This window comes from Globicephala melas, chromosome 20 (assembly GCF_963455315.2).
Source record: "Globicephala melas chromosome 20, mGloMel1.2, whole genome shotgun sequence".
NCBI lineage: Eukaryota > Metazoa > Chordata > Mammalia > Artiodactyla > Delphinidae > Globicephala > Globicephala melas.
In genome coordinates, this window is record NC_083333.1 from 27,334,749 (window position 1) to 27,553,854 (window position 219,106).

Genomic DNA, 219,106 nt, shown 5'->3' on the forward strand with positions numbered 1-219,106 from the left:
AGGTAAGCAGACTGACCCAGAGAGGCCACAGAGCCTCTGGAAGTGGCCGTGCTGAGACCGGCCAGGCTTTCCCAAGACTCTGGCTTGTAGCGGGTCCCGGCGGCCTGGGTTCAGACGTGCAATGGTGCTCTGACCCTTTGCAAAGGGCTGGCCAAGTCGGCTCCTCCCAGGTTTGGGAATGTTCCTCCCCAACTCGCCAGAAGCTATTTTCTGACACCGGTTGTAGGGAAAAGATGTTTCTGTTGGAAGAGGGGAGAAAGGTTGCTGGAAGAAAAAAAAAATCAAACTTCTCCTTCGACGTCAGATTGCACCAAATCCCCTGGAGACTCAAACCCTTTTATTAGTTGTTCAAACACTTGTTCTTTCTGGTTACTTTAGGCTCAGTCCCCGAAAAATAATACAAGATGTTAGACGCCCTCTTCCCTGGACCGCACGTCGTTCTGCTGTCCTCATTCCTCTGTGTCCAGGCTGGGCAGGGCCCTTGTCACTGGAGCGGGAAGGGCCCGGAGGCCACCGATCTGGAACAGTGGAGTCAGGGGCCGTGTGAAACCCTGGGGCATGTGGCTGGGGCTGTGGTCCACCCCCCTCCCCGCCCCCGCAATTCCTGCCCAGCCCAGCCTCTCCTGGTCCCCAAGTGACCTGAGACCACAGGAGCCGTCTGCAGACACCCAGCCTCCCTCTGGATGCCCTCCCCCGACATCACAGCCCCTGTGCCCCCGGCTGTGGGTGTCCAGATGGTCATCCTTCCTGGCCATCTTTCGGCTCCAGCCTCAGCCAGTCCCGCCCTGCTCCAAGGCGAAGCCAAACCGTGGCAAAGGTGGCCCTTGCCCTTCTCACCTGCACCTCCTGCCACCACCTGGACCGTGGAAGGCCGCTGAGCTGGGCAAAGCTCACTCGAGACCCGGACAGATCGTGCCTCTCTTCCTGGCCTGCGGGTCCTGGATCTGAGCCCCTCTGCATCACCACCTGATACCTTCATTGAACTAGGTCCCATCAAGACACAAGGGAGGGGCTAGGGCGGCATTCTCAGGGGTCGATTGAGAGTCCTGGGCCAGATGGACCGGGGTCTAGGCCTCTCCCAGGACTGAGACTTGTGGGACTGGGCGCAGCCCCTTAGGTACGAGGTGTCCAGGACTGAAGACTGTGCCATTTCCTGGCGGGCAGATGGCTAGGCTTCTGCCTCACCTTGGGCACCTCGACAGCGCTGGTGCTGTCATCACCCATGACAGGCTCCACCAGGTCCTGATGGCCACCAAGGGAAGTGGGGGCGTCCTGGCGACCTGCATGATGCTGGCACTGGCAAAGATGTGCTCACAGCTCCAGACTCGTGGGAACGAGATCTCTGCAGTGTCTCCTTGGCCTCCTGCCCTCGGGTACCAGAGCTGGCTCCTCCAAGGGGCTCAAGCCAGGTGTGTCCCCAGAGCTCACCTCTGCCTGCTGAGACGAGGCAGGATGAGCACAACGCAGGTGCTGACCCCATAGGCGGTCCCACAGCCCTCACCCCCACCCCAGCGCCACCCTCTTGCCCCCAGCACCTGCGCCTTTGTCACCAGCGTGTTTCTCCAGGGCTAAGTTGGGTGAACAGGCCCTGCAGAGAGCAGGGCTGTACCCCCGAGTGTGACGACCCCCTCCCCATCCACTGACCCTTGTCCTGGACTGTCCAGTTCCATGAATGGAGTATTAGTTACTCTGATGGAAGGGGAGGGGGGAGCTCTGAGCACCCCCGACTCCTTGTGATCTAGGTTAGTAGCCCCAAATCCCTCACGGTGAATAAAGGCTCTATCTCGCTTTTTGAGCTGATAGTCTCGAGTGAGTCCTGGCAGTGCCAAGGGGCCACGGGGAGCAGCCTGCAGTGAATGTGGGTTTGTTCAGAGTCTGAGTCCCCTGGAGGCCTGCGGGCGAGGCCGGGGAGGGATGGGCTCCTGAAAGATGCAAACCTGCCCAGATTCAAGAACACCCCGTGGCCCTGCTTCCTCCAGTCTATGGCCAAGTGAAGAAGACAGAAGTGTTCCAGCTGCATCACAAGCCTTGAATGGAAAAAACCAGAATAGGCCAGAACATGTTGCAGGTGACGTCAGGCCAACACCTTGGTAAACGGCATCCCCATTTCTGTCAAACCTTGTAGCTCGGGGCGGAGTAGTTTGGACTTAATCACTGCTCAGGATTACATGACCTTATTCTCTGTGAGGAATTACTACCACAGAATCCCTGTGTGTTCATTAAGAATTTGTCTGGGATTTATTAATATATATTTTTAAATCCAGCTCCTTGCCTTCTAGACCAACAAAGGCTGTCTGATTCCAACTAAATTTTTTTCTTGGTTGGGGATTTGTTCTAAGGGGAAACCAGGCCTCCCAAACAGGCCAAGCCCAAGGTCACTGTCTCCCCACACACCCCCTCTCCCCGCAAACACAAGGCCTGGTGATGCAGGCATGGGGCAAGAGAGGGGACCCACCTTTATCATAATCTTGCTGCTGCCTGGTGGGCTGGTGGGGAGGGAGGTGGGAGCACCGTTGGGTAAACTTCTGGGCTCATGGGAAGGTGGGTGGGAGCCAGGTATAACTAATACCTCCCTTGAGTCAGGAGGACCTGCCAAATGCCACGCCCAGCATTCAGTTTACACATGCGGTTCCTGAACTCTTCCAGGGTAGCTCACAGTTCCTGTAAGAGCAAGAAACAGGTTAAGTGACTTGCCCACAGTCACGCAGCTAGTTAGAGTCCGTCAGCCCTCCAATCCATTCTCACCAGGTCTAGCACTTCTAGCTCCAGGGGGACCCGCGGTGCTCAGGCACAAGTGCGAGTGACCTGACTTTGTTTCCTGTCTGCGTCTGCACTCTGGGCCCTCTTAGATGCTGCGGCCCCCGCTTGCAGCAGCCGCATAAATTATTTAGCACCAGCCCGGTAATGCTCTGACCTCATCCCCCTAGGGCTCAGGGCGGGGCTCTGACCTCGGTCTCCTTGAGGAAAGGCTGCTGAAGGGCGGAGGCTGAGACGTGGGTCCCTGTGGGATGTGGGTGACCGAGGGGACATCAGTACCCTCAGGGAAGTGGGTGGGGGCCAGAGCCCAAGTGCCCTTGTAGCCGGAGGCAACTCTGCCGAGGGGAGAATGCACCCCAGGAATCAGATGGCCACGCGTTCGGATCCAGGCTCAGGCTTACTTTGTGACTCTGGGCAGCCCTCTTGACTCTCCCTCAGTTTCCTCATCTGTAAAATGGAAGAGCTAACACTCTGAGTTCGTATTTAGTGCTGAGCTTTTCAAGGTCACTCCGTGGAAGTGAGTGCCAAGGATACGCATCCAGGAGCTAGCTGCCGCCTGTCTCCTGCCCAGGCAGGCTGCCCTCCAGGCCACATTTCACCACCTTCTGCCCTCTGGAGGTGCCACATCTTCTCTTTCCTCTGCTGTCCTCACGGGTGCCCAATGGGCGGGACAGCAGGTTGCTGGGATTGGAGGGAGACCCCAAGGAGAGGGACAGACCCTTGGCAGAACCCTGACCGGCAGGGGTCGGCAGCCAAGGTGTTAAGAGGGTCACCTGGGCACAAGAATTCAAGAAGAGCTAAGGCTGAACTGCTTTCAGTCCGTAAGCAAATGCTTACTAAGCCCCTACTCCGGGGACCTAGCAAGAGCGGATCCCTGCCCGCTGGGGTCTCACAGCCTAACTCCTTCCCCAGGTCAGACCCAGGGGCTGAAGTGGACGCGGTGATGGTGGGTTCCATCCTGGATCCAAGCTGGCACACTTCCGCCGGGCCCCTCCCGCCCGCGTCCCTCCGAGTGGCCCTTCTGCTGTCAACAGGGCTCCTCGGGTGCGACCCAGTTCTTACTAACTCCCGGACTTTGGGCAGCTTCCCTCACCCTGCCCGGGTTTCCTCATTTGTAAAATAGACCCCAGCCTCCAGCTCTGCCTAAGCCCTGGATCTGGGGCCCCCAGCAGTTGATTGAGAGGGGCCCCGAAACCATAGGGCTGTGCTGAGGGTGACCCCAGGGGCCTCGACTCCGGGTCTGGAGGAGAGCAGGGCGGACGCGGGGCCACCGCGCCCTGGCGGTGCCTGGAGCAGAGGCACTGGGGGCGGGGGGCCGAGGGGCGGGGACGGGGGGTGGCGAATCCCAGGCAGCTCTCTGCTCCTTGCCCCGCCTCTCCGGCCCTGCCCTGAGGAGGGGGGCTGGGGGGAGCGGGCCCCCGAACGCCGCAGACGCCCCACTGTCTCCCACGCACCTGGGGTGGCAGGAGGTGGGGCTGAGGACCGAGCCCCGGGCGTCCCGACGTCACTCTCCAGCGAGGACCCGCCCCCCAGCCCCCAGCCAACCTGGGTCCGCCTGCTGCTCCCCACCCCCGGCCCCGCCCCCGACACCCCTGCAACCTGATCCCCGCCGCCGGGGCAGCCGGCCCGGACCGGTTGTCTCCACTTGTATAGCCGTCTGGGCTGCGGCCTGCCCGGGGCCGCCGAGTCCTGGCCCTTCTCCGCCTTCAGGGCCCGGCCCGGCCAAGACCCGGTCCTTCCACTCGGCTTCCCCTCTAGGGACCTTTTTTCCGCCCCCTCCCAGGCTGCGAGCCCCGGACCCGGGCCGATTCCTGCAGCGTTCATCCTTGTATCTCTGGGCCCAGCACAGAGCGGGGGCCAGGGAAGCGGGTCCCTGTTCCCTTGAGAAGAAATCCCCTCTGGGAGGCTCGCTGAGCTCATGAAGCTTGGATGGGTGGGGGTGATGGGGCCCGGGGAGCCCCACTGCCTCCTGCCTGCCTTGCCTCTAGGGCGGGATTCCTCAGACTGGCGCTCCTGACGTTTGGACCCAGACCATTCTCCGTGGTGTGGGCCGTCCTATGCAGTGTAGGGCACTGCGCAGCGTCTCTGGCCTCCACCTTCTAGATGCCAGTAGCGCCGCCACCATCCCCCTAGCTGCGACAGCCAAAAATGTCTCCGAACATTGCCCGGTGGCCCCTGGGGGCAAACTCCTGGATTGAGAACCACTCCTGGGGGTATTGCCGTGGGCGTCCAGCCGAGGCACACAGGGCGCTGGGTCTGGGTCTGGAGCTGAAGGCACAACCCCCTTCCCCACTCCGCTCCAAGTCCAGGACTCTGACTCTGACGGGCTTCCCCTCCCCGAGCTGGTTTGCAGGAGCCTCAGGCCAGCCTGGAGACTATGACCCCTCAGCCTGACGACATTCAGGCAGCATGTGACCAGCCAGCTCCCCTCACTGTGCAAACCCCTTCTCAGCTCCTCCCCCAGGTGGGTACTAAGCAGGGCCCTGGGGCCGGGGATGCGGGAGACTCAGATGTTTCTGTCACCAACAGTCAGTGTAGTTGGGGCACCAGAAGGGCAGCCTCCGGTTCACACAGAGGAGCTGGGGGAGGGGCCTTGGTGGGCTGAGGCCACCCACTGAGCCCGGGGGCTGTCAGGATGGAGGGTCAAGGGAGCATCTCCATCAGCGGGGGCTTAGCTGTGGACCCCAATCCTTGGGGCCAACCAGACGTGGCAGGGCTCAGCCTCTGTTCTCTTTCCATAGGGGAGGCAAAAAATAAGGCAGCCTCTTACACACGAGCGTGCACACACACACGCATACACGTCACACATACACAGACGTACACACCTGGAGGTAGAGGGCAGGGGTATGGGGTTTTTGGAGCACAAAAAACTATAGGTCCCGGCTGGGGAAGATTCAGTTTGGCCCCTGAACCAGGCCCACTTGGGGCTGGCCCTCACAGCCAGGTCGGGGGTAGAGAGAGGGTGGGGTACCCGCCCCTCCGGATGCAAAGCAGAATTTTCAAAAGGATCCAATCCCAGCGGGAAGTGGGGAGGTTTTACTAGTCCCTTCTTTCCCCATATTCATATTTTCCAGTATCTGCATAAAGAGACAAAAGACATCATAACAGGTTAAAGAGGAGGGGACGGGTCCCCAGGACCAGGCAGATGAGGGACAAGATTTTTCACAGTCTCCCACCCCCACCTTTCCCTCCTTGCTTCCTTCCTCTCATTCCTTCCTTCTCCACAAAAACAAATGACATGTCTTTGGGACCTCCCTGGCGGTCCAGTGGTTAAGGCTCCACCCTTCCAGTGTAGGGGACTCGGGTCCGATCCCTGGTCAGGAAATTAAGATCCCACGTGCCTTGCAGTTCAGCTTAAAAAACAAAAAAAATACGTATTTAAAAACAACTGATCTGAAAGAAAGAAAAGGTTCCCGTAAAGTGAACTCACCCTGTAGCAGCCCCCTTCCCACGGGCCTGTGTGGTCACTGCCCTGCCCTTTGCAGAGGCCGGACGCAGCGATCCTCGGCCACACCTCTCACTCCTCGTCCTCTAAGAAAGATAGGCAGCTCTCACCCCGCCAAGTCTGTCCAGTGCCTTCTCCCCTGGGGAGGTTTTTGAGGCGGCTAAGGATGGGGGCCTGGAGAAAGCAGAGTGTGTTCATTGCATGTAGGGGCATGGGAATCCCACACCCACCCCACCCCTACCTTGCTAAATAATTGCAATTCTGAGGACTCTGAATGAGATATTCAGGCCGCAGGTTGGCGTGGTCCTGCAGTTTTCAGTTTTTCTGCATGTAGCTCATCCTTATAAAGCATGCCATGTCCCGCAGGGCAGACAGTTCAGACCTGGGAATAACATTTGGCTCGTTCATTTCATTCATTCTTTACTTCTTCATCAATATTTATTAAAGGCTGTTCCCTACCATGATGCTCACTGACATCAGTTTCCACACGGAACTCTGTCAGGCACACAATTTTCCTCGCGCCGCAAATCTGTGACCTCCATCTCTGCGTGTCACTTCAGCCACATGTCAGCTGTCTCTGGGAGTTACCACCCACCGTCTGTGTGATTTCTACAGCTACCTTACCGTATCGAGGAGGTGCTGCTATACCCTTGGGCTGCAAGGACAGAGTCACCCATAAGTGTACCTGTGTTGGGGGTGAGGGCTGACCTGGAAGAGCTTGTCAGATTAGAAAGTGGAGCCCATGACCCCTGGGCAGGGGTAAGTGAGTCTCTCCCTCGGTCAGAATCACAAAGGCCACCAGGGGAGTTTGTGAGTCATCAGAAGGTCCATTCTCCATGGGGACCAATGAGTAGAGAATCTGGTATATTCGTTTGCTACTTTGCCATCTGCCAAGGTACCACAGACTGGGAAACTTAAACGACAGAAGTGCATCATCTCACGTTTCTGGAGGCTGGAAGTCCAAACTCAAGGTGTCGGCAGGGTTGGTTCCTTCTGAATCTGTGAGGGAAGGGTCTGTTCCAGGCTCTCTCCTTGGCGGGTGGATGGTCATCTTCTCCCTGTGTCTCTTCACATCATTTCCTCTGTGCATGTCTATGAGTCCAAATGTCCCCTTTTCATAAGAACTCCTGTCATACTGGATTGGGGATCACCCTCATGACTTCATATTAACTTGATTACTCCTATAAAGACCCTCTCTCCAAATCATTCTCATTCTGAGGTACTAGGACTTCACCATATGAATCTGGGTAGGGGGGATGAAACTCTCCCATAACCCCTGGGCTAGTCTTGGGCAAGGTTCAGGTGAGTGGGCAGTCCCCTGGGGTGGCCCCAGGAAAGGACCACCTTGAGAAGTGCAGTCTTGCAGGCATGGCTGTGGTTGTGTGTCAAGCAGCCCCATGCAGGCTTCGTGTGATTCTCTCTGGGATGCGATACCCCTGCACGGGGGCTGAGACTCCCTGGCACCACGAGGCTGAGATTTTTTTTTCTCCTCCAGGAAAGCAGGTGGCATTAATAAATAAACGGAGACAATTATCTCCCTTGTCCATAAGCCAAGAATGTTGACCTCCTTGTGCCCCTTCCCAGATAAGGGCTGCAGATCTGGGTCAAGGGAGGACCGGCCCTGAGCAACCCCACATGTAAAGTCCCTCTGTTTAGAAAGCATGCCTCCTTGTCTTTCATGTGTCAATAAAAGGATAGGGAAGGAGCTGCCCCCGCCCCGCAGCATCCCAAGTGAGGTGAGAGAGCTGTGATTGGCTATCACAGTGAGCCCACAGTTGCCCCAGAGGAAAGCCATAAAAGCCATGGGCATCTCCCCATCTTGGGTCCAGAGCACCACCATAAGTGTCGGCCACCCCAGGAGTGAGCTCCGCCCACCAGCTCTGATCCCCAAGGCCACCTGGGCAGGTGGTTAAAGAATCCATCTTCCAAGGAACAGAAGCTGCAGGTAACACCCGAACACAGTGGTGTATTCCAACTGGAGGGCACAAAGGACCACAGTCCCCCTGGCCAGTTTCGGACTCACTGAGATTACAAAGGAAGTTCAGCCTTGCCCAGTAGGAGGGAAAGCCCCTACCCTGGCATTCCCGGGGTGCAAGGCGCTGAGGAAGGGTCTTTTCAGATGGCCATCCTGCCCCTGCTGTCCTAGTGGTGACCAGGGGAAAGTTTTCTGGCCACCCTTGGACGGGGCAGCAGGGAAGGGGGACTCCAGGGACAGAGTCAGGACCTCCTGGAGGAATCTTGTTTAGTTTGATGCTGACCTTGGAAGTTCCAGGTTTTATCTTTCTAAAGATCGTTCTTTACAAACTCTTTCCTCTTCCAAGTTTCAAATCCTGAAATCCTTTCAGCTGCCATAACCTCTTTACCCTCCACCTTCCCTCCCACCCTTTCCTTGGACTTACTTCCCCTCACTGGGGTCTCCCATCTCCCAGCCCCCTCCTTCCTCCAAATCCACCAGGACCCAGTCTTCCAAGCGCCCCTGGGCGAGCTCATCCTGGCAGTACAGTCTGTAAATGAGGATGCTGCTGGTCACAACCTCACCAGTGACCAAAATGTGGCACCTTACCCTGCCCCTGTTAGTCTTTTTTTTTTAATTTTTTTTTATTTTTGGCTGTGTTGGGTCTTCGTTGCTGCACGCGGGCTTTCTCTTGTTGCGCTGAGCGGGGGCTACTCTTCGTTGCGGTGCGCGGGCTTCTTATTGCGGTGGCTTCTCTTGTCACGGAACACAGGCTTTAGCTGCGCGGGCTTCAGTAGTTGTGGCCCTCAGGCTCAGTAGTTGTGGCTCTCGGGGTCTAGAGCTCAGACTCAGTAGTTACGGCAGACGGGCTTAGTTGCTCCGCGGCATGTGGGATCTTCCCGGACCAGGGCTCGAACCTGTGTCCCCTGCACTGGCAGGCGGATTCTTAACCCCTGCGCCACCAGGGAAGTCCTGTTAGTCTAATCTTAACACAGCTTTGGGAGAATCTGGGTCACCACAGGCACAGTTATCTTTCTGTTGCTTGTGCAATGCTTTAACAAATATTTCTGATGCTCAGGGATGCAGAGGCATGTGAGTGCGGTGGCATTGAACTCTTTACTGGGACTCTAGGGCCCTCCGTCACTCACCCTAATGCCCCAGACCTCTGGGAACCCAATGGGAATCCTGACACTGTCTGGGGAATGCTGGGGAGCTGCTGATCTCCATTCCCCTGTGCAGGTACCAGAGAGCTCTTTAAGCCACTCCCACTGATTTCATTTCATTCAATAAGTATCTATTGAGTTGGTCACCATGTGTAAGGCACAGTCCTATCCTGTCCTATCCTCTCTGCCACCTCTGAGCACAAGTAGAGTCCCAGGTATCCCACGAATCCTGCACAGTAATTTCCTAAACTTATCTGATTGTAGGCATCTTCTGGGGGGTCTTGTGAAAAATGAAAGATTCAGGAATTCCCTGGCGGTGCAGTGGTCAGGACTTGGTGTTTTCACTGCCGTGGCCCGGGTTCAATCCCTGGTTGGGGAACTAAGATACCACAAGCCGTGGTGAGGCCAAAAAAACACCCCCAAAATAAAAAAGACAGATTCCCGGTCCCCAGCCCTGGAGAACCCTGACGCGGGAGGTCTGAGGCGGGCCCGGGATCTGTGTTCACAGCCGGCTGGGAACAGGACAAACATCCTTCTGGAATTTTCAAGGGCTCTGTCCATCCACGTCCCAGAATATCTCCAGGAGGGCAGAGATCCAGTGGGACTGAGAAGGAGGGTGCGGGGCCCTGGGCCGCCTGTCTGTGCTGATCGCTGTGTCTGATCTGTGGCCCCTCCTCCACGCAGGCCACTTGGATTTCTGCCTTGACCTCAGAATCACTTCTACCTTTTAAGGGTAATCTTTTGTGTTTTCCTGTCTTTGTTTCCGTGTTTCCCCCTGAACCACAAACTCCTGGAAAGGAGAATTGTTGTATTTTTATCTTCACGTTCCCGTCTTTGGGCCCAGTTCTTGGTACAGCCCAGATCTCCATTAAATATTTGTCAAATAAATGAATAAATGGTGCCTGGGCATAGAGTGCCCCCTGGTGGAGCCAGAGAGTATGGCAGGATCTTGGATCTTGGCTGGAACAGTCAACCTGGAGGGACATGTCCCGGCCCTCGGGTTCAGGGCAGCCCGTCCAAGTGTGACATCACGTGGGGCTGGGGTAGAGGTAGGGGTCCATGGACAAAGTCTGAGGGGAAGGGGTGGGCTGTGCCTTTGAAAGATGTGGCTTTCCTAGGATAGGCAGGGCTGGCCAGACAGTGAGACCCAGAGTCTACACTCTTAATCACTCTCAGCGTCCATCTATCCATCTATCCATCCATCCATCCATCCATCCATTCATTTTCAGAGCCACCTTTATGGATCTGACCCTGTGGAAGGACTGGGGATGGGACACCAAATCCCCCAGTCACGTCAAGTCCCCCGTTTGAGCCCTCTCCTTCTCGGGAGAGTTTTGGTGGTCTAGGGGTTAGAGAGTGGCTCCCTGAATTGAGTTCCCCAGCAGACTTCTGTGCTTCCTCCACCTGCTCCTGGATGTGTCCAGGGTTTGTCTGAAACCTCTTTTCTCCCCCTGCAGCATTCTCTCTCCTCCCTCTCCCTCAGAGCATGACGCCATGCCAGGGCTCCACCCAGACCCGCTGAGTGTGAATCTCCAGGTGCAGTTGGGTAGGGAAAAGGGGGAGGGAGATGGAGGAAGTGCTTAGGCAAGGATGTTTTAAGAAAGCTCCCCAAGGGACTTCCCTGGTGGCGCAGTGGTTCACAATCTGCCTGCCAATGCAGGGGACGTGGGTTCGAGCCCTGGTCCGGGAAGATCTCACATGCTTTGGAGCAAGTAAGCCCATGCGCCACAACTACTGAGCTCTCATGACACAACTACCGAAGTCCGCGCACCTAGAGCCTGTGCTCTGCAACAAGAGAAGCCACTGCGATGAGAAACCCACACACCGCAAAGAAGAGTAGCCCCCGCTGGCCACAACTAGAGAAAGCCCGCGCCGCGCACAGCAACGAAGACCCAACGCAGCCAAAAATAAATAAATTGGTTAATTTTTTTTAAAAAAGCTTGAGGTATAATTGACATAGAACATTATAAAAAAATTAAAAAAATCTCCCCGAGAGATTCTAATATGCATCCAGGGTTAAGACCCCTGCCAGCTTCTGTGTAAACAAATGTGGTGAGCGGAATTGGGAAGCCGTACCAGGATTATGCCTCTTTCTGCTTCACCCCACCAGGCCCCCGCAGTGCTGTGCTATGTCTCCTACCCTCTCCCCCACGTACATACAAACATGCACTCTGCCCATGACAAGAGCTGAGCCTCCTGTTATCTAGACCTGGAAACCTCAGCGGCGTTTAAGCTTTCATCCTTGAGTCCCTGTGGCCAGAATACATCCTCAGAAAGGGCTTCCTGTCAGCAGGGAGCCTTGGGGTGGTGCAGCCCTGAACCCACATCCTTGCAGTGGAGGACATTACCGGCAGGGGAGGGCAGGGGTGTGTGAGACCCACTTCCCTGTCTCTGCTTCCCAACCGGAGGTGAGGCTGCTCCTCCCCCACACCTGCAGCCTCAGCCCCACCCCTCCTCTAGAACAGTCCAAAGGAGGCAGGAATTGGATCAACAGTGTGCCCACATTAATGGGGCAGCTGGACCGTCCCAGGCTGGCCTGAGAGCTGGTGGTCTAGTTGGGCATCTGAGCCCCTCCTGGTCTCACTGGCTGCGAACCAGGAGCCCGAGAGACCCCGGAGCCTGAGCTCTGGCATCTGCCATCCCTCCTGGCCTGCGAGCTGGGCACCGCCCCGTTTCCTTCTCCATCCCTTCCACCCCTTCTGCTTTCATCCCCTCCTTCTCCACCACGGAGGGCCAGCCTGCCTCTCTGAAGGCCCTACATCTTCTTTCTAAGGGACTGGAGCCTTCCTCTTGTTCCTGGTCTACTGGCTGGGGGATCTGGAAGGATCAGTGCCACACACCTGGATACCCGGACAGAAGCCTCTCTACTTCCTGACTTGCAGAGACGGGAACAAAGTTACCTGCCCCAGAAAGCCGGCAGTTCTGGCAATCACCGACAGATGGCGACAGGGGCTGCCCATGGCTGGCCAGTTGCGTCTTTGCCGAGGTTCTAAGGAAAGCAACTTCTCTAGTCCCTGCTGCACTGCTTCTTGGCTGACTGACTGGTATTCCCTGGTTCCGGCCACCTTGGGAATTAAGACCAGGCCTGTTGGACCTCCAGCACTGCCCCATAACCTGCCTGTTCCAAGGCTAGGTTTGGTCATCTGGTCCACCCCAGTTCCACTGCCCCTACTCACTCCCCTCCCCGTCACCCTGAGTCTCCGGGGGCCCTCGTGTGTCCCCTTGGGGCCAACCAGAGATGGGACAGACAAGCAGAGATGGAGCCAGGTGGGCAGACAGGAGTTGAACCACAGAAGGCACTGGAATTCAGAGTGTGATGGAGCGGGTAGGCATGGTTTGGGCGCACGGAGGGTGGAGGCCCGGCCAAGGCAGTACGTAGATCTTGCCTGCAGCTCTATGGACAAACAGCAACCACACCCCCGCACTTAATTCCTCGCTCCCCAGGGAGAGCGAGGTACGGACACTCATCCCCTCTGTTGAAAGTTTTTTGATGACTTCATCTCTGGCACCTTGACAGCCTCTCCTGTTCCCTTTCAGTTTTGCAGGAAGGAGGCAATCAGCTCTTTGATGTTGAAGCATTTGATCAGGAAGTGGGGGAGGGGCAGATGGGGGGGGAACCCAAGGAGAAAGGCAGGCCGGGGTCAAGACGATGGATGGGGTCGGGGTGGGGTAGAGAGAGGGCCTTCTGGTTCCCTTCACAACGGGCTTCAACTTTGCTTTTTAAAAATTTAGGTATAACTTACCTTCCATCAAGTTTACTCCTTTTAAATGTATAATTCAATAATTTCTAGTCCATTTACAAAGTTATACAACCATTACCAGAACCCAATTTCAGAACATTTCCTCAAACTTAATATTGACATTATTTTCAGTGAATTTCTCCTTAAAGGCCCAGAATTTATGGGACTTCCCCTTCTGGGAAGGAGAGAAGGTACCTTTCTCATAACTTGACACCAGGGTCCCGTGACCAGCCCACACCATGAATTAATATTTTTATAAATCTTGCAGCTGTCTAAAGAATAGTCCAATTTCTTGCTGTGTGTGTGTGTGTGTGTGTGTGTGTGTGTGTGTGTGTGTGTGTGTTGCATATCAAAAGCCTTGATGTGTTAAATGCTGTAATTTTCATTAATCCTTTTTTGGAATCTCTTCTTTGGGTAAAGTACTAAGAGACTCAGAAAACAGAAGTGGGCTAGACCTCTCGGGTCTCAGGGCAGCACAGGAAAACAGAACGATGAAGGGAACACACAGGACTCGGGGCAAGGTGAATCAGCACATCTGGCTCTCTCTTTCCTAACAGGCAGCACGTATAATACTCGACCTGCTGCCTGGGAACACGAATGCAGAGACGGGCTTTTCTATAGTTAGTGCTCCCCTATAATGAAGTGCTGTTAACGCTTGGCCTGCCTGCAGTGGTCCTTTGAAACACACACATTCTACCAGCTTCTGGAAATGTCTGCGAGAAGGTCACTGTGGTGTGAGACAGATGAGCAGTGGGGTCAGGATGGTTACAAGGGTGCTGGGGGTGGGGAGGAAGCTTCTGACCTTCCTGAGGCCTTGGGAGCTGGGGTCATCTTCTGCGTGAAACTCACACGTTCAAGCCCAAGGCCAAGCGTGCCCCTCAAGGTCAAATATTAGAAGTTTTTTAATGGACCACCTGCTGTTTCAAGCCCCCCTACTCTTCCTCAGCACAGGGGCAAGGGCTGCCAGGGACAGTTTTGTCTTTGCCTGGGGCGGCCCTTGGGAAGAAGGAGGAAGCAGAAGGTGATGGTGGCGATGGGGGGCAGGAGGGGGATGGGTACTCCCTGGCAAGGTCATCAGTTTGGTTCCCGTGGCCTCATCATCCTGTTCACCATTGTGCTCCTGGGTCAGCAGTTTGGGCAGCTTCCACTGCCTTCTCGAAGCCATTCTTTCCCTGTCCTGCCCTGCCCTGTGCAGTCACCACCCTTTGAGTCATGGGTCATGGTCTGGTGGACAGAAGTTTGGGGATTACTATGGACAGACGTGGGTTCTTACAAGTAAGTTATCTCATCTTTCTGGGTTGTGAGGAGTAGAAGTGAACACATGTGCATGACGTGTGTTGAGGAAACAGGAGAGTAAGTGACGGACCAGCCCGTTCACGTCTCTGATCTCATTTTATGCCTCCCGTGAAGGGGGCAGGACGAGGAGTAGTGTTCCCATTTCACAGAAGGGGAAACTGACTGAACAGGGATACCCAAAAAGCCAGAATGCAGCTCAGGGCCAGGACACAAAGGCTGGACCCTCCCCACTGTCCTGTCCCCATTGTCACAGTCAGGGGTCCCCCAGAGGCCGGCTCCCCTCACCCACCCCACACTTTCAGTCCTGCTCCCTGGGGAGATCTCAGATTATTACCTGTGATTCAGCAGAGACGCTGGAAGCCAGTGCTGAGAGAAGGCTGCCCCCTTAGACCCCTGTCCCTCTGTGCATCCCTGGGCAGCTGGGAGGGGGCTGTTTGTCCATGGCGCTGCTGGTGCTTTCCCTTCCAGGTGTGCAGACCACTGGCCTCTGCTTGAACCTAGTTTGAGAGGTGACTTAGGTGAAGTGCACGTCTTACATGCTGGGTTGGATGGATTTAACACGCTCGCACCATTTTAAGTTCTATCCCTTTCTTCTCCCTGGGGGTGGAGTTTGGCAAGAGGATGAGAGAGAGACCTCGGTGCCCTGGCCTTCTCTGGATTGATCTCCAGTCCGGTTTCCCTTCCCCAGGACGTGCGGTGGGCATGTGAGCATGGGGCGATGGGGGCCCCGTGTGGTCCCTGCTTTCGTGAGGTCTCACAGTCTTTCCATGAAAAGGAGGGCACGCGGTGACACTTGGGCATAGGTGATCAAATACAGAAGGAGGCATTGCAGGGCACAGAGGTGAAGGAGGGGGCTCAGAGAGGCCAGAGGAAGGAGGGGGTCTTCTGAGAAGATGGCTGAGTATGGCTGTGAAAGGGTGAGTGGCAGGCATGGCGGAGGCTGAGGATGAAGGAATGGCCTTGGGGAGCCGTCCACGCCCCTGCCGCTGTGGGTGCCCCATCCCTGTGATGACCCTGAGGACCTCATGACCATCTCTTCTGCAGCGGAGCCGGGGGCAGCCCCAGGGGGACGCCACCCCACCCCGACCACGGCTGCCCGGTGAGCTCCGCAGGTCCCCGGTGCACCGGCTCTCGACCCCGGCTCCTCCTCGAGGGTGGAGACATTCTCTCCAGGTCCAGGTACCTGCGAGGAAGGACAGGGTCTGTGTAGAGCAGGGGCTCTGTGGACAGGAAACCTGGAGGATCCCTCCAAGGGGGGATCAGTGAGGGGTCTCAGGCCCCTGGCTGGCACTGCCAGCCCTCTGCTCACCCACAGCTTCCTCTTCCTCTCCGTCTCAACCACTGCACGTCCAGACCCAAGCAGAACAGCATGGTACGGCCGTCACGCTGGCTGTGGATGGTAGCCCTGGGACTGTGGGATGCCCCGGAACATGGGCTGCTCAAGCCACTTTGGCCCCCAGAGGGTCAGGCCACGCTGGGGTAGTTTCCCTAGAGAAGGGCAGGAGGGCGAGGCGTGGGCGGTCCCGGGGAGCCCCCCAGAGAGGCAGGCCAGGCCAGACGGGAGCTTCAGGGTCAGGCCACGGACGCCGGACTCACCCAGGCTGTGGCGGAAGGGAAACTAGATGCCCCCAATCCTCCATCCGTCCCTCCCCGCTGCCCCGCCCCTGACTGCTTCTCATTTGGAGTCCATACCTTTGCCCTATGCATCTTGCAGTGATGAAACTCCGAGCGGGTGTGTTCCACCACCATGCAAGCACTTGGAGAGTAGCAGGTGCTCAGCGGACACGGCGGGCCCCTCCCGCCATCGCCCACTAGCCCAGCTGTCAGGCTCCCCTTCTCACCACCAGCCACAGGCACCCGCTTCATCCTGCTTCTCAGCCCAGCCTCTTGGCCACAGTCGACCCACTGCAGCGGGTAAGACATTGTGGGTGAGACACTCCCTCCCTGAAGCCCCCCTGGCTTTCCTTCAAGCTCAGGAGGAAGAAGAGGCAGAGCTGACGGGGAGCTGCTGACCTTCCTGGGGCGGCGGCTCTTAGATTGTGCTGCTGCGCGAGGGAGGTTCCGCTGAGCAGCCCCACCCCTCAATCTTTTCTGGCGCCTCCTTACCGTTCTCGGGGCTCAATGCTGCTGCCGCCAGTCTGCCCAGGGAGCCCCCATCCATCACCACGTCACCCTTGCCCGCTGGTCTCTGAGCATGTTCATCCACACGGGGAACAGGACCCCAAGCTTGGTGAGAGGCTCTGTGGTTGCAGGGCCTCCCTCCCCCCACCCCGAGAAAGAGGGTTCAAGCCCGCAGCTGGCAGGTTTCATCTTCCCCCACCTCGTGTGCACTAATGGTCATCAGGGAGCAGTGCGGCAAGTGCCACTTTCTTAATTTTCTGATGTCATGCGGTAAATTTACATCATTCTATTTCTTGCTGGGGCTCGTGGACAGGTTAGGGCGAACAGGAGGCTGTGGCGGGGATCAATTCCTCTGGCCCTTTCCTCTTTGCCGTAGTTCAAGTGTTTCTCTATCTTTTCTTTCTAAAGACAAGTGCACCCCGTGGACTCTTTGTAAAGCATATGTCTCCCTAAAAAATCCTATTTTCCTATCGCCTTTCATTGGAGGACAGACTTATTCCGTCGGGAAAAAAACCTGGCTTGAGGATACCATTACCCCATATTCAGGTATTTTTATAATTATGATACTATTTACTCCCTCAAATTAGCTATTATTATTATTTTTAAAAATAAATTTATTTATTTCATTTATTTATTTTTGGCTGCACTGGGTCTTCGTTGCTGCACGCAGGCTTTCTCTAGCTGCAGCGAGCCGGGGCTACTCTTCGTTGTGGTGTGCGGGCTTCTCATTGCAGTGGCTTTTCTTGTTGCGGAGCACGGGCTCTAGGCGCATGGGCTTCAGTAGTTGTGGCTCACAGACTCTAGAGCGCAGGCTCAGTAGTTGTGGCGAACGGGCTTAGTTGCTCCGCGGCATGTGGGATCTTCCCGGACCAGGGCTCGAACCCGTGTCCCTGCATTGGCAGGCGGATTCTTAACCACTGCGCCACCAGGGAAGCCCCTAGCTATTATTATTAACATTTTACAGGAGTCACAGGTTTTGGTCAAGGTCACTCCAGCGGTACGTGGACAAGCCACAGCCTAGCTTCCTGCTTCTTCTCAGTCCGGTGCATCTGCCCCTTAACCTTGACATTCAAGACCTTGGCAATGACTTTGGTGGTTGAACTGAAAGATATACATTTCTGGAAACTTTAGAGCCAGAGCAGGAAGGGAAGGGCATTCTAGGGACTCCGGACTGCGGCATTCGGAGTTGCTATCTGCAAGCCCTCAGGTGACACATTAGCCCTCCTCACGCGTTAGGACTAGTTTCCTACGCTCGTGTGGCCATTCTGTGCGAGCTGGGGGCACTTGTCACGAGGAATATGTGTGTGTATATTTAGAGTCTGAGATCCCCGAAGGAGGGGTCCCTGCAGGCTTGCTGAGACCTGCTCTGTACTCAGCCCTGAGCTGGGTCCAGTGGGAACTGCATGGGAAGGAAGGTCACAGCCCTAGTACCTTCAGGCCAAGTGGAGGACATGTGTCCAAGACGAGAAATCATTCAGGGACTCTGGGGTCATCGTGCCAACTTGGAGATCCAGGCCTTGAGCCGGGGGTGTTCCTGGAAGTGCTGGTCCCCAGGGCAGTCGCTCTGTGGGTGCTGTCCAGGGCCCTTGCTCCTCCCCCAGGGCGCTCACCCTGACCACCCCGACTACGGGGAAACTGAGGGAGTTACTGGCTGGATTAGGAGGGACCTTGACACTGTGGTTTGGGGGGTGGGAGGGAAGAGGAGGTGAGCTGTGGGACTGGGGAGGGTCTCCTTACTGGAAATACGTACAGAACCTGTAACACGGCCGGGGTGTCTCAGGCCCCGGCAGTCGCCTTGCTCCCTCAGCGAAGACCTCCATCTTTTCAGAGCTCCGGGAACAGAACTGAAAAGAAGCTGAACGAGGAAGCAGCGAAGCACGAAGAAAAGCAGAAGTGGGAGCCTGGAGGCCTGACACTCCTCCTCGAGGGGGGACTGAAGCCTTGGGGCCAGCTGTGGCCTGGCGCTGTTGCACACGACATCTGTGCTGGAGAGATGGCCTGGTGGTCCCAGGCCACGTGGCTGACCCCGGCTCTGCTGCTTCTCTGGGTCCCAGGTGAGGGGCTGCAGTGGGGTGGGAGGTGGGCAGCGGGAGGAGGGAGGGTGCGAGGGCGAGAGCTGCAGGAGAGGGGTCAGGAGACTCAGGATGGGACGCCCTCTGTCCACCACATAAGACACGGAGGGGTAGGGCTGAAGGTCTGTCTCCCCTTCTGCAACCATCTGGCCTTAGATGAGCCACAGTGGGGCAAAGATGTGGGCCCGGAGTAGGGGCTTTGCAGGAGGTTTGGGGATGAATTATTACACACCAGAGTGAGTGGCAGAGTAACCACCAAGCGCACCCAGGGGCGTGTTTATTGTCAGGAGGCGCCCTGTGGTTCACGGGTCCCAGGGGGTGGAGGAAGTTTGGGGACCGGGCAGGGGCAGGCCTTGGTCTCAGGGTCATGGAGGTGAATGACTGTCCAGGGCGGCTCGAGGGGCAGGAGACTGAGGACTAGGGGGCCGTGGTCTCCAAGGAAGGGAGATGGGACTCCCATCCCATGGGGAGAGTGGGGCAGAGCAGCTGTGGGACAGAAGGGAGAGGTTTGCTCCGGGCAGAAGAGGGTGTCCTTGCACTTATTCCTCTCCTAAGCCTCCAGGAGCTCTCAGGGCTCTCCTCAGGTTGCTCCTGCAGTCTTGCTAGGTTTATTCCCGGCATTTTTAATTTGGGGGTCGTTTTGCTTATAAATTGATGTTTTCTTCAATTCTATTTGCCAACTAGTTGTCGATAGGAAAGCTGTGAGTTTTTGTGTATTAATTTTGAAACTGGTCATCCTCTCACCACTCATTTTTTAAAAATATTTATTTATTTGGTTGTGCTGTGTCTTAGTTGCGGCTGGTGGGCTCCTTAGTGGCGGTCACCGGCTCCTTAGTTGCGGCACACAAACTCTTACTTGCGACACGCAAACTCTTAGTTGCGACATACATGTGGGATCTAGTCCCCTGATCAGGGATCAAACCTGGTCCCTCTGCATTGGGAGTAGGGAGTCTTAACTTCCCCACCAGGGAAGTCCCACCGCTCATTCTTCTACTGACCCTCTAGGGTGTTCACGGGATCTGCCTGCATGGAGGGTTCGCTGTTTCTCTGGTTTCCTCTCTCATTGATCACGGGCTGGTTTGGCCAGAATGATGCCCAGGAGAGAGGCGGCAGCAGTCATGCCTGCCTTGTCCCTGACTGGGCCGGTGTCCAGAGTTTCCGTTAAGTGTAAAGAAGGCATCCCCTGTGTTCTTAAAAACAGCAGCATCAGGTGTCGTTCGCCTTTCCATTATCTATAGAGATGATGACAGGCCATGCCTTATCGCGCTCCATCGATACCGCGGGGGTCTTCTGGTTTGTTTTGGTGTGTTTATTTGTATTATTTTTACAAATTGAATGTTTGTGGCAAAACCTGCATCAAGCAAGTCTATTGGCTCCATTTTTCCAACAGCTTTTGCCCACTACGTGTCTCTGTCCCATTTTGGTAATTCTTGCAATATTTCAAACCCTCCACCAGCAAAAAAGATGACAAGTCACTGAAGGCTCAGATAATGGGGAGCATTTTTTAGCGAAGTATTTCTTAATTAAGGTATGTACATTGTTTTTTTTTTTTTTTTTTTTTTGCGATACGCGGGCCTCTCACTGCTGTGGCCTCTCACGTTGCGGAGCACAGGCTCCGGACGCGCAGGCTCAGCGGCCATGGCTCACGGGCCCAGCCGCTCCGCGGCATGTGGGATCCTCCCGGACCGGGGCACGAACCCACGTCCCCCACATCGGCTGGCGGACTCTCAACCACTGCGCCACCAGGGAAGCCCTGTACATGGTTTTTTTTAAGACATAATATTATTGCACACTTACTAGACCATAGTATAGTGTAAACATAACTTTTATAAACCAAAAACTTCACGTGACTTGCTTTATCGTGATTTTCGCTTTACTACGGTGGTCTGGAACCAAACCTGCAATATTGTCTAAGTATGCCTGTAATTTTTTCTCCTTTGAACTATTCAAGCGGCGAATTATATTAAGATATTTGGCTGGATTTTAGTCTTGATGTATTATACGGACTTCATGATAAGAATTAGGGAGGTTTCCCTGTTTCTTTATCCTCTGCAAATGTTTAAATAAAATTGGAATTGTTTGGTCCTTGAAGGTTTTGAGAGAACTAACTTGTGAAACTGTCTGGGTTTCACTCCTCTTTTTTTGGAAAGGAAAGAAAAAGGAACTTCTTTTTTTCTTCTTTCCCCCCCGCTTTACTGAGGTATAATTAACAAATAAAGCTCGTGTACATTTATGGTGTATAATCACGGTGATGTTTTGATACCCATATACACTGTGAAATAATTACATCACCTCACATAGTTATCATTGGGAAAGGACCCCTTGATAACACTTACCAGTATTGGTCTACATTAAAAAAAATCTTTTCTGAGCTAATACTGGTGATTTATACTTTCCTAGAAAATCACCAGTTTTGCCCAAGTTTACAAGTGTTTTTGCAGAGACTTGAAAATTACCCCGGGCTATTTTCTTTTTAATTGTGTATGCGTGTCTTCTCCTTTTTTTTTTGATCTAGCTACTCACAATAATGTCTATTTTGTTGTTTGTTTCTCCCAAAAGAAAAATCAGCTTTTCAGTGTGTGTACTAGTTCCATGGTTTTCCTTTTCCTAATTCACTAACTTCTGCTCTGGCTTTACTCTTTTCTCCTGGGTTAGGTGCGTAGGCATGTGTTCCTCTCTCGACTTCTTGCGCTGGATGATTCACTTGTTTATCTGGGATTTAGTAGGATGAGACTTTGCACTTCTAAAGTAAAACATTAGGACAAAAAGGAGCATCCTGTTAGAAGAGATAGAGACAGATAGACAGACAGACAGAGAGGGACAGACAGGGAGAGAGAGATAATGAGAGACAGAGACAGAGACCCACAGAGAGACAGAGAAACAGACAGAGACAGAAAAAAAGAGGCAGTGAGAGAGACAGATGGAGAGAGAGAAGGACAGACAGAGAGACAGAGACACAGGGAGAGAAACAAAGAGAGACGGAGAGGTAGAGCAAAGGGAAGGTAGACCCTGGAGACAGAGGGTTCGGTACTGTGGGTGGGGGGGATGGGGTGACCCAGACCAGGGAGGGGAGCTGAGAGCCAGGCAGAGAAAGGTGACAATTTACAGTCAAGGAGAGGCAGGGAATCGAGTCTGGATGTGGGGGCCAGAGGCAGCATCTTACGTGAAGGAAGGGCTGGGAGAGACATTTATCTTTTAAGCACTTGGTATGTGTCAGTTTTACTGATTTTTGTTTCTCTAGAAAATCACACATTCATCCAGATTTACACATTTATCTGTAGAGAATTTCTGCCAAGGACCGTCTCTGATTCTTTTAATTTTCTCTGTCTCTGTGATTATTTTATCTTTTCGTGTCTTCCTTCAGCTGGACAGAGGATTATCTATTTTTATTAGATTGAATTTTCTGAAATTCCTTTTTTCTTCGTCAAAAATAGTAGAATGAAACTAACACACCATTGTAAAGCAATTATACCCCAATAAAGATGTTAAAAAAAAAAAAAAATAGTAGAATGTCAGCAATTTCGTTCGGTTCAACCTAATATTATTTGCCAGGCGTTTTACACCCATCGTCTCATTCAACACCCCCAAATGTCACGTGAGGCTTACCGATCATCCCTACGTAGCACATTAGGCATCTGAAGCTCAGAGAGGTTCAGTTACTTGCCACCAGAACACACAGCAGATATGTCATAGTACCGACCAAACCCAGGTTCTTCTGCTGCCCTTTCCACTTCACCGTGGCCATGGCTGCAGAGAATCTCAGGAAACGTCACACCTGTGACGGGGCTAGGAAAGGTTTCTCTGAAGGGCGTCTGCCACCCAGGCCAGGAGAGGACGTCCTGATGGGCACCCGGGAGTGGGGGGATGGGAGTTTGCAGTCAGCTTTGGACACCTGTGGACTGAGAGCTGCATGGGGTGGGAGAGGTGCTCACACCCAAGTGTTTGTTGAGGGCCTACTATGTGTCGGGCACTCGTAGACATTGAAGATATAAGAAGGAGGCCCCTGGAGTTTACATTCCAGCGTCTTCATGTGATTTAAGAACCTGAAAAAGCAAGTGAAATTAAAGAGTTCTAACTCTAGCGAAAGAGAGAAGCCACCCCTCCCCCACCACTTTGGGGGCCTGATCACAGAATTACAGGGGTGTGAGGAGTGGTACCCAAAAGCATCAGGGAGGGGGGCGTGTCCTCGGCTTGGTGGCTAGCATTAACGTCACGTGCATCGTCTTCGTCCCCCAACTCCCCTTAGCTGAGGACTCTCTGGGAAAATGGCAGACATAAAATCTTAGAAACAAACCATGAGGTTCCAAAAAAAAGAACAAACGAACACTAGCTTCCCTTGAAAATTAAGTCTACAGGAGCTGCGCAAACGGAAGTAAGACCCAGGATGAAATGAAGGCTTTCATCAGTAAACTTTCTGTGTGTGTGAAGGATTTTTTTTTTTTTTTTTTTTTTTTTTTTTGCGGTACGCGGGCCTCTCACTGTTGTGGCCTCTCCCGTTGCGGAGCACAGGCTCCGGACGCGCAGGCTCAGCGGCCATGGCTCACGGGCCCAGCTGCTCCGCGGCATGTGGGATCCTCCCGGACCGGGGCACGAACCCACGTCCCCCCCATCGGCTGGCGGACTCTCAACCACTGCGCCACCAGGGAAACCCGGTGTTTTTTTTAATCCACAAAGTTTACCAAGTGTATCCAGTCTTCTTTTGTGAAATATTTAGCAGCCCTTTCTTGGCCTTGGTATATATTCCCTCGGTGGGAACAGATTGCTGGGAGCGCTTCTTCAGGTTACTGAGCTGCTCAGGCCTCAGGGCGAGATGCTGTCCCTCAGGAAGAGCCGGGTGCTTGGAGGTGAGCTCTTATCGTCCAGATAAGTTCGGAAGTGGGAGGTGTCTTGTTGGTGAGGGGTGGGAAGGGCAGAGGAAAGGAGATTGGGATCTGGAGGAAGGAGCTGCTGTGATCAAATCTTAGGGGTGACAGCGTGGACGGGGGAGGACTCTCTGGCTGATGGGAGGTGGCTGGCATGAGATGGGGGAACACTGGGGGTGACCCCAGCGCGCCCCTGACCCAAGCCCACCTAGTGAACAGCCAGACTCGGTTGTGTTTTCCAGGCTGTTTGTCCCTGTGGGGCCCCAGCAGAGTGACAGGCGTCGTGGGGGGATCCCTGAGCGTGGAGTGTCGGTACACGAAGCAATACAAAGACAATAGCAAATACTGGTGCAAAGCCCCATGTCTGTTACCGTGGAAGACTGTGGAGACCAAAGAGCCAGAGAGAGAAGTGATGCAGGGCCACGTGTCCATCAGGGACCATCCTGCAAACCTCACCTTCACAGTGACCTTGGAGAGCCTCAGAGAGGACCAAGCAGGAAAGTACATGTGTGGGATCACGGTCCCATTTTCACCGGATCCCACCGTCCAGGTTGTGGTGTCTGTGTTCCCAGGTGAGCCGTGCACACCCCTTCCCCCTGTACCAGCAACAGGGTTACCTGAAGAGTGTCAGGTCGGATTAGCCAAGGCAGAAATCTGATCAGAGACAAAACTGTGTGTGTGTGTGTGTGTGTGTGTGTGTGTGTGTGAGAGAGAGAGAGAGAGAGAGAGAGAGAGAGAGAGAGGGAGAGAGTCAGGGCGCTGGCCCCTCTCCTCAGTCTTGAGCGATGGGAAGGTGCGTGTCAGGGAAAGGGGAGGCTGAGAGAGTGTGCAAAGGAGAGAGGAGGGCGTGCTGGGGGCAGCCCCACAGAAGGTGGGGAGCTGAGTGGAGAGGGGGTGGTGGCCGGGTGCCCAGTGCAGTGGGGGTGCTAACAAGATCTGCAGTCCAAACAGCCGTCTCTGGCAGGCAGCGTGTGGCTGTGACTTGGGGTGGGGGGAGAACGAGCCTGGGAGTGGGAGTGACTGTGGGCCCTCCAGAGGACCCTGACCTCATCAGCAGGATGGAATCGGGGCTGTTGGGGACCTGTGTCCTGTTAGAAAATGCTCACTCAGCCCCGGGAGGGTCCTGGCGAGACTTTGGCTGCAGGGTCCTCCATCCTGCCCTCTTCCTGAGTGAGCATTTCGTGTGAAATCAAACAAAGAAGGTATTGGCGAGTGGTGGGAGAGTCAGAGAGCATTCCCTGGGTCTAATTTGTGTTTCTGCACCAGCATCAGTGCCAACCCACCCTACTGCTGTGGCCAAGACCTCGACAATCACAATCAGTATTTCAACAATGTCATTCACCGCCCTGGCCATGGCGAGTCCCACCTACAGTGCCAGCAACAAGGAGGAAGCCATGCAGGGGTGGGGGTAAGGCACCTGAGTCCCCATGTCTTGGAGGTGGGCTTCCTCTTGTCCATCTGGGGCCGGGAGCCCCATCCCTTTGGCTGGGGACCTCTGGCTCTCTTTGCATCCAGCCTGCATCTCCTAGCTTGGGTTGTAGGGGTCAGGGTGAACCTGCCTTGGGCTCTGAGAGAGGGCTCAGGCCGGGCAGAAGCTGGGGGGTGGCTGGAGGGAAAGTAAATTTTTTTTTTTTTTTTTTGCGGTACGCGGGCCTCTCACTGTTGTGGCCTCTCCCGTTGCGGAGCACAGGCTCCGGACGCGCAGGCTCAGCGGCCATGGCTCACGGGCCCAGCCGCTCCGCGGCATGTGGGATCCTCCTGGACCGGGGCACAAACCCGTGTCCCCTGCATCGGCAGGCGGACTCCCAACCACTGCGCCACCAGGGAAGCCCGGAAAGTAAATTTAATGAGAGCTGATGATATCCTACCAGGCACGTACTGAATGCCTCACATGAATGTTCTCATTTGTTACTCACAACCGTTACCATTATTACCCTCATTGTACAGACCAGTAAACCAAGGCTCTGAGAGGTTAAGTGATTGGCTGGGTCCTGCAGCCACAGAGGCAGGCTAGGCTCCCAAGCCAAGTTTGTGAGATTCCAAAGTCTGAGATTCTTTCTTCTAAATTCATGATTCTCGATCCTTTTTTTGGGGAGGGGGAGGCCAAAAACCCCAGGAGAATCTGACAACATGTATAGATTCTCTCACCGGAAAATACATACAGTCAGAAACCATCTCTGGGGTTCACAGACTCTCTAGTCTGACACCACCTGGTGCCCTGCAAGGTGATTCCGGCACTGACCACCTGGAATTAGCACAGACCCCAGCGTCCCATGAAACTCCTTAGGCTCAGTGCCAGAAGACGGCCTGACCTCAGAAATGCCGGAGCACTTTGGGGATTCCCCAGGTCATCACATTTCTGATCAACTGGATACAAATTTGGGGGTTCCCATGGGAAGTGCTGTACTTACAGTTTTATCATAAAGGATAAATGTCAGGACCACCCAATGGAGAGACACCCAGGGCGAGGTCTGGGAGGATCTGGAATGCAGGTTTCCGTGCCCTTTCCCAGTGGAGTCAGGGGGCATCATCCTCCCAGGACACTGATGTGTTCACCAGCCAGGAAGTTCCTCCAAACCTTAGTGTTCATCGTTTTTATTGGGGTTTCATGACACAGGCCTGACTGATTGAATCATTTTCCACACGACTGACCTCAATCCTCAACCCCCCTTCACTTCCCTGAAGGTCAGGCTGGCTCCGAGCCCCAAATCTCTGATTACGTGGTGACCAGCTTCCATCCTGGGTCATGCCATCTCTCAGCAAGAACTCAGGCAGATCTAAGGGGCTCGTGAATAACAAACGTACTCCTATTACTAGGAAAATCCCAAGGATTTAGAGTCTTCCTTCCAGGAGCCAGGGGCAAAGGCCAGTCAGGTTCTTTATTACATGACACCCCCAAGGCCCCTCCACTGGCTTCCTGACAACCCAAGTGACAATCCTAATAACAGGCGAGGTGAAATTCAGCCCCCAAATATGCCACTTCCAGAAGCTGGCTCTGCAGATGCACGCCTGGGGGACAGAGCTGGGTTTTGTATGGCTGAAGCCTATGCAATTTACAGGGGGCAGGGAAGTGCATCTTTAAGAAAAAGACTAGAACGTTATGGATGCAAACTAGACATTAAAGAAGGGGCCCGAGCAAGTGAGGGACCAGAAACCCCAAGTTATGTCAGCGTCCCAGGAACTCAGCTGCTGCTTGGCCAAGTGTGAAATGGTATAGTTACAAGGTGAGTTTTTGCAGCCATGTTTGTAATTGCAATAGACTGGGAGAAATGCCCATAGAGAGGGAAGAGTTAAATAATTTATGGTCCGTCCATGCAATGGAATACTATGCAGCTGTAAAAAAAAACAAAACAAAACAAATCAAACACCCTGAAGGACTTCTTCATGTACTGACATGGAAAGCTCTCCAAGATGCATTGTTAAGTAAAAAAACTAGTGTTTATACCCTGCCTCTTTTGTGTGAAAAAAGGACATATATAAAAATAATGTACATTCGTATTTTCTTGTATCTGAATAAAGGGCCTCTGGAAGGTTCTTAGGTATACCGTGTGTGTGTGTGTGGGGGGGATTTAGGTAGATGGGGGATGTGTAGAAAGGAGACCTTATACCATCTACATTTTTTCAATGGGACCTTATCTATCTATTGAACAAGAGCGGGAAGGCGTGATGCCCACCTCACCCTCTCTCCCCTCAGGCTGCAAGTGCTGCTGGCCTTGTTGGCACTTCTGCTGCTTCTGTTGGGGGGCATCTCACTGCTGGCCTGGAGAATGGTTCAGAGACGGATCAAATGTGAGTGAGTTCCTTACACCTGCGGCCCCGGGGTAGGCAGGACCCACCCACAGCCTCTGGTCTCTGAGGCTCTGTGTCCTGGTTCCCAGAATGGTCCTCAGATGCATCCCCTGAGACCATATATCCCGGGTGACCCTAGAGGGCAGACCCCAGAGGCGGTGTCCTGGCAGATCCAGGCTGTGGGAGACGGCTCCCCGAAAAGAGGCGTTTCCCACAGCGGGGCCTGGGGTGCGTGCTTGTGAAGCAGGGTCCCTCTTCTGTCTAAACCCTTCTGTGACCTCCCACACTCTCCAAAGTCCAGGTCCCCACAGGACACTGAAGGCCCTCTGCAACCTGCCCATCCTTACACTCTGGAATGCAGCTGTTTCCCAACTTCTTCTGCGTTTGCTCTGGGCGCCTGGGGTGCCCCCCTGCCTCTCTGTGGCTCACTCCTGCTGGGCCCTAAGCACTGCTCTCAGATTTCCTTTCCTCTGGGACTTTTCTTGGCCCCCCAAGAGCAGCTTAGGGGCCCTTTCCGGGTGGACCTCGGTTCTTCCACCACGATAGCCCTTTTCACACCAGATTGTCACACCTGCTTCCATGCCTGCCTGCCCCCCAGCCCGTGCGACTCCTTAAGATCAGGGACCCTGACTCGAGAAAGTACAGTATTTGTTGAATGAATGTATTATTTAATATCGTCACGTTGGGCACCCCAGGAAGCTCCAGGCATCTTGTGGTCCAGTCACTCTTCTCTGAGCTCAGATTAAAAGAGAGAACGTAGGGGGCACCCAGCATCCTGCCCAGCGCTCAGTAAGTAGGTGCTCAATAAACAGCTGAGCAAATTTAAATAAACAGAGGAACCAGTGAAGCTGTGGTCTTGTTGCTGGCTGGAGGCCCAACTGCCACCTGGAGGACAGCCAGTTTCTGTCTGAGATGGAATGTGAGCCTTAAGTTTGCTTACTGTGTTGAGAGTTCTTGATTCCATGCGCACAGGGTTCTGGGGGGATGTTCGTGCGTAGTTACCAATGCTGAGCCTTTCAAGCTTGCTCTGCTCCATAGCTGCAGTGCTAACTGGGAGTTGGTACTTTCTGGGGGCCGGGTGGAGGGGACCCTGCGTTACTCTCTCACCTCCAGCATCCCCGTGGGGTTCAGCCTCTCCCCCCAGCACAGCTCAGGCCTTTAGGAGAGAAATCAGCGGATGGAAAGAAAACCACTTCCTCTTCCCCATCTGCTGCTTGCATATCATTTTTGGGAACCCTCCCCCTAAACTTCAACCCATACTGCTTACCACATGGGGATTTTCCCAGCCTGGATTGCCTCAGATCTGTGGGTCCCAGCCATCTCCACGGTGCCCTTTCACCTAAAAAGCACCGCCCCGCCCCCCCCCGCTTAAAAAAGGGATGTGTGATCACTGTAGAAAACTGGAAAAGTAAGTAAAGCACAAAGAAGGAAATAAATTCACCCTAATAAATAAAAATGGAAGCTCGCACCACCTAGAGAAAACCAACCAAGGGCATGTGAGTCACGTCCTTGCAGTCCCTTTTGCACATCTGACTTCTTAAAATGTTTGCATCATACTGTAATTCCACTTTTAAACCGTAACATATTGTATGATTTTCCCTGCTAACAATGTTCTTCCGAAAATCCCTGACTCAGAGTTGACTTGTGCGGGTGGATCACACCTTGTTACGTGATCTTTGTTTAACAGGAGAAAGGTTTTCTGTTCAAGTAGCCTGACTGTCCCTCCCCTGCTTTGCGTCTCAGCTCCTGTCTCCTGGCTGCATCTGGGGTTGTCTACCCAGTGTCCTTGCGCCTCAGCCTGATGCCTGCCCTACCGCCCACTCATGGTTTTTCCCCTCAGCCCACTCTTGTTCATTCATTCATTCACTCACACAGCAAAGCTGTCCTGAGCAACTATTGTGCACAAGGGCCTGTACCGGGCTCTTGGGGACACTGTCATGACCAGGGTAGACTGGCTCCACCTTCAGGGTGCTTCCCGTCCAGCTGGCTGCCACCCAACTCTTTCAATGCCAACTTCCCCTCCCCCGGAATGGACTCCCATCCCTTCCTCACCAGCTCCCTTCCTCCTTATCATCAAATCACCCATCTCAGCTGAAGGGATGGAGGGTAGTGGGGCACCCGCCTGCAGCATTTGGAACAAAATGTGTTCATATCTCAGAGCCCCTGGTTGCATGTTCTGCTGAGTCAATTGATGGGGCTTAGCAAACACTTCTGTCATACGTGCCCTTGTGTCTCCTGAAGCTGGGTATCTCACCTTTGACTTTGGGGCTCCCTCCCTGAGGCTGGACAGTGTCTCCCCGCAGCGTTCAGTGGACTGGGCTCTGGAGTTGCCTGGCGGTGCACCTAGACCTATAGGGCATTCTGGCTGTGTGTGCATCACCTGTCCCCATCGGCTCCTGGGGCTCCAGGTTGAAAGGGCCAGGGGTGCACAGTTTTGCTCGGAGGCAGGACACCTGCAGAGCCACGCTGCAGGAGCCAGAGACAAAAGGTTGTGTGACCTGAGCTGCGATCCCTCAGAGCTGACAGGGCCTCGTGTCTGGGAGGGACGGACGCCCAGGCCAGGGGTCAGAGCAGATGACCCTTGTGACTTTGTATAGTTTGATGTGGCTCTAGGTCTCCACAAGAACGCTGCCTTTTTCCGTTGCGGAGCACAGGCTCCGGCCGCGCAGGCTCAGCAGCCATGGCTCACGGGCCCAGCCGCTCCGCGGCGTGTGGGATCTTCCAGGACCAGGGCACGAATCCGCGTCCCCTACATCGGCAGGCGGACTCTCAACCTCTGCACCACTAGGGAAGCCCAAGGACACTGCCTTTTATTTTATTATTTTATTTAAACAAACTTAGGGCTTTGTTAAAACACAGATAGCTGGACTTCATCCTCAACGTTGATAATTTAGTACATCAGCAGTGGGGCCTGCAGATCTGCATTTTTTTTAATTGCGGTAAAAAAATACGTACCATAAATTTTTTTTTTTTTTTTTGCCTGAGTTGGGTATTTGTTGCTGTGCGCGGGCTTTCTCTTGTTGCGGTGAACCGGGGCTACTCTTCTTTGTGGTGCGCCAGCTTCTCACTGCGGTGGCTTCTCTTGCTGCGGAGCACGGGCTCTAGGTGTGCGGGCTTCAGTAGTTGTGGCTCGCGGGCTCTAGTGCGCAGGCTCAGTAGTTGTGGTGCACGGGCTTAGTTGCTCCGTGGCATGTGGGATCTTCCCCGACCAGGGCTCGAACCCAGTCCCCTGCATTGGCAGGTGGATTCTTAACCACTGCACCACCAGGGAAGCCCCCTACCATAAAATTTGCCATCTTAACCATTTCTAAGTTTACAGTTCAGCAGTGTTATGTATATTTACATTGTTGCAAAAGAGACTTCTAGAACTTTTTCATCATACAGACACTTCCTTTTAAATGAGTGTCCTTCCTTTCTTGTCTCTCCTACCTGGGAACTTTTTTTGTTTGTTTTTGGCCATGCTACGCAGCATGCGGGATCTTAGTTCCCTAACCGGGGATCGAACCCATGCCACCTGCATTGGAAGCGTGGAGTCCTAACCAGGGGACTGCAGGGGAAGTCCCTGGGGAACATTTTTATGCGTGACTGTTTGGAGAACTACCTTTGTTTGGCCCCTCTCCCCAAGCTGGATCCTTCCTGCTCATTTGTTTATTCATTCATGTCCTCATTGACTAATTCACCCATTCAACAAACCCTTGAGTTCCTACCATGCTACCGGCCTGAAGCAATAGGTCCCCAGGGCTGAAGTCTCTAGGGAAAGGCCTTCCTCCGGTTGGACCGTAGGGATCCCCATCGCTGCCTTGCGCTGGGATTCGACCTCCTTTCTCTTCTCTTGTCTCTTTAGCTGGTGAGAACCCAGAGCCTCCCCAGAACCCCAGTCAGGTAAGAAAGGCTACTGCAGGAGGAGTGTCTGGGTAGCTGCGGGGAGCACAGAGGATGTTGGGGGCCTGAACTGTCCCATCAGCCAGTGGAGGTCTGTGTGGATCACACATGGGTGGAGCGAGGTGCTCGCCCCGAACGGGAAGAACAACGCCTGGGAGATCTGGCCATTGGGTCATCATGAACTCTAGCCAGTCTCTTCCCACCCCAGGGGAAAGTGGAGTGAGGGAGGGTCCTCCCAGCCCAGCTGTTGACCTGACCATTCAAATTCTGCCCTGAGAGGACCAGCGTGTGGGAAGGGGGAGGCCGAGTGGGAAGACTGGGACGCTCAGAGCAGAGAGGGAAAGGGGAGATGATTGCAGAGAAGGAGGGACAGAAGGCCCTCTGGACTGGACCATGCAGGGGCTCTGTGGACACCCACCAAGCCCTCACACCTCCTGCCCACCCTAGGCTGCTGAGCTGAGTGAACCCTGCTATGAGAACCTAGAGCTGCCGATGTGGCCCCTTCTGGAACAGCCCATGCGACCCACACAGGAGGAGGTGGAGTACAGCAACTTGGTGAGTGCAAGGGCCCAGCTCCCATCACAGGGACCCCGGGCGATGATAGAGGCATCACCTAGTGGGGCGGCAGCAAGCAGAGAGGGGAGTGAGGCGATCCACACTGTTTCTCTAGGACAAGGACACATAGAGCGCGGGGCAGGTGTAGATTTTGCCAAAGGTTGTTGTCCTTGTAGCTGGGGGTGAGGGGGTGGGGTGGGAGATGAAGGAGCTATTGAAATGGCTGGGGATAATCAATATTCAATAAAGTACAGCATTTATCAGGCACTGACCATGTACCATACACCCAATGTCAAAGACTGCGATTTCTCACTGCTTTGGTCCTATGGTCTCTTTGGGATGAACTCTGCTTTTCAGATTTTTATCAGTGACCCCCTGTAGGTCAGCCCACAGCCATTGTAAAGTACATAATGGAAGAGGTTGCCTCCCAACCCCACCCGGCCCAGGGTCCTAAGCCACCCATTAGTGGAACAGTTTAGGCAGAGCCTGAGGGATCCGTTGTTAGAGAAGATGAGGGGGAGATTTAAGCATCAGACACATGGCCCCGAGACTAACAACATCCTTGTTTTTCTAACTTGGTGACTAATGACCTCAAAGTAGACCCCAGGGAATCCCCCGGCTCTGAGGCCTGGGACTTTGTGCTGTGTCTTGACCAGGTCGGGTGGAGCAGGTGGGTGGACAGGATCTTGGAGACCAGCCCTTGCAAGAGAAAGAGGCCAGGACAGTGGGGGAGGGTGGAGCCACCGTCCCCCAGTGGAACCTCTCTAAGGCCCTAAGCTGGGGGTTCCTGCTTCCCCTGCCTCTCCTGAGCCTCTGGTCTCTGTCTCTGCAGGGGCTCCCCAGCGAAAACCTTCACTACACCTCAGTGGTATTTGATTCCCGAAGCCAGGATTCTAAGACGGACGGAATTCCCTCCCAGAAGCCCCAGACGCAGGAGCCAGTGTACAGCGTGGTTAAGAAGACATAAGCTTGTGTCTCCAGCCTTGCCAACTGGAGGGCTGTGTGGGCCACAGGAGGCCCAGGGCTCAGCCCCCACCCACGTCTGCCTCCACCTGCTCCCCTTGATGGTGACCGACAAGGCAGCTGGGCTCCCCAGGACTGTCCCTCTTGTGCCATCAGCCAGGCTGGCTTCATTGAGGATGACCAGGAATGGGGCTCTGGATGGACCTGTGGGAAACCTTCCATCCTACTGGCTCTCAATGCATCTTCCTGTCTTAGCTCTGTGTGTGGACGGCAGGAGGTCAGCCCCATGTGACTCCAGGAAAAGATGTGGCTCATGTAGGGTGGTACCTTCGAATAGCTTTGTAAATCGCAGCCCCATGGAAATGTCTGGGATTGCTGGCGAGTGGGGAGAACTGATGCAGAGCCAGAAGCATACAAAGGCGCTGCAGGCTGGGTCCCCCTCATCTTACAGACAAGGAGACTAAGACCCAGAGAGAAGAGAGTCTTGCCCGTGGCTCCCGAACTAGCGGCACGTTTCTCTGGACTCTTAGGTTTACTGTTAATATAAGAGATATTAATAAAGTTTAAAGTATCTTAAGAGAGAAGAAAAATTTAAAAGAAAAATCCTTTCTTTTGAAGGCTGAATAGTATTCCATTTATGTATATATCACATTATGCTTGTCCATTCATCTGTCAGTAGATACTTGGGGTGCTTCTATGTTTTAGCTCTCGTGAAAAATGCTGTTATGAACATGGTGTACGAGTATCTCTTCGAGACCCTGCTTTCAATTCTTTTGGGTATATACCCAGAAGTGAAATTGCTAAATCATATGATAATCTATTTTTAATTTCTGAGGAACTGCAATACTGTTATCTGCCGCAGATGTACCGTCTTACATTCTCACCAACAGTGCACAAGGGTTTCCAATTTCTCCACATCCTTTTCAACACTTGGTTTTTATTCCTGCTTTTTGTTTGTTTGTTTGTTTTAATAGTAGCTATCCTAATGGATGTGAGGTGATATCTCATTGCAATTTTGATTTGCATTTCCCGAGTGATTAATGATGTTGAGCACTTTTCATGTGCTTATTGGCCATTTGTATATCTTCTTTGAAGACATGTCTATTCAAGCCTTTTGCCCATTTTCAAATTGATTTTTTTGTAGTTGTTGAGTTTTTGTTGTCTGTGTATCCTGGATGTTAATCCTTGTCAGATACATGATTTGCAAACATTTTCTCTCACTCTGTGGGTTGCCTTTTTACTCTGTTGATAGTGTCTTTAGAGCACAAAACTTTTAAATTTTCATGAAGTCCAATTTGTCCATTTTTTCTTTTGTTGCCTGTGCTTTTTGGGTCATATTCAAGAAATCATTGCCACAGCCATGGTTGTGAAGATTTTGTCACACATTTTCTCCTAAGAGTTTAATGGTTTTAGGTCTGACATTGAGGTCTTTGATCATTTTGAGTTAATTTTGTATATGCTGTTACGTAAGGGACCAACTTAATTCTTTTGATTTTTTTTTTGCGGTACGCGGGCCTCTCACTGTTGTGGCCTCTCCCGCTGCGGAGCACAGGCTCCAGATGCGCAGGCTCAGCGGCCGTGGCTCACAGGCCCAGCCGCTCTGCAGCATGTGGGATCTTCCCGGACCGGGGCACGAACCCGCGTCCCCTGCATCGGCAGGTGGACTCTCAACCACTGCGCCACCAGGGAAGCCCCAACTTAATTCTTTTGCATGTAGATATCCAGTTTTTTCAACACCATTTGTTGAAAAGACTGTCCTTTCTCCATTGAATGGTCTTGACCCCCAAGTCAAAAATCATTTGACTATATATGTGAGGGTTTATTTCTGGACTCTATTTTATTCCATTGGTCTATGTGTTTGACTTTATGCCAGGATCACGCTCTCTTTTTGAAAATCTATTTATTTATTTATTTATTTTTTGCTGCATTGTGTCTTCGTTGCTGTGCACAGGCTTTCTCTAGTTACAGCGAGTGGGGGCTACTCTTTGCTGCGGTGCGTGGGCTTCCCATTGCAGTGGCTTCTTTCGTTGTGGAGCACGGGCTCTAGGTGCACGGGCTTCAGTAGTTGTGGCACGTGGGCTCAGTAGTTGTGGCTCGCGGGCCCTAGAGCACAGGCTCAGTAGTTGTGGCACACGGGCTTAGCTGCTCTGCGGCATGTGGGATCTTCCCGGACCAGGGCTCGAACCCGTGTTGCCTGCATTGGCAGGCAGATTCTTAACCACTGCACCACCAAGGAGGTCCCCAGGATCACTCTCTTTTAGTTACTGTGGCTTTACAGTGAGTTTGAAACCAGGAAGTGTGAGTCTTTTAATGTTGTTCTTCGTTTTCAAGATTGTATTGGTTATTGGAGGTCCCATGAGATTCCATATTAATTTTAGGATGGGTTTTTCTATTTCTGCAAAAAATGTCATTTTTTTCCGATAGGAATTTCGATAGGAATTGCATTGACTCTATAGATCACCTTAGGTAGTATTTTTATCTTAACAACGTTAAGTCTTCCAATCCATGAACATAGGATGTGTTTTCATTTATTTACGTCTTCTTTAATTTCTTTCAGCAATGTTTTGTAGTTTTCATTGTACAAGTCTTTCACCTCCTTGCTTAAGTTAATTCCCAAGTGTTTTGTTCTTTTTGATGCTATTGTCAATGGAATTGTTTTCATATTTTCCCTTTCAGATTGTTAACTGATAATGTACAGAAATGCAACTGATTTTTGTGTGTTGATTTTGTACCCTGCTACTTTGCCAAATTCATTCATTCATTCTAACAGGGTTTTTTTTTTGTGGAATCTTTTTGGGTTTTCTACATATAAGATCATATCATCAGCAAACAGATAATTTTACTTCTTTCTTCCCAATTTGGATGCCTTCTATTTCTTTTTCTTGCATAATTGCTCTGGGTGGGATTTCCAGCACCATGTTGAATAGAAGAAGCCAAGTGGGCATCCTTAGCTTCTTCTTAATCTTAGAGGAAAAGCCGTCATTCTTTCACAGTTGAGTATGATGTCCACTGTGGGTTTTCTATATATGGCTTTTATAACGTTGAAGTAGTTTCCTTCTATTCCTAGTTTGTTGAGTGTCTTTATCATAAAAGGATGTTGAATTTTGCTAAATGCTTTTTCTGCATCAATTGAAATGATCACATGGGCTTTTCCCTTCACTGTGTTAATATAGTGTACTACATTGATCAATTTTTATGTTGAATCATCCTTGCATTCCAGGAATAAATCTCACTTGGTCATGGTGTATAATTCTTTCAGTATTTTGCTGAATTCTGTTTGTTAGTATTTTGTTGAGGATTTTTGCATCAGTGTTCATAAGGGAAATTGGTCTTTAGTTTTCTTTTCTTATAGTGTCTGGCTTTGATATCAGAGCGATACTGGCCTCATATAGTGATTCTGGAAGAGTTCCTTTTTTTTCTATTTTTTTGGAAGAATTTAAGAAGGACTGGTATTAGTGCTTCTTTAACTGTTTGGTGGAATTCACCTGGGAATCCATCTGGTTCTGGGCTTTTCTTTGTGGGGAGGTTTTTGATTACTGATTCAGTCTCCTTATTTTGTTATTAGTCTGTTCAGGCTTTCTATTTCTTCTTGATTCAATCTTGGTAAGTTCTAGAAATTTGCCCATTTTATCTAGGCTATCCAGTTTGTTGGTGTACAGTTGTTCGTAGTACTCTCATAAACGTTTTTGTTTCTGTGGAATTGGTAGAGATGTCCCCACTTTCCTTTCGAATTTTGGTAATTTCAGTCTTCTGTTTTTCTTAGTCCATCTAGGGAAAGTTTTGTTGATTTTGTTGATCTTTCAAAGAACAAACTTTTGGTTTCGTTGATTTTCTCTCTTTTCCTCTATTCTCTATTTTGTTTAGCTCTGCTCTAATATTTATTATTTCCATCCTTCTGCTAGTTTTGGGTTTATCCTTCTTTTTCCAGTTCCTAAAGTTGTAAAGTTAGGTTTTTTATTTGAGATCTTTGCCCCCCCCCCGTTAATGTAAGCATTTAAATTTCCCACTTAGCACTGCTTTTGTTGTGCCCCATAAGTTTTGGTAGGTTGTGTTTATGTTTTCATTTATCTTTAAGTGTTTTCTAGTTCCATTTATGATTTCTTCTTTGATCCATTGGTTGTGTAAGAGTGCGCTGTTTAGTTTCCACAAGTTTGTGAATTTTCCAGTTTTACTTTTTTTCCCTTTTCAAGTGTTTATTGAAAGATAAATAAACATAAATTGGTTGGTTATGTGTCAGTGTCAATTCGTTTTTTGAATTCTGTCTCATAATACTGTGTAATCTCTTATAAGAAAAAAATTTTTTTTGAGCATTAAGTAATGCCCTTGCAGTATGAATTGGGCCAACCATCAGATGTGGCTCCTCTCCTGTCTCAATATGAATAAAATGCAGTTAAAAAACAATGAAGAGGGACTTCCCTGGTGGCGCAGTGGGTAAGACTCCATGCTCCCAATGCAGGGGACCTGGGTTCGATCCCTGGCCAGGGAACTAGATCCCGCATGTGTACTGCAAATAAAAGTTTAAAAAAAAAAAATGAAGAGAATCCAGTTTCACATTTGTTATTTATTTCTAATTTCATCCTGTTGTGGTCAGAGAAGAAACTTTGTGTATCTGTCTTTTTAAACCTATTAAGAGTAAGTTTGTGGCCTCATATATGGTCTATCCTGGAAAATGTCCCATGTGCACTTGAGAAGAATAAGCATATTGTTTTTGGGTAGAGTGTTCTGTATGTATCTGTTAGATCTAGTTGATTTATTGTGTTAAGTTCTCTATTTTCTTACTGATCTTCTGTCTGGTCGTTCTATCCATTATTGAGAGTCGGGTAATGAAGTCTCCAACTACTATTGTAGAACTGTCTATGTCTTCCTTCAATTCTGTCTGCTTTTGCTTCACATATTTTGATGGTCTGTTGTTAGGTCCATAATTATGTATAATTGTTGTATCTTCTTGATCCTACTACCTGTCCACGTTTATGTTGTATGAGACAAATAAACCTGAACGTCTTTAGGTAACTGTTGGTTGGAGTTTCTGTGATTTACAGGAAACTACATTCCAAATTGAGGCAGAGCTCTAACCCAGAATCTCTTCCTATTTTGTCAGAGATGTTTGTTAAAACTTCACCATCCACCCAAATGGAGGAGACATCTGTTTGGAGTTCCCCCAGTATGTTCTAATCAAGTCTGTATTCATTCGTTTGCTCATTCACTCATCCATCTACCTAGTCATCGGTTCAACAAAAATTATTTGAACACTCAAAGGTACTATTAAATGCAGCAGTGAAACTATAGCAGCAAATACAGTAGTGAAAAAGATACACCATACCTGTTTTCAGAGAGCTTGCTGTCTAGTGGGAGCAATATTAGATTACAAAATGAAAACAACCAGAGGAATAGCCAGGTGGCCTCATGCATCTGTGAAGCCTGACCATGACACAACGGTAGGTGGAACCCTTCACATACAACACGGTGTTGAGTGGTGTTCCCTGATGCCGTGCAACATGGACTCCTGGCAATGAGGATTTGAAAGGTGGATGTGAAGAGTGTTGAGCGACCCCATAATGTGGACAGGGGCTTAGTCATGTACCTGTGCAGAGTAAGTGCTCAAAAACATTTGTTGACATGAACTGAATTCAGTCCAGTCACATTCCAAGCTTGACCTAAAACGGCCCTTAGAGGTATCCCATTTCCAATCAGAGAGTGACCGCTGCAGGGTGGTTTAAAACATAGAAGGACATGGTAGAAGATAGAATCTAAGACCTAAGAGGTTCTTTGCAGGACTCTGTCTCCTCAAATGGAGTGAATTTTAAGATATTTATTTAGTCTGAATTTTCACCAATTAGAAAGAAATCCTCTGTAAAATGCAAATATCTAGAGTATCAGTCAGGGGAATTGATGTTAGCTGCTGTAACAACCACAACCATGAAACTGGTTGGCATGGCACTGGGGGCCAGATCAAGATGGTATTTCTGTCATAGCTGCATACTGTCCCTACCCCCCCGTCCCATGAATCTCTAAGGCATGGCGTAGGGATGTTTCCCAGTGTAAACTGCCCAGCATGGTTGCTACCCCTTGGGAGTCCTTAATATCACTTCCTGACAGTGGGTCTCAGTTGAGACCATCCCAGTTCTCCAGAGGAGGTCTACCAGAGAAAGTGGGGCTGGCTCTCCATCTTCTTTTCACAGAAGTCTTGTTGCCTTAATCTATACAGATTTGCCCAACTTCCTTTCAGGAAGCTCTGCACGCCAAAGGACATTGGGAAAGGCAATCTTTGCAAGCCAGATATTTTTTTTAAGTTCTTTTATAGCTTTCCTCCAGGGCTCCCGGGGGAAGTGTATCATAACTGCCTCAGGAAGAGCGGCAACCTGGTGACTCTTCCCTGAACGAATATCTGCTCTAGGATGATGTGTCGGGAGGTGCCTCAACTTACCTTCGACTGGATTTCATATTTTAAGTTGTATTTATTAAAAATTAGGCATCGTATTACCCAATTGAAAACTCAAAATTTATATGAGAATGTATAGTGAAAATCAGTGCCCTTATTCTTGTCCCTAGTCATCCAGAGATAATGTTAATATTTCTTATGTTTCTTCCCTTTTAATCATATAGCATATATCTATACAGCATATATCTCTAGCTACCTACCTATCTATATATCTGTCATCTATTTATCTATGATGTATATGATATATATAGATATATAGTATATATGGTTTGATACATGATATATGACATATAAGTATCTGACCTTCAGTTTTCTTATCTGTAAAATGGGGGAAATAACACTATAAATCTTTGTATGTTTGCAATGAGGATAAAATGATATAGCAGGGTACTTAAATCACATAACACCGTAATAATAAATGCAGCTGATATAAAATACTACCCCTGCCCACAGGGAGTTTACAGCCTGTCCCCCGGCACTTTTCCCTCCCTGGTCCTCCAAGCCAAACCATCATTCCCTAAACTGGCCTCTGCTAATCCTTCTCACATTCAAGCAAGTGATGCTGAAGATGCTGAAAGATCGGAGCCTTGACCTGAAAAGAGGAATCTGTTGACCCTGAATTATCGCCTCCTGGTGGAATTGGAGGAGTTTTGGGGGAAATCCTTTTTCTACTAGGGAGCTGCCCACTGCTCTCCCCACCCCCTGCACCCCACAACACAGAAAACAAAATTAAAGGAAAAAAATACTTTGCTGTACGAAAATAGTTTTGATTCAGTTTTGTAGGTCCTGGTAGTTCCTTCTAATCCGTTCAGTCCACTGGGTTTACTGCCCTCACCGTTCAGGGAAGCCAGGGTACCGCAGAAAGCAGAGGATAAAGGTTGCTTGTCTTTGTAGTTCCAAAACTGTCAAGGCTTTGTTGGAAGAGGAAGAAATGTGCACTGACCATAGATTTGAGGGACAAGTGAGGAGCGAGAGAAAGCTTTCCAGCCTCGGACCAGAAAAGAGTAGCCTGGATGGGGGCTGGGGCTGGACCCCAGCTTGGAGCTGCCCAGAGAACCAGCGCTTCTGCTGTTCACACTAAGGCAGCCATGGGACACAGGTGGGTAGTAGCTCTTGAAATGAGCTAGTTCTCAAATAAGATGGGCTGAGTCCAAGAAGACAATGAAAATACGAGGACTTAGAATATCTCATCAATAATTGAACACAATGATTACATATTGAAATGATAATATTTTGGATATATTGTAAATAAAATATATTACTAAAATCAATTTCACTTGCTTCTTTCTTTCTTCCTTCCTTCCTTCCTTCCTTCTTTCTTTCCTTCCTTCTTTCTTTCTTTCCTTCTTTCTTTCTTTCTTTCTTCCTTCCTTCCTTCCTTCCTTCCTTCTTTCTCTTTCTTTCTTTCTTTCTTTCTTTCTAGGGGAAGGGGTGAGCTGAGGTTTATTCATACAGTGGAACACTCTACAGCAGTGAAAACAAATTGGATTCTTTGTTTTACAGAAGAAGAGACACAGGCCAGAGAGGTTACCTGAAACAACCAAAGCCACTCAGATGGGTAAGAGAAAATCTGAATCTTGTGTCCAGGACTCCTGGGATCTTAGTGTTTAAAAACCAAATCCATGGGCTTCCCTGGTGGCGCAGTGGTTGAGAGTCCGCCTGCCGATGCAGGGGACACGGGTTCGTGCCCCGGTCCAGGAAGATCCCACGTGCCGCGGAGCGGCTGGGCCCGTGAGCCATGGCTGCTGAGCCTGCGCGTCTGGAGCCTGTGCTCCGCAACGGAAGAGGTCACAACAGTGAGAGGCCCGCGTATTGAAAAAACAAAAAACAAAAACCCAAAGCCTTTTATTATTTTAAAACAATTTCAAATTTACAGAAAAATTCTGAAAACAGTAAAAAGCACTCCCATATATCCTTTATCCAGATTCACCTTTTTTAAAAAAACATTTTGCCACATTTGTTTTGTTATTCTGTTTATATCTAAACATAATTTTTTTCTGAGTCATCTATGAATAGATTGCTTATACTGTCTCTATTGGACTAAGCCTGCTACACTTAGATGCCCTCCTGGTGTGTCTTCCAGTGGTGTCTGATAAAGTCCTCCCTGAGTTGTGTCTTTTTTTTTTTTCCGGCTGTGCCGGGTCTTAGCAGTACACAGGCTCTTCATTGCGGCATGTGGGATCTAGTTTCCCAACCAGGGATGGAACCCAGGCCCCCTGCATTGGGAGTGCGACCACCCACCAGGGAAGTCCCTCCCCCAGGTGTGTCTTGCCTTTGTTTTACAGTCCAGATTCCCCCTCAAAATACAGCACTGTGTTTGCACAGGGCGCCAGCATGATAAATATTTACAGTATTAAATAATGTTAGGTTAATCATGTATTCACAACTGGTCTAAGGAATTGGAAGGTATTTCTAAATTAGCCCGAGTCCTTTAGAAAAATGACCCCGGGCTGCCTTACTCAGGGTTAAGAAAATGACTACAAAACTATGTTTGTTTTTAAACCTTACTACCCAGCAAATGCACTGTTGGGTAAACCCTCAGTAAGGCTCAGCCTTGGAACAAGGCATAGGGATTGACAACCATGTGTCTCCACCTTGTGGCCATGTCTGTAATCACACACCCTGGATCCCAAGCCCATCTCAGTTGCTCCAGCTGGTCTGTCAATGCAGAAGGAATTCTGTATTTTCCGGGTCCATGCAGCTGAGAAGGGGAAGGGCCTGAAACAGGGGAAAGGACAGGAAAACTCTGCTCAGCTTTTCAATTCCCCCGTTGCAATTCCCACCCCTTGGATGTCATTGTGCTGAAAGAAAAACTTCCTCCTCAACCTTGACTTCACTTGTTTGGTGCCCAACTACCTTTTTCCAATTCCTGGATTTTCCCAGCCCGACTTCAGCAGGTCAATGGGAAGGGCAGTCATACCACCTGTGACTGATGTAATGGATTTGGGGTCAGACAGAGCAGGTTCTAAATCTCACCTCTGCCCTTACCAGCTCCAGGGTCTGGGGCTGTCATCTGAGGCCATTGAGTCTCTGTTTTCTCATCCAGCGACCCCTAGTGGTCCCTCCGTGTTTTCTACCTCGCCAGACTCAGAACCAAGCTCTTCGTAAAAGGCCCTTTCCACTCTGCGCCCCCTGCCGTCCACGCTGTTTGTTGCCTCTGAGATTCCTTCCAGGGGCCGTTGACCTGAATTCTCGGTGTCTGCAAGTTACCTGTTGCCAGTTCTCTTATGTAACCCTCTTCCCAGATCTTTTGAATCTGACCCTCAGAACTCTTCCCCTTTCCTTATGGGCTGCAAATCTGGGCCACCTGGGGCAAATGAACCCACAACACTTCCTAAAACCCAGGCCAAGGGCAAACCCTGGGTTCCCATGTGTCTGGGGGAAAAGCGTAAAAAGGGCATGACAGTGCTTTCAGGATTGTTGAGAGCCATGGGGATGCACTGAATAGAGGCCTTGAATCAAAAAATATTCCCCGTATGTGTGGGGCTTCCCTGCTGGCACAGTGGTTGAGAGTCCGCCTGCCGATGCCGGGGACACGGGTTCGTGCCCCGGTCCGGGAGGATCCCACATGCCGCGGAGCGGCTGGGCCCGTGAGCCATGGCCGCTGGGCCTGCGCATCCAGAGCCTGTGCTCTGCAACGGGAGAGGCCACAACAGTGAGAGGCCCGCGTACCGCAAAAAAAAAAAAAAAAATTCTCCATATATGTAAATTACCTTCCTCCCTCCCTCCCTTCCTCCCTTCTTCTCTCCTTCCTTCTTTCCTCCCTCCCTCCCTCTCTCTTTATCGTAATTGTTGAGAAGTTTATAAGGCACCACGACCTTTATTTTAATAGTTATAAGAGGGAGCATAGCTAGTTGCCCTCTACAGGTAAAACTCAACAGCACGTGTTGGTTGATTTCAGTGATGAAATGACCCGGTCGACCTCAGCTGCCTAATGCAAGCTGTAATAACGTGTATTTAATAGCCACATAACGAAAACAAACTGTAAGGATGGTGGCTGTACCAGCCAGACATGTAACAGTTCAATAAGTAAAGCACCATGTCGGCATCGATGAGAGTGTGCGCAGGTGGATGAATCTGGAAGGCAAGTGAAGAGGAGGGATGACAGGTTATAAAGAACGAGCAGGGAGCTTGGATTGACAAGGGTCTCTGATCACCTAACACTCAGTGCACTGAATTCAAGGTGAAAGTCACCAGTGAGACTCACAGATACAGAGAACAAAGTAGCGGTTACCAGTGGGGAATGGGGAAGCGGGGAGGGGCAAGAAAGGGGCAGGGGATTAAGAAGTCCAAACTACTGTGTGTAAGATAAATAAGCTACAAGGATATATAGTACAGTGCAGGGAATACAGCCACTATTTTATAATAACTGTAAATGGAGTATAACCTTTAAAACTTGTGAATCACTGCATTGTACACTTGTAACTTATATAATATTGTACATCAACTATACTTCAATAAAAAAGTCACCTGCAGAATATTGATTGACTAAGCTGTTCTTCACTTCTGTAGAGGCAGAGCTGTCCTCACAGTGTGGGATCGGTCAGTGAGAGGGTCAGACATGTCCTAAACTTGTCAGATTATCAAACTCATGGGCTGTCTGCTGATCACAAGGATATGGGGTCAGGAGAAAGGTCTGCATAAAATTCTCTACAAACGTCAGAGAAAGAGCTCTGGGGCTTTGGGGGCTCTTTCCATTCATGTCACAAATGAAGTTGACACGGCGTCATCTTCACTAAGACCAGAGCCGGCCACTCAGCATCTTAGGGTCACCTTGGAAGGTGTGTGTGTGTGTGTGTGTGTGTTTGTGTGTGTGTGTGAGAGAGAGAGGATCAAAAATCCATACATCCATTCTTGGCCATCACGAACCACGTTTTTTGTACATGTGTCAGGGTGTATATCTGTGACTGTAGCTGTCAGAAAAAGTCCCCTCGGTGGAAGGGATTGATAGATATTGACAAGTTTCCCTTCAAAAAGGCCTTGCTCTCTTACTTTCTCATCAAGAATACCCGAGAGCCCATTTCCCTTCACTCTTGCCAATCTTAGATATTTTCAGAACTCTTATTTTATTTTCAGTGTGATTGGAGAACATAGTATCAAGTTGCATCCCCTCATGAGTGAGGTTGAACCCATTTTCACTTTTATTTACCATTTTAAGTTCTTTCCCTGTGGACTACCCATTGGACCGCTTGGCCATTGAGTGACCACCTGTCAAATCACCTACGTCCCACCTGTGCAGGTGGGAGCTATTTATTTGGATCTGCAACTTTAGAAGACTTTGTTCCTCTGGGGAGACTCGGGAGCCTCTGGGGCAGGAGGGGTTTGGACAAAGTCCTAGACGAGGCTCAAGATCAGCTGGGGTAGCAGAGGGGATGCCCCTGGACTTTGTGACTTTCCTCTTGAAAAGGTGTAAGGCTTCTAATAGGAAGCCTCTCTCACCTCCAGTGACGCAGCCAGCAGTGGGAGTGGAGGGAAAAGACTCTGGAGGGAGAGGCCAGGGATCCAGACCGCGGTCCAAAATCCTTGAGAAGGAGGGAGCGAGAGTTTTCTAACCCCAGAACCCGGGAAACCGCCAGGTCAGGTGCTACCAAGCGCTAAGCCATGTTAGTAAGTGTGGGTAAGCGTCACGGTCACTGTGAATGGGCATCCGCTGAGGGACACACAGCCTCTCATCACTTCCAGCCTGAGGCACATTTCAGCTGGAGTCCCAGGCTGCCCTGACACCCCTGCTGCCCAGAAGCCTTCCACCTGGTTCGAGTGGCCCTCACTGCTCAGCCCACGGGATCCCATCCATCCACTGTGTGGACTCTGCCCACACAAGCAGAGATGCTCGGTGCTCTGGAACAGCCTAGAGAATGCCAGCCTCAGACCCACGCATGCGGGGAACACAACCCAAGTCCACGTGCCCGAGGGAACTGTCCAAAGTCTGTATCAGGAGCTCCTGGTGGAAACTGGCCAGGAAGGTGTGCAAACAGCAGGACTTCCTGCCTTCCTGGGACTCTGGCTTAGGGACAAACACCTGTCCTCACCCTTGTCACTGAAGCATCTTTCTTCCTGGGGACACAGCTTTAGGGGGTTGACTTCAGAAGGAGCCACTCTCTACCCACAGATATCTGAGGTAGCAAGTCCTCCAATTTCAAATTCTCTGCCGACAGAGCAGTACAGCCTGCTCAGTGATCAGAGAGGCCTGGAATCAGGTACCAGGAAACGGGCATCCTGTCCTGGCTCAGAATCATGGGAAGTAGGGGCTGGCAGGGGTGAAACAGGTCACGCATCATCCATTTCACAGATGTAAAAACTGAGGCCCAAGGAGGTGAAGGGATGCCCCCGAGTCTGCACTGTTTGCACAGAGCCTGGATTCTAGACCAGGCTCTAAATAGACCTCTAAGTAGACCTGAGTCTATCCTTTTTTTTTTTTTTTAATTGAAATATAGTTGATTTACAATGTTGTGTTAGTTTCTGGTGTACAGCAAAGTGATTCTGTTTTTTTATACGAACATACATATTCTTTTTCAGATTTTTTTCCTTATAAGTTATTACAGGATACTGAATATACTTCCCTATGCTGTACAGTAGGATCTTGTTACTTAGCTATTTTATATATAGTAGTGTATACCTGTTAATCCCAAACGCCTCATTTATATCCCTCCCCCACCTTTCCCCTTTGGTAACCATGAGTTTGTTTTCTATGTCTGTGAGTCTGTTTCTGTTTTGTAAATAAGTTCATTTGTATTATTTTTAAAGATTCCACATGTAAGTGATATATCTGTCTTAACCTATCTGACTTACATCACTTAGTATGATAATGTCTAGGTTCATCCATGTTGCTGCAAATGGCATGATTTCATTCTTCATTTATGGCTAACGTTCCCTGAGTCTATTCTTTGAGCTGAATTCCTTCACCTGTGAAGTGTTGGAAAGGACAGGAGGGATGGATGGGTGAAAGTGTGGTTTGAGCTGTCAGCACGTGGTGCGTACGTGTTACAAAACGTTATTACCGACCTGTGCTGTGAGTTTCCTGCCCTCCCCTGACCATCTGCTCACAGCGTGGTTGACTCTTTCTGACCTCCCTCAGTGGGCCCTTCTCCTTGCTGCTGAACCTCAGGCTCAGGACAGCGATTTAGTGAGGACATGCAGGGGTGATGCTGAAATGAGATCAAGAGGGTATGCAGAATTGAATCCAGCAAGGAACCAGAACCTGCGCCGTCAACGTCAGGCGTGAACGTCAGGCGTGAGTGAAATGGCAGCTTGCCCTCCGTCTCCTCTTGCTGACGATCCTTCAGCTCTACCGTCTCCCACCTCCTCTCCCTCCTCCAGTCAGTAACTCTTCTTGCCTGTTCACTCCGTGCCAGCCCCTGTATGCCAGCTGTTGTACTGCACTACTGTACTTTTCAAGGTACTGTACTGTAAGATGAAAAATGCTTTATTTTTTGTGTTTGCATTATTTGTGTGAAAAGTATTATAAACCTATTACAGTACAGTACTATATAGCCGATTGTGTTAGTTGGGTACCTAGGCTAACTTTGATGGACTTACGAACCAAGTGGACTTAAGAACGTGCTCTCGGAACAGAACTTGTTCGTATGTAGGGGACTTACTGTACATTGTAGGATGTGTAGCAGAATCCCTGGCCGCTACCTGGTAGATGCCAGCAGCAGCCCCCAGCCCAAACACACACCTGTCGTGACAACCAAAATCGTCTCAGACACTGACAGATGGCCCCTTGTTGCCTTTCCCTGGTTGAGAACCTCTGGTTTAGAGGGTTTCTTTGGCTTATTAAAGTGAAGTCGGGAATTCCCTGGTGGTCCAGTGGTTAAGATTCCATGCTTCCACTGCAGGAGGCCCAGTTTCGATCCCTGGTCAGGGAACTAATATCCCCACAAGCTGCTCAGCACAGCCAGAAAAAAATAAATAAATAAAATAAGGTGAAGTCAGGTCATGGCATTGGTCCTTTGGGCCTGGCAAACATTCCACGTGTCTTTCTAAATTTCCTCCCTCCCCAGCCCCCAACACTGAATTTTATTTTAACGTATTTTTTAAAATTAATTAATTTATTTATTTATCTATTTTTGGCTGCTTTTGGTCTTCGTTGTTGCACGCAGGCTTTCTCTAATTGTGGTGAACTGGGGCTACTCTTCATTGCGGTGCACAGGCTTCTCATTGCGGTGGCTTCTCTTGTTGTGGAGCACGGGTTCTAGGTGCGTGGGCTTCAGTAGTTGTGGCACATGGGCTTCAGTAGTTATGGCTCGCAGGCTCAGTAGTTGTGGCTCGTGGGCTCTAGGGTGCAGGCTCAGTACCTGTGGCACACGGGCTTAGATGCTCCGTGGCATGTGGGATCTTCCCAGACCAGGGCTCGAACCCGTGTCCCCTGCATTGGCAGGCAGACTCAACCACTGCGCCACCAGGGAAGCCCCCCCACTTCTTCATTTTAAATATCTTGAATTTTTTCACTTTATTTCCCAGCAAGTTCAAGTGGCCCACTGACCTGTATTCTCCATCAGAACGCTGTCTACCTCTCCCATCAATATTCCCTAAAGGAGTGGTCCCCAACCAGCAGTGATAGTCAATAGCTGAGATATGGCCGTGTTTGAAGACATTTTTGATTATCACAATTGCTGGGGGGCAGGGAGGAGGGGGGAAGTTGCTACCCTTGAGCGGGTAGAGGTCAGGGACGCTGCTAAACACCCTACAGTGCACAGGACAGCTCCCACCGGACAGAGTGATGAAGCCCCAGTGTCAGCCGTGCTGAGGTTCAGGAGCCTTGCTGGGGGGGCACGCAAAATGCCCAGCCGGAAGACCTCCAGACTCAGGCTTGGGAGCTGGCAGGAGTGGGTGCAGCAGCACGGAGCCCGCTCTGTGCATGTGCGGGTGTTCTGGGCCCAGGCTCTGAGGGCGCTGGTTAGTGATCAGTGAAGGGAAGCCAGAGGGCGGGCATGCGTGCCAAGTGTTCACCGTTCCCGGTCTGAGCTGTTCCAGAGCCAGATCCTGTGATCACTCTGTCTCCGTGACTCTGACCCCTGAGGATCGGAAACGATTTCACCCTTGCTGTTCAGCCAGGTGAAGAGTCGTCCTCACTGAACCTGTCAGGGTTCCAGGCCCCTTAGGGACACGGAGCCTGGATGGAATCTGGTTGCAGTTTTAGCACCTCCTGGAGCCCTCAGCTCCCATCTGACCCAGCAACACCAGGAAACGTCTCTTAACCGCACGCCACCTAAGGACCACCCACATGGCTGCCAGGCCACCAAGCAAGCAGGCCGGACCGAGGGGCGGCCCCCAAACCCTCTCCCCATACCCTCTCCATCACCTCCTTCTCACCTCCTTTCCCACCATCTGCCAAAATAAAAAGTCAGTCTTCAAGAACAAATCCTGAAAAATGAGTGAATCTGGAAAATCAGGTTAAGAGGAAGGTATCACTTAGGCTTAGAGCATTAAGAGGGGAAAAGTCTAGAAGGAAACTTGAATGAAGAGAGGCAGTGTCTGAGGGGAAAGCCAGCAAGAAGTTAGAAGGGTGGAGTCTAGTCCCGTTTCTGCCATTCCCCCGGGTCTGAGGGTTCCCACCTGCAGAAGGAGGAAACAAGACCCAGGGAGGGAGGCAGACCTCACAGCTCCCACCTGAGGTCCTGGCCCCCTTCAGAGGTCATCTCTCGGCCTTAGAGGGAAGGGCTGATAGAGCCAGCCTCCACGGAGCCCCCCTGCTTCAATTAAGGCAGCTTCCAGGTGAAATGTTCTGCAACCTACGAAAATAGAGTATTAAATATTTCATACAAAGAGTATATATAACCTAGAAGTACGTGATAAAGAATAGTAATAAAATGCACACCTGTATGCCCCCATCCAGCTTAAGAAAATTTCTTTAGTTTTTATTAATTTTTAAAATTTTTAATTTTTGTTTCCTCGTTTAAATGTAATATATGTTCACTATAGAAATTCCGCAAGATCCAGAATACTGGGAAAATAAAAATCATCGCAATCCCATTCCCTCCCTGCTAATGCTCTGGTAATAACACCTCCCCGTTTATTCTGAATATACTTTTTTTTTTTTTTTTTCTGGTACGCGGGCCTCTCGCTGTTGTGGCCCCTCCCGTTGCAGAGCACAGGCTCTGGACGCGCAGGCTCAGCGGCCATGGCTCACGGGCCCAGCCGCTCTGCGGCATGTGGGATCCTCCCGGACCGGGGCACGAACCCGTGTCCCCTGCATCGGCAGGCGGACTCTCAACCACTGCACCACCAGGGAAGCCCCTATGCCTGGTTTTTAGAGCAGTTAGATGAAATAAGACCTCCTGTCTGTTCCCACTTCTAAAATATCGGGTGTAAAGAAATATTCTCTCTGAATCAAAAATACTCCACGTTGAACCGTTAACTTGAAGGTTACCCCTGACTCTCCTTTTCCCTTTCCTCTCTTCCTTTCTTCTCCTTTAATTCCTCTCCACCCAACCCCATCCAGTAGTTCCTAAACTTGTCTTCACATTAGAGTCATCATAGAACTTTATAATAATGCAAATTCCCAAGCCTTACCCCCCCCCCCCACCAAGAGATTCTGATTCAGACAGTCTGGGGGAATCTGTATTTTTGATAATGGCATCCAACCGTCCCCCCGGTTCCAAGGGAACTCATCTGAAGTCTGTATTGAGAACTATTATTAGACTCCCTCCCTCCAAATCCAGGATTTGAATCTCTTCTGCAGAGTCCCCACCCAGTGGACACTCGGTCTATGCGAGGAGCTCACACTACACCCCAGGTTAACAGCAGCACCTACTGTGAGCCAGGCACCGGCCCAGGGATTTATGGATTATCTCATTTAATCACACAAAAGCCTCAGAGCTCAGGATAATTCCTAACCCCCACAGGGAGGCAGAGACTCCAAAGGCAAAGTAAGGTTCCTGAGGTCATAAGCAGGTAAGTGGGGTGGGCTAGCACAGTGTGAACTCTGACGTGTTACCTCAAGGGGGCGTACTTACTCTCAGGCAGCTCTGCGTCTCCAGCTATGCTTTGATGGCTCACTCTTTCTTGCATGTTATTTTTAATCCTCAGATATATCATAGCTTCCTCTAAATTGAGAATTGCATGCTTTATTTCTGTTATTCTGATACTAGGTATAACAACATAGTATTATAGTAGATGTACAGTATATATGATATTGTATAGGAATAATGATAGCACCTGGGGGTTGATATAAATGAAGAATGAAAGAATAAGCATACAGAGAGTACCTACTATGTGGTAGGCAGTGCTTATCCCATTTATTCCTCACAACCCTGTGAGGCAATATTATTGCTCCTCATTTTAAAAACGGGAACACTGAAAGCCAAAGAGGTCAAAAATGCTCCATGTCACATACCTAGTAAGTGACCCAGGTGGACCTTGGATCAAGTCTGTCTGAACCAGAATCCCAGGTTTGTCTCAATATGTCACAGCCCTTTCCAGCAGAGCGCCCTGCAGCTCCGTCCCCCCAACAAGGTTTGATGTCAGGAATGCCACACTCTCCACGATGACCAGGGCAGTACATGCGGTGGGTTTGAATAAATACTTCTCAGATGGAGAAATAAAGAGAAACACTTGCACATGTACAACGAGACATTTATGAGACAGTTTACAGCAGCGTTGCACACAACAGATAAAAACCAGGAACAGCCCACGTGTCCTTCAGTACGAGAACAGATAAAAAAAAATGTGGTCTATTCATTCAACCAAACACACACAGCAGTCAAACGACAGCAAAAAGCAAAAATATAGAAAAACCTTAGCAATATAATCTTAAGTCAAAAAAAACTAAAATAAAAAATGTATTTTGAGAAATGCATATAGATGCAACAAAACTATCTTTATAAAGGAAAGAAGGAAGTGATGGACACAGGAGTCAGGATGATCATAACCTCAGATGCAGGAGACAAAGGCATGGGTGGGATGGGTAGAGGGAATATGACTAAACATAGGTGATTGTCAAGGTCCTAGCTTTTGGTTTGGGTTTACAGGTTCTTATTGCATTATAATGAAAGAAGGAAGGAAGGAAGGAAGGAAGGAAGGAAGGAAGGAGGGAAGGGAGGGAGGGAGGAAGGAAGGAAGGAAGGAAGGAAGGAAGGAGGGAAGGAAGGAAGGAAGGAAGGGAGGAAGGAGGGAAGGAAGGAAGGAAGGGAGGAAGGAAGGGAGGAAGGAGGGAAGGAAGGAAGGAAGGGAGGAAGGAAGGAGGGAAGGGAGGAAGAAAGGAAGAAAGGGAGGGAGGGAGGGAGGGAGGAAGAAAGGAAGAAAGGGAGGGAGGGAGGGAATCATTCATGGATGAATGATGAACGTGCTAGAATTCTATTATTTTGATTACCCCAATTCTGTACACCCTGAAGTTCAATTGAAAGAAAAAATAGCTTAATAGATGAATAAATAGCTTGAGATCCTTGCATTATCAGCTCTTGGAAGGAGGGATTGAATTCTCCTCTTCTTAGTTTTGACGTTCAGTTGTGTGCCTTGAGGAGAACATCACAAAGGAGAGGGAGCACGCAGGAGCCCAGAGTACCTTCTGCCTCTTCTGAAAAATACCTGAAACTGAATCTGCCGAACCCTGCAAGCAGGTGGCAAGCTGCACGAGAGGACCTGCTGGCATAGGACCACGGCCAGGTGGTGTGTGATTTCAGCAAAGAAAGACCCTCAAAAAAATACGATGCCTCCTACACGGAGATGTACAACACACACCTGCTGCGAACTGTGGATAAAATCTTCTGTTAATTCTCACAGCCAAGGCTGAAGCCTAAAGAACAAATCCCTTCCCAAAAGGTGATATGTGCACTGAAGAGCATATTAAGATGTAAATGACAGGTACCTTCACTTCCTAAAAGTATATTTCTTATGTGCAAAGGGGCCCAAGTGCCACAAGCAGGAAGGGACGGAGCAGAAAGGGTAGCCGAGTGAAGCGCAGGTAAACTTCGCCCACTTCGTCGTCTAGTCTGGGCTTGCCTGACTATTGGGCAAACGCAGCCCATCTCCCCGGATCTCCCCCGGGGCTTCTGACCTTACAGTCCTCCAACAGCACAGCTGCCAGCTTCTGTGCGCCCGCTGGGGACAAATGTCCACAAGGAGGAGACAGTAAGTTACAAAGGACTTTGAGCTCAGTAGGGAGCCTGCCTGGTTGCTCCGTGGGTCCGGAGGTCTGTGCAGCTGGCCTGTGCATGAGACAGGACAGCACCCCAGTACTGATGACCCGTAGAAGGACCACCGGTTTGTGGGTCCCAGCCCATGGGGGTTATCACACTTGTGCAGATTCCAGGTAAGAAAGGCACTGGGACACTGCTCACAACTTTGTGGCAATCCCCTGTATGTGCCAGGTATGGGGGTGGTGGAGCAGATGCACTAGCGCTTCTGTGCCTCTAGAGAGGCAGACCCCCTTAGCTTTTCTTCCCCCGACCCTGACTGAGTGGCAGAAAAGGTTGGAACTTAGAAAAAGTAGTATGTGTCACAGAGTGTTCCCAGTGATGGAGCTTAAAGCACTGAGTAAATCTCTACAGTCCCTTCTGTAGAAAAAGAAAACCACAATTCTTTTTGCTTCTTTTTATAAATTTTGTTTATTTATTTATGGCTGTGCTGGGTCTTCGTTGCTACGCGTGGGCTTTCTCTAGTTGTGGAGAACGGGGGCTACTCTTCATTGCGGTGCGCGGGCTTCTCATTGCAGTGGCTTCTCTTGTTGTGGAGCACGGGCTCCAGGTACACGGGCTTCAGTAGTTGTGGCACATGGGCTTCAGTAGTTATGGCTTGCGGGCTCAGTAGTTGTGGCTCGTGGGCCCTAGAGTGCAGGCTCAGTACTTGTGGTGCACGGGCTTAGTTGCTCCGCGGCATGTGGGATCTTCCCGGACCAGGGCTCGAACCCGTGTCCCCTGCATTGGCAGGCGGATTCTTAACCACTGTGCCACCAGGGAAGTCCCCACAATTCTTGACTGATGATTCTATGCAAATGAGGCAGTTGCAGGATGTGAAATGCATATCAGCCTGCGGCCACACTGCAGGGACCAAATCTCAGTTCTGTCTGCTGTCTGCATGATCTCGGTGATTACTGTCCCTGAACTGAGCTCACTTCCACCATTCATAAAACCGGAAGAAGAGTAGCCGCCTCCAGAGGATTATTGGGTTAGATTAAACTAGATACCTGAAAAATACCTGAAAAAGAGTCGGGCAGATGGTGATCATAATACAGGTTCATTCATTATTCACCCTTGCCTCTCCCAGAAAGCAGCCAATAAAGAAGCCAAGGCAGCAGAAATCTGGTACCATGGTTAAGTTAAACCAGTGGCCTTAGAGTGAATTTCCCTCATTGGAGGCTCTTGTCAATGGTCAAAAATGTGACTCCTGGGCTTCCCTGGTGGCGCAGTGGTTGAGAGTCCGCCTGCCGATGCAGGGGACACAGGTTTGTGCCCCGGTCCGGGAAGATCCCACATGCCACGGAGCGGCTGGGCCCGTGAGCCATGGCCGCTGAGCCTGCGCATCCGGAGCCTGTGCTCCGCAACGGGAGAGGCCACAGCAGTGAGAGGCCCGCGTACCGCAAAAAAAAAAGAAGTGACTCCTTGGAGTTCTGGGACAAGGGAAGATACTATCTGGGGGCCTTTTTTTTTTTTTAAGATTTTTTTTTTGATATGGACCATTTTTAGTCTTTATTGAATTCGTTACAATATTGCTTCTGATTTATGTGTTTTGGTTTTTTGGCCGCGAGGCATGTGGGATCTAGTTCCTCGACCAGGGATCAAACCCGCACTCCCTGCATTGGAAGGCGAAGTCTTAACCACCGGACTGCCAGGGAAGCCCCTGGGGGTCTTTCTCAGGAAGGAAGTGTCAGTGCTTGGAGATCCCTTCCTGGATGAAACCCTCCCTGACTCCCACCCTCTTCCTCATCTCCAGGCAGAGAGCTGATCACCATCTTCTCCAGACTAGCAGCACACTTTATTCTCAATATTATTATTCTCAATATTTACCAGGTACTGAGATGAGCATTTCCCGTGCCTTATTTCATTTAATCCTCACAACAACCCCATGAGAGAGGAAAGTGAAGATTAGCAAAGTGAAATAATAGAGTCGTCTAGACAACAAACGGCAGAGCTGGGATTCAGACTGCTGACTTCAGTGTTACACTGTCTCCCTGACATCCCATCATGGCCTGTATCACATGCTATGCTCTTTCTGTATCTGTTAGTCACACCTAGTAGACTGTCAGCTCTTCAGAGGCAGAAACCAAGAGGCTCTTTTATGTATTTATCCCCAGCACTTAGCACAGTGCCTGGCTAAGAAGGAATGCATGATCTTCTCCAAAGCCCCAAGGAAGGAGACCGCACCATTTCTCCTCCTAGGTCAATATGACTCATAACCTCCATCCTCATCCAAGCTTGTTGGGGGAGGGGGTGGATTTGGGGGAAAGGACAGGTGGCTGCACATACAGGCTGCTCCTTCCTATAGTGCGTGTCTCACTCACGCCAAGAGCCCAGAGCTTCATCACGGGAACTGAGCCAAGCCCTTCACTAGGGGAGAGATGTTGCTGCATCTTTAATGCTACAAAGGCCATCCCGTCTCCTCCTCTCACAACTTTTGGCAGCATTAAATCATCATGGAATTGATTCTGGATATCAATAGTTAAAGGGAGAAAAAGGTTCAATCAAGAGAAGTACCCAAAGAAAAAGGAGACACTCGTCTTCCAACTGAAAGGGTCTACAGAGTACCTAGCACGGTAGATATAAAAAGGTATACAACCTATACTCGTGCTTCTCTTCATAATTGAATGAATCGTTTGCTTTTTACTAAAGATTCATATAGGGATGGAAAAGCATGACTGTTGCCTCAATTTTTTGAGACCTTGTGGGAATAAACAAGGCTGATATTTCTGTGATAAAAATAGATCTAGGGGCTTCCCTGGTGGCGCAGTGGTTGAGAGTCCGCCTGCCGATGCAGGGGACGTGGGTTCGTGCCCCGGTCCGGGAGGATCCCGCATGCCGCGGTGCGGCTGGGCCCGTGAGCCATGGCCGCTGAGCCTGCGCGTCCGGAGCCTGTGCTCCGCGGCTGGAGAGGCCACAGCAGTGAGAGGCCCGCGTACCACAAAAAAAAAAAAAAAAAAAAAAAAAAATAGATCTAACGATGGACCTTCCTGCTAGTCCAGTTTGTGAAACTCGATGCTCCTGATGCAGGGGTTCCGGGTTTGATCCCTTGCCTAGGAGTATGATCCCATGTGTATCCAGCAACTGGGAGTTCACATGTTACAACTAAGGAGCTCTCCTGCCGCAACTCAGGAGCCCACGTGCCGCCATCAAGACCCGGTGTAACCAAATAAATAAATTTTTTTTAAAAAGGTATACAATTAGGTAAATTAATGTGAAATTTCAGAAAACCTTGGATCAAGACAAGATCCTAAAAGCTGCCAAAGAAAAACAAATAATAAAACAGCTCATTTCCAAAGCTGAGCAATTAGTCTGGCAACAGACTTTCTGTTGGCAACACTTCCAATTAGCAATGCTCACTTCGGTTAGTGCACCTGAGGACACTGCGGTAATGTCTTCAAACTTGGGGGAAATAGTCTTCAACTGGAATTCCAAATTCAGCTGAAATTGAGTAAGAGGAGAACAAACACATTTTCAGATGTGTCAAGACTCAGGAAGTTCACTTCCCATACTCCCTTTCTTAAGAAGTTATTTGAGTACATTCTCAAATAACTTCCTCAAATACTTATTCACGAGAAGTAAATCAAGAAAAGTAAGCCAAGTTCATGAGGGGGTAAACAAAGAAAGAGGAGGAAGGTGTGAATCACGGGGAATACGGAATCCACATGGGAATAAAACTGAAAGAAAATACCCGAGTGACACCTATGCAGCAGGCCCAGAAAACAGCCAGCTCAGACCGGAGCAGGAAAATAAAGTCCTAGAGTGGAGAGGTTATGAGAGAGCATAGAAGTGAACTTGGAAAACGAGGCTTGAGCATGTGATGAAGGCCCAGAATTCAACTTTTTTTTTTTTTTTTTTTTTTTTGCCATACGCGGGCCTCTCACTGCTGTGGCCTCTCCCGTTGCGGAGCACAGGCTCCGGATGCGCAGGCCCAGCGGCCATGGCTCACGGGCCCAGCCGCTCCACGGCATGTGGGATCTTCCCGGACCGGGGCACGAACCCGTGTCCCCTGCATCGGCAGGTGGACTCTCAAGCACTGCGCCACCAGGGAAGCCCCAGAATTCAATTTTTAAAAGCAATTAAACACTCAAGGAAAAGGAAAAAAATATAAGAAAGTCATGATCTAAATACAAAGAAACCAGTCCATACCAGACCCGGAAGTCACTGAGATTCAAAAAAGGAATGGAATGAATACCGCACAAAAAGAAAAGCAAAAAAGACGGAAAATCTGGGAGTTATAATAAGAAAAAGGAATGTATCTCCTCTTGCAACAAGCATAAAGAAAGGCAATCATAAATATCAGAGAAAAGACAACAAATATACCCAAAAAAACCAAGTACATATTAAAACAATGCATGATTTTGAGCAATGGGGGTATTATAAGAATAATCATTTTGAGCTTGATGATATAAGCCTTTGAAAATGAAATGAAAACATAATCGTAATGTACTATCTGCTTCTCCGAGTAAACTGTATTTGCCTACCTATAGCAGTTTAAATACCAGCGTTTGGAAAAGCATTCAAATTTTAGAATAAGTCTATGAAGAATCAAAGATTAGAGTATAGTTACATATTATATTACTATGATTACATAAAATACATTCTATCCGTTGAGAAACTTTAAAAGCAAAAGTACACCTGACAGGGACTTCCCTGGTGGCGCAGGGGTTAAGAACCCGCCTGCCAGTGCAGGGGACACAGGTTCGATCCCTGGTCCGGGAAGATCCCACATGCCGCGGAGCAACTAAGCCCATGCACCACAACTACTGAGCCCGCATGCCACAGCTACGGAAGCCCACGGGCCTAGAGCCCGTGCTCTGCAACAAGAGAAGCCACCGCAATGAGAAGCCCACGCACCGCAACAAAGAGCATTCTCTGCTGGCCACAGTAAGAGAAAGCTTGCACGCAGCAATGAAGACCCAATGCAGCCATAAATTAATTAATTATTTTTTTAAAAAGTACACCTGACAATATCTCAGTAGCAACGAACATATCAAGCACCCAGATCTTATTCCTAATATTTTCTCCAACAAAAGGAACCAGGGGTTCTTAGAGAAATGACTGATTCTAAGTCTGGGGTAGAAATGTATACGATAACCCTAATTAACAGATACACACTACTGTATATAAAATAGAGAAACAACAAGGTCCTACTGTAGAGCACGGGACTATATTTAATATCTTGCAATAACGTGTATGGAAAACTATATATAATCACTTTGCTGTACACCTGGAACTAATACAACATTGTAAACCAATAAAAAAAGAGGGAAAAAGAAATATACAAAATAACCCTAGAGCTAGCACCCTGGAATCCTAGGAATCTTAGTTCCATAAAGAATGAAGTATTCCAAAAAAAAGAAGTATTCCAAAAAAAAAGAAGGATGTTAAAGAGGAGATAGGGCTTCCCTGGTGGCGCAGTGGTTGAGAGTCCACCTGCCGAAGCAGGGGACGTGGGTTCGTGCCCTGGTCTGGGAAGATCCCACATGCCGCGGAGTGGCTGGGCCCGTGAGCCATGGCCGCTGAGCCTCCGCGTCCGGAGCCTGTGCTCCGCAACGGGAGAGACCACAGCAGTGAGGGGCCCGCGTACCGCCAAAAACAAAAATAAGGACATACAAACAAAGTATGGACTTTAGTTAATGATAATACATCAATATTGGTTCATAACTGTGACAAACGTGCACAGGTTAATAGTAGGGGAAACTGGGTACGGAGTATACAAGAACTTTCTATACTATTTGTGTAACTCTTCTATAAGCATAAAATAATTCTAAAAGGCTATTTTTTAAAGTATATCTGAGAGAGGTTGGGAAATATAAAGAGAAGAGAAGTGAAAGGAAGGATGGGGGTGCTAATTATTCATCTTACACCTTGGGGACTAAAAAGATACAATCTACGATTAACGAAGCAAGAAACGGAGGTTTCAGTCTGTTACACGAAATGGCAGAGTTAACTAGTGAAAGAACGGAAGACAGTGGCATAACTATATCAAGAAGGATGAGTGGGGAGATATAGAGGTACAACAGCAAGTGTCTGTAGTTGATAAACATAAAATTGACATCGTAGGAACTAAAATCGAGAAAGAGCTAGAAAGGGTTTGCCTTAAAGGAGAGAGATTGGTAGTGGAGAGAAGAGCCTTTTCTCACCGTTTTATTTTCCTTTTTATTTTTTTTCTGTAATATAGCATTCTGGTTTTGACTATAGGCATTTATTGTTTGTTTTGTACTTTTTGGGTTTTTTGGCCATGCCACGTGGCATGTGGGACCTTAGTTCCCTGACCAGGGTTCGAACCCGCCCTCCCTGCATTGGAAGCGTGGCGTCTTAACCACTGGAAGTCCCTATTGCTTTGTTTAAAACTTTCAAAATGAAGTGAAAAAAATAAAATTCTTTAATGTCGTTAGTTCAGTCATGACAGATATGGAAAGGGAATCCACCAAAAGTGATTGTCTTTCCCAGATAAAGGACTGAAAACTTCCTATTAAAATGTAAATGAGTGCTCGTAAGAATCCCATCTAACAGTGAGTTGCTGAGAGAGATAAATTTCTCAGGGTGGACATAACCTGCCATTAATATAAAAATGTGGATTGCAAACCACAAAAGCAAAGGCAACTGAACCCACATAACCCAACAGCGCTGATCACTGGAGTTGTGCAGAGATAAGGAAGGGAAACTGAGCACAGAAAATTCAAATACTCACTGACCCTGAAATCAAGGGCTGAAAGAAGAGACTCTGAGAACCACATGCCCTAGTAGAATTCTAACTCCATTTCCCAACAGAGGGAGCTGTACCAAGAGGCAGACCCCAGAACAGGGAATAAGCAGTTGGCAACAAAGCTGGATTTGCAGTGTAGTTGCCTCTCTGCCTCTTCAAGGAAACATGGCGTCAGAGAGTCCATGCGCAAATAAATTACCTCCTCAGCACATGGAGACAATTGTCGACAAAAAACTGAATCCAAAAAAATTTTTTTTAATTTTTTTTTTGGCCGCGTTGGGACTTCGTTGCTGCACACGGACTTAGTTGATCTAAGAAAGGAACAGATCATTTTATTCAAGACAACCTAAGGATTATAACCTGGGAGACAGTCTTTCAGAAAGCTCTGAGGACTATTATATATGTTTCTGAGACAAAGGGTTATACATCAAATGAAGGATTGATAGTTTATCCAATCCAGATCTGCACGTACAAAGCGAGTAATGGGTCATTGTGACCACTTACAAGATGAAGAAGGAATGTTATCGTCTAAGGAGGTCTGGGTAATGCAGATGCATGATACACACTAAAAGGGAGGGAGGAGACCCAAACAGGCAGAGAAATATGTTAGATTTGAATTTTTCTTATCTTGCCATAAAATATGAATTTTATTTCATTGCAGTGTAAGAAAATGTCACTTTAAAAATGTCCATAAAACGAATCACTATCCTGAGATAGGTCTGCTAACGTGTAGGCAGATAGGGTTGGGGGTCCCCAGAGGAAGAGAACCAGACATAGCTTTCTTGACATAAAAAAGGCATCTTAGGCCTAAACCATTTTGTGACCTAAGCCTGACCACAACGCTCACCCTTGCAGGTCTCAGTAGTTAATGATTTTAAGAGGAATAAAGAATGTAAGAACAAACAGCTATTACCAGCCCAGAGAGATAACTTAACCATATCGGAGGCAATATATCAGTTACAAACACTCCCAGTTCTGTTTTGAAGGTAAAGAAAAAACTTTTAGCTTAAAGCACGTTCTTGAGCTGTGCTTTTAGCCTAAAGCACGTTCTTGAGCTGTTTTGCAAGATCCAAACCCCTTAAACAGTCAACCACCAGACGAACCGGAACCTAAGGAATGATGATGCTAACCTTTGCCGACCATCATGACTTCAATCAACTAGAGCCTGGACTCTGTCGACCCAATTCTATGCTGAATTCTCCTCTGCTCAAGCCCCTTCATGAACACGCATGCACTCTTAGCTTAAAATTTTCCCAATTTTGCTGTTCGGAGAGACACTGCTTTGGGACAGATCCCCAGTGTTCTCCTTAGTTGCTGAAAGTAATAAATCCTTCCTTCTCCCACACTTTGGCTTGGTTGTGTCTTTTTTTAGACACCCCCTCAAGAGGCAAACCCAGTTTTCAAGTAACAAATGTACTTTCCAATGACACTTGAGCAGCTCCAGATATTAAAAACATACTAATCCAAAATGTAATTACTGTGAGAATAAGGCGTCTTTGAAAATTATCATGTTGATTTAAAATGTTACAAAAAGGTCCAGAAGACATGAAGCCCAGAAAAAGAGATTGGAAATCAAACTTCTGTTTGTTTGGCTGGTTGATTTTTGTATTTATTTTGTTTTGTTTTTTTTGGTATTTTTTCCAGGAAAGATGATACTCTAATTCTAAATGAAGGACTCGTGGTTTTAACTCTGATAGGTAAGAGTTGGAAGTCATCACTCCCATCCTTACAGGAAAAAGCAGGACAAACTAAAAATCAACTGCTTTTCTGGGACCCATCAGAGAACTGAGTCTGCAGGGAAAACTGCTACCCTGAAATCTGGAGAGACAGATGAATCCAGAAAGTCACGGCCGAGATCTGCTTCCCTGGAGGAGAAGACACTGGAGCCATGAACTGATAGGAACTCTTAAATGGTAATGTTAGGGGAACCACTGACTGAAACCGCCCACCCTGGTCAGGCACCACAGTAACCATCTGCATGCGTTATCGTGCAACAGGAGGTCCTGGTAAGGAACGCAGAACTAACAAGCCACGTCCAACCGGAAGAATTCAGGAAAGGTCAAAAGGAGAGAGGACATACCAGTCCTACCAACCTCCCAGAATCCTTCTCGCTGGAATCCATCTCAGCTGAGTGATGCACGCACCACCAGGAAGGACCCTGAGTCAGAGTGATTGGCCAGAGACAACCCGGAAACTAACCCCATTACCATTAGGCTTCCCTGGTGGCGCAGTGGTCGAGAGTCTGCCTGCCGATGCAGGGGCCACGGGTTCGTGCCCCGGTCCGGGAAGATCCCACATGCCGCGGAGCGGCTGGGCCCGTGAGCCATGGCCGCTGAGCCTGTGCGTCCGGAGCCTGTGCTCCGCAACGGGAGAGGCCACAACAGTGAGAGGCCCGCGTACCGCAACTTGGGAATCCGCCTGCCAATGCAGGGGGCACGGGTTCGAGCCCTGGTCCGGGAAGTTCCCACAAGCCGTGGAGCAGCGAGGCCCATGAGCCACAGCTACTGGGCCTGCTGCGCTCTAGAACCCGCGAGCCACAACTACGGAAGCCCGCGTGCCTAGAGCCCATGCTCTGCAACGAGAGAAGCCACCGCAGTGAGAGGCCCGCGCACCACAGCAAAGAGTGGCCCCTGCTCACCACAACTGGAGAGAGCCTGCGCGCAGCAATGAAGACCCACTGCAGCCAAAAATAAATTAATTAAATTAATTAATTAATTAAAGGAAAAAAATAAAGGGATGGAGAAAGTTATACCACGTTAGCCCTGATCAAAAGAAAGCTGGAGTAACTATATTAATTTCAAACAAAGAAGATTTCAGAACAAAGAAAACTGTCAGTAATAAAGGAAGACACTTCAAAATGATAAAGGAGTCGGTTCTCCAAGAAATGTGTATGCACCTAAGAACAGAGTGTCAAAATACCTGAGGCCAAAACTGATAGAACTGAAAGGAGAAAAAGACGAACCCACAATTATAGTAGGAGGTTTCAAAACCTTCTGTCAGTAACTGATAGATCTGATAGATCTAGCATGCAGAAAATCAATAAGGATAGAGTTGACTTGCAAAGCACCATCAATCAACTTGATCTGATTGATATATTTTTTAAACATCTTTTTCGGAGTATAATTGCTTTACAATGGTGTGTTAGTTTCTGCTGTATAACAAAGTGAACCAGCTATACATATACATATATCCCCATATCTCCTCCCTCTTGCTTCTCCCTCCCACCCTCCCTATCCCACCCCTCTAGGTGGTCACAAAGCACCGAGCTGATCTCCCTGTGCTATGCGGCTGCTTCCCACTAGCTATCTATTTTACATTTGGTAGTGTATATATGTCCATGCCACTCTCTCACCTTGTCACAGCTTACCCTTCCCCCTCCCCGTGTCCTCAAGTCTGATCTGATTGATATTTATAGAATACTCCATCCAACAACAATACATATTCTTCTCAAGATCACCTGGAATGTTCAGCAAGATAGATCATAAAACACACCTTAACAACTTTAAAAGAAATCATAAAGTTTGAAATTCTAAATTAATAGTATTAGTTATTTGAACATAAATAGCCCTAGAATAAAGAAAATCAATTTATCATCCGATCACATTTTAATGGACACAGTCCCTAAAGAATATCTATTTTTCTTTACTTATATTGTTTGCTCAACAATGCACTTTCTGATATCCTCTGCCTGGCTAACACCTACTTATGCTTAATCCAAACTTAAAGATTAAAAACTTTAATATGGTACAATAAAAGCATAAACAAAGTTAATCATTAGAAAACAATCCACAGAAAATAATGAAATATTTATGACATAAAAGATTAATGTCCTTAATATATAAAGAGATTTAAAAATCAATATAAAAAGATGAGCACATTTATTCTTGACTCTTAATCCATTCTCTACACAATAGCCAGAGTAGTATCTTTAAAACTCAAATCTGGCCACGTCACTTCCCTATTTAAAGTCCTTCCATGGTTTGAATTGCTTAGAATGAAGTCCAAAACCTAGCCCACAGATATGGTCCTTACCTCTCTAGACTTGTCTCCCATCATTTTTCTCCCCTCCTTTTCTGGACTCCAGACAGACTGGCTTTTTTTTTTCAGCTCCTGACCACTGTGAAGTTTTCTCACATGCTGATCAATGTGCCTAGAGACACACCACCACTTCCTTCACCTGACAGATGCCCACTCTTCCTCTAGATCTCAGCTTAAACATCATTTCTCAGGGAAGTCTTCCATCATCAACTCCAGATCAGTTCAGATCCTCCATTATGTGCTCTTCATAAGCCTTGAGCAAACAGATGAAATCATGTTTATGAACCTTCAGCACTCAGAACCAGACCCCAAGAAGTGGTGACCCTTCCCAGGAATGTAAAGTTCAGGGCTAAGCAGCTGTTGGCTTCTGGAACCTTCTTAACTACAGTAGTCATGGATGGTGAGGAAGCTCAGGGAAAAGTTATGATGAGAGTTTCTTTTAAGCTGTTGACCCTTAAATTTTTTTTGAATAGACAATTTTGAAAACATAACAAGATCTATGAGACTTCTCTCCATAAAAATCCGCATAAGCAAAACTTTTCATAACATTGTTCCAGCAAACAATGTTTCACAGTTACCTAAAGTCCATCTGTTCACCTCAGGTTAAGAACCCCAACCACAGGACTACTGAGAATCTCATACATACAAACACAGTTTCCCTGGCTTTGTTCATTTAACTAATACTTATTGAGTATCTATAGTATAGAGATTCCAGTAATACTAACACCTGGTAAGTGAAAGTTGTTTTACAGTTTAAAAAGAAAGTAAGATGTTCACATAATTGTCTCATTTACTCCTCACAAAAACCCAATGAGGTAGGCACACATAGCTCTTCCTATTTTACAGATGAGAAAATGTTAGCAATCCCAGAGAACTTAAGTGATTTGGTTAAAGCTACCCAGCCAGAAAAGGAACTGAAGCCCAGAAGTAAATGCACCCTTTTAAACTTAGGCCTGGCCCCTTCCCTCCATATTAATATTGACTCTAGAGGCCAGTGGTGATAGGACTTGTGTCTAATGAGGTAGCTGCCTGCTGAATGCCAAGGTCATCATATTAGGAAAACCTCTGAGACCACAGTCTCAGCTCCCAGTTCCCATGGTGGTCATCTTCATGCTCACCTTTCCCAGTGGTAACACAACTCTGCAAATTGGTGGTCCCAGCAGCAGGACTCTCCTGGTGTTTAGGGGAGGTAGACAGAGCTCCCATCCCCTTGCCCAGAGAGCACAACGGCTAACATTTTTTTGAGTTCCTAATATATGTCAGGTACCGTACCAGGCTCTTTACATAAATAAACTCATTAAATCCTCAGAACAACACCATGGTGTAGGTACTATTATTATTTCCATTTTGTGGACACTTAGGGGAGGTTAAGTAACTTGCCCAAGGTTACACAACTTATAATTTTCAGAGACATGATTTGAACTCTGGAGGCTGTGCTCTTAACCAAACAACCCTTCTGCCTTTCCCAAGACAATTGTTCTTAACTTTGCGGGGGGGGGGGCATATGCATCCTAGAGAGTGTAATTTAAGCTCTGGACCCTCCCTCTAGGAAAATGCAGTTAAGCAAGATTTTGAAAAATATTTCAGAAACATCAGGGACCCCTCTGGGTCATCATCTGTCGACCTCATACATACTGGAGGGAACTGTCCAGAGACCAAAAGAGAGGTGGCTCCAGCGCCGCAGGGCTTTGCCTCTGCAACCGCGGGAGGAGAGTTGAGCGGCGTGGTGTGACGGGCATGCTCGGTCACTAAGAATCAGGGACGGTGAGCTCCCGGGACCGCAATACCCTGAGAACGCAGCTGGGTCGCTGAGGCTCCGGAATCCGGTAGCTGAATGAGATACGCACGGGCCACCGGCTAGATTGAAATCTTGCGTCCCTCCCAGCATCCTGGAGTCACGAGACAGGGGACTAGGACAGAACTCTGGTCCCAGGCGCGCAGGGACTGTATCGCTGTTCCTGGTGCTGAAACGCCGCGGTTGCCGAGGGCAGCAGCCGCCTGCTCTCAGGGTACCGCGCCGCAGCGGCTGCGGGAGCTGTCCAGTGCTGAACCGGATGCGGCCCGGTCCGCGGGGCTTAGACCCGAGCCGGCTGCACCCCGCAGAGCCCGGACAGAGCTTCTGGGAGCACTGACTGCAGAGCGCTGGGAGAGTGGGGAGCAGCGGGCTCCAAGGCAGGCATGGATCTGCAGAGACTCGACTCCTACCAGGGGGGAGCTGGCCCTGACTTCCATGAGCACGTCCTGTATAAGGTAAGGATCTCTAGTCCCCCGCCCCCATCTCAATCCTGGGAGAGGGTGCCGTCACCAGTTCTCTCCGTTCCCCTCGCTTTGCTTTGGAACTTAAAGAGAAACTAGCCTGTATCTGTGAGCCTAAAGAACGCTTTCTGCGTGATCCTGTTTGCTGCTCAAAACAGATGCTTGAACGCGGGGGAGGGGCCGCCCCCAGTGGTTCAGAAGATCAGGAGCTTGGCTCATGCATTTAAATCACCTGTGTCCCTTTCTCACTCACTCTTCCTGCCTCTCAGCCCTGTGAACCTCGAGCACCTTTGCCCTCCGTTAACCCTTGTGGGAGGCTACATTTGTCCTCCCACCCTTACCTCACAAGCTCTGGACCCGGTAAGTCTGGTAGCTGTGGCCAAATATCTGAATTCCTGGCCAACTTGGCTGAGATTAAACATAGAAATGATCTGCAGCAGAAATAAACTGTTGTTTTCAATCCAGATTCCCTTGTGCCTTCAGAAAGCTGCCCTCCAGCCATGACTCACTCATAACCTCCTGAAAGTGTTTGTGTACTTCATCGTTCACGCTCATCCCTCGCTTCCCTCATTCAAGTTTTTTTAGACAACTAAGTTATCAGTAACATAACTAGATTATAACTAAATTATCAATAATGTAAATTATCAAAAACGTCCTCTTGAAGTGATTGTTGGGGAAAAGTAGCAGCTTCTCTCTAGGCAGCACTTACGGATCCAACACCCATCACTCTGAAGCATCAGAACCTTATATTTGCCATAAGAAGTCGTTATTGTACCTCATCCCTTTCTCTGCCCTCCTCATTCAGCCCTTATATTTCCCACTTTGCTAATACCAGTTTATCTATTAGTCTCCTGAAAGGCTGTACATGGTCCTATAAGTGGAGATGTTTTAAAATCAAAGTATCCCTCTGAAAATTCCATGAACGTAAGCTTCGAAGTCATTGCATCCACTTTGGTCCCCTATTATACAGTTGACATCTGAGGAAACTCAAATCCGGAGAGGCAAAGTGACTTGTTCAAGAAAATAAGACCAGGGATTATGATTCAAAGCCTAATATTCCTTTCCCTCTACAAGTTTGGTCCATAGACCAGCAGCGTTGGCATTACCTCAGAGCTTGTTAGAAATGACATCTCAAGCTCCACCCCAGACCTGCTGAATCTGAATCTGTGTTTTAACACGATCCCTGGAAAATAAATATGCACATTAAAGTCTCAGAAACACAGCCGTGTGCCACACTGGCTATTTCTGACACAAATTGCAGAAAACCGCACACTAAGGGAAGTGGGCTATAGATTTGAAGAGCCCAGTGACTTCTCCCTCCAGGTCCCTAAGCCCCTAGGGTATAGAGAAGGAGAAAAGTGTGTAACTTCTCCAGTCAGGAAGTTTAAAAACCACTACAGTTTGAAGTAAACTAGAATAAGATCTGTGTTCTTTGAGGTGGTGAATCTAGCCTCAGTAGAAAATGCATGTAAACAGAAGGGAACATAATTACAAATCAATTACAAAAGCATCCTGCTGACTAGATACATGGGTCTCTCCAAGTTTAAACCATCTTATAAAGATATAAATATTCATTTTAAAAGCTTTAAGATTTGGTGGTCAAAGATTTAAAATTATTGATCAAGTGTGGGCTTTCCCACCTCAATTACCCACGCATGAAATGCAGGATGTAGCCCATGAGAACTTTCACTCCCTTCGGGTTTATTGATTACCAAATTGGAAGAGAACCTTTTCCTACGAGTTCCAGTATATTTGAAGACGGGTGTCTACTCACCACTAGTAAATACTCAATATCTTCAGCTTGGTTGTAAGCATCTTGAGAGCAGAAGCTGGTCTTAAACCTTCTGTGATGCTCAACAGAGTAACATATATGTGTAGCAATTTTCCTTTTCCTATAATACTGGTCACCTCGTCCTAATATTATTTTATTTTTGTACAAGACTTTTTATTATGATACGCTTAGAAACCTTTTTGTAAAGGGGCAAGGTATCAACATATTTGTATTTTTTTAATTAATTTATTTTGTTTATTTATTTTTGGCTGTGTTGGGTCTTCGTTGCTGCGTGCAGGATTTCTCTAGTTGTGGTGAGCGGGGGCTACTCTTTGTTGCGGTGCACGGGCTTCTCATTGTGGTGGCTTCTCTTGTTGTGGAGCACGGGCTCTAGGCGCGCGGGCTTCAGTAGTTGTGGCGCACGGGCTTCAGTAGCTGTGGCTCGCGGGCTCTAGAGCACAGGCTCAGTAGTTGTGGCACACGGCCCCAGATGCTCCGCGGCACGTGGGATCTTCCCGGACCAGAGCTCAAACCCGTGTCCCCTGAATTGGCAAGCAGATTCTCAACCACTGTGCCACCAGGGAAGCCCCTGGAGGGGACATTAGTCTTTAGATCAAACATTCCTCATGGGTCATGTATACATTATAATGCTTACTGTATACATTTCACTTGATAAAGCTAATTACATCACATTATTTGTGAATATCCAAATTTTAAAAAGTCTTAAAATTAAAATGGCAGTGTGATACAACCAGCATATAATATTGATCCACACAGAGTCTGATGCCTTATTCCTTGTTTTCCTTCTTTCTTTTATCTTCCCACTGAATCAAAGCCTCAAATTACCTAGATTTCCATCTGATAGTTTGATTAAATTAATTGAAACTCAGATTTGAATTAATGATAGATCAATAATCTTACTAATTTTCCCAAAACTATAAAAGATCTCCAGTTGACAGAGTAAGAAATGATGATTTTCCCGGCATAACTCCAGGCATTCTTCTTAATCCATAAAATGGCAGGCATGTCCTTCTCCTTCCTTCCCTATATATCGAGTAAACCTGCTAGCATTGGAGGGTCTTCTGCAGAGGCGGGGGGTGGCCGTGGCTCACCGTGAGGACAAGGACACTGGCAGCAGAAGTTCTGGACATATTTGTATTATTTTTAAATGTGCTGTGTAATAGAGTCCAGGGAATCCTGATGATTAATTAGAACACATTGACCATGGGAGGCAGGGCTCCCCTCCAACATTAGTTGCTAGGAAGGATTTTTTAATTAAACATTTTGTTGAAGTATAACAAACACAAGAAAAGCCCAAATCATGTGTATACCCTGATGGGGTATAACCTGATGGGTTATCACAAAGAGAGCCGCTCTGTGCAACCACTATCAAAATAAAGGTAGACCCTTACCAGCTTCCCAGAAACCACACCCCACATACCCCCTTCCACATACACTTCCTATTCTCCTTCCCAGAGGTCACCTTTATAGACGGGGAAGTGTTATTTAATGTTTTGACAGGGCAATCAGATTTTACGTAGGATCGTCTTAGAAACCTGCCGGAAAAGAGGTATTGCTGTATGATGGAGAGAAACCCCAGGCTTGTATTCAGACCTTGATGTGACTTTGAATGGCATCTGTGAGCCTTTCTTTTCTTATCTATAAAATAGGAATAGTAATACCTGGCTTATTGGGGTTTTTTGAGTGAAAATGTTAGATAACATAATGTAATTTCTTTCTTTCTTTCTTTCTTTCTTTCTTTCTTTCTTTCTTGGGTGTATAGGAAACATTCAATAAATGGTTGTTATTAGGACACACATCTTGAGCTCCAGCACAACTTCAATAGGTGTCACATTGGGTCTCACCTAAAATAATGAAGCTTCGTGAGAAGAGCAGCAACTTCATATGCAGAAACACACAGATATTTCACAGGCACAATCCCATGGGATTAAGCTCACACACCCACCTACACAAAAATCATGACTGTGTGAACCTTGCCACCCTGAGTTCCTAAGTTGAATAGCTCTTTTCTCTGGGAGGTGAGACATGGGGTGCAATGAAAAAATTCACTTATCTGGAAAACATACACCAAGTATCATCAACCTTGGATAGCACTTGCACTTTAGCTCATCCCGAGAGGTGGAGGCTGACCCAAATGAGCCTGAGTAACTCTTAGAATATCCTCTGAGTGTGGGCTGGAAGCTGGGAACTGTCTGGAAACACTGAGTCCATCCATGACATGCTTGGAGTTTTTAAATAGAGTCGCTGATGTTCTCACCAATCTGAATATTTGATGCAACTAAATAATTTAAAACATGTGAACAACCTTGCTGCTCTTTCCTTTAGAGTGCTCCCAGCCCTCTTTCGCTGCCAGTATGATCTTATGCGCCATCAAAGGCAATGATGGGAGTTAGGGGCTCAGAAACACTCCGTGGTGGGTTCTTACTCTGTCAGGTCCTGACTGTGAATTCTGAGCAAATGAAGTACAGAATGGGGGCAGCTTTTGCCCCAGATGCTAGTGAATCAGGACAAAGTGAGTTCAATAGCTCACTTCCTGGACTTCCCTGGCGGTCCAGTGGTTAAGACTTGGCGCTTTCACTGCAGGAGACACAGGTGCAATCCCCAGTCAGGGAACTAAGATCCCGCAGGCCACGTGGTGCAGGCCCCCACCCCCGCAAAAAAAAAAAAAAAAAAAGGAGCTCACTTCCTAACTCATCCTCCCCAGTGCTGTGATGAACACCTTCATGCTAATCTTGTTCCAAGAGGAGCAAATAATTACTAAGTTAAAGTCAGTCTCTTCTATCAAAACTCAGAAAAACCAGCAACCAGGGGGCATAAAGGCGTGGACGGTCCATCCATTCATCCAGGGCTTGGGCCTCACTGGAAAAAAGATGGAATCATTAGAGAGATAAGGATGAAAGTTCTCTGTCCTACAAGGATTTCCATGTCCTCTAACTCTGGAAAAGGTAAGCAGGTCACCTCCACGCTCTCCCACCTCTCTTGTGCTTGTGTTTCATGTCCCTCTCCTACGGCTCATCTTGTATGTCTACCTCTTTCAATAGTCCACGTGCCTCATCTAGTCATTCAGCAAACATATACTGAGCATTTTCAAAGGGTAAGAAACTATGCTGAGCGTTATAAAGAACACACACACACATGCACACGCACACGCACACGCACACCCCAAAAAAGTGGTTCCCACCTTCAGTAAGCTCATGGCCTGTAAAACATGCACACACGGCTTCCCTGGTGGTGCAGCGGTTGAGAGTCCGCCTGCCGATGCAGGGGACACGGGTTCGTGCCCCGGTCCGGGAAGATCCCACATGCCGCGGAGCGGCTGGGCCCGTGAGCCATGGCCGCTGAGCCTGCGCGTCCGGAGCCTGTGTTCCGCGACGGGAGAGGGCCCGTGTACCGCAAAACAAAAACAAAAACAAAAAAAAACATGCACACAAATTGCTATAATACTGTATAGAGTCTCAGATGAGCCCTGATAAAGGTACAGGAAGATACAGTGAGATAACTCAGAAAGAAATGGTCACTTCTGACCTCAATTTGAGGCCTCTCTCTCATGGCCTCTGCTTGAGAATTAATATCTAAAACAGGCAAAGTTCCGTACACCAGCCAGCCTCCCTCCCACAGGGCTGTCACCCACTGATCCTAGAGAAGGATCTGGGTTCAGTGGTATTGTTATTCCTTGCCAGAAGATTTTACCAGAGAAAGACAAATCAACCAGCAAGAGGCCATACCAGCTACTCTATCTCCCTCTACCATTCTTTATCCCTCAAGAGCACTTTTCTTCCATTAAACAATGTTAATGAGGGACTTCCCTGGTGGTCCAGGTGCTAAGACTCTGCGCTCCCAATGCAGGGAGCCTGGGTTCGATCCCTGGTCAAGGAACTAGATCCCACATGCTGCAACTAAGAGTTCGCATGCCGCAACTAAAAGATCCCTCATGCTGCAAGGAAGATGGAAGATCCTACGTGCCACAACTAAGACCCAGCGCAGCCAAATAATTAAATAAATATTTTTTAAAAAACAATGTTAATGAAACACAAATTTGTGTTCAAAGAATCCGATTCCACAGAAAATCCATGCCCTGTAGGTGAAGAGATTTTAGTCTCAAAGTGAGTTCATCAATATTTCAATACCATAATACCTCAATAAAGTGGTTTATTTTCTAAAAAAGGAAAAAGAGAGAGAAAAGAAGAAGAGGAGGCGAGGAGGAGGAGATGCAGGAGGAAGAAGCAAAAGAAAAGAATATACAGGGTTTCCCTGGTGGCACAGTGGTTAAGAATCCACCTGCCGATGCAGGGGACACGGGTTCGTGCCCCGGTCTGGGAAGATCCCACATGCCGCGGAGCAGCTGGGCCAGTGAGCCACAGCTGCTGAGCCTGTGCTCTAGAGCCCGTGAGCCACAACTACTGAAGTCTGCGGACCTAGAGCCCGTGCTCCGCAACAAGAGAAGCCACCACAAAAAGAAGCCCGCGCACCGCAACAAAGAGTAGCCCCCGCTCGCCGCAACTAGAGAAAGCCCACGCGCAGCAACAAAGACCCAACGCAGCCAAAAATAAATAAATAAGAAAATTTATTTTTTTTTAAAAAGTTTTTAATTAAAAAAAAAAAGAAAGAAATATATAAAAGGAAAGTGTGAGAAGACTAGATCCAATTCTTGCCAGATTTCTATCTTCAGCTCAGGAACAAACAAGAAAGCCAAGAAAGGTTAGCTGCTCCCCTCCCTGTAGAATATTTCCATTTGCTTGTTTTCCTCCCTTGTCTGCTCTGGAGACTTTCGGATAAACAAATGTCTATGTTATATCATTAACAATCTCTGACCATCTGGGACTCCTTTGGCTAATTCATCAGTCCCGCCCAGATCCCAGCCAGCCAGCTAGCATGGGGAGTGATGCCAGCTGGTTCTCCTGCATAACCTTAGCAGGAAATGACCGTGACTCTGTCCAATGTCTCAAAGGCATTTTCCAAACTCTCAGGCTTCCCTCTCCAAGCACTCTTCCCTCTAATTTAGAGTTCCTGGGACCCTTTGTGAAGAAACTTCTGAAACTCACTAGTGTTGCTGTGCTAACGTTTCCCTTGTGAGGTGTTGTGGGAAAGGGCTGCGCCTTCCTTCATCTTCAAGACAGGAAATCCAGCTTTGCTGGAAGTAAACAGCCAGAGGTGAGCATCAGGCTAGGGAATTGTGGAAATGGACATTTGAAGTGGCTCTAAGTTTATCCCAGCATGCTCCTTGTTTCTATCCTCCTCTCTCAGGCAAGAGAAACAATCCTTGGAGATTCCAAGTGAGAATGGAGATCACAGCTCCTTTGCTACCTAGCAGAGCTCAGGCAATGTACCTCCCCAGACGGAAGAGCCCTGGACCATCCTCCCATCTGCCAAGCAGAGGAGGTTTTCTGGGGACAAATGAGAGAACTCCAAGACAGCAGCAGACAACAGATCTGTAAATCTTAACCCCTGAGTGCACCCATCAAAGCCTCCCCGACCTCACGCTGCTCGCGAAGTTAGCAAGGTCCTAAGCAGTGCAGTGAAAATAATAGAACCGTTGAAACAAGCAGAACTCAAAATTCCCCCAGCAAATGATTCTTACTTCCCTGACCTCGATGCCAAAGTCTGCTCCCTCCCTTCCTGTTTGCATTTCTGCTTATTAGCGGACAGTTTTTACCCATCAACACAAGGGTGTATTTTTAATAATTTGTGCTTATGTAAATGCCATACCATAGGTGGTATGCTTTCAGGTGTCTTGAACCAAGTTGTGTTTAATCTCATATTTCCTTTTGCTTTCTAGTCCTCTGCCCACTGCTGCCAACAGCACACACACACACACACACGCGCGCGCACACACACGCACACACACACTCCTCTCACAAGCTATAGGCAGGGCCAGTGATGAGGCGTTCTTATTCTTTGTCTCTTCTTTGGTTGTTACGAGCCTTTTAATGGCAAAGCAAGAACGTTCCCTTTTCTTCCTCCCTCTGCCATTTGAGTTTTGCATCCACATCTCTGCCGGCAGCTCTGCTTTTTAAAAAGCGGCTCTGCCCTCTAGCAGAGCGATACTCCCAGGGGACAGTCAGGAATTGGCAACTACTTCTTCCAGCCCCTCCCAACTTCACATGGAGAAGGCACTTAACCTCTGCGAGGGAATGAAGCTGCTGGTACGGGCTCAGCACAGAAGGGGCAGAGACCCCGTCCAGCTCCTCAGGATCCCCCTCCCTCTGTGGGAGCAGTGCCGAAACTTCTCTGTGCCCAGATTCTTCCCTCTTCTCTGGTCCCCTTCCCAGGTTTCATTAGGCTATGAACTAAGTATTAAATCATCTACACTATAGTCTAGAGGGGCCCAGGAAGACTAACAATTGTTAATAATAAATGATAAAAATAAAGACAAATGGTTCATTTGTGGAGCAGTATAATTTACAAAAAACCATAATGCAAATGCTATGACACTTTACTCTTACCCCATGCTTTTTCCAGTAGCTGTTATTATTAATTCCATGTTATAAATAAGGAAATGAAAGCCAGACGGAAAAAAAATAGTTACTTGCTCGAGGTTCACAGCACATAGGCATTATGGGAATTCAAACAATAACAGCAGAGCCTTACATAGCACGTATGTGCCAGGCACCATGCTAAGCACTTTATATCCTTCAGTCCTACAACAACCCTATTTTTTTTTTTAATGAATGTATTTATTTATTTTTGTCTGCGTTGGGTCTTCGTTGCTGTGCGTGGCTTTCTCGAGTTGCGGCGAGCAGGGGCTACTCTTCGTTGCAGTGCATGGGCTTCTCATCACGGTGGCTTCTCTTGTTGCAGAGCACGGGCTCTAGGCACACGGGCTTCAGTAGCTGTGGCGCGCGGGCTCAGTAGTTGTGGCGCATGAGCTTAGTTGCTCCGCGGCATGTGGGATCTTCCCGGACCAGGGATCGAACCTGTGTCCCCTGCATTGGCAGGTGGGTTCTTAACCACGGAGCCACCAGGGAAGTCCCAACAACCCTATTTTAATCTCATTTTACAGATGAGTAGACTGAGGCACATAGACATTAAGAAACTTACCTAATGTCACCCAGCTAATAAGTGGCAGAGCCCAGATTCAAACCCCAGCAAGCTGGAAATGCAAAGAGGTAGAGTCAGGAGAGGGCAAAGGGTTTCTCCAAGGGGCTCACAGATTGTCATCACTTTATGGTGTCCCCAACTCTGCAGGATCAAAGATGAGTTTTGTTCACTCAGTCAAGGGTGGATCCATCTCAAAAAAGCATTAAAAATAAAAGCTAAAAAATGCAAAATAAAACAAAAAAGAGTGGAACCATATCTCCAGGCAGGCTTGTGTTAATCAAACTCACAAAACTGAGGTATTGTCCTAGATGCCAAGCCACATTATAATCAGGGGATGGTTTGCTAAGCATGAAATTCAAAAAAAAAAAAAGAGAGAGAGAGAGAGAGAGATTTGGAGAACTCAGATGTTTAAAGATATCAGGCTGATATGGTTTGACGGCTGGCTACACTACAAGGACAGCCTCAATCTACAACCCCCTCTGCCCCTCCGACCCTCGGGTCCTCTCCACACTGACCTCTGCCTCCCTTGACTGTGTTTAACTGTGACTTCGGGCAGGTAGGCATTCTATTCTCCCCAGATACCCAGTTTCCAACACTCCTACAGGGACCACTTGCCTTTGAGTTTGAGAATGCCCTGGACTTGACCCGGTGATGGGGAGAGAAGAAGGTGGGGGAGGGATGCTTCCCCCAGCTGTCGTCCCACCACTCTGCCTCCATCTCGCTCAGGGCCCATGTCAGGGCCTTAGGGATATGGGTTTCAGGGGAGAGACCACGAAAGAGGAAAAAGGTGATTGCAGTCATTTCCTTATATCCCACCACTGCCCCATTCCACATGCCCCCCTTGAAACTGGATATTTCTGGTTGAGAATCTTGAGAATCAGCAAACGTCTGCCGGATGCCATGTGTCCCTGAGGGTCCAGGCACAAGACCCATTCCCCACCCCAAGGAGCTGAGTCTGGCAGGCTGGGTGGCTTAGCCGGCTGGCACAGAGGACTCAGGCCACATCTGACTGTAGCCCATGTTGACACATGGACATCAGTGCCCATGAAGACTTCTCAAAAGTCAGAGACCTCTCGTCTCACATGGTGGGAAGCAGGGGACCAGGTCAGATACCTGCAGCTCTCTCAGGCTGTCAAGTTCTGGATCCTGATTCAGCCACTGATCCGAAAGGCTGTAAACTCCACAGCCCCAGGAAAGGGCCCCACCTCTGAAGGCCAGAATGGCTCTGGGCACCCAAGACAGGGATCCCTTCAAATCCACGTCCAAAAAAGGAAGGTGTTTGTTCTGTGAAGTGCCCAGAGCAAAGATCCGTGGCCCAAGCATGGCAGAGTCAGATTCAGAGAAACAAAGCTGGTACCCCTCCCTCAGCGTCGCTAAAGATCTGACCCAAAAAAACATCCAAACTCAACAGTGCCAGGGCCCTTGTTTGTTTATTTTTTTTTTATTATTTTTTTTTGCGGTACGCGGGCCTCTCACCGTTGTGGCCTCTCCCGTTGCGGAGCGCAGGCTGCGGACGCGCAGGCTTAGCGGCCGTGGCTCACGGGCCCAGCCGCTCCACGGCATGTGGGATCTTCCCGGACCAGGGCACGAACCCGCGTCCCCTGCATCGGCAGGCGGACTCTCAACCACTGCGCCACCAGGGAAGCCCCAGGGCCCTTTTTTGATTTGGATTATTTTATTTATTTTTCTTGTCTGATTGTTCTGTAATAATTGTCTGATTGTTCTAGCTGCAACTTACAGTACTGTGTTGGATGAAAGTGACACAAGTGGAAAAAAAAAAAAAGGCCAGGGCCCTGACCCCTTAGGATGACAAGTTGATGCATGAAGAGAGGGTTTAGAAAGACAGAAGTGAGGGGCCAGGTGAGCTCTGGGGTCATGCCCTCCAAGACCTTCACTCTGCCCTGTCTATGCCTGAAAAGCCAGGTCTCCCCCAGACATCACAGACACCACAAACGCATGAGAAGGCCACACAGAGTAGTCCCGGACCACCTCTTGTCCTGTCCACTTTCTTCTCATCTACACCCTGCTCTGTTCACCCCTGTCCTGTCCACCAACTATCCTGCCCACTCCCTGCCCTGTCTGCCACCTGCTCCATCCAACACTTGCTGTTTTCACTGATTTTCTTAGAGCAGGAGACAGCTCGTTAGCAATAAAAGAGAACTGGGCTCAGGGTGTTGTCCTGGCTCTGCATCAGCTGACTGACCTTCCCTGGTCGTTCCATTCAAAAGCCCTTTGCAGTCTGCAGAGCAGTTGCACATATGTTGTCACATTTGATTTCCACAGCACGAAGCATGAGCAGCACAGACATTATTACTGCCTGTGAAAGGGGAGCTCTGTGGTCAGGACCCTTTTGATTGCCAGTGAGAGAACCAACTCAAACCATCTTAAGCCAAAAAGAGAATTCACTGGCGAGCCTGGGGATGCTACTGACATCCGGCTCCGTTGGATCTGGGGACTCAGACAATGGCACCAGCAGCCTCGCTCTCTCTGTCCCTCAACATTCTTCCCTCTGGTTCAGCTTTAATTACAACTTCCTCCTGGGCTCACATGGCTGCCAGCAGCTCCAGGGTCACATCCTCACAGCTGCCTGTTTCAACTAAAGTCCTAGATCTAATGCTCATTGGGCTGAGATGGGTCACGTGTCCACCCCGAAGGTGGAGTCTGTCCTGCCCATTCCCTGTCAATGGAGAATGGAAGAGAGCAATTTCCAAGGAAAATGGGGGTGATGTAAGCTGTGGGCTCGCCATGCAATGACGGATGTCCCTATGGCAATCTCAGAGGAGGTTGGGTAACAGTGTCTTTTAAATGTTTCAGTGAGAAGTGATTGACAAAGAAATGAACTGAACTTGCCACTCTCCCATCTAAATTGGGCTAGTTGTGTCCCGCTCACGGTGTCACTTAAGACTGACTAATCCAACTTAGTTTCTTAGTAACCAGACCCAGGAAAGGAACTGACGTCACCCTATAAAGGGATTGGTTTACTGGGGCTGTGGAGCCAGACCTCACCCTGAGGCTGGGAGTAGATTTTCCTATGGAGGAAGATGACCCAACTTTCCAGTTTCAATCACCCAGGGAGGAGGCAGATTGGGGTGGGGGAAGGGGGGCGGGGATGAGGATGCAGGAGGTGAAGCTCAGGCTGGAATGAAGGAAAGTTCTTCCTCTTCATTTTGGGATCAGAATCAGGTGGTGTGAAGATGCCTGGATTGGACTCAGGAAGGCAGATGAGAAGTGAGACAGAAGCCTGCCCAGCAAGGCACGTGTCATGAGTGTGCAACCTGGGCCCTACATTTGGAAGGGCTCCTTGATTGTTTTATTACTCTGCTGTCGCCATCTTGAGAGTATTCATTTTTGTACAAGGAGCCCCATATTTTTATTTTGTGCTGAGACCCACAAAATATATAACCATTCCTACTGTCAAATAGGAAGCCCTGGAGGGTCTGAGCACAGGTCTCTGCAGTAGTTCTGAGCTATCCTTTGGGGCGTATCTCCTTTCTTTTGGCCTCACCCCACGCCTGGTTTCAGATGAGCTGGGAGGACCTAGAGAAGGGCTACCTTACGCTCTGGGCAGAGCGGCTGAGGAATGAGTTGCACTCCTCCCCAGGGCCATCACTGTGTCAGCAGCAGTGGCCACTGGCAAAGAATGGCCCAGCCGCAGAGCAGTCTGCAAGGGCCGCGAGCAGGAAAGCTGGCATGGAAGGCAGATCAGAGCATCCAGGGGCTGGTAAGCCAGGCCCCAGCCTCGGGCAGGCCCCTGGGGGTGAGTGGCCGCCACATAGGCCGGGGGAGAAGTAAATGAGGCTTGAGCACGGTGCTGGGCGAACAGTCAGCTTTTATTGGTGGCTGTTAGTCAGTAATGGGAGCCATTATTACTAATACATGTTTAATTACAAATTTGAGAAAAGCAAAGCAAAGCAAAAAGCTACCTGTGGTGCCACTGCTTCAAAACACCTTCCTTAAATAAAAATGGAATCGCACTCTGAATATATCCATGTATATGTATATGTGTGTGTATATATATGTGATGTGTGTGTATGTATGTATGTGTGTATATATATGTGATATATATGTGTATATGTGTATATACATATGTGATATGTGTGTATACATATGTGATATATATGTGTATATGTGTGTATACATATGTGATGTGTGTATACATGTGTAATATGTGTGTGTATCTGTGTGTATATATGTATGTGTATATAGGTATATATACATATGTGATATATATGTGTATATGCATGTGTGTATATGTGTGTATACATATGTGGTGTGTATGTGTGCATATACATGTGTGATATATATGTGTGTGTATCTGTGTGTATATATGTATGTGTGTATATAGGTATATATACATATGTGATATATGTGTATATACATATGTGATATGTCTGTGTATATATGTATGTGTGTATATACATATGTGATATATATGTGTGTGTGTATGTATCTGTGTGTGTGTATATATATATATATATATATATAGAACAGGCATTTTGTCATCCACCTTTTTTTAATGACTACATGATATTCCATTGTATGGATACGTGAAAATTCATTGTTAATTCTGAAATTTTAAAGCTTAACAAAAGATACAGAGACTAACATAACAAAAAAGAAATGCCCATGTGCCCTCCATCCATATTAACTAAATGCTAACATTTTGCCTTTAAAAAAGCCTTAAAGGAGCTTTCTACTGGGTGTGTGACAGTAGCTCCTGAGGGACCTTTCAGAGAGAGCTGGGGTCAGCTGGAAAGACATCAGTGGGGCCTACGCTATTACACATTGGGAACCAGAAGGTTACCTTGAGATCACAAACTAGAGGGTCTGTGGCACTTTGGTTAACCTCCTTCTTGCAGAGGACTGAAAAGACCCTGAGACACATCTATGATTGTCCAAGGCCACCCAGCAAATAAATAAGAAAAAGACAGAACCCCGGAACTTCCCTGGTGGTCCAGTGGTTAAGACTCCATGCTTCCACTGTGGGGAGGACAGGTTCAATCCCTGGTTGGGGAACTAAGATCTCACATGCCATGTGGTGGGGCCACAATAAAAGAAAGAAAGAAAAAGGAAGGAAGGAAGGAGGAAGGAAGGAAGGAAGGAAGGAAGGAAGAAGGAAGGAGGAAGGAAGGGAGGGAGGGAGAGAGAGAGAGAGAGAGAGGAAGAAAGAAAGAAAGAAAGAAAGAAAGAAAGAAAGAAAGAAAGAAAGAAAGAAAGAAAGAAAGAAAGAAAGAAAGAAAGAAAGAAAGAAAGGAAGAAAGAAAGAAAGAAAAGAAAGAAAGAAAAGAAAGAAGAAGGAAAGAAACAAAGGAAGGAAGGAAGGAAGAAGAAAGGAAGGAAAGGAAGGAAAGAAGGAAGGAGGAAGGAAGGAAGAAAGAACGAACGAACGAAAGAAAGAAAGAAAGAAAGAAAGAAAGAAAGAAAGAAAGAAAGAAAGAAAAAGACAGAACCCCAACCCGGGGCATCTGAACTCAGGCCCTGAGCTCCTCCCCATTATCATGCTGGCATGTCTCACCTTGGACCACCTGGGTCCACAGGAAACAAAAGCTTGCACTGGAAGCTGCCTCAAGCCCCTTCTGTTGCTGACCTCCCAAAATTCTAGTGCAGCCCTGGCAACTATCTCAGCCTAGCCCCGGACATACACTGAAGCACAGTCGATGCCAATGGGGGACACGAAGCAGATTCAAGACTCTGCCTCCAGAGCTGCCCAGACATCATTGGAAAGCAGGCCTGGTGCGGTGAGCCCCTGTTAATTGGGGCTCAGGAGCGATATTATCCCCTGGGAGTTTGCCTCCATCAAAACCTCACTGTGGGGCTTCCCCGGTGGCGCAGTGGTTGAGAGTCCGCCTGCCGATGCAGGGGACGCGGGTTCGTGCCCCGGTCTGGGAAGATCCCACATGCCGCGGAGCGGCTGGGCCCGTGAGCCATGGTCGCTGAGCCTGCGCGTCCGGAGCCTGTGCTCCGCAACGGGAGAGGCCACAGCAGTGAGAGGCCCGCGTACCGCAAAAAGAAAAAAAAAAAACCTCACTGTGACTGTCATACAGAGTGAAGTAAGTCAGAAAGAGAAAAACAAATATCATATATTAATGCATGTATGTGGAACCTAAAAAAACGGTACAGATGAACCGGTTTGCAGGGCAGAAATAGAGACACAGATGTAGAGAACAAACATGTGGACACCAAGGGGGGAAAGTGGTAGCGGGGTGGGTCGGGGGGTGGGTGGGATGACTTGGGAGATTGGGATTGACATGTGTACACTAATATGTGTAAAATAGATGACTAATATGAACGTGCTGTATAAAAAATAAATTAAATTAAATTAAAAAAAAAAAACCCACTGCTGGGACTTCCCTGGCCGGTCCAGTGGTTAAGACTCCGAGGTTCCACTGTGGGGGGCACAGGTTCAATCCCTGGTCAAGAAAGTAAGATCCCACATGCCACACAGCACGGCCAAAAAATATATATATTAAAAAAAAAACAATATGCGATATATAAACAACAAGGACCTACTGTATAGCACAGTGAACTGTAGTCAATATCTTGTAATAACCTATAATGGAAAAGAGTCTGAAAAACAATATATGTATATATATATATATATATATATAAAAAACTGAATCATACCTGAAATTAACACAACACTGTAAATCAACTACACTTCAATAAAAATTTAAAAATTAAAAAAAAATTTAAAAACCAACTGCAAGATAACAACCCCGGGAAAGAAAGCCAAGATTTCCTGACACCAAGACAGCTCCAGGGAAGAGTCTCCTTCATTTTACCTCCACTTTCACATCTGTTCTCATGTCTCAGATATTTTCTGGTAAAATACTTCTCTGCTAGTTCTGCTTTCATTTGCCATCCGATAGACATCAGGGTGTTTCAGTGGGAGGACAAGGGTCTCTGGCATCTAGTCCTTCTGCTTTTGTGGCTTATTACAAATCTTGCAAAGGTCTGTGAACTTTTGAAATGAGTACATCGTCTGAACTTTGCAGCTCCTCCCAATAACCAGAGGGCTGGTACTGGGAAGTGTGGCTAAGACCGAGGGTTGTGACCTGGTGCTTCCTTGTCACAGAAACCCTCACCAGCCTTGAGAGAGGGGAGCATTCTGCATGGGGATGCCAGAAAGAAACTCAGTGTGTTTGCTCCCCCAGTGACAAACCCATCACCAGATCTTTAAAGAGCGCACAGGCACAATTAAGCAATTGGCTTGCAGGTTTACCGGGGGAGAAAAGTCGTATTAATACAGGAAGAGTTGCATAGATTTGTTAACTTAGTATGAACGCTGCATAATGTAGACCAGCTATCTGATGGCTTTGGTAATTAACATGAAGGCAAGGAGAATACGCCAAGTGTCGAGATGGGCCCTTAGAGCCACCTTAGGCAAGCAGCACATTCTTCCTTGGAAGAATACAAAGACAAACAACGAGTGGGTGGCTTCAGTGGATTTGATAATGTTCCGTTTCTTCATTAAGGTTGTGAACATGAGGTGTCTGCTTCCCTAGCCTTTATAACATATCTGCATCCTATATAAACATATAGTATACACCAAATATTTTATAACTTCAGATGAAATAATTAATAAGCTAATAAAACACAGGATTGGGGATATCTGGGTTTGTGGCACTGCAGATGGAAAGGGTGATAGGGAGGATGTGGGAGGCTTCAGAAACTCCCCAGGAGGGCATTTTTATTCTGGAACGTAGAGTAGGCATCCCTCCTTTCTGCTAAGAGTGGATTTCCTACCACACAAGCATTCAGAATGTCTCTTCTCTATTTCTGACCCTTAGAAACAGAGTCTTACCCCTTCCTTAATTCTGAACCGCTCCTCAGAGGTTCAGCGGGTGGGTCACCCTTCCTTGATGCTAGAACCACACCCCTTCAGGACAAGACCGGGTGAGTTTGCGATCACAGTGGATTATTTGGGGGAGAGCTTATGCTGGGCGGGGGAATCTAAGTGATTAAAGGGGCCTTTCTCCCAACTGATATAGGATCACGGGGCCCTCATGTGTGAAAACCTTAGAGTTTCGATGAATAAGATTACTAGAAGGCTTTAGGGGGACACTAGACCACACGAGCTGGACCTAGAGGAGAGAATCCACGTCTAGAGAACAGTGTAGACAAGCTCTGTAGCTGCCAATCCTTAGCCCATATGTGAGCACCAGCCCTTGACAAAGTATCACTAAATTTGTAGGAGATTATATACACACACAACAGAAATCCATATTGGCATAAAGTCGCCAACTGTCCTTCTTGGGAAACACTGCCTATCATTCTGACTTGGGGAATGTCCTTTCTTTTATGAAACTATGGTCATAACAGATGGTTTAGTAGAAACTGTCTTAACCAACCCCTTTCTTAACCAACTTATTAGATCAACAAGCACCCTCCAATCTCTTGGTGAAACATACTATCTTTATGCTTGTGGCAATGGGCAGATTCTCTTGAAGATCCCCTCGCTTCTGCTCTCACCCGTTGAGGTATGTGCTTAACAAGAGTCAACGGCATTCAGGCCCAAACTTGTTTAGGCCGGTCAAACATGTTAATTATAATTATGCAATTTAATGAATTCATCCATAAACTAACCAATTAAGAGTGTAAACAGAAAGGATATTGACCAATGACAGGAAATGTAAACAAAGAGAACGGTTATTTCTACAAAAACTAAATTGAATGCTTTAGAGCACGCCATTTTTTTTTTTTTTTTTTTTTAGAGCATGCCATTTTTTTTAAAAAAACATCAAATTAGGAATGAGGGAGAAGACTGTAAAATATTCACAGTGAAAACATAAAAATGAAAAGAGGTTTGCGTCGTAAGTATCTAGAATGTCTTGCTTCACGTTAGGGAAACTGGAACTAGAAACTCCAGGACGAGACAGTGTGTGTGATTTGTGCAGAAAAGGCAACGAGTCTCTCTTTCAGCAGACCCATCAGTGAAAAAGAGGCTTAGAGCTACATCCAAATACCAGCAAATGACGACACATTTAGATATTTTGAGCCAAAGAAAGCATTTAGAGGAAGAATATATCTTTTGTGTGATTCCTTGATTTAACCAACTTTTCCAATGAACGGACCAATAACAATTTCAACTACATTGGGTAAGAATGCACCTACCTGATAAAATAAAAGGCTGACTACTATATCAGTCCCTCCTGATCTAAAAAATTGTTGATACATGAAATCAACAGATGTTAGCTGGCCCTTCCTGGCCATTCCTGCTAAAGGCCATGTATTTTGAAGATCGCCAGTGCAGTATATTTTTCTCCCTCAACTGACTCTCAAAAGGGCTCTGTCCATAGAGAACGGACTTGTTTGCCAAGGGGGCGGGAGGGTGGGAGAGGGAAGGATTGGGAGTTTGGAACTAGCAGATGCAAACTATTATATATAGAAAGGGTAAACCACAAAGTCCTACTGTCTAGCACAGGGAACTATATTCAGTATCGTGTGATAAACCATAATGGAAAAGAATATTAAAAAAGAAGATATATATATATATGTGTATATATAATATGTATAACTGAATCAATTTGTTGTACAGCAGAAATCAACTACACTTCAATTTTTTTAAAAGGGCTCTGGGGCTTCCCTGGTGGCGCAGTGGTTGAGAGTCCGCCTGCCGATGCAGGGGACACGGGTTCGTGCCCCGGTCCGGGAGGATCCCACATGCCGCGGAGCGGCTGGGCCCGTGAGCCACGGCCGCTGAGCCTGCGCGTCCGGAGCCTGTGATCTGCAACGGGAGAGGCCACAACAGTGAGAGGCCCGTGTACCGCAAAAATAAATAAATAAGAGAGAGAGAAAGGGCTCGGTCTTCTGAAAGTCAGCAATATACACATAGTTCTCAAAAGGAGACTATCCAAGCCCTCCAACTTTTATAAAGTGGAATCTTTAAATACTAATCATTCAAAAAGCAAAGGAGGGAAACCCCGGAAGCTTTAGTCAGGTTATAAATAATCGTGCACTCAACCAGAACTAAGTGTTTAAACCTCTCGGAGTTTGTCTTAACAGAATGTGCTTTCCTGGAAGGTGGTAAATGCCACCCTCACCCAGATCAGCAGAACCTTACCTGAACTTTCTCTCTCTTGCAGTAAAGGTGCCAGTCCACAGCCCAAAGTCTGCCTTAGCAGGGTCTCCGGAAACGGTTGAGACAACACCTAGATGCCGGTCATTATGAAACAATTTCCCTTCAAACCTCTTGCACATGTTTGCCTCCCTTCTCCCACCCTGACTACTTCCCCAGCGCTCTCAGGACTGAACAAATCGGGCTGGTTTCAGGGCAGAGTCCTGTAGTCACGACCCAAAACCTAAAGAACCTAAATGCCTCCCGTGAGGACCACCAGTCAGAAATCCGCCCCATCCAGCTATAGAACGGACTGGACAAATTTCACAAATATCATGGGCTGCTCAGCTACATCTCTGAGGACATGAGAAGGTCTCTTTTCAGACAGCCACCCATCCAGATGGCTGGGAGCTGGGATAAAAACATTATATGCCGCGATATATCTGGTAGACACTTTTTTAAAGCTTGCATGAGGCAATTAAAAGCGTGAATCAGAGTGAATCTGTCTTCTAGGCTGATTTACCTTCCCTCAGCTCAGCCGGGCGGCCAGGACCTTCCACGTCCAGCCCATATCCACCATGCAGACAAAGTCAGGGTGGGAGGGAAGTCCAAGAGGGAGGGGATATAGGTATACATATAGCTGATTCACTTCATTGTACAGCAGAAGCTAACACAACGTCGTGGAGCAATTATACTCCAGTAAAAATAAAAAAATAAAAAAAGAGGAAGAAGAAGCCACCAGACTCCTCCAGCCAAATCAGACGGAACTGAATACTAGTCTGTGTTCCTAGACATGTCACAAGTTTCACGACAATAAATCTTTACTAGTATCTGTGGTAGATTCCAGAGAAGATGAGTCCCCTACAATCCGACAGAAACTTGTACTGAGCGAGTCTGTTTTGTGCGGGCTGCTTAAACACTCGGCAGTAAAGGTACTTCCCGCACAACGGTTAAAATGGCGCAGTGACGCCATTCAGAACGTGACTGTCTGTTGTGACTTATTCATGGAGCTCAATTCACTGTTTCATTTAAAGGTCTCCCTACAGGCACTTCGCACTCTGTAAGTCCTAAAACCACCTGGGTCAGAAACACTCTTACTCTGACCCACTCAGCTCAGGTGACCAGCCCAAGCATATTTAAGCTTGCTTGGGTTCTGTAAGCTCTCCCAGGATGATAAAGCCCTTGAGATTCTAGGGAATCATCTTTCAGGGAGTGGGGGGCAAGAAGAAAGAGCAGCCCATGCTGAGATGAGATGGCCATCCACTAAGGCCACCTCCGCCAGACTACTTGGGATGTCCAGAGCTGTGAGAAGTTGGGAAACCCCAGGACACACTGATAATGGCCCAACTAAACATCCCTACGGCCCCAATACCTGCTGGGGCACTTGTCTGTGACCCCCAGGCAGAGCTGGTCCTTTCTTCCCAAGTCATGACTCCCTTCCCTGACACTTCCCTCCAGCCCCAAACAAAAGAAACCCAAGCAAAGGAAGAGACCTTTGTCCTCCAGTCAAGGGGAATCATGGTGCCTCACCGCTCTCATTTCGGGAGGGGAAAAAAGTGTCTCCACTGCATGCTGCTGGGAAGGGGATCCTGAAATCCCTCTGGTTGCCCAGGTGACCCAGGGGTCCCTTCCTCACGTGATGGACACGGGTGTCCCTGCTCCTGAAAGCTCACCCTGAGTTCCCAAGTCTGAACCATCACGTTACTTATTCATTCGGTCAACACATAAATATTCAATAACCCACCCTGTACCTGACATTAAACTAGGCATGGGGGATACAGCAGTGAGTAAGACAAATTCCCCACGTCTGGGCAGCCTACAGCCAGGTGGAGAGGGCGCAATCAGTAAACCCATGTGCCAATCAACAAGTTAGCTCATGAAGTAGTAAGTACTACTTTTTTTTTTTTGCGGTACGTGGGCCTCTCACTGTTGTGGCCTTTCCCGTTGCGGAGCACAGGCTCCGGGCGCACAGGCTCAGCGGCCATAGCTCACGGGCCCAGCCGCTCCGCGGCATGTGGGATCTTCCCGGACCGGGGCACGAACCCGTGTCCCCTGCATCGGCAGGAGGACTCTCAACCACTGCGCCACCAGGGAAGCCCAAGTACTACTTTTACTTAGGGCAATGTGACAGAGAGGAATCAGAGGTGTAGCAGGGGCCACTGCTGTTAGGGGGGTCTGGGAAGGCCACCCTGGGAGGGAACATTTGAGCTGAGTTGTGATAATAAAAATAAGCTTTTTTTTTTTTTGCCACACCACGTGGCCTGTGGGATCTTAACTCCCCGACCAGGGATTGAACACAGGTCCCTGCAGTGAAAGCACGGAGTCCTAACCACTGGACCACCAGGGAATTCCCTTTTCTCCTTTTCTCCCTCTCTCCCTCCCTCCCCCTCTCCCTGCCTTTCTCTCTCTTTGGCAAACCTAACTATTCACATATCCATTGGAAGAGCATTCCAGAAAGAAGGAATAGCAAGTGTCAATGCCCTGAGAAGGGACCACATATTATCTTGTTAGAAGGATGGAAGAAAGTCCAGTGTGGGCAGAGCAGGGCAAGTGAGAGGCAGAGTAGCCAGAGAGAGGGTCTTAGGGGCAGGCAGGGACCCATGGACCCTGGGGGCCTCCTGGGCTGTGGAAGAAGCCGCTGGAAGGTTACAAGCAGGGAGTGATCAGGTCTGTGCTTTAAAAAGATCCCTCTGGCTGCTGGGAGGAGACTGGACTCAGGAGCAGAGAACAAGAGGGACTCCAGGCCGGAGACTGGACTAGTTTGGTAACCATGGAGATGGCAAGCTGGGATGAGATTCAGGATTCCAGAGGGAGAGCTGCCAGGACCCTAGAATAAAGACAGCAAGTCCAGCGTCTGTATATACTCGGTGACTGTCCCTGTGTGAGTAGCTGTGTATAGACACACACGCTCACACACACACACACACACACACACACAACACACATTATCCTCCTTATACACACAGTCCAGGGTGGTGGCCCAGACTCCAGATTCTGGAGCCAAGATGCCCAAGTTCAAATTCTAACTTATCCACTTGCTAGCAGTAAAATTTGGTAAGTCACTGAACCTCTCTGTACCCAGATTCCTCCTCTGTAAAATGGGGACGATAATAAAGGCGTCCTCTTAGGGTTGTGGTGAGGATTAAATTAGTTACTGAAGGTAAAGCATTTAGGGAAGAGTACCTGTTACATCGTATATTTTTTCCTATTTCTGCTGTAACAAATTACCACAGATGTAATGGCTCCATTAACACAATACAAATTTATTCTCTTACAATTCTGGAGACCAGAAGTATGAAATCAGTTTCACTGGGCTAAAGTCAAGACGTCAGCCGGGCTGGCTCCTTCCGGGGGCTCTGGGGAGGATCCGTTCCTGCCTCTTCAGCTCCTGGAGGCTGCGGCGTTCTGCGGGTGCCGGCTGCATCACTCTGACCTTTGCTCCCACCATCACACTGTCTTCTCCTCTGTGACCTTCTTGCCTCCCTCCTATAAGAAACCTTGAGCTTATATTCAGGGCCCAGTTGGATAATCCAGAATCATCTCCCCATCCACAATCCTCAACTCTGTTACATCTGCACAGTCCCTTATGCCACAGAAGGTAACATTCACAGGTTCTGAGGGTCCAGGTGCCGATAAGCCTTAGGACCGTTGTTCAGTCCAGCACTCGTGATAAGCAATAAATAAAAGTGAATTACTATTATTATCGTTACCATTGTGACTGCTCCCTCAGCAGCTCCGGAGTGTATCCCCAGCCCCCTCCCAAGCTGTGTGGGAGAGAAAGGGATGTGGAAAGACCCCTGTCTAACTCCCAGAAGCTCCCTGAGACTAGGCCCCGAGCCCAAACCATAGCTGGCCACGATGCTGACTGTATCAGACAGAGGCCTCAGGACCTGGCTGGTCCCATGAGGGGACTGGGGGGCAGGCAGAGAACAGATGAAGCAGGAACATACTCAGAGGCCTCGAGTGGGTCTGAGAGGGGCCCCTGGAGCGCAGGCTAAGGCTTCCTGATGGCGCTGTATTCCGTGGGTTCCTCATGACTCCTGCTGGGAATGCGGGTGATGAAGTGCTCCATGTTGCTATAGGTTGGCTCTTGATCTGAGGTTTCCAAAGACAGAGCTGCACGGGCAATGTCCTCCCTGAGAAAGGGAGTCTGCAATGAAGACGTCCTCGGGGTTAGAGAGGCTGGCAGGAGGCTGTGCCCACGGACGGAGGAGACCTTGGAGGAGCCTGGGGAGACAGACCCTCCAGGGCTTCTGGAGTCTTCTCCCAGGCCCCCCAGCTGCTCCCCCCTCCACTCTGCCAGGCACCTTTAGCTCCGGCCACGGCAGAAGATGCTCTCCCTCAATTCCATGCCCGGGCAGCACATTTGGCATGGAATCCAGGTCCCTCAGCCTGTCTGGGTCTCCCCTGCCCAGCATGAGGACCGTGTCTGACCGGGCTCTGAGTCTCCCAATGCTAAGACCTGGTGTGGAGGTACTTCAAATGCCAAAAGCATGCAGGAGCTCTGTCAGCAAGGCTTTCAATGACTGCATCTTGTCCCAGCACCCACCCTCCCACGTGGGCGGGAGAGTCGGTCCTCAAAGGAAGGGCACAGCGGGTCCGGTCTGAGCCCCGTAGCAGCCCCACCAAGTGCATACCATGGTGACATACTCCACTTCCTCCGCGTTGGCCTGGGCGGCGGAAGAGGACCTCGTGGAAGCCTTCTTCTGGGACGACCCAGAGTTTTCAGTCTGCTGCAGGCTCAGGTTTGCGTAGCAGATGTCGCCCTCCTTGGGCTGAAGCACCTAGGAGAGGAAACACAGGTTTCTCTTCCACAGAGGGACGCGTAGCTCTCTGCTCCCCTGGGACCCCCCTCTCCCAGCTCCCTCTGCAACCCCCATCTCCTCTTAGCCTCCCACACCTCCGCCTCCCAAGCCCTCCTCCCTTCTGGCTGATGCCAGCATACGACCGGGCCGCTTCCCCGGCCCTTGCAGCTGGGCCATGAGTATATGGACATTTGGGCACAGAGTTTGTCTGATACATTTGGACCTTGGTGCTCCTGGGAGATGGAAAATAAGGAAGTGAGGGAAACGTGTCTGGTGTCTCTGCTCTGACCTCGGGGACTCTCTTACCTGCTCTGGGGATATCTCAGCAGCTAAAAGACAAAAAACAATCAGAGTTAGAAAGCCCATCCCCTCAGGTCTGGGAGAGAAAAGAGGTGAATTAGGCTTCGAGCTCAGAGAGAAGAGACCTGCTTCTAATTCTGATCCCTCAGAGGAGAACTAAGGAGACCTCAGCCCATCCATTCCCCACATCACAGAACTGTGCAATCAGCTGCTCAGGTGGCCCTGCCAGTTATCAACCCCCCCGGGATTAGGCTCAACCTAAAACTTCTGCTGGGATTCTGCCTATGACGCCACCATTTCTCCACCTGCAGGGCTCAACTCAAAGTCACACCTACTTTCTCCAGCTATCCAGGCTGTTGGATCCCTCCCTCCCTGGCTCCCAGGGCATTTGGTTTATGTCTGTCTCATCACCCTTGTCCCACTGAATTCTGGTTGGTCTTCAGGAGGGATGCGGGCTGCTGGATGGCCGAGATTGTCCCTCCCATGCCTTCCGGGTGCGGACTGTACCAGGCACAAGAGGGGTTCCATCAGTACAAGCTGTCCACGTGACGGGATGGCTCTAAGCTGCCTCTGAGTGGCGTACCCGAGCTGGGTCATCACTGTCCGGACCAGCTCTCAGGTGCCCTCTGGTTCCTGTTTCTTTCTCTCCCTGCCCTCCCCCTGCCACCGTCATGTCCCCAGCTTTGGAGACAACAAAGAAACAAGAAAGATTTTCCCTATGATTTTTAGATACTGAGGGGGACAGAAAGTATTTTTAACTTAGGTCACGGACAATACATTGGGGGGAAAGTATGATGAACAGGAATCAGGCTCCCGTGTCTCCAAACTACAAGATTCCCCAGGCTGTGGGGACAGAGCAGTGTTAAAGAGGGTCCCGTGAGCTCCCAGATCCCAGCGGGTTCTGAGAAAGGGAGGAGGTGCAGTTAATGTGAGAACGTGGAAGTGGAGCCAGACAGGAAAAGTGTTTGGCCGAGGCCAGACCTCGTGATAGACAAGTGCAGACTCGTGAGCAGAGGCCCTTCCCTAAAGGGCAAATATACACAGAACAAGTAGGGTAACCTGAGAAAGGGCTGAAGGGAGGAAGGGCAAACACAGGAGTGGCCACCAGCATTCCTGAGAAAACACAGAGAACCGTGTATGCGTGTGCACACGCACATGTGCACATGCGTGTGCGGACTATGTTGTGTGTGCGTGCGTGAACATGTGCTCGTGCATGTGTGTATACATGCGTGTGTGTGTGTTTCTCCATGCCCCCATGTCTATTCAGTACCCCCTTGACCACCACAGGAATTCTACTAAAGTGTCTGGGGACCCTAGGAAGGCTGCCTGCCTAAGGCCATTGCCATCTCTGCCACCAGGAACCAAACCAAGAAACAGACAGGGAGGCAGAGCAGAGAGGCAAGAGGAGCAAAGAGGGATGAGCAAGGTAGAATTGAGTCTAAAACCTCCTGGGTTCACCTCCAAGCTCCAGCCCCTCAAACTGCCAGTCGCCGTGGCCTTTGGGACGGCACCCCTTCCAGACTGTGCAGGTATTCCCTTGGGCTGATGGTTCCCGGATGACCATGCTGGCCCACACACTTCCACCCAGCCCAGCCCCAGCCCGGTGTCAGCCAGGTCCCCTCACCTTTCTTCTGTTGTTTCATCATTCTCCAAACCACAAGTGAGGTCACCATCAAGAGAAGAAGCAGCACAGCAAAGATGAAGGGAAGGAGGGTGTTGGCCTTCAGGAACACACTGCTGGGAACGACAGAGGATGCCCCAGGCACCCAGACTCACCTCCTGTCTTTGGCCTTATCCTACCCACCTGGGAGCAGGGACAGCCACAGGCCTTGAAACCTTTCAACCTACAGGCCTGAGGTTTCCAGTCGGGGAACCCCTACTCCCAGATGCCCTCAAAGATGGTGTTTTAAAAAAAGAGAGAGGGGGGTTCCACAAGGGGTCTCAGTGAGCCTAGAAGCCAAACAGAAATTGTATGGCAAAGGCTCTGAAAAGGCCTCCCTGCTTCTAAGCTTGCCCCCTGTACAGGCTGAACAGTGTCCCTCACCCAGGAATTCATGTTCATTAGGAACTGGAGAAGGTGACCCCTTGGGAAATAAGATCTTTGCAGAGGTCGCCGAGTTAAGATGAGGTCATACTGGATTAGGATGGGCCTGAATCCAATGACTGGTGTCCTTATAAAAGGGAAATGGGGGCACACAGACACAGAGGGAAAAGGCCATGGGATGACAGAGGCTGAGATTGGAGTGATGCTGCCATAAGCCAAGGAGTGCTTGGCTCACTGGCGACCACCAGAAGCTAGGAGAGAGGCCTGGAACAGAGTCTACTTTTGAGCCCAAAGAAGGAGCCAACCCTGCCGACACCTTGATTTCATTTCTGGCCTCCTGAGCTGTGAGAGTAAGTGAGAGGAGGCCCCAGCATCCTTGAGCTTGAGGGTCCGGAGACAAGCTCTGGCTGGGACCTGGGACTACAAAAGTCTCCCCTTTGGAAGAGTTTGGGCCAAGTGGGCCACATGTAACAGCAGCATCAGAGCTGGCTTACCCACTGTTGGAGTCGGGGCTGGTTACAGCCAGGGAGTCACTGGTCTCTTCCAGGTTGACCGACACTGTGAACACGTTGATAGCAGAGGTGGCAGGAGTGGTGGCCGGCACTGCGCTGGGTGCTTGGCGTACAGACCAGGTTACACATGGCTCTGCCTGTTCACCCACCCACAGCCTTACACATGGCTCTGAGCCGGGGGTGGGGATCATGGGCTACCTGAGGAGTCTGGAGCAGGGCCAAGGGAGAGAGCCTATAGCCTGGACCGCTCATATCGCCCTGGCCGCTAGGAGACTCAGAACCTCAGAGGCAGGTGGAGCTGGCACAGGTCCGGGGAGGACATCAAGCAGAACTTGGAAGGTTAGGGGGGGCCAGGCTTGCCTCAGGACAAGGGCAGCTGGAGTTCAGCTGGAATTCAAACACTCCGGCTGCTTATGACAGGGCCTCGGCCAGAGGCCAGTGCCTCTCACCTTATTTATCCACAAGGACGTGAACAGAATGGGGGCTCTCAGGTGGCTGACATACCCCAAATCTGTGACTTCGAACATGAGGACCAGCCCTGAGCAAAACCCTGAGGTTCAGGAAGAGCCTTTACTTGGGGCAAGTTCTAAAGCTTTCACAGTGGGGATGGTTACATCTCAGGAACGCTGTCAGGACTGAACGAAATGAGGCTGTGCTCTGCAAGTGTAAGAGGCCTCACACGTTCCTGGTGTGGTGGAGGCTGCGTTGACTGTGCGCCCACCCCCGTTGCCACAGGTGCCCAATGAGCTGGTGTCACCAGCTTTCTGCAGAAGCAGAGCCCAACAGATAAACTCGATCAGACCAAGGCACTGAGACCACTGAGCCGACACGCTCAGCATGTTTGCATTCTGAAAGGATTTAAGAAGAGAACATCCTTCATCCCAAATGTGTAAATGGCAAATGATGGGATTTCAGGCACCCGGGAATGCGGTCCTTGGATTGTGGAGGCCTTTCCAGACCCCAGGAATTAATGGCAGCAGCCCAACTGTGCTGGGTCTTTCCCCCTGAGATGGGATATGGACCAGGGGGTGGGAGCTGCAGCTCTGAAGACCCAGCCCCAAATTCCAGAAAGAATAGGAACACCTGGGCAACGGGAGTCTCAGGAAAACATTAGCAGAAATTAGGGTCTCCGGGTGAGCCCATCACCTTGATCTCCATGGGCAGTAGACTCGGGCACTGGGAAAAATAATGTGTCGAGAAAGGCTTGTCCCATCCTGGAGGGGGCCCTGGGGGCCATGAGAGCCTCTAAGGGAAGCCTTGCCCCTCCCAATCCCAGGTGGTCAGTGTGGGTTCCATGAGACCTCAGGACTCCCCCACCCCTGTGACGGTTCACTCTGAGTGACAAGTCACTAAAGAGGGACCCCAGGGACCAGGACAGAGCAGGCCCTGAAGAGACACATCTACACATACACATACGCTTACCTGGGTTAATGGTCACTTTAACTTGGACCCCAAGGTCAGTTCCAAATCTCTCAATCCCACACCAGTAAGTGTCTGCATCGTTTAGCCTGAGCTTCTCCATGGTCACGGTGATGGTGCGGCTTTTCCTATCGTCCCTGATGGACACGCGGCCCTTCTTCACCTCCTTCTCTGGTTCAGCGGTTTTAACGACGAACTTGCAGCTGCTCCAAGCAGCTCCTCGGCACCACCACTTCTCATGCGTCTCCCACCCAGAGCTGTATTGACACTTCACAGTCAACGAGTCTCCCTCTGGGCCGCTTACTGCTTTTGGGCCAGTGATGGCAGATGAGCCTGGAAAACACGAATCCATGTACCTGTCACCTCCCATCCTGAGGGCAGGGCCACAGCCTCCTGCATTGTGAATAGTTCCAATAAACCCAAGGTCCTCATGAGTTAAGTAGCAGTCAGGAAAGGAATACACCTTACACATAAAGACCGTTTGTTCTTCAAAATCCTACCAGATCAAAGCCACCAGGAAAATCCCATAAAAGCACAACTACAGACCTTAAAGAAACAAAAACGTTGACACAGAGCAATAATAACTTCCTGTAGTTCACCCCCTCTCCCCTTCTCTGTGGCCAGTAAGTTTTTCTATTTCCAGCAATGTCCTTTTGCAACCATCTCTGTGTTATGCTGGTCTGATGGGGAAGAACGACCAGAGGACCCATCTCCACAGAAGATGACTTTGTACTGAGGACCTCAGGAGGTTCAGCTGAAACACCCCCATCACCTAGCCCTGGAGAAACTTCCTAACGGTTCTAATTTTTTCGAGCGGTTCTACTGTAAACCACCCTGGAAGGAACGCCTTTGAAATCGACCAAAACAGTATGCAAATCAGTCTCCCCATGCTGTGGAATCTGTAACACCCAGATCCCATTTCTCCGCATTGAATTGCTTTGGTTCCTTTGTCAAAAAGCAAATCTGTGGGCTTCCCTGGTGGCGCAGTGGTTGAGAGTCCGCCTGCCGATGCAGGGGACAAGGGTTTGCGCCCACGGTCCGGGAAGATCCCACATGCCGCGGAGTGGCTGGGCCCGTGAGCCATGGCCGCTGAGCCTGTGTGTCCGGAGCCTGTGCTCCGCAACAGGAGAGGCCACAACAGTGAGAGGCCTGTGTACCGCAAAAAAAAAAAAAGAAGCAAATATGTGAGTTCTTTATGGATTTTCCATTCTGTTCCGTTGATCCATTTGTCTGTCCTTTTGCCAATCCACACTGTCTTGAATACTATAGCTTTGCAGTAAGGCAGATATCACAGAGTAAAGCAGCATTTCCCGATATATATGTTCTTTCTTTCACTTTCTCGCCTTTGAAAGATTCAAGATACAGAGAAATGTATCTTTATTATAAGAAAAACAACACTTCAAGCATGATGAAGAATGGCATCAGTGTCAGACCCTGGGAGGTAGCGAGGACCAGGGCAATCTGGAGAGCAAACGCCCCCCGCAGAGGCGAGGCCCCTCCCGCTCAGCCCACTGTCCTCTTGCAAGAAGCAAGCAGGGTAATTTAAGATCTTCTCATTTTTCTGGAGGAGTCCAAATTCTGGGTTTGGGGTGGAACCTCTCAATTTTAAAACCCTGGCTCATTTAGAAACAACAGCCATCCAGCCCGGGCCGCCCAAACCCGTCTGCCGGCAGAGCCTGCTGTCCGGGCTCAACTCAGATCCACACGCGTGAGGGAGGTTCTTTCTGTCATTTTCCTTGTGTGTCTTTGTCAACGTTGGTAGTAGAGATATGCTATTTTCACACAATTGATCTGGCAGATTTCCATTATTTTGCGCTCTGAGATCAGAACATAAATAGAGCAAAGGAATTTTGGTTTCTTTCGGATCTTAAAAAATTGGCTAGAAAACGATCTGGCAAATTCTTCATTGGGACAAATTCTTTGATTACTTAAATTTTTTTCTCCATGAATATTGACCTATTTAAGGTTTTTTATTGTTCTTTAATAAATTCTGTTCTTTTGTTTTGTTTTTCCCCAAAAGATGTCTATTTTACAGTGTATTAGCATAAAGTTCTGCAAATATAAAGTATCCTTTAATAATTAAATTTTTCATACCTATTATAATGACACATTTTGATGACATGTGCTGTTTTATTTTATTGATTACATGTGTCACAAGATTTCCTCCTTCATGTTTTTCCTCCCCCTCTTCCTCTTTCTTTTTTCCTGTGCTAAACCATTTTGAGATTTAGTTGGTAAATGTTACTGTTTTTAGTTTTAAGTTATTAATTTCTCATAGATATAATTTTATTTCCTTGAGATTACCACGTATCTTTTTCTAATTTGCTCAGTTTAAAGCTGGGATAATTTTCTTCCTTTCTAAAGTTAAATAAAGCATGTTGAAAACTAAGAATTTACTTCTGTCCACTTTTAAAGTTAAGATATAATTCGCATATCATAAATTTTACACTTTGAAAATGTATACTTCCGTGGGTTTTAGGATATTCACAAAGTTGTACAACCATGAACTCTATCCAATTCCAGAATGTTTTCATCACCCCAGAAAGAAGCCCTGTACCCATTAGCAGTGACTCCTCACCTACCCCTTCCCTGAAGCCTCTGGAGACCACGAATCTTTCTGTCTCTATGGACTTGCCTTTCTGGACATTTCATATAAATGGAAGCATACAATATATGATCTTTTTTGTCTGACTTCTTTTACTTAGCATAATGTTTTTAAGATTCATTCATGTCATAACATGTATCAATATTTCATTCCTTTTTCTGGCTGAACATTATTCCATGGTGTGGATCTGCCGCGTTTTGTATATCCATTCATCACTTCATGACATTTGGGTTGTTTCCACTTGATACATAATTTTGGAACACTGGAAAAGTGCTTTTCTTATAAAACAAAGCATGAATCTATCCTCTGACCTAGCAATTTCACTTCTAGGTATTTATCTAAGAGAAGTTAAAAACAAATGACCACAAAAAAGAATTTTTATCACAGCTTTATTTATAATACCAACATATTAGAAGTAACTCAATGGAGTAGGAGGTTGGGGTGAGCAGATGTGAGCTTTTATATAGAGGATGGAGAGACAGCATGGTCCTACTGTGCAGCACAGGGAACTACAGTCAATATCCCGTGATAAACCCTAATGGAAAAGAATATATTTTAAAGGAACGTATATATATGTATAACTGAGTCACTTTGCTGTATAGCAGTAATTAACACAACACTGTAAATCAACTATACTTGAAAGAGAGAAAGAAAGAAAGAAAGAAAGAGAGAAGGAAAGAAAGAAAGAAAGGAAGAAGGAAGGAAGGAAGGAAGGAAGAAAGAAAGAAAGAAGGAAGGAAGGAAGAGAGAGAGAGAGAGAAAGAAAGAAAGAAAGAAAGAAAGAGAAAGAAAGAAAGAGAAAGAAACTCAAATGTTCACCAACAGGGCAACAGGTAAACAATTAGTAGCATATTCGTAGTAACAGCATAGTACAGAATAACAAGAAGGAGTGAATTAGTGATACAAAAAACAACATGGATGAATCTCAAAAACACACTGTGTGAAAGATCAAAAGAGAATAAACTTCATGATCCCGTTTATGCAAAGTTCTACATTAGGCAAAATAACCTTCGGTGATAGAAATTACAACAGTGATTCATGGGTGGGGGAAAGATTGGGGGGGACACTAAAGAACTCCAGGTGATGGAAATGTTCTGTATCTGGATAGGTGATACAAGTTACACGAATTTGTCAAAACTCAGAATTATACACTTAAGATCTATACATTTCACTATATGTAAATTATACCTTAATTTAAAAGACTCTTATGGGATGCATCTGGAGTTATGCTTAAGGACATTTTATAACGTTAAATGCATCTATTAGAAAAGTAAAAAGGACTTAAATTTAATAAACATATATTTCAGAAGTTAAAGGAAAAACAGAAGGAGGAGTAGGAGGAAAGAAGAAAGTAGAAGAAAGGAAATAATGAAGTTAATAAAAATTAATGAAGTGGAAAAAATCATATAATAAGGAAATCAAAAAAGCCAGAGTTGGTTAAAAATAAATAAATAAATAACCCTAATTAGATATTCATTACAGAAAGAGGGAGGTCTAAATAATGAATATCAGGAATGAAAATGGGGACATCAGTACATATCCTGCACACATTAAAAGGATTATAAGGACTTCCCTGGTGGCACAGTGGTTAAGAATCCGCCTGCCAATGCAGGGGACACGGTATCGATCCCTGGTCCGGGAAGATCCCACGTGCCGCGGAGCGTGCGCCACAACTACTGAGCCCGCGCACCTCGAGCCTGTGCTCTGCAACAAGAGAAGCCACCGCAATGAGAAGCCCGTGCACCGCAACGAAGAGTAGCCCCCACTCGCCACAACGAGAGAAAACCCGCGCACAGCAACGAAGACCCAATGCAGCCAAAAAACAAAAAAGCTAACAAGAGGATAAGGCAATAATAGGATAGGATAATAAAAGGATATCTAGATAAGATTATGGCAATAAATTTGAAATTTTTTGGAATAAACAGATGCCTAGCAAAAATAATACAATGTGCTAAAACAACACAAAAAGAAATAGAAATCTGAATAATCTTACAACTATTTAAATAAATTAAATCCATTATTAAAAACCTCTCCAAAAGAAAACTCGAGACGTCTGTAGCTTCAATGGAGATATCTATTTACTAAACATTGAAGGAAGAAGTCATGTCTACCTTACACAAAAGAATTCTGAAACAAAGGAAAGGAGGATGCAATCCCAAATCCATTTAATGAGACTGGCATAATCTTGATGCCAAACACTGACAAGGGCAGTGCAAGAAAGAAATATTATAAGCAAATATCACTCATGAATATAAGTGCAAAGGTCTGAAATGAAAACTCAGCAAGCTGAATCCAGGGCATCTTTTTAAGATTCGTGCATATGTTATAACGTGTGTCAGTATTTCATTCCTTTTTATGGCTGATCACTATTCCATGGATCTGCCACATTTTGTATATCCATTCATCAGTTCACAACATTTGTTCTTCCCACTTTACACTAAGATCCCACATGCCGCGAGGTCAACACCCATTCATGATTTTCTAAACATTCTCAGCAAATGAAGCGTAGAACATGCTTTATCTGATAAAGACCATCTATTAAAAGCCTCAGGGCTTCCCTGGTGGCGCAGTGGTTGAGAGTCCACCTGCCGATGCAGGGGACACGGGTTCGTGCCCCGGTCCGGGAGGATCCCACATGCCGCGGAGCGGCTGGGCCCGTGAGCCATGGCCACTGAGCCTGCGCGTCCGGAGCCTGTGCTCTGCAATGGGAGAGGCCACAATAGTGAGAGGCCCGCGTACCGCAAAAAAAAAGGAAAAAAAAAAAAAAAAGCCTCAGCAAATACCGCAATTAATGTGAGACATTGGCATCTACTTTATAATAATGTGTTAACCTGGACATTGACTCTGAACCCACTTTTCTGTACATGTGCTGTTTTCTGAAATTCTGACCAACGTAGTAAGACATGGAAAAATATAAAATATATAATTATTGGGGGGAAATAATAACAGTTATAGAAAAGTTTTAAATCTTAAGTTTAAAAGGATTTTCATTTATAATGGAATTCAATAGAGTGGCTAAAGCCACAATAAACATATTAAAATCAATGGCTTTCCTATAAACCAGCAACAAGTAGTTGGAAAATAAAATAGAAAAGTGCTCATTTACAGTAGTAATAAAGGTGTATTAAATACCAAGAAATAACTTTAACAGAAACAATCAGGACTTATAGAAAAAAAACCATACACAAACACAATGAAGTTTTCTTGACAGACGTAAGGTTTAAATATAAGAGAAGAGCTCTGTTATGATCCTGAATGAAAATGCTGTATACTGTAAAGATTTTCCTCCTTCCCAAATACATTTATAGATTTAACTCAAAACCCCCAGAACATTTTTAGAGCATGTACATTTTTTTCAGATAATCTCCATCTATACACGTGTGTATATATATGAATATGTATGGCTATGTAATAAATATTATATTTAATATGTGCTAGAGATTATTTGAATAAATGAAGAGACAAGAATTTTTAACATATTAAAGATGAGCAGTAAGGAGGGACTTGCCTGCCAGGTATCAAAATAGTACCAGGCCAGGGGCTTCTTTGGTGGTGCAGTGGTTAAGAATCCGCCTGTCAATGCAGGGGACAAGTGTTCGATCCCTGGTCCAGGAAGATCCCACATGCCGTGGAGCAGCTAAGCCCATGTGCCACAACTACAGAGCCTGTGCTCTAGAGCCCACAACCCACAACTACTGAGCCCGCGTGCCACAACTACTGAAGCTCTCGAGCCTAGAGCCCGTGCTCCACAGCAAGAGAAGCCACCACAATAAGAAGCCTGCACGCCACAGCGAAGAGTAGCCCCTGCTCTCCACAACTAGAGAAAAGCCCATGTGCAGCAACAAAGACCCAACGCAGCCAAAAATAAATAAATATTTTTAAAATAAATTAAAAAAAATAAAATAGTACCAAGCCATAATAAAGAAACCAGTTTGTGAATATAACAAGACTGTATACACATATCAATAGGACACAGTCAATAGCCTAAAAACAGACCTAGTCTATTTAAGAATTTCACATATACCATAGAAGACTAAAACGATAAATAGAGAAGGGAAGGGTTAAGGCATAACCCTATCCTGTCACCTCTCAGTGTGCTCCATTTAGGTAAATATAGAGAGATTAAGGAGGTCAGCATAAAATAGCAAAGCATTTTTTAAACTGAAAGAAAACAGAAGTGAATCTATAAAATTCCTGGATGACAGGGAGATCTTTCGAAACTTGAAATCAATGGACGACAGGAAACTAGAAAGAGTTAGTAGTGAATTTGACTGCATGCAAATATAGCACTTGGACATACCAATAAAAAAAGACTGAAAAGGCAAAGAACAGACTGAGAGAAATATTTAGAACAAACAACATAGAAAAGGATTAATAGAGTTTCTCTCGATTAAGAGTGTATAGAAGAAAAACATTAATACCCCATTTGGAAAACTGATGAGAGGTAAGAGGCAAGTCACAAAGAGGAAATTCAGCAGCTAATAAAATTCAAATGTTTCATTTAAATAATCTAGCAAATAAGAAATGTGGAAGACAACACCTTTTTTCACATAACAAACCAATCAAGTTTTGATGACTCACTTTTTTGCTGACGGGGGCCAGGTGGTCCAGGCACTGTGAGAATATGCTGGAAGGAATGTAGCTGGTTCAGCCATACAGAAAGCCATATGGCAGTCATATGTAACAAACACAGTCATGCCCTTTGCTCCAGTAATGCTACCTCTAGGATTTGGTTCTCAGGAAATAATCAAAGAGGCTAACAAAAAGGGTATGCACAAAGATTCATCACATAATTAGCAAAAATAAAGGAAACAAAGTTAACTTCCACCAATTAGGGAAATAAGTATATAATGAAATATAATGCAAACACTGCTGCTTATGCTTAGAAATATTTTTAATTATGTGGAAAATTCTCATATGAAGTGAAAATAAGGGTGTTAAAAAATCGTATGCAGTATAACACCAATGAACTTTTAAAATATGCATAGAAAACAAAGCTTAAACATAAGTAAACCAAAATCTTAACAACTGGTCACCTCGGGCATTAAGACAGACATAAGGGTTTTTTTTGTTTTTGTTTTTGTTTTGATTTTTATTTATTTATTTTTGGCTGTGTTGGGTCTTCGTTTCTGTGCGAGGGCTTTCTCTAGTTGCGGCGATTGGGGGCCACTCTTCATCGCGGTGCGCGGGCCTCTCACTGTCGCGGCCTCTCTTGTTGTGGAGCACAGGCTCCAGACGCGCAGGCTCAGTAGTTGTGGCTCACGGGCCTAGCTGCTCCGTGGCATGTGGGATCTTCCCAGACCAGGGCTCGAACCCGCGTCCCCTTCATTGGCAGGCAGATTCTCAACCACTGCGCCACCAGGGAAGCCCCAGACATAAGGTTTTTTGATTTTTCCTAATTCTTCATTTTTTTCCTGTACTTTCCCAAGTGTCAACAATGAGCATTTACTACTTTCAAAATCATAGGAAAAACAAATGCCTGGACAGGGCTGTTTAATAGTGTGGTAGGCAGAGCAATGGCCCCCAAGGATGTCTGTGTCCTAACCCCCAGAATCTGTGAATATGTTCACCCTTACATGGCAAAAAGGGACTTTGCAGATGTCATTAAATTAGGGATGTTGAGATGGACAGATTATCCTGGATTATCCCGGTGGCCCAATATAATCAGAAAGGTCCTTAACCGAGGGAGGCGGGAGGGTCGGAGTCAGGGAAGGAGTGATGACAATGGAGCGGGGGCTGAAGTGATGTGGGACCACACGCCAAGGAAAGCAGGCAGCCTCTGGACTTCCCTGGCGGTCCAGTGGTTAAGACTCCACACTTCCACTTCAGGGGCCGCAGGTTTGACCCCTGGTGGTCGGGGAAGTTCCGCACGCCACAGGGTGTGGCAGGCAGCCTCTGGAAAGCCTCTGGAAGTCGAGGAATCAAATTTTCCTCCTAGAGCCACCAGAAGGAGGGCTGCCCTGTTGACTCATTTTAGACTTCTTATCTGTAGACTGTAACGTTATAAATTTGTGCTGTTCTAAGCCAAGTTTGTGGTCATTTGTCCCAGCAACCCTAGGATTCTAACGCGGATGGCCATTCCATCTTTAGTTGTCATTTAGTAGCGGATCTGACCCTTGAACTCGACTGAGCATTTAGTATCAGCTCTGACCCTTGGACCATCTGCTCCACTCACTTCTCGGACCCCTCTTCCAGGTCCCCACTCCCCAGCAACCTGTGCTGTGGGAACCCTCCTGGCACAGAGGCAGCCTGGAGCTCCAAGAAGCAGCATCCTCCCTGGGCATGGTTACTCGCAGCCTAGATGATCAGGAATAATCCTAGATCAGGTGGAAGCTAAGCCCCAGGGGGAGGTGAGCGGCTCACGGTCAGTGAGTGACAGTTGGGACTGGACCCCATCTCCGGCTCAGCAGGGGACATCAGCTAATTTCCACTCTGGGTCAGCACGTCTGGGGTCTTGTCCACCTCTGCCACCACTTACGGTGAGGCTTAAGTTGGACAAGACAGCTCATTTTTCTCTGAAAAAAATAGCATCATTAAGACTCTTGTCTCATAGAAAATGAATGCTATAAAGCCCGGTGGGAACTTTCTGGGGTATCTTCTCGTGTACTTTTAAAACAGTGAACCCTCGCAAAGAGGGAAGTAGTGCTGGTTAAATGTGTTACTTGCAATCGGAAGTTCTATGGGAAAGGCTGGTGACAGGTGGCACAGAGGGTCCCACTTGAGACTGGCTTCCTGTTAGTGCACAGCTGAGCCTGTCCCACTTCAGACAGATATTCCCGCTCTGCCTCAATCACTCCTAAACCATATACACACGCGTGCGCACGCGCGCGCGCACACACACACACACACACACACACACACACTACTCTCACATCTGCTCACCGTCAAGTTCCCCTGTTCCCAGACGTCAGGGAAGAAAAGCAATCCTTTACGTGCATTCCCTGCTTTGCTTGTCAATTTGTCCCCTGACTTCTCACCCCAAATCTATCTCCTCTGTTTCTACACCGAAACTCAAGGCGGAGCACCCACAAGCCACCCGCAGCCACCGGCAGGAGGAGAGCCACACATCTCTCTCCTCCCCAGAGACCTTTTCCCCAAAGAGATAATAGTATCCTCCCAATCGGCCCCAGCAGCCTGTTGTGAAGTGTGTAAGGAAGCCACAAGGCCTTTCTGTTCCTCAAACGTACCACGGCCAAGCTCATTTCCACATCAGAGCCTTGCTGTGCCCGGTGCCTGAAAAGGCGTCCCTGATCTGAAGTGCCCGTTCCTTCTCGTCTCCCAGGTCTCAGCTCAGAAAGCGCCTCCTCAGAGGGCTCCTTCTAAGCCCACCCTATCGAAAGCACAGCCACCACCCCCTGAGTCAGGGCATCTAGCTCAGCTCTGTTCACAGCACGTGTCACTGCTTGGAAGCATCATTTTCATTTCTATGCCTGATGGAATGAACGATCCAATCAGACCACGTAAAAGAGTCATGGGTCACAAAGGGATGTCCGGTTGTCACGCCCCCTGGAGACTCAGATCCAAACGCAACCACAGAAACTTTTCTCAGGAGAACACGACGGCTCCTAACTCTTCTCTCTGCTCCGTAATTCTTTTCTTATGGAGATATAATTCACATACCATGTAATTCACCCTTTTAAAGTGGACAGCTCAGTGCTTTTGTAAGATACTCACAAAGCTGTGCAAACATCATCACTAATTCCAGAACACTGTCATCATCTCAAAAGAGAAACCCCGTACTCATTAGGCGTCCCTTCCCCTTCCTCCCTCCCCCAGTCCCTGGCAACCACTAATCTACTTTCGGTTTCTATGAATTTACATATTCTAGACTTTTCATATGAATGGACTCATACAAAGTCCAGCCTTTTGTGTCTGGATTCTTTCACTGAGCTTAATCCAGGTTGTAGCAGGTGTCAGTACCTCATTCCTTTTCATGACGAGTAGTACACCCTGGTGTGAGTACACCACATTTTATTTATCCATCCATCAGTTGATGTGCATGTAGATTGTTTCCACTTTTTAGCTATTATGGACTATGTTGCCCTGAACATTTTGCATACCAGTTTTTTGTGTTCTTTTTTTTTTTTTTTTGCGGTACGCGGGCCTCTCACTGCCGTGGCCTCTCCCGTTGCGGAGCACAGGCTCCGGACGCGCAGGCTCAGCGGCCATGGCTCACGGGCCCAGCCGCTCTGCGGCATGTGGGATCTTCCCGGACCGGGGCACGAACCCGCGTCCCCTGCATCGGCAGACGGACTCTCAACCACTGAGCCACCAGGGAAGCCCCCCCACCTTGACTTTTAATCAAAATGGTATCCATGGGACTTCCCTGGCGGTCCAGTGGTTAAGACTCCAAGCTTCCAATGCAGGGGGTGCGGGTTCGATCCCTGGTTGGGGAACTAAGATCCCACATGCCACACGGCGTGGCCAAAAAAAAAATGGTATCCATCAACCTCAAGTTGGCTTCAACCCTGTGTCTCTGCTCACGTCCCTGTCCCCTTTTCCTCTTCATTCTACAAAGCTGACCTCCTCTCGACCTTTCCATTCTACTATTTCCTTCCCCAAAAGCCTAGAACTGCCTCTCCCTCTCCATCTGGCAAACTCCCGCTTCCCTTCCTTCCAGGCTTCCTTCACCCTCACCCCTTCCCGAGAGCCCTCCCTTGCTCATAAAGCTTTCTGGAAGGTGACAGTGCAGGATCGAATATTCACCAGTTCTCCTGAGCAGCTAGGGTGCCTCTGCTTTTCTGTGACCAGTGGGGGCCATCCGTCTGTCCATTTTGAATGACCAGCCCCTGGGTGGTCAGGAGTTATGCCTGGTTCTAGGTTCATCATGAAGACCACGCCCCATATTTCTGCATCGGCCGTTGTGGGCACCGCAACACGAGGGTGAGGGATTGAGTGGATGAAACACACAGGCTGACGACTGGGAGGAACTACTTAGAAAGGGGGTTGTTTTCTCAGCAGGACACCTTGTTGGGCTCCCTCCTCCCTCTGCCAGCCACTTCCTCCTGCCCCATAGGCTTTTCCCGAGAGAACAGACCCAGGCCCAGCTCACCTGCGAGCCGGCGGAGGAGATAGAACAGCAGCAGCAGGTGCATTTTCTCCTCACACGGGTCCTCCTTGGTGGAGCGTGTCAGCGAGAACCAACTGCAGTCTGCTTCATCTTCCAGCCCTTCTGCGTTCACTTATTCTCTTGTACTTCCTCCTTCAGGCCCTTCCCACTGACGAATGAGAGTCAAAGAGGAAGGAGGTGGAATGGGTGAAATTTCAAGGCAGTTGGCAATTCAAGAAGTGATCATAAATAAGCTTTTGAGAAGTACCTCCCTGTCCGGAGCCATGATGGGTTCTCTAAAAGGAGAACTTTGCTCCTTCTTGGCCTTGAAGTTTGCAGACCCACCAGTTCTGAGCAGCTCTTACTCAGTCCTTCTCTGTTGGTGGGAAGACTGGGATGGGGGAAAACCAGCCCCACTGGAGAAGTCGTGGGGAGCACACAATGTCCTAAATGTGGAATTTCAAGCGTAGCCAAATTCTCGGGAGCCTGGAAGGTCAGGAGTTCCACTGTATCACGGGGGGTTGAGCCAAAGTCAGAGAAGAGATTGTAGATTCCAATCTAGACCAGAGATTGGAATGAGGGGGTGAGGGGGTAACAAAACCCAGACTACCTACTAAAAGAAAGGGGCTCAAAGAGTAGGGACACGGGTATTCTCTGGGGGTCCAGTGGTTACGGCTCCACACTTCTTCCACTGCAGTGGCCACGGGTTCGATCCCTGGTCGGAGAACTAAAAAACAGAGTAGGGACAAGTGAGCAGGGAACTACTGGTCCAATGGGCAAGAGGGGCCTCTGTCCTGAGAACATACCAGGAACTCTTGTTGCTGTGCCCCAGTTTACAACGTGAGAATCCGTGGATATCGATTCCAGCCTGAATCCTCCAGAAACTTGTCAGTTATACCTTCCTGAAGAAACCAGCTCATTGTTCCTGGCTATTACCCCCTAGCTCCTCTCACCCCCTGACACACACCTTGTAATAACTATCTGTTGCAGGGGGAAGAAAGGATGCACCAGCTTCGCCTGTCTGACTCCCTTTCTTTTTCGACAATTTTGTGCCCATCTCCCACCCCTCCCCCCATCAGAATCCCAGCAGGACCTGGGGTTAAGCACAGAAATTAGGAAAGAATGGGACGTTTCTCATATTTTGTTCCTAGAGCCACTTTTGCTGTGTGTCACACATACCTTGTGACATCTCGAGGAGCGAGTGAATCCCAAGGAGAGATAGAAGCCCTCACAGGCTCATCAGGAGTGAGTAGGCATCAGGAGGGTTACCTGCACTGAAAAGCACAGCAGCTAATAAGCCAGGATGTGGCCAGAATTGGCCTCTCACTTTACACACCTCCAGACCGTAAAATAAGGTCAACAGTACAGGGTGAGAGCTCGGTCAGCCCTTGGTCCCCGCTGCTCAGCAAAGCCATCCTTGGCCTGTGGCACTGAACAGCTATGCCAAGAGACATGGGGCCCCAGCAAACAGGAACACCATTTGGCTTCCAGGGGAAATGACCAAGGCATTAAGCAATGTGGAGCACCCTGAGAAATAAGGGACAGGTGCTTTGAGGGATGTGGGGTAGTCTTTCCTTTCTTGAGAGCAGGCAGTAGGAGTAAACAGCCTCGGAACTACCCCAAAACTCTGCCTGTGGCCTGACCCTCTGCTCCTGGGCCCTTCTGGATCAAGAAGAGAAATTCTCCTTTGAATCAAGAAAAGAGAATTCTTGGGCTTCCCTGGTGGCGCAGTGGTTGCGAGTCCGCCCGCCGATTCAGAGGACACGGGTTCGTGCCCCGGTCCGGGAAGATCCCACATGCCGCGGAGCGGCTGGGCGTGAGCCATGGCCGCTGAGCCTGCGCGTCTGGAGCCTGTGCTCCGCAACGGGAGAGGCCACAGCGGTGAGAGGCCTGTGTACCAAAAAAAAAAAAAAAGCAAAGAGAATTCTCTGAGCATCTCTAAGTGATAGCAGGTCTGTTCCTCTAAACAAATGCCTCCGGGCACTAGGGGAGCGTCAGGCTTTTCTGGGGGCCCTGTGTCCTCAAAGACCCATTTGAGGCCCGCATCCCGGCTTGGCCATTGACGTCTACATGAGCAGTAACCTTCAATGGCCTCCAATGTCCCCATCTGTGAAGGAAGGAATTGGACGGGTCGTCTGAGATTCCCCTGCCCCGAGGCACCTGTGGGTGTGTGCGTGAATATGTGCACGTATGCACACATGCGTGTGCACGTATGCACACATGCGTGTGCACGTATGAGCACATGTGGTGTGTTCCTGTTTGTATGTGGGCCCATGTGTGGGAGCTGTGTTACAAGTGTGCAATGCATTGTGCATGCTAGTGCTGTGTGTGCACCTATGTAGTGTGTGTGTTTTGTGTGTGTGTTGATGCAACCATCAGGTTCTCCTGGTGACAAGGAGCAAGCAGCTTGCTCAGGCTACTTCTCTAGGTCATATTGGACTTACAAACTACAACCATTTCAGAACCCAATCTGTTCTCAGTGGGAGGAGCTCCTGTATCGAAAGGGCCGGTTTTGTTGAGTCTCTCCCACTCTGGAATAGAAGGCCCACGAGATGTCTGTTCCAAGACCCACTGGAGAATTACAAAACCAAAGTCTAAACCAGGCGGAACTGAAGAAAACCAAGGTACTAAACCTCTCCATGGAGGAACAACAAGAAACAGCCAGACTTCACCGGGACCAGAGCAGATGGGTGTCCAGAATCCAGGCACCCCTGGGCTGAAGGAGCCTCACTCTGGGCTCTGCCACCAGCACGGCAGTGGCTCTGCTGTGCTCCCCTTCTCAGCTCTTCTCACTGGGGTGGCTAGATTCTCGCTTCTTTGTGACAGTGAGGAAGAGGTCCATTTGCCACGAATCGATGGTGTCAGCACCCCTCACTTGACCAGACCCCTATATCAAATTTTGTGTTCATAATTTGGGGATCCTTTTTTTCTTCAAAAGGGCCCCCAACATTGTATAAGCTTCAGGCCTGTGATAGATGGTCCCACCCTGGATATCTACCCTTTGACTCCCTAGCCCTTCTCCCAAAGAGGCAGAGTCTCTCCCCGCTCCACTCAAGTCTGGACCAGACTTAGGATCTCCTTTGCCCAAGAAAATGCAGCAAAAGTGATGCTGGGACTCCCCTGGTGGTGCAGAGTTAAGAATCCACCTGCCAATGCAGGGGACACGGGTTCGATCCCTGGTCCGTGAAGATCCCACATGCCGCAGAGCAACTGAGCCTGTGCGCCACAACTACTGAGCCACACTCCAGAGCCCATGAGCCACAACTACTGGAGCCCACGAGCCACAACTACTGAAGCCCACGCACCTAGAGCCCTTGCTCTGCAACAAGAGAAGCCACTGAGATGAGAAGCCCGCACAGCACAATGAAGAGTAGCCCCTGCTGGCTGCAACTAGAGAAAGCCCGTGTGCAGCAATGAAGACCCAATGCAGCCAAAAATAAGAAAGAAAGAAAGAAAGAAAGAAAGAAAGAAAGAAAGAAAGAAAGAAAGAAAGAAAGAAAGAAAGAAAGAAAGAAAGGAAGGAAGGAAGGAAGGAAGGAAGGAAGGAAGGAAGGAAGGAAGGAAGGAAGGAAGGAAGAAAGAAAAGTGATGCTGCACCGTTTCCAAACCCCAGCCTGCGGAGGCCTCCTGCACCTTCTCTTATTCTCATGCTCTTCTGCTTCTGCCACGAGAACACGCCAGGCTAACCAGTGGCTGGATTGAGAGACAGGTGGATCAGAGCGAGGCGGCCCTAGCCAACAGCCAGCTGACCCCCAGACGCGCAAGGGAGCCCACCTGAGGCCAGAAGGACCACCCAGATTAAACTGCCAATTCACAAACTTATTGCATGCCACTGAGTTTGGGACAGTCCATTGCGGCATTATTGTAGCAATCAAAAACTAAAAGAAGACCCCACAAAATCCAGACCCGCCCTGACAGCAGCTCATCCTCCACTCCATGGTTTTATCTGCCCCATGGTTTCTGTTCACTCCAATCCTCTCTGCCCTTCTGACTTTTCCTCGCAGCTCCTCAAGGATGGCCTGGCCTGGCCCTTCTGTCTCAAGACTCTCACCCTCACCTCTTCCCCAATGTGGTTCAGATCAGAACAGTCTTTGGACCACTAGAGTCATCCATGGCTTGTGATTCAATAAATTGGTCTAAATTACAAAAGCAATACATGTTCATTTCAGGAAAGTAAATTGTGAAATAGAGATAAGGTCAAAAAAAAGGATTTAATTGCTTCACTTTTAAGAGCTAATCATTCGTAACATTAAGGTTTATACTTCACCCATCTTTTTTATCTCTTCCTGCAGAAATGTAACGTTATTCCAGAAATTATGTAGAGTCACTAATGTATGAGTTCATGTCACTCACTGCTCAACAGATCTTCACCGCAAACAACACTATCTCCTTTGGGGAAAGATGTCCTATAAAACAAATATCCTCAAGGAGGATGGTTTTAGGGAATTCCCTGGTGGTCCAGTGGTTAGGACTCGGTGCTTTCACTGCTGTGGGCCGGGGTTCAATCCCTGGTCAGGGAACTAAGATCCCGCAAGAAGCGTGGCATGGCCAAAAAAAAAAGAAGGATGGTTTTAAAGCTTTGGAGAGTAGAACCAGTTCACATTTCTTTTTGGTGGAAATGCCTCCAGCGACTATATGACCACAAATTCCTCTTCGTCCCGTTGGACTTGCAAACTACAGTCTTTTCAGAACATAACTTGTTCGCAGGTGAAGGAGCTCCTGCATTGAAAGCACCGGGCTCGTTGGATGTCTCCCACTCTGGATTAGAAGATCTGTGAGGGCTGTATCCCCAGTGGCTAAAACCACATTTGACCCTTAGTAGATTCTCAATAAAGTAATTGGTGGAAAATGAATGAACGAATGAACCATTTTTACTGCATTGTCATTCTTCCCCTAGCCATGTAACCTCTGCTAAGAAACTCTGTCTAGCACCTAGGAACCAGTCATAAACCATAACTGTTCTCAGCAACTGTCCCCAACCCCTTTCGGTTCACCTTGGACCCAACCTCACTCCATCTTTTCTACCCACTCTGTGCTACGCTCCGTGTTTCATATCGTTACCGTATTGACCGTATTGAACCCTCACTACAAATCTAGGGGAAAGGTGATGTGATTCCTATTTTTCAGGTAAAGAAATTAAGGCTCAGAGAGCAAGTACCTTGTCCAAGGTCACACGGCTAATAACTGGCAAACCCAGGATTCAGCCCCAGGTCTGGCTCGTATAAGCATGCCATCCTGCTTCCTGCTGGAGAGGTTGAGAAAGAAACCAGCTGCCCTTTGATCCTGTTCAGTGCTGACAATGACGAGGAAGGTCAGCATCAAAGAGTGAATAAGACAGAGCATTCTTGAGCTGCTGGTCTTCAGGGTATCCACTCCAACGCTGTTTTTTTTAAATTTTATTGAAGTATAGTTGATTTACAGTGTTGTGTTAATTTCTGCTGTACAGCAAAGTGATTCACTTATTTATACACATATTCTTTTCCATTATGGTTCATCACAGGACTGAATATAGTTCCCTCTGCTATTCAGTAGGACCTTGTTGTTTGTCCATCCTATATATAATAGTTTGCATCTACTAATCCCAAACTCTCAGTCTTTCCCTGCCCCCCACACTTGGGAACCACAAGTCTGTTCTCTATGTCTGTGAGTCTGTTTCTGTTTTGTAGATATGTTCTTTTGTGTCATGTTTTAGATTCCACTTATAAGTGTTATCATATGGTATTTTTCTTTTTCTGACTTACTTCACTTAGCGTGATCATCTCTAAGTCCATCCATGTTGCTTCAAATGGCATTATTTCATTCTTTTTAATGGCTGAGTAATATTCCATTCTGTATATGTACCACATCTTCTTTATCCATTCATGTGTCAATGGACATTTAAGTTGTTACCATGTCTTGGCTATTGTAAATAGTGCTGCTATGAACATAGGGGTGCATGGATCTTTTCGAATTATAGTTTTGTCTGAGTAAAGACAAAAAAACCTTCTCCAAAAGTGAAAGAATGTGTTATCATGAACTGGAAACTGATTTAACAAAGCAAGTGACTGATAACACCAGCGTTGAACATTTTCCAGGTCTAACGCCCCTCTAGTCTGCAGTCTATGGAATGAGAAACTGAGTCTCAACTAAGCTCTTGTCCAGGAATTCAGGCAGAGGCAAAACTTCTTTTTGAGAAAAACATAGGTCTCCAGAGAGTGAGTTTACCCCCTACTAGGATCAGAAGATGAAAGGGTTCTTTGATTTTCAGAACAGAGTGTCTGTCATCTCTGCTGCCTGCTCCTCGGGTATCCAAGGTGTGCAACACCTGCTGAAATGGATGAAATGGAATAGCTGCTATTCAGGTTCCCTTTGCCCAAAGAGCCTGATCCATTTTAGTGTGCTAGATTTGTTTGCAAAAATAAAATCAAGTATTTTTAAGCAAAAGTTAGGCTAAACATTGGCATTCTTCTTGGCTTTTACCAGAGTTGTCCTAGCTCACCATGCTTCCCCAACACAGACACGGACTTTTTCAGATTACAAAAGTAATGTGTGGGACTTCCCTGGTGGTCCAGTGGTTAAGACTCCATGTTTCCACTACAGGGGGCATGGGTTTGATCCTTGGTCAGGGAACTAAGATCCCGCATGCTGTGTGAGGCGTGGGCAAAATTAATTAATTAATTAATTTTTAAAAAAAGCTTATGAAAACCAGCATATACACCTAAGTGAGGTACACATAGGTCATCATAGAAGCAGACCTCTCTGCCCCTTCTTCTTTTGCTTAATAATATAGTTTTTCCCAAACAGCACATATAGATCTTCCTCATTCTTTTATCATTCCCAATATTGCATTGCATGTACATTCTAGAGTTTATTTCACCTATACCAACTGCTTAATTATTTGCTCCTACAAATGCTACAATGAGCAGCCTTGTACACATATCTTGGTGTACTTTTGCAAGCAAAGCCATAGAATTGCTGAATCATAGGAATTTGCTTTTGTAACTCTGCTATTGTCAACTGCTCTCCAAAATGCCCCAATGTAGACTCCCACCAATGATGTATGTGTGAGTACCTGCTTCCCCAAGTCTCAGCCAATATTGACCATTATCAAAGTTTTATCAAACCTTTGTATATTATTTTGTATCAGTCAGGGTTCTCCAGAAAAACAGAACCAGTAGGAAATATATCTATAAAGGTAGATTTCATTCAAGGAGTTGGCTTACACAACCGTGGGAGTTGGCAAGTCCAGAATCTGTAGGGTTGGCCAGCAGATTGGAAATTCTCAGGCAGGAGCCAATACTACAATCTTGAGGCATAATTTTTCCTTTCTCAGGGAAATCTCAGCTTTGCTCTTAAGGTCTTTCAATTAACTGGATAAGGCAAATGCAGATTATTGAAGACTTACAAGTCAACTCATTGTAGATGTTAATCACATCGAAAATATGCCTTCACAGCAATCTCTAGATTAGTGTTTAATTGAATAACTGGGATTATAGCCTGGCCACCTTGACACATAAAACTAACCATATATACACACACATAAAATATATCTATTCATAACCTTTGTTCATTTTTCTATTGAGACTTTCTTTTGAGAGCTCTTTATATTACTTGGTGTTTTAACCCTTTGTCTGTCATACGTCTTGCCAATATTTTCCCTCTGTCTTTTCTTTTTTTTTTTTCGGTTTGTAACTGCATTTTTTTTCTTTTTTTTTTTAACATCATTATTGGACTTAATTGCTTTACAATGGTGTGTTAGTTTCTGCTTTATAACAAAGTGAATCAGCTCTAGAGCCCGCGAGCCACAACTACTGAGCCCTCGAGCCACAACTACTTAAGACCGTGTGCCTAGAGCCCATGCTCCGCAACAAGAGAAGCCACCACAATGAGAAGCCCACGCACCGCAATGAAGAGTAGCCCCAGCTTGCCGCAACTAGAGAAAGCTCTCACGTAGCAATGAAGACCCAACATAGTCAAAAATAAATTAATTAATTTTTTAAAATGGGCATTTGTAATTTTGCAGAAGATGCAAAGTTTTTCCTATAGTTTTTGTATCGACCCTTGCTAAAAGCCAGGGACTAACATTAAATCACATTTCCATAGAGGCCTCTCACCGGGAGCTGGGCTAATGCTGTCTAAATACATTGCTTTCCTGTGACTTCGTGATTCAGGGGAACATTTAGAAAGCAAGATGAATGCGGTGGTTACCATGGCTCTTACAGTGGCTCTGAGCGACCTTTTTTTTCTTTTTCTTTTTCTTTTTTAACACTGGTGTGTTCGTTTCTGCTTTATAACCAAGTGAATCAGCTATACATATACATATATCCCCATATCTCCTCCCTCTTGCGTCTCCCTCCCACCCTCCCTATCCCACCCCAGCGACCTTTTAAATAAGACAGGAAATTTAAATGCCATAAAGAAAAAGATCAATAGATCTGATTGTATAGAAAAATATACTCCGGTCTACAGAAGATACCAGCAACAAAATCAAAAGACAGAGGGGGACATATATACACTACCAAATGTAGAATAGATAGCTAGTGGGAAGCAGCCGCATAGCACAGGGAGATCAGCTCGGTGCTTTGTGACTCAGTAGTTGTGGCGCACAGGCTTAGCTGCTCTGCGGCATGTGGGATCTTCCTGGACCAGGGATCGAACCCGTGTCCCTTGCATTGGCAGGCGGATTCTCAACCACTGTGCCACCAAGGAAGCCCTACAAATGCCCATTTTGTCATTCAGGACCTCTTGTATAAGAATCTACATAAGAGATTCCTCTCAGCAGCTCATGCCAAGAGAAAATACTCATTGATTGACAGGACTCAAGTACCACACACCCCTTCTGGTTTCCCATTTTGTCTTGACTGCCAAGAAACCCAGAATCAAATGTAATTCTCAAATGCAGGAAAAACCCAGCCTCACTCTGGGGCAGAAATTCCTCGGGCAGCATCATTAACTGCCCTCTTTTATAGTGGGTTTTGTTGTAAATCACCTCAAATCCCTTTTGGATGTGGATGAGGCACAAATACGGACATAAACAAAATGACTTAAGAAGAGAGAACAGGGTTCAAGATGGCGGAGTAGAAGGACGTGCGCCCACTCCCTCTTCGAGAGCACCGGAATCACAACTAACTGCTGAACAATCATTGACAGGAAGACATTGGAACTCACCACAAAAGATACCCACATCCAAAGACAAAGGAGAAGCTGCACTGAGACAGTAGGAGGGGCGCAATCACAATAAAATCAAATCCCATAACTGCTGGGTGGGTGACTCACAAACTGGAGAACACTTATACCACAGAAGTCCACCCACTGGAGTGAAGGTTCTGAGCCCCACGTCAGGTTTCCCAACCTGGGGGTCTGGCAATGGGAGGAGGAATTCCTAGAGAATCAGACTTTGAAGGCTAGCAGGATTTGACTGCAGGATTTTGACAGGACTGGGGAAAACAGAGACTCCACTCTTGGAGGGCACACACAAAGTAGTGTGCACATGGGGACTCAGGGGAAGGAGTAGTGACCCCATAGGAGACTGAACCATACCTACCTGCTAGTGTTGGAGGGTCTCCTGCAGAAGCAGGGGGTGGCTGTGGCTCACATGGGGACAAGGACACTGGCAGCAGAAGTTCTGAGAAGTACTCCTTGGTGTGAGCCCTCCCAGAGTCCGCCATTAACCCCACCAAAGAGCCGGGTAAGCTCCAGTGCTGGGTCACCTCAGGCCAAACAACCAACAGGGAGGGAACCCAGTCCCACCCATCAGCAGACAAGTGGATTAAAGTTTTACTGATCTCTGCCCACCAGAGCAACAGCCAGCTCTACCATCACCAGTCCCTCCCATCAGGAAGCTTGCACAAGCCTCTTAGATAACCTCATCCACCAAAGGGCAGACAGCAGAAGCAAGAAGAACTACAATTCTGCAACCTGTGGAAGGAAAACCACATTCACAGAAAGATAGAAGAATTTAGATAGAAGAATTTAGAATAATGAAAGTGAAGATGATCCAGGACCTCAGAAAAAGAATGGAGACAAAGATCAAGAAGATGCAAGAAATGTTGAACAAAGACCTAGAAGAATTAAAGAACAAACACCTGGAAGAATTAAAGAACAAACAGAGATGAACAATAACTGAAATGAAAAGTACACTAGAAGGAATCAATAGCAGAATAACTGAGGCAGAAGAACAGATAAGTGACTGGGGAGACAGAATGGTGGAATTAACTGCTGCAGAACAGAATAAAGAAAAAAGAAATGAAGACAGCCTTAGAGACCTCTGGGACAACATTAACAACAAGATTCATATTATAGGGGTCCCAGAAGAAGACAGAGAAAAAGACCCGAGAAAATATTTGAAGAGATCATATTCGAAAACTTCCCTAACGTGGGAAAGGAAATAGCCACCCAAATCCAGGAAGCGCAGAGAGTCCCAGGTAGGATAAACCCAAGGAGAAACATGCTGAGACACATAATAATCAAATTGACAAAAATTAAAGACAAAGAAAAGTTATTGAAAGCAACAAGGGGAAAATGACAAATAAAATACAAGGGAACTCCCAGCTGATTTCTCAGCAGAAACTCTACAAGCCAGAAGGGAGTGGCATGATATACTTAAAGTGATGAAAAGGAAGAACCTACAACCAAGATTACTCTACCCGGCAAAGATCTCATTCAGATTTGATGGAGAAATCAAAAGCTTTACAGACAAGCAAAACGTAAGAGAATTCAGCACCACCAAACCCGCTCTACGACAAATGCTAAAGGAATTTCTCTAAGTGGGAAACACAAGAGAAGAAAAGGACCTACAAAAACAAACCCATAACAATTAAGAAAATGGTAATAGGAACATACATATTGATAATTACCTTAAACGTGAATGGATTAAAGGCTCCAACCAAAAGACACAGGCTCGCTGAATGGATACAAAAACAAGACACATATATATGCTGTCTACAAGAGACCACTTCAGACCTAGGGACACATACAGACTGAAAGTGTGGGGATGGAAAATGATATTCCATGCAAATGGAAATCAAAAGAAAGCTGGAATAGCAATACTCATATCAGATAAAATAGACTTTAAAATAAAGAATGTTACAAGAGATAAAGAAGGACACTACATAATGATCAAGGGATCAATCCAAGAAGAAGATATAACAATTATAAATACATATGCACCCAACATAGGAGCACCTCAATACATAAGGCAACTGCTAACAGCTATAAAAGAGGAAATCGACAGTAACACAATAATAGTGGGGGACTTTAACACCTCACTTACACCAATGGACAGATCATCCAGACAGAAAATTAATAAGGAAACACAAGCTTTAAACGACACAAGAGGACAGATAGATTTAACTGATATTTGTAGGACATTCCATCCAAAAACAGCAGATTACACTTTCTTCTCAAGTGCACATGGAACATTCTCCAGGAAAGATCACATCTTGGGTCACAAATCAAGCCTTGGTAAATTTAAGAAAATTGAAATCATATCAAGAATCTTTTCTGACCACAACGCTATGAGATTAGAAATTAATTACAGGGAAAAAAAATGTAAAAAACACAAACACAAACACATGGAGGCTAAACAATACATTACTAAATAACCAAGAGATCACTGAAGAAATCAAAGAGGAAATCAAAAAATAGCTAGAGACAAATGACAATGAAAACATGACGATCCAAAATCTATGGGATGCAGCAAAAGCAGTTCTAAGAGGGAAGTTTATAGCTATACAAGCCTACCTCAAGAAACAAGAAAAATCTCAAATAAACAATCTAACCTTACACCTAAAGGAACTAGAGAAAGAAGAAAAAACAAAACCCGAAGTTAGTAGGAGGAAAGAAATCATAAAGATCAGAGCAGAAATAAATGAGATAACAACAAAGAAAACAATAGCAAAGATCAATAAAACTAAAAGGTGCTTCTTTGAGAAGATGAACAAAATTGATAAACCTTTAACCAGACTTATCAAGAAAAAGAGGGAGAGGACTCAAATCAATAAAATTAGAAATGAAAAAGGAGAAGTTACAACAGACACCGCAGAAATACAAAGTATCATAAGAGACTACTACAAGCAATTCTATGCCAATAAAATGGACAACCTGGAAGAAATGGACAAATTCTTAGAAAAGCACAACCTTCTGAGACTGAGCCAGGAAGAAATAGAAAGACAATATGGTACTGGCACAAAAACAGAAATATAGATCAATGGAACAGGATAGAAAGCCCAGAGATAAACCCACGCACCTATGGTCCACTAATCTATGACAAAGGAGGCAAGGATACACAATGGAGAAAAGACAGTCTCTTCAATAAGTGGTGCTGGGAAAACTGGACAGCTACATGTAAAAGAATGAAATTAGAACACTCCCTAACACCATACACAAAAATAAACTCAAAATGGAATAGAGACCTAAATGTAAGACCGCACAATATAAAACTCTTAGAGGAAAACATAGGAAGAACACTGTTTGACATAAATCACAGCAAGATCTTTTTTGATCCACTTTCTCGAGTAATGGAGATAAAAACAAAAATAAACAAATGGGACCTAATGAAACTTAAAAGCTTTTGCAAAGCAAAGGAAACTACAAACAAGATGAAAAGACAACCTTCAGAATGGGAGAAAATATTTGCAAACGAATCAACGGACAAAGGATTAATCTCCAAAATATATAAACAGCTCATGCAGCTCAATATTAAAAAAAACAAACAACCCAATCAAAAAATGGGCAGAAGATCTAAATAGACATTTCTCTTAAGAAGACATACAGATGGCCAAGAAGCACATGAAAAGCTGCTCAACATCACTAATTATTAGAGAAATGTAAGTCAAAACTACAATGAGGTATCACCTCACACCAGTTAGAATGGGCATCATCAGAAAATCTACAAACAACAAATGCTGGAGAGGGTGTGGAGAAAAGGGAACCCTCTTGCACAGTTGGTGGGAATGTAAATTGATACAGCCACTATGGAGAACAGTATGGAGGTTCCTTAAAAAACTAAAAATAGGATTACCTTATGACCCAGCAATCCCACTACTGGACATATACCCAGAGAAAACCTTAATTCAAAAAGACACATGCACCCCAATGTTCATTGCAGCACTATTTACAACAGCCAGGTCACGGAAACAAATGCCCATTGACAGACAAATGGATAAAGAAGATGTGGTACATATATGCAATGGAATATCACTCAGCCATAAAAAGGAATGAAAATTCCTTTCGTAGAGACATGGATGGATCTAGAGACTGTCATACAAAGTGAAGTAAGTCAGAAAGAGAAAAACAAATATCGTATATTAACGCATATATGTGGAACCTAGAAAAATGGTACAGATGAACTGGTTTGCAGGGCAGAAATAGAGACACAGATGTAGAGAACAAACGTATGGACACCAACGGGGGAGAGTGGCGGTGGGGGTGGGGGTGGTGGGATGAATTGGGTGATTGAGATTGACATGTATACACTCATATGTGTAAAATGGATAGCTAATAAGAACCTGCTGTATAAAAAAATAAATAAAATAAAATTCAAAAAAAGTCCTATGATAAACAATAATGGAAAAGAATATGAAAAAGAATATATATATATATCTATAACTGAATCACTTTGCTCTACAGCAGAAATTAACACAACATTGTAAATCAACTATACTTCCATAAAATTAAAAAAAATAAAAAGAAGGGAGAACAAAGACACTTGTCTGAATGGTGGCGAAGCTGACACAGATTTCTGTCACAACCACAATTAATTAACAGTTTCATAAATGCTCCAAAAGAGGGAAGGTGGAGTAGAAAATCTAGATCTGAGGTTGACATCTGGCTTCTCCAAGCAGTAACATTCGGAGCCCCCCTGGAGAAACTTGAGGAAAATCCTGGCAGCTTCTGAGTGGAGAGAGAAACTCCATTGTGTCTCTAAGGTAATAGATTAGGCAGACCCACCTGTAACATTTGGGAGACCAGGGCTAGAATACAAATGGTGGCCCATAAACCTTATGTCTCAATATTTTCATGTTCTAAATCAAGCTAAAAAGACTATCCAATCAAGTGCATCTGATCTTCCTACCTTGACAAAAATACCGTCCTACTGACCCAGAAGGATTTGAATGTAGGATTCTCAGAAGTTCTGCACCGAAATGTGGCAGCCTAGTGACAGCCATCTCCCGGTCCTTAGCTCACCATCCACAGACACTCCCCTGCCCTTCTCCCTCCTGCACATTCCACACCCCAAAGGTCCTGAGGAGGATGCATGTAGACACCCCAGCCTCCACATCCAAGCTCTGTTCACATCCCTGCAAAGAGCCACCCCTTGGCCACTCCTCAGGCAACTCTAGCAGTGAGCTGGGAGCTAAGTATAGTCTATAGGAGGGACACGGGTCTTTGGACCACTCATTTCATGGGGAGGGGCACAGGCAGAGGATGACCAGGGCTAAATCCAGGATGACCTGGATTTAAGGGAAAATCATTCAGTTTGTAAATTGATCCACTCTGAGCTCTCCATGGTGGCCCAGGAAAAGAGTCTGTAGCGTCATCAATTGATTTCCTGATGTGATCATCTTCACCGGGCTGATGTTTCTAAAAAGACCTATACGAGAACATCGTCCTGGCCCTGCCTTCAGGCAGGATTCACCTGGATCTGAAATGCTGAACCCCGTCACCCCGGACTGTGAGCTCACTGAATCAGAAGACGTCCTAAGAAGATGGAACTGTTTTCATATGAGAGAAGAAAGTGATGAGAACTCTTCACCCTGGAAAGGAAAAGGATATAGCCTTTAGTAAATGAATGAGGTGGGCACGGATGGACAGATTGACCCCTCACATTCTGGAATATTCTCTCTAGGAAGCACTTCCTCCAGCTTGAGGAAGTTTGATTTGAGACGTGAATTATTAAAGCCGCTACACACAACAAACAAATGGAGCCTTTTAACCCGGGAGGAAAATAAAAGCTGAATGGAATTTGGTTCGCGAAGTGTGGGTGGGGGACGGTAGTCAGAGGAGGTCCAAAGGCAGCATCATGGATAACCCCATGTTTGCCCTGCTATCGAGTCAACGCCACGGTCAGAGCAAACAGGGCTGGCGCCCACGGCTCTGACCTAAGGAGGCCTTGTCAATCTTTATGCTTTTAAATTTTTGGTTTTTTACGTCTTTATGTTTTTCCAAGTTGAGCTAAAGTTGGCATCTCCTAAGCCTTTCCAATGACTCTGAATGCTTGCCTTTGGAAAGTGGTTACTGTCCTCTTTGAAACTAAGGCATTTACCCATTCATTCATTCATTGAGCACCCACTGGGTGTCAGCCTCTGGGTGCATGTATATTTCTTCCCTGCTGCTTATGATTTTCTTTCAAATACAGCACCTGAACTTCCAGCTAATTCTCCCCACTTACTTCTTCCAAGTTCAAAAGTAGCCAGACCCTTCTTTCCCAGACTCTGCTTCCCTTTGAAATGCTGTCCTCTCCAAGGCCAAGTGCAAACTCTTCCCAAGATCTATATCCAGACATCCTGATTTTTTTTTATTCTATAGATTTTCCCATACAGGAAACCCATTGTGTTAATCCAGGTCTTCCAAGAAGCAGATGCCAAAAGGGAATTAAATGCGCAAGGATTTTGTTAGTGGAAACACCTACAAGATAAATGGGGTGGGAGCCAGGAGAGGTAGGGAGAGCGGTGAGGCCATGGGGGAGGGCAGGTCTGACCCCAGGTGAAGGAGGGAGAGCAGCAAGGTTGGGTAGAAGCATCTGAGGCTGCTGTGAAGTCTCTGGAAGGTTCTGTAAAACGTAGAGAGAGTCCTTGAGCCTAATTCGGCTTTTAGGGGAGTCTCGTGTCTCCCAGGAACATATCTGCCTCAGTGTTCCCGCCACGCTCCACCCTTGGCCAGGAAGTTCCCGTGGGAAGCACGGCCTCAGCACAAACACATCAGTGATGGATTGGATCGCAGAGTGCAGCCACGGGGGCCTCCGTCAGGAATGCCCCTGTGTTTGGAAGTCTGAGAGGCACATTCTCAAGGTCACCTCAGATGCTAATTAACTTGGGCTGAAACGAGGTTTCCTCTGTGCTTTCACGCTGTCCTCAGTGGTTTCAATAGGAAATCCAGAGTTTGGCCTGTGTCTGTGTGTGTGTGTGTGCGCGGGGGTGGATGTGTGTGCACACACGTATATGGTATTTAGAGAACCCACTCCCGCAGCCACCAGGACCTCTCAGCAGCCTAATCTACACCGCAGGCCCTCAAACCCCTCTGCTGCTCCCTTTCAGACCATCCTGGTGGGCGACAGCGGCGTGGGGAAGACATCTCTGCTCGTTCAGTTCGACCAGGGCAAGTTCATCCCGGGATCCTTCTCAGCCACCTTGGGCATCGGATTCACAGTAAGTACCTCTGGGCTCAGGGGCCCTGCTGGGCCTCTGACAGGGTCCCGGCAGGAAACGGGTGGATGCTCACATTGGATCATTCAGGAGGTTTAATAGAAAGGCTATTTACCAAGATGCAGTCCATGGGTGGGGAAACCAGGAGGGATGGCCCAGGGCCCTTGGGCAGTTTCAAGGCGTCCATCCCACCCCGAGCCTGAAAATCAGTGAGGAGGGCACCGTCACCAGAACCAGGGACAAAGGGGGCTGCGTGGGCAGGGCTGGGAGGAGCTGCCACCCTCGGTGGTGGAACGGAGCAACCAGTGCAATAAGTCGGCCGCCCTCCCGTGTTGCTCTCCTCCTGCTTCCCCTCCATCTTCTTCCTGGGCTCCGCTCCAGCTAGTAAGCAAGGGAATATCTTGATACAGACATAGGGCAAGAAGAGCCTGGAGAGGCAAAGGGATGCCTTAAAAGTTTAAGCACAGGGCTTCGCTGGTGACGCAGTGGTTGAGAGTCTGCCTGCCGATGCAGGGGACAAGGGTTCGTGCCCCGGTCCGGGAAGATCCCACATGCCGCGGAGCGGATGGGCCCGTGAGCCATGGCCGCTGAGCCTGCGCGTCCGGAGCCTGCACTCTGCAACAGGAGAGGCCACAACAGTGAGAGACCTGCGTACCGCAAAAAAAAAAAAAAAAAGTTTAAGCACAATCCAAACTTGGCATTGTCATGTGGGGCCTAGGGCACTGGCAGGTCAAAGGTTAAAGTTCAGGTTTTAGCACTGTCTCTCCCTGGACACAGCCTCAAGTTTCCTCTATTCCCAGCCCTTCTGTGGGCCACGAAGCCCTTGCTCTAGCTCACATCCCCACTTTCACCATGGCTGCCGGCTGCTGTCAGAAGACCTTGAACCCTGGGGAGGCCTTTGGAAGGGTCTCAGCCCTCTCTTGGACAGTGGCAGGAGCAGCAGGACCCTCTTTTGGGGTCTCCAGAATCCTCGTCCCCAGAGATGCAGAAGAGCAAATGTCATTTCTTGGGCAGCATGGGTATTTGAAAGGCCAGCCCCCGGGACCGAACAGAGCACCAGGCCTGCGAGGTGCTAGGACACAGCAGAGCCACGCTGGTGGAGAGAGGGGACCCCCAGAATCTGGGCCTGCCCACTGGGTCACAGTGCAGAAGGCAAGGGCCCACGACGGAGCAGAAATGAGAGGCTGGCCAGGGTGTGCGCCAGGGCCTGGAGTGATGGGGGAGACCGAGCCCCCGGAGGGCGGGGCCGAGTCCAGGGGGGCGGGGCTGAGTTCCAGGAGAGTGCGGCCCATCCTGGCAACCCCCAAGCCTTGGACCAGGCTGCCATGAAATGAACCAGGATGGCGGTGTCAGGCGTCCTCCACCGCGGGCCCACGTCACCTGCCCCTCAGCACCCAGGGCACACGGTGTCCCCACAGTCACACTCCTCACTCACTCCAACCCCGTCCTTCCGCCTGTCAGAGGACAGGAGGCAGAGAGTGGGGTGGGGAGTCTGCTTCACACTCCACAGAGGCACAGGGGTGGGACCTCCAAATTCTGCCACCAGCCTGGTAAGAAAAGTGAGGCAACTCGCCCGTGAGAAGGAAGAAAGTGTGTGGTCCACAGGACAGGCCGGGCTCTTCCCCTCTCCTGGGCCAGGGCCTTCCAGAGGCTCAGCTGCTCGCCTGGCACCGGTCAGCACCTCAGGACAAACCCGTGGGCAGCTTATGCTGAGTGAGGGCCTGAGTGCCCAACTCAGGCCTGAACCTGGGCTCTCCTGTGTCAAGTACATGACCTGGGAGCAAAATGGGTACATAGTCTACCCCCCAGCTGGGACACAAACCTAGAGGAACCCCCATACTGGTGGTAGAGGGCAGGGACAACAGCCCATGATGGGAACCACACCAAGGACAAGTGACTGACCCTGGGCCTAGACACACTGCCCAGTTATATACAAAGAGGTCTGCAGCTCTCGCTGAGAAAATGTCTGTCTCCTCCGCAAGCCCCCTTCCCACCCCTCATATAGCACTAAGGACCCTCAATTCCTTTCCTTTCCAGAGACAGGTCTCTTTCCAACCCTCTGCTCAGAGCAGCTCGATCTTTGTGGAGCAGCTGAAGTCTCCTGTGTTGTCTGACAAAGGGGCTGGAGGGCATTGGGGTCTCCTTCCAATATCAGTGGTCTGGGGAACCCCAGAGAGCTGGGCTGCAGGACACTCATTTGTCTGTCTGTCATTTGCACAGAGGTTTGAATCACTGCCGACAGCTGGCCATGTGCAAGTGCCCTGTGGTCAGCCCTGGTTGTGGCTGAATTCCCGGTAACTGAGGTCCTGCTGGCCTAGCTCATAAGGGTGAGTGTGGCCTGGGCAGCAGGAGAGGGGAGGAGTCCTTGATCTTTACTTTAAAGGAGACAGAGGTGGGGAATTCCCTGGTGGTCCAGGGGTTAGGACTCTGCACTTCCACTGCAGGACAGCAGGGGTCACGGGTTCGATCCCGCATGCCATGCGGCCAAAAAAATAATAATAATACTAAAAAATAAAGGAGACAGAGGTAAGTGGGGGGAACCACCTGGTGTCTGTCCTCAGGCCACTTCTCAGAGCCTCTGGAGCCCACTGCTTCCGGAAGCGGGACCGGCCCAGGGCCTGGGTAGACGCCTCTCAAACCAATATCTTCCCCAACTGCTCCCTCATCACCTCCATCAAACTGGCTGCTGAGTCCTGCGGATGGGTTTACTGGGGTGCTGACACCGACTGGGCTCACACCATAGTTGCTCCAGCTGGCCCCTCCCTCATGCCAGTTCAGGTCCTCCTGGCTACCTCTTGCCTCCATGTGCCCCAAACTCTGCAGTCTTGCCTGAACACTGCTGTAAAGTTCATCTTCCGAAAGCCTTGCCCCCGCGCCCCACCACCAAACACCAACAGTCTCACTACCGCCTTCCAGTAAAGTCAGAACCCCTCATCTGCCAGCCGAAGTCTTGCACAATGTAGCCTGGTGGTTTTTCAAGCACTCATGCAATGCACATGAAAACCTCCATTTTGTCTGCGGTGCAGATCCCAAGCTCACCCACGCCCACGTGGGGACCAGGATTTGCATGTTGTCAGCCGCCACGGACTCTCACGCAGATGTTCCATGTGCCTCAGTCCCCCAGCCTCTGTCTTGGTCTCCCCTCCACATCCTGACCCTGCACTCACAGGGCTGTGCACCTTTCCCCCCAGCTCTGGGGGTTTCTTCCAGCCCCCTCTGCTCGTTCCCCGATCTCCTCGGCTGCACACAAGGGCCCCTCTCTGAACCACCATGAGGTTTCATGAGGCATCATCACCTGCTCTATCAGGAAGGGGGGTGGCTGTGTGGGGTGACCTGTGCACAGGCGGGCAGGGAGGTCTGTTAGGGGTAATGTGGGGTGTATGTGCCTTCTGGATTTGGAGGTGATGGGAGGGGCTGGGGTCATTGAAGAGGTGCTTTCTGGGAATTCCTCGGAGGTCCAGTGGTTAGGACTCCTCGCTTTCACTGCCGAGGGCGCGGGTTTGAGCCCTGGTAGGGGAACTAAGATCCTGCAAGCCCCATGCCACGGCCGGAAAAAAAAAAAAAAGAGGGGCTTTATTTGGAGGGTGATTTGTACATCTGGGGACGGCGTGAGACATGGGGGCCAGTTAGGGGTGTATGTTGGTGGTGTGGGATGAGCTGTGTAACTGTGATGTGGTGAGAGGTGTTTAGGGGGACGTGAGGTGTGTGTTTGGGAGGGGTGATCATTTAAGATGCGTGTTTGGGGGGGGCCGTGTAAGGCATTGTGTGTTTATGGTATGATATGAGGTGTGCCTGTGTTCATGATGTGACACGTGTGTTTGTGGGATGATGGAGGGTATGTGTGGTTGTGGTGTGTCATGAGGCGTGTGTGTGTGATTGCAGCTGATACAAGACGGTGTATGTGGCTTGATCTGCGATGTGCATGGTGTGAGGGGTATGTGTTCCTGTGACGTTGCGTGTATGTGAGATTTGAGGTGTGTGTGTGTGTTGTGTGCATGATGTGAGGTGTCTATTTGTGGTGTGGTGTGAGCTGTGTGTGTCTGTGTGGGGTGTGAGGTGTGGGTGGGGTGACGTGTCCCTGGTGTGAGTACTTGGGGAGATGCAGGCTGGCCCAGCATGTACACAGCACTAGAGAGGCTGTCGGGAGGCCTGGACCTCCCAGCGGTTGTGCTCTCCAGGTCACCCATCTACAGTCCCCATCCTTGAGTGGGTTGTGCTCCCTCCCTTTGGGGCAAAACCTGCCTCTCCTGCACCCCCAATTCTGAGCACCCCTGACCCCCTCTCGCTTCTGCCTCACTGGCCGCTGCCCTTGAACACCCCGCCTGATGCTGCAGTGTCCCAGAGGACAGTGTGTAACACTCTGCATACAACACAGCCCACAGGCCCCAGACCCAGCGGGCCACACAGGCATGACCCGGAAGAGGGCAGCCAGGCCTCCCCCGGTGCCACCAGCCCACTCGGACTCCGCTGCAGCGTACAGCAAGACAGTGCTTGTATTTCTGCCCCACTTCTGGAGCATTCACACTGATGGGCAACCGTCTCCATCCCAAAGCTGTGTGCCACAGGACAGAAAGGGTCTTGGTGGAGCCAATATAAACCACAGCCGGAGGCCAGAAACCAAGGCGTCGGCAGGGCCACGCTCCCTCTGAAAGCTCAAAGGCAGTCCTCCCTTGCCTCTCCCAGCTTCTGGTGGCTCCCGGAAATCCTTGGCATTCCTTGGCTTGTAGCCGCAACACTCCCATCTCTGCCTCTGTCTCCACATGGCCATTTTCTCCCCGCGTGTCCTCTTCTTATAAGGACCCCAGTCGTACTGGATTAAGGGCCCACCCTACTCTCTATGACGTCATCTTAAATAATTACATCCGCAATGACCCTCCTTCCAAATAAGGTCACGTTCTGAGTTACTGGGGTTTAGGACTTCAGCATCTCTTTGGGGAGTGGGGGGAGCATAGTGCAACCCGTATCAGCCTGGTTGGCAGTGGAAGGCCCGGGAGGACCAGGCCAGCTCCCCTCTCTCCTTCCTCCTTGGTCATTACCCACTGGCGCTGAAACCCGCTCCCCTGCAGGGTTCCCGGATGAACCCTCAGGAGCCCGGAGCCCAGGACATTGAATGGGCTGGGGCGTTATGTGCAGCCAGAGCCTCTGGCACCCGAACAGCAGGCAAGGACGCACACCTGCAGGGCTGTGTAGGGCTGCTCCTTGCCCAGGTGTGGCTCCCCGTACGAGTCCCTCCCTGTGTGCAGATGAGGTTACGGCACACCACTTCCGGCAAACAGCTCCAGCTGACGCCAAAAGTCACGTGGTAGGAGGCGGGTGCACACAGTCTCCTCGGGGCCTGTGGTCACCCATAAGCCGTGCCTGCCCCTTGCCCCTCACCCCAACATGTAGGTAGAGAGGTGCAGGGCCCCTGCCTCTCCTCACACCCTTCACGCAGTTCCTTTGCTTGCACCCACCCCGTTCCGCGGGAACCTGACCTCCCTTATATAAGACGTTGGGACAGCGTAATTGAATGGTTAGCCCAGGCCAGGGCCCCTGAACTCCGCTATGGACAACCCCAGACATACTCTCACCCTCTGTCACCAGGAGCTGCAGGGTTCCTTAGATGTCCTGGAGACTCTGCTCAAAATGATTCACCACAGGGACTTCCCTGGCGGTCCAGTGGTTAAGACTCTGCGCTTCCATCGCTGGGGGCGTGAGTTCGATCCCTGGTGAGGGAAGTAAGAACCCAGGTGCCAGTGCGGTGGAGCCAAAAAAAAAAAAGATTCAGGACTTCATGAATTCTTTTGATACCAAACGTTTAAGGCCTACTCGGTGCCAGGGGTCAGCTCTGCCTTCGGGAGCCCCTGGATTGGGAGGTGTGCAGGGAAGCCCACCTCGGAAGGCTCTCCGGGGTGGGTACATTCTGGGCGCAGCCCAACAGGGCAGGCAGAAATGGGAGGTGTCAAAGTCCAAGCACCGGCCAGGGGCCCCGAAGTGCAAATGTGCTGCAAGGTGAATATCCATCGGTCGGTAAACACAATTACATTCAGATGACGTCGAGCTGGGGTGCATTAGCAAAAGCGAAACTGCCTGAGAGCTGCGCTCGGAACGCACGCCTCCTCGTGAACCCCGCGCCGCGCTGCCCAGGGGCGTCTCCAGCCTCCCCCGCCCCCGCTCCCGGAGCCACTTGTTGCCCGCCAGCCGGATGGAGCCCGGGCGCCGCCTCCTGGCCACGCTGCGCAGTGGCAACCCGGGCGCGGGTCCGCGGGTCCCAGCGAGGCCAGACCTTCCCCTGAAGGCGGGGTCTCCAGGGACAGCTCCCGGTGGGACCCTAACCCCGGCAGCTGGCAACCCTGGGGACCGGTCGGTCCTAGGGCTGGATTTGGCCCACGCCCTCAGGCCAGTGTGGCGCACGGGGGCCCTCCTGCCCCTCGGGAGCTGACCCTGCGGTCCTGCGCGCCCCAGCGGGACAGCCCGCTCCACGCCAGTGTCTTTCAGGTGGCGGACGGAGGGAGGAGCCTGTCGGGGTCCGGGCCGGGGCGGTGGAGGGGAGAAGGAGTGGGTGGAGCCTAAGGCGAGAAGGTTCCTGCGCCGTCCCTCGCCCGCCGCCTACCCCAGCTCACCTCTGGTCCAGGGACATGACGGGCACTCCTGGCGCCGCTGCCACCCGGAACGGCGAGGCCCCCGAGCGCTCCCCACCCTGCAGTCCGAGCTACGATCTTATGGGCAAGGTGGGTGGGCACTGCACCCAGCGCTGGGGACTCGGTGCCGGCTCTGGGGGTCACCCCTCCCCGCGCTCTTCGCCCTGAGACCCCGGCCTCCCCGCCCAAGACCCTTTCTGGCTGCGTCTGCGTTGGACTCATCCCTTCCCCCCAGGCAGCCGGGTCTCCCAGAATAAGGAAGGAGGGTCGAGACAGAGCCCTGGGCCCATGCCAGCGTCCAGGGATCTGGGCTGGCTCCGTGGGAGAAGGGAGAGGAAGGTCGGAAGGAGCGAGTGACTCCCCACCCAGAGGACCGCAACCCCATTTTCTTCTGCCACACTCCGGCCAATACGAGCCCCAGGAATCCCATGCTTCTAGGTAGGGTTTGAGCGCACAACCCTCCAGGGTACAGGCACCCGAAGCGCTGGGAAATAGGGCTGCCTGGCGACTTGGAAAGGACACCTCCTGGCGGCGGGGAAACTTGCAGTTAATGCCCTTCTCGCTGTTTCCAGGCCTTAGGACTGAAGATCTTTAGGACCCCAGCTGCCCCCAGGCGCTACCCCTTCCCTTTCCACCCCTGCAGTCACTGCCCACACCTTCTTCTGGGAGGATGTTGCTAGCCAGAATGCAGACCCACATGGGAATTTTTAGAACCTGAGAAAGACCTGGGGCGTTAGGCACAAGTCTCCCACCTGGGAGAGCTTAAGTCAGCTGTCTGGGGCTGGTTCCCTCTGCGGGTGGCCCTGAACGGAAGCAGGTGGGGCTGGTGGTGGACACTGGTCTGTATGCCCTCCCTCCATGCCCTTGGAGCAGGCAGGTACCAGGAACTCTGAAAGAGGTGCTGAGAGAGCCCAGAGCCTCCACTCTTCCTCTGTACGGTTGGGGATAGATTAGCGAAGGGGCCGCCCATCTCATGCTACATGGCCTTGAAGGAGACCTGCCTCTTTCTGCGCCTTGGGTTCCTCCTGCAACCCCCCTTGTTTCAGAGGAAACCACTCTGCAAGTCACCCACCCAGAGCCGTTGCGATAAGCGTCCTCTGTGGGCTCCAGGCAGGAAGTCGGCCCCCACTGTGTTCAGGGGAGGGGAGCTGCTGAGGGCCAGCCCCAGGCCGCTGGGACCTGCCTGACCTCCTTGCCTGACACGCCAGCTGGGTGTTTGCCTAGGAGGTGGCAAGGCTGGGCAGCTGTTTGGTGGACTTGCCTGGCTGGGTGGGTGGCATCATTTGCTCAAGGCAACCGTCAACTGTAAAGTACACAGGTGCTTGCCCTACCTCCCTCTCTCCCTCCTTCCCCATCGGGTACTGGGACCCAGGAGCCAGGGAGCAATGCAGGCTCCCGAAGGCTCCTTAGCCCCCAGCCTGCCATCTGTCCCCTGGGCCAAGCGGCATCTGTGGAGAGTTGGCCTCTGGCCCCCACCAGCCTTCGTGCCCGAGGCCTGCCTAGGAGACTGAGTCCGGGATGGTCTGGGAAGAGCCTGGTGGGAGCTCCTTGGGGAGGATTAGAGGGGATGGGGCCACAGGCAGGCAGCACCCACCCCGGGCCACTCTTCTGGAGTCAGGTGGTTCATGCCAACATTGTTGACCCTAGACATTAACGGAGTCTAGAAAGGCCTCAAAGAAATTATCCCTCTTTCCTTCTAACCACTATGGAAACTGCCACAGAAGGGTTAAGAAATCTTCCCGAAGTCCCCCAGTAACCCACGTACAAGCCAGGACCCCAGCCTTCATACACCTTTGGTTCAGCCCCCCACCTCTCCACCAAAGTTAGCTAATCCCATACCCCATGCCCACAGCAGGAAAGCCCTTGGGCTCCATTGTCAAGGTCACAGCCTCAAAAATAACTCAAACCTAGTCCCTGCTCAGCCCATTAAGTATCGACTCGGCCTGTTGGGAAAGTTCCAGCATTAGGTCTGGACCTCTGTTCTCCAAGATTGAGGAGTGACTGGACAGAGGGGTCCCCTCCCCCGCCCATGGTCCCCAGAGAAGATGAGCAGAGACTGGACGGACAGGAAAGGGACAAACATACCCCCACACACACTCCCTCCTGCTCTGCCACCTACAGTGACCAGGGATGCCAACTGTCAGCCATTTGTCCCACGTGGGAGGTTTCTGCGGAACGAACTTCAGACTAAATGTCTCTCCGCTTCAGTATAAATTTCAACCTTCCCTAATTCACGCAACGCTTTTATAAACATAAAATGTCATCAGGAACTTCCAAATAAATGTAACCAAAAGTAAAACACCTGAATAAAAGTAAGTTTAGAATATGACTTTGCAAATGACAGAGCCGTGCCCCCAGCAGATTCTGATACACTCCCTTGGGTGGGAATCCCTGTCCGAGGTATTAACACTTCTCTTTCTGGCACCATAGCCCCACCCACGTGTGCACACATGTGTGGAACACACACAGAGGGGGAAGGGATCCTAGCACGGTGCAGAGTCGAGACCACAAGAATGTGGTTGTTCTCTGGGGCCACCGAGCACGTTTGAGGTCCTGTTCGTGCTAAGTTGGCAACTCAGGCTTCCAGGAAACCAGATGAGGACAGGAGGGTCAGAGGGAGAGCCTGAGAGGCAGCCGGAGCCGGGGAGTGTGGAGAGGAGAGGCAGGGTGAAGGCAGCAGCCGGCTTCTCCAGAAGCAGGTGCCCTCGGGGCAGTCGGCATCCTTCCCTGGCTCTCCCTGGAAGCCCAGCTAACTGCCTCTGCCCCCATCTCCTAGGTGATGCTTCTGGGAGACTCAGGCGTCGGCAAAACCTGTTTCCTGATCCAATTCAAAGATGGGGCCTTCCTGTCCGGGACCTTCATAGCCACTGTCGGCATAGACTTCAGGGTGAGGTGGCTGCAGGCTCCTCCTCCAGCAGCGAGCCAGGGGCTATGGCTCAGGCACGGGGGACGGTCCTCTCCTCACCTGCGCTGGCTTCTCAGGACCGCTGTGGCTCACCCTAGGGCACAGGATGCTCCCCTAGGGACCCCAGAGGTGGCCAGCTAAGAGGAGTCTGGGCTTGGGGAGGCTCTTGGCTCCCCTACAGGATGAGAAATGAGAGACTGAGTCTTAACATCCTGCCCCCAGCCAGGCAGACATATCCCACAGTGCTAGCTGGGCCCCCCGGCAAGACCTGAGGTCAGCCAGTCTTTCTGGAGTCCCGGGAAGCCCAGCACGGCACTAGGTGGAGGAACTGGGCTGGCCCTGTGGGAACAGAGCAGCTTGCCAGCATCCCTCCCTCTCACCTCGATGAACCCATCTTTACAAATCGGCATCCCGGATGCCGAGGGCTCTGAGCACTGCACACGCGCACGGGCCAGGAGAGTGAGGGTCTAACCCTGGCAGGGGTGCTCTCAAAGGCCAGGTGCCTCCCTCCCAGTGCGAGGGGAAGCTTCACTGAGGAGAACTAGTGGACAGCCAGGGGAAAGACGGCCCTGCAGATCCAGCCTCTGCGGTCCCCGAGATGCTGGTGGGCGTCTTATCTCTAAGAGCTTGGAGGCTGGGCTCCGCCTGTGCACCTTGCTGAGCCCGGGCCGGGGCGAGAGGAGGGGTGCGGTCAGGCAGGTTCTCAGGCTCTCCCTGCCTTGGCGTGTTGTGAGAAGGGCAGACGGAGTCCCCAGAAGAGAGGACTCCAAAGTAGGGGTACCTGGGGACAGAGTCCCACTGCCCTGATGGGGCGATCCGGCTGGAGACGTCTCCGGGGCTCACCGGACCCCCGTGGCCCTGGGGAGCAACCAGACAGGATGTTTGCTGTACTGTAGGATTCAGCAGAAGGCAGAAACCGAGACTCCCCTGCCCTCCACGCCCACCTCTCCCTCTGCCCTTTTCTCTTTCAGAACAAGGTGGTGACCGTGGATGGTATGAGGGTGAAGCTGCAGGTGAGACCAGCGGCTGGGAGGGCTGGGGTGTGGGCGAGAGGATGGGGGAGCCTGCCCAGCCTCCGCACCCAACCACAGGAGGCCTGCGGCCCTGCGCACCGCCTGGGCTAACTTCCTGTGGGGGTCAGGAGAGGAAACGGCCTTTGTTTGTTTGATGTCTGCAGAAAAAGCCGTTCCCAGGCACCCTCCCTTCTGTCAAAGGCAGCAGCTCTAAGTGCCTTCAGACAAGCTTAGGCTCGCTTCAAATCATCCCCAGGTTCCCAGGCCTCATCTGCTCTGGGAGGTTGGACACCTCTAATCCCTGGGCTGGGCAAGAAGCAACAGCACCGAGCTTGAGAACTCATTAACTACCGCCATCCGGGACATCACCAGATGTTCACAAGCCCATGAGAAACTAAAGAAGGAAACATCTCACCTCCCCGCCCATCTCTCGTACCACAACATGGCTTTCCTCTGCCCAGGACAGTCCCTGCCCCCTTCTGACCATTTGTCCATCCCTTCCTAGATCTGGGACACCGCAGGGCAGGAGCGGTTCCGCAGTGTCACCCACGCTTATTACCGAGATGCCCAGGGTAGGTCCCTCACGTGCTCTACCTCCACCACCCCCCCAGCCCACTTGTAACATCCACCCTTCTGCCCCAAGTTCCCCATGTGACCTCTCTCTCCCCCTCCAGCCTTGCTCCTGCTGTATGACATCACCAACAAATCTTCCTTCGACAACATCCGGGTAGGTCCTCCTCACCCACCACTCACGAGCAGGCAGGGCAGGGCCTGTGCAGGCCAGGGCTGCTTCCTGCTTTGTGGGAATGGGTGGAGCATGGAATACTGCTGCCTCGTTAAAAACACCGGAGCTGTGACTCAGAAGTAATAAACTACTCCTGGGTGGTTGATGGGCATGTGGGCATGAAGGCCAAGCAGGCTGTGTGCTACCTGCTCATCCCTATGATTCATGGAGCATTTCATGACAGAATGTTCAGAAAGTGCCCAGCTCCACCCTGGACAATTACCCACAGAGACCAAGAGGAGAGCCCAAGCAGAAAAGTCTACCCATACATCCACCCCAACTTTCAAGAAGGTGACTCAGGCAGACAAAGCGAGTGGCTCCCTCCTCACAAGCAAACTATTAAATAGTCGAGACAGTAATTCAACAAACACTGACTCTGTGCACAGCATCGTGACGATTTCACATGCTTCCTGACCTCAAGGGGTTGACAAGCAAACTGGGGGAACAAGACATACAGATATAAAACTGCTTATAAACTGGATGGAATCCATGGCACTCCTACTGCCACCTCCAACCCCATGCTCATGGCAGACATCACTAATCAATCACAGTATTTTTGATCACTGAGCCCTTATGGGGCCTTAGAATCCTCAACAGGGCACTCGAGGAGACTGCTGGTGACTACCAGCTGATTTATAAGATATAGCCTCTGTCGCCTCTGTCTTTCATAGAACTGAGAGCTACACTGCAAGGGGTTTAGAGCTACTCAGGACTGGAGAGGCCCAAACAAAGATGTCGATGAGAGAATGCACAGGGCATTATGATCGGTGTTCAGGGGCAGTGAGTAGTCCAGGATAATCCACAGGGCAGAAGAAGGAAAGGCAGGAGGGAGGAGGGGAATGGCTGGGGCTCAGCGCACCCTCTCCCACAGGCCTGGCTCACTGAGATTCACGAGTACGCCCAGAGGGATGTGGTGATTATGCTCCTAGGCAACAAGGTGAGTGGCTCCAGGGCAGGGTCAGCCCATCCTTCTCCCACTGCCACAAGTATTAGCTGGACATCCTTCCAGCAAAGCACTCTTTACAGCCTCCAGTTCAGGAGTCAGACCTATCTGGAGGCTTCAGTCCATCATATCTGCCCTCTTAAAGCTTTGGAAATGGCCCCCTGCGGGGAAAGGTCAAGCTGCTTCCTGAGAGATCCAGGGATGACCAGCTGCTCAGCCCCTATTAGATCCTAGGGACTAGATACACGGATTAAGAGCTGTGTGTGGAAAGGGTTAACCTCAAATACTGTCAGCCCTTCGAGGCTGGCCACCACCCCCTTGCCAAGCAGAGTTACCCACCTCCCTGAGTTGGGGTGAGATCCCCCTGCTGGGAGCTGGGTAAGAACTTGAAGAAGGCAGAAGCCCTGGCCCCAGGTGGATCATACCACCCGCAGTCCCGCAGGTCACCAGCAGAGGGCGGGAAGTACCTGCTCCCAGGGCAGAAACCTGGGCCCGCGGGGCGGGAGAGGGGCCATCCGGGGTCAAGGCTTCCTTCCCCAAAGTGACCCACCTGGGCTTGACAGGCGGATGTGAGCAGTGAAAGGATGATCCGTTCAGAGGATGGAGAGATGCTGGCCAGGGTAAGTGACTGCCTGGGGGGAGTGGGGGTGGGCAGCCGGAGACTGGCCACTGAGGCTAATCTCACCCTGGCAGGAGTATGGAGTTCCCTTCATGGAGACCAGCGCCAAGACGGGCATGAACGTGGAGTTAGCCTTTCTGGCCATTGCCAAGTGAGCACTGAGCCGGGAAGGGAACGTGCAGGGAAGGGTGGCACCATCTGGGAATTCGGTAGGGCCTGGCCCTTGGCCCAGTCCCCGGGCCCAACTATATTCTGCGTTCGGAGGCCCCCTGGCCCCGGGCCGTGGGAGTGGGAGAAGGCTCAGTTCCTCACTGCCTTCCCAGCCCATTTCTTCTTCCTCTTCAAGGGAGCTGAAGTACAGAGCCGGGCGGCAGGCTAATGAACCCAGCTTCCAGATCCGAGACTATGTGGAATCCCAGAAGAAGCGGCCCAGCTGCTGCTCTTTCTTGTGAATCCCAAGGGGCTGAGAGGAAGCTCTAGAGACGCACAAGGATGCAGCCTTCTCCCTCAGACCTGGTTTATTCTAAGCGGCTGAGCCAATGAGGAGAGAGTTGGGGGACCCAGTGCACAGCCCCTCCGTACTCCTGCCCCTATTCTAGCTCCTGTAGCTTCCCTGCATCCCCGGAGGAGGGTAAAATATTTTTATTTCATTTTAATGATACATAATCTAATCAAAAGGGCACCAGAAAACGGAGGAAGGGAGCTGGTGCCCCTTTTGCCTTCTAGTGCTAGGACTCAGGGGCCTGGGCCTCCCACCTACCCACCATGAGGGTGATATTGCACCAGCTCAGCACCAGGGGGCACTGATGCACTTCTGGGGTATGAGGCAGGTAGTGACCCCATTCCCACCCTTCAGCTGGCAAGAGGCTGAGCAGACCCAGGCCTTCATTTCCTCCGGCTCCCCAGAGAACAATCTTCCCCAATAAGACAGGGCCCTTGTGCCAGGAGCGAGATCAAAGCCTCAGGAAGATAAGAGATGTGGAGATTGGGCAGGGACCCAGCTCCCTGGGGGGAGGGGGGGAGAGGAGTAACAGAGATTAGGTCTGTTAGGCTACCTCTGGCCTTACTAGCCCCTCTCTGGGAGGTGCACCCCATTTCCCCCAGCCCACAAGCACATTAGGGCACCTGGAAACATCTGGTTCCTATTCACTGGACCTCAGATCCCAGGGGAGCCCCTCCTCCCTGAATCCCTGGGCTTATCTTCCTACCTTTCTGCCTGTGTCCCCAGACACCTACAGTTACTGATAGGGAAAGGTTATTCTTCTGTTCCAATCCTTAGGCCGGTATGCAGCCCACAGGCTACTTCTTCAAGCAGCTGTAGTGCTTCCACTGGATAAAGAGCCAGATAAAAAGAAAGCCCTGACTCCTGGAGTAGGTGGGAGATAGAAGTGAGCAAACCTCACCTCGTTGTGTAACCCCTAAACCCAAGGGCCATCTCCTCCCCCATCAGCCACATCCTTTTCTTCTCAGATGGACATTCGGGCCCAAACTTCTTTATCTCCCTTCGTACTGAGCCAGGTTAGGGAGTGAGAGGTCATCCATTTCTGGGAAAATCAACGCATTGTATGCAAAACAAGGTCATGTGGGTGAGGCTTGGGGTGGGGAGACTGGCAGCAAGGAGTTTACATGCTAAAGGAGTTTACGTGGGGCCAAGGTCACACGTCTCCCAAAGCCCTGACCCCAACAATGGGAAGAGGGCAGGAGACGTGCAGCTTATGACCTAGAGGCACCTTTACTCCAGCTCTGTTCACCAGGGCTGGGGCGAGGGGTGAGAAAGTATGCCCTGTACATTTCTGCAGCTGCTGCATTTGCTTTCAAGGCAGAAATCTTGCTCCCAGAGCAGAGTCAGCACGATAAGGACGCTCTCCAGGCCTCTCCCAGGCAGAGCAGGGAGGAGCCTGACCTTGCCGGGTTCTTCTGGGGCCCAAGGCAGGTCGCAGGCAATCCAATCACATGGGCTGCTCTGGGCCTTTGGCATTTGTGTTTTTCAGAAGTAAATGGCAGTATTTTGGAAAGTACACCCTGTCCATTGCTTCTTTGAGGTGCACATGATGCGGGGGTCGGGGGGGGGGTTGCGGGGGAGGATCATGTTGAAAGGATTGTCGTTGCTTGTCACTGATTGCCAAAATCATTTGCTTCTCATCCTTCAATGTCCCCAACTAGTCACCTCATCCCTAACAGACTGCCCCCAGCCTCTGTGACCAGCCTCTCATCTGAAAGTAGGAGCTGAAAGGTTTATCTTACGGTCCTAATCATTTTTCCTTCTCTATTGAAAAAAGCCAGGGCTCCTTTTCCTATGGAATGTACCCAGAGATTGGTTACCTGACCCTGATCTGCCTCTCCCCAACCCCACCTCCCTAGCCAAAGGCTGACGCCAATTCCCACGCCATTGTCCCTAGGTGGCCTGTCTTGGATGGGCAGCCCCGTGAAGCCTTGGGCTCTCTGCTGGACCCTCACACTGTCCCAGCGAGGATCAGAGCCCGCACCCCTATTAGCAGTTCCTGGGACAAAGCAAAGTGGCCCCACAAATGGAAAAATCTCGTTATTCAAACTACTCTGTCGGGTCCGAGGTGGACCTCGTTCTTATTCGTAAGACCGCTCGCAGCACTGGAGCGGCATTGATTTTCCTGGCAACAGTCGCCCCCGCCCCCACCCCCAACTGGAGTTGCACACTTCGGCTGAAGGCTGTTGAAATGTTAGGGTCCTTTACCCGAGGGTTGGCTCTCAATCCCCGAGGCAGGTGGAGGGAAATCAGAAAAGATCCTGCGGGCCGCTCTGCCCAGTACCAGGAACTCGCCCCCGCCCGGCCCTCCCCCTCCTCCTCCCCCTCCCCTCTCCCCCCCACCCCCGGGCCTCAACCAGCCACTTGGTAACAGACACTTCCACTTCCTGAGCCCTCTTTCTTCTCCCGCCGCGGGGCGCCGCGCTGAGAGCAGAAACTCACCCCTGCGCGCTCCCATTGGCCGGTGTCGTTCACCCTGCCAGAGCGCCTCCTCTCCGTGGTGTCTGATTGGCCCTCGGTGGTCCACACCCTCCACGCGGCCCCGCCCCCAGGAATAAGCAGCCTGGGCGGGCTCTGGAACGCTCAGACTCCGCGCACGGCGGGGATTGGTCCGTGAGCTTCGGCTTCGGCTCCTCGCAGTTCGCCTCCGCCGCTCCCAGGACACCTGCTCGCTCTGCCAGTTCGGCGGCGCGGGCTTTCCCTGCTGCCCTCGCTCTCGTCTCCCGGCCCGCAGGGTGAGAAGAAGGGGTGGACCGTCCCGTCTCCGGACCCCGACCGGACGCCGCTGAGCCGTTGCAGGGCGAGATGAGCACGGACGCGGCGGCCGGGGCGCCTCTACCCCGGCTCTGCTGCCTGGAGAAGGGTCCGAACGGCTACGGCTTCCACCTGCACGGGGAAAAGGGCAAGGTAGGCCAGTTCATCCGGCTGGTGGAGCCCGGCTCGCCGGCCGAGAAGTCGGGACTGCTGGCCGGAGACCGGCTAGTGGAGGTGAATGGCGAGAACGTGGAGAAAGAGACCCACCAGCAGGTGGTGAGCCGCATCCGTGCCGCACTCAACTCCGTGCGCCTGCTGGTGGTCGACCCCGAGACCGACGAGCGGCTGCAGAAGTTGGGCGTCCAGGTTCGGGAGGAGATGCTGCGCCCCCAGGAAGGATCCGGGCAGGCCGAGCCGCCGGCCGCCGCCGAGGAGCAGGGGGCTGGCGGCGAAAATGAGCCGCCCGCCGCCGCGCCGGAGCCGCACGAGGCCGAGAAGAGCCATCAGGAGCGGGTAAGTGCGGACCCGGGCCGGACGGCGAGGCTGGAACCGGGTGGGAGGGAGAGTAGTCCAGAGACCCAGGCGCCCCGGACGCCCAGCCCTGCTGCCGCCTTGTCTTTCTGAAACTGGATCCTCACGGGGGAGACTGCTTCCGCCCGCCAACTGGGCGAACTGGCAGTTACAGCCTTGAGGCTGCGTCCCGCGACCCCTACTCCCTCTCCCCAGACTGGGCTGGGACCCTGAGCGCCTTTGGGAGTGAGGGTGAGGGCGAGCGGCTCCAGGGAGCCCAGTCCCCTTTTCCTCGACTCTGTCGGTGGTGTCTGCTCCGGTCCCTTGGGACTCCCAATCCCGCCCCTCCTGGTGAAGTGACCAGCTTTCTCCACGGCCCCTGGGGGTGGTAAATGGAGCTGGGGTGAGGCTAGAGCGGCCCCGACTTCAAAAAGCTAGAGGAATAACTACGCTCTTTCTGTGTGGAGCTGCAGCGCTGGGAGGGGAGGGGAGGGGAGGGGGGTCACACGCTGGGTTCTCAGGCACTTCCCCCCTTCCCCACAGCCCGCTGGCTGGCGTGTGTATCATGAACTTCAGCCTGGCTGGACTTCATCCTCCTGAAGTCCGGTGTGACTTCTAAGAAAGAAGCTCCACCGTCCCAAGGCGATGTATGGGGGTGGGGCTCAGGGAGGAGGCGCAGAGGCGTCTGGTCTGGGGGATGGTGGGAGCTCTGCCACCCAGGGGGATTTATGATTCTCAGGAATGTGAGGAGTAAGCGCTGGCTAGTATCTGGGAGCGGGAGGGAAGACCTTGGAGGAGGAGAAACGGCGGCGGGAGTGGTCCAGCGTTCCTGGGCTGGACAGCGGACAGCAGGTGGTCTTGCCCGGGCATCAGCTGTCTCACTCCAGTCCCTGGACAGCAAGCAGACTGGTTGCTTTCTAACCACGTTTGGTGTTTCCTCTCATGACTCCAGTTTGGATCGGCCGTAGGAGGGGCGGAGGCAAAAGGGAAGTTGTACTGAGCCTACCGTTCCCCGGAGAGTGAAGGGGGGGCCTCAGGGTGGGGTTGTGGGGAGCAGGACCAGGGCATCCCCTGGGCCCGTTTGGCGTCACCAGCTCTCCACCTGCTGGCAGGGGTGTCCGTGGTGCCAGTAGGAGCCTCCCTTGACAGAGAAAGGGCACAGTTCAGCCTTTAAGGGTAGTAGGTGGAGCCGGAGAGGGCCGGTTGGGTTGGTGGAGGTGAAGTCACCAGGAGCCCTGTCCAGCCAGAGCTGGGTGCCGAGAACGCCAGGGCCACCAGGCTCCTGCTTCCTGCCGCTAACAAGCTGGCATTGGCAAGGGTGGGGGTGGGGTCGGAGCACCCCTGGCAGGGGTTTGACACTGGGGAGTTGGAACCCATGACCTCTGGTCCCAGGCAGAAATCCAGTTTGAACTTTGTGCCGAGGGCATCGATTGACCATTCCTGTTCTGTTTTTGTTTTTTTTGGACTTCGGCACTGGCACAAGTAATCGGCCTCCCGGACCCGCCCCCCTAGGTTGCAGTCATGTTTAGCTCCTCCTGGTGCCCTTTTGGTTTTGCTGCTGGGTGCAGGAGGGCCTGCGGGGAGCTGGGGGGCGCAGAGGCCAGGACGGAGGCTTGACCTAGCACATGTGCTCCCCACCAGGCCACCTGAGAAGCAGCAGAGGTTGGCTTCTGCTCTCTGGGTGAGCGCAGGATGGGGTTGCCCCAGGTAGTGGCGTGACACCTGCATTTGTGTGTATGCTCTGTTGGGCCCGTGGAAGGGAACAGAACCCTCCAGCCAGTCCCGGGGACACCATCACCAGGCCTCTTGGGGTTTCAGGTCAACGAGCAAATCAGAACTTCTCTGAGCCTTGGTTCTCCCATCAATAAAATGAGGGCGTTGGATTCCAGTGACACCTGCCTTCTCTAGAATTTTACAACTAATGGAAAGTCCTTGAGCCCCTAGCGTGCTGGACTGAGCATCTTGTATGCCCAGGCATTTGAATCCCAGCTGTGAGCGGGGTGTCTCTTAGCCTCTGCATGGCCGCCGAGCAGCGTTAAGTCCTGGTAGGAGGTTCCCATGAAATCTGGTACGGTGGACCTGCAGATGACCCGCCCTGTCGTTGCAAAAAAAGAAAAGAAAAAAAAAGTTAATAGACATCATAAGAGTTCATCGTTCCCTGAAGAGACAAGGGATGTCTGTGTAAGGGATATACCCAGCGTTTGAATGTTAACTGATTAGTTTGAGTCTGAATTCGTTTACAAAGTGGGGGCTGTTAAGACATCATCGTTAGTTCTCAGAAGTGAAAAAGGTGTTGGTGGGAAAGTGTCATGCAGAGTGGGTGGCGGGTGACATCTCACTGGGAAGAGCGGCCTGGGTCGAGAACGATGCAGGGCAGAGGGTGAGGGGTGCCCGTAGTCCTGATCTCGGAGGAGGTGGCGGGGTGCTTCCAGCTCGGCACACCTCCACCCACGGGGAGGGAGGAGCAACAGCACCCCTGCTCACGGCCCCCCGCAGTCACAGGATGAGGCCTAAATCCTTGAGCTGGGCAGCCGGCACGGGGCCCACAGCGGGGGCTGGGCAGGCCTGAGCCAGCTCAGCTGCACTCGCTGGGCCACCGCGAGCGAGCCAAGTTTCTCTAAGCTTCCATTTCCTCTTGTGTAAATTGGGGGTGACAGCAGGGGCCTCGTGGCGTTGGCGGGGTTACATGAGGATGCCTGTCGAGCCAGTAGCTCAGAGCCTCCACTAAGTAAATGCTCAGTGAACGTTGGTTGCTGAGATCTGAATTAATACATATTTCACAGTGATGATTACATGCCCACCCAGGGGGCAGCTAGCCCTGGATCTGCCTCTCCCGTAGGGCACGTGCTGCCGTGGCCAAGCCTGGCATCCGAAAGCGCTCCATCTGGGGTCGCTGTCATTGAAGAATCAGCCCTTCACAATCCGGCAGCCTTCTCTCGCCACCGCCCCTCTTGTCCCCACCAGCCCACCAAACCACACCGAGGGTCCGAATTCCCTCCCAGCATGCCATGTGCTTTGAGCCTTCGCCCCTAATATCTGCACGTGGGAACCCTCAGTCCTCTTCCGCACCAAGCACGCTCCCCAAGACCACTCACCTCCCAGGAAACCTTTCCTCGACCCCGCAGGCATCGTGAGCTCTTCCCTCACCTCCTTCTGCCCCCTGTCCTTCCACCTTTTCTCACACGGAACACGCAATATCTCAATCATCTGTTCATATCTGCTCCACCAGCCCGTGCTGGGTCCCAAGGGCAACAGCTGTGGCTGATTTATGTTCATATCCCCATCACTGTCCCCGGCACCGAGCAGGGAGGGGCTCAATAAATCATTTTTGCGTGAATGGATGAATGTGAAACAGCCATGGGGGACTTTGTCCTAATTCATCTCGGCCCAACCCACCTGGGCCTGTTCATGCCTCGAGAGCACACCCGGAGATTGGAATTCCAGATAGAGCTTTACTCGCTCCTTTTTCTTGCCTACTAGCAGCTTCCATTTTAAAACTAGAGAGCCAAAAGTCTGTGAATCCCAGCCCTGCTGCCCTCTGGCTCTGGGACCCTGATTGTTCAGCGTTCCCCACGAGCCTCAGCTTCTAGCTCTGTGAAACGGGGACCCCGACCCCACCCTGCAGGGTTGTGGGAGAGATTTGATGAGATGATGCGGAAGGTGTGTGTTAAGTGCCCAGCGTGGGGTGGGTTCCCGCCACGCCTGACCTTGATCCCAGAGGTACCCCAGGTGGCAAAGTCGGGGGTGGGCACCATTAGCTGGCAGCCTCCAACCTCTTTCCCGTGTTCCCGTTTCACGCAGACCGAGCTAGAGTCTGCGAGGGCAGAGCAGGGCTTGAGCTGCAGGATGTTTGGATTGGAAATGGACAGGGTGTGACGGCTTGTGTGCTGGTTCCTCCTCTTAAGTCACATACTTGGAATTTCTTTCTCCCCTGGGATAGCCCCTGGTTCTGACCTTCTGGTTCCTGTTCAATCCTGGAGATGATTCTCTTGGAAAGAGAAGGGGCTTTTTTCTCAAGGATCCCCGTCCTGTCTCCATGGGGGGGCCCTTCTCTTCCTCCCCAGGCTCCCCATCCCATGGATCCCTGAGGAAGTCAGGGAGCGCTTAGGAATTAGGGGAAGACGGGGCCTGGCCAAGGTCTTGAGGGTGCTGTGAGCCTCTTACAGAGAGAAACCAGAGCTCTAGACCCCAATAATGGGAGCTCCTCTAAGCCTGCTAGTTGCCCGGCCCTAAAGGTAGTGATACACACTTCACTGATTTTTTTCTTTTTCTTCCCTCACCACAGCCCTGCAAATCAGGTATTATTTTCTCCATTTTGTAAGTTGATAAATAATAAGTAACTGGTAGTTATTATATGTGTCTGGCGATGTGCTGTGTACTAAACACGCCTTATCTCAGTTAATCCACACGACCACCCTACAGGGTAGCTACTAGCCCCATTGTCCATATGCGGAGACTGAGGCTCCATCAGTGCGGGCGGTGGCCCCACGGTTCTCAGTAGGGAGCCCGTACCCTGTAGCAGGGCTGTGTCTGAGAACTCCGCTCACTCTGACTCCAGTGTCTGCACGTCCATCCGGCTTGGGTTGTGCTTAAGGGCCTGACCCTCCAGCTGGGTATCTCTGCCCATCACATTCTGGGCCATACTAGGGCCATCACAGCAGCATAAATTCAGGCTGCTGGAACCAGCTCCCTGCAAGGCTCCAGGGCTCCCAGGTGCTTCTGTCCCCAGCGGACACCATCAGGAAAAGTGTCAGCCCCGATGGAAGGCCTCGGCCCAGAAGGGGCAGGCTCCAGGCCCCATCCCTTCTCACACTATGGGCCCAGCCGGGAGTCTGGTAACCAAGTCTCTACCCTCATCCCCAGGGCCTGAGAACTGTCCTTGCTGGCTCTGGGGCTCCCTGTAGCACAAAGGACTACCCCTGAGAGGCTGACCTTGGCTGTCGGCCTTGGCCTTCCTCCCCCACCCCTCAGGGTAGGACAGTTCACCACGTCCCCCGACCCCAGACCCTGTTTGGCTTCCTGCTCCCTGAAAAGGACAAGTGGTACGGATGCCCCAAGGCCTGGGTTCTAGTGCCGCCCAAGGCTGGGGGACTGAGGCCGGAGCTCTGACTTTCCAGGGACAAAGGCTCCGGCCTCTCCCTGTGCTTGTTTATAAGGTCGTGATGCCCAGTTGAAACAGCAAAGGCCATGGGGACGTAGGGGACAGCCTAAGAGTTGAGAGTGAGACCTCTAGGGTCTGTACGGGCCTTTTGGGCAGCCACTGGCCACGTGTGGCTCTTAGCGCTTGAAATGTGCTGGTTGAAATTGAGATGTGCCGTAAGTAAAAATAAAATGCACACCAGATTTGGAAAACTTAGTACAGGAAAAAGGATGTAAAGTATGCCATTAATAACTTTTAACTAGATTACGTGTTAGAATGATAATATTTTAGATATGTTGTGTTAAGTAAGATATTAAAATTGATTTCTCTTGTTTCTTTTTACGTTTTAATTTGGCTACTAGAAACGTTTAAGTTAGCTACGTGACGCATTCTGTTTCTATGGGCACTGCTGCTCTGGAGCTGAGGTCAAAGCCGACCCTCTTCTCCCATCAGCTGTGTGTACTTGAGCGGTTTATGCCACCTCTTTGAACCTGAGTTTCCTCATCTGTGCAGTGAGGGCAATAATACCCTCCTCCCAAAGGGTTACAGTTGGGTCCTGACAAGAATATACACTTATAAAGCCCTGGTGGGGTGCTTGGCACTTAGTAAGTGCTCACTAAACGTAGAGCCCCGATTTCACAAGCTCCGAGAAGGTCCTTACAGAGCCTCTCGGGACAGCCCACAGGAGTTAAATCCAGCAACTTCTGGAAGGAGGGTGAGGAGGGATGACGGTAGAGAGCCTGCCAGCCTGGGTGGTGTCCAGCCAGGCCGCAGCCCAGGTACCAGCCTGCTCTATCCCAGGCTTGCCCAGGCCTGGGGAGAACTGAGCCAAACTCCCCATCGGGTGGGTCTCTGGCCAGCACCGGGAGAAAAGAGCCAGAGGGAGAACCTGGCTCAGGGTCCCTGCGTGGGGGTGTCAGAGAAGCAGCCCCCACTTTATCATCTGGATCCCACCCTGCGGGTCTCCGGAGAAGGGCCTTCCCGCTGAGAAACGGCAAAGCACGAGATCAAGGCCTAGAGTCGCTCCTTTTTTGCAGAGGGAGGCGGCCAGCATTCCTCAGTGTGCACAGACCTTGGGCTGGGGTGTCTTCTAGGGAGAAATAAATGAAGCCACATCAGGGCCAGAGATCATGGGTCAGTGACAGCCGAGCCCTTGGTCACCTCCCTTTGGGTGAGGAGAGGATGCCTTCAGCCTAGAGCCTGGACACTGGCCAGCAGTCTGAGCTCCTGGTCACTTCCCAGCCTGCCCTGAGGACAGTGCCCCCGTGCTGCCCAGTCACACGTCACCCCCAGGCAGAGGCAGCTCGCTCCATCCTGGTTTCCTTGAAGAGTTGGCACCAGACCCAGGCCTGTGTCTCCAAGAGCCCCGTGAAGCGGCCTGAGCTGCAGCCCGGGCTCCTTACACCCAGTATACCCCACCCCTCCCCCACCAGAACAGCCAGGGCTCCATCTCTCCACCCCCCCTCCCTTGTTGGGGCTGATTCCCCTGCGTGGGGGCAGGGTATCATTCTTATCTTATTTGCATAAAGAAGAGCCCTCGGCTGGCCGGGCTGGGGGGAAGGGCAGCCTTGGGAGGTGACGAGTCACCTCTGTTGTTCCCCTAGCCACCCCGGTGGTCTTGCTGCTCCTCCAGCCGCCCCTTCTGGGGCCCGGAGCTGGCTGGCCTGGGAGAAGCAGCCTGGCTTGTTTTCTATAGGGCCCATCACCATGGCACCGGCCAGGGCGGGGCTGGGCCCAGTGGGGCGTTGGCCCCCAGCCGCCCTCCCCAAGGAGGAGCAGGGAGCGGCCCTGGGCCTGCTCCCCAGAGACGGTCACCAGGATTAGGGTATCGACTTTCCCCAGCTTTCCAGGTGGCTGCTGGTGGTGCCTATTGAATTCCGTGCCCAACATCCGCTCCCTGGGCTGAGTGGGTGGAGGTGACTGGGCTCCCTGGGTGAAGAGGACGGAATGGAGCCAGCAGCCGGGGCAGGCCTGTGCAAGGCTCGGGGCAGCCCGAGACCCGCAGGGTGGGAGAAGCCCCCATGGGAAGAGTCTAGAGGCAGCTCTCCTGACAGGGTCTGTTCTGGAAGGCAGGTCTGGCATTGTCTGGAAGTGAGAGACTCATCCAGCCCCCAGCCACCCCGGCCCATTTGCACAGCCCGTCGGCCACCACCGCCTCCTGGGCTTTCCTCTCACTTCTCTGCCAGTCTCCCCACTGAGCAGATCCTGATCTTTCCTTCCGAGCTGTCATCCACACTGGAAGACCCGCCTGAATCTCTGAACACGCTGGGGCCGTGTTCCCCTCCGGAGCTGCCACCATGGCACAGGTCCCCTCCTGAGCTCCTGGGAGCCGCATGCCACCCCCAGGATGTCCCAGATGTTCCATTTCTTCCCCCTGCCCCAGCTCTGGGGGTGTGGGCCCAGAGCAATGGTGGCCAAGCTCCGGCCAGCACCTGACACCTCCCGTCCCCATCTTCTCTTCTCGGTGCTGACCACACACCCTGAGGGAGGTGCCCCCAGGACTCCTGACAGCACCAGCTTCCACCAGGCTGGGATGGGCGCCTTTGATGGGCTGACTCAGCAGCTGGCAATGACGCCTCCTGGGGGCAGCTGGGGGAAGGGTGGAGAGCAACGCGGGAAGAATGGGAAGCCCCCCCCAGCCCCATGGGAAGGGAGGGAGCCTCTGGGGACTGGGGAAGATGGGAGCTGGGTGGGGCTCTATACCTGTCTGAGCGCTTCGGAAAACGCCTGGGGTTTCCTTGTCCCCCGCCCCAGCCACCCCAGAAAGCAACGGAACAGGTCCCAGTGCAGGGGGAAGGGAGCAGCGGGGGCCTGGGCTCTGCAGGTGAATCTGCCCTGAGATCCTCATGGTTTGGCGCCAGCAGAAGGAAGTGAGGTGCACACGACAAGTCACCAGGCAAGGGTCCCCGGGGGGAAAGGTGCTGAGGATCAGTGAGGGAAGCCCGCGGCACAGAGACCCATCACGGGGGCAGCCAGTGCCGCCCCGCCAGCCAGGAGGACGCCCGAAGCCGCCGGGCCTGCTCGCCGCCGTGTCGCCCCGCGAGAGGCCGCGAGCCTGAGCCTCGGAAGGAAGCCTGCGGTTTCATCATCTCCTTGCCTCTCCCAGCAGAGGCTGCAAGCGGTGTTTGCAACTCCCCACCTCCAGTGGGCCTCCTCCCAGCCTGGGCTTGGGTCCTTCCAGGGATGGTGGCGGGAGCACAGGTCCCAAGTCAGAGCCCGGGGTGGCGTCCTGGCTTCTCCACCGTGAAGTTCTGACATCAGGCAATGGGCTTCCTGTCTCAGTTTCCCCATCTTGAGGATAGGGGTCAGGCTTAACCCTCACCCTACCCCTAACCCTATCTCGAGGATGGAGGGAAGGCTCTCTGGAGTGAGGGGCGGCGGGGGGAGCAGAGACACCAGAGCTGCCCTCTCCCTTCCCCGTGATTCACCCTCCCCGCTTTCTCGGGGTGACTGCAGAGCACTGCCCGGCTGGGGCAGAAAGCTGCCTGCCCCGTGGTAGCAACTGGTCGGACCTGTTCCTGTTCCCCTGGGCCTGGGGGAGGGCTGGGCTGGCAGCTCCGCGGAGGGATTAGCTTGAGGGGAAAAGAGCCTCACTCCCGGAACTAGATCCCGGTGGGGGGCGGGGGCTGCAGGCTGCGGGAGGGCCTCCCCCCACCCCAGGGGAAGCAGCGGGAGGGGGGCATCAGCGGGGGGGGGGGGGCCTGCAGTGAGGACCAGAAGGGATGAGGAGAACTGGAGAAAAGAGGGTGCCTCCGTGGGCGCCCCCACTTTTTTATGCTCACTTAACTGTCTCAGCTGTGGTCTGGGGTGAAGTGAGATCGCACGGGGCCTCTATCCCAGATTAGGGTAAACCCAGGCCTAAACGTCGCCTCACCCCTCCTTCCTGTCTTGGCCTCTCCACACCCCCTACCAACATCCTGAAACACACAAAGGCCCACCCAGGCATCTAAAGGAAAGCAGAGTCACCCTCCTCCGGCCACCTCCCTACCCCTCCCGGAGCAGAGGGGTGGGGACTGAGGCTTCACTGCAGACGGCAGCCGCCTCCTGGGGCCAGCGAGTTGGGGCAGGAGGCCTGTAAGCCCTCCTCTCCCTCCCCACCCCTCCCTTGCCTTCTCCTCTCCCAGCTGGGGAGTGAGGTCTCAGAGCTACCCGGCACCCCACCCCACCCTCAGAATCTCACTTCTCAGCTTGTATTGATATTAGCAACGATGGCAAACCGGGCACAGAGATTTTAGCGTGGTCAGGTGTTCCCACATATGTTAATTACCCCCTGGACCTCCTAGCAACCCTGGCACTAAGAATGGTCTACAATGAACCCTAGGCTCTGAGAAGGAAATTACTTGCCCCAGGTCACATAGCTCCTCAGCGGGAGATACCTGGCAGCCGGGTGATAACCCAGAGCTCGCAGGCCTTGGAGAAGGGGGAGAGGCACCCCAAGTCGGTCATGGGCTCAGGCCTCTGGCCCCCTCACACTGTATTCCCTCCGTCTTGTAAACGTACCCCAGGGCTGCAGCTTCTAAGCTAAGCTGCTTAGGCTGGTGAAAACTGTTTTCAGCGGAGGGTCTGAGTGTTTAAGAGCAATCTTCCTGTGCCTTTTCCGTGGGTCCCCCTCTCCAGGCCATGGCCACAGCCACACGGGGCTCCCTTCAGCCCAGCCCTGCTCCCCACCGCTCCCCTCCCCATTCAGGCTCCTTGGGGACCCAAACGGTCTTTGGGGTTCTGTTGCTGCCTTTCCCCTCAGCCTTGGTTCTGCCGGTGGGATGTGCCTGTCCCGTCCGGGACCCCTGGCTGTGCCTCCCTCTGGTCTGTGGTCATCTGGCCCCCAGCTCCCTTCTGGCTGGGCCATTTTGCTTGGTGGGGACGAGACAGGAGTCCGTGTGGGCGAGGAGACGCTTTACTGTAAACATGCTGACCAGCTTTGAGTAACCAGCTGCCCTTGCTTCCCCCGCTGCAGACAACAGCGAACAAAAGGGCTGGGGGTCACCAGGCACTGTCCCAGGTACCAAGCCAGGCTGGCAGGGATGCTACCCCCTGAGAGACTGAGGTAGTGATCAAAATAACGTGATGACCCTTAGAATGTCAGAAGGGGAGAGACTTGAGCTAACCTGCTCCCACCCCGCATCTGCCAGAAGAGGGAGCGGTGGCCTGCCCAGGGTCACCCGGCCGGGTTGCTGCAGTGCGGGGTCTCGGGTCTTCTGAGTCCCAGGCCAGCATGTTGCGTCCTCCCCCAGTTCTCCTCGGTGGGGAGGTGGGGTCAGGCACGGAGCAGGGAGGGCAGAACCCGGGGTGCTGTGGGATGACCGTCGCCCCTCCTTTCTCCCCGCAGCACGAGCTTCGGCCTCGGCTCTGCGCCATGAAGAAGGGCCCCAACGGCTACGGCTTCAACCTGCACAGTGACAAGTCCAAGCCAGGCCAGTTCATCCGGGCAGTGGACCCAGACTCGCCCGCTGAGGCCTCGGGGCTCCGGGCCCAGGACCGCATCGTGGAGGTAACGCTTCTTGCTTTCCTCCCAGGCTCTTCCTTCCTGACTGCAGGAGGCCTCCCCTGCGGCAGGCGTCACATCATTGCTCCTTCATTATTAGCCTGTGAGGCTCGGGCAGCCCAGAGATACCAGACAGATGGATGGATGGGAGACGGGGGAGGATGGTGGGGGAGTGGGAAGGAAGGAAGGACAAAAGGAAGGAAACATGGGGGACTTCCCTGGCGGCCCAGTGGTTAGGACTGTGCGCTTCCACTCCCGGGGCCTGGGTTCAATCCCTGGTTGGGGAACTGAGATCCACAAGCCATGCGGCGTGGCAAAAAAAAAAAAAAAAATTTAAAAAAAAAAGGAAGGAAGGAAAGATGGGTGGTGGACGGATGGAGAGATGGACTGACTTCTCTCCTGCCTGGATCTCCCCTGGGCTCTTCGTCACCGAGCAGACACACTCAGCTGTCCACGATTCACCCGTCCATCCAGCTAGACGTCTGGGGCCACCGCCAGAGCTTCCCTCTGCCCGAGGCCTTCATGCCAGGCACGAGGATGCGGGCAGGAGGATGAAATCCTTCTCCCAAGTGGGGCTCTCAGGCACACTCTTACACTCGTGTGCTATGCTCGTTGGGAGAGGAAACGTGAACCAAGTGTCTTGGGGCCGGTCCCAGAATCTCAGTCTTCGAACCTTACAGCTGGAAGCTCAGCTCTCCCAAGACTTCTCATTTTACATGTGAGCAAACCAAGGCCCAGGGAGGGAAGTACCTAGAAAAGCTGGGGCCCAACCCAGGCCTCCCAGATCTTTCCCGTCCCATGTCACAGCTGTGTTTGTTCAGTCTTGGCCGGCTATTTTCTTTGGCTTTTCCCACGTGTCCTGCCTCCCCATCTGACCATCAGGTGGGAGGATCACTTGGCCTGGTTCAGGACTCCACAGGCAAGGGGGGGGCTGAGTGTCCCCCAGTTGCCAACTGGCCGAGGACAGAGAGGACCCCTTGTACTGCTTCCAGCTGCCCCCGCCCACCCCGGAACTGAGACCTGTGCCAGTAACCCCTGCCCCCACCCACAGGTGAACGGGGTCTGCGTGGAGGGCAGGCAGCACGGGGACGTGGTGTCCGCCATCAAGGCTGGCGGGGACGAGGCCAAGCTGCTGGTGGTGGACAAGGAGACCGATGAGTTCTTCAAGAAATGCAAAGTGATCCCATCTCAGGAGCACCTGCATGGTGAGCTGGGCAGGGCGGCCCGAGGCCCCCAGTCAGGGGTGTGGGCCGGTGCTCTAGCCTCTACTGTGTCCCACGGTGTAGGTTGGGAGAGAGGGTCAGGGAGAGGACACCGGCGCTGACATCGGGTCTCTGAGGGTGGCATATGACGGGGGGGAAGCTGGCACGAGGGCTGGCGAGATGGAAGCGAGCTGCCGATTCCCAGGCCAAAGCTGCAGCACTGGAGGGAGGCCTGGGCCCCCACCCCTCTCCCCCCAGCAGTCTCTCAGGGCAGTGCTGATGCAAGGAAAGGGTTAAGTCTCGAGAGGCTTCCAGCCTTAGCTTGGTCAGATCAGAGTCCAATGACAGGGCCCAGTACCTCCCCTTCCCTTCTCTCAGGTTGTCTTGGAAACCCAGGCTCGCTGGCTCTAGAGAGCAGTAGGTCCCTGGGCCCCTGCCCTTCCCATCCCCCGCATCACCCTGCCAAGCCTGGCACCTCCCCCGCCCTAGCCCAAGCCAAATGGGGCAGGGCTGCTGCACCAGGACAGGGAGGAGTTGAGTGGTGCTCTGCTCCCTGGTCTGGACTTTTCTCCCTGGGAAGATGGCTCCTGGAGGGGTGGGGGGCTGGGTGGTAAATCTTTGGACTTTGCAATGGGTGGGGCCTCCCTGAGGGTCATATTTGTAGCAGATGGGTCCACGCAAAGGTCCTGCCACAAACTTAGATCCCCAGCTGGAGGGGCCCAGTGGGTCCTGGGGGTTCCTGGAGGCGGGAATGGGTGAGTTAGAAGTCGCTAGTAGACCCTGGGCATGGGAGGTGGGTACCCCTTTACCCTTGGCTCCCAAGTTCACGGAAACCAGGTCACTCAGATAATCCCCTTTCTCCTTGAGGGGGAAACAAGCCAAGAGAAGCCCCCAGCCTTGGCAACATGGTGTGGGAAGACACAGCTGAAATCTGGATTCCCCTCAGCTGCTCAAATGCCTCCCCCGGCCTCCCCCAGCATCCTTCTCTGCCCCCCACCCCCAAGTCATCAACCCTCAGACATTCCTCCCTCCTCTGTCTCCCTCTGGCTGGGTGGGAACGCCCTGGGAACCTCAGTGCCTGCAGCCTCTGGCCAGAGGACCTGCACAGGGAGACCTGGGGGTGGGTACTCTCCCCAGGTGACCCTCCTCCCAGCTGGATGTAACTCTCCCCGTGGAGAGGAATGCCCCTCCCAGCGGCTGCCTCCCTACCACAGTGAGACAGCCTACAGCTCATGGGTGAGGGGCTGCTTGCAGGGGGATGGGAGTGAGTGTCCCCGTGTCCCAGCAGTCCCCTGCCCAGCCACCGTGGGAAGGCTGGGTGAGCGTCAGGTATGCCTGCCTGTGCCGGGGCCACGGTCCAGGGGAAGAGAAAGACACACACTGATCTTGAGCTAAGAGTTCAGAAGAAACCCACCCAGGCTGACCAGTCCCCAGAGACGGAACAGCTCCCCTTGCAGCCAGGTGGGGTGTCTACCCTGAGTGAGCCCAGGGAGGGTGACCCCAGGGCCCGGTGTCTCTCCCTCTGACCCCTTCTGCCACCACCAGGTTTCCCATTGGCTGGGGGAGGGCACACCCAGGACTCTGCCCTGAGCCCTCTGGTCCCCCGCCCCACCCCGATCCCCACACTGGCCAGTAGGAGTTGGGCTTCTTTTCTTTCAGCTGATGCAGGTACTAATCATAACCAGGGTGTGGTCCCAGTTCTGGTGATGCCGCTGTCACTTAGGAAGCATTTGAAAGATATTGATTCCTAGGCCTGTCCCAGACCCACTGAAACAGAAACTGATACCAAAGCCCAGGAATTTGTATTTCTAACAAGCTCCCCGGGTGGCTGGTAGGCAGCCAGCCTGGAATTTCAGCCCCCTCTAGGACGGCGCTTTTTTTCAAACAGCTCCTTACTCATCAGTGGTTCTTGGGATTAATCGAGTAGGCAGAGGCCAGCATCTTTTTTTTCTTTAATGAAACTGAATAGAATCAAAAAGCATTGCGATGTAGTAAGGGCAAGTTGTTTCGTTAAACTTTGGTCACACACACGCATAACGTATGTGGGTGCTGGGTTGTCAAAATGTCAAAGGTACTCACGGTGGGTGGCAGTCAGGAGACTTTTAAACACTGACCTTGGGGAACGTGATCTGCTTATCTGCCCAAACCCCGCAACTTCACTGCCTTCCATGCCCCACTCCATCGGCATTCCCCAGAGCCCCTGCCTCACCTCCGCTCTTCTCTCCTTCGCCTAGGTCCCTTGCCTGAGCCCTTCACCAATGGAGAGATCCGGAAGGTAAAGGCAGACCCCTAATTGCTTCTCTGGCGCTGAGTCCTGGTGTGCAGGGGGAGGGGGGAGGTGGACAGCATCTGGCTCAGGTGGAAACTGCGGGTTTCCAGGCTGCTCCCTCCTGAGCCCCAAGCTATGTAACTGCCCGTGTATCCCTCAGCCCCCGCCTGGGCCCAAGGCAGCGGGGAGGGAGAGGGGCCTGGCCGGCCCGTCCGCAGCCCGCCATCCTGGGTGCCAAGCTCCGCCTCTAGCTCCCCACCGCACAGAGGCGGCCATTCTTCCCCCCAAGAACAGAGCTGCAGTGTCTGGCCGCGCGCTCCCCGGCCCCTGCTACTTCCAGTCTGGGCTGGAAGAACAAAGCCTGTCCTCCCCGGACAGAGGGAAGAGGAGGCAGCGGAGGCTGGGGGGAGATGGCGGGGCCCGGTGGCAGCTGGGGCCACAGAGGAACCCAGGCACGAGCTGAGCACCAAGCCACAGCCCTGGTCAAGGCCTTGGCTCTAGGATGGGCCGACTCGCTGTCGGACCACAGAACGGGAGCTCTCTGCAGGGTCTGCTCAAAGGCTTCCCTTCCCCGGGGGCTCCTGCTGGGGGACAGACACAGCAAGGGGCTGGCCCTGGACCACCTGAGCCTCTGTCACTCTGCCTGTGGGTCTAGAACTCATCCGCCTCCTTCCTTCAGAGCCCTTCTTGGCAGCTTTGGGGTTAAGACTTCAAGAATCCCGGGGTCAAGTCCAAGTAAACAGTCAGATGGGCTGCAGGAGACTCAGGGAGCATGATGGGCATTCCCCACGCCAAGCAAAGGTGCTCCCAGTGTCCCCACACTCCAGGAGGCCCCTCCCGGGTCGCCGTCCCAAAAGGCGAGTCAGCCCCAAAGGCTGCATTGGGAGGACTGGGGCGGGTAACTCGGCTAATCCCACGATGGATGGTTCCTCCTGCCTGGGTGGTGGAACCGGGCTACCCTCTGATCCTTGGAAGAATGTGAAAATGTAAATCCTCGAGGGGCCCTGGCAGGCTCAGGCGGTGGGGCTCTGGGGTGGATAGCGAGGGCTTAAGTGGAACTTCTCAGACCGAGGCGCCTGTCTTCCCTGGGAATGCCCTTCCTCGCCCAGGACTGCCCACCCCGTGCCCTGCCCACCCACACGCCTCCTCTCTGTGCCAGGAGAACAGTCGTGAAGCCCTGGCCGAGACGGCCTCTGAGAGCCCCAGGCCAACCCTGGCGAGATCCACCTCCAGTGACACCAGTGAGGAGGTAGGCCGGCCGGCTGGGCGGAGGGGGGTGGCACTGGGTGACAGGAAGTCCATTCCCAGGCCACATTTGATCCTGGCACACCAGCCTGTGTGGAGGTCACATGCTGAGCCACGTTCAGTTCTTGTGACCTGGCTTCCCTGGGCACCGCCCCAAGGGAGCCACCTCTCCAAGGCACTAACTCCCGCGCTCTGCCGCCCCCTCCTCTTTACAGCTGAATTCCCAAGACAGCCTCAAGAAACAGGACTGCACGGCACCCTCATCTACCTCCTCCTCCTCCGACCCCATCCTGGACTTCAACATCTCCCTGGCTGTGGCCAAAGAGAGGGCTCACCAGAAGCGCAGCAGCAAACGGGCCCCGCAGATGGACTGGAGCAAGAAAAACGAACTCTTCAGCAACCTCTGAGTGCCCCAGCCACCAGGAAGGCTGGCAGGGCCGGGCCAGCCCCACACCCCGACCCGGCTCCTTTTCCCTCTTCCCCACTTACCCCCAAATCGACATTACGAATCAGCACCAGCATCTCCTCTCTTGGCAAATCTGACTTTTTTCTAGAGAACTGTGTTCTTCCCTTACTTCAGGGAAGGTGACTGTTTTTCCGTCCTGGCCCCGATCAGAAAGCAGACTGTCCCCCACTGGGTGCTTCAGCCTACCAGGTGTCCCGATGCCACCCTCCTGGGACATCACTGGGACCTCCACCGAGCAAGGATCGTGGGACTGGGCGAGAGGTCACCTTCCCACATGACCCCAAGTGATGACTGGGTCCAGGATTGATCGAGGACTCAGGTCACAGCAACATCTCAGAGTGGACGGGGGGCCGTCATCCTAAGCTGTGGCTTGGGCATCTTACTTTTGTTTGATTTTTTTTTTTTTTAAAGAGTGCAGTACCACAGACTTTAGCGGGACGTCCGTTTCCTTGATTAATGTGATTTCACAGGTTGCTACACCCAGGACATAGCAGCGGCCTTAGCCTAGAACTTTTTTGTTTCTGCTCCCACCCCCCAGAGACCTGGGCAACACGGGGAGGGTTTCGCCACCCACTGCCCAGCCCTGAGCCAGGCACAGTTGTAAGGAAATGCTATCGAAATGGAACCGGTTTCTCCAAACCGCCTTGGCCTCTGTGTTTTCCTTTGGAGCTCTGTCCATGGGTGTTCCCGGCGTGGCCTCTGGCAGAGAGGGTAGGGAACAGCTGGAGGGAGGGGAGGTGGGGTGGCTTTATCCCGAGGGCCTTGAGCCTATAGCTGCTAGGTGGCCCTGCCGAGGTCCCCCCCCCCCGCCACCACCCCATGTGCTTGGCTCACCAGGGCTGCCCTAGAGGGACATTCATCAGGGAAAGTGGGAGCTAAACCCACGTGCTCGGAGGGCGCCGGGAAGGCACCTCGGATTCCAGGAGCGTTCAAACTGTGAATTCACGATGGAGCCAGACTTGGAAAGAGAAGGCTTTTGGCTTTCATCTTTCCACCCACAGCCAGCGAGGTACAGGAGTCCCAGGAGTGACCTGAGCTGGTCCCAGATACTCTCATCTTATCTGGCCGTGGACCTGACTGGAGGGACTGGGGGAAAACAAACCTGGCCCACCGAGCCCTGGGACGTGCCTGTGGCAGGTGGCATGGAGGGGACTCTCCAAGGACTCACCCAGGTCCCTTATACCTCTGCCCCTGAGGCCACATCCTGGAGATCTGCCAGGGTGGCCTGCCAGGGCCAGGTTCCTGGGCAGGTGCTCAGAAGCAAGGGAAGCTGGCCCTGGGCTGTTCTCTACCCAACCAGGAGACCACTCAGAAAAGCCAGGTTCCTGGGACTGAGGAGAACAAGTAGGGAGACAGTGGACCAGGGAGGGGACCCGTGGAGCCCCTGGGGTGGAGAGAAGGGCAGGTCACTATCTGGCCATCACTATCTGACCTGTTAAGGTTTGAATCCCACCATCGTTAAGAGAAACCTTTCAAAACCCTTATCACAGCACCACAGGCAGCAGTTAGGCTGAGCCTGGCCGGGCCCCCAGCCTGCCCTTTGACCCCTGATGGAGGGCCCCCGCAGGTTAGCAGGCCTGAGAAGGGGCCCCTCCCTACCTCACCTGCTGGGTGGGGAAGTCTTCAGGACTTTTGACTCTGATTAAGCTGGGGACAGGTGGAAGGAACACGTGGCTCAGAGGGAACTGTCGCTGAGGGGCTGGGGGCCCCAGCAAGCAAAGTTTGTGTGTTCGCTTCAGGCACGTTTCAGATTCGTAGTCTGCTGGGAGAGGCCAGGATCGAGAGGCCTGGGCGCTGGGAGTCGTCAGCCACAGTCCTGGCTCTGCCATCAGAAGCTCTGGGGCCTTGGGCGAGTGCCGCAACTTGCCTGGGACCGTTTCCCCCCCTTGAAAATGTCCTAGGTGTCCTCGAGAGTCTCTTGTCCAATTGTGTTTTGAAACACGCCTGACTTTTTTGACGGCCACCCCGGATTACGACAGGGCATGAGACGGGGTTAGAAGTCAAAGGGTGTCCCCCTCGCTGTGAGGTGGGGAGCCCCGGCCCGGCTCTGCCTGTTAAGCCCCGGTTGCCAAGCAGCCTAATCTTCCGAACCTGTGCCTCTGGCACCCCCTAGTGGCCTTCGCAGGTGCAGCTGCTCCCAGAGGCAGAGCCCTGGAGAGCGAGGACGCAGGTGCCCTCGGGAGGCCACCCTGCAACTGAGGAGGCCCGGAGCTTCCTCGGCAGCGGGGGCACTCCAGCCACAGGCAGCTGCATCCGAAAGTAACCTACGCCACCCTCAAAACTGGCTCCAAAGAGGAAGGAGCAAGGACACTCGCCCACTTTCCAAGCCACCTGTCTGTCCTTCAAGGCCGAGCTCATTTATTTCCAGACCTCCCGGGGTCACACCCACCCGCTTCTGCTGGATGACACAGGACCGAGCTACCCCTCCCCTGTCCCTACGACGCCGGACCAGATGCCGCAGGCCGGCCCTCCTGGCAGCTCACCTCCACACGGGCCCGATGAGAGAACAGGGCAAGCTGCGTGCAGTGCGCTTTACTCCCGCAGAGCCTCGGTGGCCCCTCTGGCCCTCCGGTGGAAAGGGAGGTCCTGCCCATTCACCAGGCGCCCCCTCGTCTCCACCTCCACCCTGCCTCTTCCCGTGGACTCATGCCGTCCACTCCAGATTCCAAGAGTCTGAGTCCAGCTTTGGCCAGGAGGAGGGGCTGGCCCTGGAGTGGCTCAGCCACAAGGCCGGCCAGAGGGAGGCCGAGGCAAGTCCAGCCCGGAGTCCGAAGGGCCCCAAGAGGAGAGTCCCAGGCCGCAGCAAGGCCAGCGCAGCCTGCCCCATAGGCCCCCCTGTGTGCCTGCTGCAGGGCTCTGGTCTCACACCCCCATCCACGCAGGGTGGCTGGTCCGCAAGGCCGGCTGTCAGCGGGGCTCTGACGCCCCAGCTCTGTAGGGCTTCTCTTCCACGTGGCTGGTCTGCTCGAGAAGCCACTGCCGCTCCGGCTCACTCATCGTCAGTCTGAGCGTCACCTCCTGGAAGACACTGCTCACAGACACCTACGTGATCCAGACAGAGCAGGGCCGACTAAGTTACAGGCCCAAGTCCTAGCGCCACTGGGCCCGCCCAGACCCAGGCCTCACCCTCGCACTGGCACCATCCTCACCTGCTCAAAGTGAAGCTTTCGGAACATCCGGATGCTCGGTTCATTTCCTTGCCCAATTTTAGCCTCAAACTTGGTCAGACCTAGCTTGGTCACTCCTCCAAGAGGTTAGAGAGGGATGAGCAGCAGGATGAAGCCCTCCCCCACCTCCCCAGCACCCTCGGCCCCCCCTTTCCCGGCCCGCGATGGAAACGCCTGTCACCGGCTTCCACCCTCAGGCCCGAAGGCTCCCTCCCAACACGCCCTCGCCTTCTCCTGGGGCCTGGCCACTTCTCCCCAACATAGCCTGCTCGGCCTTCCTTACCATAAGACATCATCATGAGGACGGCTTCGGTGCCCAAGCCCTGGCCCCTGCAGCTGGGCTCTAGGAGGAATGACAACAGTCACTGACAGTGCGTGCCCGGCTCACGTCATCCTCACAACCCCTAGGAAGTTCGCAGATATGGGTACCATTCTGCAGATGAGGAGACAGAGGCCCAGAGAAGTTAAGTGACTCGCCCGGTCGCACAGCTTAGAGGCACCCAGCAACCTGACCCCCAAAATGACCCCTTCGGCTCAGCGTGCTGCCCCACGAGGACAGTCACACGGCCCCTTAGAAAGAGGCTGAGGACGCTGATGGACACAGAAACTGGAGGGGCTCCTCCCACGGCATGGGGAGATGCTCCAGGGAAGATCGTTTATTTTGGGAGGGTCCCCAGTCCACCCCAAGGATGGGGCAGACTGCAGTTTGAAGACCCTAAAACCAAAGGTTAAGTTCATACCTAAGCATAAGATGGGAATAAAATGAACTACCAGCGGTGAGCCGCAAGGCTAACAGGGTGCCAGGTGACAGTCTGCCCAGCCAGGTGCTAGGCTCACCAAGGCCGGAGCTGCCCATGGAGCTCTCTGAGTGCCCTACACAGCCTCGGTGGCTTCAGGTTCAGCGGATCTGAGGACCAGAGGGATGGAGGGCAGGGCCCGGTGGAACAAACCTGCAATCATGACCTCAATCTCCCCCAGGGTGAGGTCCCCTAGATCCGTGAGGAAGAGGTTCACATCTCCCGCCATGCAGCTTTCCTCGCTGGTGCCTAGCTGGGCCTGCCACTTCTCTGCATCCAGCACGATGAAGGTACACTCTGAGGAAGGAGGCGACGGGATTATCACCTACACTCCCCAAAGGACTGCAGGGAGGCCAGTCTTCCTACCCGAGCCAGAGAACTGCAGAGAACTACCACTGTCTCTGAGTCGGGCAGGAAAAGGGAGCCAGCACTTCCTTCAGCTGATTACAAAGCCTACATCGGCCTCATGCAGGAGACGATGGCCTTCTGCAAACAGCAACTGTATTCTCAGAGAGCACGAACCACACGGGGCTTGTGGCAAGGGGCACAAGGGGCAGGGCCTCGATTTACAGCCAGAGCCCCAAATGCTTTCCTTTCTCTAAATCCCTTCACGCCTGGTGCAGGGAGTGGGGAAGAGGACGGAAGCGTCAGCCACAGGGACTTGCTTCAGGGGGCAGCACGGCCTGAGAGCTTCAGGGGGCGTCGCAGTCTGAGGGCTTCAGGCACCTCCCAAGCTTTTCACGAAGTATTTTTTTGCAAACTTTCTGTGGCTCCAGCAGGGCTACAGCTGGGAACAGTAAAGGGTGGGAACCCGGTAAGGCCTCTGGAATCAGCCCTCCCGTGACCGGCACAGCCCGGGGCCTCCACTTCTCACTGTCTGCATCTTCCTGCCAGCTGTGCTGCATCACATACTCCTGCTCCAGGGTCAGCGGCTCGGAGGCTGTCAAACGCCGCAGCTCCTCTGATTTCATCCACTCGTGGTACCTGCAGGGACGGAGGGTCGGCCTTTGGCAGGCAGGACAAATTGAGAAGCCTAAGTCTGACGCTTTATGGGATGAAGAAATGGATGGCTGAGGGGAGAACCCCCCCCAGGGCTAACAGAGGGCTAGAGAAGAACCCCAAGAAAGAGTTATAATGGCTCCTATGGTAGAAGGCCACAGGCCCAAGAACTAGAGGCAGGCTAGTCCTAAAGAGAACCGCAGGAGGCAGTTCTATCCATCCAGCCTCCTCTCCTATCTCAGGGGTCAGTGCGGTGGAGCAGCCTGGAGCCGAACATTCCTCAAATTCCCCAGGGGAGGTCCTGGCAAGCCGAACTCAGCAAAGAAGGCTGGACAGATGTCCACAAAGGCCAGGCACCAGGAACCCCCAAACGGAAGACCACAAGTAGAGAACACACGCCTACAGCACCAGTATCCCTGTCTACCAGACATTCGTCACCTGGCCCACGACAGTCCCACCCTGCGACTCGGTCCTGCCCTTTCCAAGCAGTAGACATCACGACGACCCACCTGCTCAGTTTTATGACAAGCTAACGTTTAGTTTCCAAGAACTGAGCCTATTCACTGGCCCCAGAGGAATGGTACTCATTTATAATTAGAAGACAGTATCTTTTTTTTCTTGCACACGTGTAGTTTACATAAAAGAATTCCTGGCTGAAAGGCCAGAAAGGAAGCTGAGGGGATGGGAGGGAGAAACAGGGGGATGGATGACTTCTTCCAGGGAGGTCATAGCCCTCTGTTTCAGTTTTCACTTTTTCCCGTATGCAATTACTTCTCACACCAGTGTTTCTCCTTCTCAGAGAAAACAGCCTCTGAGATTTGGGTTAAGTCAGGCTCACCCTCCTCGCTGCACCTTGGAGAGCTGGCTTGCACCCCATGTCAGGGGAATGGTTACCTAGGCACATGCTCTGGGGTGTAGGGTACCAGCACCACCTTCTTTCCCAGCAGCAAGATGTTCTGATTTAACCTCATGGTAGCAGCCTGCGGGTGGGAGGGCAAAGATTTCAGCACCTGAGTTTCCTCCCACTTAGGGTGGGAGCCCCGGCTCTCAGTTCACTAAATGCCTCCTGGGGCTAAGCTGTCAGAAGAGCCTCTGTCCTTCTTCCTTTCCAAACACTTCAGAGAACACGGACTTTAAACCCTTTGCAAGAAAGGGAACACGGCTGGTGAAAGATGATTAAACAATCCTGGGCTCGCATCTCAAGGGGCCAAATATGGGCTGCCTTTTCTGCCAGTCCCTTCAGCCCCATCACCCGGAACCTCGATGCCCCACACTCACCAAGACTCATCACCAAAACTCCCATCACTCGCCCCAGTTCTGAGACTCCGCCCCACGGTTACTTCTCAGCCCTGTCTTGAACCTATTTCCAACCCCTTTTCCCAGCGACCACCCCACTGGGCTCGGGTCCTCCCTCTTCCTGCCCCCCAAGCCATCGGGGCCTCCCTGGCCACTCTTGGGTGAGGCAGGCTTAAGGCCTCAATCCCCTCCTCTTTGTGAGGAGTTACAGGCTACTCTTCTCGAACCCCCACAACCACTGGGGTCCCGCGACGGCCAAGTTCACACCCACTCCTCGCCGACGAACGTGTCCCCAGCAGGTGTGATCCACCCCTTCCAACCTACCCGGCTTTCCCACCTGGCAGGCGGCCGCCCCTCCCGCATGCGCGTGGGAGCGCACCCCGCCCACTTCCGCCACGCAGACGGCAGCCGCCGGGACCTAATCCCGGTCCCGCCTCCGCGAGGCGCCCAATCAGCGCCGTGCGCCCCGCCCGAGGCGCGCACAAAAAAGGTGGGCTCCCGGCGCGGGCGCATGCGTGCTGCCGGCGCTGGTGCGGGACAGCTGTTGCCGGCAGCAGCCCCGGGTCGGAGACAGCGGCCGCGGCAGCGGGAGCAAGCTTCGCTGCAGGTGTCGGAGCGGGAGGGTGGGATGGAATGGGGTCGTGCCAGACTCGGGGCTCCTCCAGGAGGGAGGAAGAAATGGAGGAGAGGCTCGGAGAGGGCCTCTTGGGAAGAGGAGGAGGCTGGAGGGTGGAGAGCCCTAAGGCAGATTGGGAGACGTGGAGGCCCCGTTAAAAAGGAGAGGCTCTGGGGCAAGGAGTTGGGTTGGGGGGCGACCTAGGAAAGCCCCCAGCCCCTTGCTCTAGGCGGAGGAGGCAGACAGTTGCTTGGCTTCCCTGTGTGGTAGTGAGCTCGCTGTTCCTGGCATTAAATGGGGGGTAACCAGAGTGGGTAAAGGGGACCCTTGTGGTGGGTGACTCTTAGTGGCGTCTGAGGCCCCTTAAATCACTTGGAGTCTGAGCGGTAATGAATACATGCCCTGCACAGACAGGAAAAAGTTAGAAGAAACCACCCAGGTGTCATCATACAGGGAGGTCCTTCCCTCCGGGCTCTCTTTTGACAGATAAGGCCATAAGTGGCTGTGATTAAAGGACTGGGAGGGGGTGGCTCTGTAGACATCCCTCCGCCCGCGTCTAGGTCCGTCAGAAAGCTGAAGTCTGTTTTTTTCCTAGGGAGCCGCGGCCGCCGCCGCCCGTGCACGGAAGGAACCTTGGCAACCAACGGACCCTTCCTCGCTTTCGGAAATGGCGGGTGAAATCACAGAGCCCGGGGAGCTCTATTCTCCCTACGTGAGTTTTACTTTTGGAGATGTTGTGCCCACATCAGTGCCCTTGGCTTCTGGAGAAGCACACTGCTTCCTGTGGACCGTACTTGTGAGTCCAGCGGCTTTCATAGCTGCGGTCTGGGAACCCCATTCAGCAGCAGCCACGGTGAATGTATGGTGAGAGTCAGGTTTGTTCACTCTTCACGTGTTGATCAGAGAGTGGTCAAGAAAGGAGACCGGACTTGCTCGCTCGTTATCTTTGTCTCAGGGCTGCTAGCGCTTGCACACTGAGGCCAGTTCAGATGGATGAAGGCTGTCGGCTGTTGACTCTGGGTTCTGCCCCCCTCAGCAGTTTGAAACCACTTCGGTTCTCAGCTGAATTTTCAGTTGCACAACTTTTATAGTCTTGGATGGCGTAAGAGGCGGAGAAAGCATACAGAGACCTTCAGTTGCCGTTGGGTGGAGTCTGTAACTAGGACAACTAGAATGATTGATTTCTCGCTGTCTTGGGTCTGCTGTACCCCCACCCCTCTCACGTACACTCAGTTTATCTTCTTTGTGTAATATACGATTGGTCGTGGTTCCATCATGGAATCCTTGCTGGGATGAGTAGCTGGAGGACTGGAATAATCAAATGATGGATTCATGTTGCTGCCAAGTATCCCAGAGAAAGGCAGCACTGCCTTACGTAGCAAGAGGCCTCTTTCTAGAAAGTACCTAACCTTCAACAGCTGCCCTGCTCTGCACCTGCCTGGGGATCCATGCTGTGTTTCTGCCAGCTTCATAGACTCTAGAGCTGTGGTGTGATGCGTAAGGAAGCACCTCGGAGAACATCTGGCAAAAACCCTCCCACTAGGGTCCTCCTGCTGGGTCTGTGCCATTTGTGTGTGGCTCCAAGGGAGCCTCCTTCACCTGAATAATTTATCAGGGAAGTCTTTCTTTTTTTTTTTAAATAAATGTATTTATTTTTGGCTGTGTTGGGTCTTCGTTGCTGTGCACAGGCTTTCTCTAGTTGCGGCGAGCGGGGGCTACTCTTCGTTGCGGTGCACGGGCTTCTCATTGCGGTGGCTCCTCTTGTTGCAGAGCACGGGCTCGAGGTGCGTGGGCTTGAGTAGTTGTGGCTTGAGGGCTCTAGAGCGCAGGCTCAGTAGTTGTGGCGCACGGGCTTCGTTGCTCCGCGGCATGTGGGATCCTCCCGGACCAGGGCTCGAACCCGTGTCCCCTGCATTAGCAGGTGGATTCTTAACCACTACACCACCAGGGAAGTCCGGGAAGTCTTTCTTGAACCTTGGAATGAATCAGGTCATGCCCCTCTCATTAGTGGAATTGCGTAACAGCTCACAGCCTCCTCTTGATATCAGCAATGACATGTCCACACTGTCCATGAAAGTCACCACGGTTCCTGCGTCATCTTACAACATCTGTAAGCTGAGAGGCGAGGAAATGCGCTATTTCTGTAGCTGAGTGTTGGGAAGGAAAACCTTTGATGTGCCCACTTTTCTCGTGCTTCCAGCTGTTCAGTAATTTCACATATCAGCATATGCTCACAGGAAATGGGGCGGCGAGACCTAAAGGTCTCAGTGGGTTCTGCTTTTTTAAAATTTTTTCCTCCATCTCCTATGTGTTTGGTTTTGTCTGAGGCATGTGTTCAAGGGCCGACTCTGGGCACTGGCCGTAAACAGCTGCTCGTATTCTCTTATCCTGCCGGTGAAGAGAGAGGCAGGGGGAAGGTGGGTGGCGCTGAGGATGAGGTGGCATTAACCAGGATTCGTGGTCTCGGTTTGAGCCGAGAACACGCCTTTGGCCTGAGGTTTCCTTAACTCTGCCGCCCTGCAAGAATGGTTCTTGATCCCCTGTGGGACCAGGAGAAGGGTGTGAGGTGCACCACCCACGGAGCCCAGAGAGGCTGCGGAATGGACTTTACCGCACGTGCTGCTCAGCACGATGTGGGCGGCACCTGCTCTGCCTGCCTTGGGAGACCATGACCCTGAGCGGTGCGTCAGCCCGTAACCCGGGCATTCCCAGCACCAAGCCTCTCCCTACCTCTGCGGTGCCCTGTTGGGAGTTCTCGCCCCTCCTGGGTGTCAGGGGTGTTTGCCTTAGCCCGCATTCTTCTGCATAAACTGTGTGTGTGTGTGAGACGGGCAGACGAGCCTCGCAGGGGACTCGGGTGACAAACTCTCTCAAGGACAGTGCCGGACGCAGGAGCATGGTTTAGGCCCATGCATCCCCCCCATAAGTGATCTCAGAACAGGCGTGTCTGTTTCCCCATTTACGGGGACCACGAGTGGCTCGGGACTGAAGGGGTCGTGGGATCAAAATAGAGGAAGAAGGGGGTCACTGCCTACATAAGGATAACTGCTGAGGCTGCCTTCTGCAGGCCGCCTCGCAGAAGATCGACGCGGGTGCTTTCGAAGGAAAGAGGGCTTGTCTCCCGGCCTGAAACCCTAGTTGTTGCTTCCACATCTCTGCCACCTTCTGTTTCCTTTGACAGCGGTCGTTGGGGAAGCCGTTGAAAGGTGCCCGTGACCCCTGCCTCATGCACACCTGTGGGTGAGGCCGTGGGAACGCTGCACTGAACCCCCTCGAGCACAGGGGAGTGGGTCAGCCACCCCAAGGGACAGGGACTGTGTCTTCTGCACTTCAGCCGCAGGGGAAGAGTCCAGAACAGGAGGAAATTCGGTTTGCATAGCCTTCTTTATTGAGACCACAGCAGGGTTCCATTTCACCACTTTTGGTCATGCCTCCCTGCAGGCTGTCCCCACAGAACTGTCCCCTAACAAACAGAAGAGCAGTTCACTCCCCCGTTTCCTTCTGCGTCACAACTGCCTTCCACCCGGCCTGTGGCTCAGCTCAGGTCTGCTTCCTGCGTCGTGCTCTTCTCCTTGGTATTGGTCCCTACTGATCCCCGTTACTGGAAGTAAGGAGGGTTTAACTCCGGCCAGGAAGGTGGAGAAGCCGTATGTTTCCCTATGGGATTCCCTGCAGCACCACCAGGCCCGGAGTGCTTGCCTCAGAATTAAAACATAGCAACAACCCAAGACAGATGTGATGACTCATTTCTGCTCCTAACTGCCAGTAGTTGATCCCTGATTAACTTCCTTGTCACGTTCGTAGAGGGTCTTTTTCACTGAGGTTTCCATCGGGAGTGTGTTTATTTCACTGCTTCTTTGTCAGCGGCGGTTCTCAGCTGGTGGCAGTCTTGCCTCCCAGGGGACATTTGGCAATGTCTGGAGACGTTGTGACCATCACAACACAAGGGCAAGGTGGGGGGTACTGGAATCTAGTGGGTACAGGCCAGGGACGCTGCTAAACATCCTACAGTCCACAGAACAGGCCCACAGCACAGAGTGAGCTGGCCCCAGGTGTCAGCAGCGCTCAGGCTGAGAAACACTGCTTGACAGCAGACCCTTGACCTTCACATCCCAAGACCTTCAGGCATCCCTGAATTCACAAATGCTTCTTGTACTAAATTTCCCCATAAAACTTTTTTTTTTTTGGCCGCGCCCCGCGGCTTGCGGGAACTTAGTTCCCCGACCGGGGATCGAACCCATGCCCCCTGCAGTGAAAGCGCAGAGTCCTAACCACTGGACCGCCAGGGAAGTCCCATCCCCATAAAACTTTTGGCTGAGAACCATCACTTTCTTAGGCCTCTTTGCTTTCTCTTAACTTCTGTCACGAGCCCATCACCAGGGCTGTTTTCCATAAAGAAGTAAGGTTCTGCCCTTCAAAGTGTTACAGCTTCTAAAAGCAATACGCAGAGAACAGGGCTGCCGGGAGATCAGACGTTAGGTCATCGACCAGGGCCTGGCCTCTTAGCGTCCTGCTTACGACCCTGCCTGTGACGTCGAACTCCCTGTCCCGTGCGCCAGGGCCCGGGAGTCCGCCTGCAGCCACGCTGGCCTCAGAGTTCCTGGAAAATGCCTCCCCCTCTCCCACCTGCCAGTGTCTTCCCCGGCCCTTTGCCTGGGTGGCTCCTGCTCGGCCCTCAGGTCCCGGCTTGAACGTCACCACGAGGCCGTCCTCTGCTTGAAGTGCTGACCCACTGTTCTTGGTCACGGCGCCCCTTCTTTCCTTCAGAGCGCTTCTCCGAGGCGGTAATCGTCGTTTGTCTTCTTGTCTGTGTCCTCCTGTCCGTCTTGCTCACTGTCAGTCCCTGGGCTCTGAGCACAGGGCCAGGACCGTGGAAGGCTCTCGGTAGCTGTGCAGTAAGTGAGCAAACGAGCCCACGCCTGGACGTACTCGCCTCAGAGCGCCGGTGATCGAAGTTAAACCCAACAAAGGGCAAAGTTAGTTTGTAGACGTTCCCATTTGTGAAAAGTCAATTCAGAAGGCCCGCTGTCACCCTCACATTTATTCTCATAACATCACCCTGGGCCAAGACGCCCGGCAGGGCAACCACATCATGGTTTTGTGATCCAGTCAGGAGCTAGAGGAAGACGATTCAAACTTGTCTTAATCCTTCTGGGATCTGCCTGGGGGATCAGAGTGAGACCGTGACGTTTAAAAGGGGCCGAAGACTGTCAGGTTCACGGCAGAGAGGGCCTGAGCCAGAGCCGTTGAGGACCCGCATCTTGAAGCCGTGTGCCAGGCGCCCCGAGAAATGCAGAGAGAAGAGAGTTGCAGGCTGTGACCGCAGCGAGCGTCAGATTTAATAGTGGGGAAAAGATAAACACATCAACGTCAAAAACCCAAACTAGGAAAAAAACAAACAAACCCAAACTATGGCGTAAGAAGTGCTTTTGCTCCAGGGCTTTGAGAGGGGGAGCAAGATGGGTTCGAGAGACTGGGAAGGGCTTTATGGTGGGACAAGCGTTTGAATGGGCCCCTCGTGGTGGGTGGGAGTTGAGGGGCTGGGTGGGAGGCACAAGGGCTTGGTGCCCTGTGTCAAGTGTACGTGGGCTCTGGGCAGAGCTGTTTCCTCTCTACAGGACGCCCTCCCGTTTGGCCAGCACTCACATGGCCAGTCGGCACCTGCCCGGAATCCTGTCCCTCCCTGTCAAGGGCCCCAGAATGGTAGCTGTTGCTCCCTATCTCTCGTCTTGTTTTTTAGATCTGACTGAGGCTGGTCTGAGAATGGGCCCTAATTTGTGTGTTTCTGATTAAGAATGCAGCACGTGGTTATCTTGAAAAAAATGTAAATACAGAAAAGTGCGTATTTCTCAGAAAGGGGAGGTGAAAACGAGCGATGGGTAGGTATTTCTGGTGTTTGTCTTCTCATGACCAGAAACAGGTGGCAAAGCAAACTGTAAGTTAGCCAGTTGAGTGGAGTACAGGGAGCCCCTGCTGGAACCTACTGTCATAGGCCAGGCCAGAAATGGTTCACTTGAATTGTAAATGGAATAGGAGTCAGAGGTACCCACAAAAGACTCTTCAGAAATAAAATCGCTAGCCCTGGGATATGGAGGGGAAGCGGGGAGCTGAGGCCACGCTGGGGTGCCCAGGTGGAGGTGACCAGCAGGCAGTTGGATTTGAGGTCTGCAGAAAGCCTTGCACTAAGAGAAATACCGTCTGCCATGATGGTTAACGCCTTGGGATTGAATGACGTTGCTGAGGAAAAGAAACGCAGAGAGAAAGAGAGACCGCTGACGTCAGAAGTGCAAGAAAGATTAAGTCCAAGAAAGCCGTTGGATTTGGCAAATAGGAGGTCATTGGTGATTTTTAAGAATGCAGTTTCAAAAGAGTTCTGGGGATGGAAACCACAAACTAGAGGAAGTCGGAAATGAAGGCGGAGGATATAGATGGCTCCTTCAAGGAGTTGGGCTGAGGGAAAGTGAGAGCGCGTTCGCGGTCAGAGGGGGAGAGAGCTAGGAGGAGGAGAGGATTCCAGAGAGAGCCGAGCCCAGCTCAGGTGCAGGGCTGAGCCTGTCAGGGAAGAGGAAGCAGCCGCGCTCCCCCAGACATGGGGAGGGGGGCAGAGGGGAGGCTGACACTGACTTCTGAGCTCAGAAGGAGCGAGGCTTGGGGAGCGCGTGTCAGGCGGTCTCCGTCCCCTCCGTAGCGTTGGAGGTGCAGCCTTCACGTGGGAGAGATGGGAGCCGTGGGTCTGGGACTTGGAGACTGAGGTTTGGAGCCTTTACGTGCGTGGGAAGTACTCGCAGGTCCACAGGGAGGAGTAAAGAGAGTCTGTTGCTGCCGGACCACAGCTGAAAAGACCATCTGTGGGGGGCTCACAGTTAGGATTTTTAAAAATTCCCAGGAGCCTTTAGCGGCTTTCTATTAGGGAGTCGAGGAGGCTGGGGCCCGGAGAGGTTAGAACGGGGAAGGTGTGGGGAGCTCGGGGCAGTGTGGGCTTTGAGCAACCAGCCGATTGTCAGTGAGGCCACCGTGGAGGTGGTGGCCTGGGTAGGGAGGGTTTGGGGGGACTGGACATCATGATGAAGACAAGGGCGGGTCAGTGGGAGTGCACAGGGTTGTAGGCGGCAGGGGCTTCAGGTCAGCGAAAGGGATTTCATGATCGAGGAGGGCCCGAGAAGGGAATGACCGTAATTAGCTGAGCTAGAGTCAAGTTGGTGTGAGTTAAGTTTAAAACCTGAAGTCAGTGACCCAGCAATTCCGCTGGGAGGTTGGTTGCCGGGGGAGAGGGGGAGGGGCTGCCGCTGAGTAGGGGGTTTCTCCGTGGGGTAATGAAATGAAACTAGATGGTGATGCTGGTTGCAGAACTTGTGGAAATACTGCAAGGCTGTGTGCTTGAAAAGGGGGAATTTTATGGCACGTGAATGATCCTTTTTTCTTTTCACCCCTGAAGTTAGTACGGGGCAGAGGACAGGAAAGGAAGCAGCATGTCCGGGACGTCCGGAAGGGCATTGGCAAGAACGGGCGGGGAGGAGGGTCAGGCCACGTGCTCAGTGGCCTTGGAAAAGTGGGAGTTTTTTGGGGGGTCAGCGCTATGGGTTGATCCGTGTGCCGGGTACCCCAGACGTGACGGCCCGTCCTCAGGAAACCTGCAGTCCGGTTGAGCCCAGAGCTATCATCTGAGACACGGCTCTGAATAATACGCACTGATGAGGGGATGGGGCTGATGACAGCCAAAGTGGAGAATCAAACCCAACGCCAGAGACATTTTGAAAAGACTGATGGAAGCCGGGCCTTCAGTCTTCCAGGTGTTCACATTTGGCTCCCAGCGGCCAGCTGCAGATCCCGCCTCCCTGGAACCTGGGTGGAACCCTCCCTGCTTACCTGATCGCCTGCCTGAGGCCTGGCCTCCCGGCCTCCACGGTTTTGCCGTTGCCCAGGGTCCCCCTTGGGAGCCGTTCGGGGGTGAGGTTCGATAATTTCTGGGCTTGAATGTCACCTCTCTCGCTTCCAGGTTGGACTGGTGTATATGTTTAACCTCATCGTGGGCACCGGTGCGCTCACCATGCCCAAGGCCTTTGCCGCGGCCGGGTGGCTCGTCAGCCTGGTTCTGTTGGTGTTCCTGGGCTTCATGAGGTAAGAGGCCACCCCCGGGGAGCTGGGGGCAGAGCTGGGGGAGGCTGCCCAGGAAGCCCGAGCTCTCTCCGTCAGTGTGGGGGAAGAATTCTGTGGTGAGGGAATCCTAACAGCTGCCTGGAGCCAGGAAAGGAGGCCCAGAGGTCTCAGGGGCTCGCTCTGATGGAGCGGTTGTCCACCCCCAGTCACTGAGAAGTGAAGACCTCCAGTTAGGCCGTGGGGTGTCTCACCGTGGGGCTCATGTGTTTCTTACCCAGCTGCTTTGCCTCCGCTGTTGTACCCTTTCTCAATGGACAATTAGATGGACGCTGAGTAGTGAAGATAACAAGTGTAGAGTACAGTTAGGTGATGAGTGATAAGGGGAAACGTACAGCGAGGTGAGGGGCTCAGGAGCCTGGGGTGGCCGCGGTTTGAAGTACGTGGTCCATGGCCATGGAGGGCAGCAGACTGGAAGGACGAAGGAGGGGGCACTAGTGGAGGAATGAAACAGTTTAGTAGCTGAAATGAGTTAAGGCCTAGAGGAGGCTGTACAGGATGGGAAAACACCCGTGTTTTTCAGTTGCTTCCCACGTTTTCTTCTGGGGGGTTTGTGGCCAGCCTCGAGGGACTGTTGGCTCCTTACGTACTGCGAGCCCTGGTGACCGACAGCCCCAGAAGTCCTTGTCCTTCTGTGACCCTGCAGTCCCCTTCAGCGCAGGCAGCCACCTGAACGGGAAGTGATTACTGGGGGCCCCCAGCTAGGGGCCGCCACGCCCCAACCTCGCTCAACCCATCTGCGTTCAGACATGGCTTTGTGCAGCCTGGAGAAGCCTCTTTACGCCTTAAGATTGATTTTAGTTTTACTTCCCAAAAGAAGGGGAAATCTGAAGCCCTTAAAACGGTCACTTAGGCAAGGTAGTGAGAAACCTTTCTAGGAGGTGCTGCAGTGGCCGGAGTGGGAGTTTCAGAGACGGCTGCCCCACCCGTACCGAGATGGAGTGGGTGTGGGTTAACCTCTGTGTCGTTCCCCCCCACCCCCCAGCCACCTGACTCCTGGGCCAGGCAGCCAGCCTGCAGCAGGTGACAGCGCCCGAGGCAGGGGCTTGGGGTCGAGTCTGGCGGCAGAGCCTGCCGGGTGGCTTCAAGAAACAGATGCATGGAAACAGATGCATGTTCCACCCCGGGTCGTTTCAGCAAGGACGGAGTCATTCCTCAGGCTTTATCAGCAGGAAAGCGGCCCTCCCCTGTACTACCGGCTGCTAGGGAGAGCCCTCCCGCTCTCATCCGTGTCTCTCCCATTTCCTTAAGTAAAGACGATTTTTCACTCTAGTCTGACTTCTCAGCAAACGTCTGGTGCCACCTCCCAATTTCCCTTTTCGGACCAGATTATTAGGAAATTAAAATGTGAACATATTTTAATTTATTAATACGTTTTAATTTATTAAATATATTAATTTATTAGTATATTTTAACTTAGTAATACGTTGTTTATTGGGACTTCCCTGGCGGCGCAGTGGTTAAGACTCCACACTCACAGTGCAGGGGACCCGGGTTTGATCCCTGGTCAGGGGACTAGATCCCACATGCATGCCGCAACTAAGAGTTCGCCTGCCACAACTAAGGAGCCCACAAGCTGCAACTAAGGAGCCCACCTGCTGCAACGAAGACCCAGCGCAACCAAATTAATTAATATTTTAAAAAATACATTATGCATTAATATATTGTAGTTTATTTTAATAACTAATATTGAAGTAACAGTTACTTTAATACTAAACAGATTATTAGGAAAGTAAAGGTACCCCCCGAAAAAAGGAGGGGATGATTCCAGAGCCAAGTGTCCTTTTCAATTATTATTATTTTTTTTTAAATTAATTAATTTTTTTTTTTTTCTTGAAATTAATTTATTTTATTTTGGGCTGCATTGGGTCTTCGCTGCTGCGCGCGGGCTTTCTCTAGTTGCAGCAAGTGGGGGCTACTCTTCGTTGCGGTACGCGGGCTTCTCATAGCGGTGGCTTCTCTTTTTGTGGAGCATGGACTCTAGGTGCACAGGCTTCAGTAGTTGTGGCACACGGGCTCAGTAGTTGTGGCACACGGGCTTAGCTGCTCCGCGGCATGTGGGATCTTCCCAGACCAGGGCTCGAACCCATGTCCCCTGCATTGGCAGGAGGATTCTTAACCACTGTGCCACCAGGGAAGTCCCCCTTTTCAATTATATCCACACCTGTGCTCCGTCCATTAGTGTGTGTAGCTGGGGGTTGACCGCTTGGCTAGCGAGGAGAAGTGAGAGCTGCCTGCTGCCCCTCCCAGAAGCTCTGGGAGGGCCCCCTTGTGGACCAGTCTCCTCTTCCCAGCTTAGAGCATTACCTGGTGTCCGTCCTCCCATCTCTCCCACCTCTGCCCCCCGACAGGCCCCTTCTGGGGAGCAGTACCACCTTGCCCCCCCGGGCAAGGGAGCACCTCTCCCCCAGGCTCATTCTCCCTCCTTCCCATCAGCTTACTTCACACCCTTCTCTCCAGTGCACTGGAAATACATTCTAAGTATAGACAGATGTCAGGAAGAGCACAAGAGGCACCGCGTATTCACACATGCTTTTTTATCAGGTCAGACCCATCTCAGAAGTTGCCGTCCCTTCCTCAGGAGAGAGAATGCTTTGGGCTTACTGGTCGGGTCAGGTCTTAAATGGCTTTTCCTTTTATTTTGTACCTTCTCCAAACTCCTCCCTGCCTTTCGCAGTTAACACGTGGCCTTCCCTTGCAGTTTTGTGACAACTACCTTTGTGGTGGAGGCCATGGCAGCAGCCAACGCTCAGCTCCGCTGGAAGAGAATGGAAACCCATCAGGTGTGTGTGCTGCTCCTGGCTCCAGGCAGTGCCCCCAGGCAATCGTGTGCAAAGAGGTGGCGCTCAGCAGCCAGTCCTCTCCCTCCCGACGCCTGGAGGGCTCCTGACCACAGCGCGGCTCCAGGACCCCAGCCCAGAGCTGAAGTTCACAGCCATGTCAACTTACGGCACAAACGCAGTCTCTGCTCTTATAACATCCCCTTGTTGGTCCCTCCTACCCCGGCCTTGAGCTGGCTCAGTCATTCTGAACCTTTATACCCAGGAACTGTGCCGCAGCTTCTCCCTCCCCGTGTGTCTGACCCTCTAATGTGACAGCAGGGAAGTGTTGAAAGCTTCCTAATCAGGTACCTTCTAGAGGAAGGTAGCGAGGAAGGTAGAAAGGAAGCAGGCTGTCCATTGGCCGCCCCGGGGGTTGCTGTAGAGCTGTGTGCCCTCTGTTTCCTTGTTTGTTCTCATCCGCCCTGTGCCCCCCCCCTCCCCAGGAGGAGGAAGACGATGGCTCCTCCACGGCCTCCGACAGTGATGTTCTCACCCAGGACAACGACGCGCGGGCAGAGAAGCGGCCCATCCTGTCTGTGCGTAAGTCCTGGGGTTCTGGGCTGGCCCGTGCTTCCCTCTGGTTCACGGGCTTTCCCTTACTCGTGGAGAGGGCCCCAGGGACTCCCTACAGAGACGCTGTGGCATTTACCGCCTGAGGGTTGAGCCGAGGACGGCACCATGGGACAGTAGAGCAGAGCACCGGCCCTGCTGTCTCCGCTGCTAACTGGCGCGTGCAGCTTGGGGAAGTCCCTTCACCTCGGCCCCTGGAAGCTCAAGTAAATGTCAGTTCTCTGACTCTGTCCTTCCTCCTATCCCAACACACACACACACACACACACACACACGTGCACACGCGCCCTCATGCACACTCACACGTGCGCGCACACACGCTTGCACGCTCACACACTCAGCCTCACACACTCACTAACACACACATACTCCCACACGCGCACACGTGCCCTCACGCACACACTCACACACGCTTGCACGCCCACACACGCTCACACACACACTCAGCCACACACCCACACACGCACACACTCCAGTTGCGCCAGGGCGAAGCATCCCAGCCTTCCCTCTCACCCCACAGTGAGCACCCCTGGGATCCCTTTCTATAGACGATTTATTTATTTACTTATTTATGTATTTATTTACTTATTTAATTTAGTCTATTTATTTATGGCCGTGCCGCATGGCATGCAGGATCTTAGTTCCCCAACCAGGGATCAAACTCACACCCCCTGCAGTGCAAGTGTGGAGTCCGAACCACTGGACCGCCAGGGAAGTCCCTCTAGATATTTCAAAATGTTTCAAGCAGGAAGCATTAGGAAAACTTTTCTCAGGAGTTTGAACCCGTTGGGATGTCATTATTCTGGAGAATTCAGTGAACTCAGCACCCCTTCTAAGAGCTTTTCCTTGTGAGAGATAAAAACAAAAACCACTTCCTCTTTCTTCTTGGTTCCACAGAGAGGCATGGATCTCCAAACCTTTTTGAGATCACAGACCGGGTGGAGATGGGGCAGATGGCCTCCATGTTCTTCAATAAAGGTGGGAGTGCTTTCTCCAGGTGGGGCACGGGCAGGGGCAGAGCTGGTGCCTTCTTGGGGGCCGGGGCAGCCGGAGCGGGGGTTCCGCCTCAACTAGGGACGGGGCAGGCGAGGTGGGGGAGCAGATCCTCAACCCGGAGACCGCCTTGCTGAGAGACGTGAACCACTTCATGGTTTTTCCTGGATTCCTGCCCGCTCGTCAGCGTGTCAGGAATAAAGAAGCAGCTGCTTAGCGACTACAGCTCACACAGGTTGAGAGTCCCAAGCAGCTTTCCAAGGAAGGAAGCCAGTGGAGGCAGCTGGTGGTTCTGTGCCTCTTGCTCGATTACTTCTGACTTGTCTTCTCTTTTCTTCTGGACTGTTCTGTTTAGGACAGGACAGAGCAACCACCTTGTGACAGGTGTGTGTGTGTCTGTCTGTCTGCCTGCGTGTCTGTGTGTGTGTCTGCGTGTCTTCCTGGTGGCCAGGACACAGCAACCACCTTGTGACAGTAGGGGTGTGTGTGTGTGTCTGTGTGTCTTCCTGGTGGCCAGCAGAGGGTGCTAGGAGCCCACGCTCAGGACTGCTGTCTGGACTCTGCGCATGTAATCGTGACCTCTCCGTGTGCTCCACCTGCGGCTTGGTGGGATCAAAGGATAGCACCCAGCTCGGGTGCTGCCTTGTTGGTTCCGGCAACAATAGCTTAGACCTCCGTTCCAAATCTTGTTCTTTTGGAAGATGAGCTATTTAGGGTTTAGTTTTTTAAAATGTTCGATCCTTCACAGAAAGTCAGACACATCTCAAAAAATCCTTGACCTTGCAGTTACCTTGGGAGATTTTGTGCCCCTTCGTCAAAGCCCCTGTTTGCAGAGGGGAGCGTCTCCCTTGGTTCTTTCCTGTCTTAAATGTGGCCGCACTAAGTTAGAGCCGAGGGGGATTGTGGAAACTAGAATCTAGAATCTTCTCAATGGCTTCTTAGGACATCCGGCGGTCCGTTTATCACCATGGTGTGATGTGACAGAAGATCCTGATTGAGGTTGCCTCGGGGTCTGCCTCCCTCCGTCCTCCCCACCAGACCGGCCTCACTGAGGGTTCTCAGAATTTATCAAAACCAGATTGGGGGCTTCCCTCGTGGCACAGTGGTTAAGAATCTGCCTGCCAATGCAGGGGACACGGGTTTGAGCCCTGGTCTGGGAAGATCCCACATGCCGCGGAGCAGCTAAGCCCGTGCGCCACAACTACTGAGCCTGTGCTCTAGAGCCCACGAGCCACAACTGCTGAGCCCATGTGCCACAACCACTGAAGCCCGTGTGCCTAGGGCCCGTGCTCCGCAACAAGAGAAGCCACCACAGTGAGAGGCCCACGCACCACAATGAAGAGTGGCCCCCACTTGCCGCAATTAGAGAAGGCCCGCGCGCAGCAACAAAAACCCAACACAGCCAAAGATAAATAAGTAAAAATAAATATACTTATTAAAAAAAACCAGATTGGTTGTGTCTGGCGCACTTCTGTGCTTTTCCTTTGTTCCGTTTCTATCTCTCCCCGTCTCGTTAGACTCAGATCAGAGAAGCAAACATTCCCTTCTGGCTGCTGCACAGCCTCCTCCCAAATGCAAGCTTCTGAAATAAAATGCACGTTGGAGGGGGGACACATACCTCTTAAACGTCCTTCCTAATTTTCATGTTTCACAGTCCGCCCTGATTTCTTTAAGAATTCTAGGAACTTGTGGTTTTGTTTTGGTTTTTTATTTATTTATTTATTTTTGGCTGTATTGGGTTTTCATTGCTACGTGCAGGCTTTGTCTAGTTGTGGCGAGCGGGGGCTACTCTTAGTTGCAGTGCGCGGGCTTCTCATTGCAGTGACTTCTCTTGTTGTGGAGCACGGGCTCTAGGCGCGCGGGCTCAGTAGTGTGGCTCGCGGGCTCTAGAGCACAGGTTCAGTAGTCGCGGTGCACGGGCTTAGTTGCTCCGCGGCACATGGGGTCTTCCCGGACCAGGGCTCGAACCCGTGTCCCCTGCATTGGCAGGCGGATTCTTAACCCCTGCGCCACCAGGGAAGCCCTGGTTTTGTTTTGTCTTTGTGTGTGTGTGTGTGTATGTGTGTGTGTGTGCCCCACAGACTAGACTCCTAGTTTACCCAAATCTGATAGAAAATAAACACGTTCGTACAAGAGCAGCTCAGCCTTAAAGGATGCTCTCTTCCCACCTGCTCCTGGGTTTCTCAGGCTCACCACTAGAGCTGTGTGACTGGGTCCTTCTTCATTGCAGGGCCTGCCCTGTGTGTTGTAGGATGTTGAGTAGCATCCCTGGCTTCTACCCACTAGTCGTCGGTAGCACCACCCAGTCGTGACAATCAAAAAGGTCCTCAGACTTTGCCAAATATCCCCGGTAGGGGGTGGGGGACAAAATCACCCCCTGTTGAAACCACTGCTCGGCTCTATCCTAATTCATAGACCGTCACCTTCACCTTTGGGAGGGCTGCCACACTCCACACAAGTCTCCCTTGGGGTCCAGACTCCGTCCTTGTAATGAGAAATGCCAGTCCTGGTCATTGCCGTCCTCAAGGAAGTTCATTGATCCTCCCACTTTGTGTCTCGTAATGAAATTTATTGATCAGGGAGGGCCAGTGACAGTTTTATAAACAGCGGACATGAGTCCATGGCAGGTGGAGAAAAGGATGGGAGTGGGGAGGGGCAGTGCCTCCCTGCAGGAGCCACGGCTCAGAGCGAAAAGATGAGCGGGGGCTGGGCTCGGAGCCTGGGGGTGAGTGGCAGCTACGCCAGGGGCCACTGAGCTTGGACATCCAGGGTTCTTTCAAGAACTATATCTTACGAGTCTTTTCCGCCTAGGCTCCTAGGAGCAGAGCCGACCTCAAATAGCCCAGGAGGAACATGGCCCTGGCTTTCCCCCGGGACCTAGAGGCTCATCTGAGCCACCTGGATTAGAAGGGAACTGTCACTTCATTTTTCTTTCTGTTCTCGGAGACTCCAGCAGCTTAAGATCAATGAAACCAAAACCAAGCAATCAGTCTGAATGGGAGTTTGAGACTGGCCGTCTGGGGCCACGACCCTGAGGTTTTAGGGCCCAGAGGCTTTTTTCAGCATTTTTACCCCGATCTTCATAGCTGGAATCACGTATGGAATTTAGCACTGGCTGAATTCTTCTCACTGCACAGGGTTAGAGACGGTCAGGGACTTGCCAGGGTCAGGAGAAGAGGCCGATGGGATGAAGACCAGAGCCTGAGTTCCCGCCTGCCAGTCCAGGCCCCTCCTGGAGGGAGAGGGGACCAAGGTTTGCCTCTGCAGAGGGAGCTTCCTCGTCCCATGCCTTCCAAAGTCAGCATCCTCCCCTGCAGACGCTTCCTGTACGGAGGGAAGTGCGCCATCCCACTCCTGCCACCGTCTCCGTCCCCAGCGCCCCAGGCCACCCTTCTTCCTCTAGGGTGCTTGGTGACGGGCCACATTCAGAACGAGGCACTTGGTCTTTGGAAATCAAGAGCTTTTCACCCTCCTGATTTCAGCTTCCGGAGCTGGGCCACTTCCTGTTCTCTTCTTTTCAGTCTCTCAGTCTTTCATCTTAGAGCCCTGTGTGCGGCTGCAAAGGAGGCCCTGGTCCAGGCAAGCCCGGGGGTTCAGGCCCTGACTCAGGCCATCCCTCCCTCTCCCCTCCGGGCAGCTCGTCCCGAGCGCGAAGACGCCTCCAGGTCCTCCCTGGCGAGTCCACGCCCCACACTCACCCTGGATGCAGAACCTCTCTGATCCTGTCCCGCTCACCACCGGGCGACAGTCTCGAGCAGATATGTCTCCCGCCAGCATCTCAGTGTCGGTAGCCAGAATGAGAAACAGGACTTGGGGGTTGTTTTCCCACTCTGCTTGGAGAACGAAAGCCGTGGATGAGGTAGAGCTGTAGTCATCAAAAAAGCAGGCCGGCTTCTCCCTGTGGCTCCCTGACCGATGGTTTTGTTGCTTTCAGTGGGGGTCAACCTGTTCTATTTCTGCATCATCATCTACCTGTACGGGGACCTGGCCATCTATGCTGCCGCCGTGCCCTTCTCTCTCATGCAGGTGACCTGGTGAGTGTCCCCCCTGCCCCCCACACCAGCTGCAGCCAGAGGGGCTTCCTAGGGCAGTCGGGGCAGTGTTTTCTCAGGGTAGAAGCCCAACACCAAGCGAGTCCATCATGTCTGAGGCCCTTTTCTGCACGCATCACAGCCAGCTGTGCGTCCTGGCCTTCGGAGACACACAGCTCACCGCTGACCCCATCCCTGCCCCGCTGGGAAGGTGACTGGGATTCCCACCAGTCGCCGGGAAACAGTGCAGCAGGAATAAGGAATAAGGTGCCTGCCCCCAGAGACAGAAAAACGTGGCTTGTGGAGAGTCGGAGCGTGGAACCTGAAGCTGCAGCTGGGGGGGGGGGGGGGCGCGGCAGTTGCCCCTGATCAGTAAGGGCAGGTTCTCTCTGCTCCCGGCCAGGCAGGGAGGCCCACACTGAGCCATTGTTCTCTCTATCAGCAGCGCCGTGGGCAACGACTCCTGCGGAGTGGAGGCCGAGGCCAAGTACAACGACACGGACCCGTGCTGGGGGCCCCTGCACCGCGTGGACGCCTACCGCATCTACCTGGTGAGTGGTTTCGCAGGCTGGCCCGGGGGACCAGGGGCCTGGGAGCCGCCCGCCTGCACTCTCGGCTAGAACCTTCCCCAGAGAGGAGAGTCTGCACAGCCCCACAGCCTGGCTAATGACTGGGGCTTTGGTCCCGGGCAGAAAGTGGATCACGTGGCTACAGTGCCAGCCCCAGCGCGTCCCGGCCAGCGGGCTTCCATCGTGTGTGGTTTGGAGTTGGCATTGGCGTTGGTGCCAGCTCCAGGGCCGTGAACTCTTCTAAACTCATCTAGGGGTTTGAAGGGCATGCTTATCAAAGCCCTGTAAGAGGGCCAGGGCTGGCTTTCCGGAAACTTTCCCTGTTTTGACCTTGCTCCCGGCCAGCCCAGGAGCACGTGAGTGGATGCCGGGGTTGCTGGCTAGGCAGGCGGGACTGAGCCATCTCACGGCTGACCCCAGGTACAGACAGCTCTCCAGATCAGGAGGGATCAGCCCAGCTCGCTCCCAGTCTCCCCTGCTCCTCACAGACAAGGGAAGAAGATGAATGTCCAGGCTCCGTCTTGAGTGCTTTGTGCTGGGGGCGGGCCGGGGGTGGGCGGAGGGGGGAATTGGAGCTGAATAACGCGTCCCACGGGTCTCGGGGAATAAGACGCAAAACCAGAGGCAGGTGTCTGTCTGCCTGCTTTGCAGGCGCGACTCAGAAATGGTTCCCTTTCGCCTGTGCGGTGTCTGTTAATACTCTCTGCTTCCTCCTGGCCCTCCTCAGCCCTGACACGGATTTAGGTACATTAGGCGACACACAGCTTGACACGCGGCCACTTAGCTGCTGCGAAGCGGGACGCGGGACACGGGAGAGCCGGCCTCGCCGGGAGGCTCAGGGTGTCGGCCTCTTGACTTGATTATCCCTATCCTGGCAGAGCTTCCCGCGGCCCGCCACCTGTGTTATGCGGCTCTGAATTTGTTAACCCCAAGGACAGCGGAATGGTGGTCTCACCTTCCCAGTCCTATCCTATCGACCTACCCCAGGAGTCCTGCGGCCCCAGCCCCGGGAGAGATTTGTTTTCGTCTGTGCGTTTCTGGAGCAGTTGGGTGGTCAGCTACGGCTAGGAGGGTGTCTTCTAGGAGGACGGTATCTCAGCCGAGGTCCGATGGGACTTCGGTGGCAGGTTAATTTCCAGGCCCCTTCCCCCCTTCCCCAGCCTTGGGGGCAGGCAGAGAACTCAGCAGGGCCACCAGGAGAACCCGGGAGAGCGGAGGCCTGTTAGCCTCTCAGCTTTCAACAAACCGTGATTGATACAATTAGCAGAAGTGTTGGTAATTGTAAGGACCCATCTGGAGCTCTAACCGGCACAGTCAGGCAGAAGGAGGAGGTGGAAGAAAGGGTCCCAGGGGCTCAGCACAGACCCGGGAGCAGGTCCAGGATGGAGGGTCAGCGGCGGAGCCCCTCAGGCAGGTCTGTACCGGGGGCGCTGCTGGAGGCTGTGCAGGGTCTGCCTGGCTCATTCCCCCGCGCGTCGGCAGAACAGACACGGAGTGCTGGGAATGTTGCTGCCGCCATCGGCCCGGTGAATTATTTAGCAGCGCCGTTACTGCCTTGTTAAACTGTTCTTCCTCTCATTCCTCTAAACCTTCCACATGATGGAAGCCTCCCTGCCCGAGTTTCCATAACTGTCTGACCGAATGGAAGGAGCCCTTCAGGAAAGCAGACAGGCATTAATTACAGCCTTTGTCTCCCAGATGCTGCACTTACAGCTCATAAAGCTAATTGCCACCGGGCCCACAGAAGCTGCACGAAATAGCAGGGGGCGGGGCTGAGCAGAAACAGAGCCCCTTCTCTCTGGGTGGTTGACACCCTCCCACTGCCGGGGACTTCGGTTGGCTCAGAAGGTTTCCGGTTCAGACGTGCTCTTCTGCCTGGTTTGGAGAAATTCAGGGCAGGCGGACCTTCGCGTTGTCTCAGAAGTTACTTTACAACTTTGCATGTGGCTCCCGGGGTCCGCGGCTTCCACAGAGCTGTGCCTCCTGACCCTAAATACCGGGGGGTGGGGGGGGCTCTGTCCCTCTGCAGGCCACCCCCTCTTAGTGAGTCGGAAGCAGCCTAGCGACTGAAGGAGGGGGTTGGCAGACGTGGGTTTCCTTCCTCCGTCCTGGGCGCTCTGTGACAGGTGCTAACAGCATCTTCCCCTCCCAAGTCCGGCCCGCGGGGCTCATCCCTGCATCTTTGTTCCACCAAGTGGCCCCTTCAGATCATGGGAGAAGAGGGGCATCCTTTCCCCTCGCCCCCCAGTCATTCATGTTTGGAAGACTGGCCATCCCGCCTGGAGAGTCCCGTCGCGCCTCTTTCTACCAGCTGTTTTGTTGCTGCAGCGTTGGCCACGGAGGCGGGCGGGTTTTAAGGCCCCTTCCCACCCCAGGCACCGCCACTTCTTTGTCTCAGGTACACGATACACCTGTCCGGCCTGCATGTTCATAAGGACCTCTAATAGCCACTTCTTTTCTATTCCAGGACAGTATTTTTCTGGCTTTAACTTTACGGCTTAATTTTTAGAAAGTCCTCTGGAAGCAGCCTCTTCTGTGTCTTCCCGGGAGTGCTGCTGAGATGCACACACAGAATGAGAATATTTGAGATATTAACTATCTCCAGAGGCCAGCCTGTGTAGCATCATGATTACTTGTCAGAAGGGAGCTTTCTCTACCACCAGCTACCGGTCGCCTCCCGAAGCCCTTGACCTTAATGAGTGGAAAATTCCTCCTCCCCTCCCGTAGCTTGTGACCTCTGTCCACATCCTGTGATTCCCATGCAGCTGATATGAGTCAGTTTCTCCCTCTCCCTCCTTGAAGTAGCCGCAGAGCAGGGCGCCATGAGGTGGGGGTGGTCCCGTGAGACACACGTGCCCCCAGGGCGTCCCAGCAAGACGCCACAGCTGGAGCCAGCAGGGTCCTGGGCCCCCGTCATGAGGGCCCGTGAGAATTAGCATCAGGATCTGATCTTCCGGGCCCCACCGCCCACCCCTCATGTTCCTTTGAAGTATCAAATGGGACAGTGTTGATGCCCCAGCGCTTTCAGACCCGCAACCTTGCCTCCAGGCTGGGGAACGTCATGGGATCTCTCTGCAGAGCATCTCTGGCTTGAGTAGGAAACAAAGTCAGAATTTAGCATTTCATTTTCCTATGTGCTGAGGAAGAGTCAGGAGCTGCTGGTGAATGGCAGGGTCATATGCAAATGAGTTCCATCCAGGAATCGTACTGTCCTGAGTATCTGGGAGGCAGGACGTGTGTCGCTGTCCCCTTGAGTCAAGGGCACTGCCCGGCGCTCTTGTTCTCCTTCCTCATTCCTGCAGGGCCGTCGGGCCTCGTTTGCGCCCCAGGCCCCGTCAGTACCGTCTCCTGGAGAGTGTCAGAGGGAAGTCCTGGGGGGACAGTGGGACTCCCCGAGTGCTGAAGCCTCCGCACTGCCGGCAGGAGCGGCCTCCACAGCTTACAGGTGGACAGGTGCTGCTGCGGCACCGGCGGCCCAGCAGGCCCTGGCTGGGCAGAGCCGGGCCCGCAGATGGCAGAGCGGAGCTCATCCTGGCTGGAGACCCAGCCGCAAACTGGCAGCGTGGGGCAGGGGGCCCCTCGTGGGCTGCTTTGAGACAGGACAAGGTCACCCTGGCTTGCCGTGCTGCCTTGAACGCAGGAGTTGTGAGGTCCACCTCCGGGGTCTGGGGCTGAGCTGGGAGAGAGGTGCAGCCTGGCAGGTGACCTGCCACCCACTGCCGGACAGAGGGGCCTCTCCCTGCAGACACCCCTTGAAGAAACAGGGTATGTGTTGGGGGCTGCAGGGGGGGTTCTGCCTGCTGAACTCTCTTCCTAAAGGAGCAGGTCAGTCTGATTCGGGCTCAGGTTAGCGGTGAAGGGTCCTGGTCTCTCCTCCTCTGGCAGGAGGCTGTTTCCTGAATCCGTCTTGTCTCAGTCTCACACGGCAATGCTTCCCTGCCACTGGCGACGTTTAAACAGCGCGCGCTTCCCTTTTTATTTTTATTTATTTGGCTGCTCCGGGTCTTAGTTGCGGGATGCGGGCATGTGGGATCTAGTTCCCGGACCAGGGATCGAACCCGGGCCCCCTGCATTGGGAGCACAAAGTCCTAACCACTGGGCCACCAGGGAGGTGCCACACGATCCCCTTTTTAAAACCCAACAGTTTCTTTCTAGAACGGTACCATTCAGGGGGAGAAACATCCCTTGTGCTGGGGGGTGGAGAACGGAGTGACGTACCCGCGCGGAGGCGCCAGGCCGAGCACTGCCAGGTCCTTCCTGCTGTGTGGTTTGCGTCAGTGTAGCGAGTTACCCGTTACCTTCTCGTTTCCAAACAGTAAGGTCTGTGGCCTCATCCCATTTCACAGCAGAGAAAACTGAGACTTGGAGACCGTGACTTCCCCAGGGTCTCTGAGCTGAGGCAGAGATGAGAGCCCAGAAACGAGGGGGCAGGTCACGCCTGCTTATCAGCCCTGGGAGCCTGGCGTTTGCAGAGGTTGGGGCGACGCTGCCCCAGGATGGCATCTGCTCAGTGACCTGTGTCTGCGCATCCTGCCCATCTGCCTGACTGACCTGCTGTCTTCCTGCCGCCCCTCACTCCTGGGTAGCGAGATGGGCTTCTTCCGTTCACTCGAGTAGCGCTGGAACTCAGAGCGTCTGCCCAAGGACGTCTCCCTTCCCTGCCACCGTCTCTCTCTCTGTTCTTTCAATAGCAACCACGGTACCCTGGAACTGTGGCATCTGCTAATAAGTGGGTCACCACTGCCATTGCTTGAATGTTTATTCTTAGCGACGCTGGGGCAGGAGGTGGTCTAGACGCCTTCAGGATCAGTGAGGAGGGAAAGTTAGTGTGAAGCAACAAGGTTCAGCGGCAGCAGTGACTTCACGGGACCTGGGGACTCTCGGGGACACCTCCAGGGGCACCAGCCTGTGCCCCTAGAGCACAGCCCCAATAGGAGACAGTGTGAGTGCCGCCCCTGGATTTGCACAACGTGGGGAACCCGGAAGGAAGCAGAGACCATGGCGAGACAGGCAGGGTGGTCCTGGAGGGCAAGCGCAGTGCTCCCAGGATGGGCCGTCTTCATGCAGGAGTCTGATGGGTTGGCTCCGTCCACAGATGGAGAGCAGGGCCCTAAGTGCAGTAAACGGAAAAAGTGGCAGTTTCCCTTCTTTGGGGGACATCGCCCTCCTGTCTGCCTCCTGTGGGTTGGGACCTAGCCCAGCACCAAAGCGGAACAAGACAAGAGGAGGTTCCCAGCCACCTGGGCAAGAAGTGGGTTGCTTACAGGGTCTGGGACATCAAGGCGCCTCCCTCATAGGATGGGGACTGTTTGGGGACCTACCTGGGCTACCAGGGAAGCCCGTCTTCTTTCCCTTCCTTTCCTCCCTTCCTAGCCCTGATGTCAGCTCCTCGTTTGGTTCTGGAGGCTCCTGGAAGGTCAGTTTTGTTGTGCTTCACCCTTTCCTCGCCGCTCGCTGGTGGGAAGATGCCGGTCATGCTGGGCAACCCCCTGCAGGTGCGGCGAGCAGAGTAGCTCTCCCGACCCGGGCCGGTCCCACCCCGACTTGGTGGGGGGTCGTCGGTCGTCTGCCAGCTCATCTGGCCCCCCGGGAGGCCTTGTGTCTCAGGGTGCTAGCCCCCCAAATGCCGAGCCTCTGCTTTCAGCCCACGGTCCTGGGTCTCAAGGAAGAAAGCATTTCTGCCCAACACCCTAAAACTGCATGTACCCAGTCTGCAGACAGGCAGGCGCTCCTGCTGAGCAAATTCTAACTTCAAACAGTGGCCGGCGCTCAGGTTGAAAGGACTGACTTTAAAGGATCGGCTTGTCTCTTCTTTCTCAAGGATATCAACAATGCAGGGGCAGGCCTGCAGTTTTCCTCCTTCCTCCCTCCCTCCCTCCCTCCCTTCCTTTCCTAGGAAGCTGTCTCTATGGCTCATCCAGGGAATGGCTGCTTGTGTTTCATTGTGCTTTCCATCCCCCGCCCCCAGCCCTTTCTAAATGAAGTTCAGATCACGCTGTCACTCACTCTGACACTATGGCTTGTCTCTCCAGCTCCTGCCAAGGGACCCCAGGGGCACCCCCGTCACCGCCCCCCCACTGCTACTGGTGTCTGGGCACAGCGTCCGGTCCGTCCCCAGTGCCAGCCCAGCTGCTGCCCAGCATTGCTCAGGACCAGCCCTCACCTTTCCAAGGAGACCTGGGTAGCGCCTCGCTGGACCACGGTGACCCCCTCCTCCCTGACCCCCAGTGCCTTGGGGTGTTTGGCCTGAGCTCCCTCCAGCTCAGTGAGAGGACTGTTTTTATTTTTAACGCGGCTCTCGGGGACATGGGTTCTGTCCGCCAGCGTTAAGCTCGCCATCCATCACCCCCCACGTCCTGCCTCTGCGATGGCTGATGCCTGACACACCAGCTTAGAGGACGGCGCTGACTCCCCTGTGCCATCCGCTCCGAGCTCCCGGTAAAGATAGCAGGTGACGGGCGTCAGGATCACAAGACAGTCCACACCACCCCCTCCACGAGCCCTGGAAGCTGCTCACCGGCTGAGCTCGAGTCCTCTGGCCTTTCTTCCGTCCTAGTGGATGAGGGGAACTCGGTTGTAGTTCCTGAGCCAGGTGAACTGCCCAGACCCCCTTCCCACAGTGGCAGCTCGAGTGTCTCTCTGACCCTGTTAGAATGTCCCCGACCTCTACCCCCGTCTCCATCGTCTGGAAAGTAACGAGTACATCCTTACAATAGGACTTGCCCAGGGCACAGGCCACTTTTACCCTGAGCACGTGGGAAACTGTCAGTTTGGCTCGTCTGGTGTCTCGTCCTTTCTCCCCGCCCCCTTCCCCAGTTCACTCAGGGACGGGCACTGCGATGGGGAAAGTTATCTGTGCGCCACAACCGGACCGCCCCTGCCAGCAGACTCGGCTTGTAAGAAGCCCCATGATATGAAAATCCCAACGTATAAAACGAACTCAGCGGGTAATCGTTTGTTACAGAACAATTTGATACTTTGCAGAAGGGCTCGCCGCAGGTTTCTCTCGAGCACTTACTTGCCCTAGTGCGCCTAAAAGGTTATTCTGTGGAAATTAAGTATCTATAAATAGAACTTCTAGAGGCCCATCTCTTGGGTAAAGCGTATCCACATGTTTGTATGTAAAGTGCAGGAGTCCAGAGCCCATTTCACGGAGAAATAGGCCGACATGGGGTTGGCGTGGACATCACAGACAGACGGATACACACACACACACGCCCGTGCACACACACGGGGCCCCAGGCCGGGGAAGCGTCACGGAGCTTGTTAAGAATGTACCCACGACCCACACTCATGCACAGGCCAGTTTGGTTGGGAAACTTCCAGATAAGTCTCCCTGGGGAGTGTTCATCCCTGCTGGGGACCTTCTGCACTGTGCTCTTGCAGGACCGTTTTTACCCACACTTCACGCTGATCCTGGGCACGCCCTAAGCTGGAGGCTTCTTTATTCGTGCGCAGCGTGATCGGTGATGCAGAGCTGCTGTTCTTGCTTCATGCGCTCCCCGGGCTGGTCCTGGCCACTGACCCAGGTGTGTGTGTCCACGTCTGTGTGCTTTTAGTCAGTCCCCTCGGAAGCTGCTCTAGGCAAACTCCCAAGACGCCACAGCTGAGGCCATCTCCAGACTCTGCATCCCCTCTGCTTGCAGACCTCCCATTTCTGGGCAAAGAGCTAAAAAAAATGACTTTGTATTCTTTAAGGAAATGTCCCAGTTGTCAAGTTCAGATCCTTACTCTCCCCTGCTCCTTTTTTTGGCTTCATTTCCCAAAAAGTATAAGAAAGAACTATAGGAAATACAGCAGCCTTCCAGTTGTTTTAAGAGTAATATGGAATGTTCTTAAACATCTTGTGCTAAGGAGGGTCAAAACTGTTTACGCTAAACCACGTTCCTCCTTCAGCTCCATGTCTCTCTGATGCTTTCATTCCATAGCTGAATCCGTGGTCCTCGCGACGGCCCTGCTGACTTCTGTGAGGCTGTGCTACCCCCTGAATGATGCTTGCTCTCTGTTACAGGGCGTCTGTTATAAACAGAATCTGCTGTCTTTCTAAATAGTGTCCCAGGGCCCTGGCAGTAATTGTTTAATTAAATAAAGCGCTCATTCTAAAGTAATAAGCGTGCTCCGCCATGTGGCTGGTGTCCCAACCGGAGGCCCAGCAAACCGTGCGGAGACTAAAAGTATCCATGGGCACGTTCCCCAGCCTGCAGGCTGGCCCCGAGGAGAAAGCGGCAGCTAAGGAACCCCGAAGCGTTCTCAGCCAGCAGAAGGGCGCCTGGCACACGGACGTGATTAGGCAGAGCTGAACAATTAGGGTGCGTATCAATGATGACATCCGATTAAGTAGCACAGACTTGGGATGTCTCGTGAATTAGCCGAGAGTAGGCCAAGGTACGTTTTAATAAGCCTTCACCTGCAAAGGGAGGCACCGCACAGGGCACTGCTGAGCAGATGCTGTGTGAAGCCAGAAGGAAGGGTCACGGAGCACAGCAGGGCACGTTGAGTTGAGCCACAGGAAGAACTTCCTTTAGCCGCAGATTGAGACGTTCTCTGGAAGCCTGGACAGGAGGAGGGAAGAGGCTGCCGGGCCGGGTTAGAGGCTGACCAGGGCTGGAAGGCCCCCCCCCAGTTTGTGACACCCAAGCAGTTCTGGCAGCAGAACTTCTCGCTGCTGTTTCAGGAGGCCGTGCTGCACCCGAGGGTTGGGTCACCAGCCTCCAGGGACACTGCCCAGCCCTCTCCCCACCCCCGGTCAGGAACAATAACCTCAACTGAGTCTCAGAGCTTGGTTCCAGGACCGCTGGTACTTATTAAAAATACAGATCCCTGGGTTGCACCCCAGGCCTAATGTAGCAGCACCTAGGACTGCAAGGCCCAGGAATCTGCATGTTCCACCTGTTCTGAGGGTGATTCTGTGTCCTCTGCCCTTTGAGAAAGTCTGCTGGCCGAGGCCCTCTCGCAGCGATAAGTGGTCTTGCTGACACCCAGCCTCCCGGGGAGAGGCCTGCTCTGGTCTCCCTTGGATCTGCTCCCCAAGCTGCAGCTGAAGAGGCAGTGGTCAGGGCCCCACCGAGCCTCCTCCAGGGAGAGACGGGGCAGGCGTCGCAGGTCTCCAGCCTGGCTGCCGGCGCGTCACTGCAGACAGGGAGCAGCTGCACTCCAGCTCTGACCAGACTGGTTTCAGACTTCGAGTGTCCCCAGGAGAAGAGGGCCTCCAGCAGTACCCCTTTGCCAGCGGCTGCTTTGTTACCTGTGGCCAACAGGTCCCGCCCGGTCCCTTCCTCCTGGAGCCCACAGCGTGCCAGCCCCACAGAGAGGCCTTGGCCTCTGACCATCCACTAGGGAGGGAGCCGGGGGTCCTTAGCGTGATTTCTCACACCCGACTCCACGGAGCTCGTTAATCAGCCCCCTTGCCTTGCCGGCTCCCCTCCCTCCCCACCTCCAAGGTTACTCGGTGCCCCGCAAAGAATCCTGCTGCTTTCCGTTTATTTCGAGGTCGGGGGTCAGCAGGGGAGAGGTGCTCGGAAGCCCGTGCTCTCTGCAGGGCTTCCGCGTTCCGGGCCCTGACTTCCTTCCCTCCCTCGCTCCAGCCCTGGCCCCGCTCTTCCTGCGCAGAGATGAGCGGGAAGAGTTGTGGGGGGCGGGGGTGCCTGCGCATCCGCAGTGATTATCCGGCACCTCTCCTAGAGCATCACGCAGGCATCAGGCAGTTGAGGTGACAGAGGGCAATGGCTCCGCCTCCTCGTGGCCCCGAGGCGGGGCCCGCGGAAGCAGTCAGATTCCAGCAGGTTACTGGAGACGCTAACAGCCCTGCGGGTCCTAAGGGCCCACGGGGCTCACGTCCCGCCCAGCACCCAGGGTATCTGAGCAGCTTCGTTCTTGACAGAATCCGGTGGTTGGGGGTGTGGGTGCTTTTTTCTGAGGGAGCTGAGAGCCCAGAGGCTCCCCACCCCCTGTTACTCATAACACAGTCCATGATATAGCGTGTTACCTGCCCCCCGTTCCCCTCAAGTCCTCCTGTTCTGAGGACCTGTAAGGCCCAGTTGATCTCTAGTCTGGCCGCGGCAGCTGTTCCCCAGCCCCTGGGTCATGGGGCCAGTAGCTCCAGCTTCCTCGTGTCTGTGAGGCAGCGTGTAACTTCAGCCAGCCCTGGGGGAGGGACACCAGGTACCCATCCTCTCCCCTTGTTTGACAGCCAGCAGAAATAGACCGGGCCACAGAGCTGGGTTTGCTTCTCTGCAGACAGATTTCAGTGGCTAAAAAGTGGGAAGGGGTCAACCCAGCCTGCGGTGCCCAGGAAGTTGTCATCTGTGCAGCTGTTCACTGAGCCCGAGGAGAGGTTGCCGCACTCTTCTGGGGCTTTCAAACTCTGCTTCCCGTTAGCAGAGCCCTGCCTCCCCCGTGAGACCTGTTCTCTTCTCGCCGTAGAGGGCTGCTTCAGAGCCTGCCCTGGGCTTGTACACCTCCTTGCTCGGGCTCACCGCCAAGCCCTGGGTCAACGTTTTCATGCATCTGTCACTGCACTCAGCTGGACGGGGAGTCCCAGCCGTGCCCCCCCCCCTCCGGCCCCCAGAACTTACAGTTCTAACGTTCCAAGTCCCTTTCAGATCTCCTCCCGTGAGAACAGAGAGGACTCCCACGCGGGGGATTCCGAGGGGGGCCTTGGAGCCCGGGCGCCCGGGCTACTTGTCCAAGGAGAGGTACCTCCTCCCAGCGTGAGGATTGCCCCAGGGTCCTGAGACGTTTCTGTTTCTGACATTTCATTCTTTCAGCCTGGTTTTAGGTAAATCTGACTGCCATCTCCGTACTTAAAATCCTTTAGAAACTCCCCTCTGCAAGGCAGCTCTAAAGTCCTTCACGGGACGTGGTCTACTCTAATCTCCTTCTGGAACTTTCTCTCTCACCACCGCCCCACCCTCACTGGCCACTGTCCTCCACAGACGCCGGGTACTTTCACGGCTCTGTGCCCTTCACGTGCCTTCCCCTCGCTTCAGAGCCCGACAAGCACTCACTCATTCCAGACTGAGCTCAGGGACCCCCGCCCCTTACCCGCACGTGGCGGTGATCGGACTCTTATCCGTGTTCAGTTCCTTGGCCTCACCGTGAGCTCCTCGAGGTTAGGGCCATGCCTTATCCACCTTTCACTCCAGAGCCAGCACGGGGCTGCCTGCAGGGGGGTTGCTCCACGAGCATCTGAGTGGACAAGACCCTTCAGGCGGGCCGCCGCCACGGGGTCTGCGGCCGGGCAAGGGTGCGAGACCCTCCATCAGCCCTTGGGCCTGCTGACGCCCAGGGCTCACCACAGCTGGCGGCCGCTGCTCCGGCCAGAAAACCTCCCCGTCCAGCCGACCCCTCCTTCCCCAGAGGCATGGCCGTCCTCTGCTCCTTGGTGCTGGGACAGAAGCTGCCCCTCAGCGAGGGCTTAGGGGCCCCCTATCTTTGGCGGCTGAAGGTAGCCATCCAGGTGCCAGGAGGTCGAGGATGGCTCACCACCCATCTCCTTCTCTGCCACCTCTTGGCACCTGGAGTGTGAGAAGTGAAGTATTAGAACAGGTACCATCTCCAAAGTCCAGTCTTTTTCCCCAGGCAGAGCCCCCAGCCTTCCACCTGTTTCACCCCGCTTCCCACAACCTCACACACACCCTGTCCCTCCCCAGCTCCTTGTCATAATGTCCTTAAAGCCCACCTAGTTCAAGGTCAAGCCCCTTGGTCTTTCACCTGGATGTGGCAGGGTGGGGGGAGTGGACCCTCCCCGCCCCGGTCTCTTTCACACCTGTGAGAAGCCAGCCCGTCCTTTTTAAACCCTGATGGCTTAACATCGTTGAGTGAGTGACTGCGTGGGTTTTCCACAATATTTATCTTTTCTCCCCAAATCACAAGGGTTGCAGCTCTGGCATCAAATCCTTGGAACTCTGCCCACCACTGGTTACCATCTGGCTTTTCAGCTGAGAAAGAGACAACACAGGCACCCAGGCTTGTCCTCCAATAAGACCACAAGGACGGCAGCAGCCGTGCCAGGCTGATGCCATCCGACCAGCCCAGCCCTCCTGGCCCGGCCCTGGGAGCCAGCCTGGAAGGGACATGGAGGGGGTGTTGGAGAGACTCTTTCTCTAGGACGTAATCGAGGGAGGCAGTCAAGTGCTCCAGAGGAGGACTGGGCCTTGGATACAGACAGCCTGACCTCTGATCTCAGCTGTCTTGGTTATTATGAGATCTTAGACAAGTTAATTAACCCCCCTCAACGTCAGTTTTTTTAAGATGGAGACAGTAACCGACTTGTAGGGTGTCAGGATTCAAAAGCGATCTTAGATGGAAGATACTGTTGTGTCTGGGCACTCAGGAGGCGCGCGGTAATGTTGGTTCACTTGCCCATTGGTTCTCTGAGCCTCCTTCTTCCCCACCCCCGCACAGAGCCTTCCTTCTCTGAGAGGTGGCTTAGTCCCTGGGGAGTGTCAGGAAGCAGGAGTAGGCTCTGGGCGGAAGAGTGGCCTGGTCGGGGGCAGAGCCCTGCCTCGCTGCCAACAGCATCCCCTCAGAACTGGGGGCTTGGAGGTGATGTGGGCATGACACCTGGACCAGGTGCATGGGACGCCACCTGACTCCAGAGGCCGGGAGGGGATTGTGATGTGATGGTGGAGACCACTGGCTGGGAGCCACAGTGTATGTTCTGGAAAGACCCGGCCTCCCTCCAGCAGTGGTCACAGCACACGCCAGGCCACCCTGCACTGGAGGAGCCTCCCGTAGGCTGTGCCATTCCACCCCCTCCCAGGTCGCTCCTCCCACCATCTCTAAAACTGCGTGAAGCAGCCAGGCTCCTTGGTAGGACATCACGGTGCTTGATCATAGAAGTTTGGGATGAATTTCCCAACCTATCTTTTTCACCATCTATGGGTTAGGGAGGAGATATGCTCTTTTTTTTTTTTTTTTTTTGCCTCCCAGAGCAAAAACCATAAAGCTGGGTACAAACCTCAGGTCCCTAAGTAGGGATTTTCTATCTCATCTGAGTAAGGTGGGGGGTTGTTTAGAGAAGCGGGCTCGGAAAAGGAAGTTATAGTTATTTGGGTTCTTTCCTAGGTCTGTTCTGTTTCCAGCTGCCTTGAAAGAAAGGGAAGCAGGCAGCTTTGAGGGAGGGATCTGGGGATGTTTTCAACTGTCAAACAGTCCGGGCAGCCTTTCAGTCAGTGTGTCTGGGGAGTCACAGAGGGAGCCTGAGACCTGCCCTCTGCGTGCATGGTTGTCTCCGGGCTGACAGGGCTGAGATCGCATCACCCAGGCTCCTTGAGAGCTGGGGAGCGATGCGCCGGGGGCCTGGGCCGTCCTGTGCCCAGCCCTCCCCTCTCAGAGCTGGAGCCCGCATCCTGTGCAGTTGCCGCGTCGGCTCAGTCCGGGGGGCCTCTCTGCCGTTGTCTTCCAGGCCGCCCCCTCCCCAGCCACAAAGCGGCTGAACTCACAGCCTGTAGGAGGCAGCACTCTGGGCTTCGACAGCCAGAGCTGCCCGTGTGCACGGGGTTGGGAGCAGCCACCCCTTCTGTGGTCCCTCCCCGAAATCACTCCCAGGCTCCCCGGTATCAGAGACAAAGAGCGTGTTCACCAGTACCTTGGCAGAGGTTGTTCAGGCACCCCCGCCCTGGCCAGTCTGTGTTGCTGCCGGGAAGATGCCCCAGCATTTCATCCTCTTCTCGGTGAATTGTGCGTGGGGAGAGGTCTTTTCTCCCGGCCAGCCCCCTGATCCCCGGGTCTGACAGACGGGCGAGTTCCTGCCGTGTGGGTTTGGTTTCTTGCCTCTGTTCTGTAGCTCAGTGGCTACTTAAGAACTCCCTGGGGAATCTTAACTTCTGGCCTCGGCCTGGGGCTCGGCGCCTTGCTCTCCTGGGCTTAGTGTCTGCCGGCAGCACGCGCTCACCTTTTGATGAGCGCTACAGATGTTACGAGTCTCGGAGCTCACTCAGTCGGAATGGGGCTGAATTGTTTGACAGGAGTGGACTTTGTTTTCTGCTGAAGGGCATCATGAGATAACAGCTGGGTTTATAGAGTTGACGTCTATGCTCCAGAATCACACGCTGCTTTAGAATATCTGGGCGTCAACCCTCCACTTTCTTTTAAATTTATTTTAAATTTATTTATTTTTGGCTGCGTTGAATCTTCGTTGCTGTGCGCGGGCTTTCTCTAGTTGCAACGAGCGGGGGCTGCTCTTCATTGCCGTGCACGGGCTTCTTATTGCCATGGCTTCTCTTTTTATGGAGCACAGGGTCTAGGCGCGCGGGCTCAGTAGTTGTGGCTTCTGGGCTCTAGAGCGCAGGCTCAGTAGTTGTGGCTCACGGACCTAGCTGCTCTGCGGCATGTGGAATATTCCCGGACCAGGGATCGAACCCGTGTCCCCCGCACCAGCAGGCAGATTCCCAACCACTGCACCACCAGGGAAGTCCTAGCCCTCCTCCACTTTCACCTTCAGGCATCACCTGAATCTTTCAGTCTTTCAACCCATTCAGCAAGCAACTCCGAAGTACCTTCTAGGTGAGGGTTGGGGAAGCTGGGGAGGGACCCAGGGACACTAAGACAGGGTGACTCGCCCTAAGCAGCGCATCTGGGGAGGGTGCCTGTCAGACAGGCCACGCCTGCAAGGCTGGAGAGGCGTCCAGCCTCCATCCGTCTCCATCACTCCTTCTCCACCCCGTAAGCATATTGGAGGGATCGGTGAGTAAGAGGTTGGCAGCGCCCCCATCGTTGCTGGCTTGATCCTCTGAAGCCCAGCAGTCTATCCCGGCAGGAGCCCCCTCCCACAGCAGGGCTCTTCACGCTCTCGGGGTCAGCCCCTCCCTGCCCTGTCGGGGAAGGTTGTCATTTCTGAAACCTCATTCTCAGAGCTTCCTGTGAGTTTGCCGGTCCTCCTGCAGGATCAGGTGACCTCCTCTAGGTGGCGCGATGCCTCTCGTCTCAGGGTTTGGGCAGAGAGGCTGTGCTGGTGGACGGTTCGCTGGGTCCAGTGCACGAGCTGCTGACGCCGCTCCAGCCCTACCCCCTGTTCTCATTCCCTCACATCATGCATTGCATCTGCATCATGACTGATCCTCCATGCTTGGTACTTGAGAACTTGAACTCCCCCTGAAGAGCGCTTGGGGTGGAGGTGCTGGAAGTCCAATGGGAATAGTATCGACCTAACATTCTGTGGCCGGAGGTCGTCACTCGGCTTCACTTGTTCCAATTCCCCCTCCCGGGATGTTGGGAGGACAGGTGGGCTGTGATACCGCGAGGGTGTGCTGATCCTTGCTGGGGTCACACGGCCAGGGCTGCTGTGTACTGAGTACCTTCTCTGCACACGTAACGTGCTCTGGGAAGTTCACAAGTGCTCTAGGGTCTCGCTGTTAGCTGGGACAGCATTAGATTCAGACCCCCGCCCTCAGCATGTGACCCCGAAGCCTCTGGTCCCTCCGCTGTCCTTCACTGCCTCAGAACGCACCTCCTTCTCATGGCTGGATCACCAGACATTGTCATTCAAGTTGGGAAAATACAAACTCCCAAACCAAAACGTTCACAGCCACTTGAGGGATAAAAATAGAATCTTGAGCATTTCTTCGCTGCACCTCAAGGACGCGTTGAAAGTTCAGCTCCCGTCTAGGGACAGGTTCGTGCTGAGTTTCCATTAACCCCAATTAACCCTTAACCCTTAGCGCCCAACAAGGACAGCCCTGTCAGCAGCAGGGCGTCCGTTTCCTTTGTCATTTGAAGGAACCTCCAGGACCAGTCCACAGAGCTCAGCCGTGCCCTCAGTGTGTGGCCACCTCTGAGTGAACTGGCTCCCTGGGGCCCCGTGTACTGGGTCGTCAGCCCCACGGGTCCCTGTGTGTTTAGGTAGATCAGGCAGCATAGCGCCATTCCCCCTTCCAAGACTTTTTGCTTCGTCACTAACAAGAGAAGCCAGAGTCCCCCCAGCGCCCTAGTACAAGGAGGCTCCAAGTGGATCTGCCGCTCTTTTATGTTGAAAGTCAGGAACTGACAGCTGAAGTGAGAGAAAGGTGCTGATGCCTGAGTTCTTGTCTCTGGGAAGCTCCATCTCACTACACCATGGGAGCCACAGACAAACCAAAAAATGCTTATTTTTAGAGGGAAATAAGTAGGTAAGCAGGCAGTCCAAGGACTGGCCATCCAGCCAGTTACCCAGCCAGGCAGGGCGTCACCTCCTTCAGCTCCAAGCCCTCTCTCGGCCCGGGAACGATGGGACACCAAAGAAGCGTTGCTTTGGTGCTTTGAGGGCCACTGCTGGTTTCCCTGACCATCTGGCCTTTGTCCCCCCGGATCCTATCCCTTTGCTTACGCCAACGTCGGGGGCAGGGCTGGGAGGGACCCTCCCCTGTTGGGTCAGCAGTCGGCTGACTGTTCCGCTGCTCTTCTAGGATGTTTTCTCACTGTCACTTGTTAGGGGAGGTGATTGGTGTATCGCCCTTTGTCCCATGGAGTTGCCCAGAGGCTCTTAGGACGCTTGTCCTGTACGGTGGCCATCACTTTAGCACATCATTCTCTCCTGCTTCCCTTTCCTCGAAGAAGAGCGTGCCCTATATCTCCTCCCCCGACCCCTTTTTCGAGGGGAATGAGATGGACTTATGGGTGTTGTTGAATTTCATCCAAGTTTAAGTTCTAATTAAAAACTATGGTCCCGGGCTTCCCTGGTGGCGCAGTGGTTGAGAGTCCGCCTGCCGATGCAGGGGACGCGGGTTCGTGCCCCGGTCCGGGAGGATCCCACGTGCTGTGGAGCGGCTGGGCCCGTGAGCCATGGCCGCTGAGCCTGCGCGTCCGGAGCCTGTGCTCCGCAACGGGAGAGGCCACAACAGTGAGAGGCCCGCGTACCGCAAAAAAAAAAAAAAAAAAAGAACTGGTGGGTGGCCGGTGTACGGCTCTTGGGGAACCATGAATCCACTGTCTCCCAGAAGTAGGAGAGGGAAGAGCCGCTCCTCTGAAGACGTATAGGTTCTTGACTTTAGGTTTCTTGTAAGACATCGCCCCTTCCTCAGTGGGCGTCCTGGGAGATACTGCTGACGGCGGGCAGCCGAGTACGCGAACTCGTCTCAGACGGGCCTTTTCCTCCTCATCGGGGCTGCGTCTCACCCTCCCCTGGAGCCAGCTGCGTGCTCGGAGCGATGCCATTTCCATGCGCTCTTCCTAAATCAGAGCACGTTGATTTCACAACTGTTCTGGGAAGGGAGCTTTTTCCCTGACAAAGTGAACTGCTTTCCGGCGAGCGGGTGACTTCTGCATACCCACGTGCCGCTTGGTCTGCCAGCCCGGATGCTGCCCGTGACAGAGGGTACAAGGCGAGTCAGCAAGGCTGGGGTGGCCTCTTCCCACCCTGCAGGAGTAAACCTGCCTCTGTCAGGCACCTCCTCCACCAAGTTCAGTGCATGCTGTAAATGTTTACTCACTGAGCATCTCACGTGTGCCGAGAGATGCAGAGCTCGCCATCATGGCGCTTACCCTCTGCTGGTGGCACAAGCAGCCCACGAACAAGGAGCGACACAGAACCTACAAGGATTACGTGATGTGGTACCGACCGCGCGTTCGGTGATTCAGTCAGGAGCCCCCAGGGAGGAATAAAACATTTGGAGAAACTTGCAGGGGAGACCGGCACTTGAGCAGGGCTTGAAAGGTGATAGGAATAAGGAAGGTAGAGAGGAAATTCTTTGCCAGCAGGAGGAATCACGAGGGTTAAGGCATGAGGGTGAGAATTAGCTTGATGTGGGGAAAGCAGGTGTCAGAGGGGAAGGCGGCCTCACACAGGATGCGGTGTGTGGATCACAGCGGTCGGGGCAGAGGGCCAGGAGACCCCCCAGTCCCCTCTGCCACTTCCTTACCCTGTCACCCAACCTCTCCAGTCCCTCCGCCCCCTTGTCAGTAAAATGAGACATCGTCAGCTACCTGGTGACCTCACAGATGGCAGTGAGCGTGACGTGAGACCGTGCCTGTGTGAGCACTTTGTGAAGCTCGGGGGGTCTGCAGCCCTGGGCAGCGACCTCATCACGGGACCCCTTTGATGTGATGGGTGGTTAACAGGAGCGGCAGCTGGGAGGACAGGGCTGAGGCTGACGTGACAGATGCACGGGCAGAAGGCGGAGCCCAGAGACTTGGCACCCAGGTCCCCTGGCGTCTAATTTGGGATTCCCACCAAATTAACATTTTCATTCTCTGGCCAGCTAAACTTGCAGAGAAGTTTGGGGGTGGGGAGACAGGCAGCAAACTGCTTTACTGCTTTGCCCCGATTCTGACTCGCTCCCGCTTTCTCATTTTGCACCATTGAGCAAAGGACGTAGCACATGGCCGATCCCGGGCTCATTTTGTGTGTGAAGCAAGATTGAGTTGCACTGGGGGTCTCTCCTCTCCGAGGGCAGTGGGCGCAGCTTAGCCTCCGCACTTCTGAGCAAGGGACCCTGATTGAAAGGTGCTCTCCGAAGCAGCACAGCGTGTGTTCCTCTCTCCCGTCCCGTAGCTGCGGCTGTTTCCCAAGAGGAAGGCGGTGGCTCCAGTTGGAGACGAGCCTTGGGTTCCCCGAGGCCAGCCGGCTCGTGCGGGCCTGGGTGTCTGTACTTCGGGGTCTCAGCAAAGCCGCCGTCCTGTCCGGGGAACCTCCTGTCCCAGGCATCTCGGAGCGCAGCCCCCCTGGCCTTCCTCGCGTCTCTCAGACACTGACTTCTGCCTCTGGTGGACCGGGAGCTGGGAGTTAGGTTAGGACTGTCTTTATTCCCCTGTCGCCGGGTCTTATTTCTGGCAGAGGCTGGAGAAACGGGCTCATCCCTGCCCACCCCACCCTCCAGGCATGTGCCCGGTCAGCTCAGTCCCATGGAGGACACAGATGTGCAGGGAAACTCTGCCCACTCCAGTGAGGGGACTCAGGAGACAAGGGTGAAGGAGCAGACTTTTGAGCGGGACCCTGACCCGCAGAACTGGTGTGACGAGCTTGCCGAGCAAAGGCCCAGCAGCCGGAGGGGGCGGGCAAGTCGGGGACTCACGCCCGTAGGCTCTCGGGGGTGATGTCTCCAGAGACGAGGTTGAGAAAGGCAGCCGGCACCAGATCATGGGGCCACTGGACTTTGTCGTCTGAAGCGATGAGCCCTTCGCTCATCACAAGCGAAGTATGGTTGGGGCTGACAGTGGGGAGGCGGCCCTGACACCAGCTGGCTCGGGCCCGGGAGGGAGAGGACAGGGACAAAGGGGCCCGACAGCTCCCCAGTCCTGAACTGCCCGCAGCCCTCTGCCCACCTGATTCCTCTTACTTTATGTATTGTTACCCCTGTGTCCCCCCGCTCCCCGGCCCCTCCCGGGCTGGGTTAGGAACCCTTGCTCCGTGTTCCCCGTGTCCCCTCCAGGACTACAAAGAACACGTCCCTGCGGTTTTAAGCCAGCAAGTTACAGCGGTCATGGGACATCAGCACAGAGAGTGAGGAAGGGGTCAGGGGTAGTTGGAAGTTCGGAGTGGGAGCAGGTGGACGTGGGTGGTGCCCTTAACCCGCCTGGGGATGTGGGCGGAGAGGCAGCACTGAGTTCTAGACTCCGTGTCAAGTTCACGGTGCCACCGGGACACTGTAAGAGCCGTGGCCAAGCGTTGCCGGCCGTGCCTGAGGACGTGAGCTGCGTCCTGTCCGTCAGGACCGGCAGGATTGCCACAGGGCACATCTAAACTCAGCAGTCAGAAGAGAGAGGCACATGGGTGGCCCTGTTTGCACCCTCCCGGGTCTGTCTCAGAGTCCCAGTGACCAGTTTGAAGGTTTCATTAGAAACCAAAGAATTGTTCTTTTTTTTTTTTTTTTTTTTAAAGAAACACATTCAGGACTTCCCTGGTGGTGCAGTGGATAAGAATCCACCCACCAATGCAGGGGACACGGGTTTGAGCCCTGGTCCAGGAAGACCCCACATGCCGCGGAGCAACTAAGCCCGTGCGCCGCAACTACTGAGCCTGCACTCTGGAGCCCGCGAGCCACAACTACTGAAGCCCACGTGCCTAGAGCCCGTGCTCCACAACAAGAGAAGCCACTGCAGTGAGAAGCCCACACACCGCAACGAAGAGTAGCCCCCGCTCACCGCAACTCGAGAAAGCCCACACGCAGCAAGGAAGACCCAACGCAGCCAAAAATGAATAAATAAAATAAATAAATTTATAGAAAAAAAAGAAGCACACTTGGCTACAGCAGTCGGTGTCCCTACCTCCTGTCATGCGTCGGGCTCGCAGAGTCCTTGAACGAGACCGAACTTGAACTGATCAATGGCATTGGGGTGTTGGGAAATGGCTCGGGAGCCAGGTGATTTATAACGTCATACAGGCTGGACAAGAAGACCCAGGAGGACAGGCCGTTTCTCGGCTTTTAATTTCTTCTTTTTGTAAAAGAAAAGGGAGAACAGAAGGTGCCAAGCCTGGCTGGTCAGCTGGACCGTCGGGCCACCAGGGCCATTTCATCCCCCAGACCCCGCGTCCACACCACGGTGAGGCCAGACATGCCACCGCCGGATCCTCTGTCCTTCGCCACCCCGGAGGCTGAGTCTGGCAGGAACTAATTTGCAGAGGACACCTGTTCCTTAACTAGCCCCAACTTGAGCCGTGTCTCAGTCTGGGCTCCCTGCGCTGCGTGAGCTCTGACCCGCGCGAGGGCTGCCGTTTGGCTGTCGGCCCTGCGCCTTCCCGAGCCCTGTGTTCAGTCTGGGCTCCTGAGAGGGAAAAAAAAGAAAGCACTTCCCAGCCGCCGTCCAGCCACAGATATCACAGCCTGTTGTCCGAATCTTCCAAAAGAGTCCTTCACCGCCAGTCCCCACCCTAAGGACAGACCTGCTGTCCCGGAGCTGGATCTGAAAGAGGGCAGCAGACCCTCGTTCTCAGCTCAACTCACGCTCCCCGGCCCTCGGTGGGCACCTTGCGTACGCTTCCGACTCTACCCTGGGCAGTGTGTCTGTGTGCTCAGTCCCTTTAGACGAGGGATGCTCTCAGCGGGGTCCCATCCTACAGGGTCATGTAAAATGGGGCCCCGTGCATAGTAGGATGTTGATGAACGTCTGCCGAGGAGGTGGATGAAGATGGATTCCCTCTTGGCGAGGAGGCCCCACGCAGCCCGCAGCAGCAGAATTCCCCACCTGCCTCTGCGGCTGGTTCTGTGATCTCCCTGGTTTTAAGCAACGGAACCTTCGAAAACCCAGTCTTGAGGCTTCCAAGGTCAGATCTGACCTCCCGCATAAGCCACCCACCAAGAAAACGTCCAGCACCCACAGCTGGAGCACCGTGTTTTCAGCAGGGGGCGTCGCAGGTCAGAGGTGAAAGTCCCCAACCTCTGGCCCGGCTGCCCCAGAGTCCAGTTTCTAGCAGGCCAGGGCCGTTTGGGAATGTTTGTGACAAGCATCTTTGTACGTGTTCTTCCACATGACGTGTCCCTCTCCCATCCTTCAAAAGAGAAATTCATCAGTGGAAAGTTTCCCTTAAGTGGTAATTTTCCTAAATGACTTGCTGATGGTGCTGTATACAGACTAGCTCGGCCAAGGGCTTCTGATCCAGTACCTCACTGTGTCCTCGGGCCAGAGGCGCACTGGCAAGGGCTGCCCAGAGAGCCCCTTGCCTCTGCCTCCCCCATCACCCCCGCCCGATGGAGACACTGCTCCTTCCAGAGCAGAAGCAGGGCTGTCAGCCCCCAGGAGCAAGCTCCTTCCCGAAGTCTCCCAGCCCGGGCGCCTGCCAGGAGGCTCTGCCCACCCCAGCTAATTAGAACCTCTCCTTAAGCAGCGCTTTCGTCTCTCCTGTCATTCATTCTCACGGTGATAATGGACTTAGATGAGAGGTCACAGCCTCTCCCACATCCTGCCTTCCTTGCAGGCAGGGAGGGGAGAGACGGGCTCAGCCCACCTCGGGGGAGCCAGGGACTGGCCGCCAGGTCGAGCAGCCAGGAGGTATTCACCCGCATCACAGGGCCAGACCCAACTCCCCCAAAGCGGGCCCCGCTCCCCACTTTCGGGCCTCGCGCAGTCAGCCACATCTCTGGTGAATGTCATTAGCAGTAACGTGATAAAATGGCACAGTGTAAATGTTAATAAGGTCTGAGGCCTCCGCTGCTTCCGAGTGGCAGATCGGAAATGGTACCATCATCGTAACTCCAACCAGCAGCTTCTAATTCCTCTGCTCTCTGAGCAGACGATTCGGCGTGGAGGTCCTCGCCTTCCCTCGGTTCCCAGCCCCAGTGTCTACAGTCCCACATCTACCCCCGTTTTCCTTTGCAAAGCGGGTTCAGATTTCCCACAGACCAATTCTCTAAGGCAGGGTTTGGATTCTCTTTTTTCCTCCTAAGTAAACGCTCACTTTCCCCTGTTCTCCAGAGAGGAAGAATAGCGAGGGGCCCAGTGCCAGCAGCTCCCATTCCTCTGGCCGGGCTCCCACCCCTACCCCTGTCCACTCCCAGCTCCCTGGGGTAGCCCCTGCTTTTCCTGGTCCAGGATGCTTCTCTGACGGGTTTGCCCTGGGAGCCACCGGCTGTGGTTCTCCAGGCTTTCCCTTCTCTCGAAGTCCAGGACGTTTCTGATGAACGACATCCTGATTCATCCTTTCCTCTGAACCCTCCAGGATGGTGTCCTTCCCACTGTGCCATGTCATCAGGGCCCGTGCGTCCCCCCACCCCGGTCCTTTCTTCCCAGTAAACCGAGAGGGTCCAGGGTGTGCTTGGTGTTTGTGTTGGAGCCTCATCTTCCTAACTCGCGCTCGCACCAGCTCAGTGCCGGGCCCTCGACCCTTCAGTCAGTGCTTGCTGAAGAGAAGCAGACGGGGCCATGTCCCTAGGATGTCACCTGGATTTGCCTAGAAAGTAGCCTCAGGGCAGTAAGTGAGGAATAGCAGAGAAGCACAGCTCTGAGTTTCCCTTGCACCCCTGGCCCTGGGAACTCGCCAGGTGATGCTGTCTGACCCCAGGGAGCCTCTGCCGTTCCAGGTGCACACCTGGGTTAGGACCAGCCCTGGGGTGGCCGGGGGCTGCGTGCACGGTGTGCCCTCCCCACACACACGATGTGCCATGTGCGCCCAGTCTCTGCGCCCTCTCACTCTTGTTTTCATCACCAGGCTGTCTTCACTCTCCTCCTCGGACCCTTCACCTTCTTTGACGTCCAGAAGACCAAGTACCTGCAGATCCTGACATCGCTGATGAGATGGATCGGTGAGTCTGAGAAACACCTCGGGTCTGACGCCCTTTCTCCCCTCCTGTCCTCAGCCACGTGGGCCACGGCCACATGAGCTCACAGCCAGGGCTGCAACGTGGCATGGGCTTCCGTGGACTCCCGCGGGCCAGGAGGCGGCAGGTGCTCTGTGCCTTTTTACTGGTAGGGAAATCTAGTACCAAAAAAGAGAAGTCACTTCAAGGTCCCATAATGCGAGCAGAGGCGGGGCTCAGCCCTGGACTGCTGATTCCGAGTGTGCTGGGTCCGCCTGCAACCCACAGGTGGGCTCCGGGGCTCCTGGGGGCCTGGGTCAGGCTCAGCCCCCTTCAGGGCAGGGGAGAAGCCTGCTCTTTGCTCTCTTGGGCGCACCGTGTGGCACAACCATAGAACCCCGTGGGCCATGGCGGCCACCTCTGCGTCCCCGGCCACCAGGGCGGGAAGAGACACCCCATCTGTAGTACCTTCCAACTGTCTGACGCCCTGCTGAGCGAGAGCACCACCATCCTCAGGGGAACTTGGGGGCTTCTCCCCCATACCAGGTCTGCGGCCAGGAGCTTGGTCACCCCCGACACTGTCCTGCCAGCCACCCGGAAGGGCCAGGCTGCTGACCCACCTGGACCCGTAACCGGAGGGTGTGCAGTCGCTGCTCCCCCCCCACCGGCAGGCGCTCTGGGATCAGTTGCGCGCCTGCTTTGGTCTAAAAACAAAGATGCTGATGCTGTTATGGCTGACGGGCCTGGCAGAGGGGGTCTGCCCGGCCTCCAGGACCCCCGCGGGGTGCTCCCCAGGATCCCCCCTGCCCATCAGCACAGAGGTTCCCAAGGAATCCGAGGTTGGGAGGCGTCGCTCCTGACCCTCTGGCCCGGCTGCCGTCGCTGCTGCACCCGCCCTGATCAGGACTCGGGGTGCACGTCGCTCCGTATTCCGTGCTGGCACCCGGCACTGGATTGTGACGAGCTCAGGACAGTTTCTGATCCAGACGGTCTCCACCAAGTCTGGCACCTTCAGGCCCCCGGCTCCCCCTCACTCCAGGGTCCCAAGATCCCAGCGTAAGGAGCCACTGCATCCCAGGAGTCCCGGTGCACCTCCATTTGGAAGGTGCCAGGCCGTCCAGCCCAGCCCCTCCCCTGCAGAGGCAGGCGCTGCAGCTCGAGGACGGTGCAGGCAGCCTCCAGCCCAGGAGCTCCCGAAGGGGGAAGGCCCCGGCTCCACCCTGAGGGGACGTCTGCCAGTGCCTTGTCTTGAGCCAGACTCGCCAGCCTGTAGCTTCTTCCCACTCTTGGTCCTTCCTGCAAGGAAATGAGAGCAGGACTGAGCCGTCTGGTGTGTGAGCTCTGGGGCCTCTGTAGCTCGATGAGCTGCCCTTCACCGTCCAGCTGAGACGAGGGAACACCTGGATGCGGCAGGCATCCTTGTCGGCCCCACCCTGTTGGTCTGACCCTATAGGCTGCTCTTCCCAGATTTCATTCACAAGCTCCAAAGCCCTGGGTTAAACTAACATGACCACCTGGGGAAAAAACGCAAACTCCTTCCTTAGAACGTAAGGATCACGCTAGCTCCAGGGTAGGAAGCTGGAAGGGAGCCTCCGTGGGTACCAGGAGGGGTTGTGCCCAAAAATTGGGATCACAGTTACTGGCCGTCCAATCTTCTCCTTGTAAGTCCGCTTATAGGAAGTATTTGAAAGCCCCGGTGACCTCCAGAAGGAAAAGTTTTCTCTCGGTAAGCTGTATTTGGAGAAAACCGTCTCCCTCCTCGCTCCCTGGCCCAACTCTGTTGCCCCAACTCCTCCGGTCCCTGAAGTCGGGTCCCCAAGTCCTGGAGGTCTGGCCCCTGCCCGGCTCGGGCTTGGCTGTCCTTGACCTGCCGCATCAGCGGTGGAAGGGGCTCGTTAAGCGCTGGTTCCGTCGTCGGGGGGACAGAGCAGGGCGCGGGGGGTGGAGGGGACGACGTGCCGTAGCTGACATGACGGATTCCCGGTCAGCCCACGTGGGGAGCCGCCTGGATAATGACAGTTAATGGCTTCTATAGCACCTGGGGCCCGTTTAGCACGAGGCATCTGGTGAGCGATGCATTTCTTAAAAGGGAGAAGGTTGTAAGAGGGAGTGGAGGAGGCTGACGGTAAATAGAGAGCGATTGTCTGGGCACAGGATGCCAGGTGCCCCCAGGCTTAGGTCAGACCCAGCTCCCACCCGCACGGGTGGCACCGAGCTCCCGTTGCTAGCTGGCCACAGGGTCCTCAGGCCCCTCGAGCGGCCCCTCCTGCTTCTGCGGTTGGAGTTCTCTTCCTCGTCCTGCAGAACCGGGCTCACGGAGTGCCACCTGCGGCTCCGTTGCTTCAGAAACTCAGCTGCTCTTTCCCATGGCACAGGCCACCCTGGCCCCCGGTGACCCCATCCTGCCTCTCCTCCCAGCCAGAGCCCCCCCTCCCACAGGGCAGCAAGGGGACTGCAGGGGGACTCCTCTGGTCTCCCACCTGCAACGTCATGGGCCCTCGGTGGCAGCCCTTGCAGTGCGACAGAACCAGGCGGCCGGGGCCTTGAGAGCGGGTGCCAGGTGGAGACCAGCCCGTGAAGGTCATCCGCGCTCGTGTCTTGGTGGTGACATGGCTGTCTCTGCAAGTCACTCGCCTCTTTTCTCCCTCTGATCCTTGAGATAATGAAGCGGCAGTAGCCTCTCCGCGAACCTTCTCCCCGAGGCACCGCCGTGGGTGACAGCTGCAGTGGGTGACGGCACAGACCAGCCGTTTGTCTCCGTGAGGGACTCAGGCCTCTGGGCTTGGGAAGTAGACCCGTCTCTGACACAAAGCCCTCTCAAGTGGAAGACAAATCGGCCAGTGAAGTCAACTCTCTAACATGTAGTTGAACCCGGGGTTCAGTTCCCAGCCTGGGGCGGTGGAGACACCTGGGCGTTTTCCTTTGTAGACCTGGTGGAAGGAGTTTCCCTGGTCCTGACCCCAGGCAGCAGGCGGCAGCAGGAGGGGGGGCAGGGAGTGGAGATTGTGGAATCCGGGGAGCCCCCAGGCAGCCCCGCTGTGGGAGGGAGCGCGCCCCGCCCACGGGACGTCCCGGGGGGTGTTTCCTCTGGCCCCAGCTGACCCCAGGTGATTTTTCTAGAACTCCTCCAAAGGCAGTGAGCACCAAGGCCCCGTTAGCCCTCTCAAGTTTGCGCCAAGTTGTCAGTTTGCAATGAGCTCCCTTTTCATTTTGCTTCTGAACGGCAGCTGTGCGGTCGTGCCCCCCACCGACCTCCCTCCTTCCCACGCACCCTGCCTCTTCCCGCCGCCCAGATTAGGGCCCAGACTGTCCAAGAGAGCCGAGCGGGGAGCTCAGGGTGGCAATAAGCTGGCTTGGGTTCTAGGAAGACAAAAGGGAAGAATGAGCACCAAAGGGACCGGAAAATCATAAATAAACGTGCTGAGCCGGCCGGAAACGTTCTTGTGCGTAATTAGGAATTTGTTCTGCCATCTGTTGAAATGAGGCTGGGGCAGACTTGCAGGGACCCCACCCCGAGCAGGGGCCCCCGGAGCTCCAGACAAACGGGGAAGCCTTTAAGCTGGTTCCTCCAGGGTGTTCACCATGCCCTCCGCCAGAAGCCCCTGGTGCTGCCAGGACGGGATCTAAAAGTTGGATGGCCGTTGGAAATAGCCGCTTGTCGGGAAAATGTCAGAACATGTCTGACACGCGCCAGCATCGATTCGTGTCTTTTGCTGCTCAGAGAAGTTCTGGGGAGACCAGGCTGCCGAGTCTGGGAGACCCGGTTTGCAAATGCCCCTGAATTTGTGTGGACGAGAGCGATCGGTCGCCGTCCCGGCAGGTGAAGCTTGTCCAGGCCTCAGCAGACTCCCTGACCTGCCCCCCATGCCGTCCACTGGTTCCTGAACACTTGGTTCCGGCCCGGGTGCGCAGATCGGCCGGTATCCGTCGCCGGTGTGCGCTGACGGGCCAGGCTCCCTGTCGGGCGGTGGCGAAGGCCAGAAGATGAATTGGGACTGTGTGAAAAGCACTATTGGCAGAGCGCTCAGCAGCGGGTCAGCAGCCAGACGCCAGCCCCGTGCGCGTCCCTGCCATTGGCGTCTCCGGCCACTGCGTCCTGGGAGCGGCCTCAGAGCGAGCCTCCCTTGGGGCTGGCCCGGAGATCAGAGACGGGGCCCAAGCCACCCGCAGAAAGAGCTGTGTCGCTGGATGATCCCCAGAGAGACCTTGAAGCATCGCCGGCTGCCTCCGTATGTGCGTACCTGCCTCAGCACTGTGTGTACCTGGGGAACACCGGGCGGGGAGCCTCCCTGCCCCCACCAGCCTCCACCCCCATCGTCTTCAAGGAAGCCTGAGCCCAAGAGAAATGAGACGCAGGCCCACCTCACAGAGAGGCTGGGCTTCCTCCTGACTCCCAGCTGTCACTGTCAGCCGTAGGTCGACCAGGGACACCTAGGAGACGCCGACGACCGTGCTGTCCTTCACATCCACAGGCCCAGCAGCGGTGGCACCAGCGCCTGGAGCCCTAAACCACGAAATGGGCCGCTGTGGACTGTTCTACCTGGGCCGCCCAGCAGGGGGCTCTCGGGCTGGAAGGGGCTGCGGCAGCACCATCACTTCACTCCCGTTGCCAGCCCCCCACCCCCGCCCCCGCAGACGCCTCCCACTCGGGGACGTGAACAGCTGGCTCGGCTCGGGGCTCCCCATTTGGTGGTGTTAAAAAAACGATCCTTTCTAATAAAGGCAGCTCTGGCTCAGGGCAGCCCTCTTCGGTCTGGGTTGTCAGGGACCCGCAGGGCTGCCTTCCCTCCGATCGTGTATTCAGAGCACCACGCACGTTATTCCCACCTCTGTGCTCCCTTCAAAGTGGGTCAGGCGCCGTCCTCCCCGACTGTTGGTGGAGAAACTTGAGGCTGCCTCGTGAATTGGCCTTGCTCACCCCACCTTCCCTGGCTGGTGCCCCAGATTTGTCTTCCAGACGGAGCCAGCAGGGAGAGGTGGGACCCGGTGGTGGTAGCCCGAGTGGCAGAAGGTCCCCAGGAGGAGACCATCACCTGGGAACATAAGGGCTCAGGCTTTACGTGTCCCCAGAATGATCTGTGGCCGGGTGGCCTCCTCCCCCGCAGATCTATGACTGATCTCAGCTGAGTGTCTCCTGGTGGGACTGCTCTGATCTCTCACCACCAGCAGCCAGGGGTCTTCTACGTCTGAGCCATCTGTTCCCACATCCTGTTGGCTCAGCAAGCCAGCTCAGCGTTTGAATTCCTTCAGGGTCACTCACTGCTGTCCCCTCACTCTCAACTGGTGCTCCTCGGGGGGCCAGGAAGGACCCCCGCTCCCTAAGGACGGTAGCACATGGGCCCCCCTCTGACCTTCCAGCCAGCCTTTGTCCTGAGCCTTTGCTGCTGCCCTACCTACCCTCTCTCTGGGCTACTGTCCAGGGCTCTCCTGGGCCATTAAGGGTCTGTCTTTCCCTCGTTACACAGCCAGTGGAGGGAATCCAGGAAAACCTTTTTATGTACGTTTCATTTCAGTCTTATTTTATTCTTGGTTTTCTGAAAGTCCTCTCTGCAGACTCAAAGGTCAGTTGAAAGAAGAGGGACTGGAGGGTTCTGTCTTAAGGCTTTCAGGGTCGAGCGGACACCTAATCAAAGTCTGCTGAAGGGCCAGCCACGTGTCGCCAAGTGACCCCTTTCATTAGCGGCAGGACTGACCTGAGAGCTCCGCTGGGCCCCAAGCAGAGGCCGTGGCTCTCCCGGCCGCACCTCTCCTCTGAGTGGCCTCTGTTGTCAGCGGCTCTGCTCTGCGTGTGGCTGACATGTGTGCTGGCCCGGCCATCAGGCAGGGACTCCTGTTCCGCCAGGAGGTTAGCAGTCCAGCTGCCTGGACTCTGGCAAGGGAAGGGAGGATGAGGCCCACGCGGGGCGAGGTGTCTGACGGACACTGATGGTTACAGTTTCGCCTCTGCTCGGAATCAGGCTGCACACGAGCCAGGGTGAACCCCAGGCAGGCAGCCAGGTCAGGCGGCCATATCGGTCTACAGAGCTAGTGTGGCCCAGGGCAACCCTGGAGCTCCGGGGTTTACATTCAGACCAGGGCAACCCAACGCCCCTGTCACAATACTGCCTCTCCTCTTCCTCGCCTTCCTGTTTTCTCTCGGCATCCAGCCACTGCATAACAGCTGTCTTAGCTCAGGCTACTGTAAAATACCATGGGCTGGGTGGCTTAAACAGCAGAAATTTAATTTTTCAGCGCTGGGGGCTAGAAGCCCAAGATCAAGGTGCTGTCAGGGTTGGTTTCCCGTGAGGCCTCCCTCCCTGGCTTGTAGACGGCCACCTTCTCACCGTGTCCTCACATGGCTTCTCCTCCGTGTGTGCAGAGAGAGAGCACGTACTCTGGTGTCTCTTTCTCTTCTTAAAAGCTCATGTATCCCATCAGATTAGGGTCCGCCCTTACGACTTCATCTAACCTGTAATGCCTCTCTAGAGGCCCTGTCCCCAAATACAGTCGCATTGAGGATTAGGGCTTCGACATACGAATCAGAAGAGGGGGACAGTGGCAAGAAGAAAGGGTTAAGAAAGGACTGAGCGGCCTTCAGGAAAGGTGACGGTGTGGAAGTTTTATATTTCCAGTCTCTGGGAAGGAGATTAGTCCACCAGCAGCCAGAGGGCCCTCGGGTGCGCTTTCCCAGCGATGACAAATGGAGCTGTGGCTCTGACAGCTTAAGAATGAGGAACCGAGAGCCTGCCGCCCCAGGTGCCGCTTGCCGTGCCTTGAGAGTGTGGATGGTTGAAGGATGAAAAGGCCAGAACTCTTGATCTCGTACTTGAGACTTGATTGCTTCAGAGACTCAAATACCTGCCCTTTATCAACGACCTGCGCCTCCTGACACACTTGGAGGCGGGGAGGCTTTGCCCTGAGTCCTTCTGGAGTAGAATCTCAGTCCCGTAAGTTGATTATGTAAACATCCTTCTCTTCTGCCTCCATGATGATGATGATGACGACGATGGCAGCTACAGAGCTAGAATCCTCCAGAAACCACGGGGGTGACCCTGCCTGGGAAGGTAGTCCGATTGGCTTTAAATTCCCTCCCTTCGGTGGAAACCCAGGTGACTTTTTTTGCAAGGGTAGCAATCACAGAATTGCTACCAAATTGCTCATCGACCTGACGTGAAATGCGACCCAGGGCCAAGATGCTTCTGGAGCCGAGTGCATCTGCACGGGGAGCTTCCCCGTCTCCCCAGAGGGAGCCCCTCCCAGCCAGAGATGGAGTGTGTCCTGTCTTCTCGGAGCATGAAAGGAGGCCCCACCCCGACCACAGCCTGTGCTCAGGTGGGAGGGTGATGACAGAAGAAGGATGGGTGAACGTGAGCACCAAAGAACCCGAACAGAATTCCTTTCCGGTCTCGCCCAGCCGCCTACAGAGAGCACGTGCCGACTCCCCCCAGATGACAGGTGGAGGGGACAGCTTAGCCTTGTGTGGCCTTCAGTGGAGGGAGAGGAGGTGTCTCTGATTCACAGAGCAGATATGAGCAGCCTGCCCGGGGTCCTCCTGACCCCCAGAGCCCCAAAGACTAGCTGACCCCTGGGCCAGAGACGCTCAGCAGGGAAGGGTCATGGCTGCGGCTCCACCCGGCTGGGGTCACGAGGATGACCCCAGTACCCTCCTTGGAGCAAAAGGAGAATTAGGGGAGAACTCGGTATTGACAAGTTTTCCTGCTTGCCTGGGCTTTCCGGGTGGGAAGTCAGGTTTTTGCGACAAGAAAAGGGACTGACGCGTTTCTGAGCGACTGCTGCGGGCCAGGCCCTGCCCCTGTTCTTTATTGTACTAGCTTATTCCATCCTCCCAGCACCCACGAGCATCCCCCTTTTTAAAGGTGACGGAACAGGGGCACTGAGAAGTTAAGTGACTGCCCCGGGATCACACAGTTCGGTGGCAGAATCAGGAGTTGAGCCCAGAGTAACTTGAGAACTTAAGCTTGTTTAGAAGAAGGGCAGCGGCCACCTCTCTCCCTCTCTCCTGCTCTTTCCAAGGCGTTAGAGCTTCACGAGGTGGGCTGCCACTCACACCCCTGGCCTGTGGGTCTTGTGGGCCTGCCCAATGGCTCTCTGTTCACAGTCGGTCCTGTTCTTTAAGGAATGGTTACACAGCCGCCTGCGCCCACTTCTAGGGCCGAGCAACTGCTTGGTCTTCAGTGGTTCTCAGCTCAGGCTGACGTTACCCTGTCGGTTCCTCCCAGCTCTCCTGAATCTCGGGAGGCCCTGGCCCAGCTCTGATGACCCAGCCTAAGGAGAGACACATGCATGCCCCAGCGCCTCTGAGGACAGTGCGGTGGTGAAGAGGGAAGCTGGTGCCGGATCCTCCCCCGGATCCAGCTCCCAGCCTGGAGCGCCAGTGCCCGAGCCGGGATGGGCACCACGGCCATTCATTAGCATCACCCCTGGCATGTTGAGCCCCTTCTTGGAGAAGAGAGCGCCGTCCTCCTGACAGCCGCCTTGACAGGTGGCCTCACCTCGCACGTGTCAGAGCAGAGCCACCTACAGGGCTGCGAAAACAGCAAGGTGTCTGGGGTCAGCATCAGGGCCGGTCCAGAGCTCAGGGGGTCAGGCGGCTCCCCAGGAGGCAGGCCCACCCAGGCGAGGCATGCTGCGGGGCTGGCTTGTGGGGAGGGCCCGGGGCTCCACTGGGAGGAGTCCGTCAGCTTCGCCGTTGGCTGTTAATCACAGCTTCACATATATGTGTGCTCCGGGGCCCTCAGGGATTAAGGATGAGGGATCTGGCCTTAGTGAACATGTGTCCCCCTCCTCCGTGACAGCTGTGTTCCTTCCAGGGCCTGCAGAGGACACAGCAGGGGTGAGGGCCGGGCACGGGCCACTGGGCAGAGCCCTCCTGTGTTCCAGAGAAGCTCTGTTCCAGCTCGAGCTCCCACCAGAATGTCCCTCTGACTCGATGACCCAGGACCACAGGCCACTTGCCCAGCCCCACCCAGCAGTGCCTTCCCTCTGTAGGGCAGGTCGCCCTGGTGGGCACAGCCCGGGGAACTGATAGCCTATTTTCCCTTTAGCTTTTTAAAGACTGGTCCAGTATCACACCTCGGGCCTAGGTTTCAAGTGTCTCATGCAAATCAGGGCAGGTGACCGAGGGTTACAGTGAGGAGACCTGGGCCAAGGTTGGGGGCAGGGGGCAGAGAGCTTTCTGATTCCCAACAGGTCAGGTGCTTCCCTCACACACCGCCACGGAGCACACGGTCACAGTAAACCCACGTTGCCCCATCAAAATATAATGCGAGCCAACTGGGGACTTTTAAATTTTGTGGCAGTCACGTCTGAACATTTAATTAATTTTAATAATATGCTTATCCAACCTAAGATATCAGAAATACCTTTTCAACATGGAACCAATATGAGAAAATGATGAGTGAGCTGGGTTACCTTCCTTTTTCACGCTGAGTCTCTGAAATCCGGTGTGCGTTTTAGACTTCAGCAAGGCTCGCTTTGGGCCGGCCGCATTCAGGCACTCTGGAGCCTCACGTGGCTCATGGCTGCCCTGGTGGACAGCACAGCCGCGCGTGCTTCTCTTTCAGAGCTCGAGGGTTTTACTGCCCCCTGCTAGGAGGGCCCTCAGAGGCACTCAGCATGCCCAGAGGTAGCCCATGCATAATTGCAAAGCCAGTCTTGGAGAAGGAGCGGAATGGTAAAACCAGCATGAGGGATCCCGTGTCCCATCATCACAGTGTCAGCATGACAGCCTAATGGGGGGCGCGGGGCAGGGGGCTCCTGGGAGAGCTCTGCCCTGCCCTCCTCCAGGCAGGGAGAGTCTTGGCCCGAGCTCCCCAACTCCCGTGATGCTCAGGCAGGTGGCCCGGCTCATGCCAGCCCCACACCGACCCCAGAATTCTGTAAGGAAGGCGGAGCTCTGCATAGCCTCACCGCCACTCCAAGTGCTTGGGAGAGCCCCACCACAGCCCAGAGGCCAAGGCAGAGGCCCGGAAGGAACTCTCCCCTCTCCAGCGCCAGCGCAACCCACCCAGGGCTGGGTTCCAGTGCACGAAGGCTGGAACTGGCTTCTGACCACTCCGATCTCTGCCTTAACCCACAGCCCCAAGACAGGCATACTGGGGTCACTGGTTGGACTCCCAGAGCCCCGGACCCAGACCTCAGACCCCTGCCCATCTCCACTTGGCCCCAAGAACGAGTCAGCTCCGACTCCTGTGAGGTCTGGGCCAGTTCACCTCTTTATGCAGCCGAGGCCCCAGGGTGGAGGGGGTCCGGGAGAGCAAAGGGAGGAACCAGGAGAGGCCGAAGCAGTCCAGATTCGCGGTCGTCTGTCTTTCCACTCTCATCCCCTTACAAGTCTGGACCACCTTTACCCTTTGGCAGGAGTTCAGAGGGTGTCGGCTCAGCGGCCCAACTCTCTGCAGAGGAGAGAGGCTCTGAGGTCAGATAGACAGACAGCCGTGAGGCAAGACAGCTCCCAGCTGGGGCTCCTCATCTGACTCCAGCTCACAAAGAAGGGGGGAGGAGCAGGGGGCCTCCGTGGACAGCGGTGCTTCTCCTCTGACCACGCAAGGGAACTCAGGCATGACTCGTTAAATGTCGTGAGAATGCATCTTGACATAAAATATGACCTTGACCTCCATCCTTGAGGCTGCTGACGCCCCCAGGACAGAAAGCTAGTACTGACATGACCCCACTGACCTGCCACCATCCTGATACTGTCACCCCGGACGTGCCTGTGCTGGAGGGCCGTTCCTGGTGTAGATTTTCCTTTTAACCTGACCTCCTCAGAAAAGGAGGGGGAAAGATGTCTCCTCTAAGCAGTGCCCTCAGGGCTCAGGATTTGTACCGAGATTAGGACTTGCCTCCCCTCCTGTCTCCCTCCCTCCCTCCCAAGGCAGCGCATGTGGGGAGAGCGGAGAGCAGCTCCAGGTGGGTCGATATGCTGGGCGGAAGCGGTGAAATCCCGGGGCCCCGACCCCCTGTCGCCACCCTCATCGGGCTGCTCCTTCCCTCCTGCGCCGCGAGGGGGACAGCAGACAGGTTCTTCCAAGTTGGCTCTGGCGCCCGGTTCCCCTGTGACCCCCAGGTCTTCTTCCCTGGGCTTGGACGTCCCGAGACAGGGATCTCCCCATCTGCCCCCCTGCCCCTCCGCAGCTCATGTGGCTGTTAGGCAGTTCTTTCTGTGGTAGTAATTTGTGTCCTGTAAGTTCCACCCGGTGGCCCCCTGGACTGGGTTTTACTGCCTGCAGGACCGTAACTGCTGGCTCAGAGCGCCATCCCCAGATGCCCAGAATAGTATCTGCACGGTGGGCTCAGTACATCCTTGCTGAATGAACGAATGAGCGAATGAATGAGTGGTCCTGGTGAGCCCCTTGAGCCACACAAAACAAGCGCAGCTGTTCTTACGTGGGCTCTTACCGCAGATATTAAAAAAGAGGTCTCCTGATCCCCCACGTCACCTGGCAGCTGCATCTTCCGAGGCCGTCAGCCACTCCTCGTGTGACATGTGTCAGGCCCTCCCCTCTCCCCCCACAGCATCCTCCCCGGCAGCTCGCTGCACCTCCTCACCCCTTGGAGCATGACTCCTGTGCAGGATGCGGGTGGATGCGGACTGCTACCCTGTCCGTCACGTGGGCTCCCTGAGCACAGCCCGTGAGGCTCAGAGAGAAGCTCAGCCCGCCCTGCCCTCGGGGAACCGTGAGGCCTGCTCACCCAGACGTCAGGACCGCTCGCGCCCTGTCCCCCTCTCCCAAGCGGCCACCCCCGCCTCCCACACGGCCGCGACCAGGTGGCGCGAGCTGCCAGTGGCCGCGCCCGAGCCCTGGGCATCCTGTGTGCACTGAGAGCCCTGCTCCCCGCCGAACTTCCTGGCCGCATTTGTCGCTCACAACCTGTCATCCTCATTTCGTCTTGATTTATCATCAGACCTAATGAGTTTTTGGAGCAGCTACCTCCCGGGGACGGGACGATCAGTCTAGGAGATGGCTGTTGAACTCTGCTTCCCCGGCAATGCGTGGAGGGAAGGGCCGGGAGCAGAGGACTGTGGTCCAGAGGGTAGGGCCGGGCAGCCCTGGCGCCAGGACCCCTCCCTCAAGGTCAGAGCTGCCGGTCAGGGCTGGCCAGACAGCTCGCCTTGAAGTCAGCGAGCCAGTTTCTGCCTGCGTTCCTTACGGCCTCTTGGAGATGTAGGGCTGAGGCGATGAGTAGAGAAGCATCAGCTCAGCCAGCATCCCAGCTGCAGGCAGCAGTGATGAGCTCATGTCCCAACAGCCAACTTCTCCCTGCCTCCTCCACGCCCACCAGACCCGGGGCCCCGTGGCCGAGCAACAGACAGGATTTCCCCACTTGCCTCTTTGCCAGTCCGCGCTGGCCTCGGCCTGGGCCAGGAGTAGCGCCGGGTCACCGGGGGACGCTCCGCTAGTGGCACGACAGGATTGAGCTCTTGTCTTACAGCAGCTGCCCCCTTTGCCCCGGCCCTGGTGGCCCAGCTCTGCTGGCGGAGGTGTCAGCTGCAGCCTCGTGAACAGCTAATCGGCAGGCGGCCCACCCGCTCAGCTCTGCTTCGTAACCCTTTCCGGCCCAAGACAGACTGCCTGGCACACGGGGGACTCCGCCTCCACCCCGTCCACCGTCTCCCCTGGGTGCTGCCCTCACACCCTGCCCCAGTGCACTTCCTGGGTGCGGTTCTGCCACACAGATCTCTGGCCCGCACACCCCTCCTGCACCCACCCTGAGAAATGTGACGAGCCAGACTGCCGGGGTCCTGAGTGTCCCCGAGGAAACAGGGAGGCCCTCACGGGGTGTCCTGTCCCAGGCCCGAGAGGGTTCAGCCAGAGGCAGCTCCTCTGGGAGGGACTGGGTCACCGCTTGCCCCTTGACTGACCACAGCTGGTGGGATTTGTGACGCCCCTCAGTCGTGGGGCCCTCGGAATCAGGAGCGGCAGTGCCGGAGTCGGATGAGAGCACCAGAAACAAATCATCGTCTTTATTGGCAATTTTCACAGGCCTGTTCCCTGGCTCCCCTCCCCCGATCCTGTCCCCAGCAGTGTCAGCAGCTCTGATGAAAAGTAACAGATGACATTTCCGTTGAGCCCACTTCCGAGTATCATTATGGGAAAACATTGGTCTGGCTTCCCGTGAATCCTGGAAGAAAGGCCTCTTCCTTCCAGGGAGCGGGGAGGGCATGACGTGGCCCGAGGGGACAGTGGGGAGACCCCCAGCCTCCCACTCGGGAGGAGCCCTGAGCTTCCCGTGGGCTGGCAGGCAGTCTCTTCAGCCACTGTTCCTTCACGCTCGCCTGCGTCACTCCCTGAGAAATGTCAGGTGTCATCGTGGGCTTTACCTGAGCGATGGGGGCCCGGGCTGGAGGGGCTGTCAGGTCTGGTCTGAACAGAGACAGCAGCGGTTTATGGACTCCAACACTGGAGACAGGGACACCGGTGGTCCCTGCGTGTGCCGAGTGGCTAAGGGTGGCAGTTCTGGGAGATCTGGATAACAGATGCAAGAAGCCAGAGACTCAGAGAGAGGCTGCTGGATCTGGAAGTATGTCTGTCTGCTGGGAGCAGCGGCTGGGAAGCCCGGCTCTGGGCATGAGACCCACAGGAGGGCCGCTGTAAGAGGTGCAGCCGGCCTGGAGCTCTCTTTGCTCTGAACAGATAGATCGTGGGTCCCCTACCGCTTCTGCAGCAAAGCCAGCTCAGAGTTACTCCCTGTACTTCTGTGCCTCCTACCTGTGCCACCAGGCCCAGGAGAACAGAGCCACATGCCCTTGGCCTCCAGCCTTGGACTCAGCTCCCACGATCCTTGAGCTTTGGTGCCATTTCTTCCCTCGAGTGAGCCCAGGTACCTTCCTTCCCGGTGTTGGCCCCTGGGTGCCTGCCTCCGCTCAGGGCTGCCCGCACTCTTCACTGCCGCCCCTTAGCTGTCCCTGGCAGATGCCCTGGCCCAGGAGGACACCTCCTCCCAAGTGCTCCGTGCCTCCGCCCCTCCTCCTCAGACACACATTCTTGAAACCAAAGGAGAGTCAGGAAGCTGGCAGGAAGCCCCCCAACCCCCAGACCCCTGGGGCCGGGAAGGGAGCCGGGAAGCGCCTGGCCAGGAGCCTGCGCTCCTCTGAGAAGACAGCAGGGGGCTCCACTGCCCATCTCCCCGCGCAGCCCCCATCATGCCCGGCCCTCACCCCCAGACACCTTCCCTCACCTGCTGGCGTGGGGCGTGCACGGCATGTCCCCAGCAGCAGCGGCCACTGCTGACCTGCCCCAGAGTGTGACCCTCACGGCCACAGGAATTTAACCCTTAGAACCCATCCACAGACTCTAGCAGAACCCGCAGGTTCTCTTCATGGGGCTCGGGTCCCTCGGCAGGCGCCCCCAGACCAGAGGCTGGCCCAGGTAGGGCTGCCCCTCCTTCCCTGGCTCACTCCCGTCCTGTTTCCAGCTTTCGCCATCATGATCGTGCTGGCCCTGGTGCGCATCGCGCATGGGCGTGGGGAGGGGCGCCCGCCGCTGGCCGACTTCTCCGGCGTCCGGAACCTGTTCGGCGTGTGCATCTACTCCTTCATGAGCCAGCACTCCCTGCCGTCCCTCATCACCCCCATCTCCTCCAAGCGCCACCTCACACGCCTGGTCTTCCTGGACTACGTGCTGATCCTGGCTTTCTACGGCCTTCTCTCCTTCACCGCCATCTTCTGCTTCCGCGGTGACAGCCTCCTGGACATGTACACCCTCAACTTTGCGCGCTGCGACGTCGTGGGCCTGGCCGCCGTGCGCTTCTTCCTGGGCCTCTTCCCCGTCTTCACCATCAGCACCAACTTCCCCATCATCGCCGTGACCCTGCGCAACAACTGGAAGACGCTTTTCCACCGAGAGGGGGGCACATACCCCTGGGTGGTGGACCACGTGGTGTTCCCCACCATCACCCTGCTGCCCCCTGTGCTGGTGGCCTTCTGCACACACGACCTGGAGTCCCTGGTGGGCATCACGGGGGCCTACGCGGGCACGGGCATCCAGTACGTCATCCCCGCCTTCTTGGTGTACCTCTGCCGCAAGGACACCCAGCTGGCCTTCGGCTACGGGACCGTCAACAAGCACGGGTCCCCTTTCCGCCGCACCTTCTGGGTGGGCTTTGTGCTGCTCTGGGCTTTCTCCTGCTTCTTCTTTGTCACCGCCAACATCGTCCTCAGCGAGACTAAGCTCTGATGGCAGGACAAGTCTGGTGACGAGAGGGGTGGGGCCCCCCCGCCCTCCCCGCTGGCAGAGCCAAGGGCTAGTTGCCTCCCAGGTGTCCGTGGGGCAGGCAAGGCCCGGGCTCTTGGAGGGTACCCTCCACGCCTCCAGCTGGGGGGCTCCCCCACCCAGGATTCCGCACAGTCTGCACCTCGCCTCACTTGCCGGGGTCACCCTCCTCCAGGTCCTCCTGCTGGGGCTGCCCCCAGCCAGCCGAGTCCCACAACCGGGCACACGGCTGCTCCTAGATTCTAGGACTGGTTACTGGGATAGAGCCCTCTGCTTTCACACACTCCACCACCAGGGCGGGCTCTTCCCCCGGAAGGGTGGAGACGCAGTGCTGGCACTGCCACTATTTATGCCAGACACGTGTCCCCCCCACCCCTTACCCCGCTCTCCCAGTCCCTCCCGCATCCTTGCCTGGGAAATCTCCATTAGGGCAACCCCAGGCCCTACCCCTCCTCTCCACTGGGCCTGGCAGCGCTCACCTTCCCACCGGGCCTGGAGGTGCCGAGTGCCTCTCCTAGGGGAGTGCCTGGCCAGCTGACAACAAGGACCATAAGTGCTACTTGGCACCAGGGTCCCCAGACCAGAGCTGGGAGGGCCCTGCTGTGGGCGCCAGCTCCTGTCCTGGGCTTCGGAGCCCATGATGACTCCAGAGCAGCGGGTGGGAGCAGCCTTTCCGCACGGGCACAGCAGCCCACGCACGGGGTTTAAAGCCCAGAGCTCTCGACCCCTGAAAGGGAGCCTCGGGCTTCCTGCGGGGGGGGCGGGGGGGAGCAGCGTACAAGGGCCACCAGAGGGGAGCTACCCCCAGCTGTCACCACAGTGGCATGGGAGCACCCCGGGCATGGAGCCCGTAGTTCCCACCCTGTGAGAGAGGTCGGGCCTGCCCCCCAGCACATGGAGCAGAAGCTCTTACCTTACAGAAAAAACCCTTAGAACCCATACACAGACTCTAGCAAAACCCTAACCATCTACATTTCCTTCTGAGTAAAGCGCAGCTGCGGGAGCGCCCGGCCCTGCCCCCGCTCCAGCACTAACGGCGGCTCCCTTTGGAGCCGAGCTGTGCGCGCTCAGCGTCCACGCTCTCCATGTCCCTTGGGCGCTGTGGGGTGAGACGGGGCCCCGGCCACCATTCCCATGGAAGGAGAGCCAGGTTCCCGGGCACGTCACCAGCTCCACGTGCTCCCCTCCCCCCCAACAATCGTGCATGCACCTGCTGGGCCACCTTCCTCGGAGACACATGCGACCCTAAAGAACTCTGCATTTTCAATGTGCCTTCTCCTGCGTCAGGGCCTGGAGGCTCCTCCTGACCCTCCCTCGTGTGGCCCCGGCCCTGGGCCTAATCCCACTTGTCCTGGAGCCCACAGCAGCTGGGCCAGGAGCAGCCTCTGGGGTGGGGTCTCGGCCCTTCCCCCTCCCTCCGCTGATTTCAGTGCCTTGCTCCGCTCTCCAGGGAACCCCTTGCAGCCTCCCCCCTGCATCTCACCGTCATCGAACTTTGGACAGAGCGAGGACGCCAGGTCTCCTGGGGCCCACGGTGGTCTCAGGGCAGGGGGACATGGGATTTGCAAGAACACGGGGAGTCCGCAGGCAGCCCCAGCCCTCCCCTATGGCCCCCTGGCAGCCCCGGCCTGTGAGAGTCCCGTGTCATAATCGGCCGCGATCTGCTGTCTCTCTTTTGCCGCACATCTTCAGTTCTCACAGCTCATCCGGCGTATTGTTATTTTTCCACCCTCGTGAAAGAAGGACGCCTCTTCCGCATTTGCCATCGTGGCTGCTTCCCAGGAGGCCTTGCGGGGTGGGCGGGGCTGGGGGCCTCCACGAGGCTCCGCCCCCCGTGGCACGGATCCCCGTGGCACGGACCCCCGCCCGAAGCTGCCGGAATGTTTGCTGAAAATTAAAACATCTGTACTTACCCTTCTGTAATTACATTCCCTCTTGCTTAAGGACAAAGCAAATTAAATCATCCCGCCGCCTCAGGTTCCAATCCAAATTTTGGACAGAAATTTACTAGCGTGGTAAAGCCAGTTTGATTTATGGGGCAGTATGGGGCCACACAGCAGTGGAGCCGGATGGCTGCATTCCCCTCCACCTCCGAGCTGGGCAACCACAGTCCTGGAAGGAATTGGCCGGAGGTGACCACGTCACTGGGTTCCTTTGCTCCTTGGTGTTTGCCTGCTGTCTGTCGTGCTAGAGGTCAGATGGGGTCAGCTTCCTCTCTACTGCTGATGGCCTGAGGGAGGGGGCGCGGGGACCCTGACAGCTAGACGTTCCCAGGTGAGGCTTGTTCACCTTGCCCATGCAGCACATTCGCCTGTGAGTTTTTACATCAGCTTGTGGAGGTGGGCCAGTTGGGTCATGGTTTCCGTTCTACCGATGGGCCCTGTGATCTATGGTGGGGAAGCCAGAAGAGGATGCCAGCCCAACCTGGCCCAGTTACAAGTGTTGCTGTGGAGGAGAACATAAACTCAGCAGGCTCCACCCGACGCCATTCACCCGCACTGACCCAGACTGGCCCCGAGGGCAGGCCAGTTCAAGGTGGGAGGCAGCCTTCTCTGTCTCGTTCCCTGCCGAGGCACTGGAGCCTCGTGCCATCGCGCCAGCGGCTCCTGGCTGTTCCCTCACCTGAGGCCAGAGAGATGACTGCGGGCTTATGGATGGGACAGATGGCGGGTGACAGGCCGGGAGGCACTGCCGAGTGGTGGGAGGTGGGCAGCGGGCACCTCGCCAGGCCCTCAGACACACACCTGTTCCCGCCAGATGGGGGCCAGGAGCAGCCTCAGCAATGGGAAGAGGCTACAGTCAGAGTGGGGGTGGGGCAGGGGCTGCCCCTACCTCATGGGGAACCAGCCCAGGGGAAGAGCCTGGTTGTGTGTGACACTGAGCCAGCGAAGGCTGAGGCCGTGCCTGTCTAGGGACCGGATCCCTGATCAGGGCTGACACCCGGCTCTTGCGCAACCAGCATCCAGAGCTGCACGAGGGAGCTTCACGATCCCTTCTCCCTGGGGCCTGGGGCTCACGGTGTCGATTGGAGAAAGGGGAAAGTGACATCTACTAGTGCCTGGTGTATGCGGGCACAGTGCTGGGCAGTTTCCACGTGGACCTTGGTGGCATAACTCGCGGGTTAAGAGCGTAGACCGAGAAGTCGGACTTGCCACT

General features: G+C 52.7%; 6 protein-coding genes across 18 annotated transcripts; 4 read left to right on the forward strand and 2 right to left on the reverse strand.

The window, feature by feature from the left end:
* Positions 1-18,409: 18,409 nt before the first annotated feature.
* On the forward strand, positions 18,410-36,828 carry LOC115842586 (CMRF35-like molecule 8). Of its 2 annotated transcripts, XM_060290364.1 has the most exons (7): positions 18,410-18,530; positions 23,653-23,982; positions 24,677-24,818; positions 27,105-27,199; positions 31,044-31,081; positions 31,529-31,636; positions 32,469-36,828. In XM_060290364.1, exons 1-7 carry the CDS (start codon positions 18,470-18,472, stop codon positions 32,601-32,603), a joined length of 909 nt encoding a protein of 302 aa, XP_060146347.1. In that variant the 5' UTR covers positions 18,410-18,469; the 3' UTR covers positions 32,604-36,828. The 2 variants fall into 2 exon arrangements, with proteins under 2 accessions (XP_060146347.1, XP_060146346.1); XM_060290363.1 differs by lacking the exon at positions 18,410-18,530 and having other exon boundaries at positions 23,489-23,982.
* A 27,813-nt stretch (positions 36,829-64,641) lies between these two features.
* On the forward strand, positions 64,642-136,025 carry RAB37 (RAB37, member RAS oncogene family). 4 transcript variants are annotated; one of them, XM_060290978.1, is made up of 10 exons: positions 64,642-65,153; positions 121,016-121,126; positions 130,520-130,630; positions 131,620-131,661; positions 132,167-132,233; positions 132,336-132,388; positions 133,317-133,382; positions 133,952-134,008; positions 134,082-134,158; positions 134,354-136,025. In XM_060290978.1, exons 1-10 carry the CDS (start codon positions 65,082-65,084, stop codon positions 134,457-134,459), a joined length of 762 nt encoding a protein of 253 aa, XP_060146961.1. In that variant the 5' UTR covers positions 64,642-65,081; the 3' UTR covers positions 134,460-136,025. The 4 variants fall into 4 exon arrangements, with proteins under 4 accessions (XP_060146961.1, XP_030693434.2, XP_030693433.1 ...); XM_030837574.2 differs by lacking the exon at positions 130,520-130,630; XM_030837573.2 differs by lacking the exons at positions 64,642-65,153; positions 121,016-121,126 and adding an exon at positions 127,741-127,833.
* CD300LF (CD300 molecule like family member f) lies at positions 87,290-104,935 on the reverse strand. 4 transcript variants are annotated; one of them, XM_030837572.2, is made up of 8 exons: positions 104,784-104,935; positions 93,130-93,459; positions 91,690-91,753; positions 90,776-90,885; positions 89,158-89,180; positions 88,684-88,830; positions 87,997-88,196; positions 87,290-87,532 (listed from the first exon to the last, which is right to left on the reverse strand). In XM_030837572.2, exons 1-7 carry the CDS (start codon positions 104,824-104,826, stop codon positions 88,041-88,043), a joined length of 873 nt encoding a protein of 290 aa, XP_030693432.2. In that variant the 5' UTR covers positions 104,827-104,935; the 3' UTR covers positions 87,290-87,532; positions 87,997-88,040. The 4 variants fall into 4 exon arrangements, with proteins under 4 accessions (XP_030693432.2, XP_030693431.2, XP_030693430.2 ...); XM_030837571.2 differs by having other exon boundaries at positions 90,776-90,888; XM_030837570.2 differs by having other exon boundaries at positions 91,690-91,810.
* A 1,044-nt stretch (positions 136,026-137,069) lies between the features above and the next one.
* Positions 137,070-153,656, forward strand: NHERF1 (NHERF family PDZ scaffold protein 1). The gene is made up of 6 exons (XM_030837567.3): positions 137,070-137,776; positions 148,240-148,401; positions 149,447-149,600; positions 151,832-151,872; positions 153,026-153,115; positions 153,327-153,656. The coding sequence occupies exons 1-6, from the start codon at positions 137,315-137,317 to the stop codon at positions 153,516-153,518; spliced, it is 1,101 nt and encodes a 366-aa protein (XP_030693427.2). The 5' UTR covers positions 137,070-137,314; the 3' UTR covers positions 153,519-153,656.
* Positions 153,657-155,918: 2,262 nt separating this feature from the next.
* Positions 155,919-160,216, reverse strand: NAT9 (N-acetyltransferase 9). 5 transcript variants are annotated; one of them, XM_030837577.3, is made up of 7 exons: positions 160,161-160,216; positions 159,435-159,520; positions 158,416-158,525; positions 157,695-157,838; positions 157,028-157,087; positions 156,727-156,821; positions 155,919-156,619 (listed from the first exon to the last, which is right to left on the reverse strand). In XM_030837577.3, the coding sequence occupies exons 1-7, from the start codon at positions 160,197-160,199 to the stop codon at positions 156,485-156,487; spliced, it is 669 nt and encodes a 222-aa protein (XP_030693437.2). In that variant the 5' UTR covers positions 160,200-160,216; the 3' UTR covers positions 155,919-156,484. The 5 variants fall into 5 exon arrangements, with proteins under 5 accessions (XP_030693437.2, XP_060146367.1, XP_030693440.1 ...); XM_060290384.1 differs by having other exon boundaries at positions 160,174-160,195; XM_030837580.3 differs by lacking the exon at positions 160,161-160,216 and adding an exon at positions 160,108-160,130.
* Positions 160,217-160,340: 124 nt separating this feature from the next.
* On the forward strand, positions 160,341-217,934 carry TMEM104 (transmembrane protein 104). Of its 2 annotated transcripts, none has more exons than XM_030837565.2 (10): positions 160,341-160,443; positions 161,048-161,164; positions 168,449-168,570; positions 171,308-171,389; positions 171,872-171,968; positions 172,896-172,976; positions 176,926-177,025; positions 177,465-177,573; positions 200,651-200,744; positions 215,154-217,934. In XM_030837565.2, exons 1-10 carry the CDS (start codon positions 160,348-160,350, stop codon positions 215,912-215,914), a joined length of 1,659 nt encoding a protein of 552 aa, XP_030693425.2. In that variant the 5' UTR covers positions 160,341-160,347; the 3' UTR covers positions 215,915-217,934. The 2 variants fall into 2 exon arrangements, with proteins under 2 accessions (XP_030693425.2, XP_030693426.2); XM_030837566.2 differs by having other exon boundaries at positions 177,468-177,573.
* The last annotated feature ends 1,172 nt before the right edge of the window (positions 217,935-219,106 follow it).

Coding starts and splice junctions, on each gene's coding strand:
- LOC115842586 (XM_060290363.1), top strand. CDS start 23,565: ATGAGATGGGGGAACACTGGGGGTGACCCCAGCGCGCCCCTGACCCAA. Junction 31,082..31,528: donor CTCCCCAGAACCCCAGTCAG/GTAAGAAAGGCT, acceptor TGCCCACCCTAG/GCTGCTGAGCTGAGTGAACC. Junction 31,637..32,468: donor AGGTGGAGTACAGCAACTTG/GTGAGTGCAAGG, acceptor CTGTCTCTGCAG/GGGCTCCCCAGCGAAAACCT.
- RAB37 (XM_060290978.1), top strand. CDS start 65,082: ATGGATCTGCAGAGACTCGACTCCTACCAGGGGGGAGCTGGCCCTGAC. Junction 130,631..131,619: donor CTGTCGGCATAGACTTCAGG/GTGAGGTGGCTG, acceptor TTTCTCTTTCAG/AACAAGGTGGTGACCGTGGA. Junction 134,009..134,081: donor ATGGAGAGATGCTGGCCAGG/GTAAGTGACTGC, acceptor TCACCCTGGCAG/GAGTATGGAGTTCCCTTCAT.
- CD300LF (XM_030837569.2), bottom strand. CDS start 104,826: ATGCACCTGCTGCTGCTGTTCTATCTCCTCCGCCGGCTCGCAG. Junction 91,811..93,129: donor TAAAGTGACCATTAACCCAG/GTAAGCGTATGT, acceptor CTGTACGCCAAG/CACCCAGCGCAGTGCCGGCC. Junction 88,197..88,683: donor AAGTGGAGTATGTCACCATG/GTATGCACTTGG, acceptor TCTTCATTGCAG/ACTCCCTTTCTCAGGGAGGA.
- TMEM104 (XM_030837565.2), top strand. CDS start 160,348: ATGCGTGCTGCCGGCGCTGGTGCGGGACAGCTGTTGCCGGCAGCAGCC. Junction 172,977..176,925: donor CTCCATGTTCTTCAATAAAG/GTGGGAGTGCTT, acceptor TGTTGCTTTCAG/TGGGGGTCAACCTGTTCTAT. Junction 177,574..200,650: donor ACGCCTACCGCATCTACCTG/GTGAGTGGTTTC, acceptor TTTCATCACCAG/GCTGTCTTCACTCTCCTCCT.
- NHERF1 (XM_030837567.3), top strand. CDS start 137,315: ATGAGCACGGACGCGGCGGCCGGGGCGCCTCTACCCCGGCTCTGCTGC. Junction 148,402..149,446: donor CCCAGGACCGCATCGTGGAG/GTAACGCTTCTT, acceptor CCCCACCCACAG/GTGAACGGGGTCTGCGTGGA. Junction 149,601..151,831: donor ATCTCAGGAGCACCTGCATG/GTGAGCTGGGCA, acceptor TCCTTCGCCTAG/GTCCCTTGCCTGAGCCCTTC.
- NAT9 (XM_030837577.3), bottom strand. CDS start 160,199: ATGCGGGAGGGGCGGCCGCCTGCCAGGTGGGAAAGCCGG. Junction 158,526..159,434: donor ACCCCAGAGCATGTGCCTAG/GTAACCATTCCC, acceptor CCGTCCCTGCAG/GTACCACGAGTGGATGAAAT. Junction 156,620..156,726: donor GAAAGCTTCACTTTGAGCAG/GTGAGGATGGTG, acceptor TGGATCACGTAG/GTGTCTGTGAGCAGTGTCTT.